Genomic DNA, 211,274 nt, shown 5'->3' with positions numbered 1-211,274 from the left:
GTTCTTCAGGTCTTCACCACTGAATTTGTCTATAAGTCCAGTCCCCAGTTCCAGAGTTCAAACAAAAAAAATCTTTTCTTTTCAAGTAATTTATAAACATGATTTAAGAATTGGCGAGATCAGGAGTCACCTACTACAGTGTCTTATTCCTGGCAGGAGCCTCAATGACACTTCCTCTGTACTTTCCCAACTTTGGTAATTCACAGTTCCTATACAAGATATGGTATCTCTACATTTATTTCCCTGGTTAATTTGTCTTCCCAAACTTAAAGTTCATAAAAGAAATGTGAACTCAAAGGTACAAACACATTGACTGAAAAATCTGCAGAACAATTTGAATCTTAGGTTGTTAGAATTCTTCAGCAAGAAAAGTGAAAAAGCCATCCCATTACATTAAAACGGCTCTGCACTATGAGTAGTGACAAGTTTAGTTTTGCTTCTGTGAAACATCTCCTACATAAAGGAAAATATGACCTTGTGCAAAGGCAAACAAAGTTCTATTTGGCAGAAATGCAGGCATTTAAAAACATCAGAAAAGGGCATGGGGTGGCACATTAGCAGTATTGTATTTCAGACACCACTATCTCCACTGTTAAATACTCATGCAGATTTGACTGAAAAAACATAGTCCAGCACAGAATTACCTCTTCCTTGCTCGTCTTAAGGGAAGTTGCCAGAGTGGAAGCAGCATGTCAACAGAAGGGCTAACAAGATTGAAGGCTGGGAACAAGGCAATCAAAACCTATGTGCCCATTTTCAGCACCATACGGACAAAGTAATGAAGTGACACTGCTCTTCCTTAGCTTTTTTACTAGCTCCTCAAAAATCTTCACAATAAGTCACTGTAAACTGGCCCAGGAGACATCCTTCCTCACTATTACACTGTGAAGAAAGGAAGAAGGTAAAGCCAAAGAATCTTTACTACCAAGTTTATTAACCATTTTTTCAGGTAACACTTTGTATTTTCCTAAATCACTGCCAAAAGCAGTGTGATTGAAATCTCTACTTTTTCCACAAGAATAACAGAGTCACTATTGTTTCTTTACTTCTTCACTTACAATTAAAAATCTTAATTACCAATTCTAACTCCAAAGAGCTATGCTCTCCTAAACCAGTTCATGCGTTTCAGCAACAGGCTGTTAGGGTGAATGTTACCTGTCTGACAGTTCAAAATATCTGAGGCACAAAAGCCCTTTCTGAATTTTGAGGAAAAATTTGCTCTGCAGAAGAAGGTGGCAGCATGTCTAGTTGCATGCTTATGTTACCTATATTGTCCATAATGCTAAAGACACATTTTTATCGTACAATTACACTGTGGCATGCTTACTATAGAAATGCACATAATTATATATAATAAACATTAACACATTAGAAAGTATTCATATTGCTTATTCAGAGGGCAGAGTGGGTGGAAATCAGATTCTTCTGCACTGCATTCCCCTGGAATGGCACCAGAACCATCTTAGAACAGATCTTACAGATAAGACCAGCAATTTACAACAAAGTTCACAGCAATCTGCCATGGGCTCTAGCTCACTTCCTCCTCCTCCACTTAGTGAGTCATAGAAGTAACTCTGTATCAGGTGATAGCTATTAATTGCCAATCTCCATACTGGAGAAAGCTGTGTCACCACACAGGTAGAGATATATTTAGTTACCACTAGATAATGCCTGCACTTCTGCCAGTGCAAACAGGCACATTACTTTTAAATCACAAGAGTGGAGACTTCTTACCAAATAAAACAAGCATTTGAAGTTTAGAATTAAAAAAAAAGGCTCTCGACAGGCTGCAAAGAAAGCATTTTCTTTTAAGGGACAGCTAACCTTAACCTCTGCAGGTTTAGGGCATTCACTCTTAGACTCAAGTTTTACTTCAGTATAGGATCTCCTCTACATTTCAGGGAACATGAACTACACATTTGTTAATGCAACCATACAGCTAGTAATTACAGCATTTAAGGATTTTTGCAGCTAGCTGAAGCAAGAGCAGTTCGAGCAGGATTTTCCAGCTGTAATTATCTTGGCTTCATATCTGAGAAAAACACTATCTTAGTTCAGCTCAGTATGCAGATGCCTACACTTCGAGCTAACTGCCCACTAGCTAATGCAACAGTGTTTCCCAATACTAATACAAAGAAAGTTTGAGTACTATGTAGGCTGAGAATGTATAATGTTATTTTCAGCATCGGTCCAATGACTGTGTGACATAGAATCTCTTGTCAAACTTTCCACCAGTGGAAGTTTATCGTGTTTCAGCTTACCATCTTGTCAAAGTAGCATTACATGTTATTTTTAAAAATTAAAAGCATAATGCATCTCAAATCTAATGCCTCATTGAATGAGATTCCCTAGTCAGTCCTAGTTTTTCAAAGAGCTCAGCATTTAATATGCAACAAGCCTTTTACAAGGATGTTGGAGTGCTGCGCCCTGCACAGACTCATCATTGTACATGCCCAGAGAAAACTCTGACACACTGCAAGCCAATTCCCATCACATAAGCAGCAGTGTCCTAAATAAGGGTGATACACATGTACAGTAGAAAAGCAGACAGTTTCAGCAGGAAATGAAGCATGCCAGCCTCAAATAATGAGATGAATTCCAGATAGAAGAGCCAAATCACTGCTGAAAGATCACACTGAAGGCCAGTTCAGAAATCCACTCCTACACAACCCCCTAACGCATATATTTTAAAGGAAATTATGGTGCTGGCACTTAAGGCCACACAGCTTTCTTCATGATCTGCTATTAGCGTAAGATTCCACACTAAAGATCTAGATAGACACCTGCAAGGCATGAAACAGTCCTTTGGATATTCCTCTCATGGGCACTGTCATTACATTAAAAATCCGAAAGCATGCACTGAAATGAAGTCGATCTGACTTGCAATGAATGTGACTGTCTCTTGGGTTATACCTAGCACATTTGCTTAATCATCCAATAAGTAGGAAAATAAGTTAGTTAACAGGACTTGAAATTCCCTACACTTCTGTCTACCCTGGAACATAAAAGCACAAAAGTAAATGAGAAACTCGCTGAAACTTTGCCATTCTCAACTATGCTGCCTGGCAGGAGGTATGATTTACACAGCATCTGTATATTCTGCGCAAGTCCATGGCTCACAAGACAGTCTGAGACACTCATTAGGTTCTAAAGGCCTAAAGATTGTTCTCCCCATCTATATAGAACTGGTAACTTCCATCTACAGTAAGTTAATTTCTCATCAGATCAACTCGACCCAATGCCTGCAAGCACACAAACAGGTTTTCAGCCTAAGCGAATTACTGGCCAGCCCTCACAGACCAGGCTGTTCTGTTAGACCTTCAGTCAACAGCAGCAGCCTGTTAATTTAAAAGTGATACACCCATCTAGAAGAACAAGTACACCCACGTCAGTTACAAGTGAGGTTAGGGAAAGGTTCCCACTTTGAGTTGATGTCAAATACTGCAGCATTACCCAGTTACTGTAGGTTTCCACACAAAAGGAAGTTAAGGCATTTTTCATACCACAGCTAAAACTCCAGCTAAGCAGGTATGCACATTTTCACCAGCTAACACAGGCTTCAAGGCTTGCCTGAATCATACTCTGCTATTAAACCAGAAAACGTAAGGTTGAAACAGGACCAGGACATGAAAAAATTCTCCAGCTCAAATCTAGTCTTGGGGTGAGACTTTGGTATCCCATAATCACATTCAGTTGTCATCTTAACATATTTGACTATTCCACCTTTACTACTTCTGTGGGAGAGATTCCTCAGTCACCCAGCTCCAAGACAGAGTTAAAAATAGTAAGTTACTTTGTTTGTGGATCACTGCCCTGTTCCCCCCAAGCCTCCACTCAGACCACGTTGGACATTTCAGACACAGGCTGTCCACATCTCATGATAACCTGATTAGCCAAAACCTCTCCTGTTACCTGAGCTTACATGGAATGAAGAGGGATGGTAATTTTCCCATCTGTACCAATGGACTAATTATTTCTGAAAAAGAATGTTTCAGGGAAAATAAGCATTTGACCCTGGCCAGCTAAGTCAGAGATTTTGGTCCAGACCAGCCCCAGGCAAAAGACTGGCTCCACAGAGAACTGGCAGACAGGGACTGCGGTTCCTTTTGTGGGAGGACAAAGCAACACCAGGGCAACAACCACACTAAGTTCTGACAGAGAAGTGGCAGGTTCCTCATGCTATGGCACACACTTTCTGGACATCTCTTCCCCTTCCATGTTACTGCATCTAAGTTACTAGCCCATGCAAAGTCTAAGTATAGGAGAAAACTAATTCAAATAGCCTTTGGTTTTAAAGATGTCGTTGCATCTTTTCTGAAGGGAAATACAATGTTAGTTCTTGTTGCTTCTTGTGACACCAGCTTTAGAGCCTTGAGAAAAAACATAGCTAACTGATTTTTCAGCAAAAGCTCAACATGTTCTAGTCATGTATTCTGGGGGGAAATATGCACTATTAGCTCTTTAAATAACACCTTAAGGACAAGAACTCGTCTAACTATAGCTGAATAAAATAATCATGCTATCTTTCTCAGAGAGAAGTTCTCGGGACTTCCTGGACTACCGACTACTGCATAGAGTTAGTGAACGTACACAGTGTTTGGACACTACCAGGTGTCTTGATTAAAGAAGTTTATTCCAATTATTTGACATGATTTACACCACTACTGAAGAGGCAGTAAAGTAGCAAAGACTGGGAATTCACTTTTGTTGCACTTAATATTCTTCACCTTCATCTTCTCCATCCATCGAGTCTGTGCCCACTTCTTCATAATCTTTCTCAAGTGCAGCCAAGTCTTCCCGAGCCTCTGAGAACTCCCCCTCCTCCATCCCTTCTCCAACATACCAGTGAACAAAGGCACGTTTGGCATACATCAGATCAAACTTGTGGTCTAGACGAGCCCACGCCTCCGCAATGGCTGTAGTGTTGCTCAGCATGCACACTGCGCGCTGCACCTTGGCTAGGTCCCCCCCAGGAACCACTGTTGGTGGCTGGTAATTGATGCCAACCTACACGAAAAGCAGAAGAGACCATGAGTTTCTCTTGAACATCTGACATGACTAATCAAAGAAGTCAGACAACAGTAGTTGAATAAAATGTTTCACTCCCAAGAAAAGAGCTTAGTATAAGAACCTAAGCCTCCATTTTCCAAAATACAAACCAGGTACCTACAGAGCATCTAAAAAAAAATTATGATGTAACTGAGACTTGCCTTAAAACCAGTAGGGCACCAGTCCACAAACTGGATTGTGCGCTTGGTTTTGATAGCAGCAATAGCAGCGTTGACATCCTTGGGGACAACATCCCCACGATACAGCATACAACAGGCCATGTACTTGCCATGGCGAGGGTCACACTTCACCATCTGATTGGAGGGCTCAAAGCAAGCATTGGTTATCTCTGACACAGAGAGCTGCTCATGATAGGCCTTCTCTGCCGAAATAATTGGAGAGTATGTTACCAGTGGGAAGTGGATACGAGGGTAAGGCACCAAGTTAGTTTGAAATTCAGTAAGATCCACATTTAAGGCACCATCGAATCTGAGGGAAGCAGTAATGGAAGAGACTATCTGACCAATGAGGCGATTGAGATTGGTGTAGGTTGGGCGTTCAATGTCCAGATTCCTACGGCAAATGTCATAGATTGCCTCATTGTCAACCATAAAGGCACAGTCTGAATGCTCCAGAGTGGTGTGGGTAGTCAGGATGGAGTTGTATGGCTCAACAACAGCTGTTGAGACCTGAGGTGCAGGGTAGATTGCAAATTCCAATTTTGATTTTTTCCCATAGTCAACTGACAGGCGCTCCATCAGCAGAGAAGTAAAACCTGACCCAGTGCCTCCCCCAAAGCTGTGGAAAATCAGGAAACCCTGCAAGCCAGTGCATTGATCAGACTGAAAGAGAAAATACATGTGTTAAAGCAATCGTGTAGACATTAAGAATCCCAAAACAAGCTCAAGAGAACTCTGAATTTCTGACACATACCAACTGTTCAAGCTTCAGGAAAGTAATACTGAGTTTAATTCATCCACCAATAATCAAGAAGGTGTCTCAAAAAACCCACTCTATTCTTGGCTATTTTAATCCCCCTACATACTAGAAGGTGACCTCTCCACTACAAATGACTACCTCAAAACTTCTACCCCCAGTTCTCAGGCCAAAGCCATTAACAATGACCAAAAGCAGTAACAGTCAAAGAACTGCAGATCACCTTTCCCTTATACTGATTTGGCATTCTCTACCTGCACAAAAGTGGAGCAATCTCCTGTTCCAGAACTACTGTAATAATCCTGTAAAAGTTGCAAGCATGTAACTCAGTTCAGGGAATGGAGCTGTCAAAGTGTATTACACTGCCATTCCAGTTTAGTCTTCTCAGATGAAGAAACTAGACTGCCCTGTCCTCACAAGCACTTAGCTTGATTCCCAGGACTGACTGGAACTTCCAACAGCTTGTAAAAAGAGATTACAACCATGTTTTTCAGGTCAAAGTACAGCCTGCTGCAAACTTATCTTAGCTTTAATTAGAGACAGTGGCAGCCAAGTGTTGATAGTAATACCAGTTTTGATCTGCAAAAGGTACTTTTCAGTAACACTCATCTAGCATTCTGTATTAAAAGACCAGAGCTATACCCTGGATTTTTTTGTGCAATAACTTCTTACCTTTGTGAAACAGATTTGTTAAAGTACATGCTTAGCAGCTCTGAGAAGGAAACTCTAACCTTCTAAGCTGACATCTTCATAGAATTTGCCACGTGATCAAAGTACCCAGGGAGCCTGAAACATCCCAACTTACTGAGATGTATTTCTTTTCTACTGTTATTACCATAAAATTAATTCAGAAATTATAATAGCAGGAAATGCAAACAGTCTAAACCACACAAGCAAATGCTCCTATTTACACTTCCTTGCCAGAGTCACAGCCAGACATCAGACCTTTTCCAGCAGGAACTATGCAAATCTTAATTCTCAGTCCTGGCTTTCTGAAGTTGAACATGAAACTTATAAATTTTTGGACACCACATCAGCATTTTAGGCCACTCTAAGTCATATCTGACAGGAATCATCCAACCATTCTCAGCTGGCTAAGAATAAAACCAGATGCAGACGAAGTCCACAGATTCTCCTACCACAGAATAAATTAAAGCACAATATATAGGGCTATGCATTTTTGATAGCCTAACTTCCAAATCCTGTAAACCAGGATAAAAGTAGATGTTTAAGAGCCTTCAGTGAAGAAAAGTCTTACCAGCTTCCTGATACGCTCTAGAACTAGATCAATTATCTCTTTCCCCACTGTGTAATGACCTCGAGCATAGTTATTTGCTGCATCTTCTTTACCAGATATCAGTTGTTCAGGATGAAAGAGTTGCTTGTATGTCCCATTCCTAACTTCATCTGGGGAGACAAGAGGAATATTATTTATAAGAAGTTAGTTTTCTATGTAGATCACGTGTTTCAAACTCCTGAGGGTGTCCAGAATAAGGTACCTAAAACCCTTGAGATAAAGAAAGCAGCTTGATTTCTACCTATCAGTAGGTAACAACACTTAGTACAGTCTAAATGTTGAATACCTAAGAGAAATGAAGTTACTGCTTAAGAAGCTGTCCCATTTTACACAAGTTTAAATTTTTCACCTGCCAGAGCAACTTAAAAACTGGACTGTAGCAGCAGTATCATTCTTCCACAGTTTAAGACAATTTAAGGCCCACTTTGCAGATCGACATCTGAAATTCTGCCTTCCCCCCGGATTTTCCAGGCCCCCCAGGATGTTGCCTGACTGCTTCTGCAGCTGTGGGCAGTCAGAGCCTACACTGCTTGCTTACCCTGTACTTTCCCTTAATTGTACTTTCTGCCAAGTGTACAGAAAAATGTTCAGAAGGAACAGGAGATGCTCTTGTAGAAATATTCAGTTATTCAAATACTGTGCTGTAAACTCCAGCACAAATGGCTGTGTTATAAAGTAACCACACAAGTGAACACACAGCATCTCCCAGCAGTTACAGATTTGGAGATCTCCACTAGTTATCAGAAATATGCACTTATATCTAAGCAGGCTAAGGCTCTGTCCTACCAGAAAGGTATAAAGACACTTGGCATAGCTTTGTCTCTGGTTTAGCTCAAGCCATTCCTGAGTTGTATGCTAATGCAGTACTGTATGCTTTAATTAAAATCAGGTGGAATGCAAAGACAGCTTTATTAACTACAGATTAAGTTGCCTGCTTGCATGTTGTTTTTAATCTTAAAAAGAGTCAGGAAGACAAAGATAAGTAAAATTCAAGATTTAAAATACAGCTACTATTCGAGCCAATTTAGACTGATCAGCTAGCACTGCAGCCTGCAAACCGATATTCTCAAGTATTTCCAAGACTGCACCAAAATGAGAATTTGGAGAAGTCTACCATTCAAAACACATACATTTAAGACTTTCTGCATTACCACCCCAAATTATAAAGGTCAAATATGGGTAAAAGGGAAAAAAATAGAACCTAAAAAAAACCCATAGCTGGTAGGGGCAACAAGTCAAGATGGTTTGGGGAAGTAACAAAACTTGACAAGTAAGGAGGATCCATCATTGGACTATGAACGTGTGCTAGAATAAAGAATTTAAACTTTAGGGTACAGCTAAACCAAGTTTTCCCCTGGACATGCTATCTTTCATGGTTTTAAGTCCAAGGCAGATTTTTAAAGACTTGTGTTGAATTCCCAGACATGTTACTGTGCTGTTTCTTGGTGGAAAGTCTGATGGTATTTTACCACCACATCCACAGAGCTGGTGTACATGTACAGCAGTCCTGCTGCTTCCACTAAGAACAGCACTGATCTGGAAGCTCCAGAAATCCCTGGTGAACACACGTGGCAGCTACAAAGCTGCTGTACGCACAATATTTTTCTTCATAAGTAGTTAGAATTATGCCAGCCGAGCCCAGGAAATATGGGATCAATAATTTTCAAATAAGAAGGGCAGGTATAAAGAAAGAAGGCTAGCCCCCAGAAAGGCTCATGTAACCTTTAACAAAAAAAGTCTAACTTTTTTAGTATTGCCAAGTATTTCATAGGACAACCTTTTGTCATCTCCCCATACTACAGCTGTATCATTAACAAGTGCTGGAACACCATCTTTTACCATTTGTCCCAACACTTCCCAGCTACTCACCCCCAGAGGGAAGGTAAGAACTTTGTCACCTGTTCTCCCTCACCTTATTTCTTAGCCTTTTCTGGTTGCTTAGAGCCACCACCTGGCCAGCAGCAGAGGAAGCAACAGCCACAGGGCTCAAGAAAACAAAAAGCCAGACCTGCAACAGCTCCTAGGAATATTAGTGTACAGCCAAGGGTGCTTTGGCTCATTCCAAAGTTCAGTCCAGCACTCCCACCCTTAACCCGCTCAACAGCCTTCTGCTCTCCTGCAGAAGTTCATTCTACTGTACTATCCACAGAAAGTGGTCTGGAGTGTTACAATGCAAATAAGTTTTAGCAGACCCAGTGTATGGGTGGGTATGTAGGAGTAGGCTAAGCCTAGTCACTCATTCCCCTTCCCACCTCTTACATATTGCAGAAAGATACAAGCACAGACAACAGACCTCACTCTTCTGTGAGAGCCCCAAATCACTACTTAAGACAAGACAGCCACAAAACCAGCTCCAGTAGAATTACTTCCAGCACACATGTTGGTGAGAGCAAAACCAAGATCCACAACAAAAGGGAAAAGGGTCTTGTAGAGCTGGGGAGCTCACACTGGGCTGTCAGTGTAGCTAATGCCACAGAAAGGACTGGTCAGGGGCTGATGCATGGGATCACATCAGAACACTAAGAGCCCCTGTTGCCAGAGGTTGGGATAGGAGTAGTTTTCAGGTTAAGAGTGGATTGTTGTTCAGAGATAAGACAACAGGAAGTTAAACTGCATGTTTGGAAGTCCCAGAGTTTAGGCTAGCAATTGAGACTCATTTCTGCAAGCACCATTCAAGCTACAGAGAATAAAAGATTGTTTTGGGAAGCACAGGAATCATTCCAACATACAAAAAAATCTGCTTAATGATACATATCACATCTTTTTAAAAGTTTTCTATTGACTGCTGTACACATTATGCCACATAACCTCTTGAAACAATAACTAGTTCCTTGCATAGCAAAAGCATGAGGCATATTCAGAAGACCTATTTAATTCCACAGGCTGGCAGAAGGTAATACTTAAATTTTTTACAGCTCCAGAGTGCACATTTGCCAGTTCAATGAATATAAAGCCAAGTATTTTCCATCACTAGGAAGCTACAGGCAAGCTTTATGCAGCAAAAAAATTAAAGCCCTAAAGCATTTTGCAGGACTAGAGAAATGGATCCCTTAGTCAAAAAAGTTAAATCAAATCCTACGGGATATTCTACAGCCACTTACAGAGGTCACTGTATTTACCTATTACTGCTGGTTCAAGGTCCACAAACACAGCACGAGGGACATGTTTTCCTGCACTGGTCTCACTGAAGAATGTGTTAAAGGAATCATCACCTCCACCAATGGTTTTGTCGCTTGGCATGGTACCATTGGGCTGGATGCCATGCTCCAGGCAGTAGAGCTCCCAGCACGCATTGCCGATCTGCACACCAGCTTGACCAACATGGACTGAGATGCACTCACGCTGTGTGGAGAAAAAAAATTGGATCACTCAGCAGAAACAGCAGTTTCCTTGTTTAGAAAACATTCAGCACACACAGCTTGAACTCCCACACTGCAAAGCTATTACAACACTGGCCTTATTGTCTTGGTGTTAGGGGCATTTGCCCCAAAATACAACAGAAAACAAAAGCCTCTTTCAGTCATCATCCTCCTCCACCCAGAAAGACCCTTTTAGGCACTGTCATTTTTACATACTCATTCATCCTTGTTCTTCCTATCCTCAGCCAGACAGAAGAGTTTGACCAACTCTTCCAAATCCTTCAGACATCTCCTATATCCATAGGAAACACTGAACACTTAGAAAAACTGATGACTACACCTGTCACTGGCCTAAGCATCCAGAAAAGCATCACCATCAGAACTCCAGCCCCAGGAGCACAGCCACTAGAGGGTGCAAACCCTTCTGCAAGACCCAGGGCCATTTTGTTTAATACCCATAAAAATCAGAAAAAGATATTATCTTGATCACTTTAGGGAACTTTGCCATTATGTAAGAAAGACTTTGCTTAAACCCCTTAGTATCACCCCATAAATATGGAACATTAGGCCTCACATCACACTGCTGTATGCAAAGTACTAAACTCCTTTAACACTAGAAAAAACTACCTCATTTAAGCTATGTAGAGAATAGTTCATGTCAGCAAAAGGATTATTTATACCAATTTATGGATTCCCAAGTTGCCTTTGATGTCCAGAGCACACACTCAGCTTCCTCATTATTTCAGCATAGGATTTTGAATATTAAAAGCCAAACCACAATGAAACTATCTCCAGACTCCTGGTCCATCCGTGGCATTTCATATTTAACTTCTGATTTTGAGTTACAGTTAGGCACACTCTAGAAAAAGCCTGCATGCAGGATGATTTTGAGTAACAGTCATATAACGATGTTAATGATGTTCAGACCCTATGACTGGGTGGTGGAATTTTGTCCCCTGAAATTCCAGGATAAGCAGGACCTGGAACTGCCTAGTCCATATCAATAGTCAATGCAGAAAAGCAAGAGCACTGTCCTTTCAATTTCCTTGGGAGCCCCAAGGAATTAGTATCTGTATTTGCCAAAAAAGCATTAAGTGTCCTCAACCACAGCACTGAACAGCTGAGAACTGCCGTTTTTCAGCTCTCCGTCCAAGCTGTGTGTTCAGATATACAGATTCCAGAAGAGCAATCTGCATCCCCTCTGCAACCAGCCTTACTTAAAGCTGCTGCCACACTGCTCTCCAAGGCCATTCATCATAACTCCATCGCTTCCAAGCTGAAACACCAGGCTTGGCAAGGTACTGCAATAGTAGAGAACAGCCAGCCTACACAGTTGTGGAAAAGGTGACAGAAAAAGCAGCTTCAGCATGCAACCTACCAAGGCTGCACTGTTGCCAAGAGGCAAGGCCATGGCAATGAAGCAGGCATCCTTTCAGGAAAGCAGGAGGACAGCCTGCAATTCTTCTACAGCAAGAGGGGAAAAAAAGAATAGAGAAATACCACCACTTCAGTGTGGAACCTCTCCTGTACTGAGGTCCTATCAATGACCTAAGCCTTGTAGTGAAGGTCCTAAGCAGCCAGGGAAGGTCACCAAAAGTAAGTGTGTAGGGACAAGCATGGCCAAGCAGGGTGAATGTATGGAAGATGTCAGATTATGTATGGGCTTTCCAGCATCAAATGAACTAGCACCACTATTTCAAACTACATAAAGCAAGAGCAATCAATCATTCACATTCCAAAGATAGAATTTAAGTATTTGAAAGTACAACTTTGTCAACACAGCCACAGACCAGGTCCTACAGATGCCATGTTAAAAAAAAAAATCACAGTGTGTTCACTTTGACAAACTACAAAGTTCAGCACTTGGGGCAGGGTAACTCCCTGCATCAGTACAAAGCAACAATTAATTGTGAGGCAGCCCCACTGAAAAGATCCTGGGGGTTACCACAGACACCACCCTGGATGTTCAGCAGGGCATTCTCATCCTCAATAAGGCAGACAACGTGCCCAGCTACAAGAAGCAACACTTCCAGCACACCAAGCCTTTCCTCTGCTCTGCAGGAGGGTTCAGGTCAGATGTTAACAGGCCGCTGGGAGATGGGGCTGGGTGTTAGGAAAAGCTTCCCCAGCAAAGTGGTGCAGCCCTGGAACAGGCCACCAGAGGTGGGATCTCCCTCCTTGGAAGTTTTCAGAACTTGGCTAGACAAAGTCAGTGACAAAAACCTGGCCTGGTGCTCCTGTTAGCCCCTTTGAGAGGTCTCTTTCAACTGCTCTCCTGCAACTCCAAGTACTTTTAAGTAGTATGTGGCTATCTAATGAAACACAAGCCTTTATTAGACACTAAGAGACTGCCTATTTTGCTCTGCATAGCTTTTTCACAGCAGGAGTCTTACAGCATCAAAAACACTAAAGAGAACAAAGTCTGAGCCTTGACAATACAATCTCCAAGTTGTAAAGACAGGCAAAAGATAACTGCCACACTTATTGCAACTCTGGGCTTTTACACATCACTGATTGAAGTCTCATAGTAAGGTTTAAATATGTACTACGGCTAAGTGCAGCTTTCAAGCCGTAAGTCAGGAAGGACACAGAATCCTTACGTAGTTAACACTAAATGCTCTCCCCCCCACTGTTCTCAAGCATGGAACCAGCTTCAGTGAAAACTCCAAGAATCTTCCCAACTCAGCCTGAACCTCTTCAGCATCTATTTATCTCCTTTTACTGTATGATGCTCCAACTTGGCTTGTCTTCTGTAACTGCCCCTTCATTAGCTGCAGACTGCTATGAGGTGTCCCCTTGCTGTACTTTGCCAGGCTGAAGTAGCCCAGCTCACTTCAACTGTAGTGGTGGACCATGTTCTAGCTGCCTTGTTCTCTCCAGCACTGTACTTGAAGTACAGCTCCATCTCTGTGAAGCTGATGAAAAGACAAGTTTCATAAGAACGGCTGTACCAGCTCAGCCCAAGTTCAACAGCATACCACAGCGAGGAACGGGATTTCCCTAGGACAAGACTCAAGGCAAACTGCAACCTCGCAGAGGTGAGGAACTGCATTCACTCTCTTGATTTGGCTTAATTTAAAGGTGTGACCATAAACAGCCTCCCACAGAAGGGTAAAAACAAGATAAGGACATCAACACATCCCTCCAATATTCTAATGTCTAACTATTTTCAGTTCAACAAATACTCCTTATGCATTCACAACTCTACAGAAGCAGTCTGCTACATTGCTTTAAACCCATACAACCTTCCAACATCCACAATCTCTTTCAAAAAGAGAAAAGCTACAGGGTAAAACGCCCACGAAGAGAAAGGCCTCACGCTTGTCCCAGCCTCCAACTGACAGATGCCGCTGGTGCGGCACATCGCTGCGGCTGATCTCTGTCCTCCTCGCCATGTCTCAGCCTTTATCACACCCCGCAGATATCCCCTCAAGGCGGACTCCTCATTCACAAGCTCATTCCACCTCAGCTTTATTGCCCAGCCTGCCTCAAAGTCCACCAGCAGCCCACCGGCCCCCTCCCCAACCCCCGCCCTAGGCCACAGCCGGGCCCGGCTCCAGCGGGGGTAAGGGCCAGGAGAGGCCGCAGGCCGCGGCTCCAGGACCCCGCTGCGATGGCCGCCCCCACCCAGCGCCCCCGCGCTGTTCAAGCCCGCAGGTGCGAGCGCGCCCCACCGCGGCCCCGGGGGCTGCCCGCGCCCAGGGCGGAGGGCCGGGGGCACCGCCGCCTCACAGCCGGCCGGGGCTGAGGGTCCCGCCGCCACCGGGCAGAACCGCCCCGCCGCGGGCCGCCATGTTCTCGGGAAAGCTGCCACCATTTTGGGATAAGGCCGCACGGCGGGACGCGACACCGTGAAGGCCCATCGGGGCGGGGCGGCGCGGCTCGGGGCCCGCCGGAGCACGGCCCGGCGCGAAGCCCAGCCCCCCCCTCCCCCGCCCCAGGCTCACGGCCGGGGCGGACCCGCGCCTCCCGCCGCGGACGGGCAGGCCCGGCCCGCCCCGCCCTTCCCCGCGCCGCCTCAGCATGCGGAGCGGCGCCAGCAGGCCCGCAGCCTCCTCACCATGACTTGGGCTGGCGACGGGCAGCGCTAGGAGCAGCAGACGCGCAACGAGTCCGGGCAGCACCTCGAAAGCGGCAGCCCTTCCCGGGCCCACCTTATATAGAGAGAGGGACGGGATGGCTGGTTCCTCACGCCTTGTTCATTGGCTATGCCTCTCCCGGAGGCGTGACCTCCTCGCGGCGCTATTGGGTGCCTCTGCGCGGACTTCGTCCGCTCGCCCAATGGGAGCCAGGCCCCGGCCGCGAGGAACGCGCCCTGCTGTGCGCCATTGGATCTCAGGTATGAATTTCAATTACCTGCGCTAGCTATTGGTTGATTCGTAACCAAGGGCGGGCAGGGGGCGTGGCCTGGTCTTCCCGCCAACGGAGGGCAGTCCCCCCACGGCTCCCGAGAGCGGGCGGCGCGGGCCCGGGCCCCGGCGTCTATCGCCTTGCTCCTCCCTGGAGCCAGCGGCCGGCGCGGAGGAGGAGAGGGGAGAGCAGCGTCCCCCACCAGAGGGCTGCGGGCAGGCCTAGCTGTTAGTGCTCGCGCGGGCCGGGACAGGCCTGAGGCGGAGTGCGGCCCAGGGGATCCCGGAGCCGGACGGAGGCCGCCCTGAGAGCCAGGCTCGGTCGGGGTCTGTTCTCCACCTACCGCCTGGGGGGTTGCTGGGCTTCAGCGAGGGTGCTGCTAGGCCTGGCCTTGCAAGGCAAGGGCTCGGGTCTCAGCGTGGGCACTCCGAGGCGACGGACGGGCGGGCAGGCCCTGGGAGAACTGAGCCCTGAGTGGGGAAGAGTGCGATGGGGGCATATCTCTGCTCTGCCCTCCGAGGGGGCGGGAGACGGCCCCATCCCACAGGCGCCAGGCAAACAGCCCTTGTCCCAGCTGCCTTGGAGCAGTCACATGATGGAAAGGGCTTAAAGCCAAAGGACCTGGTCTGGAAAGCCATGTAGAGCTACCAAACCCAGCAACTTTGCTATTTAAATGCCCCAGTTGAAGTTGGGTGTTTAAATGGGCTGTGTAAAACCCCATGTGACCTAAGGGTTATATTGCCAGAAATATCCATGTGATTGCCAAGCTTTTTTTCCTGGGTGGAAATCGGCTGCTGTAGCGTGCGCATCTACGGTTTGATACCCAGTGCCATCCTTTCAAGGGTAGTACAAGCACCAGATTCAGGAAACCGATTCTTCCCTCTTTATCCTCAGCTTTTGCTGACAGGATAGGCATGGGAAACAGTTTTAAACAATAACAACGTAGACCATGTTTTCCTCTTACTGTGTGTGGATCTCCAATCCTGTGAGCAGCCTGATCAAAAGTGATGCTCTTGAAGGGAGCGTGATGGAGGCGTGTCAGGCTGGGTCTATAGTCAGCTGGAACCAGCGGTGGGAAGTGACAAACCCCCTCACTCCTCCTAATCTCAAGGGCATCATAACTGAAGCCTGCTAAGGATGCTTCTGCTGCTGTTATCGATTTCATTGTGATCATTTCAACAGAGTGTGGAAATTAAACCTATGTGGGTGCACACTCAGAATTACTGAAAGAAAAGAAAGGCAAATGCTCTCCAAAAAGTAAGGATCAGAGGTTTGAGAGAGGAGGACAGAGAATGGAGGAAGGGGAAAAAAGACCCGCAAATAATGTACTTGTTTTTCCAAAGAATGATGCCAAATTTAATGAGTGGCTGAAAAACAGTTAAGATATAGAAGAGTACTAAGCTCTCTGTATTTAAAGAATTTGGCCATCTCCACACCCCAGAGGGAGGCTGACTGGGGCTTGAGGGATGATTGGGAGTGATCACACATACAAATACCTGTATCAAGAAGCAAGCTGCAATAGGATCTAGTTCCACCTGCTCCTGTTCAGTAAGCATACTGTGAGTATGAAACAGAAACCCTTTTTTGAACCATGAGCTGGGAAGCTAGGTCAGTTGACATCAGGGGAGTACATACAGATTTGCAATTAGTTTTTTAAATATAAGTCTTCTCTGCTTTTATGTAATCTAATCCTCAACAAGCACAGACTATTTGCTTAGTGCTATCAAGTTGGTATACATTTGAAGAATCAACATTAAACTTCAAATAACCCCTGCTCCTGTTCCAGCCAGCCTCTTGTAATACGCACCAGTCAGCTCTGAGACCTGAAAGAACTTGTCTGTTTTTTCAGCTAGTTTGTTTTATACTAATTGCTTAGTCTAACTTTGCTAGGGTATGACCTTGGCTGCAAAGTCCTTTTAGCTCAGTCAGTCTCCTTAGTGAAGCTGTTTGGTAAAGACCAGGACAGACCTAGTTGTCTGAGAGGCAGAACTGAAATCTGCAGTTTTAAGTGCTCACGCTCAGGTGGGAGTGATCACACCTGAAGTGACCATGAGCCATCATAGCAATAACTAATGGGAGATGAAAGAGGAAAATAGCTACAATATTTTAGTTTCTTTTGTTCTTTTTGGAGAAAAAAAAAATCATTTAACTGCCTTTTTTTCCTCCTGTTATCATCTGTTGTACTTTTCTCAGTTGGAAACAAAAGTATCAGCACCACATGACTGATCAGACCTTTGCAAACCCAACTTTGGGAATCTTTTTCCTGCAGGATAGAGAAAATAGGCCAGATTGGATTTCATTCTTCCACATGTTGCAATTGTATGACAAATGTTTCAGTGCTCTCTCTCTTTTTTTTTTTTCCCACTCTCCTTTCTTCTTAAAGTCTCCCACTGTAGGCATCAGGTGAATCTGTGAGAATTTCATGTGTTCATTTAAAAAGATACATTTTGTGCTGCTTTTCCAAATTACTAAGGAAATCTTCAACCTATGAGCAAAGTTCAACCTAAGCTCTAAAACCTATGGAAAATAAGTGCCCACAATGATTATTTTACTTTTTTTTTTAATTTTAATCTCATGATTTTTAAACCATTCTTAGGAATTTGAAAGACTTGATTCATGCTTTTAAAATTATATGACCTGAAATAACACTGACAATGCTCTGGCTGTGGTTACAACCATTCAGCTCTGCCAATGCAGTTTATCAGGGGGTCAGGCGCTGAATTGTCAGTGGTACAGAATCACACTGTAGTATTTTATTCTTCTTCAGAAACATTACAGGACCCTGAAACTAGAAGGGTCAGATGCCTTGCAAAAACAGAAAATTAGGACGGTATAATTTTGTCAGTGCAATGAGTACTCCTTTCAGTTTAGTTGAATCAGAGATTCAGGACAGGCTGGGGTGTTATAGTACGCCCTGGTCCAGCTTGAACTGAAGTTTTCACATACTTAACTATTGTGCTAATGACTTGGTTTGATTTGTCTTAACAGCTATTGGGAAATGGATTTTTGACATGTACCTCAGCTCTGAAAACTGGTGTTATCCTCGCTAATCTGGGTTTACCAGGACTGCTTCAGCTGGACGAGGTATTTGTCAGACTTCAGTGAGAAAATCAGGTTTTGATGCTACTTCGCCAAATTTCATGCAGCCTCTTGGGCAGCTGAAATCTGTTCTGTCATGCTGCATCAGCTGCCATAAAGCTTCACTCACTGGGCTTCAGCCCACTGTGAATCTCATGTGGTATAAAAAGACATCAAGATAGTGGGACCATGAAGTTGGCATTTCAAACTGAGTTTGCCTCAGTGCGCCTTTCCACAGTTGATGCACTAAGAAGTAACCCAGTCTTACAGGAGGTTATCTTGCTGTATACCCGGAAAAACATTCCTTGAGGACTGAAATGCATTTGATTTAGTCTGAGCAAACAATAATGTCAAGTCCAAGGGCTATCATGTACCCAGGATTTGTTGAACACATTCTCTTTTCCTACTGGAGATTATTTCTGCATGCAGTATGAGAATTTTTTACATTTGTCCAGGATTTCTCTGTGTCTGGTGATGCTATCAAGGCCCACAGAGCACAGACTTTGGCTGAGTACCATTTATTCAGTGAATATGATACTTTCAGAAAATGCTGGACTTGCTGTGTATTTGTGATACTCTGTTGCTGCACAGTGGGTCTGGGGATTCTTGAAGGGTTTGGACGAAATTTCTTTGAATGTACAACTACACAGCTCTTGTTTTCTGCTCTTAGACGTGTTGGACAAATAGTGTGTGCACATTTACTTCTATCAGTGAATTCCTAAAAATGTGACAGCCTTAACCCTGTGTCTGTCTGCTAACTACTTGTCTGTTCTGGGTTTGAGATGACCTAGGATTTCCTTGCACACTTTCTGGCACAGGTTGATGACAGCAATGTGCTGCATAGATTTCTGTGTTGTACTGACTCCTCCTTCCCAGGCCACAGAAGACTCGCCTGGGTGTGAGAACTGGTGAGTGTATCTGTACAGCTAGAGTAAAATGTTCAGATTTCATCAGTGAGGGGACAATGCTTTACCAGACTTCATTGTTTCAGTACTCAGGTCTAGCTCCTCCTTTCCTAGTGCAAATCTATTTAAAATATCCATCCTCACTCCTGTGTTCTTCACACTAGCTTTATATCTGGCTCCTTCCAGAAGTGTACAGCCCCTCTGACTGTTTCATAGCAGAGAGACTCTCCCTCCCAAATGGCTCCTTTATGAAGACCAGAAAACCAAATGCAGATGCCTGTTTGGACATTTCCTGCATAGTAAGAGGGTAGATGAGGGTGAGACTGGATGGGGACTCTGCATGTTCCTGGGCAGTGCAGTTTTTCCTGCTCTAGTTTAAGTCATACCCTGTGGCCACCAGCCTTACACCATGAGATGTTTCAGCCTGTTTCAGGCTAGGGTCAGGAGGGTGCCTAACCAGTGTGTGGGCCTTGTTCCTCAGTGACAGGTTTTATTCTGTGGATCTGAATGACTCTCCCAGTCTCTAACATAATTGATTTTATTAATTACTTTACATTCTAGATGCAAGATCTAGAGCTGACCATGGACATTGGCTGGGAGCTGGTGAAAGGACGTGGCATGCTTGCAGCAGCTTACAGTAGAAAGTAGCATGTTGCAGCAGCCATCTCCTTAACATGGATTTCACCTTCTGATATGGTGAATTGCATAACCCAGGTGAGCGGGGATGGATCCAGTCACTCCTCTCACCTCTCTCCCATTGCAGCGGGACATGGCTGTGGCCAGCTGCAGCCTTTGAGACTGCCTGCTCGTGGCTCCCTGTGCCCCTTGCCATCTGAAATCTTCTTTCTTAGCTCCCAGACACTAGTGTTACCCCATGTACTTTCGTTCTTTGGTCGCATTCTTTCCTCATCACTTCCCAAAATGAGCATCCAGGTTTTCTCTTGGTGAGGTCAGATTAAACAGCACCAGGAAAACACATGGCTGGTGTCGGGTCAGCGCTGAGTTTCAGGGGCAGGGAAGGTGTAACGTAGTTAATCATTAGCAAACACGGCCCCTTCCCTTCCCGGCACAGGGCCCGCTGGGAGGTTATTGATCTGTCAGCAGTCTGCAGGGCCTCTGCTGAGGACAAGATGGAGTGGTGCCTTCCAAAGCAGGGATCGATTGCCTCGGCGTGTGCGCAGCAAGGGGGCTGTTGCAAGCGAAGGCCCATGTCCGTGCTGATCCTGGGTACATCTGCCACAGGCTGACACAGGAGCAATTAGTGCTGAGCTGAATGTGCCTTTGTGCTGGTGTGGTGTCCCACTTTGCATTGTTAATGCCTCCTGGCTGTTGTGATGGTGTGGCAGAGAACAAGAGGCAATTTTAGATAAATATGTTTTAATCCTGGTGTGACTATACACGAGGAAATTGCTAAGGACATAAATGTAACAAGAGTCACACTGGATCAGACATATGCCTGCTTAGCTCAGTGTTACTCCTCTTGTGACACAACAAATGCCTTGGGAATTATCTAGAAGAGGGTCAGTGTAACAGCATCAGTACTCCAGGATATTGTCCCCCTGATCAGAAGAAAATTCCTGAACCACTAGCCTGTCTTTTCTCATCCCAAGCTATCATCTGGCTACAGGGTTTTGCTTGCCTGGTTTGTCCTACCCTGCAGGAGGGGGCCTGGAAATCAGGACCATAAGTAACAATCAGTCAGCTGAAAGGAATGTGCTCGAGCTTGTAGGCCACAAACCTTGGGAGGACAAGGATCGTGAATAGATAACAACAGACAGGATGAGTCAGGCTGAGAAAAGATAAGGGATGAGGAACAGATGGTGCCAAGGAGAAGTAACACGTTGCTGTTAATTGATGACTGTAAAAACTTACTTAGTAAGTGTCCTTTGTTTGTAGTTAACCAATTAGGGATTGCCTAGTATGTAATGCTTAGCTTAAAGAACCGATCTGTTTAAAGCACGCAGCTTCTGAAAACATATATAAACTCGTGATTGTGTACAATAAATTGACATTTGCTTGCATCAAGCTGCGTCCCGTCTCTCCATCGCAGCACTGCCCCATTCCCCTCAGGTAGCTGAACACCTTGCCAGGGTCTGTGAAGGTAACACAGGGTCTCCTCCTGGATTTGGGAGCCTGTATTGTTACAGGAACAGGTGTTTTTTAGTGTTGGCAAGGAATTGCTTCCACAATTTCTTGACAGGGATCTTCAGTAATTTGGTTTTGGTTTAATCTTCCTTTGCAACACTGGTTGCAGTTCACTTGGGATCATCTGATCTGGGCTAATCCTTCTCCCGAAGACAGGCCCGACGCTGCCTAGGACAGCTTGCTGTGGACTTTTATGGGGCCTTCTATTGCACAACCCTGACCTTTGGCTGTTGCAATACACACTCTCAGCTCTGCAGAGGCTGGAGAAAAGTTTGTGTCATCAAGTAAAGCAGCATCTTTGTTAGCCTTTTGGAGAGGTGGAAGGGCAAGAGATTTTGTTCTTTTTTCTCTCTGTAGACTGGGAAGGGAACAGGAGGTGAGGAAAACTGTTGTGTACAAAGCCTAGCTAGCAGGAATGAGGAAAAACTACTTTCCTGTGCTGTGTGATGAGCTTTTTAGTTGGTTTAGCACTGGCTGTGGTCACATACTGCCTAAACCAGCTCATCTGGCTGTTCTGGTGTGGATGTCACTTAGGGACTGCATTGTCAGTAGTCCACAGCTGCATGAGCAGACAGCACCATGTTCTTTTCTGCCTGAATGTATTGATATAAACTAAATGAATCATGAAAATCAATAGATGACAACCAGAATGGAACATTCTGTTTTGTTAGATTGGTCTAAAATCAGAAACCATTGCAGCTCTCTCTGTAGACCCCTCCCTGCCCCCGTGTCCAGGGCACAGAAGGGTCACCCTGTAGCAGAAGGTTTGTACACAGAATTCTGCTTCCTCAGCAAGTTGAGTATTAACAAGCCCTGCCCGGAAAGGGAGGCAAACCCAGCTCTGCCGTTAGGGCCGTGGGGGTAGGGCCCTGCAGAGGAACCGGCTGTGCAAGTGGAGGTGCACCCAGCTACCTGGGGTGCACGGGTCTGAGTATGACACTGCAGCTCTTGTCACAAACCAGTTCATATCACTGGGCTTTGATTGCAGTGAAGATGTTTACCCCATCACACATACCTGTACATTTTATCTCAGCTGCAGGCAGCAAACAGAGGAACAATTTGGGGAGAATGTAGAACAGGTGGAAATGCTTAATCTACTGATCTCAAGCCAGACCTCCATGGGAGGACATGGATTCTCCATGAGGTTTGGGGAATGTTTGCTGGGTGCCAAGAAATCTCTTTCATTTAGAGCTGAAAGCTATCCAACTAGACAGGGCTGAATTAATTTCTGACCTAACCACTCCCTGTTCCTCATGGGCTGCAAACCCTTAAATATGGGAATAATGAGCGCAGGAGACATATCTAGAGTAGTTCGCACAAGGACAGGAATGATTCCTCTCCTGAACACTGAATATGCAATAGGCAGATCTCTAATTATGTGATTCTACCCTGTTTATACCCGCTCCTCCCCCTGCAGGGAGTGTCAAAATAAATGGAAGGATGTGCTTGAGTTGCCAGATTGGAAACCCAAAGGGGCTGGGCTTTCCTTTTGTTTTGTGAGATTTCCTATGTGATAGTCAGCGGAACTGCAGCAGAATGCATGTACACAGGAGATTAACATTTCACGAGAAAGTTTAATACCAGCATTCTCTACCTTGATCATTTGACTTTGTAACCTTAACGTGCTATTAGCATGGTTTGCTGTAGATAATCCTTAAATAAGATCCTGTTTTTAGTGGCCTTAAATACATTCCCTGGTTTTAAATCTTGCATTATTTGTTCTTCCAACTGTTTTAATCCTGCTCCTGCAAGCATAGACTTGACTACTTGCCCTATTATTTTGTTCCCTCCAAGTCCACATTGCAGGGGCTGCTTCTGTTCCCTGCTTGTTTTAAATGCTACTTCAGCCCTGACTTTCACACAGTACTTCTTGCCTGTCTGCTTCCCTGCTGGTCTGCAGTGACAAACCTCCATTTGACCTTTGTCAAAGCTGAAAGTTTCTCCATCAAATCCACCTATTTTTTTCTTTACTTTACAATCAAAAGGCCTTCTGAATTCAACTCACCTATTCACAGTGCCATCTCCGTATTGCAAGTTTGGTGTTGCTGTGCTGGTTGGTACTCCTCAGTCTCAATTATGTCACGCTTTGGTAGCTGTATTGCCTGTATTGGTTAAACTTCTTGCCCCAGCTTCTGTTTGTTACCTGGGAGTAAGAAATTTTGTGTCTTCTACGACTAACTTTTGGGTTAGATACTGAAAATGTACCTTGTCCTGCCCTGCTACAATAATTGGCCTCTTTTTGTGTGGGTAACTGAAATCACCCATTGGACTGGATCTCTCTCACTCTGAAGTTAGCCTTCTTCCCCTGGTCAAGCAGTAGCACTGCCAACCTGCTTTTTCTGATTTCCAGGGCCTGAACGTTCCTATCTGTACTGATTCTTTGCTGCATAGTCCTTTTGACCAAGAAACCAGTCAGCTGATGGTGCAGTTAGCGAGTGGGGCAAACAGTTCACATCCTGTGCTGGTTTTGGCTGGGATAGATTTAGGTTTCTTCACAGTAGCTTGGACAGGGCTGTGTTTTGGATTTGTGCTGAAAGCAGTGTTGATAACACGGGGATTTTTCAGCTGTTGCTGAGCAGCACTTGCACACGTCAAGACCTCCTCTGCTCCTCACACTGCCCTGCCAGTGAGCAGGCTGTGGGTACATGGGAAGTTGGAAGGGGACGCATAAGCATCGATTAAACCATAAACACCAATTAAACATCAGTTTAGCTGGATCAGCAGCACTATAACTCTGGCCTGGAAGGCAGGGGATACCAAGAAGTAGAGCAAGAGGGTCCCAGAAGACAGAAGCTGCACTTTATGCTGTGTTGCTCTGAGTATGTGCAGCACTGGCACTGTGGCTTCATCTCTCCCCAAATCAGGTACAGGACAGCTGCACAGACATGGTCTTTTGGTGCTAGCATACTGGTTTTCCAGTAGAAATCCCCAAATCCCAGCGGGGTCTGAAGTGAAAGGGTGGAACCAGATCCCTCTGAGTAGTGCTGGCATTGTGGGGGCCTTGTGGAGCATCAGCACCAGAGCCAGAGGACCTGTGGCTGCCAAGGGCACTGAGCCTCCAAATTTTTGCTGACGCCCACAGTAACATCCCTTACTCCTGGTTATTCCTTATGAAGGGAGGTTCCTCCCAGCAGAGTCTGAAGCTGCTCCTTTCTCCAAGCATCTTTTTTTGCTCAGGAGTTGTGTCCTGTGTTTGCTGAGTCCTGGCACTTCTGACCTCCTACCCTTTTTGGTGCTAGCCCCTTGGACCTGCTACAGTTTGACACAGAGAACTGACTGCTTCTGCCTGTTTTAGAGAACAGGAGCCAGGAACTGCTCCCTGCCCAGGAAAGCACAAGGCAGCACGTTCTTGATGCCACGTCCTTGTGCTCCATTGCCAGAGATCCCAAATTAACCAGAGATTCTGCAATGAGCTGCAGTCTGGATGCATTCCAGGCAGTGTGCAGAGCCAGCTGCTAGAGGAGGGGAAGGATACCTGTGCTGACACGGCTTTGCTTATTTTCCCTTGCTCTCAGGGCATCTCTTCCAGCTGCGTTTGACTCCTGGCAGCGCTCAGACAAGAGCACTCTGCCTCTGCACGTACAGCGATTAAGGCTAGCAACTGTCTCCCTTCCTCCTGGGGAATCCAGAGACTCCTGGAAGATAAGGAACATGAAAGGGGGAGCCGAAGCACAGCTGAGTATACACACACTCCCTGCTGGTTCCCCATCGAGGAGAAGGCATGGATGAACACATCGGTGCAGGGAACTCCTAGTGCAGAGTCTCGCCCCAGGGATGTGTGGTTCCTATTGATGCCACAAACTGCCCTGAAAGCCTTCTAAAGGACAGGCTTTGCCGGCAGATCAGACTTGCCCTGCCAGACCAACACCCGCCAGGAATGCAGGCTGCTGGAAAAACCATCGCTCTGGCTGCTTTGCTGCGGCCTCCTCCGGTGGCTGAGCGGCAGCTGCTCGAGTCAGAACATGCCCCACTCGCCAGCCCCTCCGCCCGGCCTGCCAGGCTGGTCCAGCTGTGCCAAGGAGGGAAGGGCAACCCTGCATTTCTCCATGCAGAAGCTGTATCTGAATAGTTTGTATTTTAACCGAAGATGAAACGAAAGCCCCTGAAGTGACCAGGTGATGATGATCAAGAGATACATCCTCTGCCATAAGCTGTTTCCACCCGTGTAGCACTCTCAGATTCAGACACGCAGCACTTAAAAAGCTGAATTGCAGCAACCCCTAGGCTGGACTGTGCAACTCTCAGTTAAGTTTTAAGAAAGATGCAGAAAGAAACAATTTTTCCAGAGCCCACTTCCCCCTCTCAGGACATGGAAGTGTTATTATCTCAGTGACCCGGGAACCTGATTACTCTTCCTCAGTGATTGCATTTAGGGAGCAAAGTACTTGATTTTGACTCTGTGCATGGTCAGATACTTTACAGACGTCAGTGCACTTCCCCTGAAGCACACTGCTGCGAAGATAGCCTGGGCTTCTCTCACTCATCCGGGGGGTGCAGCCCCACAATTCACTCACTCTCATCTGGACCGCCAGGCTACCATCTCCCTCTTCTCTACCCTCACCAACACAAGGTCCAGCTGCACTTGTAAGAAAGCTGCACTTCAAGAACCTGGCTGAGTCTCAACTTGGTACAAAAGTACGTACACTGACTGACATGCTTAACAGGAATTATTGGTTAAAAGGAGCATAAAGCTAGCTTTTATCAAAGCCCTCATTTTCTCTTTGCACTTTTATGGCAAGTTCCACTCATCTGCTGTGGTTTTCTTCCATGTACCCCAGCAGCTGCAAAATACTTGGTGGTTTAGTGTTCCTTTGATTCTAGAGTTTGGCCTTTATTAACCTGGCTTTGCGGGAGGCAGGGAAGCATTTCCCTGCACTGTTTGTTGGAGGACCCTGAAGCTATTTCCTTTCTATTGTTTCCTTTCCTCCTACTTTTCTTGTTCCTGCCAGGGACTGTAATGTCAGGCATGTAAAATGACCTTCAGAGAATATTCATAATACATTTCAGATATTCCTCTGCTCCCAAACACCCACACATTGTAGAAACTGCTTGTGCCGATACTGCTGTATCTGTTCATGCAGTGTAATAGTTCTGCTCTGTAGCAGTGGTGGTTTAGAGAAATAAGCAAGGCAAGATACGTAGGAGGTGCAATGCCAAAAATACCTCTCCTAGAAAAACTGGCCCTGTTTTTATGAATCCACAGCTCTTTTCTGAACTCTGCTGAGCTCCTTGTCTCCCTGCATGGTGGCAGCGGGTTCAGACGCGCTGAGCTGCAGGTATTGCAGAGATCGTACCTTAAGCCCTCCTAGCTGCCTACGTGAGGACTCGCTGAACGGCAGAGCTCTAGAACACCGCAGGGAGGCAAACAGCAAAGTCCTCCTCCGAGCTATTACTTTAAAGCTCATATTGTCATAATTTCTTCTGTTAAGAGATCAGCAACCATGGAGAGACCTTGGGTGTTATCAGGCCCAGAAACCAAGACCTTTTTTACTGACTTGCAGAGCTGAGGAAAGAAAGCGCCATGAATTCCAGTCCCTGCTCCAAGCAACACTTACCTCTTTCAGTGAAATGCACTTAATTTAGGGAAGGAAGAGCATGGATGTGACCTCTTCAGAAGGGATGACTTCCAGCCGTTACCCAGGACGGATTCAGCTGACCTCACAGCCTCCTGCTGCCAAAAATGGGAAGACCTTCACCCTGCCATTGCCTCCTGATTATCTCACACAGAGCTCAAACTCCCATGTTTCACCCCAGCAGCACAAGAAAGAAAGCTTTAGACCAAGTTAGCAAACGGGACAGTCTCAGCAAAGGGTTCAGCGCCTGCCTTAAGGGAGAGATTTGGGTGGCAAAGGAAGCAGAGAAGTGTCAGCGTCAACCTAAGCCCAGACCATAGTTTTGAGGCTGTGCACCAGTCTCAATACCTGAGTCAGAGTGGACCAAGACCTGTTTTTAACCATTCTAAATACGTTTATATTTATGGTATATAAACACCTAACCAATACAAACAAGCTTAAATCCAGATTGGGAAGCAATTAGACAAAATGGTTATTACTGCCCAAATGCAGCACTAAGGCAAGGCCCCAGGTGCCAGAGGTTTTGTGCCCTGCTGTGCACAGGTCTCACCCACCTTGCTGGTGGGATCGGCTGGCACGAGGGGTGCAGGTTTGTTACTATACCCTCTCTTGGCAGTGCTACAGCTTAATGCAGAATGAGTCTTACCAGTAAAGTCTATGCAGCTATTTATGTAGAAGAATCAGTTTTCAAATTAATTTTAAAGTGACTTGCACGTGGAAATAAAGGTTTCTGCTGTCTTGTTGTTGATGATAAAGATGGGCTGCAAGATGTGCATTAACAGGTCTTATGTAAGCACTTCCCATACCTGAAGGTTGGCTTGTCTATCCTGTTCTTGGAAGTTCCTGCAGGCAACTGGAAAACTGTTTTTCAACATGCTAGCCAAAAAGCAGTGAAAAGATTATGTTTATTTGTGAGACTATCCAAATTTTTATTACTTCTCATTAATGCAAAAACTATTCAGTGCTTCATTAGATGCTCCCAAATTTGATGTTCCTGTCTGTTGCATAAATACAGACCTTCCCCCTAAGGCGAAGTTTGCTGACTGCAAACATTCTTCCTCTAAATCTCCATTAACATCACAGTGGAATTGCCTGGGCTCAAATTCCACAAAGTCATGCCGCTTTTTCCCCTCTTCACCATTTTTCCCCCCTCATAATTCTCATGTCACCTCTTGGGGTATGAATTAGCCCAGGTGAGGGGCTTCTGAGCATCAGCAGCCAAATGCAGAGCTCTACTGCATGGCTGCCCCTTCACTAGCACCAGTGCCCTGCCTGCACTACTTGGGACATCAAGGGTGTTTCTCATGGCTTCTCCAAGCTGCAGGAAGCCAAGATCCTACCCGAGGTTGAAAGATTCTAAGATCTCATGGTATAAAAGTTTCCTCCTGTGAATATCCAACAGACTGTATATTTCTTAGCATTTCCACAACCTGTGTGATCCTACTTTATATTTAAGTTGGCAGAAACCAAACCTTGATCCCGTGGAGGATGCATCCATTCAGCACATCCCTCCTCTCACACTGAGGGGTAGGAGGCGCCTTCCTGACTCACCATCACTGAGCAACGCTGCACTGAAGCAGATTCAAGTCGCTGCCATACTGGTGTGAAGACCCAAGGTCTCCCCTCTCTCCAGGAAGTGTCCTGCTGAGTGGGAAAAGCTGCCGCCACTACTTCAGCTCTGTCCCAGTCCCACCCACCAGCTTCTCCCCAGTATCAGGAATCCACATGTACCGTTTTTTTGAGAAGCATCATTTACTCAGTGTTAATCAAGCTGATATCCACAAGCATGTTCTGCACAGTGGTGTCTTCAAAATGAATCTACTGTGCAGCACATTTTTATTTTAGTAACACGGACTATAATCTAAGTATTACAGGTCAAAACACATTCCCTAATAGACAATTTAAGTGAAAGTGTGAAATTAAAGTGACATGATCCCACTATTTTGTGTTGCCTGTGCAGAACCCAGCAAAGCTCTCCTGCCCTTCTCCATACACTTCTTTGATGAACTTGTTCCGTTACTGGGCTTAGGGCTAAAAGACAAGAAGGGCAGGAGGAAAGCAGCAGTTTTCATGTCAAATGTGCACCTGACACATTTAGCAAGGACATAGCACAGGACTCACCTCCCACCAGGCGAGAGCCTTAATCACCAGACTAGGGAGTTATGCCTCTTTCCATCCCATAAATAAATCTTCATCTGCCCACAGCAGAGGTTTCCGATACATCAGCCCCAGAGCAGCCAACATCTTGGTTGTTCTATTTCTATGCTAAGGCAGAGCCTTCAAATCTTAAAAGTGCAGGTGCTCAAGAAATGGAAAGGATTCGTTTCTTTCTCAGCCGCTGTCAGGATGCCTGTCTGGAAAATCTACTTGAGGCTGCACTTGCCTTACAGACTCCTGCCAGTAAAACTGTTTTAGCAGAGGAGCAAAGAAAAGGTCTCTCCCCCAGCCTTGTGACAGCAACACTGCTAATTGTTAAGTACAACCGATCTTGATTGTCATGGCAAATACAACTTCATCATCCCAGCGCCACGACAGTTGTGCCTTTACAGCTGCATTAGTACCAGAAGTGTTTTATTAGCCCAGTGAACCGATACGCCGCCTGCAGTGAGGCACGTCCTCTGTGACCCAAGGTGGTATCTGTAAAGCCGCTGTATTATTCACACGGGAGTTTGCAAATGGAGAGTGCAAACTGGAAAACACAATTGCCAAAAGATAAATACAGTGAGAACCATGGCTGCTGCAGTCTCCCTTCGTTTTCAGTGAGAGTTGTCCCCATCTTTTAAAAAAGGCAGAGACAAAAACTGGACACAACGTGCACTGCTCCTACCACCTCTTACTGAGAAGAGACTCCTTCCCGACTCCTCTGTTTCATTCACACACGCCTGTCCTGATGTTCTTCAGCACTGAGACACGCCGCCACTGGGCACTGCTTGTCCAATGATTCAAACCCTTTTCAGGTTGGAATCTCTTCATTCTTGCTGCCTGGAAATACTATGATCTTGCACATTTACTTTATTTGCCACTCTATCAGCCTATGTTGTCTGCAGACTCTACCTGTATCTTATTTCCAAGTACTCAGTTAATAAAACTACATACAATGTTAGTTAAAATGCCTTACGTACGCTTTGGGTGCCATATACCCTCACAGAGTACAGTTGTCAGGTAGGATGAGGTCCTGGAGAACCTAAATGGTTTGGGGCAGGGAACATTTCTTCTGAAAATCAAAACCAGATACAGCCTAGAGCCCTGTAGCCACTTTGGCCATAGTTCAGACAATTTAAGCTGCCGCAGTGGTTCCGTGCAGCAGCCGTGCCCTCGCCGTGTCGGCTCCGCCTGCAGGAGATGCCAGCACGTGTGCGGGCAGCCAGCACACGCGGCAGGCCGCCGGCAGCGGTGCACGGAGCCTGTGGCCGAACTGTCCCGGCAGCCACGGGGACCCCCCAGCTGCAGCGTCCATCCGCGCCGCCGTGGCCAGGAGCTGGCGGTGCCGGTCACTCCGTGGGTCTCGGCCACCGCGGGCCCAGCTGGGCCACCAGGCCGTAGGTCGGTCAAGCCACGGGGCAGCCAGGCCGCCGGTGGCCGGGGCCGAGGGGCGGCGGGGCCGTGGGGCTCCCGGCAGCGCTGCCCCAGCCCCAGCCCGGGTCACTCGTGGGCCACGCGCTCCAGCGCCACGTAGAAGCTGTCCTTGTCGTCCAGGCAGTGCCAGCCGATGGGCCCCGCCTCGCAGTCGGCGCACACCAGGAACTTGACGTTGCCCACGTCGCGGGTGAAGCCCACGTTCTCGAAGGAGAACATGTCGCGTACCAGCCAGTGCTCCCGCACCACGTCCCCGCCGCCGCTCGCCGCCGCCGCCGCCTTCTTCCTCATGGCGGGCAGGAGGAGCTGCGGGACACACAGCGTTACCGGCCCGCCCGGGCCCCGCGTCCCGCCCCCCCCGCGCCCCGGTACCTCGCGGTGGGCGAAGGTGGCGGCGCCGGGCAGCAGCACCCGCGAGCCGCAGCGCTGGCACAGCACCGCCTTCAGGTTCCGACCCTGCGCGCACACCAGCCCGGCCGAGCCCGGCGCGGGGCACGGAGGGGGCGCCGCCGCCGCCGGCTCCATCCCGGCACAGGCCGCCGCCATGGCCGCGCAGGCGCGCTAGGGGCTGCGCTAGGGGCTGCGCGGCGGGCGGGGCCGGGGCCGGGGCGGTGACGCGGGGGCGGGGCCGGGGCGGTGACGCGCGCTGGGGGGGCGGGGCCGGGGCGGTGACGCGCGCTGGGGGGGCGGGCGGTCCGGCGCGGCCTCGCCCAGCCCGCGGCTCCGGCCGCCCCTCCGCTGCGGCGGTCCCCGAGCGCCCGCTGGGCTTTGCTGCTCAGGAGCGCGGCGCCCCCGCTGCTCGCAGGGCCCGGGGTAGCGGGACGCCGGTCCGGTTCCGCTGCAGCGCGGTCCCGGCGGGGAAGGCCGGCAGCGAAGGCCGCGCCTCCCGGGCGCCTCCCGGGCCTGGTTGCGGCCGGACACCGAGCTGCGGCTTGCGGGGCTGAGCGGGAGGGGGCTGCGCGGGGGAGGAGTCCGCCCGCCGGGCCTGGGGAAGCCCTTGCACGTTGCCAGGGGAAAGGCAACAGCTTCGCATCAACACCGACCTCGGTCCCCCCTGCTCCTCACGGCACCTCGGGGTGAAGCCCCCCTGGGGTGAAGACCCCCCGGTGGGATCGGCTGGCAGTCGCAGCCGCGCCCGGCCCCCGCAGGGCACCGCTGGGCTGGGCGCTGCTGCGGGAGCTTACCGAGAAATACCTACCCCCCGCCGCTGGGACCTTTGGCCAGGTCATAACATTCTTGGGTGGAAGCTGGCTGGGGCTGAAAATTCATGCTCAGCTCTGGGTTTTACTGTTCCCTCCCAGGCTATTCATGAAGCAGAAAGCTGTGCTCTTACTGGTCTGTGAGAATCAGTACCAGCTTCTTTCCAAGCACATCTCAACCCTTTATCTTACCTTCAACGGTAGCTTGTACGTTCTCTCATCTCCAGCTATGCACGGTGCAGACCGTTTTGAAGACCTGTATTACAGAATCATAGAATCCTTCTGTTGGAAAATACCTTTGACATCATCAAGTCCAACCATTAACCCAGCACTACCAAGGCCACCACTAAACCACATCCCTGAGCACCACATCTACATGTCTTCTGAGCACCTCCAGGGGTGGTGATTCCACCCCCGGCCGGGGCAGCCTGCTCCAGTGCCTGACCACCCTTTCGGTGAAGATGTTTTTCCTCATGTCCAACCTAAACCTCCCCTGGTGCAACTTGAGGCCGTTTCCTCTCGTCCTATCACTTGTTCCTTGGGAGAAGAGATGGATACCCACCTCGCTACAGCCTCCCGGCCGGCAGCTGTAGGGAGCCATGAGGGCCCCCCCGAGCCGCCTCCTCTCCAGGCTGAACCCCCCCAGTTCCCCCAGCCGCTCCTCAGAGCGCTTGTGCCCCAGCCCCTGCCCCAGCCCCGCTGCCCGGCTCTGGACACGCTCCAGCCCCTCACTGTCCCTCCTGAGTGAGGGGCCGAAACTGAACCCGGGGTTGGGGGTGCGGCTGCGCCGGTGCCGAGTGCAGGGGGACGGTCACTGCCCTGGTCCTGCTGGCCACACTGTTGTGCCACAAGCCAGGACGCTGTTGGGCTCCTTGGCCACGTGGGCACACGGGGGGCTCACGTTCAGTTTGCTGTTGACCAGTTGTCACCGTCAACCAACTACCACTGTCGACTATTACCACAGTCTTTTCCTCATCTCTGCTGCCTTTCATGCTCTTCTGGATTGGATCTTGCAACAAATTTGCCCCCTTAGCAGGTCCTCTGGGCGTGGGAAATTTTTGTGCTGTGGCTCTCAACAGATGGAGCAGTTTTTTGCTACACAGTGCAGCCGCAGGGGAGAGGCACCGCTGAAGGCAGCTGCACGGGGTTTGCACGTACCCTCCCCACAGTACTCGGACAAATGTCCTGAAGGTAAAGAACAGAAGGTAAAATCCCACTGGCTCAGGAAATACTTTATTCTTTACATTTTCATTAAAAAATAAACATAGGAAACAAAACCACAGAACACTTGTGTGATAGAAACAAACGCAGAAGGTCAGAGCATTGGCCAAAAGTGCATAATTAAGTCATGCTAGCACGTCCCTGATCCCACCCTGTCCCCCAAGCAAGGAGTCAGCAGGAAGCTCAACGAGCAGCACTACACGGAGCCCAGGCACTGCGGGGGCCAAGCTGACGCTGCTGGAGAGCCCGCGCTCCCAGAAACGCAGCGAGGCAGAAGACATGCTGAGGAGAGAGCGCTCCAGTGAGCCAGTGATGAAGCTCTCACTTGGGGCTCGTGGGGCAGGTGAAGGATAGCTAGTGTCAGAGGATGTGGAATTACAAGGCAGGGGAAAAACAGCTGAGAACAAAGGGCAGAACAGAATCCCGGTTGTCACTCCAAAACAGCCCTGGAAGCAGACAAATCCTAGATAAAAGGAAAATCAACACAATGAACTTGACTGAAAGGCTGACGTGGGCGTGCTGGACAGAGGTGTGTCCAGGGACGAAGCCCAGTCGCTCACCAGCAAGATCTATGTGACAGTAGCAATTGTGCCCCTGCTCCCAGGGCCTCAGCCCCTGCATGGTGACCTCCCCACAGGGGTGGGAGCAAAGGCACTGCCGCAATATCGCAAGGCTCCTGCTGCCAGACAATGCAGCACTTTGCAGCTGGGTCTGTCAAGCTTTTTTTTTTTTGAGGGAAATATGATGTGATAAACCTTGCTGAGCCCCTTATCAGAGCACAAACGCTGCAGACCTGCTTCCACACCAGGCGATGAGCTTTTCCCCCTGCCCTCTACCCCCCGCAGCCTCAGGCCTTTGGGGCTCAGTAGTTGACAGCTTTCACCTGCAACTTCTTTTGCGTGCAGACCCGTGAGGAACCTGCAGCTGCAGCGCAGGACCCCTGTACACATGCTCACCCAGTTTGGCTCTGCACTGCTGGGTGCTTGAGGAGCATGTTTAAACATTCAGTATGTACAAGATGATTTGAAGCTGGAACATAAGAGCAGCTGGATTCACCTTCACACATCCACGTGGCCGAGAGCAACCAGAGGACCTGTGTGGTCCTGCAGTGGCTGAAGAGACCATCCAGTTGTATGTACATGTCTTCGGAAGCGTTCACCAGGCTGGCTGACACAAAGGCTGGGGGCATCTCTGCTCTGCCGATAGACTTAGCCACAGGAACAGCAGAGAACGCAGCTTCCCCTGACCTACTTCACCACTTCCTCCATCTTCAGAGCCCCTGATTTCAAATGACTGCCGAGATAACACGTTTATGCACATGCTCTAGTCAAAAGCAGCACAGAAAGCTGCTGTTCTGGTGCCTATTTCCACAGCATCCACAACTCTCAAGAACAGTCACTGCAAACCACTTGGGACTCTTCCTCCAGCCGAGACTTTTTAGGATGTTCTTCCTTGTAAGTTCCCTCCAGATCACTTCTCCCGAAGGACGCAGACTCCAGCGTCACAGCGCTGCATCCCCAGGGAGGTTACCACTTCCCAGTTGTCAATGATGGGATCATAGCACTCAATGCTGCTCAGCAGCGAGTTGCCATCGTATCTGCAAGGACAGAAAGTTACAGGTGAGGGATGCTGCTGAAGGAAACGGTCGAGGTGTTCAGAGCCCTTCCTGGGAGGCTGGGCAGCCAAGTACTGTGGGAACGGCCTGAAATGAAACCACTGCATTAAGGCTCCCTTTTGCTGTCTGCTGCCGCTCTCCTGCCTGTCTTGGCCCTGGACCATCACGCTGCCTATTCAGGCTGGGCGGTGACTCAGTGGGCTGCCTCCTCTCATAACGCTTGAAATACAAACGTGAGGAGAGGCCAGCTGAAATGGGGCAGCAGGCTGGGCCACCTCAACTCCCTTGTTCCAGCAGACAGACATGCAGAGCATCTCCCTCTCGAGCCCAGGGCAGCCGCTTACCCAGCGATTGCGTACAGCCTTCCCCGCAGCACGGTGGCCCCCACGTAGCAGCGGGGGGTTGTCATGCTTGTCACAGTTGTCCAAGAATCAGTGCGAATATTATAGGCTTCCACGGAGGAGAGATGTGCCGTCCCATCAAACCCGCCAACTACATAAATATGGTCATTCAGCAGAGCCACTCCAGCCCCTGGAGAGAGAGAAGGCAGCACAGCTACACCCACGAGTGACACCGTCAGCACCTGGCCTGGGGCTCGCTGTTACAAGGCTGAACTAGGTCTGTTCCTCCTGCTTTGAAGGACACTTTCTTATGCCTGTGTGTCCCACAGAAGAGCTGTCATAACCCGGTGTCTTCCCTTGTTGTTGCCTCCAATACAATACATGAAAACCTCTTCCTCTTACCAAATGCTGCTGAATCTCTGGCATAAGGGGGACCGAGCAAGGCTGCAGCCAGGGCAGCACTAGCAATATGAGATACTGACCGTGGCTGAAAGACACCCCAACCCCCTGAACAGACCAGCACCAGGCTCGCTCTGCTGGCGGGTGGCTGGCTGGGACTCTGCCAGCACAGGGACCGGTTTCTCTGGCGTTTCTGGCCCCCTGGTGTCACCCAGCCCTTGGCTGTGGCAAGGAGAATGACACTGCTCCATGCGAAGCTGGAGGAGGGATTTCTTTGGCACTGCTCCTCTGGCAGGCAGGGAAATGAAAACTGGTGTCTACTACACAGTCACAGAGGTGTAAATGGCATAAGCATCTGTCTGAACAGCTGTTCTCACAGCAAAAGCAATCGATAATACAGCTGGCCCAACTGGGAATTTATGACAACAGCAGGAAATAAACCTCTGCAAGCCTCTGTTTCCTCATCTGCAGCTCCCATCAGGTAGAGCACCAAGGAATGCAGCTCAGACAACAAGCACTTAGTGGCCTTAGGTGCCCTGGCCAACAGCTGCTGCTGTTGCAAGCCGCATCGCGAGAGCAGCATAAACCCTGCCAGGCCGTTACCATCAACACATAACTATTGCACCGACGGCTGTCTTGAAGGAAACGAGCCAGCCACCCTGCAGCTCTTGGGCAGATCTGTTTTTTCTGCCAACAGGGTACAAGAGACTTTCTGTTCCACTAAATGCAACCTCGCTTCCACCGCCTGCCTTTGGTGACGGCACCAGGGCAGCGGGGAGCAGCCAGGCTGCCGCAGTGGGCTCTCCGATAGCCTCAGTGAGGAAGACTTTGGCCGAGAAGAGCGATCAGACCGAGGCCTCATCAGGGGAGTGGGATCTAGCAGTGCCATATGGCCGAGGTTTCCGAGGGGTGGCCTACCTCCAGAATCTGTCCTAAGAGATGAAGAGAAACAAGGAGAAGACAATCTCTGTGAAGGAAGGCAAGACTACTGTTAGTCCTGGTCTTTGAATTCAAATACCCGCATGCAGACAGCTCTAGAAAGTGCGTCAAAGCCTTGGGGAAAAAGAAGTCCGACAGGGTCCAAGGTCACCAGGACGAATGGGCTGGAACTGATACCAGGGTGGAAGCTGCAAGGGCAACTAGTGTCTAAGCTAACAGTAGTTTGGGGTGTTAGTGCCACAGAGCAGCAGCACAAAAACCGGGGGCTAAACCTGTTCTGGGGCGCACCCCCGTTCCAGATCTTGGTGCTCCAGGTCCCAGCACCGAGGAAGGAACCTGGCTGAGCCAGTGCCGGGGTCAAGAGCCTCACCATGTTGCTGCTCACTTGTGGCACTGAAGAGCCTGCTCTGTGGGCTTAAGCACCGCTACCAGAAGCCTCCAAGTCTTGTGGGAAGCTAGCATGGACCCGGGAAACACTTTTTATAAAAGGCTTTTTCCCTTGAACCCTTTGCTTTTGGTCTTGCTTGAAGCCACCTTCTGTGGTGCACGCAACAGATCCCTTGGGGAAACCAGTCTCATCCTTAAGCTTTCTAGAGATCTGTGGGTAGGTCTTGCATGTTGGTTCTGACGTAGGAAAACCCGCAGATTTTATCACGTGTTTGAATGTGGGGTCTTCTCGGATGTGGAAAGCAACCAACTTCTAAATCAAATCCATTCTCGGCTTATGGGAAATACTTTCCAACCCACACTTAACAGGAACAGCCCTGTCAGAAGGGTAAACGTTTACAACTTGGGGTTTTGGTGAACACCACTGCAGGCACAAGAAAGCTTCAATGTTTTTAGAACAGAGACCACTTTTGAGTAACCAGCGCTTGTCCCTGAACAAGAACGCTCTAGCAGAGAACACAGAGAAACAACGCTGCCTAGGCTAACTGTAAAGGACATTTACCGAAAGAGCTAGAGAAAAAGGGACTTCAAAAGGGTTTTGAAAGAGGGCCGGTAAGCACAGCTCAACTACTCCATCGAGAATCACAAAGCTGCAGAGGCACTGAGCATCCTGCCCATCCGCATGCGGCTGAGCAAGGCCACGGCTGCTCACTGGCATGGCTGTGGAGGCCCAGGGCAGCTGGCCCGAGGCACAGTGCAACAGCAGAGGGCCAGCACTTTGAGCACAGAGGAGCTGCGTGAGCCCCACAGGAACTCCTTGGAGGAATGAAGGAAAGTAGAGACAGAAAGTTATTCCAAAAGTAGGATTCAAACTATAATTTTCTCCTAGATACAGCCGCCGAACTTAAAGCTCAGCGAGAACACCAAGCAGGAAAGATAGAGTTGGCGGGGGATAATTAACGTGTGACTGCGCTGTGTTGCAAGCTGTTAACGTAATATTGTTGCAGTGTGACGCTGCCCTGGCAGTGCTGCTCCCTGCATTGCTGCTGCCCCAGGAGCTGAGGCCCAGCGTTTCACAAAGCAGAGCAAGATGAAGGAGCAGCCTGCCAGGGCACTCCTGCCCTTGCCAAGTCCTGTGCAGCTGACAAGCACCGACTTAAACTGCCCCATTATCTTGCACTACAGTCTGTACTTTGTGCCTTGCCAGCTCTTCTCCAAGCCGTGCGCTGTTCCTCATTATGGAAGTCACGCAGGACTTCCTCCCTGTAACCTATAAACCCAAACGCACATTCCTCTATGTGCATCTTAGCATGGGATGGAGACATCAGGCACGTGAAAATTAATCTTTCATCTGGGGAGTTAAGTCAGCATGCCCTAAAATCATCCCTTCTCAAAGCCAAATCACCTGCTGGGGCCAGTCAACATCCTCCAGAACAGCAGAACAAGCCAGCAGTGACTGCTTCCTCTGCGCAGCACAAAATGTTTTGACCTCAAGGCGCTGTGGGCTCTTACCTGAGCGCTTAGTGGCCATTGGGGTGACATTTGTCCAGTGTCCAGTGTGGGGATCGTACCTCTCTACAGAATTTAGTATGTTCAGCCCATCATAGCCACCTGAAACAAAATACAGGAGCAAACCATGGGTCTGACTTCTGGAAAACGTTTTCTGTGTGGAGAGTAATAACACGCCTGGTTCATCCTTAGCACAACATCGTGCTGCCATCAGCGCAACTCACAGCACGCCGGGGCCGGCAGAACAAAGAGGATCCCTGCAGCTTGCAATGCCAGCCCAGAGCCAGCCCGGAACGAGCTCTGCCCCCGCACCGCTCCGGGCCGAGCTGAGAGAGAACAACACCCCTCCAACCCAGCAGAGCCAGGTTAGCACCACACTGCCCACAGCTGCCGCCGAGCGTGCCGGTGCCCACATTGATGCTGCCCTCCCAAAGCAGACGTACAGCCTCCAGACCTGGCGGTGGCTCAGGCTATGTGTGCTGCAAGCGCCAGCTGACACTAGGAGGCTACACAGTGTAGGCTAGGATGCCTCAAAGAGCTGTTTCACAAGAGGATACCAAGACATCTCATTGTGCAACTTCAGCAAAGGAGCAGCGTGCTGACATCGGCCTGGGGGGACAGCGTGAGGAAGAAGAATTTGGGAGAGGGAAGTGGAACCCATAAACCAGTGTCCAGTATCTGTGACTCCCCAGGAACAGGGCTGCAACAGATGTGGGTCCAGTGCTGGGCCTGCCTTTTCTGGGGCCCAGGGGGTGTATCTACAGAACAAGCGTTCTGAAATCTTCAGAGTGATTTGTCCTCCAGCGCTCTCACTGTATTTACAGCTGGTGTGGGTCTCTGAAAATGAAACAAGTGCTACACAGAGGACTAGAAAACATACGGCTAGGGATACATATTTTGAGCACTATAACCAACATTGCTTTGTGTGGAGCAGATGCATCCTCTGTCCTGTGGCTATCTGCTTCACCTCTAGAGCATTTTAGCCACTGCCCAGTCCACACGAACCTCAGCTGGCGCTGCTCGTCCCCGTAGGCTGATTGTGCCCAGTTTGCTTCGGACAGCACTTACTGTAGTTATGTGGCAGCTCTAGTCTAAGCCATTGCGATGGTAACGGTGAGAGCAGGCTGCGTTCGCCGACAGAGCTGTGCAGTGCCCACTGCAGTGAAGCTAAACCTTCTAACCCAGACATGACATAATTGGTGCTCCCCACAGCCAGCATCTGCACTGTCATTTCTGTAAAAAGGATTTGCGGAATACCTAGAGGTCCTAAGGGTACCTACCGAGGCAGTAGATAACTCCGTTAGCTACAACAAGTCCTGCTCCTTCCCGCGCTGTCTGCATATCTCCCAGCATACTCCACTGATCGATGTTTGGGTCATATCGCTCCATACTGGTGTGACGTCTGCTTCCATCAAACCCACCAGAAACATAGATCATGTCTGCAATGTTAGACAGAGGTTGGACTCAGAGTCAAGCATCAGGCGTGCACACAGAGCAAGAAGCCCCTCACAGATGGAGCAAAGCCACAACATGGACTGCAAAATACAGGAACAACTGCAGATCTTGGCACTTCGGAGCCAAGACAAACCCAGCCTCCTCACCCTAGCTCACTGCATTAGCCTGCTCACAGACCCAACAAACAAAGCAAGCATAAAACCCATGTGGCCCTTAAATCTGCTTCTTGCTGATGGATGAAAGAGAACATGCACACCCCAGTTACTTATTTCATGGTGCAGAACCTGCTGAAACACTGCCATACCCAAAACCTGCTTATCGCTAACAGCACGTCAGCCCCTCCTCAAAGTCTTAAGAATCCTTCACTGCACATGCTCCAGCTTCAGCCTCTCCCCAGTGTTGGATGGTTGCTGCTGTACTCCGTGTCCTGCGCTCAGTAATACGCAACACTGTCACCATCCCAAGAGCTTCCCACTCCATAACCCCTCATAGCTCCTTTCCCCTCAATGCACAGACACATGCTGTAAAAATGAAGCGGAGGCAGAGCTCCTCTCAGGGTATGTGGGCAAGCTTTCCATTTCTACATCCAAACGATGGGAAGGCAGAATTTCAGACTCACCTCCTCCCTCAGAGCCATCCCACGCTGCACATACCAGCTCAGGGCATTTCAGGGCGAGAACTGAACAGGCTACACCGCCCTGTCGGTACGGTGACCAGCACATACCTCCAAGGGTTGTGGCTCCTGCCAGGCCTCGCCGTACATTCATCGGAGCCACAGAGTACCAGATGCCATCCTCATCTGATGTATAATCCAAGCACTCCACCGAGCTGAGACGAGAGCGGCCGTCGTACCCCCCAATCACATAGATCCGATCGTGCAGGGACACCGTAGCAACGTAGCGCCTCTTACGGGTGATGCTCTAATACAGTAAAAGGAACAAAAATGTCACGAGAGGATATAACACTGATGCTTGGAGACCAATTGCTGTTCTTCCATCCTTTTTTGCTGCTCTTTTGGAAAACAGCCCACTACCACAGAGGCAAACAGCACTGGGGATTTAAAGGATACAGCCTTAACAACTGCATCTGCCTTCCCCTGCCTGTATTCAGTCTCTGCCATACTCTCTTCTCGCAGCCGGATCTCTTTGCACTTAAACCATTTTGCATTAAATGTCATTTATCTTATGCTGCTACTGAATCTTTGATGCATCTTGGAGGTCTGTGTGCCCTCCACTGGCTCCCTGCAGAGACTGTTAATGGAAAAATGTGGAGACTTAGAATATTTTATTAAAATACCTGAAGCTTTTAGCCTCCAAAAAAAGAACAGAATTTTGGGACACCAGGGGATACTGGTCTTTTGCGATTAGTGATACTGAAGAAGAGGCAGTTCTCCACCATTTCACACAGATGAAGGTGATTCTAAATTTGGGTAGAAATAGTCCTCGGTTCAGGAATTCTCTCTTCCATACTATGTCCCATTATGCTCAGAAACAATGAATCCACAGAGATCATGCAGCTTGCCTGAAAGCAAAACTGATTATACTATTCCTATTGACATTTCAGTTATCATCACTAACCTTAAAGCTTAACACCCCTTCAATAGGAAATATGATAGCTCTCACTCCCACAACAGAGATGTGGGTCTCTGTAGGCTCATCTGATTAGAAATATGACAGCTACCTCTTATACAAAGCTTACTTAGCAGATCTGAAAATGTGAAGCTGTTTCGGCATTCACTACGTAAGCCCTAGCAGCCCTAAGAATTTCTGTCAGAAATTCTAAGCAGAACACAAAGGACAGCCTGAAGAGGAATGTTATAGAGCTGATGCTACAGGATCAGCGTTTGATCACAGCCTGTTCAACCCAATGGTGGTCAAAAATGGTCCCTTACTGGCAAGAAACTCCACTCCTGAGTCTTCGGGTCATATTTCTCCACAACATCAATAGGTGACTGCTGGCTGCCAAAGCCGCCGATCACAAGCAGCACTTCGTTAGCTCCTAGAGCAAAGACGGAGAGCAAAGTCAAGTCAAACCCTTCACAACCAAGGGGTCACTTCAAGGGAACCACCTGAAGGAACACTGAGCCTTCCCCAGTGCAATGAGCTGCCTCTAAACCCCTGTTTTCACCACTCCGCTGAAGCAGGCCCCTAGCCGGGCTACAGGCACTTGGAGTCCCGCTGTCCTCAGCGGGGAAGAGGAGAGAGGAACTCTTCCAGGACACGTGGCAATAAGACTGACTCAGGTGTTAGCAGCCATCTGCTGAAGGGCTGTTAATACTCTATATCAGAGGCGCTTTGAGAGGACAAGCTGACCAAGTTAGGTGCTGAACTTGGCTCATTTATATCTTCTTTTTTATTCTTTCCACGATTTTCTCCCAAACCTCCGACCACCCCATGAAAGCAGAAGGAAAATATCTGCTTCCCTGCAGCCTCCTCCCAAAACAAGGCCTTCTACCCTTGTCTGCAAGTGACATCCAGACCAGATGGCACCTTTGTTCCCCACTTCACAGAGAAGCAAGTCAGGCTGACTGAAACCTGAAAAATTTATGAAGTATTCTCCCAGGAATTGTCTCAAGTCTCATGTATTTTATTTCAAAAGCTGCCTTCCGTCTACTTTCTTTTCTCCGAGACGGTCCCTGAATTTTTCTTATTTTCTTTGTGACTGTTAAATAACACCTGTGATATGGAGAGTCTGAATCACCCTTGTAACGACTGCCTTGAAGGCAGGCCTCTATCAGAGTTTTAAAAATAGATGAGCATCTTCCGGATTCCTTGGGCCCTTCTGTAACAGAGTTTCATTAGTTTAGAACCATCCAGCTTTTCATCAGAGGACTGAACACCAAGCAATAAAGATTTAACAAGACCCTGTCTGTCACAAGGCAAAACAGCTGCAACCTCAGATGAAGAACAATAATATAAAAAAATAACTGGAAAGGAATCACAAAGCAGCTCCAACAACAACTTGGAAAGTCTCCAGTCCCGTATACCAGCTGAAAGTGCAATTGTTTCAGTTTATCCCATAGAAAATTAATACACCACTTGATCACAGTTTATAAGTGACACAGGATAAGAGCATTGCTGCCAGCAGATGGTATTGAAACAATTAAAAAAGGCAGGGCTGAATCCAGAAGATGAACCTTACCAATAAGGTGCTTAGCTTTTACCTGTACAATTAAACAATAAAACGGTTTTGTGGTATCTCCTTTATCAGGTGAAGCATTCCAACTAAGAACAAAATGAAATGTCTTTCTGAAATGACAGGCTGAGCTGAACTGCATGTCATTGAAACCTGTGTAGGATGTTCCCACAAAAACAGAGACGTGCCTGGACTACGCCCACATCAGAACATTCCCTGCAGGCCAAAAAAGTTTATGCTCCAGCAAACCTGATCTGCCCTCCTCCTTTAGTAGTTAAACTGCTTTCTGCCCCTTAAAACAGTGTTAATAACAGGAACTGGCCACACAGGGTTTGCCAGGGTCCCTCTCCATTACACAAGCAGCAGCACTGGAGAACACGCAGGGAGGTGCGCTGGCAGCAAGAGAAGTCAATGCTGGCACCGATGGCAGTGCCCTGTGAGTACACCCGGGATAAAGGCATGGCAGAGAGAGCGAGTCTGAAGGTAAGAAAAGGGGCATCTGGTGAGGATTAGCTACAGTCATGAAGAAGCCAGTAAAACACTTTTCCTTCTCCTGTAGGCCATTCCTACTGTTTATGTTGCTCTCAAGTGCTTACACCCCTAAGCCAAGCGTTTTCCCAACAATTCAGACTGTGTTTGGTAGGATTTACTGAAACAGAGGAATAAATCACCATTTATTTGCCTTAACAAGACTTGGGGAGGGGTGGGGAAGTACCTCTGAAAGGAAAGGGGGACCTCTCCACCTCCCTGCTTGTGCCCTCCCCTCTTTGCTGAACCGTCCTCCACCACACAGCTCTTTTTGTTTCCGACACTGATACCTGCCTTTTTAGACAGGAAGAAACTCTTCCCACAAATCTTGGACAGGTGCACGCTGAGACAAACATATCTGGAGGTACGAACAAGTAAGGAAACTGGTTTTATGGTTACAGCAGAGTCCTGGGATTAAAGGCAACCAACGAGCCCCCACGCTGCCACTAAACAATTCTGCTTTGAAAAAACCCATACCTCTGTCCTTTGCTCCAGTCCCCTTTCTGTACCACTGGGGCCTGTGGATTGACAAGTTCTGCTGTGCAGCACTTCAGTACAAGCACAAGGCACCGGGCACGGTGTGTAATACAGTACCTGCCAACGCCCCAGACCGCCTTAGTGTCCTGCCCTTCGCTGCTCACCTAGACGTGCTCTAGTCCTGGGTCCTTGCATCTGACTCCGGAGCTCAGGCCGAAGATGAAATTTCTTAGCTTCATCTACGAGGTCTCTGCACTGCAGACTGCATCGTATAAAAGGCTGAGGAAAAACATGAGTCACTGGTACATGCAATGTATTTTAAGATCCCTCAGGAGAACTGTCCTAAAGCCAACTCTCATCAGCTCAGACAGCATAAAAATGACTTGTGTGCAGGCTGTTGCTAGCAGAGTCACGGTGCAAATACTTGCATGCAAGGAAATGTGGAGACAACTTAAGACTGGACTGCAGCTGAGATGATGTGGCTCAACTCTCACACAAAGTCTGGCACTGCAGGTTCCATAACGAAAACAACTATATTGGAAAACTAAGGAAAAGCCAATTCTGTTACATTTACGCCAGCTGAAGTATGAGAAGGGGGACTGGCAGTAAAAATACACTTGAGATCAGTTTGGCTGGATCTGACCTATATGTTCAACTTTCAGCATACACCTGCCATTAAAGAAGAAAGAAACAAGGTGCACAGCACAATGAAGCAGTTTAGCTGGACCTGTTAGCTTGATCCCTGTACACATGGGAAGAGAGAACCGGAGCAACGAGGTCCTCTTTAATAGAAGCGGGGGGCACTGCAGCCCAAGGACAGTCTCATCTCCTCCTTGCAGAACGCTGTGCAGTTCCCCTCCCTGGCTGAGTGCCTGCACCAACCTCCCCTGAACATCCAGCGTTCAGTTCCCTTTAGCTGTTCGCTGCTATATGCTGCTGCAGTAAGTTAAGATTTATTTTTACAAGTTTTTGGTGCTTGTGCAAGAAGGCCAGGTTCAGAGCACATGACGCCACACAGGGCCAACACTCTACTCTCCATGCTGCCCCAAGATGATGATGTCCCATCAGTGTGTGTCACTTCCAGACTGGAGAGGCCTGCCTGTGCAATAAGAAAGCTGAGGCCCTTTATACACTATCTTAGGCAAGTTTTGGAACAGATCTAATTGTTTCGGTACTAGTCCCTTTTGCATTAGCTTTAACTTCACTTTAAAGCGGACCATAACAATCTGACTAAACACATTTTGGCTCTGGCACAGCTTAACTGCCTGTTAGTTGCTCGTATTTAAGAACATCCATAAAAGGCAGCTATACCACATTAGAATCATGGAATGATTTAGGTTGGAAAGGACCTTTAAGATCAAGCCCAACCATTAACCCAGGACTGCCAAGGCCACCACTAAACCATGTCCCTGAGCACCACATCTACATGTCTTCTGAGCACCTCCAGGGGTGGTGATTCCACCCCCGGCCGGGGCAGCCTGCTCCAGTGCCTGACCACCCTTTCGGTGAAGATGTTTTTCCTCATGTCCAACCTAAACCTCCCCTGGTGCAACTTGAGGCCGTTTCCTCTCGTCCTATCACTTGTTCCTTGGGAGAAGAGATGGATACCCACCTCGCTACAGCCTCCCGTCCGGCAGCTGTAGGGAGCCATGAGGGCCCCCCCGAGCCGCCTCCTCTCCAGGCTGAACCCCCCCAGTTCCCCCAGCCGCTCCTCAGAGCACTTGTGCCCCAGCCCCTGCCCCAGCCCCGCTGCCCGGCTCTGGACACGCTCCAGCCCCTCACTGTCCCTCCTGAGTGAGGGGCCGAAACTGAACCCGGGGTTGGGGGTGCAGCTGCGCCGGTGCCGAGTGCAGGGGGACGGTCACTGCCCTGGTCCTGCTGGCCACACTGTTGTGCCACAAGCCAGGACGCTGTTGGGCTCCTTGGCCACGTGGGCACACGGGGGGGGCTCACGTTCAGTTTGCCGTCAGCCAGCCCCCCAGGCCCTTTCCCTCCGGGCAGTTCCCAGCCCCCTGCCCCCAGCCCGCAGCGCTGCGTGGGGCTGGTGTGACCCAGGTGCCGGACCCGGCACTGAGCCGTGTTGAACCTCCTACAACTGGCCTTGGCCCATCGGCCCAGCCTGCCCAGATCCCTCTGCAGAGCCTCCTGCCCTCCCCCACATCAACGCTCCCCCCGCCCCCCAACTTTGTGTTGTCTGCTAACTTACACGGGATTAGAGATAAATGTTGCTAAATCAGGCATTTCTCTACGCAGAGAAGTCTGTCATTCAACACCCAGCACCCATCAGGTGACAAGGGCTAGCAACCACTAGCTACCTCACATCAAACCACAATGCTGGTTTGAACTTCTCTGATCCTTCCTGCCAAACCTGGCACCGGGTCAGCATCACTTCCTGATTGGAATTAAACTTCCACTCCAAGTTTAACTATCTCTTACTATCCACGTTTTGGTTTGCCCCTGCAACACCCCAGCCACACAAAGATGCAGTATTGGGTATGGCTCTTAGCTGCGTGCTGGCCCTGGACCTGCACAGCTGCTGTCCTCATTCAAAGGTACATGCTCCCCATCTGCACCTAAAACAATTTCTGAGGAGCCGTGTCCTCCCCAGGATCGCACGCCAGCAACCTTCAGCCTGGAGAAGGAGACCTGCTAGTCCTTGTGAATCAAAGGCAAAAAGCGCTTCTTAGAAATTAGTAACAGATGACAACAGAAAGTTGCTACATATACCAGAGGAGACAACTGACTGCTTGGGATGGGGCGCCCTCCCAGCTGAGAAGCAGGACGCTGTAACGGCTGGCACAGAGTGAAACAGTGGGCACTCCAGCTGAACAGGAACAGCTCCACAGAGCCAGCATCAAAAAGCATCAGCAGAGAAAGCAGCTTTAAACTTGTTTCATTAGGGCAGCGGGAGTCTAACCGGGGAACACAGCAATCACACACCAGTACTGGCTCCCACTGAGCCTGGATGCCGATACCTCAGTGTCGATGACATCTGTGATGTAGCGGGGGGTGAGAAGCGGCATGCGCACATACTGCAGCAGCTCTGGCAGCGATGCTTCCCGTTCTTTTTTTGAGTGCTTCACCCAGTTTATAACTGCCTCAAAAACTGGCTCTTCAGAGTCCACCTGGAAAGAGGAGGCACACACGGATCAGACTGCAGGGCAGTATTTCAGTTACTGCTGTGGAACAGACTACTTCCAGGCTGTTGACACTGCTTCACAGCTAGCAAAAAAGCAGGACATTTCAAGTAAGAGGCTATTATGGAAATTTCCATGAGCTGTATTTACAGGCACTATGAAATTTCCTCTTTTCCTTAAAACTGCATTTGTTTTTTTCCTTGCAGCTGAGATCAATAAGTGGCAGTATGAGTACCAGAACAGAGAGCTTTATGGTAGGCAGCAGAGCCAGAAGCTGGGAGCCACCATTCTGTTGGGACAGCGCAGTGACAGGTGGCTCCCCCGACTTCTCAGCAGAGCAGGAGTTATGGTCCTGCAAAATGCAAAGTACCATCATAAAGATGATCAGAATCACATTTCCTTTTAATGGAGCAGAATCTCGCCGACCCCCCTGCAGCCCTGTGCCCATGCACTGCCCCTTTAACACCCAAGCCATACCAGGTACATTTAGGTTTTGGTTTTTTTTTTTATTTCAAACCACATTTAAGAAACAATAAACAACTGGATTTCAGGGTGGAGAACCCTGCCTTCTACTGTTTATTTTATTTTGTGACTGGTTTATTTCTCTCTCCATTTAGAACCAACATATGCTGGTGCTCACACCACTTTGAGATTACACTGACTAAACTGCCTAAATTTGCTACTTTTAGAGAACCTCAGGTGCCTTGGACATCTATGACTGTCAAAAGTGAAAGAATTGTAAAAAGCTCTATAACATATTATTTAGGCTTGGTTTTCTTTTTGCACGTCTTCAGATTATCCAATGTAAAAGTAAATCAGACATTAATTTATTATCATGAGGTCTGTTAACTGTTATTAAATAGGAAGATAAAAGGAGATACTGTATTGAAAAGGAGATACTCCTGAAAAGGAGAAACAGGATTGAACCTTCCCACCAATATATGACTGGTCCACTTTGAAATTCAGTTTGAAGCTGTCCATTGCAGAATATTCTGAAGCAGGGAGCCACAGAGGTTAATTACATAAGGCAATTGTTCCAAACCATTGATTTATATTTGTTACAGCGTAATTTGAAAAGGCCTCTTTCTATTTGAATTACAGGGAAAGGACAATCAGAGCTCACAAGAACAGAGTACTTGTTTCCAATTTTTCCCACCGCCTTCTTAAATGCAATAGTCCTGTATCATTTTATTCCCTCTCAAACTGACTGTCCTCTGATACATTTAACAGTTTTGTTGTTCACGAAATCATTTCTGTTTTCTGATAAGCAATGAGTAACACTAAGCAGTGCCACAGGGAGCACCTGCCGTTGTAGGTCTCGAAGGGCCAGGGGATTTTCTGAGGGTGCCCCCTCAGCACATCACCTCTGAACTGGCACACAACGAATGCACACCTCACCGTGTGCCTGCAAGGTCCTTGCAATCCACAAGGAATTTTACTTCGCCTGTGCGGGTCATCTGATTAGTTTGGCTGGGTCATTCTCCAGTACCTCACTATTTCCTCCTCACTGTCCAGAAGCGTTGTGTCAGTACTCACCACAACCCACATAAGCTCAAACCCTCACAGTGTTACAGCTGCAGCTTGTTAAACACCAAACACGCTCAGCCGTTACCTCGGCCTGTGCCAGGGTCCTTCACTGCAATCCTGCTGCTTTCCCAAGCAGGCCTGTTAACAAGAGGATGTCACCTTGCCTGAAGGTCACTTTCAAGGCAGGCTTTCATAACATACATCAAGAATTCCCCTCTGGCTAACCCTGTATTGGCTTTTCAGGAGTCTCACCAAAGATATCACTTACATTGCTTTGCTTCGAAGAGTTCATGTTGTTGTGAACTGTGAATAGTGATTGCTTCGATCACTTCTTTTAGAAGTGAAGCAAACATTAACTCTCGACACAGTCCATCTCAATTAAAAAAAAAATAAGTCAAGTCCCCTCCCCATTACCAAGGAATGTTTAACTTTTTCATAAAGAATTTGGAAAGAAAGTACCCCACAGGTTCCAGCCAAACAGTAAATCCTCCAGAAACCAACCTTAAGGGAGCTAAATATGTATGTGACTCCCTTTATATATGTAAATAAATATGACTCCCTGAAGGGTCACGCTACCCTGCACCATCATGCATTCCGCTGCTTAGTAAAAGTGGAGGACACCCAAATGCCTGCGATGACACACACATTCCTTGTGCTGCTGAAAGCATGCAACGGTCTACAAATAGAAGTTAAAGTCTTGGGGGTATTTCTGAAATGTCGGCATTGAGACAACTTGTCTTTGTAACCTCTGAAAGCTCCTCCAGGGAAAGGAGGGGACAAGGGAACAAGAACCCTGCAGAGGTAACTGTGAATGTCTCGTAAGAAACACTTCAGTGATAGCAAATTCTTACACAGAAACTACATGTTACTGATCAATTTCAGATGACACGGCTGAAAAATTAGAAGCAGCTTCTTGGAAATCAAATCAAAATTCAGGAATTGTGTGAAAAATCCACCCTAGAAGTACAGACTAATTACTGACTGGTTTCAATGTTTTACTTCAATGTTTTGCACAGTAATGGTACTTTTCAGGTTTTACCTGAATTTCATCACACTTGATGAGCTTTTCAACCTCTTCTTGATTTAAGAGGATAAACTCTTCATGCTGAACCACCTCTGGAAAATGTTTCTGGCTGAAGACCTCTGCAGCTTGCATTAGATCAACACAATTGTGTGTCTCAGCAAAATCCCGAATGCCCAAACAATTTGATGGATCCAGCTGGCTTTCTAGAAACTCACAGCAAGCTTGTTTCACACCTACGGAAAATTGGAGGGGTGAATGAGGACTGCATGCTTACTATCAATCCACTGCTTTGGAACGGGCTTCAGAAAAAGTTCTAAACAACAATGGAAATCCAACTCAAATAACAAGCTCAAAAATACTACAGAAACACACATGCAAACATTTCTTTGGAGGGATGTAAAAAACACTAAGCAGTAGACCATGTGTATGGGCTCTTTTGATCTCTGGCTATTCTATTTGAACACAAAAATTAAATAAATCTTATACTAGGAAGGGACTCACATGTGAGTTGTACACAGCTGCATGGATTATAAACAAAAAATGTATATGCTAGTGGATATGGCTACCAGAGTTCTAGGTTTTCTCCAATGTCTTTTTCATAAGCTGCCTGGGATTTGGGATAATTGCCTGGGATAGCTCCATAGGTGCATGTGCAATGACATCAACCAGTCTGTTAATGACCCAGACATACTATGATGGCAGGTCAAATGGCATCTAGGATTTGCTTATTATAATAAGTTGATGGAGCTGTAACATTTGTGCACTATACAGCCCACAAATCCTCTTGGGAATTCTCATGCAGAAATACAGTAGCCCAAAGCATGGAACAATAACCTGTTTTATCATCTTTTTTTCCACTTAAACCAGTTCCTCTACCAAGGAGACCACAGCGCACAAGACAACAGAAGTTTGACATAAGCTTATAAATATCACGCCTCCCACAATCTGTCTTCCATTTACAGAAGGTCAGACAAACCAAATCTCTAAACAGCATCAATTTCTCAATTTGTGCTGATACTTGGCAATTACCTTTCAGCTGAAGCAGACATGCCGCTGGGAGCAATTCTTGGACATTTTCTACTGTCACGTGAACAGTTTCTGTATATACAAAGTCTAGCAGGATTTCCATGGTGGAGGCTGTCAGTCCCTGGATATCTACATAGGGTTTATCTTTCTCTGACAGCTGTAAATTAGAAGGGAGACAAAGGTTTATTTTTCAGTAATGTGATCAAAAAGCCCACAACACTCAGCGGTTTTTAAAAATGTGATCAGTCAGAGAGGTTTCAACAGAGATTTGTCCTTTCTTTCGTTGTGAGAACAAGAACTGAAAGAACAAGGGGAAGGAGGGAACTTCCCTAAAGAATTCACTTACAGGGCAAGTAAAAGAGACGAAGTTCATTACGGATCAGGAGGACAGTTAAACTGCACTGTAAAATGAGCAAGCTGAAATTAGATACAGCAGAAATTACATGTGTCATTTGTGCAAGACAACTAAACTCTCCTCTCCATGCAGTAACTCCAAGCTTTACTACAAGACACAGCCCAGGGAGGGATCTCCCCTGGGCTGGATGTGTTTGACATGCTGCAGTTTACATGGAGTCCTCACCTCATCACTCCACTTTAAAACCAAACCAAACAGAAATCTTTCCTAACTCTTCAGTTCCTGATCCATCCTTCAAGCTTATGGTCAAGGTTCCTAAAAAGCATGACAATTTATAGGCCATAAGTTCAGAGTTAAAGGTAAAATATAGGTTTAGCTTAAACACTTGAAAGTAAAATGATAGTAGATACAGTAATGGTACTTACACAATCTTGACTTTGTCCCCTGACTATTTTATCACCTCTACGATGCATCACTTCGGATTTACTATTTTTTTGAAGGAACGCTGCCCTCTCAACAGTCAATCTTCGGGAATAATAAATTCTGGGAATCCACCAAATTTGCACTTCTATAGGTATAAAACTGAGATTCTATTTCACAAAGCATCAGCTTTGTGGTTCAATGCATCCGTCATGAAGCTGCTGGCACAGCATCTAATGATTCATGAACAATGGGCTAGCAGGTGGACTCACTAATCAAACCCTGCACATAACTGCAAGCCTGTCAGCATGAATGGACCTCAACAGAAGGATGTTTCCATGCTGCAAACCCAACCTTTTTTCCCCATTACTTTTGAAAAACTAGTCAGTATCAGTGCAAGCATGATTCAGATGAAAGCCCACGACTTTTCTTGCCAAGGAGTCTATAGTTCATTACAGATTGAGCAGATACTCTGTGAACAGAAAGCATGATCAAAGCATGATCACTTGGCTTAGAATCTGCCACAGCCGGGGAAAAAGGAGGTAATAAAGAAGAAGAAAAAGTAAGAGCAGTCAAAGGTATTTCTGCAGAGGCATTCCATGACACAGTAGCAGAAGGGAAGAAATGTGTCTGCTAAGACTGAGCCATTTCCATGATGCAGAGAGATACACTTCACAGCAGAGAAGAGAAACACAGGAGGCAATGGTGATACTCAAAAGTAATTTGAGGGAAGAGGCCTTTCAAGTCTGTTGACACACTGAACAAACTTTATAGCATCCAGAGTCAGAAAGGAACAGCAAATTACCTCATCTGACCTGCTGTATGTCAGGCAATGCATGGCATTTAGAAAGTAAAATGAGTCCTTAACTTGGTCTACACAAAACATTCCTAAAACAAGACTAAGCTATTTGGTACAACAGATGAAGCACACAGATGTCACCAAGGGTCTAAACTGACCAGACAAGTTCATACCATTCCAACAAGCAAACTGAGATGTAGACCATGCACATCAGAAGAAAGAGGATACAAAGTTACAGACATCTACTGACAGGAGACTACAAGGGCACCACACCTCCTGGTAACGTATTAGGCTGTGTCAGGTTGAAGTTGTAGACACCTGTTCTTCACATATCAGCCTGGTGCTGGTAAAGAAGCTCTTGGCCCCACAGTTAATATTCAATAACCAGCCATGCCCATACTCTCTTTATACTGTTGACTAAAACACAAACCACGGGGACAACACTAATATGATAGAGGCTATTACCTCCTGCTTCCCTCGTACTTCTGCTGCACTCCGCTACTTGGTTGTTATTTGGCTCGCAGTTTACTTGTGTGCTAAGACTGCTTGGAAGGAAGAAAATATTTCAAGTAACTTCACATAATGTACATGATGCTAGGATCCCAAGCTATTCTGCATCATCCTTTAAAGAAGGAGATCAGAATGAAGACAATTTGAGTCTGAACACCCCGTGAAGACTCGGAGCTGTAGCTCCAGGCTGCCTATGCAGTGTTAAGAGAACTGTACACAGTGCTTAGTGCTGTGGGGGCAGAGAGTCCCTCTTTTATCAGTACATCCACATATTTGCACTCAGAAGCAATGCAAAATTATGGTCATACAATGCTAATCAAAACACAGTACAAGCAGCTTTCCTTTCGCAGGCATTTAGTGGTACAAGACATCTCTGCTGTCAGAATTTCAGATTAGTTTCCCCCTTTATTGTTTAGTATCAGAATTCTGCTAACCAGCAGAAGTAAAGCAGTAAGGGATTGATACTCCCTAACACAAGCCCATTTCTAACATGTTATAAGAAGTATGCAGCACTACAGACCCAGAAATAACTGAAGCATCGAGGAAAACACATTCCCATAATTAAGGGGAGTCACTTGGAAGTTGTCATGAGTTTTACCCCAGGACGCCTAAGCTGCTGAAAGCCTTAAGGCAGGGGCTGCAGGGCTGTTGTGGAACATAATGTTGCTGCCTCCCATTCTATCCGTATATCATGCAACTCACTCTGCAGGAGAATGGACTTAGAATTTTGGAACCACGTTCTTATCCAAGGCCATGTCTTGGTTTTGCCTTCACTAATGCAGATACACAAAAGTATATTCTAACAAACCCCTCCGATTTCTCCTCACCTATACGGGAAAAGAGATGCTGGCAGGACAGTGCTAATGTGTGGCTCGCTGCATTCTGGAAGGCATTCACAGTACAGTGAAGATGACCATGTAAGAACCTGGAAACAGAAGTTGTTTATTTTTATAGTAAGAAAAATATTGCTCCACCTTCTAGGGGAAGAACCCCTTCAATTTCCAGAACCCTCCTCCAAAAGAAGACAGACTAGTTTCCTTCTGAGATGGAGCCAACAGTCAGCTCTTAACACATCCCAAGTTATGCTAACTTGTCCGAACAGACAGAAATGTCAGTGCATAACTGGGATCCAAGGGAGCATTTGCTAAAACTGCTCTTCAATTTTCACTACAAGGAAGAACACTGTCAGTAAAACTGATGGGCGTTTCAGTTTTCCCACACTACTTAACATAGGGGCAGAGAAAAGTGTCAAAAGCCAGGGGTTGAAGTGGTGATCAGTGGTTTCTCCTGATTCTGGAAAATGGGAAGAAACTAATACTAAATAAGATTGAGAACTTTTAAAAGTAAATGGTTAAGTTGGAAGTGAGCAAAGGATGGAAACTAGAGATATATCGATTGGCAAACACATTTCTTTATGACGAAAATCTCTGATGACAGCCTCAGTGCTACACTGTCCATTCACAGTGTTACATCTGTGCATCACAGTGGGCACAGCCCAGAGATCAGTTCTGAACAAAGCCTTGAGCAGCCCAAGTCTGAAAAAAGCCACACATTACAGCTAGCCAAGCAGTCCCCAAATTCACAGGAGGCAAATGATGAGGCAAAGCAAGCTCTTGCAGAGACTCTTAGTCCATTATGCAGTACAGCATTCCAAGTTCCCTCAAGTTACAGCCATGGCCAAAACACTCTGTACCCACAAGTGTCTGGAGAGTGACCAACTGCCATCCCATAACACTCACCAACATACTTGTCATTGGCACGCATCGGAAGCGGGTCTGCTTTGAGACTTACCAAGCTGTCATTTCCTGCAGAGAACACTCTCCCACAAACACTTGGTAATTGTGCACGCCACTTGGCAGGTTTGTCATTTTGGGGTTTCCATACGAAAAAGCAAAATTGGAAGAAATACAATCTAAGCAAAAGTAGTAAAACCCTTAAAGCAGTGGCAATTTGTGAGCGTGAGAGATCGAGGAATCATGCCCACTGGGCACTGGACACACTTATTTTTCTAGTAAGAATTACATCTATGAATTAAGGTCACTACAATGTTACAGTTAAAATGAGGCATAAAGAAGGAAGGTGACATGATCTCAGCTTAGAACCGAAGTATACCAATCCTCAGCCTCTGTTAGCAGCCACAAAGAATGTTCTGTAGCACAGAGTGATGGGATCTCTGAGGCGGCCTAGGTAAAGTCCAGGAAGTCACAAGCATTGACAGGAACATGGAGGCGAACACAAAGCAGCAGTGGCTGCCTGCTATACTGCTGTGCACCTTGAAGGTACTGGTAAACAGAGGACTTCAGCCTCCAGGAACTGCATTTGCTTTGTGTATTTTTTTTTTTAAAATTACATTTCCTTTATGCAAAGAAAGAGCACAAACCTGAAAAAATTACAAATTTCATGAAGACATGGACAGAAAATATATTGATATGTGGCCTGTCCATGTACACAGTCTTTCTTTGGTTGATTTGCACAGGCCCATAAAAACTAAGACACCTGCTCACCCAGCACAGCCCTGAAAGAAGTACACACACAGAGAGCTCTGCCAACACTGTTCATTGCTGGATAAAACAAAGAAGAAAAACATTCTCTCCTGCAAGGACCACTAGGCTAGCAGGGAGGTCTTTAGGACCTTTGAGCTACTTAGGAGGTTTTTTTTTCCTCACTGCTAATGGGAAAGTTACTAGGATAAGGAAAACATCTTCTGTGTGAAAAAGCCACAAAGATGGATTCAAACTTACAAAAGACAAAGCCAGGCAAAGCATCTCCTATTGAATAACACAAAAAAATGCCGGCTTTAGCTCAAATATCACCTTTCAGTGACTCAGAGAAAGAGCATGCAGGTAGCGTGTGTCGATACAGTAAGTACTGAGCGCAAAGACCTCACAAGCGAGATTTGACAAGCACAGCAACTTGGGCTCATAGTCTCACCCCCCGCGGTCATATCCTCTTCGCAACAGTGGCAGCACAACCCTACACACACCAGCTGATCAGCCAGTGCGAAGCAGAGACCAGGACCCGAGCTAAACACCCTCCATTTCAGTTCTCAAAGGCTGCCTTAACGCACCACCCAGTCTAGGGCACACACCACGGCTCTCCCAGCCTTGCACGAGGGCTGGTACCCTCACCAGGAAACATGCCCAGAAGCATGAAGACCATAAAGCACCACCAGAAAAATCAATACATGTATCAGAGCCTTCCAGCTTGCCTGCTCAGCCCGGCAGCTCCGTGGTGCACAGGCTGGTCACACAGCAGACCATGATCCAGGACCACGGTGCCAGTCCCAGCCTCTGGTCCCCACCACGCTGTGATGAAGGGTGCTGGGGCCACCATGAGGAGACTGAGAATCACCGCCAGGGGCCCCAGGGCCACCAGGCAGGGACCCAGAGGGACCGAGGGCCACCACGGGGGGAGCCCAGGGCCACCAGGCAGGGATGCAGAGGGACCGAGGGCCACCACGGGGGGGGGGGGCCCAGGGCCACCAGGCAGGGATGCAGAGGGACCGAGGGCCACCACGGGGGGGGGGGGGGCCAGGGCCACCAGGCAGGGATGCAGAGGGACCGAGGGCCACCACGGGGCGGGGGGGGGGCCAGGGCCACCAGGCAGGGATGCAGAGGGACCGAGGGCCACCACGGGGGGGAGCCCAGGGCCACCAGGCAGGGATGCAGAGGGACCGAGGGCCACCACGGGGGGGGGGGGGGGGGGGGGGGGGGGGGGGGGCCAGGGCCACCAGGCAGGGATGCAGAGGGACCGAGGGCCACCAGGCGGAGATGCAGGCCCCGCCGCGGCACAGCCCGGCCCTGAGGCGGCCCTGCCTCCCCCCCGCGGAGCGGCCGGGCCTGGAGGCTGCCCGCGCCCCCGGCCACACCGACCTCGCTGGTGAACATGGCGCAGAAATAGTCGCTGCAGGCGGCCAGGACGATGCGGTGGGCCCGGGAAGTCCTTGTGCTCCACGCGGAGGGTGACGTCGCAGAGCGTGTTGCTCTTCCGCAGGGCGTTCATGGCGTTGAGGATGGACTTGGCGTGCGAGTTGGTCATGATGTCCTTGGGGGGGGCCATGGCGCCCGGCACCTGCGGGCACAGCCAGCACGGCCACATGTCACGGCCCGCCCGCCGCGCCGCCAGGGGGCGTGCGTCCGCCCGCCCGCCGCGCCGCCCCTCCCTCTTCTGTTCCCTGCCTCTCCCTCTGCCCCCCGCCCCGCGCCGCCGGGCACAGGCCGCCCCGGCCCCGGCCCCGCTGGCACGGCCCGCCCGGCGCAGCCCGCCCGCACTCACCGCCGCGGGGAGAGGTCCCGGCCCGCACACCCCGCCTCCCCCTCCCTTCCCTCTCCCAGCGCGGCGCGCCCTGATGGCGTCATTACGCCGCGCCGCGCCGCCGCGCCGCCCCTCGGTGCCCCGCTGTTGCCGGGCAACGGGCTCCTGCGTCCTCCCGGGAACCGCCCGCCGCCCGCCCGCCGCCGCCGCCTCCACCGGGCCCGGGCCCGTGTCCCTCCGAGCCGGGAAAACGGTGCCGAGCGGGAGCGCGGCCGCCGGCCCGCAGCAGCTACCCGGGCTTGCTCAGGGCCGGGGAAGCCCCGGCAAGACGTTGCCGCTTTCTTGACCGGCGCCTCGCGAGGATGGGCCCGGGGAACGGGCAGACCCCTCAGCGGGGCCCGCCGCGGCCCGCGCCCTGCCCCCGCGTCTCACCACTCCTCGAGGGCCAACACCCTGGAGGTGGCTCTGCCGGGACTGCTGCAGCCAAACCGGGAGCGAGGCCCCAGAAGTCTGCTTTAAAATCCCAGGATTTTTAAGGGAGTGCTATTTCTGAGCTCTTCCCACACACACAACTCAACATCTCCGGTGGATCGCCTCCAGCTGACAGCCCTCCCTGCGCTCATGGTGGCTGCCGCCTCCGCTCTCCCCCTGCCCTCAAGCTCGTTTCCATCCTGCCAAGTGCCTGGGTATGAATTTAAAAACCTGAAGCTATACATATAGTCAGGTTCTCGGTACAGAGTCATTGTTACTGACTGAGACAAATTTTCAGCTAAATGCAGAACAAATTCTGAGTTATGAAATCTGTACACAGAGGTTAAGATATTGTTCTGGCCTGGAAGCCGATCGTGAATTCATAAACTTTCAGAGAGGCTGGACCAGTCTGTTTTGAGGCTGCAGGTGGAACAAGAGTTCGGAGGATTTGTTACACCTTAGTTGTACTAACCTAGTGAGCAGAGGATTGATTGGCAAGATCCAGCGGCTGGGGATGAGAAATCAGCATTTAGCCAGGAGGGCTAAACTTTGAGAGCTGGCAGATGCGCTGCCATGCCATGCCAGCGCCTCTTTCTCTAGATCCAGTTCAAGCAGAAATTATTGTGCTGCAGGCAGGTACCAGTAAGTGAAACTCTGTGTCAGACTACATCATCATACGGTCCTCTTGGAGCTTAAAATCAAGAGGGATGTTTGACCAGAATGTCACAACAGACTATCAGCCCACAAGAGATGCAGCCTGAAGTAGTGGAGATAAAATGTCAGCATATGCCTGCACAGTGCTTACCTTCACGCTACATGCTCCTCATTTCCCGACAGGCACATCAAATCAGCCTCTGCATCTACCTCATGTTGATTTTCCAAGGATATGTATGAAATCTCTGACAGTATTGAAGACCTACTTAAAAAAATCCATGACTGCCTTTACTCTTTTCCAGATGTTCTTTTATGTCCTGGGAAAACTAAGGTAGCCACAGTAAAAATTGCATATTGAAATTAAACTTTAGATCACAAAGGATGTAAAATACCACACAAAAAGTAGTGTTTACATTTATAAAATGGGTGCACATCCTTAGTTTTTGAATGTTGACAGATATATTGAGTTGCTCTTCACATTTAATGTTCTTCATATATTTCTTCCTTTAAAATACATGTTTTAAAATAGGAAAAAGGAATTAGAGAAAATAAAAAACATCAACTTTGTAAATGTGTAAACAAGAGCAAGGTACATCATAGGGTTCAGAATAGGGTGCTTAGGGACAGGGTTAGTGGTGGGCTTGGCAGTGCTGGGTTAACGGTTCGACTTGATGATTTTAAAGGTCTTTTCCAACCTTAATGATTCTATGATTCTATGAATGCACCGTGCTCTCAAAGGCACCCACAATGTACCTGAGAAACTTAATGTAATTTTGGTGTTGGCTCTACTTTGAGTGGGATGGGACCAGAGACCTCCAGAGGTCCATAGACCTCCGATCTAAATTGTGCTTTGAGTCTATGTCAAAGTCCACAGAGCTAAATTCCTTCACTTGACTTGATAGGACTTGTCCTGTCCTTGGAGAGTCCTCTGGGAATGCATAAAAAGGGCTCAGCTAGCATGGTACAAGGGAGAAACTTGGGAGAACCTTATCCGTAGGCTTCTTTTTGCGTTGCTCCCTCAGGCTGGCTTAAACTTAGAGACCTCTTGCCAGCCCGGGAAGTGGAGGAGCCACCTGTGTTGTGGCCTGCTTGAAGAGGCAGTTGGGATGTGGTGGGATGAGGTCTGATACTGAAGTAGTGTTGGTGGTCTCCGCGGCATGACTTTTGGGGTAGGTGGTACTGAATCTCACATGCAGCAGACCTGTTGAGGCCAGCCAGAGCCTGGCTCTTTGTGCCCCCAAAGGCTACCCTGCGGAATGGCCTGACCAAAACACAGCACTCGTGGTGACTCAGATGTTCTCCCATTCTTGTGCTAGGACATCAGGGAAGCAGTTACCCAGCAGATGCACTGGCTTGGCTCTCCAGAGCTGCAATACATCCTACCTCAGTATTTCCCACACTAGCAATACTGGGAAAGCTGCTGTTAACCTGCCACTCATGCTGCAAATCAAATCTGGTTTGCCCCAGAATTATAACACAGAGACTGTGTCCCCAGGGCACATAGGCCAAGTACACTGAGATGAGATCCCCATTAAGCCGAACATCTCAGGCTGTACTTGAGTCTTCTTTCTCTCAAACGTACTTAGTCTTTCTCCTTAGAAAGGCAAGTCAGGCCATTTCACTTGGGACCAACTGTGCAGAGCCCAGATTTCCAGCTTGAGACATTTTGTGTTTACTCCTTCTTGCAGATCATGGTTGAAACCTCTCCTGACCCTTCCTTATGGTACTTCTGGGTGGGCAAGTTTTCAAAGCTGTCATTGGCCGTTAGAGTAATCTGAGAAATGCTATACTTCCACACTTGCCTGTGTGTTTTGGAAAAATGACTGATGTGGCTGAGATGAGCATAATTATCATAGGGAGGCATAAGGATTTCAGGGAACAGATAGATGGATTTTGGAAGAGATGAGAATGTATCAAAGACAGGTAGGGCAGAACCATGCCAGACTTGTCTGCTTCGTATACCCCAGGAGCTTACAGTGTCGGCGTGAGCTGCAGGTACTAGTCTGTGGTGTCAGAGGAGTAAAGATGTGCAAGAACTCTAGAGATACAAAATAGATGTGCCCAGGACAGATCAATAAGAGCTTTAGCCTAAGCATAGGCAAAAGCATTACAAACCAATTCTGATTTGTGAACAAAGTGATTTTATTTGAAATACTTCTTAAGTTATAAAAAGTCTTTTGGAGGCTTAAATGCAACAGAGCTAATGTCCTTTTAAACATGACTGATGTGCTTTCTTGTTCATTCGCAGAGGAAATATTTTACATTAAAGGTTCTGTTCCTAAAGATTTTGTTCTTAAGGTCTTCCATTTTTCAGGACTCCCATACCTGTGGTCCCATGATAGATAAGTTCTTCATGCTTTCTGGGCTCACAGAACTCTGTTGTTATGGGAGGAGGAGTGGTTAGGGGAAGGCAGAGGAAGAAAGGTTGGAACTGCTTTGACTGTGAGTCACTTAGGTCAAAACTGACAAAAGCCACCACCAGATTTGGGAACATCCTCCAGAGGATCTTTATCCCCTGGAGGATAATCCTCTACCAGCTAGAGGCACTCAAAGGCTACAGTACTCAGAGTGCCTACTGGCTTCAGCTAGGCATTGCATTAAGCTGCTCATCTGAGGACCCATGAGTCTGTTTTCAATCCTTATGCTGCAGTTTCTAGGAGAAAAAGTCAGTTACTGCATTTCAACTCTTGTTGCAAGCCCTGTGTTAAGAAATGTCTTTATTCTTTTCCAGTCCAGCTGCCTGATGGATGTTCTTCAGTTGAAAACAAGGCAAGGTTTCAAGGAGAGGTGATTTCTTTTATCAGAGAAATCAACATTCCTGGAAAAACAGGACAGTGTTTGGGCACTCAAGCTCTCCTTCAAGCCTGGAGCAGAAGCAGGCGGCTCCGGATTGTTCTTCAGCAGTGGTTTACCAATTTGGGATGGGCAAGATTATTGTGGCTGCAATTGTGGAAGAACCCAAACTCTTTGATCCTCCACTTCTTACATGTTGATTTACAATCTGGCTTTACTGTGGAGCAAGCCAACTGGATCCCCGGGTGAGAAACTCATGCTTGCTGTCAGGGGAGTGATGGAAGAGGGAACCAGGTTGGGCTCCATCCTCAAGAGATAGCAGGATTGTGACTATCACTATTGTGGTCCATGTTCACCCACAGCTGTCTCAAAATATTCCCCAATACCTTCCACTCTTCCTTTTATGCTCTTTCAATATCCCTCTGCAGAAGTCTGTGAAGAAAATCTGATGATGCTCTTCTGCTTTTCTTTGCAGAGAAGCAGTTTTGTCACTTTTTCTCATGTCTGGAAGAGGCTTGCTGGAGCTATGAAGAAAGCTGGGAGCCATCCATCTGGCTGGTAACATACCAGTGCAGCGACACAAGGTCATTTACCTGGATATTAGCCAGGCTGGATACACCTGAAGGCAACATAAATATAAACAAGAGAAACCAACTCAGGTTAGTAACAAGACTGCAGCTGTCTTTCTGGGGCAACATGTCTTTTCATGACTGCTGTGTGAAATCTGTGGAAGGGAGACTTCCAATGAGCCTCTGGTGATATTCCATAAATGTAGAGCCAAGACAGACTTAGAGGGGGTAAGGAAGAACTTCGGGCATGGGCCTTCAAAGTCATTGGTGCTTTAGACTTGGGAGTCAAACGGGAGGCTTTCTCATAGCCAGATATAAGGCCTTTGTCAAAGCCAGGATGATTTCCATGATCTGAACTTTTCAAACATCTGTAAGGATGTGCTCAGGTCTGGGAGGAGGGGTCATGTGGGTGTGGGCACTAACAGCATGAACAGGGAGGGCAGAGGGCAAGGAAACACAACTCAGTCTAGTGCAGATGTGCTGTTGGAGGTGATGGTGACCGTCTGCAGCCCAGAAAAGGAGTCAGAAGGATGCACATCCCCTGACTGAGCAGAAATCCCCACACTATCATCTCAGAGCTTTACCGTCTCTGGTCAGAGAAGCTACAATCCTGGGCAAGGCTCACGTCAGGCACACTTCTTTCAGAAGGAGCAACGATGCAAGACTGGTTAGTTTCAGTTTAGCAACAAGATGCATCACATGGAGGGCCTTGGGTGCTTTACTGGGTCATGATCAGGTGCATCTCCAAGAGAAGTTGCACCGGACCCATCATGGCTGTCTTCTAACCCACTCATCTTCCTTTGCTGACATTTTTCTCTGTGGGGGACTGATAGCTGGCCGGGAGTCAGTGTTGGCCTAGCTCACTGGTGGACCATCACAGATTATCAGTTTGGGATTGTTGCAGCTTGTAAGCATGGAAAGATTCATAGCAGATTCAGCTTTTTTCCTCCATGAACTGCAAGGTGGTGGTTTCTTCAGCTGTCTGCAGTATGGCTGTTCTAGCCCTTCCCTTGCAACTTGAGTCAGCAGTGGAAATCCTGTTATTATGATTGTCTTCTCTTTGCTCTTCATGGCATAAAATGGGGGCTGTGCTCCAATGAATGTAGACTTAACAGGGAAAATACTTGCAAATCCAACATCACTCAGACAGTTTAAATCAAATCTCTGGTCCTCCCCCAAAACACCATTACATAACCATTATGTAAACTGTCTCAAAAAATCTATGAAATGCCTCTTGTAAAAATACCCCACCTCCATCATGGAGCTATTGTGAAAACACACTGAAGAGACCGAAAATACTGCCAAGGAGCTATCAAGAATAAGCCCAAAACCCCACAAAGAAGCCATTGTAAATAGGACCATAAAAAATTGAGGGATCATTGTATAAATCCCTTCAAAAGGCTCCCATGAGAATGCTTCCAAAAATCACACAAAAGACTTTTAATACTAGATGCTTTGTGGGATTTTTTAGTTGGTTTTTTTATGGTCCTTTTAATGGGGTGTTTATGGCTGTGCTTTGACACTACAGATCACTTCCAAAACGCCTTCTATGTGGTGTTATTTGGGGCAGTTTTAGAATCACCAAGATGTTCACAGTAAATCCATATGGTTTGACTCCAGGGCAGCTTCACAACTGCCTTGATGATTTTCGCAATTGTTTCATCAGTAATGCCCTATGGGCATTTTCTAAATGTCCCTTTGGTGGGATCACTGAGACATTTGATAAATTACTTTGGTGGGGCCTTAGATCTATATATTTTCAAAATTGCCTTTGGCTGTGGTTTCTGGTGTGCTGGATCTGTAGTTCAGATTGTTTTCCAGCTTTTAGAGGAGTCACAGAATGGTTCCTGGGCTGGGGCTTCAGATGATTTTTCAAATTCTTCTTGGCTCTGTCCCTTGGGTGAGGTCTTTGAGTCAATTTAAAATGACTTTTGGATATCAAGGTTCCAGAGTTGGGTACTGTCTTCAGGAATATTGTAAGAAATGTTTATTGTGTGACCTGAGAAGTGCTTTAAAAAGCATCCAATGATATCTTATGCTCATTTTCAAAATGGCAAGTGTCTCTGGGGTGTGATATAGACATGTGTTGGATGTGATCTGTGATGTACTTTCAGACTGGTCTGTGAGGCCATAGGCAAATGAGTACAGCATCTACTACAGACAGTGATAAGGATGATACAATGACAAGTTATGAGGATGTGTGTCTATGTAGAGAGCCATAAAGATGCAGCGAGATGCGTTACTGCAGAACTGCCCACGCACCGCGCGAGGGCAGAGTAGCTCCAAGTCTGCTCTAGCAGCTTTGTAAAAGAAAGGATCTTCCCAGCATCAGTGTTTTAAGAACTGTATAATCTCTGTGCATGTGTGTGTTCGTATGTGTATGTGAGAGTGGCTGGAAAGACCCCTGGTATTTCTTCTGAAGCACCCAAGCAGGAGCTAATGGTCCCTCTTAGCTTACCAGACATCCGGGCAGGGCGATATTTGAGTATTGTCATGTTGTGTCCAATACAAGGTTACTCAGCACTTTATCCAGTCTGGATCTGAAACGTCAAAGGAAGTGTCACTATTTTGACATGGGAGCCACTCACTCAGTGGGATGGCTGCGGAAGCATGTTCTTTTTGCTGTATAGCAAGGTGTGCTGTGACAGTCCTGCGTCCCTGGCCTGTTCCCCAAGGCTGGATTCCCAGACATCAGCACTAGAAAGTCTGCACACCATGAGGGAAGTACCTTCCCTCGACAGCACCGAGCAAGACATGTGGGCACAGGATCTGGGAATTGTTCCTTTACCTGGAGCTTGACATGGTGCTCTTGTCACTCACCGAAGAGCTCACCTGCTGGCTGTCACAGCACGCACCAGAGTTGCTGCCACTGGAACCAGCCTGTTTTCACCTTCTGCCACACATTTAACCCCTGTTTCTGTTTCATAACCCTTTTTACCTGACTTTGCTCCCTATGCTTATGCATTTGTACCTTAGGGGACATCTGCTCACATCTGCACTACTGGTGGTTGGGCTCTGAGGGGAAAGCGTGCCCTTGATGGCTTGTGAGGAGGTGACTGTGGGATCCAACATGTCTCTGCGTCTCACTTGCTTTCATCTTTATAGAGTAGGTTTTCACCCAAATCAAAATCTTCAGTTTCAGTAACAACCTTCAGTCTTTACCTCTTCCCTAGAATACCATGATGTGTGTAATCTATACCCTGTCCCTTGCATGTCCCTTGCTGGTGAGGAGGGCTGGAGTGCCAGACTCAGGAGTCCAAGTGATTACATGGGACAAGTAGTGAAAAGAGAAGGACAAGGGTGTACCTAAAAGGCTAAAACAGGAGGACCAGAGCGGGGATAGTGCACAGAACATCCTCAGTTTGCCCAGCACTCCCTGGCGGGGTCTGGTGCGTGCTGCCCAGGAGGTCTCTGTCCCCAGATGGGAGGACACACAGCAAAGAATTAGATCCTGCGGTTGTGGGGAGCTTTTTGTCTCCCTTATGCAAATGAATTCCATTATTCTGGTATTAGGGTTAGCCAGTGTGATGAGGGCCCCAATGCAGTTGATGCAAAAGTTCCATGATTTTGTGACGCTTCAAGCAGGGATTCCATAGGTGAGGAGATGAGGGGAAAAAAGCAGAAAGAGCTTCACTGTAAGTCTAATGGTCATTTAATTTTTTATGTAAGTGCTGGGCAGGTGATGGATCTGCTAGTTCTCCATAAGGAAGAACCGATTGCAGATGTGGTGGCTGATGGCAGCTTTGGCTGCTGGAATTATGACTTGGTGGATTTGAGACAAGTAAGGAAGGCAAGCGGCAGAGTAATGATTCTGACACCAGGAGATCAGGCATCATTGTATTCAGGGGTTAGGTGAGATTGCAATGGAGGTTGACCTTGGAGAGCAAAGCCACCCAGGAAAGCTGCTAAAACTTTGAGGGTGACCTCCCGAAATGGAGGAAGGGCCTAGCCTGATCTGCAAGAAGTCAAGCAAGCATGGCAGGAGGCCAGCATGGATGAACAGGGAACTCATGACTAAGCTCAAATAATAAAAACAGTAAGTGCTCAGAAAGTGAAAGTAGGGATGGACTGCCCAGAAGGAATATAGAAACATTGCTTGAATGTGCAGGGGTGGAGCTAGGAAGCATTGGTCCACTTCTGAATGGGTTGGGTGTCCTCTTGACAAAGGACATGGAAAAGGCTCCAGGCTTCACTAGCATGGCCTCCCTGGCTGTGAGAGAGGGAGGTACATTAGAAGAAGATAAAATTGTAGGTCATTTAAGGAAATTTAATGACCCTGTGAGACCAGACAGGATGTACCTGAAGGGCACTGAGGGAGCTGGCTGCATCACTGAAAACTCTTGGCAGCTGGGGAAGGATCCTGATGACTGCCATGAAAAAGGCAGGTGTCACATCCATCTTCAAAAAGGGCAAAAAGGAGGATCCAGGAAATGACAGAGCCTCACCTCAGTCCCTGGGGAAATTTTGGAGCAGATCCTCCTTGAAACCATGTCCAAGGACATGAAGGCACAAAAGGACAAGGAAGCGACTGGGAACAGTCAGTGTGGCTTTACTAAAGGTAAATCTTCCCAGTTACCTTCCAAAGTGAGATGACTGGCTGTGTGGGTAGAGGGTCAGTGGGTGCTGTTTCCCCTGACTTTTGCAAGATTTCTGACAGTTTCCCATGCACACTTGTAGCAATGGTGTTGCAGTGAAGGCCAACCACATACTGGGCTGCATTAGTAAAAGTGCAGCTAACGTGGAGGGAAGCATTTTTTCATTTCCATTTGGTACTTAGGGGGTCACACCTGAAGTGCTGTGTCCATTTTGGAGTCCCCAAGCATAAGAAAGACATAAGAGTCCAGATGAGGCAGTTGGGGGCTGAAGCACAGGACACATGATGGGGGGCTGATGGGGCTGGGTTTCAGCCTAAAGGAGAAGAGATGAAGGAGAGATCTTGCTGCCTGCAGCTACCTAATGTGGGGCTGTGTCAGAGGTGCATGTTGAAAAGGCCAGTGGTCGTGGACACAAATTTCAGCAAGGGAAATTCTGCTGCAAAATTTTCCCCCGTTGGAGCGGTACAGCTCTGGGACAGGTACCAGGGAGCTGGTGAGATCCTCATCCTGGAGGGGTTTCAGAACCTAACAGCACAAGGTGCTGAGCAACCTGATCTTGCTTTGGGGTTAGTCCTGCTTTGTGTAGGGAATTAGACTGGAGCCTTCCAGAGAGCTGGTCTGACCAAAATTATTTTGGGTTGCTTTTATCTCTCTGCATACAAGACTGTATTCTCGTTTAATCTAAACATCCTATTGAAGACTATAAAAGCTCCAGCATTTATTTTTAATTTTTGTATGCTATATTATAGAGGGGTTTTTTACATTTAAATTTTCTCTGTCTAGAAACTCTCCAAGATCTTGTGGACAGGTTGGTTGCTGTTATAACATATCTGGGATAGTATAACTTATTCCCAACTCATAAATTGACATTAAGAAATTTTCTGTTTGCTGTTGTTGTGTTTACTGCCATGTCTTCATATTTTGCTTACAGGCTTTCTCATGCAGGAATAGAGCTCCAGAATCTTTATGTAGTTCACCAGAGCCAGGTGAAACTTCCTTTAGCTGTGTTTTGCAACTCAGAATGCTTTACAGTGTTGTTTCTAAACCAGTCTGTGTTTTGATGTTAGAAAACGAGGTCAAGGGTGTACAGAGCTATGTCAGTTCACATTTTATTTGTTCATTAACAAAAAGACCTAGATGAAAGTGAAGGAAAACTGAAAAGTACACTGGTGAAAAAGCTGATGCTTTGAGAATCTTGCCTAGATATCTGCAAAATTTTTCTGTAAAGGCTTCTTTGTTGATATTGCATTCTGGACACTTGTTTCCTCTCAAATAAAAAGGGAATACCCACCTATCTCTACTATAGGTTTAAATACGACAGCCATTAAGGCTTTTTCTTTTTACTGTAATAATGCTATGGGGCTGTTGATGTGCTTTGAGTGATGTTGGTTTTAGGGTGGAAAATGGATAGGTGGCCTTTTGTGCAGGAAAGATTGCTGTCATAATGTGCTTTAAAGTTTTATGGAGCTATGTTTCTGTAAGCTATAATTTGTGTCCCTGAAGTTCTGGTGAATAAGAGATCATGCCGGTGAGGAAAAATGACCTTACCAGAAAATAAAAGTTCCCCAATATTATGGACTGCCAGAAATGTAATGGAATTTATTTTATGAGGTTTTTTTAAGTCCTTAAGGTCTATCACATATATGTGTGCACCCAGAGGCCCCACAAAGCTTTGCCAGACAGGTTGAACATGCCTGTCCTTAGTGGCTGTCTTGCTTGTGGGGTTGGCCTGCAGGTGTTAACCTCTCCTGTCTGATGCAAGACAGTGAGAAAAGCTGTAGGAGGCTCAGACTCTTTCCAGAAAGGTTATTGTCGCCTTGAGAGTTACCTGTGCTCATGGGTGTCGCTGTGGCCCTAAACTTTGAAGTGATCCATAAAAGATGGCAGTGTAGTCTGGGAAGGGTCATGCAATATGCTTTGTAACACAAGAAATATTTCTGCCAGTGGGATGGACAATCTGGGGCACAGGACTTGACTAGCAGTGGAGCTGTGGTGTAGTTGGGGAGAGGCAGAACCACGTTGGAGAAGGCAGAGAGTAGTGGCACCAAGCTTGCTGGGAAGAGTGTGTGCACCCAGCAGGAGCTACCTAGGGTGCCTGGAGTTAGCTCAGGTCCATTTTTTTTTGTTCCCTTTCAAATCTGGAAACTCTCCAGCCCACACTGAAATGGCCCAGACTCACTAAGTCTGGCAAGATGAATCTCATCCAGCTCAGCAGCCATTATTTAACCTCTTCTTTCCCTGTTTCTCTCTGAGCTCTAACCTCTGATAGGATCTATTTTTATTTTATTTTAATTTATTTTCCCTTTAAGAAGTTTTCACTGGAGCAAAAATGTAGTGTAAAAAAGGGCATTTTCAGCTTGGAAGGATTTGTTTCTGGAAGGTAAATTGCATCTCACCCCTATGGTATGCACATGGTGAGCTGTAATTTCTGCCTTCCTTTTAAGCATATGGGAGGCATTAAGAGGTGAGGATTGGTTCCCTGGACACAGTGTTTGGAACAAAGACCATCAGTTTAGAATGGAGACCTTTATATGCTGATATTTTTGTCTTTTTCACTTGGTTGATACAATTCGCTTCACTATGAACTCCTCAAGGCTTTGTTAACAGCAATCATTAAGGACTGTTACGAAGGAGGAAAAGGGACTTGGATGGACTCAGCTGATCACAGCTGAGACAATGGCACACCAGATATTGCAGGCAGAGGAAGCTGCTGCAAAGTGCTGGCAAAAAAGATATCTGACAAGGTGAAATCTCAGAAATCAGCTGCAGGCATTTGAGGGGGGTAAGGCAGAGGCTTTAGTTAGTTGAAAATGGAAATGCCTCCTGCCAGAGTTGCTGTGTAGGGAGAGGTAAGATCTGTGAGTGACCTGGGGGGAGGATTCAGCATCCATTTCTTGTGATTTGGAACAGAGACCTCATGAGGTCTGCTTCTTAAACACCTCTTCCTCAGACTTCTGTGGCATTGCTCTCTCTGCTCCCTCTCCTGACACTAACTGCTAAAGATATTTGTAGGCTGTCTGCAGATAAGAAAGATTAGGAGATACTGAATTGCCAACTGTTTGCGCAGTACAACTTCTGTGATGCAAAATCTTTCTACTCTTTCTTGCTCATGTGGGAGTATGAAGAAGGCGGTGGTGCAGCATGTACTGATGTCTGACTGTAGCTTCTTGCCTTTGTGTTTTGCTGTTCTTTGAAGACTGGGATTTTCAGAAAAACCTGAGGGAGAAGAGGCTGTCCAGAAATCTTAACCTCAATTCACTGGTTCAGCAGAGGTCTGGAGAACAGGTGAGGGCTCCTGCTGTCTGTTGTGTGATGGGAGTAAGAGTTAAAGGACCACTGCTCCACTTTACTCACAGGAACAGTCAATGCTGCAAGTAACGGGATCAACTCAGCCTCTGCTTGACAGGCATGTGCTCCCCTGGGAACTGGAGGTTCTCCTCGTGTTGGCCAAGGTGCAGCCTAGTCAGCATTTGCTCATTGTTGTTCATGCCCTCTGCAAAGCATGCAGGGCCTCAGCCTGACTGTCCTTATGGCATGGATCTCCTCAGCCCGTTCTGTATGCTTCTTGTCTCAGACAGGCTCTGGCAGGAAAGACCTCACAGTCAGATCAAGACACTTGTCCTCCACAAGCCTCAGGGCCCCTGGGATGTTCCTTATTCACCAGCATTTGTCAAAAGAGAGTATCGGACTCTTCAAAGCTTTGCTCACTTGACTTACACCTGGCAGCTTCAGATCTGCAGCACAGTTTTATTTCTGTTTTCCTACAATTTATTTTATTTTGCGTGGGGTGATGCAGGGGTGTACATAGCAGGAACAGGAAGAGAAGTGGTGCAGCAAAGTGGAGATAGAGAGATGGGGGTGGGTGATGGATCCAAACAACCAGCCAGTCACAGCAAGGCAGAGAAAGGCCAGCCAAGCCATAAAAGCTGGACCAGAAAGTGCTTTGCCTTCTTGTCTTTTTTCCTTTTGCCCCTAACGTAACTGAAGATGTGTGTGTCCAGGGTGAAGTTCATTTCACTGTGTTCCTGAAATGTCTTCAATATGGTGGCAAAAGGAAATGTGAAAATGTGGCTATGTAATTTTTCCAAACCAGAAGCTTAAAAAAAAAATAAAAAATATATATAGAAAAAATAAAGATCTAAATGAAAGAGTGGGAGAAGAAGAAAGAGCAGAGGTGGGCTGGAGAAGGTAGGCGAGGAAAAAAATCCAGTTATTTTAATTGATTGATTCAATTGGCAAAAAACGCAGGGGAAAAACAAAAAATTAAAAGCATAAAAGGCTTTTTTCCTGAGGGCTTGGAGCAAAACAACTGCAGAATTTTTGGTGCAATTGTTTTTCTGTTTGTTAACTGGCTCCGTTACTGTGGGGCAGCAAAGCAAAGGAGAGGAAGAGCCTGGCTGTGAATCACTGTGTAGGAGCAAGTACTCCTTTTGGGCACTCCTTTAACCTCAATGGCAAATTTGAACCCAACTTCACATCTACTTTTTCCTTGAGAATTAGGGTCACTTTAGCTGTGTTGCTGAAGACTGTAGCGTCCTGGACAGCTGATGGTAGGAAAAGTTAGCATTGCCACCAAAACAACTCATCTGGTTCCATCCTCCTTTATTCCCCTGGTTCAAGAAATCATCCACAATGAAACTAGCCCTTTTTTTTGTTGTTGTTCAGAATTAACCTCAAACACTTCCTAGGTGGTGTGGAACAGCTGCTGGATTTTATCCTGAATTACTGCCAGTCTAGGGATCAGTTTTTTCCACACACCATGGTGTAAGCACAGATATAGGATGATGCTTTTGAGAGGAGGAACTAGTTTATGGGTGTACTCACAAAGTTCCTGGCCCTTTGCTTTCTTGTACATCTTGGCTGGGAAAGTTACAGTAGTAAGTTTTAAAAGGTATGTTTGGTTATATGCAAACAACACCCCCCTAGTATTTCTAGTCAAGTGTTACCTTAGGGTGAGACCAGCTGTGCATCTCCACTGCTTCCCTCCTGTCCCTCTGCAACGTGATAGGAAAACCTGGACATGCAGGCTGGGACTGTGCTGTGGTGCATAGGGTTGTCCTTGAGCTGGACAATGGGTGAATCAGGACCATGGGTCATGTCCTACAGGCTAGAAGTTTTCTTTGTCTCTAAGACTGTCCCTGGCTGCTGGATAAGGAAGGGAGACAATACCTCAAAGAATCCAGTCTCTCCCCAAGCAAAGAAAATGCTGTCATCAGGAAGAGGGGAAAATGTGTGCTTAGCTTGTAGATGGCTTTGCTGTCAACTTGATTTACACTTCAGGAAAATCAACTGATTGTTGTAAAGAAATAGATCTTATAATATTTATGTGTGATGCTGACTGGTTGGCCAGTCCTCTCTGGTTTTAGGTTGTTGTCTTTGATGTGGTGTTAGTCATTACCTTCAAACATAGTGCTTTATTCCTTGTGAAGAATATGTCTTCCATTTACCCTGGTGGGCCTTGCTTTTTATTTTATATTTTTTATTTTATTTTATTTCAGAACACTTTGAAAAACAATGAATAAAAAAATTATTCTGATTGTCCTGACTGTCAGAGTCCATTTGTGATGATAGTCATAAATAAATGAGCAGTTGCTTAATACTGTCAAAGGAAGTACTTTGGCAGACTGGCATTCTGCCTTTTTATCTTTGGTGATGCAAACTGCAAATGAAAGAGCATGTTTGACTTTTTATGGGGAAAAGACATCCCATTACTCTCCATGTTTTGGACACCAATATGCCTGTCTAGAGCATGCCTTGTTTCCCTTCTTGGAGCTATGGCATTATACAATATTAGCAGTAGTTCAATATAAGTAACATTGACTGCACAATATACATGAAGAGCACTGCTGCATCCCAGCCTTTACCCAGCCATTGCCACACTGTGACATCAGTAACAAAGTTGTAAATCCAAAGATTATTTCAGCATGTTGAGAAAATGTCAATTGCTTGCTACCAAGTCCCAGAAGAACCTTCTTGCCATAGGTTTGATTCCTTTTAGTGCTCTCACAGCAGAACTGGCACCTTTCAGCTCTTAACTGAAGATTTACATGTTCCTCAGCTTGTCATGTGCTCCTCCATAAACATCAGATCTGACTTTAGACACTGAATGCAAGACTATCTATAGCTGTCTTGTGTCTCAAAGAACAAAAACGGGATGACAGCTATGGACAAAATGATATCAGGTGAATCAGGACAGGATGCTGTAATTTAAAGTAAATCGTTCTATTCCTGTTTCTTCCAGTTTCCTAACATTGAAGTTCTGCCAGTGTAAGTCTCTATATATTAATGCATACTTGCAAATGAGGTTGCCATCGCTGGATTTTGATACTTCACAGTGCTGAAATACCAGTTGTGGCAAGTGGAACTGTGCTTGTTGAGTTGCTGTGGATACCAGAAAAGGAAGACACATGCTGTGGATTGACTTGGGAGATGAGAAACACAGCTCTGGAAAGATGACAGAGATAAGATTGCCACGCCAATCCAGCTTTGTATCAGTCTCTCTAACAGACAGTGTTGGATGCTGTAGAGAAATGCCCATTACTTTCATCCTGTGCTGAGAAGGCTTGGTTACTGCTCTGCACTAAGGCTGTGAATAAACCCAGCTCTACACACTGCAGCAGAGAATAATTTTCTTCCTTTCTCAGGGTGATGTACAAGGCATTTTAGGATGGGAGTTGAAGGATTTTGGGGTGAGGTATTTTCCCAGGTTGGCTTTTCATAAAGGGAACTCAGCTTTTCCTGTGATTTTTCCCAAGGGTCAGCTTGGCAGTTGTTTGTACAATGACATCCTAGATAAATGTAAAGAGAAGAGCATGAGCAAGGATCTTGAGCTTGCTGGTATGCCTTGGAACATAGCTGGAGATATTTTGAACATAGATTGCTTTCATACAAGGTTTAGGAAAGCTCCTAGCAGAATACTTCTGTTTCCCAACAGAATAGTACGTACCACCATAGTAGTGGGAGAGTGTCCTGGCCAGAGGAATCAGAACAAACTATTAACTCTTCAGCCCCTTGCAAGCCTGCTTCCTCTTTGCCATGTTCCTGCCTATCACCTTTCAAAGTGGTGCCTCTCCTTCTTCTGGGTATGGGAAGTGTACAGCTGGAAGCAAGGTAGATTCCAGACAGATCTGTGGCTTTGACTGCATTCCTGGGAACACCCCGTTACCAGACTGATGCTTGAAGGCTCTAAGTGCGTAGGACAGCCAGCTCTCCGTTGCGTGAAAGCAGTGTGGCTGAGTGAAGCATGAAGGAGTAAAGTGTGCTATGCCATTTCCTTGGCAGCGCGGGGTGCCACAGGCAGTTGCTCCATGCTCTTGCCTGGCTTCCCGCTCTGTTTAGGATCAAACCCAGTGTCTCTTGTAGCTGAGAGTCCTCCCTGAGGTCATCCATCAGATCTCACCTTCTTCTGTGCCAGTCTGCCCATCTTTCACTGCTCCATCCCGGAATGCATATAGAATGCAGCAGATGATACAAGGGAAAAGCAACACCATGGCCCGTGGAGACTGACGATCACAATGTCTTTCACTTTGAGAACAAAGGCCAATCTGTTTGGTCTTTTTGATACTCCTGCTCTGGACTGTCTGTGCCTACACCAGCCAGCATCTCCTTCCTGGGGTCTTTGATGGAAGGAAGAGGTGCATGGGGGATTCGGGGCTGGGAGCACAGTGTCTGTATGGAGAAATGTTGGGTCTGGATGGCACAGGAAAGAACCCAGCAGGAATTACAACTAACAAAATATTCACAGACAAAAAGTCAGGATGAAATTCCTCAGTTTTGCTTCCAGGAGCTCAAACCAGCAAACCTGGTGTAAGTTAGCCTGGAAATTCCCAGTCAGGTCTTGAATAGTAATGGTTCTTGGGGCATGTTTGGAAGAGCTTGTTTGAAAATGTGGATATGGTTTTGTGTCACTGGAGTGCAGGGAAAAGGCATTAACCCTCTGGTAGCTCAGGGTGTAACCTGCAACTGCTGAGGTCAGCTGACAGACGATGTGTGGTCTATCTCGGTCTTGAAGATGGGCTTGCATTCTCCAAAATGTCTGTTTTCCTTTGGCCTCCAAGGAAGCTAGTACCAGATATTGCAATCCCATGCAGAGCTTGCTTCTCATCGTTTGCATTTCCATGGCTGTGGCAGTGCTGCCGTCCCAGTCATGGCCCAGGCTTCCAGAAATCACAGCATTGGTAGAAAAACAATGAGATGGAAAAAATAATACTGTAGGGTGCTTGCTTCACTGGCTTTGTTTCAGAGGAGTTGCATATCTACAGCCATGAGGGCTGGACAAGTGAAAAATTGACATCTGAGAGTGCCTACGAACTGTCTTCTACATTGTCCTGTTAGACAATGCTTCCGGGTCCCTCAGGGCCAAAATCCTCCCCGAAACATGCTGTCTCTCCCCTTCAGGGTGTCCTGACAGTGCCTTGCTGACGTGCAGGGAAAACCTCAAAGGTGCCCAGCCCTGATAATGGCTTCCAGAGCAGCTCTGCATGTCATCCGGCTACCCAGAGGGCCTCTGCCTGGAATATCCCACATCAGCCAAAATGTAACCCACAATGCAGTGTGGCCTTGTCCTCCTCCCTTTCAACATGTCCCACCACTTCTGTGCCCTCCTGCTCACTCAGGCTGTTGCAGGCAGTGCCTGAAAAATGTGCTGCCATCTGGAAACCTCTGGTGTGTCAGAGGGGACCCAGGACCACCAGCTGAGTGGGGGGCATTGCCAACCCACTCTACCACACTGGCAGAGCTGCAGCCTTACTGCGTTGGGACTCACAGTCCAGCCCTGCTTGTCCAACCATGAGGTGCAACTCACTGGCTGCTGTCTGTGGCTCTTTGGCAGCCAGACCTCTTCCAACCAGGAGCAGTTGCGCTCCATGGAGGGGGCCCAGACTTAAACTTCTCTCTCACTCCCTTAGTTGCATACATCCCCTTCCAAAGACTGGAATCCGGGGGAGCCCTGTCTCCAATGCAAAGAGATCACAATACCTCAAGGACCTCCGGTTGCTGTTGGGAGACCCATGCTTGCATTTGGTGGCCTCAAAAAGGGTCGACTGGAAGGGAATATCCAGACAGTGTGGTATCTTACTGCCAAACCTTAGTTCAGAAGGCAGAAGAGCAGCCTCATGAGTTCTTGCTGGTGGAGGAGGGAGAGCAAGAACTTCCCTCTGTTCTGGGCTTGCTGAAGTCATTTTGCACCTCTGCTGGTTGACCAGCAGTGGTTTATGTAGACCAAGCTGGCTCCTGATTGTCCACAGGACTGGGTAATCCAGGCTGGTTGTGCTGCCAGTGGAGCAGCAGGGTTGCCCTCAGTTACCCAACGACTGGCAGAGGGCTGAGCTGCCTGAAGGTGGTCAGCCTGGCACCAGTATGGGCCAAACCAGCTGCTAGGAAGGGAGCTGGAGTGGTGCAGGATTGCTTCTACTTTTGTTCTTAATGATTATTGAATTTAGTGTTTGGTAGGGTGGAAAGCCGTATGTACACTGTTAGAGATGTGATGAAAGGCACTTTAATGAACATTTGCCAGAGAGTTCGTCCTCTAGATTTATGGCCTGCAGTAGCAGAGAGGAGGATGCTGGTTTCCATTTCCTGCACCTCTGTGGACCTGGAAGCTCTCACTGTTCCTCAGGCACCTCTGTGGGTAAGGACAGAACATGCTCTGTGTTTATGCTCCCTCCTTTCCTCAGTAGCCCCTCAGTGGAGTTTTCCATAGCTTCCTGGGGAAATGTTATTGCTTTTGGGAAGGACAGCACCAGTGCCTGCACCAACCCTGTCATTATCTCCAGCTCTTCCTGGGTGACGAACATGAGCCCTGGAAAGCTGGCTGTGCCAGACTCCTGCCAGCCTTGAACTCAGACTCACCTGTTCCTCTCTGTTCAGTACCATGAAGGATGTCTATAATGCTGTTTGCTTTTTTTTTGTCTCCACCTGAGACACTTATGACAACATCAGGGTGGGATGTGCCCAGCAAGGCTGAGAGTGTATAAGGGACAGCCAGGCTGAATGAGGGCTGTAATTCATGTAATCCCAAGGGGAAGCTGTTGGCTCTACACCACAGTATCTCCAGCCATGGCAGCCTGTCCATGCACACTGACGTGTGTGTGGGAAGTGTGCGTAACATCAGTACGCTTTGGGAAACCTATCTACCAGCAGGGACAACTGGGACTCAGTTTCTGCTACACTGACCATGCAGCATCCTGCTTTTGTTGTCCCAAATACTGCTCAGCTCCTGTGGTGGTTGTGTGACTGTTCCTTGATGGCCCAGTTCCCATGGAGAGCTGATGCACCCCATCCACTGGGGACAGGTGTCTGGCAAGGGTTTGTTTGGGTACCTTAATGCCTGCATGTCATGAATACTCCTGGCAGTAGTGCTGTACAGGGGATTTCAGGCAAGAGTGTTGCAATTAGTCTGTGACTTGTGATAATGCTTATTGTGCCAGTGTCAGTGGGGTTTATTTTGGGGTGTCTTATAATTAGGGATTTCCTTATGGAGTTAGGATACATGCTGGGGAATCTGGATTTATGCTAGGGCTGTATAATCCCACTCCTTAAGGAGCATTTTATTTCTGCAAATTGAAGTAAGTGTGAGTCTTTCCCAGTCACGTGCACATCAGCAGCCCTAAGGAATGGAAGAAAATGGCTTGGTGTTTTTAATGAGCCAAGCATGAGAACTGATTTTGAGCATCTATAGGATATCAGAAGTCTGGATCAAGGGCATGTTTTTCATAGTTCCTACCTGAACTGTGTAGCAGAGCTTTGGATTTTGTCACAAAACTTGGTGTTCCCATCCTCTTCTCTAATCTTATAGACCTTTTTCCTCCAATTTCCTGCTGATCTCTCAAGTTTTTCTTCTTGAGATAAGGCTACATGGCTTACATGCAGAGAAGGGAAGCAGAGCTAGGCTTTGGCTGGGGAGTCTGTCTTTGCATGGGAGACCCGGTTATGTGATGTCCTTGAGCTTTTATGCAGCAGACTCTGTCCTGCTCATGAACACAGACAGGCAAGGAGCAGAGCATGGGGTGAAACCAGGTGTGTCTGGTCCATGGGGTCTGGAGAAGGGCATTGGTGGTGTAATTCTGCTGCATAAGGGTGAGCATTTTGGCTCTTCCCTCTGAAGAAGAGGGGTGAGGAGGATGATGCCAGTTTATGTGGGCACAGTGCAATTTCCCAGTCCTCACTCAGGCAATACAGACAACTTCCAAGGCACAACTTCTCCCGGCTTGGCTGGGAGAGGCAGGCAGACAGCTGATGAATGAACCAACAAGGTGCTTTTCACATGCAAGAGGACACAAGCCAGCCACTGGTCAGCAATGGGGCTCATTTATTATCTCACAAGAATGAATGACATACAGCTGCAGTATTGTCAGCAGAACCAAAGCTTTGCCCAGGGCCTGAGCTCTGACTGTGGGGCTCCCTGCTGTGTTGGGTGGCAGTGGGAGGTTTTGTGATGGAGAGGATGGATTTGGGAGATCCCTGAGCTGCAGGGAGCGAATTTGAGACTGTTCCCAGTGGCCTGTGCCCTCCTGATGCCATCATCCCACAAGGATGATTTCTATTCCTTCCTTCTACATGAGCTGCCCTTAAAATAGGGGAGGGCAAATGCAGCCCCCAAAATGGCTATGCTGCATGGGGGACATGCAAGCAAGAACCAACAGCCTCTTCCAGGAGTGAGGTTTGGGGGCAGTGAGACACCACTTTCACTGTGCCTGACCAGGAGCCCAGTGACTACAGACCGGAGTGTCCCAGGGGTGGTGAAGGGTACAGAGGTGGAGGAAGCGATGAAGGTGGAGGCAGCTCAGTGTTCCCTTGGGTGTCCTGGCCAGGTGCTGCTGTGTGACCTCAGGCAAAGCACATAGGTTTCTCTGGGGAGGTGTTTGGATTTGGCTGCCTTGGATTTCAGAGACCCCTTGTTAGACCCTGTGAGTCAAACTGAAAGAGGGACTGAGCATCGCCAGCTCCTGGTCTTGGCTGAAAGTGGGGGCCCTGCCCAACTCATGAGGCTTCCAATGGATGAAGTGGAGGTGGTCCAAACCTCAGGTGCACACATGGACACACTGCTTTTAACCCATTTCTTCTGCTCTTCCAGTTGATGGCATGGGGCAGACACAAGCCCATTTCCAGGGGTCTGTGGGACCTGCAGAAGACCCTGGAGGACAAGGCCTGAGGTCCCTGTGGGTGGTCACGTCGTTGCAATCAGCCATTTCCATGTGTTTCTGCCACAGAGCAATGGCTTTCGCTAAGACACCTCTGCCTTAAGAAGACATGCTTGGCTTTGCTGCAGGCTCCTCCTGGCTAGCGATGCTGCAGGATGACGATGAGGAGGGTCTCCCTGACCCATCTCCTGAGCTGGTGGGGCTCTCTCCCAGGCAGTCCCTAGAGGAAGAAACACTCATGCAGGAGGTTTATCTCCTCCCATGGCCAGCCCTGGGTATCTGGAGCTCAGTCAGAGCCCTTCCAGGCGAGTGGCAGCTGGCAGGGTGGTGCCTGTTGCCCAGGCAGATATGATGGGGAGTGAGGGTAGATGGGTTGTACTGGTGCTTTACATGGAGCAGCCTGCTGTCACCTTGCTGGCCACCTGGCGCTGGGGCTGGCCCTCAGTGTGTGGTGTGGGGCTGTTCGGCATTGCTACTCAGAGGAGGTTTATAAGTGAGATGTGTAGGGTGGCATGGGCTGGGAGGGGAAGAAGGTTATTCGGAGGCTGCTGCCAGCTGGATCTCGGCTCTCTGAAGTGATCAGCACCTCACTGTCACTGAGGCAGGGACAATGCTCAGAGAAGGCCCTCTCCTTCCCCCTAGTGCCTACCCTTTGGTGGCAGGGGATGAGCGTCATCGAGGGGAAGCTGTAGCTGTCAAGGATGGGGTGCACTCCCAGGGAATCAGGTGTCTCAAATATGTGGTCGATGTCAGAGAAGCTCACCAGAGCCTGGGTGGAGTCATAGGAGCTTTTCTCCATGTCATCGACCCCACAGGACTGGGGGTAGCTCCCCTTGTCCTGGCCCTTCTGCCTCAGCAGGCGGAGGTCATCTCTGAAGTGGGGGTTGAAGAGCAGGTAGAGCAAGGGGTTCAGGCAGGCGGGCAAGGGCAGGACCACAAGAAGGATGGATTTGATGACCTCTGGGGTGATGAGGAAGAGGTTGAGTGTGGAGGAGAAGGTGAGGAAGGCCACTGGGCAGTAGAGGAGGCAGTTGGTGAAGATCAGCCAGGCCACATGCTTGACCATGGCACAGTCCCAGACAGCGCTGAACTCCCCCTTCAGCAGGTTGCAGTAGAGTCGGATGTATGTGCCTGTGATAGTCAGGAAGCAGAGCATGTTTGTCATCACCAAGGCCACAGTGAACCCTAGGGTGGCGGGTTTCCTATCCGGGATGGGATATGGGAGGCAGAGAGGGGATGCTCCATATTCCCCAATGGAGAAGAGAGGCAGGACGGCAGCCGCAGCGGACAGCAACAGGCAGCAAAAGGCAGCAGCCTTGACCTTGCATAAGGAGGGTGACTTTCCATAGCCCCGCACACAAGAGACTGAAATGCTGCACTGCATGGCAGCCAGCGTCAGCAGAAAGATGGCAGCCTCAGAGGCAAACACTGACAGGAATCCTGTCACCCTGCAGCCTGCACTGGTCTCCCATCTGGCACCGTATTTGGCAAACTGGCCATAGGTCAGGGCATCGACGAGAGCCAGCATACTGCAGTAAATGCCAGTCAGTATGTTGGCTCCAGCTATGGAGCCGATGATGAACTTAATTGGAGAGAGGTAGCTGGGAGAGGCAAAGACGGCCAGGATGACCAGTCCATTGCAGAGCACCGAGACCAGAACGATGATCCAGACTCCCAGGCGGATGATCCAGCTTTCAAACAAGTGATCACAAGGCTTGAAGGGACCTGGGAGAAAACAAACCCCAAAGTTACACCCAGAATAGACTGCTTTGCTCCAGCGGTGCTGCTCAGGGCAGTGGCCAGGTCTCAGCATTCTCCTGGTCCCAGCAGCCCCTGAATACTGAGGGCTGGGAACGAGCATACAGCATCATCTGCCCTCTTCTGCAGCTGCCTTTTGGTTCTGTCCCTGCACTCTTGACCCCACACTGGTGTGCCTCTGGCATGCTGACTGGGGCATCCTCTCAGATCTTATCTAGGGCAGAAACAAGGTCATGAGAAACGGCAAACTTATGAGAGCTCCTAAAATGCAAAAAGGCTGGGGCCTGGCATTGCCACCCCATGACTGTATGCATGGCAAAGCCTTTTTGCTCTCTTGTCCCAGGCAGCAGAGAGCAAAATAAATTGAAGGAAACTGAGGAATCTTGTTCAGCTCAAAGGGAGTGGAGGTCTTTGGCTGGCTTTCCTCAGAGAGCCAGCACCCCTGTACCCAGGCAGCCGGGCATGCCCTCTGCTAAAATCTTGTTCTTTCTTGCCTCTTTTACAGCAAACTCAGTGGGGCAACTGGTGAAAAGACCATCCCAGCCAGTGTCCCACGGCTGCCTGGATATAGCCAGGCCTCTCCAGCCTCCAGCTGTGCTTGTGTAGGACACTACTGAGCTGAAAATGGGGACAAAATCAGAAGGCAGCTTCCTCGTGTCCCTTCCTGCCTGTGCCCACTGGCATGTTTTTGATGGAAGGATAACGTGGCTGAATGCAGTCCAGCACCTCCCTTCTCTCCCTTTCTCAGGAAACAGAGTAAAGTACCCCTGCACTTTGCAATGCCACAAGTATGATCGGGAGATCAAGGACAAGGTCTTGTAATGTAATATTCTGGGCTGGCAGGGACAAAGCAAAGCCTAAGCCTTGCAAGGGAACAGGCACTTCTTGAAAGCCAGAGTCTGAGTGCAGGCAGGCTGGGAGATGGAGGAGCTGGTGATACCTGGGATTCCTGATCAGGGATACCCTGACCCTGTCTCTCCTCCTAGGAGGGCAGCCTCATCCAGATGGGAGAAGGAAGCTCCTCCCTTGTCCCCAGTTTGGCCAAAGCCCAACCATTCAGGCTTCTGAGTTGCATGTCTGTGAGACACTGCAGGAAAGGTCATGGGATCCTGGGGATTTAAAGAAGCTCAGAGGATCTCAGCTGTGTTCAAAGGGTTTCACTGGCTGCTCACCGGGGCTTGGTGTGCACTGAATAGTGGGCTGCAGCTTTGATTCCTCAAGGTCCAGCTGGAGATCATCTGCATCTAGGTCATCTGGGGAGAAAACAATGAGAAATGGTGCTCAAAGAAGAACGAGCAGAGCCATCAGGGCTAGCTGGGCCAGAAGCTTTTCCCACTGCCTGTCCTCAACACAGACCTTCCCAGCCAGTTCCCAGCCCACAATTTCAAAGTAGCGGCTGGTGTCCAGTTTATCCCCTGCAGTCACAGCTGTAGAGGGAGAAGGTCTTGTAAATGTTGGTGGGTTGCAATGTGGCCAACCCCTCTGTTTTAAGGTTACTCCCAACATTTGAAGTGTAAGAACCCAAGATCCAAGAGTTGTGTGACTGCAGATCCCTCCTCCCAGCATGCTTTATTAAGAATAAATACTCCAGCCTATGTGGTTACAGAAAACAAAGCCTTCAAATGCATCTTCTAAATGGAAGCTTTCTGGGCAGGCCTTGTCCAATGTTATTTCATCAACAAGGACTTTGGAGCTTTGTTCAAAGGGAGACGTTAGCCTCTACTTGCAGCACAAATTCTTCATCACCAACCCCCACCACCAAATGGCTCAGAAGCAAAAAGACAAGAGAACTCAACATTTATTGCTTTATTTTATATCTTATGATTTCTTGGGACTGTGGTGCCCTGTTTTTAATCCTGGAGGTTCCCAGTCCTGGATTTGCTCAAGGGCAGCCTGCTTGCCCATGCCTGCAGACTTCAGATCTGTAGGGTTTATGCAACCAGACTGCACTGCCCTCAGAGCCCACCCTGCTGGGCCAGCATCTCCATCACGCTGGCAGCTGCACCTGGAGCCAAACTTTGGCTCTCTGAGGGTCAGGCAGAGACTCCCTGGCTGAAGGAGAAGCTGCGGGAAGAGAATGGGGCTGAGAACTCAGCTGTGTTTTTGATGGCCTGTAGGTGTAGGCCATCACCAAGGAGAATGGCATCCTCTTAATCTAATCCAAGACATGCTTTTCTGCTTTGTTCGTCTTTTCAAACTACTTACTGCTAATTCACAGCACTGGAACACAATGAAGACAGCTGCTGTCCCACTGTACCATCCCCACCCATGGCACTAGCATAGCCTTCTCCTCCCAGTGGAGATCTTTGGAGGGTTTTCTGCAGGCGGGAGGAAGGGGAAAGGATGTGGGTTTTTGCTTGCTGCAGCCCAGTAGCCTGGGAGCTGGATCTGCGGCTGTGGGATAAACTCTCCCTTGGATGATATGGACTGATGCTGGTGCCCAGGTGTGCACCTGGCAGCTCAGACGCTGGCCAGGAAGGTGAGTTTCTGTGCTGAAGGTATGGGTATGGATAACCTAAGTGGGATTTAGTTGCCTAATCTGCTTAGAAATGGTGCCTCTCATGAGGTCTGCTCTTTGCCTGCGTTTGAAAATATGACTGGGATTATTTGATTAAAGAATCATGACAAATAATGTGCTATCTTTAGTGCCTCCTGACAAGCATTGTGGCTTTCTCGGCTTCAATGAGCTTTGGAAAAAAATGCCATTTTTAAAATCTGTCTGTGTAAGAGTTGAAATATTACTGCTGCTTTGGAGTCTGGCAAGAAAACACTCACAGTGGGATGGAAAAATATTTCCTCCTTGTATTTTATAGTCTTATAAATCTCCAGTGTCTTTTCCATGCACAGTGCGGAGGCTGTGATGTGCAGTCACGATACTCCAATCAATGCAGAGATCTGAACTTTTTGTGCTTTCCTGCCACGCATTCCATGGTAATGTTAAAGCGTAATCTGCTCCCATCCCTCTTCTTCTCAAAGGGCCAGAATGCACAAAGGCTGGTTTTAAGCATAGGTTGAACATTTACATGTCATCTTTTGTTTTGCCTGGACTACTGAGCTAGCTGTGAATTGCAAAGCAATTCTTGGCCAGCACAGTGGGATTCAAAGCAGAAAATGTACCTCTTTCTGCTGGAAATCAGTATTTCTCCCAGCCTGGGAACTGTAGAGAAAAGAAAATGGCTGTTGTGTTCTAGCAAGGCAGACTGCATTGTTTTTGAAGTAGCCCTTATTTATTTGAATTTTGCTAAGGTGCCTCCACTTTCTGAGGCCTTATGGAAAAAAACCACTTTACTAGTAGGGCCCTTTCCATGGAAAATGGTTCGCAGCTGGTTGTACCAACACTAAAGTAGGAGGAAGAGGAGGAGAATTGCTGGAGAAGGGGTAGAACAAAAAACAGTGGGCTGAATGCTTCTTCCCATTTGTATTTCTGCCTTAGGCAGGGCGGTCCCCATGTGGGGTTTGCGGATAATGGCTCTCTCCCTCAGAGCTAGGGCATGGGTGGCTGCAAGGGGCCTGGGAAGGTGCTTTCTGGGGGACTCGAGCAGCCTTCTTGAATGACAGAGGCAGGAAAAGTGTAGCGCTAAGGACCCTCCAGGGTTTGCTGAATGATTGCAGAAGTCAATTATCAGCTTTACAAGCTAATGGAGGTGCTGGACTGGGTAAAACAGTGTCCTGTTGTCAAGAATAACCATACAAGTGCCTTCTCACTTTCTATAGCTTTGTGCCATTATGGCAAACGTGCTTGTAAGCAAATACATCCCTTTGTATCCTCAAAGCAGTGTTCTGAAGTGAGGTGCTGGGACTGTGATGGAAGTGCCCTGTGGCAATGGTAGTGCTTGTACTTCTCTTGTCTGCAGCCAGTCTCAGGAGGGTGTCAGGAGCAAGCTGCCGGGAGGCGTTGGGTGAATGTCCTGTGTGACAAGCCCCCATGCCACCTCTGGGCTGCTGCCCGGCCACACCGGACAGGCTTGGGGCAGGGGCTATTTGCTAAATGCTGCCGATTATAATCCAAAGAGACATGACCCAAGCACCAAAAATTTTGGAAATGGGACCTTAAATATCTGTTGTGACAAGGTGACAGAGTAGTGAGACATCACTAAACATATTCCTTTGGGCCTCAGGTGGCCATTTCTTGGATGCGACTGGACGCACTTGGGTGGTGTCTGGGGGATTCCTGGACATCCAGAGCCCTGGGAGGGTGGTAAAGAGCTGAGCTGGCTCTGGGGTCCATGGCACCATGTGCACTCCGTGGCTGGAGTTAGTCAGTCCCTTGGATGCTGGGCTCAGCTAAGGGATGGGTAGATGCAGGAACTGGACGTGCTGTGGGAGGCAGCATTGCCTGACTGCTGGAGCAGGCCTATGCCACTGGGACCTGTTCCTCCCCCTACATGGCTGCCTGAGACAAGTCACCTTTCACCACCCAGCTGTGAGGTTCTGTGGACTTGTTTGTAAAGGGCTCCTCAGTCCCTTGCTGGGAGCGCTACGCAGGGCTGAGAGGACCTGGCTACCTGGAAGTGTGCCCCATCCCTCTCACAAGTTCTCCCACAACATCCTAGCACCCTGACTGGGCCTGCCACTGCAGGGACAGAGCCCCAGGTTATTTTCTCTTAATGAGACCACTTTATCTCTTGCACGGAAGGAATGTTTGTGAGTGTTTTTCCTCTTTAATGAGGAAGTGTTACAAGATTCATATAACACAGCTAAATATCACTGGTGGCCATCAGGAAGGAAGCACTGGGAACAGAAATAAGGCAACAATTAAGTGAAATAGCAGTATCACAACATCAAGAGTAGACCATGCATTGCTGGATGGTAAGGAGAGTCATCTGCAAAAGCGGCACATAGTAAGGAAGGATATTCTTGTGCATTTCACATTTGCACCTCTGTGGTTTGATATTTCAAGACAAACCCAGTGCTTTAACATCTGAAAATGTGAGCCTTTATGAGCTGCTAATAGTCTTATGTGGCACATCTTAGAATCAGTCAGCATTCCCCTCTGGTCCTAATATCTCACGAACACACATATAATCCATGAGGCTGAGACTCACTTGGAGGCCTGGGAGCCTGTGGTAGGTATTGGCCTGCTGACAGGGGCAGAAGAAGGTATTCTCTGAGACATCAAATGCTTTGGTGCCCAGCAAGAGCAGGTCTGTAAGCAGTACTATGGGCCCTGGCTGCAAACCAGGTCTTTTCACAGATGCTGCGATTTGCTAGGCAAACACCAAAACTGTATGCACAAGGACTGTTAAAGTACAGGCTGCATTAATGACAGAAAAACTGACCCAGCTGAGAAGAAACTCCTGCGGCAATGACCGTAACATATGGCTCCTCTGTACTGTCTGCCCAGCGTAACCACCAAGTCTACCATGCTTCCAGGAGCCACATCATGCTGGTAGGAATCACACTTGCTAGCCTCTGGCTGGACTGTGTACATTGCCAAAGCTTATTCAGAGTCTGTGAAGGCTCAGGGCAGGGCAGATGGCAGGAGCAGGAATGCAGGGCTTGTGACTCACTTGCTGGCTGTGTCATGAAGCGTCTGGATCATCCTGCCTCCCATCACTGCTGTAACAGGGTCTCCAACTGCTCTGGGACAGTATCTGTCTCCAGATCTGGTCCTGCCTGCTTAGGATGCAGGAGGAGAATCTGCAGAGCCCCTGGTTATGGCTGGATGCACAGAGCTCCCTGGAGCAGGTGAGTCAACTCAGCCCTCTCCCCATCTGCAGGCGCACAGCGTGATGTGGTTTTGCCTACAGCATGTTTCAGACCTCAGAGGTGCATGTGGCCTCTGTATTTACACAAACATATAAACAAATGCAGCATCCAGGCTGTGTCCTGAAATGCTATTCCCACTCTCTAACAGTTACAGAGGAAGCAAAGGGCTCATTGTTTTCTTTATTCTGAGATTCCCTTGCAAAAGGGTCACACCAGCTTTCTGCCTGGAGCTGCTGTTGTGCTGTGAGTCTGTGGGTGCAGGAGATGGGCTTTGCACACTTCTCTGCTGCCTTCATGGAACAGATTTCATTTGTAAACAGAACTGCATTTTGGAGCACAGAATAAACTGACTCTTGAAGAGAAACCATTGCTTATCTTTACCTGTGGAGCCATTTCTGCCCTGCCTCGGCTAGCCCCTATTCCCCAAATGTGTACTCATCCTATTCCCCAAATGTGTACTTTTGTTCATACCTAACCCTGACCTTTGCTGTAGCATCAGGGTATGTGCACATGAGTAGCACAGACACAGGTCTCTCTAACTCCAGCCATCTGCGCATTCCAGTTCCTTGAGTTCATTTTCTTATTCAGATTAATCCTAGGGTTCATCCTCTGCGTGTTGTAGCAGCAAAGACTGATGTCTTGCCAAAGGCTCTGTGCTGCCTAATGGCCCAGCCCAGAAGCTGTCCCATGTAACCTCAGCCACCTTCCCGTGGAGGTAGCCTCCTTCTATAGTCAGCAAGGCCAAGCTAGCAAATGTGTCCATGCTGTTGAGGACTGCCAGGTCTTTCTGTTAGACCGTGAAGGTTTGGATGTGCCAGATCAGCTCTTTCTCCAATGCAGTGACACTAATTGAAGCCCATTCACAGCAACTGGCCACCAGAGTTGAAGGAGGATCAGTCTGCCTTCCCAGAGGCAGGTGTAACTCCATGGCTGGCAGTGGGACCACTCCTGCAAATGCAGGATCGCATCCTGGCTTGCAGCATGGCTCTACCCATGGATTGATCACTCCTCCCAGTTTACTTACAGTGATTATCAGCATGACCTGGAAACAATTCCATAGTCCTCTTGTGGGGATCCTCCTCCTCAGGGCTCATGTCTTCTGCCTCCCATTGGTTGGACATCTTAAAGAAGCTGCTGCAGCTTCCATAGGCACAGCACTGGTAGGCGTAAGGTACCTCAAGGACTCTGCAAAGGGGAAAGCAGAACGTTCAGGTGCGTCACCTCCATAGCCTGACTCTCCATTGCTTTGCAGTTTTTGCTTGATTTCCGCATATGACAAAAGCCAGCCTATCAGGTGATGTTACATTGGAGCAGGACGTTGGTGAATGACTCCTTGTAGGACAGAGTGCAGACCCAAGTCACCCCGCTGTGTCTCTGCACTGCCCCACTTTTGACACTTAAGACACTGTCAATAGGATGTTGTCAAACACCAGGTTTGGAAAGTGCACTAAAGTTCCTGGATAATTCCTAAATCCTTTCTGCCATTCTCCCTAGATTGAATTAGTCTTTCTTTCCCATGCCCTCTGGCAATATGCCATGTGCATGTGGACTCTTCATTTCTTTTACTCCAAGGAATCCTTTATTCAAGGTGAGAAGCTTCTTGAGAGCTTGAGCAAGTGCAAGGTCCTCCTTGCTTGTTGCTGAAGGTCAGAGAGGCACCTCCAAACTCCAGTTTCATGAGCATGGCTCACCCCTGCCAGCTCAGGCAGGGAAATCTTGGGTCTCTCAAGTGTAGCAAGTTATTTTAGTATGTCTGATTTCTACTTGACAGTAGAATTGTTAGCTGTTAATTATAGCATGTATTACAAGGTTAATTAAACAGCAGCTGAACGTCATCTGGATGAAATACCAGGCGATCAGTCAGCAGCTGCATTTTCATCAAAGACAGCAAACTCCTGCTTCTTTGCTGGAAGTCAGGAAGACTGCTGATGAAGGCAAGGGAACGTTAGGTTTTCCAGACAATTAAGGTCTTCTGACAAGATCAGTAAATATGTTGAAACTCTATATTCTAAAAATATGCTTTTGTTTTAAGTTCCCAAACATTTCTGGCTGAGCCCCGGGAGGCTATGGAAACTGTATACAAGCTTGCTTCCTGTTATAAGCTCCAAATTAAATCCTATTATTGAAAGGTGGCAGGGAGGTACAGATCCTCCCAGGATGGCTAAGAGCTATTCTCAGATGATTCCTCCAGACATATGCCCCCAATACTACTTAATGGCAGTACCCCAAAATTTAGGAGATTTTAATGGGTCCGTTGCCTGGTATGGTTCAATGAACCACTCCTGCAGATTCAGTCTGTCTGGTACAAATCCAGACTGGCTCCACAGATGTCAGTGGAATTAGTTTAGAGGAGGAATGCCTCTGGAACTGCAGAACCTGACCTGCTCTGCACAAGGGATTGCCATCTTGGGCATTGAAAGCCCTCCAGAAGCTTCTGGGATCCCCTGTCATTTGGAAACCAGTCATGCAGCAGATCCCAGCTATGAGGAGTCAAAAAAGTCAGAAGGGAAAGCCCTGCAGCCATCACTGCTGAGGCAGACCGAAGTGAGAGCTCCACACTTTTCATCCAACCTGAGCTATTAAGCCCAGTGTTGGCGCAGTGGCCTGTGACCTCAGCAGTGGGTGTCTAAATTTGAGAAGGCCCAGCCTTGGGAATCCATACTGTATGAGTGGGAGCAGCAGCTCATGCATCCTTGGCTCCCGGGGAACTACCTGGGAGACCAGAGGAAAAGATGCCTTCATCTCACAGGAATTTGAGTCATCAGGACCATGGACCCCTCAGCCCGACGACAGATGCCAGGCTGGAGACCCACCACTAAGGGAGGTTCAGGAGAGCCAGACTTTGCAGCATGGCTCATCTTGCTCAGTTTGACTCCTTCAGGCCCCTCATTAATCCATAGCAGACAAGACACGGCCACACAAACAGAGTTTACTGAAGGAAAGCTGGATGTCATTAGCTAGGATTGGCTTCTGGGAATGTTTTCCATTGAGAGGAGGGAGCCCTGAGCTGGGCCTGCTCCATGCTTTCTACTTGTGTGTGTGTGTTTCGGGTGGGGGTGGCAGGCCTGGGAGTACATCACTGCTCTCCTGTGGAAGGCTTTAAAAGATGAGGCACGTTAGCAGCAGATGAAGCGTCCTCAATCTATTGGCCTGAAAGAATGGAGGAAAGCAAGAGACACAAGGAACGCAGGAGGCTGATTGCTATAAGCAAGTACAGGCTGTACTGAGTGCCAGAAGTGAGAGAGTTAACACCACTGGTACCTTATTTTGGGGAAGCTCTCCTTGCTGAAGGGCTCAGAAAGAGCCGGGTTGCCTTGGAGCTTCAGATGGGTCAGTCCACCCAAACCATCCAGAGGCAGCACGACCAGCTGGTTATCAGTCAAGTCCCTGATGAAGGGAAAGCAGAGAGGGAAACTATGGTTAGGGTTTTGCTGCTAGTGGTATCTCAGCCAAGCAGAGGCTTGGAGAGCCATGCTGCCTGCCTTGATTGCTCCCTCAAATATGATGCTGAACTGGGGCTGGATGCTGAATGGGGACCAGGATCCTCTGGAGATAAACAGATTAATACTGCAATCCCTGGGGAAACTGAGGGGCAGGGGTTAATGCCCATGCTGAAAGCTCTGGGTGGTATCTACCTCCCTGTGCACATATCTACCCCACGCAATCTCTTCCCCCACCACTTCCCCCATAGTAGGTCAGGTATGACTGTAGCCCCCAGCCCATAAAGTACCCACGAGTGAGGGCAGTGAGGGGGCTGAGGACTGGGGACCTCTCCAGAGCCAGCAAGTATGGTCTGCAATGACTCTTGCTGAAATGGTCTATCAGGCTGATCATTCATAAAGGCATCTAAGGCAGGTATGAAAGCGTCAGAAAGTGGAGGTTTAAGTGTTCAGGGTGAGAGCATTTTGAAGATGGCCCTTCTGGGCTTTTATCATCCCTTTAACATTGGTAGGAAACCTTGGGATTTGGTCTGCCCACATCAGTGCCGAGACATGCACCTCAGCGCTGCAGCCTTCTGATATCTAAAATCCAGGTGTCCTGGTAGCTTGGGGAGTCAGTCTGAGGTCCTCAGATACCTGCTGCCGATGGCCCACTGTGAAAGAAATGTAATTGTGACTTACAGCTTGGTGAGCGAGTGTAGGGTCACAAAGGCTTCAGGGTGAATAAACTGGATGTGATTCCAGCTCAGGTCTCTGCAAGGCAAGGACATACCAGTAAGAGGGGTGCAGAGCAGGGCAGTGAAGCTGCTGGCACCAGCCTGCTCAAGGGGTTCGATGCAAGCAGATGTGGGATCTGTAGTCCCTTGGTCGGCAGCAAGTTCTGTCTCATTGCAGCTCCTTGGAGGCAAATATGTTTGGGTCTATATATGGGTGATTTCTATCAGAGGGCACAAGAGTTTGCCTTGGAGGAGCTCCTCCACTGAGACCAATAGGAAAGGTTGCTTTTTGGCGTAAATTTCTGTAAATTTGGGGATTTTATGCTAACATGCTAAACCTCAGAGCAGTAGACAGGTTATGCCTTAGTGCCAGAGAATTCCTGATGCCATCACAGTTGTGGGTCAGGGGCTGTTGGAAGGTGAACCAAGGTCATCTTAGAGTGTCTCCTGTGATGTACAGTTGGTTTGGATTCACCAAGGCTCCTCAATAAGCTCTGCTTCCATCTGAGCTGGAGGGCTCAACTCCCCCTGTCATCAGTGGAGAGGAACCACCGTATCTGGAAGCATTGCTTCCCCTAAGGCTGACTACATGAGCAGTCTCCTACAAGTATCTTTATTTCTCCAGCTCTGAAGGGGCTGGAGGCACCTGCCCAGATGTGTTTCTCACACTGCAGATGGCTGAAGGTAGGTGAGGTGAATCCTTCCCACAGGGACTCAGAACATATCCAAGGACAAATGCTAGAGCTTGCATGCTCAGCCATACATTTGTGTGACTATAGTGTGGCAGCAGCATGTGGGTGTTTTGCATGCTTGTCTGTAGTGTCACATGTAATATGTGAGTGTTCCTGTGAAGTTGTAAACATGGTTTATATGACACTCATGGGATCATGCTGGCCTGTTAAATGACACTCAAATTGCTGCACCATGGGAAAAACCTTTTATGCAATTTAGTTCATTTCCTAACAGAACAGTAAATAAAGACTACCAGCACTTGGGGGGCTCTTCCCACATGTCACAGGGAGAATTGTGCCCTGTGGAGCCTTATTAGCTTCTGAAAGGTGCCAAGCACTTAAGTGGGTTGTCTACTGCAAGGTCACTATGCGTGTATGATATGTGCCGGCCTGTGTGCACTTGATATGTCTAACATATATTTTTGAGTTGTGTGGAGACAGTCCCAAATCAAATGGGATGTTCTGCATGGGTGTTCCAGGAGCGCATGGCCCAGGACTAGCATGTTTAGGGGAAGGGGTGCTAGAGCTCATGTGTGCCATGGTAAATCCCTGCCATGAGTCCATGTCTCCATGAGCTTTTAGGAGGCAGGTGTCCGTAATCTGTGCTGTGCAACATACAGCGTGTGGTTAGAGCACTGGTGTGGAGTGTCTGCACGTGTGGGCAGCAAGGCTGGCAGGTAATGAGTCTATTTATGGGGGGTGTCTGCAGGCAGAAGGAAAGCCAGAAGGAAGGTCTGTGCCCTGTTCCTTCGTAAGGGGAAGTGGAAGAGGGACTAGACAGCGAAGTCTCCCAGCAAAGCAAAGGGAGTGGGACTGGGAAACTTCACATCAGCCCGGCTGGGTGCTTGTGGTTCCCCTTCCCCCAGCTAAAAGCTCTGTTGTTCCCTTCTGCCAGACAGTACTTACATGGATCGAAGGGCCATCAGCTGCACAAAGGTGTCTGCTCTGATTTCATGGATCCTGTTGTTCTGGAGACCACTGAAAAAACAGAAACTGGTTTGAGAAAAGAGCCGAAGGCAGCTTTTATACTTTGTAGGGATCTTTGTCCTGTGGCAGCAGACACAAACTGTCACAGTGGAAGTTGGCATTCGAGCTTGGGAGACCTACTCTTATTTCAAGGGGTAAACAGGATGAGCAACAAACCAGATCAAAGCCAGTCTCTCCTATGGGCAGCTCCAGGGCTCAGACAGCCTCTCCTTTTGATGCCATCATGACACGGTAAAGTGCCATTGATGTGCAGTGGTTCAAGGTGCACCATTATCTCAAAGGCCATGCTGGTTTCCCACTTCGCTCCACCCTAAGCCTGCAAACTGCTGTGGGCTGTGGGAAACTGTGCACAAATCTGGGGGGGTCTCACTGAGTGGGAAGGGTGGAGCTTGGGAAGAGGGGGTATTGGAACAAGGTAGTGGAAAATAATTCAAGGATGTTTAGCTGCAAGGGACAACCTGTGTGTTGCAGCTAAAAATCTGCACACTGGCAGTTACAGCAGAGTGACTGGCACACCTAAGTTGTTTCATGCCAGATTGTACCACCGTACACCACCAGACTTAATTCCAAACTATTTCCAAGCAGGAATGTGGGTGCCTGGTGGGGGTGGGGCTTACAGGGTGCTAACTTGGGGCTTAAGGGACCAAATACTCGTTTCGTAAGAAAATGTTGATTTAAGACACAGTCTGTTTGACTTAAGTAGTCTGAAAGAGGGATTTACTATGCTTTTGCATTAATGTTAAATCTGAATTTCGTGTATTATAAAATATTGTAAGAAGAAATTCAGGCACAATGTGTGAAACTACAGGTTTGGAATTCTGAAAGTTTGTCCTTTTCTGACATCTTTTCTATTTTTTCAAACATTTTCCTAGGGGTACTTTAGATAAAAATATGTGCAGCTCTAACTGTGTCCTTAGAGTTCCTGAAGAGGCAGCAAGGACTATGCAACTCTCATTTTCACATGATTTCACCCAGTGTCCTAGTGTCTGGTTTTGCTAAGGCTGGATGAACTGGTCTGGCCATCCAGTCCGGGGTGCTGCAGAGCGCAGGGATAACCTCTCCAGTGTTATTTGTGGTGATGCAGCTCCCACACATCTATTCTGCTAGGTTGCAGAATTCTATAAAAAAATCACGGAGTCTAAGGCCAAGAACTTCTGTAGATTTGAAATGTAGGGCCAGATCTCCAGACACGTTGAACTGAACATGAATAACTGTTCTGGAGCAACAGAGGTGCCTCGCAGGGCCCAGAGAAGACCCAATTCAAGTGCTAAACATGAAGAAAACATCAGTCTTCTCTGTGGGAAGGCAAGCCCTGAGTGGTGTGGATAAGAGCTGCTTTGTGCCCATGACGCAGACCCCTCCTTGAAGGAGAAGGTATTTATGGTATAGATAAATTCTTGATTAACTCATACTGTGACTTGAGTTAGTGATATAAAATTCAGTTCTGGCACATCCTACTTCTGTTTGCTGTGGCTGGGACCTCTGAAAAGACCTGAGTGAATGAAGCTCCTATGCACAGGGGATGTGTTTTTATTCTGCATTTGAACAGGGGTAAAGAGTGGAGCTCTGGTCCATTTGCAGTCCAAATAGTGAGTTATAATGCTTAGCTTTCCCAGTGCTTGATGAAGGTTGAGTTTTGTGTGTGGGAGCTGCCTCTGTCCCTGAAATAGCCCTTTTGCCCTAGAGCATGGTGTAAGTGAGGGCTTGCTCTTTACTTACAGTTCCTCCAGCCGCTGACACCGGTGGAAACTGGGCAGATCTTCAATCTGGTTGTGTGACAGTTCTCTGCAGGGGAAGGACCAGTACAGTAATGTTAGGAGATCAAAAGCAAGTGCCCCCAAGCCCTCTCTTGAAAAGCAAATACTGCTGGAAGAGGGGAGTGACCTGACTCCCATTTTGCACAGCTGTGGAGAGTGGTAACCCCAGGTGAGGGAGATTGCCACTGTGCACACACCTGACACTTGCTCTGAGCATCTTTGTGCAAGGCTTGATGGTTTACCTACTGATCCAGCCCCATCCCAGCTCTCTCCAGCACAAGCTGTGGACTGATGGAGCTGCTTCTACAGCTGGGATGGGCTTTTCTTCCCCAGCCCCAAGTCAGCTGTGAAATGCATCTGTGCCATCTTCTACTGTGCACAGCCTTGCTTTTCTGTGGGCAAAGCCAGAGGTCCCGTCCTGCCATTGTGGATGAAGTAGCTCACAAATCTTGCTGATGTTCTTGCAGAGCCTGGGGAGGTTTTGGCCAGCAGAACAGCCATCCCGCTGCCCTTCCTCCTTCCTGGCACAGCAAACCCAACTGCCTGTCGCCTGCTCTCCATTCAGCCTTTCCTGGCTTCTCCCCAGGGTTAGGGAAGGGGTTGTGGCACTGGCAGGAATTCAGTACAGGACATTACAGACTGAAAACCTCTGGTCCCTGTTCTTTCAAGTGATCTTGCTTGAAAGCAATTCCCAGCAAACTCCTGTTCCCGCTGCTTCATGGTCCAGTGTCATATCAGCATCCAGAGTAGAGTGACCTGGTAGTCAGAGGAAACCCTATCCTGGCACAGCTAAATGTGGATTTATTAAAACTGAAATGGGCTGGGTAAGGAGTAATGCTTAAAATCAGCTCTTGCTCCCACCAGCAGAGGCTGGATTTGTGGTTGTTCAAGGGAAATTTGCCCCAGGTTAAAGTTTTGTATGTGGCCTCTCTGCTGACTTCACAAACTCAGTTGCCATGTTTCTGCTAATAAATTGCTGCTAAAACATTTCAATTATTTTTTTTTTTACCAACCCCTTCTCTACCAGTTCTCTATGGTGGCATGGAAGAGGGAGGGAAAAGCAAGCAAAAGTTTTCTGCTTGGCTCTGGAGGCTGTCAGCCAGTATGGAGAAAGAGCTATAGCATCAATCATTTTTCCCTGGTCCCTGTGTCAATCCAGTAGGCTTGACAGGGCAGTGGCTTATCCAGACAGTGATGGAGGGAGAACACAGCCCCAGACTTATTTTTGGTTCCTCCAGAGTGAGGGTAACCAGATGCAGCTCAGTATCTACCAGCAGAGCAGCCTCAGTCACTGATGCTGTGTTGTGAACACACCAGGGTGAAGGTACTGGTGGTATCAAGGGACTTTAGCTCTTCTCAGGGACTCGGGGAAGTTTAATCTATTTCTGCTTGAGAGGAAAGACAAATCTGTGCCCTGAGCAGAAGCTCTGGACAAAAGCAGCAGGGCTTTGTCAGGTTGACGCCAAGCTCAAGCTCAGCAAGGCTGCCCTGCCTGGGTGTGCTGGGCTCAGTGGCCATGCACAGACCAGCACTGCAGCACAGCCACGAGCCTCATGCCCTGTGGTGGCTCTTACAGCACCTGTGCAAGACCTCTGCAGAAAATCTGCAGTGTGGTGTGAACAGCAGGAGGCCAGAAATGCAGCATTAACTGTATCATCTGTGTTGAGATGTGTCACAGTCATAATGTCAACCTGAGGAACTGTCAAGGGGCTGGCAAAGTGGGGGAAGCAGCAAGAACAACCACCAGCTCTCCAGGGACGGAAGACCAACGCACTTCAAAGGCAAGAAAGATGTAAACATGCACAAACATTGGCCCACATTTTCTCTCTCCAAACTCTAAAAGCAAAGCAATTGATGTCAGCAAAATTAACGGAAAGAGGAACAAGGAACAAGGGACAAGGTGGGGTGTCCCAATGAAACTCTCCCACAAGGAGGGGAGAAGCACGAAGAACAGGCTTTGCTGTGAAGGTTTACAGTCTGATAACTTGCAAACATAAACAGAGCACTTGGGACCCTACCTCCTGGGCCATTCCAAAGGCTGCACTTTCATGGCAAGATGTCTACTGAATTAGTCCAGATGTCTAAAGATGAGAGATCTTCCCTACAGGGACAGCTGGAGCCAAAATGCTGTGATCTGCTAAGTTACAATTTGTGTTCTTTTATTTTTATGTTTTTCTCTTGTTTCCAATTTCTATGATGAAGAATTCACTCCTGTTGCTTTCCTGGAACAAGCTTGTTTTCATTTTCAGCTTGCTTGTATAAAGACTGATGAGAGTCAAGCCTCCTGCTTGCCCTAAGGCTGCAAACTTGTATAAATCTGGCTCATGACTCATTTCCTGACGATGTCTTCGACTGCAGACGAAATTGGGGATCTCAGGAATGAGGTGTGTGATTCCTGAGAAGATGCAGTTGTCTTTCTGAGATGCTGATTTCATCATGTACCAAGCTAAAGAAAAAACCACATTCCCCCACTCAGCATCATTCAGCATCTTGCCAAGCAGGTAAAGCCAAAGCAACTTAGAGACTGAGTAAAACCCTGATCTGACACTGCTGCACCTCGTGAGGGTCCATGGCCATGTGGCCTTGTAGGTCTCCATCAGGTCGGGCGTGTCCCCTCCTGGGATGTGAACAGAATCCTTCCTCCAGACGATGGCCCTTGCTGGGGTTCCAACTGCAGTAAGCCAACGCTGGGGCAGAGCATTGTGTGAATGTGATTTACCCCTGGCTTTTGTGCCATGTGTGGCCAGGAGCTCTGAAATGCTGCTGCTGTTCTTGCCCACCACCCCTTCCACCCTCTCTAGTCTCCTTGCATGGGGCAGGCAGTTTCCACTGGTGCAGAGCAAGGAGGAGGCCAATGTGGATGTGCTTTATTGCTTGTTGCCCTGAGTCCAGAGCATAATGCTGGGATGAAGCAAGAAAGTTCAAGAACTTGCAGAGCTCAAGGTAGTGCCTAAGAAGGTGATGTTTTCTGCATGGAAAAGATAATGGGAACAAGAACCACAGGATGATCTTCTATAGCTGGTCCCCTCCCTGAGCTGGGCAAGAAGAAGGTCCAATTTCTGATGGCACTTTTCTATAGGCTAGGCAGGACAGAGAAATGTGTTACTTACAGGACTCGGAGACTGGGCAGCTGTTGGCACATTCCTCTGGGGAGTAAATGGATGCCTGCACGAGTCAGGGTCCTAGAGGAGTGGAAGAGAGAGAGGAAATGGTTACCGAGAGCCAGTGCACAGATTGTGACCCACAAGCCCCGCTACCAGTCCCAGATGGTGGCAGGAGAGACATGAATGGGATAATGAAATACCTGGAGAGAAAAAAACCCCTGATTTAGAAACGGGCACTGCTGCTGGACCTGGTAAAGGTAAATGTGCCTATAAAAAATTCTGGGATGCTGCTGAGTACTGAATTCACTTCTGTCCTTGGACATGTCGAAGGCAGGTGGAAGTGCCCTCTGTGGCATGCTCTACCATCCCAGTTCCCCATTACCCAGACTGGTTATCCACCTGGAGCCACAACTGCCTCAGAAACCCCTGAATGGGGGACAGATAGTGTGTCCCTGTGTCCCTGAGGCAAGGCATGGCCAGGTCACGCTCTGGGACTGGGGTGCTCCGCTGTGCTCCCAGTTTTGGCACAGTGCCCTAGAGAGGAGAACCGTGGGTGGCCAGATACAGTATGTCCTCCAGGCTCCTGCTCTTCTGGGTCTGGTGGTGTGAGGATGGGACCAGACCAGCCGCAGGAGCCCCCAGCCTGGGTGGCAGATGTTTCCTGCACTGAACTGCACTGCCAGTGCTGGTCCCGGAATGGGCAGAGACACTGCGTCTCAGTGGAAGCACTGCACCCAAAGGCTAATTCCTTCACAGATGCAGAAGGGAAGGAAGAGGAAAAAAATCAAAGTAAGTTTGGAGGACACTCAACAGTACTGAGAGAGCAACTCACAGAGAGGAAAGCTGCTTTCAGGAGCCACAGGGGTGAAACGAAGCAGAGAGGTGAGTGACCAGGGAGAGGCAGAGCTGAAGACAACCAACTGCACAGCACTGTGAAAGTTGTCCTCGCTGAAACAGCCTGGACCACCTTGAAGGAGGAAGAGCACAAATAGCAGGGTAAAAGGGAGAGAGTTGCCACTCACAAAACTTCTAGGCTGGTGGTGCCTTTAAGGTCTGGGAATTCTCTGATGTCTGTTGCACCGTTGAGTGACCTGCAGAGAAATGAAGGTGAAATGAAGTGTCCAGAGAACCTGAAAGCAAGTGCAACTGCCCACAGTCCCAGACTCATCAGCTTCCTCACACCCAAATGTGGTGATCAGAGGCCCAGATCCAAAGGTGCCCCTCTCATCAGCATGCCACAGCCGGCTGGGTGGATCAGTGCAGTTGCAGTGAGCCAGATCTGGGCATTTCTATTCAAGGAGGCTCCACAAACTCAGACCCTCCCCCAACCACTGACATTCTTGGCACCACGTCTACCCAAATTAAATAACAAACCCCAAACAATTACCATGGGAATGTAAGCAGGGCATCCCACCCAAGCCTGCCCATGTCTGTGCATTTGGATCTAAAGAATGTATGGGTATTTGAAGGATTTATTTTATTTGCCTCAGTGTGTGTTCCTGCAGTGAGAGGATGGGTGGGGCTTATAAATAGAGATTTTGAGGTTGCCTCTGCCTCAGTTATTTTGTGCTGTACCACAACAGGTTAGCTGAAAAGCCAGCCTGTCCAGACCAGCCAACATGGAGCTGCTGTTGTGGTCCAGATGGTGCCCAACACATGGTGGTGGCCCTGGAGCAGGCTTAGGGCCATACGTGTGAAAGCACTGTCACTGCTGGCTGCCCAGTGAGATTATTTGTGCCATGGTGTCTGTGTTATGGGACATATGTTCCTCTGCTTCTCCATCTTGTGGAGCCAGATCTGGGCACATGCCCTCAGTGTCCTTGTATATGGGTAACTACACAACAATGCAGTGTTTGCTTGAGCAGCATGCAGCGAAAGCTGTGGCACTTGTGAGTGTGGTCTTTGCTGGTGCTGATGCATCTGTGGAGACCCTAGAAGACTCCAGTGCCTGTCAGCTGGCTGGGCAGGAGGAATTAATTGCTCCCTCCAAAATGACCTTCTCAAAATTATTCTTCCTCAGCAGAAAACATCTGCAATGTCTGTCTACTCCTTGGCTCACTGCCTTTGGGGCTGGCCAGAAGAGTGGCATCAGGGTCTTCTATTGGCACAAGGGCTCTAGAAAAGAGGAGGGGAGGAGGCCACTAAGGTGTCCAGCTCACAGGGCTTGGAGCTTGGATGTATTACCACTCTGAGGATGTGGTTGTTGAACTTACAGAGTGTGGAGCTTTGGCAAGTACTGGAAAGCGGACTGTCCAACAAACTGGATGGGATTGTCATAAAAATGGCTGCAAGGGAAGCAAGTAACTGGTCAGATTCTGCTGCGCATAAAGAGAAGATGCTACTACAAGTCAAAAGCCTTGGAGAAACTAGTAGTAAGCTATGTAGGAGGTACTGGCTATTCTGTGAGGAACCCTTGTTTTCCAGATAACCCCAAGCTCTCCCACTAGCCTGGCAGAACATTGCTACAGCTGAGGTCTCCTGCTGCTCTGAAAGGGGCCTCTACGGTCCTGTTGAACCAGGCACACCAGAAAGATGCAGAGCTCTCCTTCGCCCCTGCTATAGTGCTGTAACCCTGCTGGGAAACACCTTGCACTTGATGACACCTTCTCTGATCTTACATATCCACAGCACCAGCATCTTTCCTACTTGTGACAGTCAGTGGAGAGAAGTGAACTCTCCTAGGATCCAACTAGCTTTAGGAGGAGTTGAATCACCTCCTACAAGAAATGCTTTTCCCCCACTGACTGTGAAAGACTTTAGATGGGCAAATCCAATGGAGACATGAGTATTCTGGATGTGTCCCACCCCCATGTCACTCCAAGGATTGTGCCCAAGGAAGATGGGGATAAGCTGGTTTGTTTTGACTGGAGCAGTGACTATTTTCGCCCAGTGTCACCATGGCTTTTCAGATGTTTGGGTTTTTTTTCTATAACTTAAGTCCTGGACTGGCCAAGCAGAACTTTTGTCACTTGCCATGATTTCCAATATCAGTGTGGTACAGGGAAGAACTGTCCAAAAATCTCTACCTGTGTCTGGGTCAGAGGGGAAATGAGCTGACAACTGGGTGTATTTATCTGTAGAACTCGTGTCCATGGGTCTGGAGTAGGGAAACAATGATCTGGTGTCCCAGCTCCCTATAGCTACTGCTATAGCATATAGCTACTGCTGGAGCTGGCTAGCAGCTTTTCTAAACACAAGGAATAAACACAGGCAGATGTCAACCAGGGCTTAGAAAATTCTGTTATTCATAGCAAGATTTCCATGCAGACCACCCATATATTTTTCCTTCATTGTTATCAGCCCGTACTGCAGCAAAGTTCAGCTGTGGGGAAAGGAAAACCCATGGCAAAACCCCTGAGGCACAGCTGAGAAGGAGCTAATTTCAGCTTGTGTTGGCCCTTATATAACAAATGTTAAATTGCAGTCACGCTTACAACTGTCAGAAATCCCAACCAAAGACATCAAGGAATATTCCTTTCTGGGGAATATAAAGATTTAGGAAAAATTGTTTTATTTTCTTACATTGTTTGGAGGAGGGGGTTCCCAACAAATGCATTCTCTGGAATAGCTTTGATGTTGTTGTTATGAAAACCGCTGTTGGGAGAAACAAATATCTTGATATTAATGGATGAGAAAGGCTTGGAGACACCTTCTTTCCTCAACAGTTTTAAAGGTGGAGAGCCTTCAAAACACATGTAAAATAGGAGGTGTAGGCTCTGTTCCAGCTACAGCATAATCCCAGCAAGTGAACAAGGTCTGTCCTTTGACAGGACAAAGCCCTCATTCTGCTGTATTTACTCTGTGTATAGCTTGGTGCTCTATATGTCACTCCACTGAACCCATCAAGAACACAAAGACTTAAAGTTTAACACTTTCCAAGTCAGGAAACAGGAGCAAACAAAATACACTTATTTTATACCCTCCAGGAATTACAATTTTGATGGATGGTCTCCATTATCGCTCCAGAGCTGTTAACCAGAGTGCAGCCTACCATGAATTACTGGCCCATGTGACTTTAAAGTATTTTTAGATCTAGCTGTGATATTTTTGGTTAAGCTTGAGAAAATTGCTATAAGCAAACTTTTGCAGCAGAAGAGAGTTCTGTGGCCACAGTCTGACCTCCTATACATCAAAGGCAGCCACAGGATCCTGCATCCAGGACCAAGACCAGGCTCTGGGTGATCTCCAGGTTGTTTAATCCCAGAGGAGTCTGCATGAGTGATTAGTTGGATGGCTGTTTGAAATCTGCCTCTTATTTAGTGACAGGCATTTCAAAAGCCATCTCAAAGTGGATTAAGGATCTTACTCTCATTTTGAATGTCACAGTAATGATGACATCTGGTCTGATCAGAGAAATCTCTTGAGAATTCTTCCAGTAAAAGAAAAAAGTAGTGTCAGATTTTTACTCCAACCTTGCCAGAAGCCCCAAAGCAGCTGCTTTTGTGCCACCCCAGCCTGTCACCAGCATAACACAGACTTAGCGTCCACAGGAGCTGTGGATCCACATCAACTTGATTTGACCCCATCCTGGGGCTTCTACCTTCATCAGTGTTAAGTGGGATGTTTTCCCATTTTTAGTGTCTCCCAGGCTGACCGGTTAGTGGAGAAAGAGCTAGCCACTAAAATGGTTGTAAACTTTTGCAATTCCTTCTTGTAAATTTGTCCTAAGGGAGATCAAACAGTTTCTTCACGTCAGAGGAGGTGGCACAGGGCCTGCAGAAGCCATGGCCTCACAATAACACAGATAACTACATGGTTGTGGTCCCAAGCTGGGGAATGGGCATTAGAAGTAGCTGGAGGTCAGAGGGACTTTGAATCCCTCAGATGCCACAAAATTAAGAGCTGCAGGAGGAACTGGCTCCAAGCCTGATGGAGATCTCCCACTCCCCTCCACCAGCCATGGTGCAGAGACTGATGGTGAGGTGGTTAGAGCTGATGGAAACTAAGGGGATAAACTGCTTTCATGTGCATGGCGGAAAGGGCTGGGAAAGACAAAAGAAAGGCTTGGACTGAGTGCTGTCCTCAAGTCAGAGCACATGCGATGCTTTATTGGTCACTCTCCATCGGGGAATGCTTTTGAAAAGGAATAAATAGAAAATCTTACAGCTCCTGCAGTCGGCCCAGCGTCCTGATAGCCCCAGGGAATTCCAGCAGCTCATTGTAGTTTAGATCCCTGAAAGACAGAGAAAGGAAAAACATTCATTAACGCTGCTGTAGGAACTCAACCAAATGTATCTGTGCTTTGAAGGCATGGAAACTTGCTTGTTAAACATGGGAGACAGGTTTTTCCTACTGTGCTGATCCAGCCACTGCCTGGAAACAAAATCTCACACATTCCTGCAGCAGGAATATTCCCTGCTAGGAGCACTGTCAGGCAAGAGCCAGTCCAAGTCATGGCTACTGCCATCTGGCCTCCCTCCCCCCAAGTCCCTTCATGCCTGGGGCACATCTCCAGAGTGCCACATCCCCCTCTCCCAGGAACTCACCCCCAGGGGCTTTGGCTGGGAGTCATTTTTCCTGCCTTTCCAGGTCAAAATGGGATTTTACAAAGGACAAGAAAAACAAGAGCAGGTTCAGCTGTGTGGGCCCCATGAAAGGGCTTCCCTGGGCCCTCTCACCCTGTGGTGCAGAGGGGATCAGAGGACCATTCCCGTTGGTGCTTGTCCTGGGGATGTCGTATTTCCCTGCCACTGGGATGTGCTGTGACTGGGACCAGTGGGAAGAGCAGGCTATGGGAAGGCCTAGGTTATCTCCGATGGTTAGGGTGAACCCCATGTTGGAAACTGTGAGCCAAAGGTGGAAGTGATGCGCAAGAGGTATTGACATTGCTGAGCATTAAGTTTAATTTGCAGTATAATAAATTAAGTAAAATATAATATGTTGGTCATAATGACAAGTGTAGAGTTTACCTGCCTTGGCTTGGCAACCAGAAGAGACATCTGAGCCTGACTGGAACCTCGTGGGCTGTATTTGCTCTCCAAGGATGGGCTGGCATCTCCAGAAAAGAATTTATTTGAGCTCTGGGGCACTGCTGGCAGCCTGGGAGGAACAGCCTTCTGAAGGTATTGATCCTGCTGTTGACTAGAGGGGGCCCATGGAGACTGGCTGGGTTTTAGACGTGTAGCACTCTTCCTCTAGCATGCCCAGTGCTCTGCTTTGAAAGTTCCAGCTGAAACAGTAACTTTTGACCCTGTCCTGGCCATCCCCATGGGCCAAGACACTGAAGTCTGAAAACCATGTGACTGCTTCCTACCTGCATGAAATTTGCTGAGTTTTAAGTGGTAGATACTTTGGAACATGAGGGTAATTACTGGCTCCTGGAGATTACTGTATAATTACACTTAATGGACCTCAAAGTAATTACCATGTAACCTGGATTGTGGTTTATGGAACAGAAATAACCATGCATTTACACAGCAATGGGTTGCTGCCCAATTACCTTGTAATTCTCATCCTCTGGGCCCAGGCATGGTAATTACATTATGATCTCTCTTGGCCCCCTCTCTCTTGCCCGGTCTTCTCCTTTGCCAGTGTCCCTGCTTGGGAATTACTCTATGGCACCATCTTGGCTTTGCCCTGTAGGTATTTACACAGTAGATCAGCCCAGAGGGCCTCTCCCAATAGGTTTTCTTTTGCACCTTCCAGAACTCCAGGCTCACATGACTTATGTCCTAGCGAATACTTATCAGGGAATTACAAGACAGGGGACAAAACCAAGAGAAAAATAGGGAATGAGTTTTTCTTGGGTGTCTTATGTAGCCCTGACAAGGTCCATAGCAGACCTTGGTGCTGGATATATGAAAGTCATTTCTTTTTATAACCTCCTCAGTAGTAATAAAAATTAGCGTTAATTGGCTGGACTTGATGATCTTAAGGGTGTTTTCCAGTCTAAATTGTTCTGTGATTCTGAGATTCTACAATTCCCTTTGCAGCCCAGGGAATGCAGCAGGTCCTGCTGTGGCAGGGTTTGTCTCCCCGCACCAAGGGCTGTCTTCTCTCCTCCAGTGACAAGGCACTCTGGCTGCCTGCACTACGTGTATGGATTTGAGCAAATGAATCCTGCTCCTGCAGGACCTGCCTCCCAAGGTCTGTAAAGGGTTCTTATAGTTTAATAATTGCCAGTGGTGGGAATCAGCAGGAGAGGAGCACAGGGCTGGTGACAAGGCCAGGAGCTCTGCTTCCATGCCACGTCCAACCTGCAGTGCAGTGGCAGAGTCCCAGCACACGTGAAGCTGCTGTGCACATCCACGAGGCCCAAGAGTGGAACAGGAGTCATGTGTTCCCTCCTCACAGCAGCTCACATCTAATAGATACAAGAGCTCTGCGTCTCCTAAAGAGCTTGCTCTGACACACTCAGTTCTCATCAGTGTCCAAGCAGATCAGTGATTTTCCCCAGTCTTCTCTGCTTGAGACCAAAATGATCTGTTTAAGAATACATAGCCCAAGACATGACTGCTCATATGCCTCACTCTTTGCAAGGCACTCATAGCTCGTTATCAGCTGCTTGGATGCTCTTAGGCAGTTTCTGTTGATGGTACCTGTCAGGTGTCCATCACTGTCACGGCTGAGTGCCTCACATTATAAAGGCTCTGTTATGGGGGGGAAGACGGGGCAGGACTTTTACAATGCCCAACCCTTCACCAAAGCTCAGGGAGGCATAAGAGTGTATTTCCAAAGAGAATGAGTGATTAGAAGTGCAGACAGGACACCGCTGGGTATTTTGAAAGCATCAGTCAAATCCAATTAACCTTCAGATCACTACACTGAATGAAATCAGAGGGCATTAGCAGCCTAAGTTGACTGGCAGTCCCAAATCTCTATCTGTGCGTAAGGTGCTTAACACCTTTAAAAATCTCACCCTGCAATGACTTCCCAAGATTACCATGAAGTTTCACAGCAGTGCGGGAAGCTACAGAGGTCGCTCAAGGCTGGGTGTCTGCCCGTGCCTCTTCACTCCCTTGTGCCATGAACTGAGGGGCTGGGATGAGCCTGCATGCTGCCAAGGGACTGACCCTGGAGGAGAGGCACCGTGAGCCCTGTCTCCCGATGAGGGCCCACTGCTGTCATGTCGCTGACGCTGGGGGAAGCTTTGTGTGATGCCGCGGGGTTGAGTTTCTCCTCAGCGATACCCAACGTGTCTGTGAGCAGCTGATGGATGGAAAATATTGCCCAACAGAGAGGAGGCTTGGCTCACTGTGATTCACTAACAGAAAAAGGGATCTTAGATCTGTAACCAATATTATTTACAAGGAATAATTGTGTGCTGTAATATTTGCTTCTGTCTTTCTCTAAAAATGCATTTCCTTTCCAGCCTGCATCTCTTCCAGGCAGGCTGGTCTTTCATCAGCAGATGAACATTTTGTTTGTACCTCTGTGTGTGTGCAAGTATGTACAGGACCAGTTCTTCCTGAGTGAACACACACCTTTCCCAGCCCTGGCAGCATCTTGGTGCCTCCCTCCCCCCTGCACTTGACAGATAGACAAAGCATTGTGTTCAGCAACTCCCTCTGGGTAAAAAAGCCATCTCTGAATGCTGGCGTATACTGGGCTTGTTGGAAAGTGGAGATGCAACCAGGTGTAGTCATGCTGCTCCAGCCTGGCTGCCAGCGACCCCAGTCTGTTCAGGAGAGACAATGTGCCCGTGCTCGCTCCTGCCCATGCTTCCTGGTTTTCAGTGAGGTGAGCCTCCCTCCCGGAAAACAAACCCAACTGTGCTCGTTAACAGCTCGCCTGAGTGATGCTTGCAGCCAACTGCTCTTGATCTGTGTGCCACTTGTGCTGCCCTGACTTGCCTCCAGTGCTGCCCTGTGCCAAGCCCTGCCAGTTTTGGGGGGAATTCATCTGACTGCAGCCTGGAAGAAGCCAGTACCTGAGATGGTTCCCAGGTGTCATCTCTTCCCTCCAGCACGGCAGCTCTCCTGGAAGCCCAGACCCAAACCCGGACACAAGGGTGGCTTCCCTCTTTCTTTTCCTTCCTTCCCAGAACTTGAGTTGGGCTGTGGTTCAAGCAATGACCCAGAAACAGCCTCTGACCTTCATGGCGGGGAGGCTGTAGATGTTTGTGGCAGTGAAGAAGTTTCTGCTCGTTTAGTGAAATTCAGTCCTTGGGTCTTTTCACAGATGTCTGAGAGCGGCAGGGCTACGTCCATCCCAGACATCACTCCTCTCGGCCTGCTCTTCTGTGATGAGTTTGGCCCAGCCTGTGTGCCCAGTGGTGGGCCTCCAGAGTTTCTTTCCCAGCGTAGTGTCAAGGCAGATGGGAAGGAGTATGGGCTCAGTGGGTTGGGGAGAATTTTGTGTTTTGACTTCAGTGGCAAGAAAATTTCCTCCACTGAGCATGTCAGCAAACTGTACATCATTTGCAAACCCTTTCCAGGGGCTGGGTAGATACAGAAAATGGACGTGCCCCCCCTGCCTTATCTGAGCTGCCTGGGAAATACTTTCTGGTCCCAGCTCCACACGCTGACACTTTCCCACTGCTTCCAGTTTTGGGACTATGCGGGGAAAGCCCAAGCTCCTGTGGGCCAGGAGGCCTCCCTGGCCAGCCCCATGGCCACCCCAGCCCATGTGTCATAGCGGTGCAGCAGTGAAAGTGTCACCTGGTGCCAAGGTTGACTTTTTGGAGCTTTCCCCACATAGTCCCAAAGCTGGAGTGATGTCTGGGATGGACATAGCCCTGCTTCTATCAGACATCCATGGAAAGACCCAGCACTGCTGGGTCTCAGCTGTCCCAGGTCTGGGGTCTGCCCCATGGCTTTGCACATTACGTATGGGTTCTCCTGGCTGTGGGGTGCTGTCCTTTTTGGCACACCTGGGAAAGTGGACCCAATGCCAGCATTACCTGGTGGAAGGATGCCAATGCGCCATGGCCATGGCTATGCCAAAACAATAGGGAAGCCTCAGAACAAAAGAAAAAATGATGGGCATGGCATAAGGAAGAGCGTTTTGCCCATTATCAAGGGTTTTTGGAAGCAAAATACCCAGGCGAAAGATTCAGAAATGATGTGCAAGAGAGATTACTATAAAAAAAATCACTTTCCTTAGTTGGGCTCCAAGTTACCAGCTCCAGGCATCAGAGTGGGATGTCGAAAGGAGCCTTGTGTGTTCTTGTTAAAATGAAAACCCCTTAAAGGTCACCCGGTCTGCCCAAGACACAGTGAACTGGCTGGCTTTCCATTGTTGTTATTTCTAGAATGAGCCTATAGCTTCATATTTGGAAGATCTTACCCAACCCTGTTGTTTACTTAGAAATAAAAGTAAATTGACATCAAAGGCACAGTTATTTTGGGCTTTAACTGCCAGGATGATTTGAAGCTGACAACACGCAGCCTGGAACTATTAATATCAATCAGGCCAAAAGGAGAGAAGGAGGGGAAAGAGTCTCAGGTCAATTTTCTGCCTGTTAGGGACTATTAGTGGTTCCACACAGGAAGCCAAAAAAAAATTATATAGTACTATAAATTCTTCCATAAGCCACAAAACACCACAAATTTGCAGCTAATAAACCTGAAGGTGCAGTAAGATTAGAAGCTGGAGACGGGACATTTACTGACTATTTCAGTCCCAGTATAATCTGAGATGTGACTGTGGTGGCTTGGAGGGAGACTTTGTGCAGCCTGTGATAGGGACTTGCATTTCCACCTGTCCTGTGCTGGCATCTAATACTGCTGCTGGTAAATGTAATTGCCACTGCTGCTAGTCGTGCTGGTTACTGTGGCCAAATCAAGCACTGGAAATGATTTAATTGGTAGTCTGAAAGCTCAAGGGGGCCGTCATGACCATGTAGTTGACCTCTTGCCTGGCACCAGCCAGACAGCTTTACCCAAATGCCTTATATCAAGGTCATGGCTTGTGGTTGAGCTTGAGCTGGGAAGAGCTGCCTGATTAGTCCAGACTATGAAAAGTAATTGTACCATTAGGTGCCATATTTCTGTTGTGTAGCACCAGCACAAACCCTGCTCTCCTGGTAGCAACCAACACATGAGGTGAGTGGGTGCCTTTTCCCAGCATGATCTAGATTATGAGATGCAGCAAGGGCCTGTAATAAGCAAAAGGAGGGAAGGGGGGTGTGAAAGGAGGCAGAGCACGTGTCTGACTCCAGCCAGCTTGGAGCTGTGCGCCCACCGCCAAAACGGAGGCACGCCAGAGGCAGATGCTCAAGTGTGCACAGGAGAGAGAAATGACCGATTGTGGGATTCGTCTGTTAGGGTCAGTGTTTTAATTTGGGAAACTAATCGTGCCCTAGAAAGGCCCATTTTTGGCAAATTATAAGGAGAAGCCAGGCTGTGATGGAATGTGAGAGAGTTCATGGGTGTCCCAAAGGAGCAGAGATGGCCCTTCACACCATGGGAAGGTTGTTTAGGGACTTGCCCAGGAGCAAGGGGCAACCTCTGTACAAGGATTCATTCTGACAGCTTGGCCTGGAAACATCACAGCCTCTCACTGACATGGTGCTGCACCATTTTACAGGGTTTATGTGGCACTGGAAGGTCTACTGCTGGGGCAGGGGCCACCTGTCTGTAGGTCATGCCTTGTATGCCTGCAGCTGCCAATCCTTCCTCAAACAGCTCTGTTCTCCATTTAAAAACACAGCAGTGCTGCCCAGGATGTGTCTGTTCCAACCAGTATTTCTGTCTGTTCTCCAACTGACTAAGGTACTGGATTAAATATGTTTTCAATTTCGTTGATTTATTTAACAAGGTTGAAATAAGCCTTTGAGAATGGGATCTCGTGGGGGGTCCTGAGAGCACAGGCGGTGCCATGCACATATCATTTACAAGACACAAAAGGAGCTGACCGCAAAGTGGAGCAGCGGGGACCTCGGTTGCTGGGGTGCACAGACAATAACCACGGAGCTGATGACTCAGGCAGGGGAGGCACGGAGAAGGCTGCTGCACTTTGCCAGGCAGGGGGGAAGAAGGCAGACTCGAGGAAGCCTGTCGGCAGCAGAGCATTTCTGGACTGTGGGAAAGAAGCTGGGGACCTCTACCTACCCCACAAGGTATACAAGCTGCTGGTGATCGGTCCCCAGCCCCCTGCAGAGTGCTGCTGCTGGAAGGAGGGAGCGTGGGGTGGGGGCAGAGCTTCTGTGCATCAGCACAGCCGTGGTGAAAACATACCCGCAGCTTGCCTCTGCTGCCATTTCTGCTGCCTGCAGTGGCTGTTCCTCCTCGTCACAGACAATCAATTCGCCCTCACATGTTTCTGGAGGCAGAGGTTCCCCTCCTCCAGCACAGGCAGCTGCTTCTGCTCAGCGGCTCTGTGAAAGGGCCTGGGTCCAAGTGAATCCCAAGGAGCCAGAGGAGTTGGGGACCCCTGACAGGTCACAGAAAGAACATCTAGAGACCCAGAGCTGGAGGCGGGGGGAGAGTCGGTGCTCTTTGTCACTGCAAGATCGGCAACTCCAGGGAGGGGGGAGCCAGGCTGGAGAGCTGGCAAGGTGCGAGACAGGTGGTGTGAGGATTTGGTGGGCAAAGAGATAATAGGCAGCACCCTGTGAAGGAGGTGAGCCTTACAGTGGAGCTATAACCTGTGGAAAAATGCAGTAGCTCCAGAACTACCTTTTCACCTGAACTGCCTTCACTTTCAAACTATTTCTCTAAAATCTTGCAAAATATCATGTCTGCCTGGGGTCATGTTCAGCCAAAGCTCAGAGCCCAGCTGGAAGGTACCTGACTGGTTCAGAGCCTGAGCTGCATCAGTGAGGACACATTTCTGGCAGCCCAGGCTTCTGCTCTTGGAAAAGGACATGCAACAAACTGAGACCAGTTGGCCCAAGGAGACCACAGGAGGGAAGTGTCTGGTCCCCATTCTCCCAGGCAGTGCTTCATGCATTTGACAACTCAGTTTTACAGGTGGCTTTCTCTGTTTGGCAAAGTCACCTTCCATTTACGCATCTATCAGACCAGTCAATGAACTTTACAGGTCTGTTCTTGGACCAGACACAGGGATCCATGCAACCAGGACCCTGAGCTGTGGTCCATTTGCCAAAAAGCCACCTGCCCCCTTCCTTTCTCCATCCCCTGAATCTTGGTACCCAAGCCTCTGCTGAAGTCACCTTCCTGCACTGGTAGGGCAGGGTGGAACCGCAGAGCCAAGCTGCCTCTGACGAGCTGCCTGGGGACCCATAATGACACACAGCTGGAGCATCAGTATGCTGAAGATGTAGCAGAACAGCTCAGCAGAGTGAACAGGACATCCTTGGAGGAGTCAAAACCAGCTACTTTGGGAACTTCACAAACTGGGATTAGCATCAAGAGACTGCACAAAAGGTTTCAAATTAAACATGCTGGTGGAGACAAATGCTACTTGAGAAACAAGGTAGCACTTGGCAGACAGTTTTGCAGGAGAACAGCAAAGCCTGCCTAGCCCTAAAGGGGTTAAACAGCGCTTGCATGAGCTGTGGTGGAGGTATTTCCCATTTCCTTCTTCCTGGCTTCATTGCCCGAGGTGCACTTTATATTAATTTTCTTTTTTTATTCTCCCATAGAAAATCCAACTCTCTGGAGGAGTTGGTAGGTTCCAGCTCTGCTCTGCGTTTACAGACTCAACTAATTACCCAGATAATAGGGCAGCGCGCTGAGAAAGCCTGTGGTAAGGGCATTTCCTGTGACGCAAGGTTAGGCAGATAAAATGCCTGGAGCCAGAGGGTTTTGGATTAAGCCATTCTGGGAGACGTTTTTAATTTATTAGCACCATTTTTAAAAAATAAATTAAAAGCTTTTTTTAATGCATGGAAATTTGCTCTTTCCAAGTGATTTATCTCCTTTGTCTGATGAGCAGAGGAGCTGGCAGGGTTGTGGATGGGGGAGCGAAAAGTCAGAGAGATAGGAAGCAGCAGGGTCATCTCAGGCAGAGGGGATGGGCGAGGGCTGCAGGGCCTCTCTGAACTGGTTCCCCATCATGTCAGTGTCAGGTACAGGCTGGAGATGCCTGAACAACCAGAGGAGCAGCACTTTTAGGGCAGATCATTGCTATTTTGGCTGTAGCCTTGAGACCTTCAGCATTTTGGGCTGGTCCTGGGGAGCAGCCACTTGTTTCTCATCCCTGCCTCTGCCCTGGGAGCCACCTTAGCCCTGCTGTAGGCTGGGGAGACAGGGTGCTCCTGAGACACGTTTTCACTCTCTGCCAATGTCAGGGTCTTGTCTGGGTGCGTGTGCCAGGGCAGGGAGGAGCCCTGGCCCCTGCTTTTAAAGGATCTAGTACATTGTCCAGGAGGCCTTCAGGAAGAACGTGTCACATAATGACATTTACACTCTTATTTATACTGTGTCTTTGGGAGAGGGCTAAAAAGTGCCAAGTATCACCCATTTCGACCATCTAATACCTGGTTTTATGGCTCAGCGAGGCTTGGGGTTTCTTCCCACAGCCCTGCAGCATTGCTCTGTGTCATCTCTCAGACTTATGGGAACTGGTAAGGGAATCTCACTACATTTCAAGGCAATTTCGAAACCCTATTGGGAATTTGGCAGAGCAGCTCTGACTTGCTTCCAGCCCATGTGCCCATGTTTCCTTCCCAGAAAGAGGAGGCCGAGGGGGCTGGTGAACAGCCAGATCTTGCCCTGACAGAGAAAGTATTCTTGGAGCTGCTTTCTCCAGCTACATGCTGATGTTTGACCGGTTGAGACCTGGCGGCTCTTGCACATCTACCTGCCCCCTCATCAGCATGGAAAACACAGAGCTGCTCTTGCTCTATACATGGCAGAGCTGACTTGTGCATGGTAGCTGCAGGTCAGTGCAGGGGAAACATGAAGTCATTCATCTGGCTTCATTTCACCTCTTTCTAGATTGCTGCCCTCCTAAAATATCAGGACTTAAGACCTCTCTAAGAACAGAGATGCTCCACTGGGATCTGTTTTTGCAGAAATGATAGGACCTGGAGTAGGCACCTGGTGTGATTGTACATAGGCAACTTGCACACTGCTGAGACCTGCATGGGGCAGTGGATGCTGTTTCTTTTAAAGTTTTGGCTGCATTTGGTAAAAACAGACATTTCCCTGTCTAGCTCAATATGAGAAGAAACATTTCCCTTAGAGGAACAGAGGTTTCTGCACCTAGAACTTCCTAGGCTTTTCTAAAAAGCCCAAAACAATTTTTTTTCCTTTCAACTTCTACAGTTCAACTGTTATGCCTGGCTTATAATCAACATCTGGCCACAAATACTCATTTTAGGAACCCTGGAGAAGTTTCTGCCTTCACCAGCTCTTACTATCCTGCTGCCTTCCAGGAGGTAATGCCCACGGGGTAACTGAGAGCACAGTTTGGCCTCCACAAGCCAAGAAAATGTGCTAAGTGCTGTCAACAGAATGTAATCATAATTTGAGTTAAAGGGTATGTGCGGAGACTGTAATAGTCTCCACATGCACAGGAACTGGGAGGTGGTATGTAGATGCAGGTCTAGCAGCTTGGCTGGGTTGTTGCAGCCAAATGCTCAGCTGTGTTTTGCCACAAAGCTTGGCCAGCTTTGGTCAGCAGGGTAGATGAGTGCTGGCAATTAACATGAGGGGGATGGCTCCACCTGAGGAACAACGTGTTCCTCAGAGATCAGTGACTTGAAATACTTGCTGGCTTAGAGGTAAGAATTAGATGCTCAGGCCAAGAGGAGCAAAAGCCAGCACACTCTCTCTTGAAGATGTTCCTTCAGTGTGATCAGATGCAAAGGAGAGTCTGGAGCTCTTGCCCACAGCACTGTTCTTGCAGCTACAGGCAGCTGGTGCAGAATGCGGGCTGCGGGATACTCGTATGCACAAGTCTGGGCTGTCAGAGCCTGAACACAGGCAGTGGTCAGGCAGAGCCCTGCTCCAGGGGGACAGCCCCTGGAGGTGGAATACTCCCAGGGACAGGACTTCCACAGCTGCAGCCTCGCAGAAAGCCCTGTCCCTGTTCCTGCAGTGCTATGCAGTCCTGTCCCTGTGGGAACTGAGAGCAAGAAAGGGAGACGCTGAGCTCTCCTGAATGCTGGGCAGCATCTCAGATGGGCAACAAAAGGTAAAGGAAGTGCTAAAGCAGGAGCAGAGGGGAAGAGAGGGAAAATGAACTTTCAGCACAAGTGTCTGTGGAAACTGAATTATTTCCCAGGGCAATGGAAGCCCTTTAGTCTTTCCCACAGTAAATAAGGGGCCAGCTTCTTCTCTGCAGCTCCATCCTGCTTGGGATGGGCAGCACGGTGGCTTTAACCACCCTGGCTGCAGAATAAGCTTGCCCTGATGTAGGCTGTGATGTTGCTGCATGGTCTGCCTGGGTTATAGCCCAAACGGGGCTTTCTTCCATCAGCAAGTCCGCCCCTCCCTCCTGCAACTTGCCTGCCTTTGTGCTGCCCGGACGCCATGACTCTGTGCTCACATATTTGCCTGCACCCACCATAAATGACTGGGGAGAAAGCCAAGCTGGCACAGTGATGGAGGAGACCCGTGGGTCACCAGAGGAGACCATCTAGCAGCCTCCCTTCCCACATCATCCCTGGCACAGTTCAACCTCTCCCCAGCTGAGCCCTTCTGGGTGGCCCCAGGATGTGCCAGTCTGAAAGTAAGAGACAATGCGCGTCGTGGTCCTGCCCCTGAGGAGTGCGTCTGGGGACCAAGGGCTTGCCTGTTGCTTCCACTCTTGCCTGATTGCTGCTGCTGGCACCGTGCTGGGCACAGAGGGGCCCCGTCTCCTTGAGTGGCACTTGAATGCTGGGAAGCATCACCTCTTTTTTTGCCGTGACCTGCACCCCCTAGTTCTCCTTGGCAAGGAGTGAGGGCCTGGCTCTGACCCCAAGGCCTGTGTGAAGGGACATGCTTCTGCACAACTGAAGGCAACAGGCACCTCTTGCAGTCTTTCAGAGCCTTAATTTATTTGCTTGTTTATGTTTCCTCCTAGGCCATTGCACAGCACATGAGACCCAAGCAATTGATACTGCTGTTAAAAGCACAGTGTGTGCAAGGCAAGGCCACCAGATTTAACTCTCTTTGAACTCAGGGTGACCCATCTGCTGCTAATGAAGATGTGTCCTAAAGGAGAGTTCATTTCTGCTTCCCATCTTCCTCCGAGGTCTCCTGACAGACTGCCTACCCAGCCATGCCAAGAACATGGTGCAAGCTGAAGGAAGCTGGCAATGGGTGGTGCCAGGTGACTTGAGACCATCTCAAAGAGAGGTATTCCACAGATCCCCAAGGATTTTACCAGCCTTGAACTCAAGACAGCCCCTTATTCTGCTGGAGTCAGGTGTTTAGGAGGCTTTGGGACAACATGCCTGTGGTGAGGGGGTGGGGACACCCCCCGGGGAGAGCATACATGCAGGCTCTTGGGACTGCACCAAGACTCGACTTGTGTCCAGGGCCTCAGAGCCCCCTCCCAGCCACTCTGCCCACATGTGCAGACCCCTCTGCAGCAGCAGCACAGCTAGACCAGCTTGCACAGGCGCAGGGAGAAAGTCCAGTCTGCCACCACCCCAGGAAGCATCATGCCCTCCATGGGCTGGTGCCTGGAGCCAGACCTGCTGCTGCTCTCTGTGCGTGGCAACGAGTAAAACATGCAGTGTGGCTGGCCCAGAGACACCAGCCCTTTCCTGTGGGCTGTGCTGGAGGGCATGAACACACACGAGTTCTTTAGGACAGAGAAGAGAAGAGGTGACTCACAGGGTTTCCAAGCTGTGCAGCCCATCAAAGCCATTGGCTCCCAGGCTTTGGATCCGGTTGTTGTGCAGGTGCCTGTGGACAAAACAGAGATGGTCAGTGCAGGTGCAAGCTGACTTTTTCCTGCCACTGTGAGCCATGGCCCAGGGACATCCTGCAACTGGAGCACAGCCTGGGCTGGGCTGACAAGGGGTGCTACAAAGTCCCCTCTCTTGCCCCATGAGACACATGCTAGGTGCAACAGTGCTTGCAGAGCAGCTACAGAGCTCCCATTTCTCCCAGGAAACCCAGGCTGACATAGGACTTTCCCTGAGACCTCCACTTTCACAGCTGCCAGGTGAGTTTGGATGAACATGCTTAAGCAAGAAGCTTCAAGAAACACCCTAGATCTCACCTTACATTGTGCCCAACCCTACAAAGTGCTGTGTGGCTTCAACAGTTGCCCACGGACACCGGGTGCTATCTAAGGACACAGCCATATTTAGACTCCTCAGAGCCCTAGTAGTAGCAAGAAGGCTTTGAGTTCAAAATCATCCTGTTAGTCACAGTTTATTATCTTTACTTGCAAAAAAATGAAAATGCTGCCAGTTCCTGGATTTAGCTCCAGTCTGACTGCAGTGAAAGTTGTCTTTAGTTTAATGGTTCAGAGTGGTTAAATTGCAGAGGCCATGCGACAGGCTGATGCACATTCTCCACCCCAAGGCAACAATTTTTTCCCTGTTCCCCTTCATCGTGGTGCTACATGCCATGAGCCAGTGCTTAAGGGCTCTGGATCTCCCAGCCTTAATGTTGGTGCTGAGGGCCCCTGCAAAGCCACCTGGGGTATTTTTTGCTTTGGAAGCTCCATAGGTGATGAGTTTCTGGAGTCCCATGTGATGGGTTTTCTGTTTCCACGGGCCCCTTACTCCAATGTCTTAGTTTTTGGGTAAACCCAAGACCTTATTTCCTGGATTCTTCCTTTCCGATGTCAGAGCCTCTGTGTGTGTATGTGCACATCTGAGTGTTTTTGCCATCTGGCTTCCTTTGCAGCTGGTGGGAGCTGCATGGCTAATCGTGCATGTTCCTCTGAAGTCCTACTCAAGGGCACCTTGAAGTTCATCTAGAGAGATCTTGTGGGCAGCCGCAGGAAAGTCTGCTGAAAAGCAGAAGACAACCCACTGCTACCAGCCTACACTTCTGCCAGCCTGCGCTTCAGCACATTAGCGATGTCCGTGCTTCCACTGGGATGGTCTGTGTGGAGAAATGCCCGCTGAGGAGGTAAGGTCCTCTGGGGCAGGATATCCTCTTTGCTGTCTGTCAGGGTGGGTTTCCCCATGAGTTCATTGTACAGTTCAGGTTCTTCTTTAACGCGGAGTCATGTGTGGTGAACCTGCTGCCACACAACTTGCCTTTTGTCCCTTGCCCATGCTCAGGGACACACCAGCCTTTGTCCAACAGTGCTGCCTCCTTCCAAAAGCCTGGGGGAGACTCCACTGGCTGGCAGGTGGATCAATGACTTTTTTTGTTATTTGCTGCTTGATCTAAATCTGTCTTGGCTTGAAAAATCTCTTACTCCACCTGGATTCAAGTGTGAGCTGTTTGGCTGAGCACAGGCAGCTCCCACTGCCAAATATTCTAGGGTAAAACAGGAGAGAGCTGGGAGTGGAAGAGCAGCCAGGCTCTAGGGCAGTTTGGTAGGGGCTTGCAAAACAGAAACCAGCCCAAGACGGATGTTTGTCATTGGGATGAGAACATACAAACATTTCAGAGGAATGGGAAGGGAGGGGAAAGATATGTGATAAAATGTTTGCTCCTTTGAGCAAACAGGAAAAAAGAAAAGGATGTTGCCTGCAAGAAAACTCTTAGAGGAGAAAAGAAGCTGAGATCAAAATCAGAATCTTACAGGAGAAATTTCTCTTGTCACAAGAAGAGAAATTTGTCTCCAGGTGGTTTCATCTATCAAATGTTATGGGATAGGTTCAGATCATGTTGCCCTTACTTGGCACTTCCAGTGCAAGATGGTGCCAACCGTTTTGGGTCAGTCTGAGTACTGGATACTGCATCTGGCAAATGGAGTGTTTGGATCTGGAGTTGCTCTGCAATTGCAGCAAGAGGTACCACAGGAACCCTGTGCCCCACACCTCTGTCTGCTGGGAGGGGACAGCGTGGGGAGAAAGGAAATGCTGAATGCTAGAGGAGATGTGAGCTCCCTGGAGCTTTGTCAGGGTGGTACAGCAGGACACCTTGTCTAAGCGTGGATGTGCTGGGCAGCTGACTACCGTCTCTCAAGTCAAGCAAGGAGACAGAATAGAAAAGCAGTCACCTGCTGTGTTTCTATTTGGCTCTAGAGTGCTTTGTTTGGAGACAGAGTAATGAAAATCGTTAGAAGGAAGTTCTTTGTTGGTAAGAAAATTATGAGCAACCAAAGAGGAGAGTTATAAAAAAATTTGCAGTCCAAGCTGAACTCTAGAGTTGTCCAAGCTGAACTCTAGAGTTGTTACCCAACCACATGGCAATAATAGAAACATTAGAGTTGCAAAGGTAAACACTTGAAAAGATGTTCCTTTCTTCCATCCTGCCTTCCCCCCCACCAGTAAACAAAGTTCAACAAGTAGAGTTGCAACATCTCCAGTGTTCGTCAACTTGAGCTCAGCCCACATGACGTTCTATTCTGCCCCGTAAATTACAGCTGGTTTGATAGCAGCTCGAGATACTTGGTTCTGCGCTATAAAAAACCCTTCTGTGATGCAAAAACATGAGAAGTCTTTAAGCCCTTGCCGTTCCTACTGGAGCTTGTACCCACCACCGCCCTCAGTAAGAGCAATGAACTTTAAGATGTGTCTCCCTTTGCAGGTCAGCAGCACGATGGAGTGAGGCTGGTTTGTGGCAATCATCCATGACAGTAGCTTTGCCCGGGAAGGAGCAAGACAGTCATTGCTTTTTTGTGGGCTGGCATGCAGACTGCTTTTCAGTTATGCACCTCCATTAGAAAACAGTGATATCTTTGCAAAAGTGATTATCACAACTGACTTCTGGCGGGGTCGCAGGTTTGCCCAACATGCTCCTGCAGCAGCACGAGTGCTACCAGATGTCATGAGGCTGGCTAGCTCCTCTGCTGTGTCAGGTGAACCCATGCTGCATCTTGCTGAAAGGCAACATAAATTACAGTAGCTGCAGAATTCCGAGTGGCCACGATCCCCCAGACAGGCTAGGGAGAGGTGCTTCGTCTAGGTTGGTGTCTCAGGTGATGAGACTTTAGAAGCACACCAGAAAAAAACCAACCCTACAAGATTAATTTGTGCCCCTCAAAAAAATGCACAATTGTTTCTAGAAGGAAGATTTTCTATCCTCGCCAACAATTTCTTATCATGAATTGGGCATAAATGCAACTTTTTCGAATCACCCCTGCAGCACTCCTAGTAAAATTTGTTTCATTTTCATGTCACTTCCTTTTCCTGTTATTTTTCAGTGGATTAATTTTGATTTTTCTAGTGGATTAAAAGACCCTGGAGAACAGTCTTGTACTGAACTGGGAGTGAGTCCAACACAGGCATTAGCACTGTGAGCTCTAACTCTGGAAGAGCCACCTCCAAGGTGACAGGGCATTTGTCTTACACACAAAGGAAGGCAGCTTCAGCTAATGTGCTAAATACTCATTTAATAAAGGTGCTTGTCTGCATGAACAAGAGGGTAGACTGTAAGGAAAGGGAAATTATATTACATCTGCGTTATGCACTGGTGAAACTGGCTCTGGAAGGCTAAATGTATTTCTGGTACCCACATTGTTAACCGGATGTTGATAATTTGAAATGGGTGCAGAGAAGAGCAATAAAAATGATCCGAGGTCTGGAAAAAACTAGAATGGAGACTGAGAAAACTCAATCTGTTTAGCTTATTAAAAATAAGATCAAGGGGATGAATGCAGTGTAATGTATAGGATTCTTCCTGGTTAGAAAATGGGTACTAAAATGGTTCTGTGATTTAGTGGAGAAAAGAATAATAAGAACAAATGTCTGAAGTCAGAGCCAAAGAAAATTCAAATGGGAAATATGAGCTTTTTTTTTTTGTTGTTGTTTTTTTTTGTTAACACTATGGATGATTAACCACTGGAACAAACTACAAGGAAAAGTGGTGGATTCTCCATTGCTTTCATTTCTAATGACTTCATTTTTTCTTCTTAAAAAGGACAAATAAAAACATTTTCCATCAGTTATTTGCATTAGATGATTTGAACCAAGTTAAAATCTGACATGATATGAATTCTCCCACTGGACCAGCCATTGCCATGAAAAATTTCCAGCTCTATTGTGGCAAAATCATCCTTTTCCTCAACCTGGCCATAGATAAGTAGAGAAACCTAAATCATAAATGGTGCAAATTCCCATGGAATATTTCTGTCAGTGAAGGACCAGCATGCAGCTTGTCTGGTGAAGAATAAAGCTTGATCAGAAGTGACGTTCTCAGGGGTACATTGGAGTGAATGGGACCCAGGTGTTCCAAGCAATATTGTTTTTAGCAATAATGAACTGCACATACCTGGCACTCTCCACCAATACCTGTGTTCCCAAGAACTTCTCAAAGAGGGACTTGTTAAGTCCCTTGTACAGGTGAAGGTAGTGATGCACAGTGATGATTAATCTGACACTGACCTACCAGACTGGGGTTTGTTGTGCTGGGGAGCTCTGAGTCCCACAGATGTCAGCAGAATCTACTGGCGCTCAACTCCCCTGAAAAGCAGGGATGGGATATTTGATGTTTGCCCCCAGGCAGGGAGGACACTGAAAGTCAGTGGTCCCTTTTGGAAGTTTTGGCCAGAGTAACACCAGAACAAGGACCAAAACAGGAAAAGGGAACCCAGGAGTCTTGGAAACCAGTTTTCTCCTCTGGTCACTAAACTATAATGTTAGAGAGCTCTATCATGTCCTTACATGATAAAAACTGTAAGAAAGAGAAATTCTGCTAAATGCCCTTCATTTACTATCTTCAGATCTCAACATGTTCAGATGGAAGGTCTTATTGGGTGACCTCAGAGGGCAGCACTTGCAGATGAGTGGCTTTTCCCTGACAATAGATCATCAGCTGAAATTCAGGTTGCATGAAGGTAAAGTGCTGTAGAGGAGGGGAAAACCAGCCTTATATGAGCATATGCAGTAACAGGCTTTTAAATATCTACAGGAAGAAGGTCTTGGTGTTCAGTAGCTGTCAAAAAAGCAAATCAAATGATAGAGATGACTAGAAAAGAGAAAATAGGCTACAGAATGGCATTATGCCATTGTATAAACTGGCATTAATTTTTGTCTTTGCTACAGAGAGTAGTTCTGCGTCTCTCCATCTCAAAGGTGTGGAGGAACAAACAAGTGTGATACGTAGATTAACTTCTGATTGGAAAACAGCTGACTGGATATGGACTAGAAAAGCCATGAGAAGGGACGTGTATGACAGACAGTAACAAAGACAGAGATGGCACAGAGGAGGTAGAGACAGAGTACAATAACTAGAGGGTATTAAGCAAAACTAACAGGTAGTGGCACAGAAACAGCTTTCCCATAGTCCTTGTTTTCAAAAGACTTCTGACCAGGTAGACAAGGGTCAGGGCCAGGTAAGAGAGGTGGAGCATCTTTTTTGCATTATGGGGCCAAGTTAACTCACTGGCTCCAAGCTCACTGCATGTGAAGCAGCAAACGCTGGGTCCTTTTGACAGCGCCATGTTCAGCATTGCAGGGATGTTTGAGTCAGTGGGGGTTCCAGGAGCTAAAGCTCCCTGTGGAGCCAAACAGTGAAGGATCTGGGGTTTGACCTAATTTGCTCTAACATAAGGGATCACCTGTTACCTGATGAAAGTAAAACTACCCAAAGACTCTCTCTAGCCAGATCCGTCATTACAAGGCTGCAGAGCAAACCGCTCTACTGCTTGGCCTGTTCAGGAGAGGTCACTCCAACTCGGTGTCCCATCCACATCCTAGCATCTCTGCTGAGAGTGCTCACAGCTCCTTTGGTGACACCAAGAAAGAAGGGAACTGCCACCCATTGCAGAGAATGTGGCAGCAAGGGGGAATTCTTGGCTATGGTTCCAAAATTTGTCCATGTGTGATTCTACTGCAGGACTAGTGGACCTCTCTGGGGACTGGGGCTGAAAGAGGTGTTGTGATTCCTGGTTTGAGAGTTCACTTTCTGCTGAATTCAACTGACAGAGGAGATGAGGGACACTAATGAGAACTGCTGTCATGCACTTTATCAGCCTGTCAGCACAGCAGCATGGGGGTTTCAGATGCTTGCTTCTAAATTAAAAAAATATTTTATGCCTGAGAAAGAAGACAATTTTTGTAAAAAAAAAAAAATAAATGCTTCATACGAATAATTGGCTGAAAAATGTTCAGGCCTGTTTCTGTTTGCAGATGCTAAGATACATTCTGTCCTGAATAGACCAGGCTTGGAGATACATCTTCACTGTCCTGTTCCCATGACCCACTCTGATCAAACAAAGTCTTGTGCCATCAGCAGCACAGTGCCAGCATCACAGCACGTGAAGCCCTTGTTATCAAAGCTGGGAAAAGGATGGCATCAATTACTGACACTCATAGATTTCATGATGAGTGATTTGCGTGAGGCTCTGCTTACTGAACACCCTGCAGCCCTATTTGGCAACCTGTAGCAACGATAGGTGGGAATAAGATCAGGGAAATACTCAGCAGAGGTGTAGTTTATCGGCAGAGACTGAATTCCTTAACTTATTCCAGACTGAGGCTTCTATACTCTGCTGGTGGTGCTTTGAGTGAGTGCAGGGTGACCACTCACATCTCTCCCAAAGACCCAAGGTGTGTGGGGGAGGAAAAGCACACCTCTGCACCCAGGAAGGTCATGCCCTTAGCCATGGTCAGCTGTGTCCATGAGTATTAATCAGGCTGTGTATGAGATGAAAGATTCCCTTGTGCTCCTCCACATCTGCCCTTGGCTCTTCTCCCCCAGGTACTCATTCTAATACCTCTCAGGCAAGAAGTTTCCCAATATTTATGGTACCAGCCAGCTCTTCTCCATCTACGTGCGAATTCAGACACTTGAAGAGAAATGCATGTATATGTCACCTGTGTCCTGGTAGGGCAAGTCTCCTCCTGACCTTAGTGCCTAGCTGGGCTGGCTTTTGGCAGGGGTTGCTTCTCACCTTGGTGGGTGAGTCTGAGGCAGGGAAACATCCCTGCAGGGGTGCAGGAAGAACACTGGGTGACTTTCCACTGGCTGCGTGATGACAGGGCTATGCATGGAAGCAGGGGAGATTTATGGGGCCAGTTCTGCCAAACACTTGTGATGCCACAAAAATTTATCATTGTGTCCCACAGTGCCTGGCAGGATCACACGTGTTCTATTCCAATTGTCTGTGGTGGGACATTATTCTCTCCCTTGTGACCTAATGGTCAATGACTTTTATTTCTTGAGCTTGCCTGTTTAATTAAGGAGTTGCTTTTCACCCAAAGTATGGGATAAGCCAGAATGAAAGCAGCATGCTTTTGAGACTGAAATAAAACCCCAAATGTCAGCTCACCCGCTGTGCTAGCTATTAAAGCTGAATGAAGTGGTTGCATTATGATGGTCATGGGATGCCTTGTAGAATGAGCACTATTGTGGGTGAAAACTACTTATTTGACATTTCTCAAGTTGCTTTTAGCATTTCTCCTAAATAAGCCTCTATGCTTTGTCTAAACAGCTGAAGCTGATGCTTGATAAAACTCTGGACTGTGCTCTGTCCAAGCGCTTTCTATGCTAGATGGCTTCAGTAAACACTTTAAATTTTGAAAGCGAAATAATTGCTAAACTTTCACTAAGGCACCACATGCTGAGGTTACTTAATACCCTGATATGAACATATTAGCAAATGAAAAGGTAGCATTTCATGTCAATACAGGAGCTCTAAACTAGTTGGCAATCACACCTGAATTTGCTAATCAACACCAAAAAGGTAATGACTAGCTAATTTGCACATGTAAACTTCCTTTTAAAAGCTAAATAATATGCAAGCCTCTGTTGATAGAAAGGATGCACCTCCTGACATAACTGCCAAAGACATCGGTTTGCCTTTTGATTACAGGCTGTGGTGTGTCTGGCTGCCTATGGAGTAAATGTTTCCCTCCTGGGCCAGGTATCTATCTTCTCAGAGCAGCACTGTTCTCTACATCGCTCTGAACACTGTCAGTAAAATGTTTATAATGCAAACTGGATGACAACAACATGCACCATGGGGTTGTGATCACTGCAAAGAATAGGTCATCTGCATATATAACACAGTTATGCAAATAGGCACGTGCAGGCTTGGACAAGGTGTTGAGGTTAGACCTTTTGTTCAAAATCATATTTGGCCAAAAAATTTTCTTGGCATGTTTTCCAAGAAAAAAACAAAGTTGTTCTTTGACCTGACTGCAAGTTGTTGCAGTTTTATTTTTTTTTTTTCATGTTGATATAAATTCCTGTAGCTTTAACACAAGGATTGGAGGGAAAAGAGAAATTATAAGTTTTTTATTGCTTGAATCTTCGGGGGGGGGGGGATATATCTGCTGTTTCTATGTACTGATTTATTTATTTTTTTAAATGCAAAACATTTTTTTACTATCAAGGGAGCTTTTTGGCTCTTCAGTGAAAAGTGGGGAAAACGTGAAAAAAATCAAAAGAGGCAGATTTAGCATTTCGTATCAAATGGCAAGGATTCCTTGACTCTCAGTGAACAAAATCCCTGCCTGCTGCCCCTGCAGCACAAAGCTGCTCCTGGGGAGTGACCACCAGGTCTTCTTCCCACGGGGGAGGAGGACCCTGTTTGCCAGGCACAGTCAGCACCTTGTCCCAGCCGGAGGATGCTGTGGCTGCGAGGGAGGAACAAGCAGAGAAGGCTTACAGCACCACGAGGCTGCTGAGGTTCTGGAAGGCGTAATCAGGGATGTGCCAGATTTGGTTGAGAGCCAGGGTCATGGCTTGCAGCGCTGGCAGGTGGTTCAGAGCTTGGACAGGGATCTCCGTCAGGGCATTATCGTCCAGCCACAGGTGACGCAAGGAGAGCAGCCCCTCAAAGCTCTTCTCGGGCACCACAGAGATAAGGTTTGCATCCAGGCGTCTGAGTGGAAAAGAAAGGGTGGGGGTAAGTGAGAGACGGATCTAGCATTGCTGTGTGCCCGCAGTGTTATGCAAAGGGAGTTTTGATGCTGAGGGGGATGGATTGATGGCCAAGGAGATTGGATTAGGCTGTAAATAGTGATTAGCATAAGGAGGTATCGGTGCAAGGCTCCTAACTGTGCTTGGAGATGTCTGACCTCTGCCAAGGATGATCATTTCTCGATGGCCATTTAGAGCTGCCAGCTGATGGCAGCTTCTTAAACAAAGTGGTTGAGCTAAGTCCTTTCACATGGACCTACCAGATGGACAGTGGCCAGCTGTGGCTTGCAGGCACCCCCCTTAAAAATGAGCATCAAAGCTGCATCCCCTGGGGCTGGGCTTGCCAGGGATCTGCCTGAGCCGATCTGCAGAGGCACAGCCCTATTTGGGGCACCCCACAACCTGCTTAGACCCACTGCTGTGGGATGTGCAGGACAGTCAAACTGTGTGGCCAAGGCCCCATTGCAGGAGAAAAGGCTTTGTCTGGAAATGCAAAATATGTGGCAGTCCTGCTTGGGGTCCTGTGTTTGATCCGAACTGCCAGAGCTACCTGCAAAATCACCGCAAACGAGTCAGACCATATGTCATGGTGCAGGAATTAAGCCTGTGCTCTCTGTATCGCACATGTTCAGGCCTTTCTTTCTTCTGGATTTGCCAATAGCTTTTTTCTTTTTTTATAATCATGGAAACCTTAAGGCAGTTGAATCTGAGGTTTAATTTGGTGAGAAACTTTAATTTTTAAGACTTGTTTTTGTTCCAAATTAGAATGAGAAGCCAAAAAATATTAAGCTTATTAAGAAAAAAAAAAGTTAAAAAACTAGGTTTGGAAATCATCTCTCTTAAAGATCTTTTATTTCAACAATGGTGCACAGGATACAATGTGTTATCTTAGATTTAAAAATCAAAATATAAGAGGAAAACACTTCAAATTTGGATGAAGTACCAGGAACCAATTATACCAAGGAGAAAGCAAATTCTGTTTTCCATCCATGGCCAACAGAGCTTATTTTATTTTTCTGAACTATCTAAAGGAAAGATCTCTGAATTCAAATTGCAAAGAGAAAGCACTTTGTCTTAGCAAAGCATGGGAGAAGGTAGTTAACAGAACTGTCACGGCCCAGCCCTTGAATCAACACTCCTCCATAAAGGAACGTGCTATAGAAATCAGTATTTTTGACTACAGAAAGGAATACTTCTGATGAAAATTGGACACTGGAACAGACCCCCAGACGCTGTTTTCCTCCCCCCACCCCCCCAGCAGCAGACCCTTTTCCAAAGAGCACAGACATTCACAAACCACTTCCCAGCACCCTGCAATAAACTTCTAGTCTGCAGGAGGAGGCCAAATGCCCCACCATGTGCACAGAGCAGGGAAGAGGCCAGGTGCAAACAGTGGTCTCTGTGGGGTAGGGGTGGTATTTCCTGGGTGAAATTCTCAGATGATCCTGGAAAACAAACTTTTTCCTATGCCGCAGAGGGAAGCATTTCCTGCACTGGCTGGTCTGAGCTGGATGGACAAAGCTGGAGATTTGTACGTGGTCAAGAAGTGCAGTCAGACCTTCCTGAGATCACCCTTGGACAACTGCCCTTTAAATGCAGTGTACAAGTCTTGATACAACATCACCTCAAAATGAAATGATACCCCAATGTGGATTAAATAACTATTTTGTTACTTCCATTTTGCCACATCACCACATTTTTCCAAATTGCAATACGCTTGCATTGCTGCAAAGCAGCATTTCCTGGTGTAATGCTGTTCAGCTGAGAGTTTTTTAGCCAGCTCTGTTGATTCCTCTGTGGATGACAAAAGCACATCGCACCCAAAGCTCAGCTCAGTTGCCACCAGGTTTGAATCTTTGCTCAGAAGACTGACACAAAATGGTGTATATTTTCCTCTTGAAGAGGGTGGGCACATTGCAAGTTCTACCTCAATTTACCTCCTGTCACCAAGACTACAAATAATTTGGAGCACAGTATCATTTATCTTCCCAAGAAGACAAATCCAAAGAATAAAAACCAGAAAAGCAAACCCTACAGCAGCCCAGGGTAAGATTAAAGACTCTATTTGAAAAATTTCATCAAAATGTTTTGGGACAAACAAGAACTTTTTAACCAAAATTAAAACTTGTGTGGGAAATGTTAATCTTTGCTTAATTTTTCCATTCCTTCTTCAGCATAAGAATTCTGTTAGTTTTTGGCATCATAATCTGTTTTTTTTTTTTAAAAAAAAAAAGTACTGCTTACTTTTCTCAGAGACATTCTTTCATCCAAATCCCTATATGTTTACTGAAAATTGTTTTAAAGTGAATGCTCTGTTTTAAGTTTAATTAATTAAAGAACAGACAATGAAAATATCCACTGGGAATAGTTATCATTTTTCAAAACCAAATTAAAATTTCAGAAACAGAGATGCTGAAACAGAGGCAAGGGCTGGTACACCAGGCTGAGCTGTCCAAGGCAGGGATGGTTTGTGGCAAGGCAGCGGGGTGGGCCCTGAGACTGTCTGGCTTTATGTCCATACTTTGGCCACCAGCTGCTGGGCAAAGCCACAGACGTGAGCCACGAGGGAGTCTAGCTTCAGTGTGATGGTGCCCCAGGTGTTGGGGAAATTTACCGTTAATGCTGATGTATCTGCTCCATGGCTGTTTAGCATATGCTCAGGACAGGCACTTTTTAAAATCCATGGCCATAGGTACGAGAGAAGTGCCAGTGAGGTAGCATGGCTCCTAGGCAGATTTTTGTGAGGTGCTTGGACACCTCCCTGCCTTTGTGGATCCCTATGGTTAGTATAGGCACGATAATTGAAGTTCATCTAACGAGTTTGTTAACTCTTCTGGATGGCCACTAGCTTTGGACATGCTGCAGCTCCCAGCTAGGCTCTGCTCCACGTCTCTGTGCCCTGCCATCAGTGAGAGGTCACCTCTGCAACACCCAAAGGAACCCCAAGTCTTCTGTCCCCTCACCTCCACATGGGCTGCCTGGCGGCAATGTGGAGCATTGTGGGGAGCATGGCCACTGCCCCTGAGACACTGTGGAGAGCAGCACGCTCAGGGAGTGCTGGTGAGCTCCAGCCTCATAACTGCTGCCTTAACCTGGTCCAGAGGGTGAGAATCAGACCCCAGCCAGACTCCCCAGTGAAGAAAAAAGGGAGACTTTCTGCTGGTTGCAATGAGCTGGACAAGGACCTGAGCAACCTCAGAAACAGCAGCCTGCTCGGACCACAAGACAGCAGCTATCTGGAGCTAATGAAGTTAAAATTAGGAACAAGGACGTGTCCAGGTGAAGGTATTTCACACACAGAATGAGGGGCAGGATCCCTTATGTGCCTTTGCAACATTGAGAAGGGAACAGGGAACATGGACTAAGTGATGGCTGCCTTCCTGGTACCAAAAGTTCTCTGGGTTATTTAATTGCTCCTTGGGGAGCTGATGGCTGTTTCTGGAATAGAGGTGCATTCTTTCTAATAAAAGCTGTGCATGTGGGTATTGCTAATTGCTATGGCTTTCAGACAGCTCTCCACTCTCTTCTGGAAGGAGAAAAGCTGAAGTTCTTGGCACAGAGTTGTTAGTAATTATATCAATTATACTAAACAAAAACCAACCCAACAGTTCTCTCCTTTCTTCAGTGTGTGACTCTGGCTCTGTAAGTGTTTTGTTATGATTTATACCTAAGATAATTGGGCTGATTAGTGGGTAAATTGGACAGTGCAGGCTGGGGCTGGCTCCTCACCTTCCATGGAGATGTTTTAATCTTTATTTCACCAAATCACTCAGTTGGTTTTCCTTGCAAGCATTAACCCGTTTGTTGTTTACAGAGGAAGATGCCTCTTTCATGGAGCTGCTGAATGGCTTAGAAGTGGGACTTCATCTCACACCTGCTGTTAGGTCTGGAGAGTGGATGACACAGTGGTCTCCAGATGTCTGCATGGACAAAATTTCCAAGTGACTTCACAGGCTCAAGCAAGGCACTTCAGAGCATCATCCTGTCCATTGGAGGCAAAAGGAGCTGATTTTAAGTGGGACATTCAAGAACCACGTCATATGAAAATCACCAGCTCCTTGAAAGTCTCAGCTTCTGGGTGTAGACCTGCATCTACTGCTGATAGTTATGGGGCATTTATATGACTTCAACGTGACACTTAGTCAAAAGTCCTAAAAGTGCCTGGAATCACCTCAGATTTTACTCCGTTTTTGGTTTTATGGACTACAGGGATGGGGATAGAGGGAACTGACTGGGAAGCATGTCAAAAGTCCCTTGGCTTTTGGTCTGAGCCATTGACTGTGTCATCTTCGTTCACATCTGTGCTGAGCCATGGTGAGAGGAGCAGGTCAGCACCAAATGCAAGTATGTCTGAGCCCCACCAGCTGCTGCCTTTGCTGCTGCTGCACCAGTAGCAGCTCTGGGGAGCCAAAGGAACCCGCACGGGGTGGGAAAGGGAAGTCTTTCCTTGGGCAGGGCAGTGTCAGGTAGGCTTCATGTGGGTGCAGGGTTAGGAGCCCAACATGCCTCTGAAGAGCCACTTCATTCCTTTGAGCATTTTCTGTATTTGATAAAGGTTTGAGGAGGAATTGCCTGCCTTCTTGCCAGGAACAGTCTAGAGTTGATGCTAGGACCAAAAATATTTCTAGAAGGGACCAAGCATGTAGGGAAGTCCTTTTCTAATGAGAAAAGGTCAGGAGTGGGAGATTCCCCCTTCCCAGCGTGCAGAAGATAAGCCAATGCAATCAGTTCATCCATTCAGGAGGTCCAGGTGGTGGTGGTGCTATGTGCAGCTGCCAGTGCAGTGAGCATGTCATAAGTTTTGCATTAATTCTGACAGGTCAAGCTACAATCTGAGATCTTTGGTTTCCTGCACCACAGACCCAGCAGTTTTTAAGAACTGTCATGTTCCAAGAACTGTTTCCAGAGTATTTCAGAGGATGTACAAGTGCATTTCCTAGACATCTGTAAGCACATGCATCCTGTTGTCTGTAACATGACTGGCAGAAGTGTGCAGCAGTGGATAACCAGAAACAGCCCCTCTGTTCCCTAACAGATGTGGTGCAAATCTCAGGCTATGACTGGCAGAAGCAACTTTGCCCGTATCTTTCCAGTTCCTTCTGCCTGTGGAGCATTTACAGGGGGAGCTGCAGCCTAGAAACCAATAAAACCAGAAAGTGCCATGCTGTCAGGAAATATCCTGACTTCTGCTGCTGTGCTTCCTTCCTTGCACACAGTACAGACAATAATAGCTGGCTCTCTGTATGCCTTAGACAAACTATGTGCAGTAACTGGTCTGCAATATAAACTCTGATGTTCCTCCACTGCCTGCAGCCCAGTCACAACAGGACAGTGGGACCTCAGACTCCAGCCCATCCTCCCAGTATTTTTTGCAATATATAGAGCTATTATTTCCCTTGATAAAGTTGGAGAAAACTTTCCACCAAAGACTATACGCAGCGTTGGGTATACTGGGCTGGGCTGTTCTCTCTCCAAACCGAGGAGCTCCACTGCATCTCGACTCTCTGTCAACAGCAGAATATAGGACATAAAAAGGATGGTCTGGAGAGAGCTGTGACCCCGTGAAGGTGTTGAGGCCTGACCCAGCAGCACTGGGAGGCAGAGATGGTTGCCCACCCCTCCCTGAGTCCACCCCTTCCTCGGGGAGTGAGGTGCTCGCTGTCTTCCTTGGCCCCAGTGTGCATGTGTGTCGGCTGAACAGAGCTGATCTCACCAGAAATGTCTAATTGGTGCCTTCAGGCAATCATGTCTCTCTTCCTGTCTGAGTTTATCTTGAAAGGCTTGATTGAGTTACCTCCTATCCCATAATAGGATCTAAGTTCCTTGTAGTAACATAAGAAGGAGATGATGTCACTGCAGCTATTCTCCGATAACTTACTAATGACTGGGGCCAACACCTCAGTTCCTTTCTCAGGCAAAACTCCCAGACACACTGAGTCAGTACCTGGCTTGTGAGCTCCTGGGGGAATGTGCCGCGAGGAGCTGAGGGCACAGCGAGGGAGGATGGCTCCAGAGCCCTGCAAAGCGCCCTGCTCGAAGGCACTCTGTCCCCCTCTGCCAGGCTCCCCTGCAAGCCAGCTCCGTATGGGCTGCGCTTTCTGCGATGCACAGCACCCCATGGGGCCCAGATACACAGAGGTTCTGGGTCCCTGAGCCTGCCCAAACTGCCCAGGTGGGCAGCAAGGGCTCCTTCCATCAACTGATACCAAACGGGATAGGAGAAAGGCAGCCAGGGACGGACTACAGTGCTAACCTGGAAGGCTGGAATCTGGTTTTAATTTCTGCTCTGTCATGCCCTCGAGGTCATAATGCACTGCAGATACACTGGGAGAATGGACCTATTGGAGCGGGTCCAGAGGAGGTCACAAAAATGATCAGAGGGCTGGAACACCTCTCCTGTGAGGACAGGCTGAGGGAGCTGGGGTTGCTTCAGCCTGGAGAAGGCTCTAGGGAGACATTTATAGTGGCCTTTCAATACTTAAAAGGGGCTTATAAGAAAGATGGGGACAGTCTTTTAGTAGGGCCTGTAGGAACAGCACAGAGAATAATGGCTTTAAACTAAAAGAGGATAAATTCAGACTACATATAAGGAAGAAACTTTATGATGCAGGTGGCAAAACACAGCCACGGTTGCCCATAGAGGCAGTAGATGCCCCATCCCTGGAAACACTCAAGGTCAGGCTGGACAGGGCTCTGAGCAACCTGATCTAATAGATGTCCCTGCTCACAGTAGGGGGATTGGACCAGATGACCTTTAAAGGTCCCTGCCAACCCAAACTGTTCTATGATTCTGACTCTATGAATGATACATTACTGAATAGGTAAATTGTTGCCTTGTAGGCTCTCTGCCTCTGTCACAGAAGAGCTCACAGCCCTCAAGCAAGACTTGCAAGTGTTCACTAGCTCCATTTCCAGGCTGAAAACACTTGTGAAAATCATCTCAGGCAGCAAATGAAGGTTCAAGATGCAAATGTTCCCAGTTGGGTGTGGAACAGGACCTGGTGGAAAAGTTTGCAGGGCTCTGTTTGGACTGCAGTGAGTCTTCCTTCACTCCTGACTTAATGGGACATGTACCTCTGGGAAGCCCTCCACAAGGGATGCTCAGGAAATGAAATCAGAGCAATACCAAGACTCCACACAAAGTGCCTTTGGTACAGACAAGAAGGCTTTGTTATCCCCAGCTGCAGACACCTCCAAAACCCCTCAGGTCAGAACCGTGCAAGAAGGATTGCCAAAACCTCTGTGCAGCTATAGAAACTGCCAACGGTTGGGCAGCTGCACTCCACCGGTGCACCAATTCCCCAACCAGCCCTTTCCCTGGGCACCTGGCATTGCCCCTTTGCCCATGGTGCCAGGCACAGGGAAATGGAGAAGGTGCAGGAGGCAGCCAGAGGCTGAGCAGAGTGGCTCAAAGGTCCACCAAGCACTGTGGGTCCTGCATATTTGCTGGAAAACCTGGTGTTCGTCCAGCACAAAGCTTGCTGGAAAAGAGAAGGGAGAGCAGCTTTTGGGACCGAAGCAACAGGACACACTGATTTCTGCAGAGAGGGGCTCTGAACAGGTGATGGTGCCCTGAGAGCTCTCCAGAGCCAAGCATGTACTGGGATGTAAGAGCCAGCTCACACCTTGAATGCGCAAGGGACCAGATGCATCACAAGGACCCTGCCTGGCAGTGGGCACCTGCAGGGTGTCACAATGGGGTCCATGCCTGACCTGCTCCATCCGCTCTCCACTTGCGAGTCGGTGTTGAGATAGGGGTCCAGATGTCCAGTCTGTGGTGTTTGACTCAGGCAATCATTGCGAGACTGGCAGTTATCTTGTTTTGATGGACACCTGGGTGGAGACTTCCTCCTGTTGGGGTGCTGGACTGTACCCTGGCATGTTCGAGTGCCTCCTTGTGCTGGGTGAGCATCCATAGGATCCCCTGTGACCTTCCAATGCAGCTGGCTTTGTTTTAGAAATTAAATCACCCTTACCCTTACAGTGACACCTCACACCTCATAGACTATACTGGGGAGAAGCACTGGCCTTTGCTGAGAACTTTGATGGTCATGCATGCGGCGCACCACTTCTCACTGAACATGTGACCCACAGCTGGCCAGATGTTGACCTGGAGAGGAGTGCACAACAGCTCTCTATCTCACCAGGGACTGAGGGCCTCTGGTCTTGGCCCCTCCACAGGTTTAAACAGCATGGCAGCCGTGAGCCCTCCAGAGCCAGCGCAGGGGTCTGGGGGACTGTCTCCTGGCCCCTCTCCGGCTGAGGGGATCCTCCATGGGCCACACACAGCAGCTTTTGAGCCACACCACAGCTGCAGGGCACTGGAACGCTCTGCTGCTCTTTCTGGCAGCTGAGGCTGCTTTCAAGGTGGAACACTGAGTCGTGAGAACAGGGCATAGTCTGCTTGGCTGGGATTTGGAGCTAGCTGTCCAGTGCCCCTGCTCTGCCGCGGGCTCAGCGTGACCCTGGACAAGCTGCTTGGCTTTTCTTCGCCTCCTCTTTGCTCTGTACGAAGGGAACTGTAGCTTTGCCCTGCACTGCAAGGGGCTGTGCAGGTTGCTGTGTCCCTTCGAGAGCAGTCAGCACTGCAGGCGGCTGTGAGGGGACAGATCGCTTGGACCACCTGCAGCCTGGGCTAGCAGGGACCTCCCAGATCATGACAGTGAGCTCTGACTGCCAAAGATACCGTGTCTAATGGAGCCTGTCGTGCACAGGGCTGGCTTCTGCTGCTCCTAGAATTTTGTATATGTGCCTTATATCACTTGGCTAAAAATTAACTTGGTGTTTATCCTACCAACACAGCTAGTATTCCTATGCCTTACCTAATAAGGTGGGACAGTTCTGTACTTTTCACCCCTGAGTCTCACTAGATTGACTGTGCTCCCATCTACCTTGCTGTGGGAGGAACTTCTTGAAGTCCACAGGGTTATGAAAGGGGCAGAGAGTTAAAGATGAGAGAAATGTGTCTTGAATAGAGGACTAAATGTTGCATAGGTGGGTGCCATCTTAATATGTTGTTCATTTCTTGTTTGCCTTCCTATGTCCAGTTTACCTGAAGCTTCTCTGTGGTTCATCAGGACTGCTTGCACATTCAATGCATGTAACATCTGGGACCCATCTTCCTTTTGCACTGACACATCTACTGTATGTAACATCTGGGACCCATCTTCCCAGCTCTGTGGCTGTATCTACTGTAGGTAACATCTGGGACCCATTGCCCATCTTCTCCGTTGAGCCTTCACTGGGGAAATGCAGCATGCCCTGGATACTTACATGTGTAAGTGAGTGAGTTAAGGTTCATGAATCCCCATAATAAAGGTCAATGGAAAACACGTTGGAACTTACTATATGACTCATATGCAAGAGCGTGTATGTGTGTGGATTGTGGATGTGAACTATATTATTTCTTTAGTGTCTACAATGTTCTAGGCACTGGGAGGGCAGTCAAGACAGTGTGTGCCTCTTCCTGAAAGCTATTACAGCCTGAAGTGGGAACTGACAGTGCGTATGAGAGGGCTGTGAAGGTGAGTTTAAGTTTCTGTGTTTGTTAGAGTCACTTCTGAGGGACATTTACGTATGGAAAGCTGGGTGTTGCAGCCATTGCACTGTGGGCAGAGGAGGGTAGGAACAATACAGATAGACAAGCGACCACCGGTTTCAGCCTGGTGTGAATGATCTCTTGAACGTTGAGCCAAATGGGACTCCTGGTTGCCACACTGGATCTCTAGCAGTCAATATAGGAAAGTTTGGAGGTGGCTACAGTACGTAATGGGCATAGCCATGTAGGTATAGCTTCTGCCAGACTGCTAGAAAAATACAGCTCAAGCCACTCAACCTGTACTGTGACCTCTTCACTTGAGAGCACAGCTGGTGAATCCTGGAGGTGTTGGGGCACGGCAAGGGTATCCCTCATCATCACCCCCTTCCAAGTGTGGCCAACCACAAGATCAATAAATGTGAAAATTAGAAAGTGAAGTATGAAGAGAGGAGTTGACTCAGGGGATCGTCATGAACATTAAGGCCCAAGTCAAGATCACTGGCAGCTGAAGAGCCTACACTCCTTGCACTTTTATTTTTGGGCAAGACGATCTCACCTGATAGGTTTCTCTGAGGGCTACACAAGTGTGTGCTGGGTCATGGGGGAGGAGAGATGCTCAGCTCTGCTTTGGTACCCATGCTCTGATGATGTGTGTTAGCTTGGTGAGCTGGTTTTGCCAGATAAAAGTGGGGGGTGGGCAGATGGGTATTTTTTTGCTCTCCAGGGGTAGGAAAAACACATCTTACCCAGCCTTATTCACACAGAACTTGAAAGTAATTATAGGGTCTTTCCATAGCCAGAAGAGAAAACTAGAGTCCTTCAGAGAGTGATTCATCCTCTGAGACAGGGCTCTGAGATAACAGAGGTGATTCACCCTCTGGAGATGCTCATCATTTTCCACTGCTGACTAGCTGAGATGAGTAATATCTAGACAGCTATGGTCAGAGGAGAAAAATCCACCTGGCCGGCCTGAGGGAGATGTGGGCACAAGAGAAGCTTACCTGAAGGGAAGGAAGATTGTGTAGCGAGGCCATGGAGGATGACTCAGAATTTGATTTCCTGCCTGGTGGTATCTTAAGCTCTCCCACCACGAGGGAAGGATCTAGCACTACAGTCACAGCAGAGGCATGAAAACACCAGCCTCCTGGTTCCAGCCTCTCGACTTCCCAACTACAAACCTGGCCCAGGCTGCTCTGTGTAATGCCAAATGCCCACATGGCTGACCCCGCTGCTGTTATTTGAAGGCTGCAAGGGGGAGGCAGTGAAACTGCTTGTTAGGTCCCACCAAGAATACAGTGACCAAGCCATAGTTTTTTCCCCTGTAAAAAGAGGGTGATTTCAGAGACAGGGCAGGAAGATTTTGTGCAGCAAGCATCCTCTAGTGTGGAAGCAACTTCTTTAGCATGCTGCCTGCACTGGGGTCTCTTTCCTGCCACAGGCATGCTTTCTGCTGCAAAGTGGTCTGTGAAAGGTGACATTCAAGGTCCTGTGCTCTCAGCAGCAGCAATCACCAAGAAAGTACTTGCTGTTGCTTTGTTTCAGTCTATCTTCAGATTCATCATTAAGAACTACCTCACTGAACTCCTTTTCATTGTGCTCCAGAAAGACCCCATAGCCAATAAATCATGTTACAGGACTGAGGTGGTCTTGCCACAGACAACTTCTGTGCCAACAGATTGTAAGTCACTGCTATGTTATGTCGACTTTTATAGAGTTCTGTTTTTTCCGTAGCTTTCATCCTCTAAACACCCAATGGAAAAAACACCTTTCTTAAACCTTACTCCATCACGTGTGATTTATAGAGAAGAATATTGCTGTTAACAGCAAACTGTCAAATCTCAAATAGATCAAAGAAGTTAAACAAGGGATGAATTGACTGAGCTCTTCAGGCCATGCTTCCAAAGCATGCTTCCAGCCATGATTCCAAAGTAAATTTTTTCTTCCTTCTGTCATAAGAATTTATATGCTTGTGAGAATCTAATCAGGTGGGAAGAGCTTTCCTCCTTTGTCTACATCAAAGTCCACATGTTCTCAACTTGCTATAAGTCATTCTTTGCATTTTAATCTCTGGCCATATGTATAAAAATAACTACCTGCCTTGAGGGACAGGGGATGAAGTAGTCTTTATTGCCTTTCCATAAGAATCCAAAAGGTTCCTGCTAAAGATATCAGAGAAGTGGCAAACCAATGGGTTGGAGTAACTGGATTATTTTAGTTAGAGATAAAATGAACCTGTATGCAGGTGAGTGTACATGTCAGGCTGGTTTACTGCTCAGAGATTATGCGTCAAGTAAAGCTGGAGTGAAATCAGAATATAACGGGGAAATTATATTTGTAGAAAACATGAAAATGCTTGCAGTATTTTTAAGAACAGTGTATATGACACAGTTTGTCCTCCAGGTTGCATCCCATCAGCTTATGAAGACATCAACTCCTTCTGCAGGACAGATATAAAGAGAACAGACACTGCTGTCATATAAGCAGTGCACCTCGTGGTGCAGGATCTTGAGGCTTCACTGCTCATGAAGGGAAGTGCTGCTGCTGCTGCTGTTGGGGAAAGGGAACGTCACAGAGGAGGAGGTGAGTGCAGTGGGGAGATTTGTCAAAAAGTAGCTGGGAACCATTCTCCAAGTCTCAGGTGCCACAATTGGTTTCTGTGCTTGCAAATGCAAGGGTGAAATGGGGTATGGGCTCGGTGTGCTGGAGGCTTGTGGGGCAGCAACAGCTGTGGGGAAATCCCACGGTCAAGGCTGGTCCAAGGACCTGACTGTTGCTGGTCACTTGGACAAGGCAGAAACATCTGAAAATTACTTTATGGGACTGAATGGGCTTTGCAGACCTTTAGCCAAGACACCAGACTTCTAGTTCCCTCTTATCTCAAACTGTAGTATCGATGGACTATGATTTACTTGCTCTCTCTTGTCTGGAGCAGAGAGTTACCAGATTTTTAGATATTTCTAGACAAACCTCTGTATGTGCAAGGCCAGAGGATGGGCTAGAGCTGTGGTTAACTCCCTGGTACTAAAGACTTAATGAGGACATCATTTTGATACCCAGGTGGGTATCACAGCTTGAAGTCATCTCAGCTGTACTCATATGTCTCCTTTTGAACTGTGTCTCTTTCCAGCTGTGAATGGAGGGGACCAGGCACTGCTGTGAGTGATCTGTCTCAGAAGGCAGGTGCCTGCTTTCCAGGAGACGTTTGTCCCCCCCTGCATCTACTTGTCTCTCTTGACTAAAGGATGCTGCTCAGACACATGGCAATGAGCCCAGCTGGAGCCTTCCCCACTGCTGGTGTCCCACTGGGGGACACCATGTGTGTCAGCGTCTCCATGCCAGCTATGTCCATATTCTCAGAGTCTGCGGTCTGTGTGAGGTTACATGCAGCCACAAGTCTCTGTGCAAGGAGAAATGAGCTGCCATGGGGCAGGAGACAAACAAGTGGATGCCATTATCTGGCAGGGAGAAATGTGACCCTGGAAGCATTGTGCCTATGCCGCTGTGTTTTACTGGGTCAGAAAACCTGCTACTGTCTCAGGGATGTCCAAGGTCGCTCAAAATCCCAGAGATTAGATATTAGTGCAGTTCCTGCCCAGCCTGGATAGGGAACCCTGAGGAAATGCAAAGCTCTGGGATTCGTGGCCGCAGGCAGATCCCCACGCTGAGAGCACAGGCTGGCACTGTGGAGCTGGGCTACAGCGGTAACCCTAGGACAGCTGCACTGGGCCACTCAGAAATCTTATCCTCCTGGAGCCCCTGGCCTCAAAGCCAGGCGAGAGAAGTGATGATGACAGTCCTGAGGCCACCATATAGCTGCCCATACTGGAAAAGCTCTGACACCCTTCTGCCTGGCACTAAACCTCCATTCCCCCACCAAACTGCTGTAGGCAACATCCCCCCAGAGGAGCCAACCACCCGCCAAGCACCTCCCCAAAGTGCTGATCTGCGAGAAACTCCAGAAAAAGCTCACTATTCTTATTGTTTTCAATAAGTATTTGAAAAAGAAAACCCAAGAGTGTATCTTGATCTCTTAATCCATCAGATTTCTTTTCTTTTTGCTTTCCCTACCTCTGCAAGCCTGGTAATTATAATTTATAGCACCTGCTCACTTTGAAATACCTTGGACTCCTTCTGCCTGGCAGAGGAACAGACACAGTGCCCATCTGCTTTAGGTAAATTCTCACAAACCACAAAGTCATTAATTAGACTGACACACGACTCTTCCAGAATACACATGGTATGTTGTTACTGCACCTATAAACCACTGGTAACCAGATACTCTGCCAGGGGATCACAACCGGATCAGAGCATTACGTAAAGCCCTGGCACCCCTTGCAGGGCTCAGAGCATTGCCATCAGGTGTGCGTGTTCTCTCTAATCCTCCTCACCGGGCTTCCCAACATGCTTCCCCAATAAAGCAAGCCTGCTGGGAAGCAGCTCCCTTACACTTGGTAGGAGGCTCAGTCTCCTGAGGTTTGTATTCTCTTCTTTTGAAATCCAAATTCCTCTCTGTATTAAACTAGTGATCCCCGCCAAAGTCTCCTTCCTGACAGCTCAGGCTCCAGGCAGTGATGCCTCATCATCCTGCAGCTGGCAGGGAGCGGGGCAGGTCTGATTCTGGCCCCACGGGACTGGCTGCAGCTTCAGAGAACCTGTGATGAGGGTGTGTGTAAGGACAGGTGTGTCTGATGTGGATGGGGGTATTTGGGTGGGTTTGACACTTGCCTCCTTGGGCTGGCTGGCAGTCATGGGGCAGAGTGAATTGTGAATGCCTCTGGCTGGGAAGTGCTGGACCCCGCAGCAGATGCCTCCCTCCGCAGAAGGAGCAGCCCAGACCACATGAAGTCCCTGATGAGGGATTCTTGGTGATACGCAGTAAGCCAACCTGGAGCAGCCAAGGTCAGGGTCAGCACTCAAAGTGGTGGCAATGCGTGTCCTAGACCTACAAATGCCCTTGGCACAGGACTATGCTGAATGACTGCAAACCTCCACCTGGTTTGCCAGTCTTCCCAGCACCTGTGTTAGAGTTTGCAGGAGGAAACCCTGTTAGTGTGTTTGAAGTGTTATTTGCCAAAAGTCAGAACTGCACTTCCTTGGTTAGAAAAGGTACGGGGGATCACACAGGGCGATGGGAACATCCTCTTGGATAGCATCCACAGGGGAACACCCTGACCCTCCCTTGTCATCTAAACCTTCCTGAATCTAAAGTCAGTTTTTTTGGCGTGCTGTCTGTCCTGTGAAGGACTGGAACTTCAGTAACTGAGGTTTCCTGAGAGCCAGTATGCCTCATCTAGGTTAGTTAAAACTACTGTCTTCCCATTGCTGGTTCCTACACCACAACACATATTTTGTGGGTGACAGCACACCTGCCATGGAAAAATCCTGCCCACCTGAAGCTTGTGGGTTGGCAGCTTCCAGAAGGCTCCTTGCCTGAAAACAGATCCTCAGCCAGATCAGAAGTGAAGAGCAGGGGGAGGTCCACAGAAAGACAGCAGTGTAAGCATGGTCTTTGTGGCATCTTGTCAGTGTTTCTCTTTCCTTCTTTCTGGTCTTCTAGAGACAGACGTGAAAGCAGGACCTGGGCCATGTTAAGAGAGAGATGCTGCTTCCTCTCCCTGGAGGTGGAGTCCTTTGTTCAGGCTGCCACAAGAAAAGCTGTGTGGTAAGTCATGCAGGGTGCAAGAGGGTTCCAGCGTGGAACAAAGTTTCCTGGGGTCAAGGTACTCTGGAGAGTAGAGTTCATGCCCTGACTGTGCCACAGAGACTCAGATCATTCTGGACAGGAGACTCCTACTTCCCTGTGCATCACCCCCCAGCAAAAGGGAAGAATAACTTTCCTTCTGCTCTCTGAGTAGCAACGTTTATTGGAGTTTCTTTCTGCCTGGACTTTCCTGTCCTTGAGCATGTATGTACAAGTTGATCTGCTGTCAGAGACTCCCAAACTTGCTGCAAACTTCCTAGTTGGTACCCCAACCTCACAGCATGCATCTTGCAGAGCCTGAGGAGCGTCTCACTGCCTGCACTGTCTGGCACTCTCAGCCAGCAAGCAGAGGGACGTCAGTACAGGTCTGAACATGCCTCGTGCCTGGGACTCCAGCTTGGACCCCAGCAGTGCAGCAAAGGGACCCAGCAGTTCAATTCCAGGTGCTACCAAGGGTTGGATGCATGTGTCCTGTCTCAAGTATCTCATGTCCTCTCTGAATGCTTGAGAGTCAAGACAGCTGCCACCTTTGGAGACATAGTGGAGTTTATTAATCATTATTTTTTTCTTTCGTATTTCAGAGACTCAACTGACACGTTAGGTTTTTGCTACATTTCAGCTCTAACTTGGTGATGTGCAGGCAGTAAATAGCAACCTCCCTCTGTCCCACAGTGGTTAAAGCATGCCCTTCTGCCCCACTTGTTTGGCCACCTCATCCCTTGAATTGCTTGGTAAATCCTACTGGTAGAGCTACACTCAAGACAATCATTCTCAGCTTCCACTTAGTTTAGCTGCTTCTGTGTAAACCTGACAAAAGACTTGTTTATTGAGAAGTCTGTTTTTCCTCGCCTCTGTCCATAAGGGATACATACTTTCCTTTCAAATCCTGCCTGAATCCCAGAGTGATGGATGTGGACATCAAATGCAAATATCTGAAAGAGCAAGAAAATAACCAGCACACAATCCCTTTCTGTCTAATACAGCTGTGTGTTCCACCCCACTCCTGTTGGCTCCCATTTTCACCCCCCTTTTCAGCTGTCCTGCCTGCTTAGCATGGGTTGCCAACTTGCAAAGCAGATAGTTAATATTCCACAAAGTGCCATACAAGTCTGGTAACTCATGAACTGTCATGATGTGCCATCAAGCCACTTCCCCTTCTGAATGGAAAAAAATAGACTCTGGGCAACACGAGTACACTGGGTCTCAGATAGTCTGACCAGTGATGCTTGGAAATCATGCTGTGGGTGACCTATAGATGTTCCAGGCTGGCTAATTTTTTGGCAACTAATACACAAGAGTCTCATAAACTTGTAGAAAATGACTCAGATACTTGAAAAAGAGGGGAAAAAAAATACCTAATGCAGACCTGTACTGGAGCCTCTTGGTCTGAGGTTAGTAACCACATTTGGAGAAATCATGGCAGCACTAGGAAAACCAAGCAGAGCATCTTAGCTCTGTATCTGCCTTAAGACATAGCGACTGTCCACACTGTGCCACTCCTGTTGGTCTGGTGGCTAAAGAAAAGCATCTCTAAACATGAGCTGGAAGATGAATTGCAAGACCCTGCAAGCACTAGCTTCTCCGTTGTGGGAGCAGCACAGGACAGAGGCTCCATATGAAAGCGGGTCATGCTTTCACCAGTGTGAGACACAGCAGTGGTACAACCTCATAACACACACAGTGTGTGTTCAGAAATGTCCCCATCCACGCAGAGCAGGGCTGTGCCTCACAGCCATGCTGGGCTTTGTCACCAGACATGGTTCCTGGGCCCTCCCTGTGCCCGAGGGTTCTCTGTTGTACACTTTCTGTATAAAGAAGAGAAAGTGCAAATCATCTTTTTCTGCATGTGCCCTCCACACTTCCAAGCGGCCGAGCTGGAGACACAGGCAGGGTTTGGTGCAGATCTAACGTGAGGCAGAGCTGGCTTGTGCCTGTCCTCTCGGACAGCAGCTACCTGTGGAGAATAACCAACTACCTCCTGTACCCTCCGTACTGAGGGCAGGTTTTACTGCAGCCTGTTGGTGATCGGTGACCTGAGAGGCACCTTCTGTGCATCCTTTCACCAGGCAGCTTGGACAGGGGAGAGGTCTCCATCATGTGGGACCCTTCTGAAGCTTCTGCTTTCAGAGACTGCCCCCCGGTTTAGAGAGCTGGACCCAGCCTTAGGGTCACAGCACAGAAAAGCAACTGTAGGGGACCTGACTGATCCCTTATTGCTTTACCCTGAATTCTCGTAAGCACAGAAAGAGCAGGATGGGTGAGGTGGCTTCACTGATGTGAGACCTACAGAAGATATTACTGTTTTGCTGCTTGCTTTTTATTCTCTCTCTCTCCTGGAGCTTTTGATCTTTCACACAGTCTGTCCCAGATACTTCCTCTCCTAGTGACTGGTGGCCACACATACCGATTATGCCATTGCAGAGTCTCAAATGAGGCGTGGAAAGACTTTATTGTGGCAAGTGCAGCCAGGACCCCTAGGTCCAACTCCTGACTTTGCCATTGCCCTAGGGAAAATCAGTTTGCCTTCCCATGCTTGGTGTCATTCTGCCAGTGCAGTGCAAGCACTGGCAGTGAGAAAACTCTCTGGAATGCACTTCTGCATGTGCAGCTAGAGATGACCTATGTGCAGTTGTTATTATCCTAATGGGAGAAAGATCCAAAGCATCTTGCCCCACAGTTTGCACAGTCTACAGTTCCCACCAATTTGCTGCCTGTGGCTTAGCTAATCCCTTTCCAGTTTCTCTGATCAGGTGAGAAGTGATGGAGAAGGTCCAGTCCCAACCAGACACGCTTTTGATACTCAGCCCTCTGGTTTTATTCCAAGACTAGTCCCCCTCAGGTTGTCTGAAGCAGCTTATTTCATCCTAAAATGTGCTCTTACTGTTCAGTTTCTGCAGTGGGAACATGAGATCTCATCTGGCCCGAGCTCTCTGTTCTCACCCAACTTTGGAGACACTTGTGGGGCCCACACTGGATGAGGTGGCCTTGGAGTACACTAAGAGCAGATGCCTCTGTGTTGATTCAAGATAAGCCATCCTTCAACCCTGAGCCCTAAATGAAGCCCAAAAGTGTGGTGAGTGGTTTCTTGGAGCATTTTTCATTTCTTGTGTGCCATGTAGTATTTTGGTGGGGGCTGCTGGCTAAAGGGATGGAGCATATGGACATCTCAGCACTAGTTGATGTGCACACATCACCAGTGTGTGCCCAGCACCCGGTGACCCGAGCAGCAGTGGTACCTGCAGGCACTTGAACCTTCATCAGCAAAGGTTGGGTCTGTCCAGCCGTGGTGGCACTGGCAGTCACGCATTTTCATGGGCATAAGAGAGACAGGCCAAGGGGGGAAAGGGGCATTCGCTGCAGTCAATGACCTTCCATATCATGTTCCCCTTGAAAGGGAAGTCACTTGGAAAACAATCTGGTCTCCAAATCCACAGCGTGGGGGGTCTCAACTCTTGCACTGGTGGTGATAACACATTTTAATAACAGCCACAACTGTGTGCCAATGATATTTCAGCAACGAATGTTTCAAAACTCTCCTGGCAAAAAGTACATTCATATCCTGCACAGCCACACCCCCATCACAAATTAATATTTAAATTAATATTTACAGAAACTCCTACTTGGTGCTGGGAGGGACACACATGGAGAACTGTGCCCAGTTTTGGGCTGCCCAGTATAAGAACGATGAAGAGGAACCAGATGGGTCCAGGGGAGGGCTGGTAACAGGGTCAGGGTCCCAGAGTACTTGCCTCATGAGTGGAGGTGGAAGGTGCTGGGCTGGTTTCACCTAGCAGAAAAGAGGCTAAGAGAGATCTGCTAGTGACCCACAACTAAAGACAATGGAGCCAGGCTCTTCTGGGTGGTTCCAATTGATCAAACAAAGAATAATGACCACAAATTAAAAAAAAAAAAAAGGAGGAGGAACGGCCCCAGGCCAGGTCACCAGTGGGGGGGAAATGTCCATGCTTGGAGGGTTTCAAGGCTTGGGTAGACAAAGCTGCACCTGCCCCGCATAGTATTGCTGATAGTCCTGCCCCAAGCAGGAGGCTGGCCTGAAGACCCCCAGAAACCACTTCCAGCCAGCATTTCTGTGACAACAAGACAGTAAGACTAGGACTGAAGTCAAGGATTAGGGTTAAGGTTAGTTTTTCTAGTGGTTCAGCCCAATTCAGAATGATCTTACAAGCTTTAGCAGTGCTGCTTATGCCAGCTGGGTGATTACCAAACCAACCTTCCCTAAATTCAGTGGCCCTACCAGGATCAGTTTGCAAGTGTGTCCATACTCAGAAAAACTATAAATATTTCAATGATGTGTGATTTTTAGTGAACACAATAGCACAAACCTGCTGTGGATATAGTTACTTTAAAGGCAAAGCATGGTCACAGCCTCAGCTTCTTCTCATGACTGAATCACTGAAAGTGCTTTAAAGCATTTCTACTGATATAACTGCCCTCTATCTGGGTAAAACATCCCTACTTGCATGTTGGCAGACCAGAGTGTCCTCTGTGCTCCCTGGCAGGTCCCTTCCCACTGTGGTCCACAGTGGAGAGGACAGAGCCCCTTCTGGGTAGGCATTTTCCAGTGTTCCTTGAAATATGCACTGGTGCTGGTGGCCTTTTCATCACAATGCACACATGGGGAGCTGTAATTTCAACATCCTTTACCAACACAGTGTTCCTTCCTTGAAAACTGCTCTCCCCTCCCTTCTATGCTAAGTGACAGTAATCTTTGGTTTAATTGGAAAAGAAAAGGAAGAAGGGACAGAACATCCTTGACAAAGGAACTAATGATTCAAATGCTGGGAAGCCTGGGGCCCCCAAGGGACTGTGCAGCTCGCAGCATTGATTTTTAATGACTTACAGAGATTGGAGGTTTGGAAGATCTCTCAGTGCCTCTGCAGGGATGCGACTCAGCTGATTGTTCTGCAACATCCTATAATTAGAAAAAAGAAAACTTTAATAAAAAAAAAAAAAAAGCCTAACACAAAATGGAAGATGTTGCTGCTAGTTTCTGAAGCTGTCCTGGACTCTTGTTGGAAAGCTGGAGGGGTTGGAAAGCACCACACTGGTCACCCAGGGCTCTTAAGCAAGCCTTCAGGCTGCCAGCAGGTGAGCTGCAGTCCAGGCAGGCCCAGAACCCTGCAGCAGAGGGTCCCAGGGTGAGTTTGGTGCTGAAAAGGGGGATCCGCTGGGGGAATGTGACTGTAAAGGGGCCTCCCCACGGCACGTGTGCCTCTGTTGGTCCAGAGCAATACCAGTGCTTTCAGCTGAGTTGTCCTGTGTTTATACTCGTGCCAGACATCCTTCTCCTAGCGTGTCAGTGGTGATGACCTCTGCAGGGTCTATGGAAATTAGCCTGTGGGCAGCTTTCTTATTCAGCTTGTGGGACAGCTGCAAACACAATGGACAAGGAGCCACTCCGTAGCTATTTGCTAAGGGGCTTCACAGCACTGGCACAACTTGTAGCGGTAACTGGAGCTGTTGTGGAAAAAGCCAAACCAGCCCAGGGGCTCCAGAGGGAGCAGGTGACTGGAGCTGTTGGGCTGAACGGGCAGGACCAGAAGGACTTCTTAGAAATGGAAGTCAGTGTAGGGCATGGAGAATGGCCATGGACACTGTGGTGACTACACAAGTGATTGGCAAGGAGACACTGGGTGGCCGTGCTCCAGCCCCAGGGGCGGGTGTCTGCCGGCTCTAGCGGTTCAGGCAGGGTCAGAACCAGACCCCAGGGGTATTTCTGACCTGGTCAACCACTGTGTTCTCTCACTGACCTCCTGGAGCACCACACATGTGAATTTACTGTTTTTATTATCTCTGCATCTCTGGAAAGGCTAGGTTTTTGACTCTGGACCAGCCTTTGTTCTGAACCTACTTGTTCCTTCCAGAACTAGGGCATCACAGGCACATGCTCCTCTGGATAAGAGAGACATCCCAGCGTGGTAGCTGGGCTGCAGGAAGTGCCTAAAGAAAGGAATGTTTTATCTATCTGAGGTTTCTATTTCCAAAACCTTCAAGAAGTGGTTGGAGATGACATGAAAAGGGAAATGGTGCTTGGGGAGCTGTCATAATTACTGCCAGTGTCAAAGGGATAGAGCGTGGCCTTAGTAGTGAGGGGCAGCCCAAAGAGCAGTGCCGCAAGCAAGAAAGCTTCCCGTTGCTGTGAGTGCTAGCTTTACTGCAGAGGATGCACAGGTCTGTCATGAAAGGGAAGTTGGAAAAAGACAACCATAGTGACAAAGTGACAGTCTTTAAAAAAGGCCTATAGGCCACACAGCTCTTCAACTGGTGGAAGAAAATGAGGACTTACCATTAAATTATTTGTATGTGCACAGAAAAAAGAAAGCAGGGAAACAAGCAACTGTCAGTAGTGGCTAGTGAAAAATGAGTTGTGCTGAAGCATCTAGGTTTTTTTTTCTGTACAGAGTAAAAGGCCATGAGACTGGAGAGGAAAGAATAGACACCAGCTACCATGATTTTACTTCACTTTAGTAAGATGTTAAATGCTGGCATGCAATGCAGGAGAGCAGACACATTTGATGAGGTACAAAGAGGCAGCAGAGAGGCCATATTCAAATTAATCAATGGTTCCCTCTAAAATGATGAACATGTTTAAGGGTCTACAGAATCTCTCCTGAAGATCACACTCAGCGTTATTGCTAAGGACCCAGGTGATAGCTGGGAGAGGAAGGTTGTTACCTCTGCTGGCAACATGGGGCTGCACAAGGCATGTTGCACAGATGAGGAGGGGTGCAGATCTAGCTGGGAGAGCAGCTGGAAAAGGCAGGATGCTGCAGGGAGACCAAGAGTAAGGCTCCATGGATGGACAAGAGATAACCAGCTGCACAAATACAGCTGGGCATGGGGTTGCAGCCCTGCTGAAAATGCCTGGATCTGGTGGGGATCCCAGGAGACCTGAGGCAAGACAGACATGAGCATATGGGAGACTGCAGAGACCATGTGGGGGTGGCTACATGGGGGTGAAAAGAGAAGGACACCAGCTGTGATGCTTCTGCACCTCTTGATGCTGGGCAGGCTTTTTCTGGGTGACCAACCGAGGCACAGACATGGTCTGTGAACTTGGACTTCAGTCCACAAGATCACAGCAACCCTGAGATCTCAGATCACACTGGCCTCAGCCTTTCCCCGTCAGCACCTGTCTGCTCCTGCCTTTCCATCAGCTCCTGGCTCCAAACAAAATTCCTGGACTTCATTAGTTTTCCTACTGCAAGCTTTACAGCAGCCTGGAGACAACCTTTGTCAGAGCTTGACCTCTTGCACCAGTGGAGTAATCTCACCACCTACCCAGGCTTATGCCCACTCTGGTTGGCACATTTTCTCAGTTGCTGAGTGCAATTTCTGTCTTCAAGCAGCTGTATCAATGAGTAAAATCCTACAGGACCGCACTGGTTGATGAGCCGCTATCAAATGCAGCACAGGACCTTCTGGACAAGTTGAGGATGTTGATGAACATGACGAGCAAAGACCACTCAGGCCAGCAAGTGCTCAAAACCAGGTCTGGATAGTGCACTGCCACCTTGGATTGACTCTGTTCAGGTGACCATACTGGAGCTTGTGGACAGTGGCAGACATGGACACACAACCTGCTGCCCACATCAGCCTGACTGGAACTATCATCAATCACAGCTCTTCGAGGTCATGTTTTATTTTCAGAAGTAGGAGGATTGTTTGTTGGCATGGGCCACGCCTGAACGACCAGAAAAATGCCGGGATTGGGTCCCATAACACCAGGATCCTTGCACAAGACAGTCTTAGCAGACTTACAGCCCTCAGAGGTACAGGCCTGTGCATGATAAAATGTCCCCATCTTGGGAGGCTGAAGTGACTCAGCCAGCACAGTCAAAGGCTGTTAGTGCTTGAGGCAACTGTGCCTGGAGCCATGCATGGGGATTAAAGACATTCCAACCTCTGCACGTTCCTCTTCCCTCCCCATGGGAGCGTCTCTTGGATGTGCCACACCATTCCCTTTGCCTTAAAGCCATTTCGGTTCTGCACAGGCTTGGGGTTGTCAAAGAGCTATAGTCTGTCTGGGGATTCCTCAAGTGTCCCAAACCACCTGCAAACCTGCCATCCTGGGGCAACATGGCTTTTTGGTGTCTGTTCACAAGCCAGGCTAGTCAGTGCCTGTCCTGGACCACATGAGATGCTGCGATGCTGGGAAGAGCAGGAGGCACCCAGGGGGTGGCCATTGGGTAGGTCCACCCGGCCAGGAGATGTGGCATGTGCAGAGCAAGGCCACTCTTGTCAGGCTGACTCCAGCCTGCCTTGACGGAGCCCCGCTGTGGGTAGCACCGGGGCAGTGTGTGGGTGGGAGCAGCTGCGAGCAGCACCGGCTCGACACGCTTGTGCGGGCAGGTGCTGGGCAGCGCTCGGGCCACCGTCCGTGCAGGCAGGCTGCGGGCAACGCCAGCTCCGCGCGCTCGCACAGGCTGGTTGAGGCTTGCTGCAGCGCGGAGCAGCGCGGGGGCCACCCCAGCTGGCTGCTGCGGGTGCAGGGTCTGCAGCCAAGAGGATGCACCCAGGCATTTTGCCCTCCGCATTTCGGGGTGAGGCAGGCTCAGGTTGTGGTTGTGCTTGGAATCTTTCCCTGTGGAGTTTGGTGTGGGATTCCTTCTTGGCTAGTAAGTGCTGCTGCTGCTGCAGCATGTTCAGCCAGGGAAGGAAGAGGCCTGGCAACGCTGCTTGTGTGGCAGAGCACTTGATGGGGGATACACGTGTGAGGGTGGGATGTGGGGTGAAGCTGTGGCAGCACAAGCTCAGCCACGTGGATAGCTGGGATGGATGCTTCTTGGCTGATGGAGCTCCAGCCAGGGCACAGGGAGGTGAGGGGCATCCAGGCAGCTCATGGAGGGGCGGGTCTGGAAGGACAGGGAAGTTTCCAGTTTTCCAGAGACTCTGATTAAGCAGCATATTCTACCACGCTGGAAAGCTCCAGGGCTGGGAGAGCATTGTCAATTTTGCAATGGAACGACCTTGGCAGAGGAGACAAAGCAACCTGTGGTGCTGTGGGTTGGCCATGCTGCAGAGCAGGGCCCTTGGGAAAGGTGCACTTGCAAAGTCTCTTTGCAAAGGGATGTACCCATCAGTTAAGAAGACCTCAGAGCACCAGCTGCCACTGCTGAGCATCCATCACCGTCAGCCTCCATGTATCTGAGGGGAGCCAAGGAGGCCATGTGTCACCTTGCCGGTGGCTGGGGGCTGGTTCAAGGCTCGGTGCATGAAGATCTCAGTGTATGCGTCTGTGTCATGATGTTTTGTTGGTAGTGGGGCAGCCTGGTTCTTCACTTGCTCTTTTCCAAGTCTCCACACACCTGCTTTCCCGGGTGTACCCCTGCATGGTTTCTGCACAGGCCTATCTTCATGGCCACTTTCCAGGTGGTTTTTGTGCAGTGAAGCAGCCGGAGGAGGCAGAGCCAAGAATCTGGCCCTGCTTCCAGTAGCTCTGGGTTTCACTCTGAGGGCAGGGAGAGGACCATCTGCACAGGCAGGTTTGTGGAGGAATTCCCAGGGTGTTTCCCATCCTTTTTTAAACATAAACTAATTCTCTGGAACGACCGGGAAAGCACCAGGCCCCTTGACAGCCCAAGATGCATGTGAGGGTTTACTTGTGGACATGCACATGACTGCAATTATCTCTAAGGCCCTAGCACATTAAAATGAAATTATGAAAATTGTTGCCATCCCCAGCTACCAGGCTGCCTCCTTGGGGAACACCCCTGCCACCAGAAGGAAGATCTCTGATCCTGCTGTGAGGCAACTCCTGAATACCTAAAGGCTTCAGCTGGCCATGTTTGGGGCAGCCTGTCCCAACTCCAGCCATGCCTGTCACCTATCAACTCTCAGCCATCTGCTCTAAAACCTCCTAGTCCTGTTTTCAGATATGGAGAATATGTATTGCCTTCCTTATTGCAGCAGCTGCTGGTCCTTAAAGGTTTATGTCCCTCCTCATTCACCTCTCCTTCAGGTTAAGTAACCTCAGCTGGCTCCTTCTTCCTTTAATTCATCACCAAACCCCTGATCCTTCTCACTGGTTTTCAATAAAACAATTTTTTCTTACATTTCCTCTCCACTCAGAGCAGGCAGTGAGATCACCTGGGAAGGTGAAGAGGGGAAGTATTTTGAGAATGGCAGGGTGGTGGGAGTGGGATACAACAGAGCAACTGGAGGAACATCAGGAGTTGGTGGAGTAGGGATCTGAGACTTCCAGAGTGTCTAAGGCTCAGACTGCCCCTGGACTACACCAGGACACCTGGGCCCATTTGTGCTGCCCATGGACCAGCTTTGCATGGGAGATGCAGGAGCAGGGGGAGCCACTTCAAAGATGCCTAGCCCTGCCCCACCAGTGAGGAGCAGTGAGCACCTTGCATGTCATCACGCCTGATGCTTCTGCGCTGCCTCCTGAGTCTTTTCTTTTCTAGACTGAATTATCCTGATCGCTTTCCTTTACCGCCCCTGTAATTTCTATTTGCATCTCCCCACAGGTGAGGATCTGGCATTTCCTCATCTTTCTGCCTGTTGTCCTCTGGCTGCTCTCCCGCTTCTCCATGTCGTGCAGCACAGGTCCCAGTTGGGAAAGCATGGCCTGGCCAGAGGCTGCCCAGCATCAAGAGGTGCAGGAGCTGATGCCTGACTGCGGGTCAGAATCCAGCCCAGCAGCCTGTCATAGCCTTCGCTGGCTGCCAGAGCCCAGCACCCCCGGGAAGCTCAGTGTACAGCCTGACGGGTTACTTGCCCTCCCTGAGTCCTCTTCTGTCTTGGTTTTCAGCAGAGCCAGAATGGTTAGGTATGAACTTGATGCTTTGCCTCTACCTAAAGCAAGGGGACAGGACTTTCCTTCCTGTTCCTGTCTTTTCATATCTCACATCCCAGCATTTCTCCGATCTTTCCTGCCTCGTGAGCTCTTCAGATTACCTCTCCAGATACTTCCTTCATGAGATCTGTTGTTTTTTTTGGTGATGAAATGCAGAGAAAAGCACATGACTGTGGGAGTGGTTATACTGGTCCTAAGGGAGCAAGGAGCTGATCTGGGCAGGGAGCGGTGAGGTGCATGTCTCAAGTCACCATGAAATGTGGTGCTTTGCACAGTGCAGTTTCACAGCAGCCTTACAGGACATGGATGTAGCTGGGGCCAAACTGATGCTCCCCAGTTACATGGCACACTTCTGTATGCTAAATGAGACATGGCTTGGGAAGAGGGCAAGGTTTTTTGGTCACTGCTGGGGTGCAAGGAGCAGGGTGAGCCAGTCCCACAGTCTGTCTCCAGACTCTGCTCTCCACCCCTGACCACAACCAGACTCTGAGGGAAGGTGCAGGGTGTTCTGAATGGGCTGGGAAGGGACATTTTGCTTCTAGGCTCAGTTCCTGCCTTGTTTTTTCCAGCCAGTAAAATAGCAATAAATATAACTTTTCCCTACAGGAGGTTTTGGTGATTTTATTGCGCTGCTGCTGAGGCTGTGGTGCTGCTGTGGAAGGCACCCTGTACTCACACTCCTGTTCTGAGGAGGTCAGAAGGGAGGCAGAGTGGCCCGTGGGTCTTCAGCGAGCCAGTGCCAGGAAGGACACTTGTTCCCTGAGTCCCTGGGGAGACAGGGCAGATCCTGCTGAGCTGCTGCAGTCATGAGCCCCAACCAGACCACTGCTGCAGTGACCTGGAGAACCTAAATCACAGCCTGAAGGGAAACACATCGTGGCCTTCACCTGCCTTCTTCAGTAGCTTGTGCCTTTCCTCAGTCTTTTCTCAGTAGAGGAATCTGTGAAAGTCCCCATCCTTCCAGTGTGATTAAGCTTGATGCTCCTAAGGCCTGTCCTGGCAAAATTTCTAGTCCTGCTCCAGCAAATTCCCAGGGACCAGCCTATCTTTTCCACGTCCCTCACTGCTGACCAAGAAATAGATGAGGGTGAATGATGCTGTTCCTGGAGGGCACAGGGACCCACAACTGCATCCGCCAATGACCTCACTCCTGTGGAGCCCATGGTGTTGTTGCATAAAGCAATCCCAGCATCTCCTGCAGCAAGAGCACATGACAGCCCAACATACACCTGCAAAGAGCCAGGAGAGCGTCAGAGACTGGCAAGTGAAAAGCTCCCGGTGAAATGAGGGCTGGCAGTGGCCCCGCTCTTAAGAAGCAGGAATTCCTTCAAATAAGAGGCCCATGGCAGGACCTGGATGGGCGTCAACTCTGTGGGTGTCAGCTCTTCCTTCCCTGGTCTTGGAGCTGGGCTAGTCCTCTGCGTACCTCCATGGGAAAAGTTGAGGGATTAGGGAAAACCTAAGGCAGAGCTGCAGCCAGAGAGGTTGGTATGACAGCCCAGGTGCCACTCTGTGTCACTGGGCACAGCCTGGCTGAGAGCAAGGCAGGTTGTCCTGAAGCATGAGGACACTGACTTCAGCTCTCACAGGACAGCAAGCTTCTCCATGCAATCACTTCCCATCTGGAAATGCTCCCATCCTTTGAGCAACTCCTTACAATGGGATCACTCGTGGACGTGTTGCCCCCAGTGCCACGCCATGGTAGAGATGCCGGGTGTCCGTGAGCCTGCCTGCACGTGGGTGGTGGGGCAGAAAGTGCACGCTTCTCTCCTTCCTGCAACCCACGGGGGGCTGCGCCAGCACCGGGAGGGAGGCATCGCTCCTGTACTCTGCACCAGTAGTTACCTGGGCCTGACACAAATAGAAATTGATCAAAAGCAGCTTTAAAAGCTCCCGCATTCCCGGAGTAGAAAGTTCCTCTTGTTGAAATTGGGTGGGAGAGCTGCGGTTTTTCCTCAGTTCCTTTGATTTGTTGCCTAATGCAGGGGATGGATAAATCTCTAAGCCCTGAGATTTAGGGCAGGATTCATACTTTACATCTTCAGAAGACGTAGTAAACAGCCCTATACTCTCTAATCCTGGGAGCAGGTTTGTACCTGCTTGCTCTGTATAAACTGGACCAGCTACAACAATTTCACATTGTGGCTGAGTTCAAAACATCCCCTTGGGGATGAAATATTTATTGCAGGAGATTTTGAAGATGGTTCCTGAAAGGGAGAAAGGGACTTCCACCTCAATAACCTGTACAGAACCTGTGAGACTGCCACATGGATACAAAAAGCAGCGTGACTGCACGAGCAGTGAGACAGTGCAGCCTGTAGGAAAATACTCTGGAGAGGAACTTGCTGGTAACCTGTGTCACTTAGATCTTCCCCACTGGACAGGCAGAGGTGGGTGGCCTGCCCACAGTGGCGAGGAGGTTGGCAGTTCCCAGGCATGGCCTGATGGCTGCAATGCTCCTGGGTCCAGCTGCATGTCCCCATCGCCCCTATGGACAGGCTGGGCTCAGGCTGAAGTCAGACGGTCCAAGGATCCTACCCTTGGCAGGGGCAGCTCACTCCAGAGCCCTGCAGAAGCCTCCTGGGCCATGCATGAGCTTGCAGGAAGGGCAGGCTGGTTGCGAAGAGGCAGCCGAGCTGGGCAGAGCACAGGAGCTCTCCACGGCGCCTGCCCAAGTGTAGATACCTGGACCCTCGGGTTGCACCAGCCCAGCCCCAAGACTCTGCAGCAGAGCAGGTGGGGGGCAGTTTTCTGTCTGGACACCACATCTGGGGTATGCCACATCTGGGGTGCACCCCATCAGGGCATTTGGTGAGATTTATGCAAAACGTGGACCTCTGCAGATTCTCCTGTGGTGTGTTTTCACACAGCATGGAGGGCTGCACCCTGGAGGTGACCTGCTCATGGTTTGCTGTAGCAGAAGCAAGGAAGCAGGGCAGGGAGACAGGTGGTCCTTGGGGTGGGACACAGCTCTCCAGTCACCAAGGGACACATTAGTCAGCGCGGAGGTTTAACAATGGACACCACACTGTCTTGTAACTTTGCACCCCCCCGGACAGCTGCAAAATGTTGTGCACGGCCAGTGCCAAGGGGGTGGGGGGACGGGGGCTGGGGAGTGGTTTACTCACAGAATCTTCAGGCTGTAGAGACCAAAGAAAGCTTCCCCTGGGATCCTGGAGATCTGGTTTCCAGAGAGGCGTCTGCAGTAAGAAGAAAAGCCAGTAATGTGTCAACATCCTTGTAATGACAGTGCCTTGTCTGCAGAGGCTTCACAATTCATGCAGCTTGCCACAGGCCCCCTGGGGAGGCTGCCACACCTGCAAGCTGAGATGCGGTGTGCGCTTGGGCAACCTTTGCATATCATCCCGTCTCACAGCTTGGGGATAAAATAATACATTGCTGCTGCCAGACCTGAATCCAGTGTTTTCAGCATCCAGTCACAGCTTATGGCTGAAGTACTTCCCTGGATACCCACAGAGGAACCCGCTCCTGTGAGAGGGACCTCTGCTTGAGGGCACTGACCAACCTGCAGACCCTGCGCTGCGCCAGGTGCCTGGCAGAGGGTGGAGCAGGGGGAGAGCTACTTTCTGCTCATGCATGGTCCTGGGAGAACTATCCATAAGTCATGGACCATCATCTGTCCCTTTTGTCTGCACATGTCCTGGTTCTGCACCCTGCAGGTTCTTTTTTGTTCTCTCCATCAAAGCTCGATGCCACTTGATTTGCTTCCACTCTATCATTCCCATCACTGCTTTGACCTGTGTGATCACAGCTAAGGCCCAGCTCCTTCAACACGCGTGAGTTTGGTGTCGCTGCTCTAAGGGGAGTCTGGGAAAGGGACTGGAGATGGGCAGTAGCATGTAGGTGCCGCAGTACAGCCAGGTCACCTGAGTATTGTTTCCAAAACCAGCCTAGAAAAGTCAAAAGTGGTTCTTGGATGAATTGTGACTAGACAAAACTGTAGGAGGGAAGACAAGGATAGGGACAATGCAACCTGGGCAGGCTGATGAATGAAGATGGACATGAAGGGGTGGGAGAGGAATACAAAATGAAGAGCAGCCCCATAAAGGAAAGTGGGATCATTGTGGAAACAGAGAAGAAAGCAGGGGACAGCATTCAGAACTGGCTGAAAGAATTTGTATAAAGAAACGTGGGACTCGGCACGTACAGCATCATCTGATCAGAACGCTCAGAGTTTAGCAAGGCTCAGAGCAGGCTGGGGCACAAACAGGCATTTGGATTTTTTGCTGACATTGGGAAATGCACCACTGTCACTATCACCCACTGATGAAGACAGTGGTCCTGGGAGGCCACGGTGGGGGCGCCTGTGGGGGAGCCAGGAGTAAAGTCCAGGACTCTTGAGTCTAGGCTTAACCTAAGGAGAATCTTCTCCTTCTCCCCCTGTTTCTCCCATGGGGACAAACATAGACCAAGTCCCAGTGCTCATCGGCCAGAAATGATGAAGACGTTCAACAGCATGAGACCCCAAACTGATACTGCATTTGTGCGTTAAATCTGATCCCCAAGTGGTCAAACAGAGGTCAGAGTTGGACTTCTCCATAGTCACAGGGTAAGAAACTCGTTGTTGGCTTAACTTGGAGTGCAATTTTGCATCTCCCAAAGGGAGACAGTGAACATATTTTGTTCACTGAAATAATCACTGGAGATGACCAGGCTCATCTTCATGCTCCCAGGAAGTCCAAACCAGGCCCAAGAGGCTGGCTCAGATGCTGGAAGCCTGTTGTATTCATTTTGCATCGGCAAAGCTCCTTTCCTGTTAGATGTTTGGTCTGCAGACAGGTGCCAGGTAAGCGGTGCGATGCAGGAGGCAGAGCGCATCGCAGTGGGAGCTGCAGAGGTCACCGGGAGGATTGGGGCGTTCTGGGGAGCCACACGCACTGGTGGCAGAGCAGGCATGTGTGGGTGCCCGAGCTCTCTCCCTCCCTGTCTCTCCCCTCGGGAATCCAGAGAAAATTGCTCCCATAATTAGGCCTCCGACAGCACAAACAGCGCAGGGTCCTCTCTTTAATGTGTGTGCACAGGTTGTAACCTGCCTCTCTGCAGTACGCAAGCCGCCTGGCAGGCTCAGCTATTTGTCACTTAGGGGCTGTGATTTGGGGTAATTGCTCCTTTTGATTGTTGATTTCCACATGGGAGGGAGTGTTGTCCAGGAGACTGGAGTGCTCGCCTGGAGGGGAGGTGTTCCTGCACGGCATCCTGAGCCTGCTCCAAGCATCCATCCTACCGGGCTGTGCTGGCTCTGCGGGGGGCTGTCTGTCCTCACCTCCCTGGAGCTCCTGTCTGCCCCCATGCCTTTGCTGGCAGCAGTCTATGTGTGTTCACAGTTTAATGTGCCTCTCGACTTGTTTCCTGGCAGCTCTGCACTTTTATGTTCACTTTCCTGGGTGTGTTTGAGTGTTTGCCAGGTCCCGAAATGGATGTGGGACCTCCAGGATTTGCAGGAGAGGAGTGTGGAGTTTGGATAGAACCCAGGCTGGGGCTCCTGGCCTCAGAACAGGGTGGCAGGGAGCCCCATTTACTGGTGGGACACGTGCTGAGACAGCTCGTGACATCTCAGCACTATGGGCAAAACAACATGAGGGGAATAACAACTCCCTGAGACATGCCCTGGTTTCACTGGGCACCATCTGTGGGTGGACTCAGAGGCACAAAGCATCCCCCCCCCCCCCCCCCCCCCCCCCCAGCTCCTTCCCCCCACCTCAGGAAAGGTATCCACGTCTCCCTGTTGCGGCTGGTTCTGTCCTTGGCACTGCCATGCTAAGACTATGCTGTGTCCCTGGCTCACCTTGGCCTCTGGCTCTTCTCTATCCTTACCTCCTCCCCACTGCCAGGGCAGCCCAGCTCCCCTTCCCAAGGTGTACAGCTCCGTGCTGAGTCAAGGAGCCGGCATGAAGCGAGGCACCCGCCACAACCACTTCACTCAATCCACCTCCCAAGGCAATGACCATTGCTGCAGGGGTCCAAGGTGGGCTCTGCTTACTTGTATGCATGCAGAGACTGGGAGGTGGGACATGTCTGTGCCTGAGCACAGGCTGAGGTTGTGCTTTCCTAGAGAAGCACACGACCAGGACATGCACACAGGGTCTGGAGGGGTGGGCTTTGGAGATTTGCTACACCTCTCAGGACAGGAGCTGCATGATGCTGTGAGTGGTAGCCGGGTGTCCCAGGCAGAAGAGCATGGCTGTCCCGTCTCCCTGAGAGTAGGTCAGGAATGGGTAAGTCTTCTGGGGTGTCCTGTCCAGCAGCACGCGTGGCCACTGGGAAGAGATGCTGGTTTCCATGTTAGTTGTTGTGCCAGTTCACATAAGAGACCCAAGCCATAGAAGACTCCCTGCGTGTGACCTTCCTCTGCCCATGGCCACTTGGCAGTCTCCCCAGTGCTTGGTTCCCTCCATCCCCCTCACTCAAACTGTCCAGAAATCTCCCAGCCTGGCAGACAGGCACCCATTGAATGTATCTCCAGAAGCCAGATCCCACAGGAAATCCACAGAAATGGTCCTTTCCCTTCTATTTAGAAAGGAACAATAACATTTGAAGTGATGCTACCAGTGTGACTTCCCCTGAGACAGCTCTTAATTTGCTCCTTCTGTGCAGAAGACCAAAGCAAATACCCCACCAAGAGGGACTGAGAGGTGGCATTCCCTTGTGCCCCACGCACGCGGTGGGGAGAGAAGCTGCTCTTGCCGGAGTGAATGTCTGTCCCCAGAACACGAGGTCTGTTCCAGGGCCGGCTCAGGTCTCTTTAGGATAGGCACGTGGTTCAGCCGCAAGCCCTGCCATCCTGGAGCTTACGCCTTGAGACAGGGCTGGGAGAAAGGGAAAGCTCTGGGTTTAAAGTGACCGGTGGAAGAGGGAAGGAAGGTACAGGTGGAAGGGGAAGGTGGGAGCTGTATTTGCCTGGCTTGCTTTGGAAAGCTTGTGTGTTTGGTGGATTTTAGATTCTGCTCCCCCCCACTCCCCATCCCCCGCCTTCCCCAGTCCTGTGATTTCTGGGAACATTCCTCCGGGCTTTGATCTGCATTCTCAATACACTCCAAGTTGGAACAAACTCATGGTTTACCACCTTACGGTTGCTGCAGTTCAGTTACCACAGGCTCCCACCCCCTCCTGTATCCTGGGCTTCTTGGTCATGCTACAACTTCCATGGCACACCCAAAGGCTGTTTGTTGGGCATGATCGCTCATGCCAGGGGCTCAGGCAACACGATGATGCTCTTATCACTCACATTAGGAGGCAGGAACATTGCCCATTGGCAGGACAGGACAAACATGTGTGTCCATATCCCAGTGGAATTTTCCCCTTGCCAGATCTTTATTGAGCATGTCAGCCTCCTCCTTTGATCTCCGGCTCTGGTTCATTTCTCAAGCACTAACACTGTCAAGGCAGAATATGTGCCCAGATAAACTCCCCATGCTCCTGTCTAAACAGTGTCATCGTGCCAAGACTGTGCCATCCCCTGGGTGCACAGGGGACCATGGGCTGCGTGTCATGCTTGAGTTTGTTCTCATGCTGGTGCTAAACAGGCATCAGGCCAGTTGAGTCATGCAAGTGAAAACATGGTACATTTGAGAAAAGGGCCAGGCTTGGACTCTCCCTTCCCACACAGGAATCTGCAGCTGGTCCTAGTCTGGTATCACCTGGAGGTGTCTCTAACGTGGTCTTTACTGCCTTCCTCCATCCCTGAGGAGGAGACTATGCAGGCCTGTTTCTCAATCTGCTCTCCGTACCCCCACTGAGTGCCTGTTCCAACTCGATAGATTGATGGCATTAATTTCTTTTGTTTATGGTCCTCAAGCCAGTTTTCAACCCACATGAATGTTATATGCAAGCTAGTTTGGACTCATTTGCCAGGTAAGATTTAATAAGACACAACTCCTTAATGAACAACCCGATACAGGACACTGAATGCCTTCACTCCATCCCCTTACATTACAAACTGTCGAAGGTTTTCAGGGGATATTTGTCCCCTCCAAACCTTCAGAGCAGTTTTGACTTTTCTGGGTGCCCCACTTGGGGTACCCCAAAACAGCTAGTCATTTGGAAGGCAGTTTTCAGGAAAACTGGGGCCAGGTATACTCACTTGCAAGGATTTTTTCAGTTGCTGAACGCTATACCTAGCCTAAGTGGAGTAGAAAAAGAATGGAAATCTCTAAATATTCACAACATTTTGAATTTGACTTGGGCCCCTGCAATAACTTGGCTTCATTTTTTTCAATCCACATGATGGAGAACCCCTTAGAAGCCCTTCTCTCCTGTCCCCGCCTGCACCTTAGCCATCATCTGCCTCCACACCATCCTAGATTACACAAAGAAAACTTTTGGAAGGCTTCATGAGATTAACTATCCTTTAACCCTCTGTGCTTCTGCCCACACACTCAATTGGCAACCAGTGCTATCCTCTGCCAAGGACCAACGTCAACCAGAAGGACAGAAGGTCCTGATGAACCAGGGCTAGCCCCCTCAAGCTGCACCCTGGTGCCTTCTCAGACACAGGAGCTAGGCAGCATCCTGGGGGACCTGCGGTATCCAAGCATTCGGAGGAGCTGCATGCAGCTCCTCACCTAGAGCCATGTGCAAATGGAGAGCTGTGTCGGGCAAGGTGGCTACCAAAGGAGCAGTGCCAAAGAAAGCTCATGGCCCTACAAGCGTTTGTCTCTCTACCAGGTACCTCTGCAGCCTGCTGTGTCATGGAAACCCCCCAAAGCTGATTTCCGAGGGGTACCCAGCTCCAGGCATGTTACTGCACTGCTCCAGGAAAGGCTTTTCACCATGATGTCAGCACACTTGTGCATTGCCCAGAACCGTCAGCAGCCTTTACACAGCTATCGCTCCACAGGGAGTCATGCCCCAAAGGGTCAGGCATTACTGCAGTGCTGCCTCTTACAAGAATGACAATGCCTTGGAAGGAGAGACGCTGCGCTGGCCAGCACCCCCAAAGGTAGATGTTTCAGATGTCTGGGAGCTGATGTGGGTGGTGCCGGGTGCTCCAACATGGGGCAGGGGCACACTGCAGCGCTGCTGGTGCTCCGCAGCCTATGATGGGCCTTGTGCCCGCTTGGGAAGAGGAGTGAGGAGGGGGCAAGGGGAGAGAAGGGGGCTGCTGTGTTCACATTCCTAGCATACACACTTGCATGTTCTTTCGTTTTGCTTTTATGCAGTTTCTCGGCCTCCAGTCCCTTGAGCTGCCTGGCAAAGGAAACAGCCTGTGCTGCAGTGTGGGTCCTGGTCCTGCTGTGCCTGCAAGGATGCAGAGGCACAGCACTCCCCATGATGGTGAGTCCCTCTGCCCTCAGGGCCTGAGAAGAGGCAGGTGAAAGAGCCAGTGGCTGGGAAGGGGTCTGATCTTGCCGCTGTGCCCTGAAGCAGGAGGTGAATGGCAATGAACACCTGCCTTTGGCTGCAGTTTCTCTTCTTGGCATGAAGCGCTTATGTTTGGATTCAAAGCGCGGTAACAAAGCCCTTGCCGGTGAACACATTTCAACATGTTATTATTCCCAGGCCGGCTTTCAAGATCCTCTTTCTATTCCTTCTGTACTGACTGCTCTTGTTTCTCTTGGCTCCCAGCTCTGGCTTTTCAGGCTTCATTAACTGGAATTTATTAGCAACTTTAAACAATCTTCCTGCTGCCAAAAAGAGAAAAAGGAAGAAAAAAAAGAAAGAAACAAAGAGGAGACACACTTAACTCTGGGCTGCTCCCTGCCTGTGTGAGGCCCAGGTCTGAACACCTCTGTCACCGGCAGTTTTCTGTGGAGGGAAGGACCTGGGCTGGGACCCTGCCTCTGCTCTGCGTCCCTGCTGGAGCGGGAGGCTGGTGGTGACAGAGGGGAGCGCAGCCTGATCGAGAGGAGTCCTCAGTGGCATTGCCTCTTCAAAGCCAGCTGAAACTGGAGAATCTGGTCTCTTGGCAGCCTCCGATCATGAGTGCTAATTGCATCCGCAACACCTTCCTCAGCAGCTCGCAGTAATAACTAATGACTAACAGGTCCTGGCACACCTGAGAGGCCCATTCTTGTCGCTGAATGGATGGGTAAATAGAGGCACTGGCAGGGAAAATCACTTTACCAAGACCACACAGTGAGTGAGCAGTTTGAGCTGGAGCAGTCCTGGTGCCCTCAGCTGTGCCCTAACCACAGCGTTGCCTCCGGTCCCCTCTGGGGCACGGCTGTTCAGTCTCCAGAGGAGACCTGAGCTAATGCAGAAATGTTCTGTGGGCCACAGCCCAGCTGGACATCATGGTGTGGCTTGGGTTGTTGCTCCTCTGCCCTCAAGACCCTCATGTGCCACCCTGCTCTCACTTGTTCTTTGCATTCCCCCACCGGCATGGGTGCATGCAGAGGACTAACATACTCCGGTGGATCCAGCAGCTGGGATTCACAGTGCTCCACAGTAGCCTGGATAATGTGCAACAAGGCACGTTTATCCTCAGCGTCCATGAGACACACGTGCTTCATCTACCCATTTTGCAGCTTGCTTTCCTCTTCCCATTATTCCTGTTCTGTGGTTGAACCCCAGCTTCATGCACAAGCTGAGCCTTGAGTCCAGCTGGTCTCTGACTTCCATGAAACATCACCATGAAGAGCCTGAGATGGTGCTAAAGTAGAGAGTCATAGAGCCAGAGGCACAGAAAGAGGAGGAATAGTAAAAGGTGTGAAACACCATCTCTCCTCCAAGCCGCTGTGACCCTGGGCTACTGGGACTAGATCTAATGCGAGAGAAGATTGGCAGCAGCAGAGCCAGAGAGGGGAACTACGAGGAGCTCGTGAAGGAGGTGGAGGCACACGGGCTTTCTCTGACTGTCAGAGAAAATGAGGGTTACAGATCACATTCCCATGTGCTCAAGGGCCAGGGGTGTCAGGAGTTTCTGGGATGTTTCTGAGCATTAGACCAAGGTAAAAATGTCCCTTAAAAATAAGAGTTTCCAGGGGACCTGGAAAGGAGATTTGAAAATCTGTGTTGAATTAGGCAAATATTTTTGGCTGAGGACCCTCTGATTTTTTTCAGAATGTTCAAGTATCTTTTTTAAGGCACCTTTGCAATAAGGCATATACCATTTGAAATACTATTTTCTTTTCAAGTTTGACCCAAAGTGAAAGAGTAAAAGTTAAGTAACCTGAAAATAAACCAAACTTTTCTTTTTCAGGTTAAAAGAACTGTTTTGGGCTGACCAACACTCTAGAACATCAGTTTTGGTTCACCTTGAATTAAATTTTGCAAGTTTTGTTTTCAGTTGCTGCGGGCTCACCCAGTTGACCAAGGGTGTAACAACACAACAGCCCGGGGGGCAGGCTGGGCTGTATGGTCACCCCAAACCCCCGGGGGTGAGGGACCTGCCAGAAGGGTTCATCAGACTGAAGATGGGCACTTGCAGCAAGGAGAGGCTGCAGCAGAGTCCTCCTCATTGTCAGCCCTGCTCTTCCTGGAGGGCAGTGGGGTGGGCAGCCTGGTGGGTGGGCAGTGGGGCAGGTGGGTGGGCAGGGGGGTCTCCCTCCTCCCCGGTGGCACTGACACTGAGGTACTGGGGTTGTCCCTCATTGCTCAGCGGGGTTCCCTGGTCTTCACTCACTCGTGCCCTAGCATGGGCAGCTCTCCCGCGGGGAAGAAGGCTGGGTCTCACGTGCTGCCTGTCTCCCACCAGGACCCAAGGGAATATGTTCTGGGTAGATGAAATCTGCAGAGATTTGAGCTGTGAAACCTGAAGAAACTTCTGTTGAGTATGTATAAACAGGCGAGATTTGTTTGTTTGATTCTTGTGCACATTCTGGCACTGAGGGTGATCCCATCCTGAATGTCATGGTCCTGATGTAATGTTTTGGGATGAAATTTTGGTAAAGATATAAGTGAAAAGAGCAAGGGGAAATGCCGGGCAAGTTGCATTACTGGTTGATGACAGCCCTATGATTAATGTACACTCTGCCCCAGCCTAGATGATGTTGTTGAAACCATCACTTTTAGTTCTTCATAATAGATAAGAAACCTTCCTTGCTTTTTTCATATAAATCATTTGATTTCCATAAATAGGATTACTGTCTTACTGCTATCAAATTCAAGCACAAACTTGGGTATGCATAGATATATAGAGATATATAATGCTGCAGTTTGCATTTCTTCTCCTAACTGTAATGTTTTTTTCCTAGTCAAAATACCTTTGCTTTCCGAATGAAGACTTGTGGCGTTTTGAACCTCTAGTAAAATGTTCTCTAACAACTTCCAATTATTTTTCAGATTTTCCTGTTTAAATTTTTCCTTTTTGCCTGTTTCATTTTTAATTATTTTTGGCTGTGGGAAGCTGCGTCTTTTGGAGCCTCTGAATATTTATTCATTGCTGGTTGAGACTGTTCTCTTTGTACATGACATGTAATCAGGACACAATTGCTTGCAGCAAGACAACTGTTAATTGTATACAGCAGAGTATGGTCTTTGTGTGTCTAAAGCTGTACTATCCCCAGTGAATGCTTTGGGTGTCACACTTCAACACAGATGTTGGCAAAATGAAAAGAGAAAGGCTGCGAGATGGATGTGAAGTCTTGAAAAACCCACCTTCTGTGGGCAGCCCAAACTCAGAAGCCAAAGGAGGATAAAAAATAACTCCTGCTCCGCCTGTAAATACCTAATGGGGAGGGAAGTTCGGGTAGCTGGAGTCCTTACAAGTCTAATGAATAGAAACTATGGGCAGATGCAGAGAAGTTACAAGACCATTTGAAGTTAAAAACCTGTCATATGATTTGGTAGTTATGAGATTTGACCTGTTATGGGAATAATGAGCATCACTATCTGGTCTGCTCTCTGTAGTCAAGATGAAATAGTCAGAGAACTAAGTTTGTCTTTGCGTCTAAGTGGCCACATAAGTGTGCACATTCATCTGCAAGCTCTTTTTCAAATGCACAGACAGGACTTTCTGCTCATGACAGTGATGCCTGAGCATGGTACACGGTCACACAGTGCAGAGGCTCATGTCAGTAAGGTGTTAGGCAGGTCAGCACCACAACCTGTGCACATCACTGGTGTTATACTGTGGTACTGAATGCTGGTGATTCAGGGTCGCTCCACTAAAGAACATGTGGGCTGGCACACCTGGGAGACAAAAATGCCTCCATTCAGGGTAGTGCAAACACCTGTTCTGTAGGAAATTGTGACATTTTGGAAAAAAAATACCATATTTGAAGTGTCAATGTCATGTACGGTAGTGGGTGCGAGAACTTATTCAGTAAAGTCGAAGTGTTTCATTTAGTCAGATGAGGCTGTAGCAAGTGTTATATATACAGTAAGTTTACAACGCATACTTCAAATGCAACATTAATATTAATATTTCATGTGATGTAGTAACATTGTTTTGAAGAAACTGCATTTTCCAGCAGAAGCTATTGTGTTGAAAGGAGCATCAGCATGAGAATAACACCTGGAGGTATTTCTCATGGTCAAGTGGAGTAAGACCATACAGGTGCAATTTACCCGTGCAGAAATGGCCCACCTCAATATTCTGCCCTCCCAGGCTCCCATTTTTGGGGCTCCCAAGGGATTCCAGTGATTTCTAATGCTGGTGGTTAATTTTCACACTTTCAGAAGTGGGGCCACTCCTTCACTGACACACAGCCACATGCTGACGCTGGTGATTGCGATTGCTGCTGTGCCTGAGTGTGCCTGCTCAGACCGCAGTATGCATTGGTGCACAATGGGGCACCTCAGCCTCCCAGGTAAATTTTTTGGACTTTGATTGTCCCAGCTCATGGCCATCTGAACTGCCAGGTGCCCAGGACATCATGTGTCTATGGACTGCAGGAGGCTGTGGAGGGGGACCCTGACCCTCTATGCAGAAGGGTAAATGAAGCTCCGTGCTTGCTGGCTCTGCTCCGGGGTACAGAGCTGATTTCTGCATAATGCCTTGGGTCCTCTTTTATTTCTGCTTTTGGCCCATGCACCATCTCAGACTAAAGGTAATGACTTCTGACAAAACCCTAGGCTAGAGTAGCAAACAAACCCTCTCCCATGCAGCCATCTCCTTGCATCTCAGCCTGTAGCCGTGGTGACAGCACTGGGGGTTGCCGCCAGAGCCCCATGTACCCTCTCCAGTGCCCTCCCACACCGCCCCGACCCTGCCATGCCCGGTGCAGCCGCTCCATACTCACAGCTCCTCCAGGAAGCGCAGGTGGCGGAGGGCGCGGGGCTGCAGCCAGCTGATATTGTTCATGCTCAGGTCTCTAGCAGGAAAGAAAGCCAGAAGTCTCTGATCAGTCATGCTGTGGCTTGCATGGAATAAACCCCAACTCCAGGCTTACAGAGCCTGCTAAGAGGGAATATGAGAAGCCCCTGCAATGGGCATTTCAATGTTAGCACGTTATCGCACCAAGGCTCTGCCTGCAAAGGGGTGGAGAGGAGCAACCGGAGAGAGACGCTTGCTCCTTCAGGATGCTCTGCCTGAGCTCCTGCAAGTTAAGGAGCAAGTCAGGATGTTTCCTAGCAGCACAAGCATTATCAGTGTCTCAGTTTTTGGAGAGTGAGCAGGAAGCCCAGTGATGCTGGAGTAGGACCTGGGCACAGAAGCATCTTTCCGTGAGCACCAGTCACACCAGTCACCACAGGGAGCTTTTCCAGCACACGCAGACACTGCTTTGGGGGAGAAGGCGAGCCATGGATGAGGGGGCACATCCTGTTGGACAGACCTGTCTAAACTGGAAAAACTAGAGAGCAACACCAGGAACAAGGGATGGACGTTGGCTCTGTGGCTGACAAACTCTGAGCTCAGGTGGTGGAAGGAATCTGCCTGACTGTGCTAGTCTCAGTCTTTGCCATCTCCAGCTAAAGGGTCATCTCCTACCTGCCTAGGGTCTGACAGCCCCTCACAGAGGAGCCTGTGCTGTCACGCAAGGGGTCCAGGGGCTGCGCCGAGTCTTAAACCCGTAGCACATTACAAAGTCACTGTGAGCCACCTGCTGCAGAGCTGGCATCTTCATAGGAGATGAGCAGCAAAGTTTGCAGTAAATGATGCATTAGACAGGCTGGACGCTGAAAAAAACAAGGATGCTTCTGGGCTCCGAGGCTCTTCAGGAGGTCTGATACTTGATAGCTGCAACTGTGCCCTCAGGAGCAGCTGCACATGCAGAAAACCACCTGTTACCCAAGTCTGGAGCAAGCTGCATCCAGATGAGTGCAAGTGAGAACTGATTTCTACGACTATGAGGAAAGATGAGGCTGAATTAAAAGCTGGCATGGTTAAAACCGATGGGAATGTATGGGACATATCTCCTACCAACCAAACCAATCCTGGTCAAATGCCATCTGAGGCACTGAGACTTGTGTGAGGCAAAGGGGCTATTTTTGGTCGTTGTGTATAGGCAAGGACACCGCTTGGCTCCTTCGGACTGCTTAGGCTAAACAGCAGAGGCAGGCAGGTGTCTCTCGTAATGTGAGAATAAGGAGGCACAACGTATAAAGAAAGGCATTTTGCTTGACTCTTTCTTCCTGTAAGTCTCACAGACTTGTGAGCCTGAGGAAGGCTGTGCCCTCGCCCCACAAAGTCAGTGGGAGCCTGTCTTGGTGTTGGACAAATGCACGGGGGAAGGAGGCTTGTGCCAAGGACAAGGACCGAAACATGAAGGAAAAAGGTGGCTCAGCACAACACAGCCATACAAGAGGGACCTCTCTGAGCAAGCTGCCATCTGCACAGCACGCCGTCATTTTAACTGGGATCCTGCTGACCCAAGAGGTGACACTGCACATCATGTGTCAAATGCCCTGGAGCATCACAGGGTGGCTTTGGGCTCTGGGTACAAAATTGCTTCAGTGGAAAATAAGTTTATTGAAAAAAATACTGTGATTCCTTTGTATTCTTCAGTGAAAAAAAATCCCAAGTTCTGCTAGTGAAGAGGCTTAAAAATTTTGGGGTTGTGAGCTTCTTCAATTTGCACCATTTTCCACAAAATAACCCATCACTTTCTGACCAGACCTATTTGGCATTGGTGGAGGCAGGTTACATGGAAGGAGAGTCTAAAGCCTGCCTTTACAACTTCCCTGGAGATGTGTCCTGTGACAAAACTGTGTGGTTTTGTGAGCCCTATTTAGAGATATTCTGGTAAAGTTGTTGTTGTTGGGGGTTTTTTATAACTTTTTGCTCTCCAAAGAAGTGGTAGAAAAATCTCCAAAAGACCTATGAGAATTCAAAATTCTGTTTTCAGAATGAATGGAGAAATAAAGTTATTGTCTGCATTGTTCTGCGTGCAACACTGCATTCTATATTTAGATGATCCTGGGATACAATAGAAGGGTTAAAATATTAATTTGTGCTGGTTCTATTTTTATGTTTAAAACCCTAAGGGCAGTTGCTACTTAGCACCCATTAAAACATCTTTTTTTTCTACATCAAAGTGTCTCCTGTTTATGTTGTAAAGAATCGGCCTGATGTTTTGACATGTTGTGAAACAATGTAAAAATAACGAAAAATAACATAAAATGGAAGGCTATGAAACAAAACACACATCTAAACTATCCAATATCTGCTTGAAATTCTGGGGCATAGTCCTTAAGTTGCCTTCTGCTGGCAGTGTAGGGAATACTCCTTGCTTGCTGCAGGAGACACCTTCCAAAGCATCCTGGCTGTGGACAGGTCTGAGGGAAGGGGCTCTCTCCCACCATCTCTTGGGGCAGTGAAGAAAAAATCCAGCCCTGATCTCCAAGGCTATTGCCTGAGGAATGTTTTGGGTCATTTTATTTAAAATTCACTAATGGTTTGGGTGTTTGGATGTTCTGGTGGTTTGCAGTCCTGTAGGACTCGAGCGCAGCACACCTGCACTCGTAGTACTGAAAAGGGGGTGCCCACGGTGCAAACCCTGGCAGCGCTGTGCTGGCTGAGGAGCAGCAGGGCAGACGTGGTGCCAGCGCCCTAGCTTTGCCACTCACTCTCCAGTATGACATCCTGCAGGGGCCCCACACCAGCTTCTTTGGAGCAGTGGGCATCACACCTGGCTTGGCACGGTGAAGTTCCTGGACTGGCCATGGCATGAGGCACGACAGGGATGGTGCAGAGAAAGAGTGTGAAGGAAGAACAGGCTCCTCCAAGGGCTGGAAATGAACTTCCTGAGCACAGTCCTGGACCCAGTGATTTTGCTGGCCACAGGAATATGAGATGTTTCTCCACAGGCTGTCCATGCTTGTGTAAAACCTGAGGCACAGGATTCTTGCCTGAAGTGTTGTGGGAGTAAATATTTGACTTATTACTCATGTAAAGATGTTGTTGACTTGTTGCTGTGTTTTCCCAAGCTCATGCTTTTCCTCTTAGTAAGGTTCCTTGTGTTATGTACATCCCCTTTGCATGCAAGAGTGGAAATGCTTCCTGTCAGAGTAATCAGAGAAGCTATTCATCTCTTCAGGTGTTTGAGGGTGGTTACTTCAATGGGCCACACAGTTAATTTTAAAAGGAACTCATGGTATTTGAACCTTGTTGGATTTTTCTTTTTTTCAGCAACAAATATCTGGCAGAAGGATGAAGGATTCATGGGATAAATGGGTTAGGGACTCCTCTGACCTTTCTCAGCTCTGTCAATGGCACTGGCTTTCCCAAATAGGTCTCTCTTCTGGGTGACCAACATCCAGTGGAGTCGAGGTGCTGGCTCACTCACAGGTAAGCACAGTTATTGTCATCTGCACTGGAGAAACCACTACAAAGATGGGGACCGTACCATAGCAGGCATTACAGAAATGCGCAAAGAACATAATTCAGACCCCAAAGTCCCTTAAACTCTAAAAGTAGGAGAGGAAAAGGGGTGCTGCAGCTTCCAACAGGTTTGCAATGTAGGACCAGCAGAGGAACTGTCCAGATTCTTGCCTCTGGGCTCAAGCAACCACACTGCACTGGTGCACTGGGACGAGCCATCCCTCTGCTGCCCTGGGGCTCCCGTGTTCCTCTTTCTCATGACTGGCCTGCCTGTCCTCTCTGTAAGCTATCAAATAAAAGCAGGAAACCTTTCACCATCAGATCATTTTGCATGGCTGTGGTCTGAAACACCGACAGTCAACTCCTACTCCTGGAACCAAAACTCCGTTCTGGTATCACTCCCGTTTACCATGAAATGATGTCTTTTAAGGCCTCTTGCATTAGGTGTTGAAATTACCTATGCTTTCAAATGGCACTGCACCAAAGCCATCATGGCTATAATTAGTGTGATTTAAAATCCCCCCCTTCCCCAACTAATTCTAAACATTTATCGTAAGCATTTCTAACTTGTACCTGCAGGAAAACTGAGACACAGTTCATGGAAACTGAGCTCATGTGATTCAGCCTCAGACCTTACAACTCCTCTGGCCCTCGAGGGGTTCCTTAAATTATTTGCTTTGATGTCGCCTTCTTTCATGAACAACCTTTGATTATTCACTGATTAGCTGATCTTCCTTACCAAAAAATGATGTGACACACACCACACTTTGGGTACCCCAGTACGACTGGCTGCTGTGCTCGCTACCAGTGCTATGAGGTGGTTACCACAGCATTTTAGTTCAGGGATGATACAAACTTTAAAGATCAAAGGAATTTGTCTTTGGCATAATTGCTTGGGCAGGTGGGATGCAGGCTGTGGCGCTGGTGCTCTGAAACACAGAGCCAGGGATGTCCCTGCAGGAAGCAGCCCAGTCCCAACAGACTCAGCTCTGGTGACGGCACCTGTGAGACCTGCTGGAAGTGCAAGTTCTTAGGCAGAAGGGATGTCTCTTGTGCCACAATATGTGGGTCCACGTGAGGGGCACCTTGCAATACTTGCCCAAGGTAAGCTTAAGCAGTATCCTCAGGACGTACCTCTAGGGACGGCAGGACTGATGTGTCTCACAAGAACCCAAGGTGTCTAAAAGCTGCCCACAAAACTGGGGAGAGATGAACCCTGCCCATGGCCCCCAAAACTCCTGACATACCTCCTCCCCAAAGGGCTTTGTTAGAGATGCACTGTAACGTGAATTAACACAAGCAGAAGTCAACAGCCCTAAAGCAGAACAGGCTGAAGCCACATGACAGTGACACAATGAGATTGTGGCTGCTCCGTCAGGAGGGTTTGAAGGTGAAATCTGCAGTGATACAGTTTTGGCTGAGGCCAAGCACGTAGACTTCAGAGCCAGGTGTGCCCCTGGCTCAAGATAGCTGGCAGAGACATCTCCTGGGAGCCATCACAGGACCAGGAGTTTTTCTACAGAAAGAGCAGCTCCTGTGCTGCCATTCTCCAGCCACCTCCCTCTGTACTGCCAAGGGGCAGAAAGTCAGGTCAGCATCCTCAGCCCCCCGAGGTGCTCCCCATGGGTCCCTCTGTCACTCAGCATGACGAGAAGCCCGTGTCCTCTTGCTGTGAGAGCCAGGCGAAGCAGCTGCCTTCAAGCAGATCTTTGATCTACAAGGTATTTGCAAGCTCAGAGTGTGGTTCCAGGGGCAGACCTTCGGGGGGTCAGCAGTGGGACTCTGTGGGCTCCTGGCTCTCCATGCCTTGGTGAAATCCCATGCATATGGCAACAGCTGGAAGTGACGACAGACATTGCTCAAGCCACTGGTCAGGATTTTCTGTATTTAAGCAAGTGGACCTTGTGCTCCTCTTTTGTAAGGAGGCAGGGTCACCCCACAGAACATATCTGACCGTTAGCCTCAGGTTTTGAGCCTACAGGAAGCTACTAAGAATCCCAAATGGTGACTATCTTCTCAAGCCCTAAATTGCTCCACTATATGAGTATCTTTGCATTTTTTGAGATGTTCAGGATATTAATGTGCTTTCTTCTCAGCATGGACCCAACCTCTCAGTGTTGGTGCTGAACACATGGGTTCCTGGACTGTATAAAAGACCTCCCTTACACTCAGGCAGTTGAGCAGAAATTTTTATGATAGTGGGGAGAAGCTAATGACCTGGTATCCTGTTGATTCATTAACTGTACATTTATAGCATTAAGACCTGCCAGTCCAGCAGCCTGACTTCTGCAGGAACTGTACAAAACAGACTAAAATTCCCATACTTTTCCTGGAAAGGTCCAATGCTAGACCTGCTCTTGCAAGGCATGAAACCCTCTCATCTCTCTGAAATACTAGGAGATGAGCAATGGCTCTACCTATCTTCTGGCCACTCATGTCAGCATCCAGTGAAAAACACACCATTACACCACCTTTAGAAAAGAAGCCCAAAGGCAAGAAATGATGGTTTTAAAAATTCTTTAGATTATACTACAGTGATTCATAAAGGTTCTTGTTATCTCCTTTCGTCTTTATCTTGAAATCTCCGAGGTCACCACAAAATGCCTGAATTGCTCGGGGTAAAGCAGGGGCTGACGATAGAATGGTACTTGGAGCCATAGAACCAGCTGAAATTTTTCCTAAAAGCCTGCAGGTTGAAAACTACACTAAAGGTAGTCTTCATGAAGAAGAGGAGAAAGGGAAGATAAAGAGATCAAAGCAGTAAGAGCTTATTTGCATTACACCATATCTGGAGGCACCAGCCCTGCTTCAATCCCATATCACTGCAATAGGCAAGAGCAGAACGTGTTTCTACTCCCACCTCTCCATGTTTGAAAATAGATCAGTCATCTCAGATCATCCCCCACGTGTAGGCCCTATCCGAGATCTCCACAATGTTTCAATAATAAAGACTCAGCCAAGGCCAGTTTGCCAAGGTGAGATTAAGCCCATCCCTGCACCAGCAGGTCTTCTGAAGTCTGGTCTGTGGGTGAATAGCAGTGACCTACGGCAAGAACAACTCTCATGCCACTCCACTTGGAGCTTCTCCCGTAGCTGCCCTGGCTCTGCACCACGTTACATGCCCTCCACACATGAAAGCAGAAAGGGGCTGAGCAGAGGACTAACGCGCTTCTGCTGCTGGGAATGGCTGATGTGAGAACAAGAAGCGCTAACTCCTGGAAACCATCTGCCAGGTCAGGGCCGTCAGTGAACAGGACTCACCCAGGGCCCACAGGGCACGCCAGGGGAAGGTTCTGCCTGGACAGCAGAGGAGAAAGGAAGGTGTGGGGTGCACGGCCAAGGCAGGGAGAAGGGCAGATTCCTTGGCAGAATAGGCTGCAGCCACATGGATGAGACGTGGCTGAGAAGCAGCAAGGAGCTGCCTCCAGAAGTTACCGTGCCATGGGACAGAGATGAACCTTGGATCAAAACATGAGGATGTGTTTTCCAAAAAGGCAAAATACAAATTTTGCTAAGTCTGCTCCTAGAGATTTTTCTCATGGGCTCTGTCTCCTGGCTGCAACTGTTCTAGTTGCCGGAGGAGAGTCTGCATAGCAATAAAAAGGGAAAGCACTTGTGCTGTGACAAGACAGGGAGAAGATGGTTTGTCTTGCTGGGTACAGCTGTTATGAGCACGATGGGCATTGACGTCTTCTGACCTACAGGTGTACAAGTGCCCTGGTGCTTCCAGTAGCCATTAACACAGAGCTGGTTCGGCTGGAGTCAGGGAGTCTCACACACCAGAGTGAGGGGGAGGCTGGTGGAGCCTCCTCCCAGCCCCTCCACTTTGGGGGTTCCTCTGCTTCCAGGCAGGGAAATTCAGAAAGAATTGTTTTGGGTTGATCAAAATAATAAAAATATGCGTTGTTTGGCTTCCTCCCCCCCCCCCCAGTTTTGACTTTCTGGGATGATATAAAAAATGTCATCCCAGAAAGGACATTCTAAACCAAAAGTCATTTGAAAAGAAAAATACTTTCTGTCCTGGAAGTGTCCGAGCAGGATCTCTCAGCCTCTTTAAAACTCTTTTTTACATTACGGGATTCACATAATGAGATTCAATTGGCCAGTGTTAGAGCTAGGTCAACATGAACTTTTTCCTTAGTGTGAGCACATCAAAACCAAAAGAACCTTGAAATGAAAAAGAAATATTGGGGCACAAATTAGAGTGAGGAACATTTTTTTTAAAGCAAGAAAATGAGATTGTAAGCAAATCCCCTTTCTGTCCACTGTGTCCTTTGGAGCAGCCACAGCCCAGCAATATCCTGACTTCTAGCAACTAAATGGTCTCCACTAGATCCCTGGAAAGATCCTCATGTTCCCTTGTGTTCTGAGTGTGAATTTATTCCCTGCCCTTCTCCAGGTCTCTGTTGGTCTCCAGCTCCCCACTCGCTTTCACTCCCCACTCTGGCTTTCCCTCCTCTTTGGGAACAGACCTAGTCACTCTCATGGAAAGTGAAACTGCTCACTCTGCTGAAGTAGGTATCCTCTTAACACTCAGAACAGCTACCAGGGAAAGGTAAACCCAGGAGCATCTTTCTCTCTGCTGCCCAGCCAAAGTCTCTTGCAAGAGATAATGAGCAGTAAACAGCAAACAAATGCAACTGGTGCATCTGTCACATTCCCCACGTAAATGTCCTTGAAATCAACTGAGTCATGGAAATATTGTGCTTTCAAGTTGGCATCTTCTTCTTTGATTAAGGTAGGATATTTATGAAGACAATTGTTGTGTTGAGAAACTCTTACCCAGCTCTTCTCTGGGGCATGAGCCACACTTGCCTGAGGGCTGGCTGAGGGGCATGGTGCTGAGCCCCGCGAACAGCAGTGCAGAAGGGTAGAAAGTGGGTCAAGGTGAGCCAAGGACAGTTGTAAGCCACAAGCTGGAGCCAGAAACACCATGGCAGAGGCACCTGCCAGCAGATTGGAGCTGTTCTGCAGCCTGCGATGCCTGAGAACTTAGCTCATTCATTACCGTCTGCCCTGCCTGCTCCAGGCTCCTGCCCAGCACCTCCAAGGAGACCTCCATGGGCAGTTCATGCTGACATGCAGTGTGCACAGGGCTGGTTTTGTTCTTCAGGGCAGTAAAGGGCTTTGCAGCCCCCTTGTGTCACTAGCATCGGACAAAGCAGTGGACAAAGGAGCACAATGGTCGAACCCCTGTGGCAGCCCACATGGTGGGGACAGAAGTGAATTGCTACAGAGATATTCCCAGGAGAGTAAATGATCCACCTAGAAAGCAAGGCTTGTCGGACCGTACCAAGAAAACTTATGCTGAAGGAGCAGACGTGATAGGAGAGGGAAGAGGGTCTAAGGAACTGGGTCAGTGTAGAGGTGAAGATATGAGGACTCTTCTCCTTGGCAAGGAGACATGTGAGGAGAGGTGTGACAGAGAAGAAGACGCTGGTTTGAGGTACTGGGAGGATGTACTTTCTAGCTACAAATTGATGGTAAAGAATTTTGTGGAGTTTCCCTATAAAGACACAAGATAAAGATAGAAGACAAATTAATAGAGGATAAATCTACCTGTGACTATTCAGGGTAAATAATACTACACCTGGCTCAAGGGTGCCTAAACCACTGATTCCTAGGACCTGGGGCGTGGAGGTCCAGCCAAGCTGAGGACAATACAAAGAGGTTCTTGAAAGTTGTCACCTCGTTGCTCCCAGTGGCTCTTGGTGAGTTTGCATGAGCAAACATCTGAGACTGGCAGCCTGCCTGTGCTGGATGCCAGCTTTCCTTCGGGGCCACCATGTGTGGAAACTCCTGTGGCCCAAGTGCTTCCTGAGTATGTCCTTGACTTTTGGACTACCAGCCTGGTACCCATGCCTGATTCAGAGCACTTGCTGTGAGTTCTGGTTCTCTTTTTTGGAACAGCTTGAGGTGAAGTTGCTGTGGTCTGCACACACATGCCATAGACATTCTTCCAACAGCATATCAGGGCCACATGCAATCACTGTCATCCACATCCTTCCTTCAATTGCCCAAGTTCTGCACAAGGAGCATTTGGCCCCACACATCCTGAAAAAGCATCAGCAGGAATTCTAAGGAGAGGCAGTGCTTGAACTAGGGAAGAAAGCTCTCTGAATACTGAATTACAACTCTGCTTGAGAGTTGAAAGCCCTGCTGGACTCTTTCTAAGGTGCCCACAGTTAATCTGTGCACACGAGACCCTGCACGTCTGGCCCAGAGCAGCCAACTCTGTCTTGTCTCTCTTCATTGCATCCTCTCTTCACTGCCAACTTGTGACCCCCCCAGGGCTGTTCAGGAATCCCTGACAGCTGATGCCCATCACCCCCAGCCCATCCCCATTTACTGTCAGACCGACTGAAAGGAGCTGGTGGAGCCCAAGGCTGGTGGGCAGGAAGCTGATAGCCTGTAATTGGCCAGAGGTGCATGTAAACAGGCTGGTTTCTTTCACATTGAGGGGGTCTGGCAGCATGCTGTTATTCCTGTTAGTTCTCTGGCTGGCAAGAAATCAGAGAAAGGATCTGGCAGGCTGTACGGTTACAGATGGGGTGTGACTTCTACCTGAGCTGGGGGCAAAAGGTGCTGAGATGGGGAAGAACTGGGGCAAGGCACTACTGGAAGATCTCTGGGCCAGGATGCCTCTTCCTTTGCAAGTCATATCTTGGGGCAGGGGGGTTACACCAGCTCATGTATAGGGCAGAATTGGATCCCAAAGTCTTGAGATTAGCAAATAAAGAATTACACGCAAAGTAGAGATTTGGAGCAGATGCGTAGCGGAGTTTCTGTCTGTTACTAACTGGAAGAAGCAGGCAAAATTTGGAAATATTTTACAGGGGATAAACTCTGATACATTTTCTAGTTGAAAATGTCAGATTAGCTGATTATAATGCTTTATGCTGACATCAAAACATTTCATTCACTAAAAGCTAAGCCATGACAATGCAATATTTAATGGCAGGCAGCACCTGCACATATTAACCTGAGGCTGAATTTGGAAAAATCAAAAGTAAAATGAAACCCCAGCTGAAAGAAAATCCTTCACTTCAGACCTAAATGTCTCCAACATGTTTTCATTCAAAAATTTCAACCACATCTGTGTGTTGCCTGGAAACTTTTGCATTTGATGAAGAGCCCTTTTTGCTCTAGGAAACTGTTTCTCAGAGGAAATCCTGGTTTCCCTGTGCATTGTAAGCAGATCCTTTTGCTGCTTATGAACATGCTGCCAGCATGGGACCCTGCAGGATGCCAGGCACTGCAATTGTGGGAAAGGTCTTTGGCTCCATGGGAACACTAGTCTTGGTGCTGGGCTGTGTTTAGACACAGGAGCCATTGCCTGAGCAGCTGTTCCCCGTCTCCCCCTGATGGAAAGATGGTGACTCTCTGTATTTTATTGGCACACTGCTTTGAAGCCGTTTGTGTTATCTCCAGGGCTGTGCGTGCCCAGAGCTGAAAACCCACACGCTAGGACAGAGAGGTGGCTCAAGTGTCAGGGAGAGACCAATGCACAAACAAAGAGCTGGCAGAGGGAGTGGGGCTTGGCATTCAGAGACTTCTGCATGGGCTTCCTCCCCTTGCATGTGACCTCCTGAACGTGCCAAATGTTGATGTCAGTGCTGCAGCTGCACGTCATTCTTTCAAAGAACAGGATTCCAGTTACTGGGGTATGGAGGCTTGTACCTGATTTGGCACTTCTGGACAGATCCTCTAAAGCTCTTGGAGAAGCACGAGACGCTTGCTGGCAAGAAATAATAGGAAAAGCTTCAATGAGAAGCCTGTGTCTTCCTGCCTGTGATTCCTTGGAGCAGACTGTTAGCTCCAATGATAAATGGTTTCTCTTACTCAGAAGGTGAAAAAAGATCTTAGGTCAGAGCAAAATGGGCACTTGATGTGCCAGGTGCAAGCTGATGGCTTTACGCTCAAATCCTTGACCTCATGGAGAGGGCGTGCTTCTCTCATACTTGTTAGAAAGCTGTGAAGCTGAAGCATGCAGAGCTTCGGGAGTTAAGGTTCCAGGTGGGATTTAACCCGAGAAGGTTGTGCTGGGGACAGAGGCTCTCCTGTTAGCACAGCCTAGCCAGCTGCTGAGGAGAAGCCTGGTCTCGGCAAGGTCTGGACTGCTGCAGAACTGGAGCGGGATGTAAGCACGGAGTGCGTGTGAGCCATAGGCATGAACCTGCAGCAAGCTGTGCTGTGTGTGTGCAGCACATCTGCACTGAGCAGCACCAGCCTCAACCTGCAGCCAGACGAAGCCGTGACGAGCACGGCCCCCTGCTCTCTCGGCTTCTGCTCAAAGGCTAGGAGCCGTGTCAGCCTGGGAGCTGGCAGCAGGGACCAGGGGAGGCAGTGCTCTCTGTCTTGGGAAGCAGTCCTCAGAAACACTCAAGTGCTGGCCTGTCCCACATTTGGTTTGGAAAGACTGCGCAGCAGAAGCCCGTGTTTAAATGGCACTTTCTAAACACTCCCAGCCACCATGACCAACCAGCAAAGACAATTCAGTGTCATTAACAACCGAAGGAGCCAAGGCTGTGTTCCCATGCCCAAAATGGGTGGAAGGCTCAGCTCTGGCGCCTCTGACACTGCTCTAGCCAGCTCTGGTGCCAGCTGTGTTGCAATGCTGGCTGACAGACACGAGAAGGTGGGCTGCTGTGAACGTTCTCATTTGGCTTGTGGTGCATGGTGAGGCAAAGCTTTTCGCCAGCTACCCCTGCCCTGCTCTGACAAGTGCTGCTTTCAGAGTCACCCTGTGAACCTGACCTTGGGCTCGTCCCTGCAGAGCAGCTACACCAGAGGAGCTAGGATCAGCTGGGAAACCAAGTTCTGATACCAGAGAGCTGATTTAGTGTCAGCACCCTACCCTTCCTGGCTATCCCAAATTTCAAGCAGAATAAGCTACAGCTTTTCTTTTTGGCCCATGTGAATCATGTTATGTGGACATCAGCCCTCCCAAGAAAGACACAGCTCTCATACTGCCTGGCATGGATTTAAAATGGGTTAAAAATCTGTTAATCCAGCCTCAGATCTGGATGTGATGCACTGGGCTGGCTCTCTAGGTTTTTTTTTTCACAAGCACCAGTCAGATGCAGCAAGCACAACCCTTGCCCAGCACATCAAGTGCGTGGCCGTGCTGGGGAGGGAGCACCCCCAGGCTTTGCCCCAGCTGAGGCCGTGGGTGCCCAGCATTCGCTGCTGTCGGGTCATGCTAGCATTAGGGATCCTGTGCCTGTCCCCTCTGCTCTGGAGCAGGGAACCCTAAAAAGCTGAGGGATGCTGGAGCTGGACTCCTGTGTTTCCCAGGTGCTCAGCTCCCTGCTGGCTCCCTCGTGGCTGCTGGGGTGCTGGCAGCAGGCATAAGTGTTGAATTCAGTCACTCAACGTCTGCCAGAGAAAAACAGCATTTTAGCTGTGTTATCCACAGATTTTCACCTGTGCCTTTAAAGCTGGGGTCCAGCTGACAGCTGTGAGGCATTGGGAGGGGTCCGTCTGTCCATCCATCTGGGCTCAGCTCCCCACCAGGGCAGGACCCAAACAGCAGCTGCTTCATCCAGCCAACGGGACCTTGTCTGCACCGACCCACAGCCATCTAAAGAGGGACGCTGCGGCACCCCTGCATTCACCTGGGCCTCCAGCCACCACCAAGGGATCTCTGTGAGTCCTGTGCTGTGTTTGCCCACCCCGTGGGTGTCTGAGGTACCACGGGTTATCTCAGATTGCACTGCAAGCCCCTGTGTGGGGAACTGTGTCCAGCCCCAAAAGGCTTTGCCAGATCTTTGGCCAAACAAAAAGCGATGGCTGTGTTCCACCCAGAGCTGACAGAGAGACCTCTGAGTTGTCTCTCTCGTCTTTCATATGCTTGGACCCCAGCAGGCAGGTCAGCAGGGTCCTCCTCCGAGCAGAATGACTGAGACATGATGGGGTGGGGTGGGGGTGTTTGGGGGGTGGGGGGCGGGAAGAGTTTTTGGAGAATAGCAACCCTGTGCCTGTGCATTTTATCACGGATTCAGGTGCCCTGTCACGGTGTGAAGGTTTGCTTGCTCACCAGCGCGGAGGCTTACCGCAAGGATACAGGATGCTCCTAATTGCCTGCGCTGCCCGGAGGGAGCTGCCCATTGCAAAGATGGAGCAGCAGAACCTCCCTTAAGGTTTGCACTTTGCTTTTTTAATCTGGGTTATGGCCCTATTTTAGTCTAGACTGTGACAAGCTGTTGTCAAGATAGAGGACTACTTGTGCAGGCTGGGATTTTCAAAAAAACTTAAAGCTCTGAAAATTACAAACAGCAATATTATGACATCTGCAGAGCGGCTGCCTCGAGAGGAGAAAATCATGTCATAACCTAACACCTGCTTAGTAATGAGACAGTGTCCAGGCTTTGCTTTTCAGCTCACTTGTCTTGGAGATGGTGCGGTGTGTGCCAAAACATGTCAGAGAAGTAACAATCACATCATGACAAGGCTGAATGTATTTAATGTGCTCAAGCAGGAACGGAAGGCAATAATTCACTCCAGAGCAGGACTAGCTTGGGATGGTCTGGCACTGCAGATGATTTATATTATAGAGTTGGGCTTGGCAGGTGCTTTTATGGAACAGAGGTTTGGTTTTCTATTGTATTCAAACTCCCAAAAATAGTTTAAACCATTCTGCTTCATGGCATGGCCATTAACTATCTCAGCTGGGAAAGAAGTTCACAAAATTTCTGCCTTCTATTTCTTGGGAGTTGGGTAGTGCTAGGTGCTGCTGGAGACATGATGCTGGCATTGGTCAGAGATGGCCAGCCTCTTCAACAGCTTTCAACAGTATCTGGGTAGACGGACAGAAACACTGGGGCCTGAGAAAGGATCTTACTCCTCTTCTGCCCCAGCCCCTTCTTCTGCTCTCCAGCTCCCTGTGTTGCAATGCCGGCATGTGGACTGAGAATCAAAAGACCAGCTGAGACCACATGCTCCTAGCACTGTGGTGGGAGGGCAGACAACCTGTCCTTGCAGAGGGGCTGTCCTGGCATGGGTGTCCGTGATGAGTTTTGCAAAGCTGGCCGTGATGGGTTGCATCAAGCCTGCAGCATTGGCTCATGCAAGGCGATGGCCAACACTAACACTCCTGAAGCCTGGTGCTGGCCACCCCAGCGTGCAAGGCAGGGAAGGGCACGGGGGGGGGGTGGCACACCCCCAGCCCTGTCCTCACAGTGTGGAGGCAGCTGACTTGACCACTTGGCTCTGGAAACTGAACCCCTACCTTGGGCCTGGTTAGACAAGGTTTGATGCTAGAGCTACAGGAAGAGACAAGCCTCTGCTGATACCCAGGACAATGTTAAATGTTTTACCTTCCTCATGAGGCTTTGAGTAGAAGGAATCTCAAAAAAAAAATTGCTCCTGCAAATGTTCCTGCCTTCCCTTTTTTTTTTTTTTTTTTTTTTTTTTTTTGTAGGAGGGTGGATTTGGATACAATGAGAAGGAAAATATCCTTGAGGAAGCGGAACAGGTTCTGAGGGAGATTCACAGGCCACCCCAGCTATTGCCCTGTCTGAGCACCAATGGTTGACCTTGCGTATGGGGAGAGAGTCAGAAAAAGTGAAAAAAAGCCCAGGATTTGAGATAATTCAGAAGCATAAATAAAACTTAAAAGAGCTTTTTTAATATCACTGAAGTCCCACATCTAGGGCTTTACAAAAACTGAGAAGCACTGGTCTTCCTGCTGGTGCCAGGGTAGAAACCCACAAGACTGATGTTACGTGCAGAGGTAGGGTATCACGGGACAACTCCTGCTGTTATCTGCAAGGGGTGTCGGAGGCTGTGGCACGACCCTGGGACATGGGCTCTGTCTGTTGGCCTCCCCCCACCACCCAGGCACCAGGGTTTTTGCGGTGCATAACTAAGGTTGGGTTTTCATACGGCCCCAGCATGTTCCCCATCCTGATGTTTCCACCCTGTTTCTGGGCTGCAGTGGGAGAAGCAACGTCCATGGAGCACAGGGCACTATCTGGGTTGCTGCCCAGACAGTCTACCTGGCTGTCTGCACCTGATAGCCTGTTGGCAATGCCTATGCAAGGGGTGTGCTAAAGGGCCCCCCAAAACAGGTAATCTGGTTCTCTAACCATCTCACTTATGCAACGACCTGAGTTGTTGTAGCCTCAGATAGCTGGAAAACTCAGCAACCCAGAGCCACCAAGAGAGGATGTGACAAAGTTGTGCAGCTGCAACCAGTGGACCCGTTTGGGTTAAAACAACCATTTACTAAACACATAGCACCTGCCTGGAGCAGTCAAGACTAAGCAATGCAGCAGCCTGAAGCTGTTGTGGATCCCAACAAAATGGCCTTTCACAGCAGAAAGGACGACGACGTGTGTGTAGGTGGTGCAGCATTTCCTGGTATGTGCCTGCTACACCCACATCAAGGAGGGACTGCAAAGTTGCCATGCGGGCAGTTGCAAGTTGCTCAAGTGATTCTCCCAGCTGAAAATGGATACCTTCTCATCCCCCTCACAAGACCTCACCTTTTGCACCAACTTTCCACTGGTCTTGCCATGCACCCACACGCTTGTATGATCTGGCGTATGGTGCTGCCAGTCCATGTTCTAATGCACTATCAAAGTCATCAGCAAGATGTTTTTATTCTTACTGTTGAGGTAAATGAAAAAAGGTTGGGACATTTTTATGTTCTGAATAAGGGGGAGAGGGTCACCAACCAGACATGGTTGAGAAATCTGGCAAAAGAAGTGTCAGAGCAGGTGGGGTAAGCTGCACCCAGAGGCAGAAAACAGTCACAGCCCAAGGATTCAGGTTCTGGCTCAGGTCTGTGAATGGAGCTGGTGCTCAGGAGGCAAATCTTGCCTGTCGCAAGCACACAGCACTCCCGACCCTCCCTATCTCCACTTTGCTGACAAGGCAGGACAATGGAGGCAGTTCCTGAAGCAAAGAAAGTTCAAATTCCTCCAGCCCATTACCTCATGGCAGTAAATCTTCCACCTCTCTTTCCCAGTCATTGGTGAAGCCTGTCTATTGTCTGGGGAGCCATCTGTCTGCCCCAGCACAAAAGGGAGAACAATCAGTGGGCTTGAGTAACATCTGATGCATTAGAAGATGGAAGAATAAAGCAGGGAAAGAGCCAAGGAGAGCTGGGTGGGGAGGGAATCTCCAAGAGGCTGCTCCAACGTGTGAGTGTCTGGTTTGCAAAGGCATCCAGCCTTGCCTGCCTGGTGCAGGTGTCATTCAGGCTGGATGCTGGTCAGGGTCATGCTGGGGAGGGCTGGGGACCCCTCTGTGCAAAGGTTTTCAGAGCAGGGGGTGCTGCTGGCCTGGAAGGGGATTGCTGCCAGCAGCATTGTCCAAATCCTGCCATGCATCCTAAAGCTTTCTTCCCTATGAGGTCAAGCTGCCTTGAGTGCTGGTAGGTCAGCATGCTGAGCACCTCCTGGTTTCTTCTGCTGCCCTTCTGCACTGCCAGGCACTGCTCTTCATCAGAAAGAAAATATCCTGTGCTACCAAGATCTAGGTTGTTGAAGAGCAATGGCTCTGTGTTATTGCCATCAGTCCTGATGGTCCTGAGAAAGGCATGAGCCTAACTATTCCCTGGCTGATTAGGGGTCAATGGATGTCAAAGGGCCTGCCCTCTCCAGCCTTGCTGCTTGGTGCCTTCATCTGGCTTGCTGGAGCCAGGTATGCGCAGTCTCTCCCTTTAGACAGCCCAGGGTACTGCACTTCCTGGGAAAGACCAAGGTCCTGGGGAAGCAAATATGAATCCAGTCCATGTTTAATTGACAGGATGCTGTTTGCCTGCTGTATCCTGCGCAATATCTGTTCAAGAAACAAGAAGCAGCTGCAGTGATGTCTGCTTTCTGAGGCTTTTTCAGGAGCTATACCTGTGAACTGATGAAGCTGAACTGCTTCACAGTTTTAGTCCCTCCATCTGCAGTCCAATCTCTCTCAAGACAAGTTATGGCCAGACCCACAATCCCAGTCTTGCCAGAAAAAATTACTGAAAGTAGGAGAAAGAAGACTTAATGAAAAAGAAGGACTTATTAAAGTGCAAGCTCTGATGAGCCCAGAGAGAGCCCAGAGTTGTGCAAATTGTGAGAAGACTGAGGACAACTGAGTGAGAAGCAGATGCCAGGCTTGTGGGCAGTCCTGGTGCTGGGCAGCATCCCATCTGGTTGATGTCTGACCACCACCTCTTCCTGCCACTGCCTCCCCACCAGGTCTGCTCTGATGACCACCAGATGCGTGTCAAGTGCTTTGAGAGCTGAGCACAGGGGAGGAGGAGAGCAGCTGCTGCAGAGCTCTGGGCAGGGGATGTGACGGGGCACATCCCCTGCAGCATGCCCTGAAGAGCCTCTCTGTGTGCAAGGGGTGGCGGCTGGACGCAGGACCATGAGGCAGTTGCAAAGCAATCCACCGATGCCATAACAGCACAGTATGCTCCTCTGATTTGTCTCCCAACTTCACTGCAACCTCCTCTCCGCTCTGTGCTTTTGACAGCCTGTTGGCTGCAGTGGGCACCTCGTGTCCTTGGCAGCCCCACTGCAGTACCATGACACCTTTTTTTCTGTTTCCTCTGGGATAGGTAAGTAAATTTACCAAGTAAATATTAGCAAACACTTTCTGTGCAGCCTGGGCTAGAGGGGTTTTCACCTGTAGCCCAGCAGGGCAGCAGAGGAAGGGGCAGCAGAGAGGAGCTGGATGCTGCTATGTGGAGACACAGGAAAGCTCTGGCTGCACACTCAGCCTTGGATGACAACTCTACCCTGCTTGAGTAGAGCTGACCTTGGACACAGAGACTAAGGCCTTTGTGTGGGTAATCTAGGGAATACTTTGGGTTTTGACTGCCTTCCCACTCAGGATGTGGCCATGCTCCTTGGGGTATGGGCAGACACCTTATCATTGTTGGAGTGTTTGCTGGCAGCCTGATCCTGCACAAACCATCTTCAGAGCCATGGCCTGCCTTGCTGCAGATCCCTGTGGTTCTTGCTCTTCCTGGGGGGTGAAAGGAAGCTTCTCTGGATGACAGTGAGACAAGTAGCGTCCCATCATAGCCCGTGCTGGTCCAGCACTCCCATCTAACTCCGGTTTGATCTTGCTTTTATCCTGTGCAGTTCAACTGCAAAATATTTCTGGAGGAAATCAGTGAATGTGTCATTTGTCCCCTGCGTTTTGGACTCGGCTTTGGGATCTTTCACTGCCTCAACAGACTAAGGCATGGAGAGACAGAGCCTTCTTCTGCACTATGCCTTAGAGCTGGCACAACTCCCACAACCCACCGATCTGTTGAAGATTATGGGGGGAATCTGAAACCACCATCACAGCCACAAAGTGATGTGCTAACCCAGGCTATTGTGGGGAATGATGGATGACGGCTGACAGAGGGAGACCTCACTCTCATTAGCAGACTCCACAGGTGCTGTGCAGATGTTCTTTTCTGAGCCAGCTGTGCCCATTTATTATCTTGAGCTGTTCCTCATTGCCACAAACCAAAGGCCAGACGTCCTGCAGGATCCTCTGAGTGATCCCCACACTGCTGCTGGCAGTTAGCAGGCCTGGGTCAAGCTGCCTTTGATGGATGTTTTTTGTGAAGTGGGGCTGGGAATGTGCCCACAGCCTCTCTGTTTGTCAGTGTCCCAGCAGAAATGGGGCGCAGAGGTGGCTATCCCCAGCTGGCACTGCTCACTGCAGCAGGAACATCTCTGCACTTCTCCATGTTTGAAATGCAAAGTGCAGCCTTGTCCCTGTTGGAGAGCTGCAGGCTTGTGCCTGCTCTGGTCCCTGCCTGCACCTGCAGCCCCTGAGCTCTGCCATCACAGGGCATGCCTCACCACTGTCCTGTCCGAGAGCCGAGGTGGTGGCAGGGCAGGGAAAGGGCACAAACTGCTGCACAGGCTGGTGGGAGGCGCGGTCCCCAACCATGTACGAGTATTGTTGCAATGCTCTTGTATAAGGTCAATCCCATTGTCAGCAAGTTTATGTATCTCAAACAGAAGCAGCAAAGCACAGAAGAAGGAAAGAACATCCTGAACACTGTTACTCAGCACTGGCTACATATAGCTCTTAACTCCAACAGGAGCACAGGGAATGGTGCCCACCAAGCAGACAGTGCATGGGAGGAACTGCAGTGCGACCTGCTGTGGTCACAGCTTGGGGGCTGTGAGCCATCAATGTCTTTATGCACTGCCCTGGAGCAGGGCCTGCTGCAGGGGGTGACTACCTTTGCTCCCAGCTGTCAGGGGTCCTGGTGCCTGGGCACCATTTTTAGGTGGACTTCTGCTTGTAAATGCAAGGGAAAGCCACAAGGCACTAGGCACGATGAGCCCTGAATCACCCTGAGACTACAGTACTGAGATTTCTGGTGCAGATCTGCCTGTTCAGCCTCTGAAAAAATTTGGAGTTCTCTACTAACTTAACATCTCAAAAACACTTGGATGCTTGGCAGTGTTCTGGGTGTCCTTGCTCCATTAGATAGTACATTTCTACCTCCTTGTTATATCCATCTGCATCGATGTATTCCTGTCACAATAGTGCAAGCAGTTCCAGTCTTGCTTTCAACACCAGAGATGTCCATCTCCAGCCTTCAAATACCCCATATGTTTGCAGGATGATGCAAATATTAATTTATCTTAAGGAGACATCAGACTTTCAAGGCAACCACCACAGTGCACTCCAGTTCCCTTCCAGCGATGGCTGCAGTGTAGGTTCCCAAAGTCAACCCGATTTTAACAACCAGATGTAAAAACCATCATCCTGATAGTTACTACCCACTCCCACAGAGGAACCGCAGACCAAAAGCTGTGTGGGTACAGGATTTGCAGTATCGGGTCCTGGAGTCAGGCTGCAAATAAATGGAGCTTGGTCTGGGGGAAGCTGCTCAGTGGCGGGAGTCAGGGCTTCCTGGGCACGGAGGGGCAGGTGTGGGATTTCTGTGCAAGGTTGGTGGTGTTGTTCTGCCGTGCACAGGGGAACAGGCCCCAGCGTGTGTTCTTGGTAAATAAATGAGATTATATCAAGAATACACCCAACTCCTATAATTTACTTTTCATCCTAACAAAACCAGCCCTTTGTGACTCTGGATATTGTCAACTTGCTTGGGCAAAAGGGTTAACAATGGAGAATATTCGGTTTCTTTTATTTGCCAGCTGAATTTTGAACCTTTAGAGCCCTGGGAAATGCCTTTTTCAAAGGAAAGACCCTCACTTTGTGTGATTGCAAGAGCTGGTGTTTGCTACCAGCTCTAAGAAGTGTAAATGTTTGACATTGCCACTGGTTATGCACATGCTGCATTCTCTGCTCCCATAACCAACACCTGTGCAGTTCCTTGCCAGCTGATCTTCCAAAATGTGACCTGGGACACTGTTTTTTGCTTTCACGGAGACAATCACTGGCACTTCCTAATGCCTGGTGAGGATGGGAAGTGGGAAGTCACCACCTAGGGCTGCTGCTGTGGTATCCCCAGACCAAACCAAGGCCTCTCAGCCTGTCTTTGATATCTGACATGTCTCCCCCTTCCCTCCTCACCAGCCTGCCATCCTTCAGCCATGCTGTGAGCCCTATTTCCGAAAGCCAGGTAGCTCCTTGGGACCAACATAAGAGCAAGCAGCCCCTGTGCTTGGTGCTCAGAATTTGCACTCTGTTTGCTTTTTCCCTGTAAGGAAAAGCCCTAAAAAAAGCACCACTGCCTTCCCTGCCACCACAGGCAAGGGTCAGGCAGCTCTTAGAGAGGCTGCATGTGGACTCCAAATGACCATGTCCCACCACGTGGTGTGCCTACATCTATTGTGATGTATCTGTTTACATACACTGCACAAGCAGGTGGGCTGGGGAGAGCTGGCACTGGGGAGGGAGGTTTGGAAGTGGCTGACCATCCTGATTCCAGCTGTGCCACTGTCTCTCCATGGGACACTCAAATGGTCCCTGCCCTTGAGACCCCTGCAAAACAAGGAAAACTGAGCTTTTCCGCTTGCAAAGACCTGGGAGCTGAACCACAAAACCAAGAAAGTAGTAAAATGCTATGGTGAGAGCATGTCACTGTATGCTGCTCAACCTCCTCCAGCACATGTACATTGGCTGGGAAGCTCCTTGACTCTGAGCACAAGTTTTTTGGCCCTTGGCCAGGGCAGTCAGTGCAGTGGTTTCAGCAGAAACTGCCTTTTCTCTGAAAGCAGCATCCCTTGGTGCTGCAGGGTTTTAGGCTGGTGTCCCAGCTGGGGCTGGAGGAAGACTGTGAGGGCTTGGCTGCAGGATGCAGGTCCCAGCCATGCCAGACCATCCTTCCGTTCAGTTTGTGTCTTCAAAGGGCTCTGCTCCCACTCTGCACTATTAATATTGTTGCCTTTCCTACCACAATCTGTAAATCCTCTTGACAGCAGGGGAGAAGAAAGCACCAAGCCCAGATCTGTTGTACGTGGAGTGATGCTCCCTGTGGCCGCGCTGGAGAGAGGCTTCATCAGGCAGAGGCACAAAGCGGCTCCCGGTCCTGCTGGTGCTCGCAGGATGACCTCGCATGCCTGAGCTGGCACCGCAGCCCATGGCTGTGTCCACTCTCAGCCCACACTGTCCTCTTCCCAACTTCTGCTCTAATGCCAGCTGATGGGTGCCATGTCTCCTCATGTCCCTCTCCAGGCTTGTCCCCATGTCCAGGCTCCACCCATCTGCAGAGCTGGCTGCCCTTCTCTCCATAGTTGGAGAGGAGCATCTGCTGGGCAGCTTACAGACTGCATTCCCCTATACAAAACCAGGGTTTTGTTTTAGTACTGACACTCACTAGACAAATATGCTGCAGCTTTTCCCACGTTTACTGTTAAGCTTCCAGCTCCATCCGTGCCCATCCATGCAGGTCCCTGCACAAGCACCATTGTCTCAGCTCTTGGTAAGCACCACTTGTCACCGGAGGCAACTGTTATTGATGTTGGGTTGCACGGCCAGCTTTTTATGTAGGCCAAAAAAAAAAGTCTAAGGAGGAGCAAAATGCAAATGTCACCTTTGGTTTGTTGCTGAGGGGCTACTCTGTGTTAAGATCTGAACAGGTATCTTAAATCACGGCAGATTAGTGGCAAATTACGCAGACTGTGCCTGTCTGAGCACACACGCACACCAGCATTCACAGAGGGAAGAGTTCAGCTCACCGGCTGCACCGGGCTCCTGCTCTGCTCACTTTTTGCTGGGCTGGGTTACTCAGCCAGCAGAAAATGGAACAAAGCAATGAACTTATTGCAGAGATGGTAAAAAGTTTTTTGACTAACATTTGCTTTGCCAAATGCATTCATGGAATGACAATACAAGACTTGGCAAATCGGTGTCCGGTTTTCCAATTATTTATGGAGGCAAAGGCTGAAAATCTCTGAAAATGTTAAAATGCTCTGTTTTCACAGAGTCCCTTGTAATACATTATTCTTCATCCAAACTGACACAGTTAAAGAGATTGAATTGCTTGAAATCAGTTCAGACAAAAAATTGTCTTCAACTGAGAACAAATGCTCCTGTTTTTCAACTTGTGAGAGCAGTTGGAGTATTTTCTTCTAGGATTTTTTTCTTGTTTCCTACAGTTTGTCTGTCTCCACCTACAAAGAGCACCAGCCAGGAATCAGAAAGGACCTGGTGAAAGGCCAGCTAATCTGATTAAGGCTGCCTGAAATATTCCCAATATATTTTTCAAGGAAAAAAAAAAAAAAAAAGTTGAGATACCATATTTGCTTTCCTTAAATATCTGTTCTCCACATAGAAAACAATTTTCCAGCATTAATGTCTTTATCACATCACAGTCATCCTGGGGGTCCAATTAGGGAAACTTAGCAGGATTATCAAAGCTACAGGTCCAAGCAGGTGCCTCCCATTATAAGTTCAATGTCACTGTGAAGTCAAATATGGGTTTGTTCGACCCAGCCAAGTGTTTTGACTGAGCATTAGAGGATGCCAGTCAGTTCATCGTGATTCAACTTTCCCAGTGGAAACTTGAGACATTCTGGCAAATATCACTATGTTCTGAAGGAAATATTCAATTTGAGGACAAAATGCATTTTTCCATTAAAAAAAAAACTAAACCAGAAACTTCCCTCTCCCGTTGAGCAGCTCTTGCGTGGAAGTCAGCATGTGGCACTCGCCTGGGAAAACCAGGCCAGGAGCTACTTTGTTTGGAGCCAGATTTTCAGAGGAGCTTAGCTTCCTTGTAGGCACCTCAGTACAGTCTGGATTTCACAAGAAATCAGCACCAGCAGTACCTGTCAATGTAATGGTTCAGGTTTTGCACATCCCAGCACCAAGTACACTGAGCACCTAAAAAGTGACCTAGACGGAGATTCTGCAGAGGGAGCTGGATCTCTCTGGCCCAGGATGGAATGGGAAGAAGGAAGCAGAAGGCATGGTTCCTGTGAAGTTATTGTTACTTTAGCAAGAAGAGTTAGGGAAGTGGTAGTAGAAGTTGACATATCTACTCTGTGTCATTTTCATGATGGGGCCAGTGACAATGGTTTTATAATAATTTCACTAGCAGTTCCCACATAGTGAGAGCACATTGCACCCACAATGGGCTTGAAAACCCCTTCTGAAGTCAAATTTTTCCACAAAAGTGCTTCACAGCGTGGGAACTGCTCTGAGCAGAGGGAGGAGGAAAACCTGGCAAAACAAACATTTTCCTAAGCTCCCAAGTCAAAGGCATGTGAAACTGGCTGGGGTAGTAAAGCAGGACCTGCTGGAGTAACCAAGAGAAGCAGGGATTCAAGACAGGTGCAAAGAACTGATTCATACAGACCTGCTTTCTCTTTCTTTTGCTGTCTCTTTTCTGAGCTTTGGGTGAGTCTCTGAGTCTAGGTATTGCACTGCAGTTTGGAAAGAAGGTAGTCCCAACTGCTGGTCACCCCTCTTGACTTCAATGGACCTATGACATTATTTTAGGGGCTAGATCTTCTGCGGCTTCCCTCTTATTCCTCAACACTTCCTAGCATTAAACCGCCTTTTTTTTGTTGGCCTGAGGACCAAGCTGACACCTTGATCAATCTGCCTGCACTGCCCCCATGAACTCTTTCTCATATGGTGATAACACCCACGCAGCCCACTGGTGTGTGTACGCAAGTAGCAGTTTGTCCCCGGGTCTCCCGAAACTGAATTTTGCCTGTTTTGTTCTTCTAACAAAGCTCTGTCATCTGCCAGAGGCACAGGTCCCTGTGATGCTCTCCCGGTCCTTGGTTCCTGCCTGCTTCTGCTCTGAACATGCCACTGAGCCTTCTTTCTTTTCCTTTTTCCTAAGCAGTCATCAGTCCATGTCAACTGAGTTTCTTGGAGACTTTCAAGAACTAATTTCTGTTGGACCAGATGCCTGTTGGCAACTCCAATGAAGTTTCCCCTTCTCAGACCCTCCTCTTTTTAGCTCCTACCTACCCTTTAACTTTTTATCTACTAATTCTGTTCCTTCTAGCTTCACTTCATCTGATGGGCTTAAGGGTCTGTGATTTCCTGGATTGCCCTGAAGGCTTTTCAAAAGTTGGTTTTGCATTTGTCCCCTTGCATTTTTCAGAACTGGTTTAAACAATGGGCTAAGCAGGGTGGTTAGTGGGTCAGTAATCTCAGATTTGGATGCCTTTAGAAACCGTGCGAGTATCATCTGGTTCTGACAATTTTTGTTATTCATCTTATCCATTTGTTCTCAGATTTGTCCACAGTAAAAATGGCTTTGAGGGAAGCACCCACAGCCTGTTCTCAGGGAACAACAAAGCAAATTATTTAATTTTATGCTGATGGCCTCTGTTTGAGCAGCTCTTCCCATCTCTGCCACTTTTTCGCCTGCCAGATTTCCTGCTTGTCGTATGTTGGAAATAATTCATATTTTTATTAGTGGCTGCTGTTATACTGTGAAAGTAATTAGCTATTAAATGTTGCCTGTCTCACCCCCTTTCCCATTTATGTGAGGGGAGGTGAAGGACTGGCTCTCCTTGCACCATCTTTAGCCCTTTGGAATGAGAGGATAACAGTCTGTCCTGATTTTGGTCTCCATCAATATGACATCAGTAGTGTCATCTCAGTCATGATCTCAGGAGGAAAGGTCATTGGCATTACACCAGCCTTGTGTGAGTTAGAAAACAAGTACTTGTTACGCCAATACAATACTGGGCTTTGGAGACACAATGCTGCACCACCACCCCTCCCTCTGGGCAGATGACCACAGCGGCCCTGGGAGCAGATTTGGGTTCCTTTACTCCTTGTCAGAGCGAGCATGAAAGCACTTGGAGAACACCTCTGAAAGCCAGCCAGAGGGTTTGTGCATCCCTCAGCTTTGGCACAGGTGTCCTCACCTTCTTTTTGTGTGCAGGTAGGATGGCTTATTTCCATCATACATCAAGGTTTTGGAAATCAGGTAAGACAGTTGAGAGAAAAAGACATCCATTGCTCTTGATCTTGAAAATTAGATTGCAGAGAATGTCTTTACAAAACTGCAACTCAGAGATGTCTGAAGTTTGGCAAGAGAAGCCTCAGAAGATAAAATGAAAATGATCTTTTGGACCAAAGACAGACATTTTGACTGTTTGGTCATGCCCTTTGGCCTATCTAATGCTGCAGTTACCTTGCAAAATTTTTAATTATGTTTTTTAGAGATTTACTGGATTCCTTTATAATAATACTCTTGGACAATAGCAGGTTCTTTTCACAGGGCATGAACCAACCTGAGCAGCTTGTAAAATCAGTCCCAGAGTATTTGAGTTGTCACAAACTCATACGCCAAATTAGAGACATGAAATTCTGAAAGGTCTCCCATTGAATTCCTGGGCTGCTTCACCACCCCAGAGGCAATGGAAATGAACGCTGAGAAATCACAGACTTGGCCACGCCAAAGACAGCTGCTAGGTTTCAGTGCTTTCTTAGCTGCATTATCTTTTATCACCAATTAATTAAAGACTTCACCAAATGATCTTCCCATCCTGGACTTATTAAAAAGGAGGACATTTGACTCTCACCACCTCAGTTTAGATGCCTACCATGCACATGTCTACATCTGAGCTAGACTTTGGGTTCCCTTTATAGTCCTATGAAAAGAAACAAGTCCTTTTACTGTGTGATTCATACAGCCTGTTTTAGGTAAGCATTTCAGGTGGAGATAAATCATACCCTTATTGCTGAAGAAACACTTGATAGTTTTAAACAGGTTTTTATAATTGTCCCATTCATAATACACACAAACCCTTCCCATCAGTTCATTGTTAAAGCAGATGTTTCTCGTTGTGCTGGAGGAGTAGTGGTAGCTCAGTTAAGGACCTTTCAACCGCAGCTTCCTCCCTACACAAGCTATTTATTGTGACTGGCATCAGCTGGGTCCAGGAGGATGGGCACTCATGGATGAGCTACCTGCAGCAGAGCTGCTCCTGCTGAGCTGGGACGGGGGCACTGAGGAGGCTAATGCACTGTGGTTGCAAGGCTTAGCTGCTGTTAACACAGATTATTATCTTTCAAAGGTATTTAAAGATATTTTTTTTTCAAGTATTATCTTTCATTTCAAAATCTTGTATTTTGGTCTGTTGGGAAAACAAGGAGAGCAGGCTTTGTATTAAAAGCATAAGCTGACCAGCTCTGGTCTGCAGTCCTGGAGGGCAGTTTCACAACCACCTGGGTTTGCTAAGTAACTTGTTTAGGTTCCTCGGCCACCCTGAAGGTGCTTTTGCCTACTCATGGCTCTCGGTCCTCAGTCATAGCAAGGTACCCACACGAGACAAACATGAGACTGCTCGCTCTGGCTAGGAGGCAGCTCCTTGGCTCAAGGTCTGAGCAAGCCATGTCTCTGACATAGTAGGTCATTTGGGGATTGTAAGCTTCTCACCATGTTCTTTTTGACTGGCCTACCATGCCTGGGGGCACCCAGGAGTGTATTATATGCTGAACTCAGCAAATATATCAAGGCTTTAGAACTAGTGATGGCCCTACATCTTTAATTGCACAAGCTCTTTCTTTAACTTACATTTTTGGTCTAAGCTTATGTTTCCTACCTCCAGGGAATCGGAACAGCTTTTTTTTTTTTTCTTTATTAATGAGTTTAATTAAGACAGTGCATCTTCTATCCTGCACCTACCCCCTTACTATTAAGGAAGTGGCTCAGCTTTTCTGAACTTGTAGACTAGCTGCCTACTGCAATTTCTGACTGAAAGCCCCAGACTTCATCCATGTTTTGTAAAGAACTTCTTGTCCTATTGGGAACACAAGGGCTATTCACTGTTCCAAACTCACCTTAAGGTAAAGGATAAATAAAGAAAATAAACTAAACTCTGGGATGATGGTTGGGCTTGTACTGTTTGGATGACGGGGTATATTTCACCCCGCTTGCACAATTCCCATAGTATTCCTCCATTCATTTATCTGTACAGCTGTCTGGACTGACAAGTTGAGGTCTATCAATGATTTTGCTCTCTTTGCACCAAATTACAAAGGACCAGATTCCTCAGCTAGGCCAGACTGCACACCAGGATCACAGTCCCTTATGGAAAAAATCAAAGGAAGTCTTTAAAGCCCAGCCAGATTTTCATTGTTGGGAGTCTCCAACTCCATCAAAAGGAGAGACAGTCTAGACAAAACACCTACAAACTTCACTGCCATCTAAAAAATTAACTGTTGTTTTTGTGGGGAGCCTTTCACAATTTCTACTCGGATCAACCCAATAAATTACATGTTTGCCTCTTTGAGTTCTACTGTTTCATGAATCCCCATGAAGAGACACTTGAAAAAGCACTTCCCTCCCTTTAATCTAGGTTGGTGACCCTCTGGGGTGTCAAATCCAAGAAATACTGGATTCTGTGGAAACTTATAGACGGCATGTCTTTGGTTTGGGAGTTATCCATGTTGGAAAACTGGAGAGCCACTGAAAATCTCATGGAAATCCTCCATCCTCTATGGAGGCTCCATGTTCTGGGGAACCCCCCTCCATTAATGTTACACCTATGTGATAAATAATGAGATGCCTGTATAGCCATCCCAAAAGTTTCCTATACTCAGCTGTCAACAGCTCCTCAAAACTCTGCCCGTACATTCCTTAATGCTTCCTGCTTTGAGCAGTAATGCAGCCTTTTCCTATCCTCTAGGCCTTATTTCTTTCTGGAAAAAATACTCTTTCTGTTTTGTTCCAGTATCAGTGGTTGCTTCAGTGGAGAGGCTCGAACCCTAGTGAGCCCTGACAGTGGGGATCCACAGCACAGTCTGAGTGTCAGATGGGTTCTTGCAGGTTTTTTTTCCATTTCCAGCTTCTTGTAAAGATGAACAGTCTAGAGACACTTAAAACAGTTGGAAATGGGGAAGGTCAACCACCAGCTGCCTACATGACCAGCCTCTGCTAGGACAGCCAGTGCTTAGCCTTGCCTGTCAGAGGACAGGCACCAGGCTGCCTTTGTGGGGGCTGTAAGCTCTTGCACGTGTATAGACTTAATAAGATCATGGGGTAGTCATCTTCCTTCTGCACTGAGCACACGCATTAACCAGGGAGCCACTCTCTCTAGTCAGAATGAGCGTAACATAAGCAAAAGAGATAAGTCCCACAGATAAAGATCCTATCTGGAGAATAGCCCTGACACAATCACAGTCCACTGAGGAAATCGCAGCAGTGACTCATTCTGGTGTCTCCAGGATAAATCTGCATGAGATGGGGAATGAGAAGGGAACACAGTGCTAAAGTAGACCCACCCAGTCTTGAAGCTGCCAAAGTACCACGGTCCCTGTGGTTGACATGTCTCTAGCCTCTGTGCTGGGCTGGCCCACTACAGCCGTGGCTTCAGGGCTGGCAGCTCCCTTACCAGGGAGCAAGCCAGACGGGCAAGTGCCAGCCCTGTGCGGGATGGGTACGGAATGGCACAGCAGCAGAATTCCCTTTCTGCCAGATGCACACTGTTAAGAGGTGACCTTGCACTGTCCCAGGTGTGGTGCCCTCCAGGCAGGGGAAAGCAAGCTATTCCTGGGACACAGCTCTCTGCTGCGGTGGTCACAGGTGGTTGTTGTGCCTTCCCTTTGGTAAACCCGGCTCCAGACCCACAGAACTGCGGCATCCACCAGCTCACCCAGCTCTGCCCACCTTTGTCTGCAAGTGCTGACACTCGGATCACGCTTACCTTTACCCACCAGATTCCTCCGGGAACCTACTCCTAGGTGGGTGCAAGAGAGACAATTGATTTATACTGAGGAAACTCACAGGCAGAATTAAGCCACCAAGAATTGTGGGGGGAAAAGAGAAGCTTTCAATGGCAGAAATCAGTTTTCTTACACTTGGTGAAAGTTTGAAAGCTCATGTTTTAACATCCCTGCTGGTTGCGTGTGAACAGTGAAGTGACCCTCCAGTGGAGTGTTTCTAATTCCCCTTTTTTGACAGATGAGATCCAGTACAAATCCACTTGGCTGCAGTACCTGGAAGCTGGTGGATGTAGAGGATTAAGCAGCAGGTAAATACCAAAGAGCTGGAGAACTGTACCTGGAATTTGTAAATCACCAAAGACAATGCAGATGAGATGGGTTCATCTGTTTAGATCAGTCTCCACATTCTCGCAGGAGGCAGCAGAGCCAGAGGAATGCAAAGCCTGCACACATCAGTAATAATGAATTGTTCCATTGTGACGCTTAATGGGAAGGTTCATTAATTACAAGGAGTTTTTAAACTGGGGGGGTTTACACTGGCAATGGCCAAGCTCTATGGGCAGGCCCGATGTTCCCTGATGCACTCCCAGATTGGGAAATCGTAAGCAGAGCTTGTGCAAACCTCCCACCTCCGGCTGCCACACACTGGACCAATGCCTGAGTTCTCAGTGCTGGTTTTACTCAGCTCTTCTCCGTGCTGGTGGCCTGAGCAGCAGATGGGGTTCCTGCCGGGCCCCTTCCTTGGTCCTGCTAGAGGACAAGTTGTGTAGGACACGGGGGTCAGAAGAGGGGTGGGAGGCAGGACCCCACCGTGAGGTAGTCTGTGCCTGATCCGTACCCTGACCTGGAGAAGGCACTGGGACCTTCTTGCTGGGGCTGTGCTAATGTGTTGTCATATGCATAAGGCCACATACATCTGGTCTGGGTCTTCAGAGTCTCGGCTGTCATCTGCCCGCTACCTGGGGGACATTGCCACCGAGTACAGCCAGCAAGAGGGGGATCTGCAGGGGCTCTGAGCTGGAGAGAGCTGCCAAGGTCCCCCCCCAGTGCAGAATCAGGCTGTTCCTGCTGTTCACTCTCTCCTTCCCCCAGCTCCAGGTAAGGAACTGGCCCAGATGTTGCCCCACATGGAGGGAGGACCACCCACCAGCCACTTTTGGTCCCAGCTCCCTGGCAGCTGCAGTATGTGGGAACCATTGCCTGCTGACAGGGGATGCTGCTCCATGGAAAGCCCTGAGTGCCAGCCCTGCTCCCTCCCATTTCAGATACAGATCGATGAAGGGATGACCGCAGCACCTGTGGCCCGGTCTCCTGGGAGAAAGGCAGTGAAGTGCGTGGGCCACGTCTGGAAATCAGATGCCCTGCAGGTGACTCAGTGGCACTCCCTCTGCTCATGCACCAAAGTATCATCTGTCCTGTTCAGACAAGTTGCACCAGCGTAAGCAGCAACTAAAAGTCGGCAATATCCCAAGATGACAATATCTGAGAGCCCGGTGCTGCCAGGATCCATCTGTGGGAAACAGCCCTTTCTCGGGGAACGTGTGGTGGACACCATTTAAGGAACCCAGCATGCACAGTGAAACACCTTCCTTGACAGGGAGAAGGCCAGCAAAGGTGAGGTACAGGGACTATGGCAGGCTCCAGGCTGATGAGGGCTACACCTCCTCCAGCCCCATCAGTCCAAAGTCCACGGGGCAAACAGAGCTCTGTTCGCACCTGCTGTATGCGGTGGGGACGTCCCAAGCAGCACCCAGCCAAGGGAAGGTTACATGCCAGGCACACAGCACCTCCATCACTGCAGGTACCACCCAGCTGGCTGAGGCGAGGAGGGAGGGCACTCTGCTGTTCCCTGAACCTTCTCTCCCCATGAGCTCCTGCTACATTGGCCACGGTTGCTCATTGGGTGAAGACTTCTGTGGCCATCACTCAGCCCTGGCCTCCATAGAAGCTCCTTCCCCAGCAGCTTGGGGTCTGCATTTGAGGAGGATGCTGAGCAGTTGGCTTCCCTGGTCTGTGTTCCCTGAGCAGGGAGTGAATGCGCCTGGCGTCTCTAATAGCCCTACGGTGCCTTTGCCAAGCTCTGAGTCTCCTCTGTGGAAGGGCCTCAGACAGACAGTCTGTGGCTCTCAGGTGACCTTCCAAGTATGGCTGTCATGGTCTGATCCTCCATCGAGTCCAGCTATGCCAAGGCTGGCCTCAACTGCTCTGAAAATTTGCAGCTTGTATCTGCCTGAGCTTAGTGGCACCTCCACTGTGGTTCACCTTCCCCATTTCCAACTGTTTTAAGTGTCTCTAGACTGTTCATCTTTACAAGAAGCTGGAAATGGAAAAAAACCCTGCAAGAACCCATCTGACACCACTTATTTTATTACATTAACTTAGGAATGTCAGTGCTTCTCCGGAGCAAAGACAGGTCTCCTTTCAGGTCTGCTTGATGATGCATGGCTTGGGTATATAGCAACGTAACTGCTAGTGCTCCCTCTCCTGAAGGTCTTAATCTCACCAGAAAGTAACCTGGAGCTCTGCTTCAGGCTATGGAGGTCAGTGGTCCCAGCCCTGAAGGTCTGTAGCTAGCCAAGAGGGAATGGCCAACTTTGAAACAAGCAAGACTGTGAGAGAAGTAACGGGTAACAGGGAAGCAAAGCTCCTCCAGTACAGCCGTAGGAGTCCCTCATGTGCTAAGAGGAACTGCAGTGCTACAGCTAGGACAGGTCACCCCCTGCCAAAATAACTCAAAGTCATCGGATAACAAAAGGCCCTTCTAGGTCTTATCATGAACCTGGTGACTCTGGTGAAAGTTCAAAGCGTAGCAGAGGCAGGAGCAGCTAGGACAGCCCAAAGCACCTTTGAAACCTTCTGATGTCACCAAGTCTGACTTCAGATGCAAAACTTCCCAGACACTCCTTCACATCTGCCAGGCAGAAGAATGTCATAACTATCCATTAATTGTTATCTGGACCTTTAGAAGAATCATGGTATGGATGGAGGGGCCCTAAAAGGCTGGTGCTGTAACCAGTTGTGCAGGACTGTGGGACTGGAGCTACAGGATATAAATATTGCCTTCCTGCCTCCAAGACGTGAGCGATTTGTTCAGGGAGAAACACACATAACTGATGAACAACACTACAGAAATAACTGGATATAAGTGAATATTTATCAGAATTGGATCGATTTATCAAGATTTAGCACAACCCTGCCCACAACAGCAACAATGATCAAGACCAACAATGGGATTAAATAAAGGATGATTTTAATCTGGCTGTGGCCATTAATTCATGCAGTCATAACAGGATCTGGCAACAGAGCCCTACCTCCACACCAGCCTGCAAAAACCTGCTAGAGAGAAGTACAGGTGGGTGGATGCTGCAGTCTGGCAAATCGGTGGAGCTGTGAATTGGTTCCGGCTGGGCTGGAGTTCATTTTCTTCATAGCAGCCTGTAGAGTGCTGTGTTTTGGATCTGTGTCTGTGCTGGTGGCACAGTAGTGTTCTGGTCACTGCTGAGGAGTGCTTGCACAGCATCTTCCTCCCACTCTGCCCTGCCAGGGGTAGGCTGGGGGCACGCAAGAACCTGGGAGGGAACACAGTTGGGACAGCTGGCCTGCGCTGAGCAAACGTGGATCACCATGCTCAGCCATAAAGCTATGGGGGAAGGAAGAGGAGACATTCATGGTTACAACATTTCTCTTCCCAAGTAACCGTTATGCGTGATGAAGCCCTGCTTTCCTAGAAGTGGCTCAGCACCTGCGGGCTGATGGGAAGTAGTGAGCAATTTCCTTGTTTTGCTCTTCTTGCATGCCCAGCTTTGCTTGTCTATTAACCTGTCTGTGTCTTGACCCACGACGTTTCTCACTTTTGCCCTTCTGATTCTGTCCCCCTTCCCGCTGCAGGGAGTGAGCGAGGGGCTGGGTGGGACTGAGCTGCTGGTTGGGATCAGCCCCCATAAGCTGTCACGCAGGGAAGCTCTCTGGGGCAGTGCACAGTCAGTCCTTATATTTATTGCAGCTTACCCACTCTCCTGCACTTTTCTCTGGATGGTACCACCACAGCCAGAGTGAGAACCTCATTATGCTGTTTTCTGATCACCTCTTGTGAGAAGCCCTAGACTATACCATCTCTTCTTTTTCTTGGACTGTAGCACAATGTCCCTTTGAGAGCCACCCAACCAACCTGGTCTGCCTTCCTTTTGGGACAACCTTATCAGCCTGCTGTTAAGTCCCTGATCCTGGGCTGCCTGCAAAGAAAGAGCCCAAGACATGGTCAGGGGGAGAGACTCTGCTCCCCATCTCCTTCAGTATCTCAGAGATGTGGGATCTGTGAAAGCACAGATTTCTGTGAAACCACAGTACCAGGGGAACTGCCCTAAACAGTTGATTTTCCCACCTGAATTTTTACACTCTCCCAGCCATGGCTTTATTAGCCAGCAGCATTCTGACTTGCAGTTTATCTTTCCTCTTTGAGTTGAATCTTACTGTGGAGCAAGCCACCAGCCAGTGAGCTCAATAAACAATGTTCCCATCCACACACAACCCAGACCCCTGGGCCAGAAGCAGCGTTCTGCATCTTGTTGGAGGTAATAGAAATGGTCTTTGGAGAAGGCACTGTGTTGGGCGAAAGAGATGATAAACTGTTGTGATCCCAGAGGATAACTGCCTGGAGACATTTGTCTCATCTTGCAGGAGACTCTAATAAGCAAGGAGCAAAACCCAACAATTGTTGACACTGTCAAAGCGAGAGCAGCATTTTTATCGGAATTAAAAATTGTTGGTGGTTTTCAGCCATTTTTGGCTGGAAATTATCTGTCTTCAGACCAAAGATTTCCCAAAATGAAACATTATGGCTGAAAGCTTTTGAAAAATGCCTTTTGGATTTCTGGCCTTTTCATGAGGAAATTTCGAAGACGGCAGCCATGAAATCTCAGCCAGCAGAAATTGAGGATCCAGCCCAAGGAGTCCATCCTGGTTATGGGGACACATGGCAGACAGAATCCTGTGGGTCTTTCCTTCTACTGACGCAGCCCATGTGGGCAGACTTCCCTTATGGTACCAGCACTGGAGCAAGTGATACAATCCGTTCGTTTTTGGGGAACCACTGATACTGGCAGCATCCTCCCTACCGTAAACCAGAAAAGCCTGGGTCTCTGTGACTAGTAAGTATCCAAGCCCTGCCTCCAAGACCGTGCATGAATTATAGACCAAGAGTCTCTGAGCAGAGGAGGAGAGCTTCTGCATGCTGTGTGTAGCAGCCTGGCTTCTTTGCTGAAACTCACAGCCCAAGGTAAGGGATGAATACCAGCTGCATTCCTCACCATGTTCACAGCCTTCTAGGGCAATAAGACGCCTGCAGGGGTTTGGGCTGAGGTGTTCTCCAGCCAAGCCCAGCAAAGGGCTGGGAGCTCCTCTGGTGGGACAGGCTGCGTTTCACAGATGCCAAGAATTGGCTCATCTCAGAGTGATCTCTGCTACCCTGTAACTAGCGGGTTTCCATTAACTGTGGCAGACTCTATGGTGTCACCAGGAACCCACAAGACATTAGAGCATGACAGCTCTTGCCTTGTCTCATTCTCTGGTGGGTGGTCCCTGTGCACCAAGAAAAGCCTTTCTTCTGCTGTCAAGTGGGTAACGAGAGCCTTGCTGTCTCCAGCACACATTGCTGCTGGAGCGCCCGGCTGCGTGGCTCACACTGAAGTGGTGGTGAGTCACCTCGCTCCGGACTCTGCTGGGGGAAAAGCTCCACTTATCAGTGCAATTGGGAAAGAGTGGGGCCGGGCTGGGGAGCTGAACCCTTCTGCCGAGGAGCCAGACCTCACTTGTGGGAGTTCAGCAACGGACAGACTGCTGCGGATGGACCTGACTCATCACCCTGGTGTGAGCCAGCCCTTGCTCTGTGGCCCCTGTGGTTCAGGTAGATGTCCTGCTCCTGCTTCTGCACGCCTGATTTCATAAGGCACGTGAAGCAACAAGGCAGGGGCATTATTTGACCAGAACAAATACAAAAATTCCCAGGAAGCCAGCATGTGTGGGATTTCTTGGTCAGAAAGCTTTGGCCATGCGGAAAACTGACAGAAAGAGGAGTGGATGCAGAAGGAGCACAATGGCTGACAGCACAGGGAAACCTGGATCCCAGAGCCCAGCATTCACAGACCCAAGCAGAGACCTGCCTAGGGATGCCCAGCGCGGTCCCCGGGGCTCCTCCTGTTTGCCAGACTGGGGCACAGCATCTGGCTCAGGCCACTCACCAGACACATCTGTGGTTTGCAGGCCTCTCAAAGATTTTTGGCACACATCTTATCAGGGCAAATATTTTTATGTCTGGATATTCAGATGCCTGGGATGATCCCTTGCTCCGTGGGCACCCCTGGTAATTCAGGATTATTGGAAATCTGCCTGTCTTTATTAGTGTAGAGTTTTGCTTGACAATGCTCAGCTACATGGTTGTGCCCAAAGTCCCGGTGTCAAGACTCTGCTCTCCAAACAGCGTCTGCTCTATAAGTGAGGTCTGGTTTTGATACGGATGTAGCATTTAGCATAAACTTCTGGACATCTCTTGAGAAGGATGTTTTCTCTAAGGCTCTGGAGCAGATTCTGGAGTCAAAGTGGCTCTGGCTGGCACTCCAGACCCTCCTCTGCTCCTTCCAAGACCACCAGGCATAGTTATAACACTGAGGCTTTATGAACCCTTCCTTGCAGCAGTTTTGAATTTCTCCTTTTTGTATCTGCCAGAAACAGCATCAAGTGAGAAGGAAGCTCCTTTGCAAAAGTGCTGCAGCCGGTGGCACCCCAGAGGGTGACCAGCATGCAGCTTTTTCCTGCACATTCATCTCCAGCAGTTGTTCCACATCCTCATGGGAAGAGTCTGCCTGGGAGAAGCTGCCCTGCTGCACATCATGCTGGGCACTGAAGTGCTGCCACGGGAACAGCAAGAGAGAGGCTTAAGGATACTGTGAAAGCCTGTGTGCACACTAGCTTTGCAGACAGAATTATTCACCATCCCATCTCACAGCCACAGTTGAAATGAAAGCTCTACTAAGCTAAGGCATGAAACTGCTTACTGGTTCAAGAAACACTGGAAGAGAATGGAGGCCTGGATGCTTGAAAGGAGTCTCTGGGTGCATTGGTGCAGTCAGTTCAGTCTGCTCCCTGGCTTGCTCCAGGGAACGGGTCCAACAGCAGGATAGGCTTGGTTCCTGCTGGAGCTCATCAGCTAGATCCCAGTGCCACATCAGATGCAGCCTGTGCCAGCCAGAGCCACTATTGCTACCCAGGAAAGGAAAAAGCATCCTTCAGGGAGGGGTCCAGTTCTAGCAAAACAATCTTCCCACTTCCACCTGCCTCTTGTGCCTCTGGTTCAGCCCTTCAGCAAGACCAGCTGAGTGCAGACCTGCCTCTGCACTCTCCTAGGTGATAGCCCCTGAAGCATGACAGCCAAGGCCTTTTCCCAGAATCTTTGAAGTCAGTGGAAACACTCAAGCTGATTTTGCTTGGACTTTCAAAGCTGATGGAAACCAGAGCAGATTAAATCATCCCCCCCCTTCCCCAGGAGAGGCAGCTGGACCTGCACACTAGGGCGAAACCCGATGCTTTGCAGAGCCTGTGACATGGGACAAAATCACCAAGGATGCTGTGGTGGGGAGTCCCACCTCAGCGCTGGGCTTCACCCAAGTCCTCCCTTGTCAGTGGGATAAGAGTGCAGAACAGGGCGGGAGAAACAACTTGAGGCTGATGGCAAAGGCTGTGCAGAGCCACAGATCCCATGAAGGATCAAAGCTGATCCCTGCCTGCCTTTGTGCTCTGCTCCCAGGCTGCTCAGGCACAGCTACGATTGATGGCTGGAAAGAGGATGATGAGCGCAGGATGCTGGATCTGGCCCCGTCTCTGCTGGAGTGCAGGAGGATCAATGTGCACAAGGCTCTCTCTGCTGCTCAGTGACACTGGGCGTTTGCTCCAGTTCCCACCCCAGCCTCTAAGCCCTGCTGAGAGTTACCTGTTCCCTTATTTCCAGTACCGGCCGGCTCAAGCACCAGGGACCGACTCTGTGATGGCTACAGCCTGTCTGGCAGCAATCAGAGCGTCTCAGAAAGAATGGTGAAAATGTCTGATGTCATTTTTTTCAGCAAAAACCACTCTGGAGTAGCTCCTCCTGGAGACACCCTTCTGCAAGACAGAGCAACTGGGTTTGGGAATCATGCCTGCACATGGGAATTCTTCCATAAAAGCCCCAGAGCTGGCAGTGCAGGGGAGCCAGCCCGCTCTGCTTCCCCCATGTAGACAAAACCTAATTCCAAGCTGAAATTTCCTTAAGACATATCTCATATTTCAGGATCTTTTGGTGCTACTTTCATCTCCAATCCACATATTGCAGCCCTATAATAATAATAATAGTAATAATAATAATAATAATAGCAATAATAATAATACCTTTTGTATGTGCATAGCACCTTTCATCCAAGGATCTAAGTCACAATTACAGCCCCACACATTCCTATATATTACAGCCCTATAATTCTAAGACTGCTCAAGTATCCAGACTTCAAAGGGAATGTGGATTTCCCCTCCAGCCCAGTCACGGTGTCCAACATGCTGGAGACGTTTCAAAGGTGTTTCAAAGGTGCCTTGGCAGTAGCCAGAGATTGTCAAGAGAGCCAGAAGAGCTCTCTTAAGCCAAAATGAGCCTTTGCGGATTCTTTCCTCCCCTCTCCCAGCCGCTCTCTACTCTCCCTAGAAAGTCAGCGCAGCCTGGGGATGAGGATGATGCTTCCGTGGGACCTGTGTGCTTGTACAGTGGGAGGTGAAAAGATGGAAATGGTGTTGAAAGGAAAAATGAGCGAAGGCACAAGCTCAGCTGGGTCACCTTCCAGGTCAGGCAGAACGTGCAGCATTTTGGTCAAAAGTAAAGTCACTGAAAAATCATGCTCCACTGGAAAAAGAAGGCAGGGGAGATGGTGTAACATTTCATTGTAAGATCTTTTTTTAAAAGGGTGTAAAGATCTTTAAGTAACTAAAAAATGAAACTAAGTAATCTTTTTTTGGGTCAAAGCAAAACACTCCAGGGATACCCAGACCAAACACATTTTGTTTTGGTTTGGTTTAGTTTTAATTGCATGGGAAACCTGAAAAAAAAAAATAATCTGTTTAACTCAAGCCAGTTTTTCCCCTCCTTTTTAAGTTTAGCCAAAGAGCTGAAATAGCTGTTATTTATTCCTGTATGTTCAGGAAGAGGTATGCTAAAAGCAAGGTAGCTTCCTATAGAGAACAGACTAGATTAAAGAAATGGGGTTTACAGAAGCTCTGGCCAAGCTGCCGTTTACCAGCTGGGTTCATTTCCTCTGCAGGGTTCTCCAGTGCTGCCCACGAGGTTTTAAACAGCTGCTGAACGCAGCTCCAGAGCAGCATCCCAGTATTCCAGTAGCTGCACTGACTCGTAGCTGCATCCATAAGCAAGGAGTGATGAGGTCAGTGGACGTGAAAGGCAGGCTACAAATCTGAGAGCTTCATATTGCTTTTTTTCATGTTGTGGCTGAACAAATGTAAAGCTCAAGATTTTTTAAATAAACTTTTAAAAGGTATTTTAGCTTGAGAGGTCCAGACGTGGCTGAAAGTGCTAAGAGTCTCCAACTCTTCTATAGCACTGTCTTAATCAGTCAACCTCAAAGTGCATTAGAGAAGCGTTTATTAGTAGTGCTTTAAAGATAGGGAGACTGAGACACAGGAAAAACTTTGAGGTAAACCATAAGGCTGGGACAGAGCTAGAAAACAGTCTGGGTTTCTCATGCTGCACTCCAGTCCTCTGTATCTGCCACCTCCACCATACAAAGCTCATAGGGCACCTGTCTGCTCCCAAAAGTCTGAGTCTTTGTGTCCCTCCGTCTAGGAGATCTGCAAGATGGTCAGTGAAAAGTCGTGCCCTGGAAAAGAAGTGCATCTACCTTGTAGTATCACCAGATGAGCCAAAGTAGCTCATGGAGAAGCAGGGCCATTTCCACAGCGTGTGCTATCTCATCTCAGACACACCACACTAACCAGCATGGGCTGCAACACGTTTCCTCTACCCCTTCTTCAATAAATCAAGGCTTCCAGCATTCATGCTTTTGTCACTAATAAATCTTGTGCTGTCTTACACCACATGAAAGCACAACAATGCCTTAACCGACAGGCACTTCCCTATGCAGGACTGCAGCTGCAAACACAACCTGCAGCACAAGAACCTGCTGTTTTGGCCCTGAGCTGAAGAGAAGTTAACGACAGCATGTTAGCAAGGCTGCCCCTATGCTCAGTAAAGCCCCACGTGCAGCTGCCAGCGCACATGTAAAACCACTCGTGCAACAGGCACCTCATGAATCTGTGGAACTCATTGCCACAGGAAATCAGTGCAACAATAAAAGTCTTACCTGCACCTATAATCAAGGTCCCATCTTGGTTGTGATACCTTTGGTTCTGCAAACACAATACACCTGACCCTGAAGGTATGTCTCTGTCCTTTGGTACCTGGGTCACATGCTGCTCAGGCAGGTGACCTCCCAGTCTTGGGGCAGAGCCTTGGGGCAGTATCTGGGACAACAGCTGGGGACAATATCTGGCAACTCCCATGCCCCTGTGTACAGGGAGGAGAAAGTCTTACAGTGCAGCTACGTGAATCTGCACCTCATTCTTCCCTTGGGAGTTGCTGACTGAGCAGCAGCAGCAGCAGTTTGACATGCCCATAGTCAGACTCACTGAGTGCTGCCTGGGAAGTCAACAAAATGCTCACACAATTATTGCCTTTCTCAGCTCCCAGGTACGGGGAGGCTTGTGGGGACACTGCCAGATGGCCAACTGCAGAAACAGGGGTAAAGAAAATGGCAGAGTTTGTCCCCTGAAACCAGAACATTTTCTTGTGTTCTCTGGGAAAGGCAGACAATGAATTTCTATCTAAAAGTGCAAATGCTGTTCCTGCTGTTTTCATGCATGCATGCAAAGTTGAAAATTTGCTTTACTAAGGTTAAAAAATGCCCAGAATTGGGAATTTTCTTGAAGCTGCAGAATGCAATTACACCCAGAGTCATCCCTCCACCAGATAACCTCCTTGGGAAGGTGACTTGTGCCTTCAGATCCTGCAGGTCCCTGAGTTCCCTGGTGCTTGGCCACACCATCACACTGCCAGCATCTGCTCTGGCCTTGGCTCAACTCATTGCTCCATACACAAGGCACCAGTGCCATTGGGATGTGGCCCCAGCACTTGGGCTTCACCTTCCCTTTGAACAAAGGTGAATGTTACTAATTGGTGCCTCACGGGGATGTTCAGTGCTGGAAGCTATCCTGTCTCCCGAGGGCCTCTTTGTAGTGGGACCTGTGGCTGCTCACAAGAAGAGACAGCAGGTCCCTTGAGCAGGTCCTACCCTTACAGGTGTGTCTGGCTTGCTCCACTCCCACCAGCTGCTTGTGCTTGGTCCTGCTTTTCTTCGTGAAGGCTTTTTCTGATACCTCTTCAGCTTCTACCAAACTCAAGTCCTTCCCCAACACCTCAGGCTACTCCCAGCCCTGACAATCCTTCCTTATCCCTTCCCACCGCTTTTCAGAGCACTGCTGTGGTGATCCTTGTCCTGGCCCCAGCACCTCTCTGGCTCCCTGTTGCCTCTCCCAGCTCCCTGGCAGCTAGACATGGTGCTGCCTGCAAGGAGCTCAGCACTGGGCTGCCCTTGGCATCCTTTTCTCCATGCAGAGCCATTTCCTGTGGTACATGAAGGTGGCTCATGTTCCTGTTTCAGGTACTCCAAGGAACCTGGCCCATGTCCAGAGCAGCCAAGAGGAGGAGTATCCATCCATCCCATTGGCAGCTGGCTCACTGGGATCCAGCCCAGTTCCTTCAAAGATGAATCTGGGGGAGCAGCTAGTTCCACAGCATGCAAGACATTTTGGCACCCCAGCTGAAGTGTCTGGGCTCAAAGGCAGCAGCACCCACTGCCTCGCTGTTGGCAGAGGGTGCTCCCACCTGAGAGGGGGTCATGGGGATCCCTCAGCCCCCACTGCAGTGAGCTGGGAAGTGCTGCGCTTCCCTTTCCCTCCTCCACCCTCCTGCTGCTCCCTGACCCAGGCAGGTGCAGAGGGGGAGAAGCATTTGCAGCTCCATTGCTGCCTTTTGGCACCAGAGCCTCTGCCAGAATCAAAGAGCTTTTCAAAGAAAACCCTAAACTCCTTTAATCGCCAGCTAGAGCTCCTCCTGCACAGATCTAAGGGCCATGAGCTCAGTGTTTTCATTGCCCTAGGCAGATTTATGAGCTTATTCTTCAAGGAAAGGAGGGAGAGAGGGGAGGCTGTGGCATATTACTTAGCCTGGGGGGTGGGCAAGGAGTAGAGGGGGGAGGATGGAGGAAGGCATTTGCAGTGGAAGTGCACCACGATGTTGCAGAAAGCTAGGCTCTGCTGTGGCTGGTGCTCTCAGGCATGGTGGAGAGGCAAAGCAGGATCAGATGTGAGCAAGGACCAGCTTGCTGTGCCTGAAGTCCAGAGCATGTGGTGGGTGAGCAGCAGCTCTCTCCCACCCAGGCTCTTTGCAGGGCAGTGCCAGCTGGAAAGGAGCATGCAGACACAGTGTGCTTGCTGCTGCCCAGCCTCACTCACTGATGGATGGCACCAGGAGTGGGACACCCCTCAAAGCACGAGCAGAAAGGACTGGTCTCCTTCACTTCCAACCAAGCTGCTCTGATTGCAATTTGCAGAGCGAAGAAGGAGGGAGGAGGCTTGCTGGAAGTCACACATGGCTACCCACCCTGGAACACAGCCCCTTCCCCATGCACTTTTGCTCTAGCCACTCCGCTGTGCTGCCTTTCTCACCGCGCTCATCATCCATACACCTGCTCCCTTCTTGCCAGGGAACGCAGTGCTCACTGCCAGCTGTGAAGCAAGTGCAGTAAAGGTCTGGCTGCTCCCTCTCCCGCAGAGAGACCCAGGCATCAGTTGTTGTCTTTGGGATGGGGCGGGTCCTGTGCCTCACTCCCAGCAGCCCTAGTCAGACACTGTCCCACCAAGAAGTGGGCACGTGCTCACATCCAGCACTCCAGACACCCTGCTGCCGCTTCCAAACAGCCCTGCAAAGGACACCCCTTTCTGTTTGAACTGAAATTTTGGAAAGGTCTCAGTATGACCTGTGGTACTAAAGCCACAGCCCCCCAACCGCATCGCCCACAACACTGCTTGTTGTAGCTGGAAGTATTTGGGGGCTGCAACCCTTGTCCATGGACCAGCCACTCTCCGGAGAGCACAGCATCCCACGACTCCTGACAGGACTCACACTGGGATAGCAGCAGCCAGGTAAAGCAAAACACTGTTGGACCCAAAGCATTTCTAGGTCGTGATATCAAGAGGCAAAAGAAAGCAGATTTTATGGCAGAGGAGGGGGTTGGGAGATGATGAGGCAGGAGGAGATAGGAAGAGCTGTAGTGAACCTGAAAGTTTTGCCTCACTGGAAATGCAGACTTCAGTATTTCCTTTCCCTTGAACCCAGAACAGAGAGCCAACATGTCAATATTAGTATAGAACAAAAAAAATCAGTATATTGTGGTTTAGATACATGAAGATGCTTTGCTTTGATAGTTTTGGAGTCCTGCAATGTGAATATTAAATCACCTAGGGGTAAAGGTAACACCAGCAGATGAAAATACGTAAATGGAAACTTTTTTTTAAAAAAAAGCCACCATGAAGTGGAATTGTTAAAATAATCTCTCTTGATTCAACTTGTTACTACATTTCTACCATTCACAGTTCCATGAACACCAATCCATTTCCATTAAGCTTTTCCTTTTCAATGAGATGAGGTATGACTTGGAAAATCATCCCACCAAATGCGCTCTTCAGGCAGGTCTAGGCCTGACCTCACTGTTAATGGTCCCTCAGTTCTGGCTTTGCCCTGAGCACCACCAGTCCCCCTGGGACACTGGTTTCCCCACCACTACTTTGTCTGGTGGGTTTGGAATGTCCCCGCTGCTCTGCCCTGAGCCTCAAGCCCAGGCACACCACCGTGCAGCATCAGGCTCATGACAGTAACGCAGGGATGAAGGTCCTCTGCTCTGTGACTGCTAAATCAGCAGTGCACTGAGCACCGTCAGGGGCCAAGGGACTGAGAAATTTCAGCTGCTGGCTGGGGTGAGAGTTACGTGATGCCTAGGGGATACAAAGGACATTTGGAAGCATATGCTGAGTAGCTGTGGCTTTTCCAGGTTGCTTTTCCGTTTCTCTCACAAGCCACTCTCAAGCTGTGCCTGATTTCACATCTGCTCAGTTTGGTTTTCTCCTCATTACAGGCTGGGGTATACAGAGGCAGGAATTACACTGCTTCTGGTTAGCTTTTACCTATCTGCCTTCTTCAGAAGGGAAACACCAGCCAGAGTCAGGGCTGGACCCGTTACCAGCAGCTCTCCCTGATACCTGGGACTCAGGCAGATCTTGGTTTGATACCCAGCCTACTTGGGTATCCCAAAGTGTCAGCTGTTATTAATGCTGGAAGATGCTCGCCTGTGGGGCTTTGGTGCAACATGCCAGCAAACTGTCACTGTCAGCCACAAGAGAACCTGAGGTGGTACTTGGGGTGTAGTTAACTGGAGCTGAACCCAGGTTGCCTGACCTTAAAGACCCCTTGAAATCCTGCTGACAAGGAGGCAATGAGGATGCAGAACATGCCTGTGTCCTTGTGGAGTACAGAGCCAGCAGGCTCTGTGGATGGCCTTTGTAGGGCCTCTTTGGAGGAAACCAAATCCCTGGAGGTAGGAAACTCTCATTATCCCTGATATTTTATGGGTGGGGGAAAATAAAACTGTCTCAAAGCTGTTAAATGGTGAACATAAATCTCTGAACCCACTGCAGGGTGTGTGTCAGAGCACAGCTCTTCTAATACATCTCACCAGCCTTATCTCCCATGTTTGGCACCCTGAGCTCATAAACATTTTCCCTTGCTCTTGCTGTGATGGCCATTCTGCAAAGCATGCCGGGCACTTCCAAGGGTGAGGCTGTGGACTTCTGCCTGTACAGGGCAGGAGTAGCACTTCCCATTAGTCTTCCGGCAGGGAAGAATAACAAGCAGAGAGCCAGCCCCTTAGTGTGTCAGCCTGCCCACCAGGACCTGGGGATGGCTTTGGAAAGTCCTGTGTTCTAATTGTGAACTGAAAAGTTGAAGGGTCTGGGAGCTCTCTGGGGTGAGTTTGCACCTTTGTGATGTCTTTGGATGGGTCGTGGTGCAATGATGGGGCTCCTGTGGTGACCATGGCATGAGGAAGAGGCTGTGTATGGGCCCTGGCACTGGGCAAGCATCAGCCACAGAATGGTGACTCACTGCTCTCTGCAAAATTACCTGTGACAGGGGAGCAGGGATGCCCCCCGGGAAGGACTTTACACCTTGCACGGGGATTTTGTGCTCTCTGCATTTTTGGCTGCTCTTTCTGCCTCCCTAGGGTGTGTGACTGTCACCTAGTACCCAAAGGCACACAAAAGTCCCTGTTGTCCCTGCAGGAGGTCCATCTCTTTGTCAGCCCCCCGCAAACCCAGTCAACCCCTCATCTCAACACTCCTCCCCACATCTGCAACGCCTGCCCAGGCTTCTATGGGTCAGGCACCAGTCCTGTCCTGAGGTGCCCTGGCCCCTCTGGCAGCTCCTGGGGTGCTTCCCATCTCAGGGGGGGCTGTGGTGGGGGTCGTCTTGCTTTTTCCCCAAGGTGGGGGCTGCAAAGGGGCAGAGTCAGGCAGATGGTTAGGGAGGTTTTTGGGCTGAGGGGAGCTGTCTTCAGCATTGCTGCTTGTCTTGCTCCAGGTGCAGCTGCAACTCTGTAGTCCGCCTTCAAACTCTGCTGCCTCAGCTACCCAGAGGTTTGTGGGTGCTTAGAAAATGCAGCTATCAAGAGGCATCTTCCACTCACTCCTTCCCTGCACTGAAGGCGACCAGGGAAGTGTCTGCCTGGCTTCATGTCAGAGCATCCCTGCCTCCTGCGGATCCTTATCATGGGTCTGTGTGGCACCTGATCCCAGAGGGATCTCAGAGAAGCATGGGTGATGTGGGGCCCCCAGGATCCCAGTGGGATGCTAAATTCCAGAGAATGGCTCAAAATGTCTCTGCAAGGTGATAACAGCCCTGAAGTCTCCTGATCCCGTTCACCTCAATGGAAATATGGGGAATGAGAAGCTTTCTGTCTGGACATTCTCCTGAGATGTCTGGTGATATCCGGGAGCAGCCAGACTCTCTGCTGCTCTTTATCCCCCCAGATCCTGCTGTGACAGCAGCAGCCCAACAACCTCATCACTTGTCTTGTGCCCCAGGTCTTTGCTGGCTTTCCAGGACAGAGCAACAGCATTGTGTGCAGTGAGCTGTGGAATGGCTGCCTGGCTTCACTGCAAGCTCTGCATGGGGCCTGGGGCAAGGACACAGCAGTCACCAATGTTTCTGGGGATGGGGCACAGAGCAGGGGTAGAGCCTGACCCCTCCGTGGTGCTGGGGAGACCTGAGACCCTGGGGAAAGGGGGGATGTTTCCTCCATCTGAGCTTTGATCCATGGTGCTACCGATGTCTGGTATCCTACAGGTCTGTGTCCTTCATCCTTACCACTTCCACTGCAGCGTTCCCATTACCCTGCCTGCCCTGATCTCCCTCATCATGATGCTCCCTGCTCCACTTGTGTCCCATACAGTGCTCATACAAGTAGGTTTGACCAGTCTTCACAAAGAAGGAGAAATGGAGGAGTGTTATTGCTGTCTTTAACTACTGACTGGGAGAGTCTAGAGAAGATGGAGCCAAACCCTTCTTGGAGTTGTGCAGGGGAAGGATGACAGGTAATGGGCGCAATATGAAACATGGCAAATTGCAATTAGATATTAAGAAAAACATTTCCCATGGTCAGAAATGGGAAAAGGGGGAGGGAATCTCAGAGATACTTAAAACCCTACTGGACAAGGTCCTGACCAACCTCACAAGCTGGACCTGTTCAGAGCAGGAGCGTGGGTCAGAGACCTCCAGAGGTGTCTTCCTGCTTAAGGTATTTTATGATTCCAAGCAATCCTTCCAGTTTCTCCCTGTGTCCCCTTAATCCAGGCTGGGGATAAGGCATTGCAAGATGTGTTAATTTCCAACCTATACGTGTGCAGGTTGGCCTGGGTGTCTATGTGCTGTCTGGCCAGCTGACCTGAATGTGTGACCATGACACTACTGCTGTTGCCTTTCCATCTGTGGGCACTGCTGAGGGTGCCCTCTGCTGAGTACAGGCACCCCATCTCCTTGAGCCCCCTATTTCCTGCCAGCCATGGTTGGACAAGCCAGTGTGTCCCTAGAAGGGACCCTGACAGGCACCAGCAACATGGTGTCACTTTTTTTCTGATGAAACAGGAGCAGCCTCAGAAAACTGAGATCATGCCTTTGTTCCCCAGCACTGCCACCAGTCCCCCTCCCCAGGGGCTGGTAGCCAGATGCAGTGGGGCAGAGGGGGGGTCAGGATGGCATCCTGGGGCAGGGTGCTGTGCTGAGCACCTGTTCCCAGTGTTCAGGCAGTGGGTGACAGGCATGGAGGCAGCTGAGGACTGAACTACCCCAGCCCATGTGATAAGGCACTTCCATACCCTGGGGGATCTGAGGTGGGGTCCCTCAACCAGGTCACACGCAAGGTTTGCAGTGGAGCCAGGGATCGAAGCTAAGCTAATACTCTTGAGTACCAAGCAGCTCTTCCCATTTTCCTGTCCTTTTCTGCACTGCTTTGCACAGTCTCCTCTCTGCTGCACAGGAACCTTCCCTTTTGCAGCTGCAGTCTCTGGCACTCTCAGCATGCTGCTGTCCTCTCCACAGATCCGCCATCAGCTCCAACTCATCTCTGTTGCTGGCCCCAAAAGCAACTCTCCTAGATATGGTGCTGGCCATGGAAGACAGAGATGTGATATTTGACACACTGCTGTCATACCTTAATGGCATACAAGCTAAAGGTTAATTCTGCTCTCTGAATAGCTCAACTCTTCTGGGTTGATACAGGCCCCGGGGTCTCTGGACATAGCTGCATAGAAGAGGGTGTGCTGACCTTCCATGTTTCATGGCTGGACTCTAAAGCCAGGCTAAGACATATAGTTCAATACCCCAAATATGTCATGAACCAAGAAGCTCTTTGCCAGCCCCTGTGTGATAAGCCAGGCAGGACGGTCTGTGCTGCTCCAGAGAAATGGGCTGTTAGAGCCAGCACGAGCCCTGATTCAGTTCAGGCTGCCTGCAGGAGCGACACAGACAGCAAGGGCCTGTCACCTAACATGGACAACCACCAGCTGAGCTGCCTGGGCTCTCTCCAGGGCTGCCAAAGAGACACCAGCATGGAGAGGCACGCCTGGGAAGAAGTGATTTGCTTTTCTCCCATCTGCCTGACCACAGCTGCAATGGCACCAGTGATACCTCCATTGGAAAAGCTTGGGTTTGGATGGTGGGATCAGGTCTGAGTTCAGGGAGGTGCAAGAGTGAGCAAAGACAGGGTTCTTGGAGAGAGATGGGCACAGCAGAGGCACAGCATTGTCAGGACAGGGCATGAATGTGAGCCCATTAGTGGTGAGGCAGTGTCTAAACAGAGGTTATTACAAGGATCCTTTATTTTGCACCCAAGGGAGTCCTGCTCTTTACAGAAAGGAGTACCAGCAATTTGCTTAGAAGAAAAGGCATGGAGCAAAGGAGCTGGAAAGTTTTGGGAGCAGCTGCCCTTCAGCTCCATGCTCCTTGTTGCCATTACAGGGCTTGCTGTTCAGCATTTGCAGCTATTAAAAAAAAAAAAAAATCGAGGCACTTCTTTACATACCTGAATGTGGATTTTTAAAGCTTGAATTTACAT

The 211,274-nt window shown here is 48.8% G+C and overlaps 4 protein-coding genes and 3 long non-coding RNA genes across 9 annotated transcripts; 3 read left to right on the top strand and 4 right to left on the bottom strand.

Moving 5' to 3' along the window:
- Window positions 1-4,612: 4,612 nt before the first annotated feature.
- Window positions 4,613-14,826, bottom strand: LOC102059038 (tubulin alpha-8 chain). 2 transcript variants are annotated; one of them, XM_005447219.4, is made up of 5 exons: window positions 14,702-14,826; window positions 10,402-10,624; window positions 7,244-7,392; window positions 5,211-5,891; window positions 4,613-5,007 (listed from the first exon to the last, which is right to left on the bottom strand). In XM_005447219.4, the coding sequence occupies exons 1-5, from the start codon at window positions 14,702-14,704 to the stop codon at window positions 4,714-4,716; spliced, it is 1,350 nt and encodes a 449-aa protein (XP_005447276.1). In that variant the 5' UTR covers window positions 14,705-14,826; the 3' UTR covers window positions 4,613-4,713. The 2 variants fall into 2 exon arrangements, with proteins under 2 accessions (XP_005447276.1, XP_055584347.1); XM_055728372.1 differs by having other exon boundaries at window positions 14,796-14,812.
- Window positions 14,827-16,245: 1,419 nt separating this feature from the next.
- On the top strand, window positions 16,246-20,995 carry LOC114018099 (uncharacterized). Of its 2 annotated transcripts, XR_003563531.2 has the most exons (4): window positions 16,271-16,550; window positions 17,980-18,075; window positions 18,888-18,977; window positions 19,536-20,995. It is a non-coding gene; the product is annotated as an uncharacterized LOC114018099 (long non-coding RNA). The 2 variants fall into 2 exon arrangements; XR_003563530.2 differs by having other exon boundaries at window positions 16,246-16,550; window positions 17,980-18,977.
- A 7,430-nt stretch (window positions 20,996-28,425) lies between these two features.
- On the bottom strand, window positions 28,426-30,849 carry RABIF (RAB interacting factor). The gene is made up of 2 exons (XM_055728373.1): window positions 30,641-30,849; window positions 28,426-30,574 (listed from the first exon to the last, which is right to left on the bottom strand). The coding sequence occupies exons 1-2, from the start codon at window positions 30,812-30,814 to the stop codon at window positions 30,335-30,337; spliced, it is 414 nt and encodes a 137-aa protein (XP_055584348.1). The 5' UTR covers window positions 30,815-30,849; the 3' UTR covers window positions 28,426-30,334.
- Window positions 30,850-32,678: 1,829 nt separating this feature from the next.
- KLHL12 (kelch like family member 12) lies at window positions 32,679-56,612 on the bottom strand. Its single transcript, XM_055728047.1, is given in 13 exon segments — window positions 32,679-34,285; window positions 34,648-34,834; window positions 37,882-37,980; window positions 39,159-39,317; window positions 40,058-40,253; window positions 41,225-41,331; window positions 43,638-43,752; window positions 46,449-46,598; window positions 49,177-49,394; window positions 50,191-50,344; window positions 56,144-56,203; window positions 56,205-56,342; window positions 56,547-56,612. Coding segments are annotated over 12 exon segments (1,698 nt in total). The 5' UTR covers window positions 56,331-56,342; window positions 56,547-56,612; the 3' UTR covers window positions 32,679-34,158.
- Window positions 56,613-56,664: 52 nt separating this feature from the next.
- LOC114018101 (uncharacterized) lies at window positions 56,665-71,109 on the top strand. Its single transcript, XR_008735394.1, has 3 exons — window positions 56,665-57,211; window positions 60,382-60,688; window positions 60,919-71,109. It is a non-coding gene; the product is annotated as an uncharacterized LOC114018101 (long non-coding RNA).
- A 5,759-nt stretch (window positions 71,110-76,868) lies between these two features.
- On the bottom strand, window positions 76,869-125,673 carry LGR6 (leucine rich repeat containing G protein-coupled receptor 6). Its single transcript, XM_027816681.2, has 15 exons — window positions 125,639-125,673; window positions 122,422-122,637; window positions 113,568-113,639; window positions 101,054-101,122; window positions 99,472-99,543; window positions 98,163-98,234; window positions 96,972-97,040; window positions 95,956-96,027; window positions 92,808-92,873; window positions 91,008-91,079; window positions 89,336-89,407; window positions 88,476-88,601; window positions 86,239-86,399; window positions 80,678-80,758; window positions 76,869-79,472 (listed from the first exon to the last, which is right to left on the bottom strand). Exons 1-15 carry the CDS (start codon window positions 125,671-125,673, stop codon window positions 78,235-78,237), a joined length of 2,493 nt encoding a protein of 830 aa, XP_027672482.1. The 3' UTR covers window positions 76,869-78,234.
- Window positions 125,674-134,607: 8,934 nt separating this feature from the next.
- On the top strand, window positions 134,608-160,184 carry LOC114018096 (uncharacterized). The gene is made up of 5 exons (XR_003563526.2): window positions 134,608-134,793; window positions 137,771-137,875; window positions 140,803-140,987; window positions 157,428-157,701; window positions 157,922-160,184. It is a non-coding gene; the product is annotated as an uncharacterized LOC114018096 (long non-coding RNA).
- The last annotated feature ends 51,090 nt before the right edge of the window (window positions 160,185-211,274 follow it).

Source organism: Falco cherrug, chromosome 16, assembly GCF_023634085.1.
Source record: "Falco cherrug isolate bFalChe1 chromosome 16, bFalChe1.pri, whole genome shotgun sequence".
Lineage (NCBI taxonomy): Eukaryota > Metazoa > Chordata > Aves > Falconiformes > Falconidae > Falco > Falco cherrug.
Note: the sequence above shows the minus strand (reverse complement) of the source record. Positions and strands in the feature narration are given on the sequence as shown.

Coding starts and splice junctions, on each gene's coding strand:
- LGR6 (XM_027816681.2), bottom strand. CDS start 125,673: ATGCTCCACATTGCCGCCAGGCAGCCCATGTGGAG. Junction 91,080..92,807: donor TGTCAGCGGCTGGAGGAACT/GTAAGTAAAGAG, acceptor CTGTTTTTTCAG/TGGTCTCCAGAACAACAGGA. Junction 86,400..88,475: donor GAGAGCTTCCCCAAAATAAG/GTACCAGTGGTG, acceptor TCCCCTTTGCAG/AGTCCTTGAGGTACCTTACG.
- LOC102059038 (XM_005447219.4), bottom strand. Junction 7,393..10,401: donor CCTTGAACCAGCAGTAATAG/GTAAATACAGTG, acceptor TTGTCTCCCCAG/ATGAAGTTAGGAATGGGACA. Junction 5,892..7,243: donor TAGAGCGTATCAGGAAGCTG/GTAAGACTTTTC, acceptor TTTCTCTTTCAG/TCTGATCAATGCACTGGCTT.
- RABIF (XM_055728373.1), bottom strand. CDS start 30,814: ATGGCGGCGGCCTGTGCCGGGATGGAGCCGGCGGCGGCGGCGCCCCCT. Junction 30,575..30,640: donor CCACCTTCGCCCACCGCGAG/GTACCGGGGCGC, acceptor TGTGTCCCGCAG/CTCCTCCTGCCCGCCATGAG.